Source organism: Capra hircus, chromosome 1, assembly GCF_001704415.2.
Source record: "Capra hircus breed San Clemente chromosome 1, ASM170441v1, whole genome shotgun sequence".
Lineage (NCBI taxonomy): Eukaryota > Metazoa > Chordata > Mammalia > Artiodactyla > Bovidae > Capra > Capra hircus.
This window is the reverse complement of record NC_030808.1, coordinates 81,073,339-81,361,696: the sequence shown is the minus strand read 5'-3', so window position 1 is coordinate 81,361,696 and position 288,358 is coordinate 81,073,339. Positions and strand designations below refer to the sequence as shown.

Below are 288,358 nucleotides of genomic sequence, written 5' to 3'. Positions count from 1 at the left end.
AAAGTGAAGTCGCTCAGTCATGTCTGACTCTTCGCGACCCCGTGGACTGTAGCCTGCCAGGCTCCACTGTCAATGGGATTTTCCAGGCAAGAATACTGGAGTGGGTTGCCATTTCCTTCTCCAGGGAATCTTCTCTACCCGGGGATCGAACCCGGGTCTTCTGCACTGCAGGCATGCTCTTCACCATCTGAGCCACCAGGAAAGCCCAAACTAAAGAAGGTCCTACCAAGATTTGAACTCAGATCACTGGATTCAAAGTCCAGAGTGCTAAACATAACACACTTAATAATAGTTGGTTAAATCAACGGACCAGGCCTAGGGAGGAAACGACTGGTTGTTTGGTTTGGAACATGCTGATTTTGAGAAGTCAAAGGAATATAGGAGGAGGGAAACTGAATGAATAATGACACTGAGCCTGGGCCGGGGATGTGCACAGCAGAGAAGAGGAAGAAAAGCTCCTGTTCTCAAGGGCTTCACTTTGCCTTTGGTTGGGGGAGAGTATGGAGAGTTACAGAGCATGATATTGCTACAGAGGAAATGATGTGGCCAAGCTTCCAGAAAAGCAAGTATCATCATCCCTTTTATGGATGATGGCTGAGCAGGTATTCAGATGGAGTCACTTTAAGGGCTGATGAGGTCCAGAGCTGTGAGTGTCGAGCAGGACTGCATCTCAAACATCGGTCCCTTCCAAGCCCATGCTCCTCGCTCCGCCTGGCACTGGCACCACCTCTCAACGCACAGGTGAAAATCCAGAACTTGGGCTAAACATTCATACGTTCTGTCTAGAGGAGACAGTTGAAACGGGACAGGGGGAGGTCTCTTAGGGAGACCATAAGAGGGAAAGTAATAGCAGCTGACCCCACAGGAAACCTTTTACACACATGAATGTATTTATCATATCATGAGGCAGGGGCTCTTTAAAGCCCCCGCTTTAAAGTCCAGAGAAGGGAAACTTAGGTGAAGAGAATTCAGTAGTCGGAGGTCACATCCCAGCAGACAGTGGAGCCTACCCGCTTACCCTATACTGCCTTTTGCAGAAAAGACTGAGATCAGAAGCCTGCTAAGGAAATAGTAGAAGCGGTGAAAGAGAACAAGATAGCTCATTCAGGGATGTTAGAAGAGAGAGAGGGTGGTGGGTAAGGGTGTACTAAGGGCCCCAGAAAGACTGTTAGAAAGGAACCAGTGCTGTGTCAGAGTCCGTGGAAAAACCCAGCAGGGAGACCTGAAGGACTGTGGGACTCAGCCACCACCAGGTGGAAAGGGACTTTTGACAGCTCATTTGGAAGACACAAACCTAATTTCCTATAGGCTCACTGCCCAAGCCCCTGCTTGCTGCCCCTGACCTATCCCCCTTGCCTCCTTTCCTGATTTCTCCTGCTCAACCCGTCTGCTTTGGGGAAGAAACCCTGGACTGTGCTCCCCACTACCAGCCCACCTCCAAAATGATCATGGTCTCCCTTCTGGCCCCCAGCCCAGCACCTGCAGAGCCAGCTGCAGCCTGCACAGCCTCCACTGAGGCCACTCACTTACAGCACATGCCAGGCAGCCTGTAAAGCACAGCAGCAACCCGCCACCAGGGACACATGTTGGACTGGGTAGCAGGTCAGGGTAATGGTTCAGAAGTGGGAAGGAAGAAAAGCCAAGAGGCTCCAGTGAGAATGAATTAGCCCGTCACTCCCTGTGGCTCTTTGTCTTAGAGCTCACCCTCCTCTTCTGGCTTAGCTCTGATCAGACCACATAGCTTTGCATCCCCATACCTGCTCCAACCACCACCAACAAGAACAGGATGGACACCTGCCTCAAGAGGAAGACCCAAGGGCCAAGTCCTCTCCCTGGACTTTGGAATTGGACCACCTAGTGAGTGGTCTCAATGATCCCAAGGACCCCAGTGACCCACAGCTGCCCTGTGGAGTGGGTGGAGCTGATGCAGAGAGACCCACGGCAGAGCACAGGGTTAATAAAGTCCCATGGACTCTTGTTGCTGAAGGCTCCAGGGTGGCCACCATCCCTGCTCTTCCAGATGTCTGATGGTTCAGCTCTCTCTTGGGTCCACACGTCCTCTCTCTAATAAAATCCAAGCTAATATGAGTGGATTTCTGCTGCTGGCATCCCAGGTCAGGAATGAGAACACAGGATAGGGGTCTGAGGGCGGGAGGTTTTGGAAATAAGTATGTTGATGTCTAAACCAGAATGGAGGTGGCTCCCTCAAGTCCCTGAGGATAAATCCACTCCATTCTGCTCAACAGACATCGGTGGGCACCTGCTTTGTGCCTGGCATTGTGGTAGGTGCCAGGGCAGCAAAGACAATAAGCAGCAACTGCTCCTGTGGTGCTCACAGCCTTGGAAGAGATGCCAACATGGAAATCATTACAATATGGCTGAATACCAGCTGCGCCAGTAGCACATACAATGCTGGTGGCAGACTGGGTGGTAGAAGAGAGCCGTGGAAGAGCGAGCCTGGCCCAGAGTCACCCAGAAATGCCTGAGGATCCTGGAGGGCTTTAGCTGAGGTGCAGAAACAGGGGGGTGGGCAAGGGCAAAATCTCCTTGGCTTCAGGATAGGTGAGCTTGCTGCAGGATGGTATCAGGACCACCTGAAAGTTGTGATGAGGAGTGAAAACAAGAGCCAAGCTCTCTCTCCCAGGAAGCCTGCGAAGTGGGCAGTGGACCCACAGCAACAAAAGAGATAAGAGTAAGAAAGGTGCCCGGGAGAGAGGTCCAAGGCAGGGAAGGGTGGGCGCCCCCAGGGAGACGGGCTGTAGCTGGGAGTGGAGGGCCAGTCCTTCCTCACAACCGAGCATGACTCCACAGGGCTTATGAGATAATGGACAGTGTTCATTTAGTATTTCCTGAGGGCAGACTGCATTGTAGACATCACACTAGGCACACGGCCTGTGCCTGGCAGATCAGTTTAATGGAGAAGACAAACATTAATCAAATAATCATACACACACATGTTTTAAAAAAAAAAAAAAAACAACATTAAAATGGCTATGGAAGGAGAGGTCCAGCAGGCTCTATGGAAAAATGAGGGCCGGGGACACTCCCCTGAGGAAATGACCATCCAGTGAAGGTCAGAACGCTAGGTGGGAGGAGATACAAGTGAACAGAAGAGGGAACAGCGTAGGCTACAGTTTAACTGCATCTTTGGCTGGGGATTCAGACAAATACACTGACAAAGAGAAGGAAGAGAGGCGAGGATAACTGGAGACACAGTCAAAAGTTCCAGGGGCTTGGGAAGAAAGATTCTGAGAGTGGTCACACCTGTCACTGCCTTCATTTCACCTGATCACTATCATGTGAAACTCACTGAAATCCACCTCCACTCCAGGGACCAAGCTTCTTTCATGTATTTATTTGCTCATGCATCCTCCCACTCCACAGTGAGGTGGGTACCATGCTAGGAGATGCCAGGAGAAGAAACTCAAAGAAACCCACTGGCCTGAGGAGCTTATAAATCGATGGAAATGCTGTTCCTGGCATTTTTCTGCTGTTGTTTTGATCCCCTGCTTACCAAGGAAGGCAAAGAGGACAAAAAAGTAACTATGCTAATCAGAATACAGGACCAGTTAAACTCTAAAAAGAAATCAGAACCTATGAGCATCCAGATCTCTAAGTCCACCTCTGCTGGAAACATGGGACGAAGGAAGGCTGATAAAATGTCCAGGTGGGCAGGAGCATCGCTGAGCCTTCCTCCTTCCAGAGTTCAGACATTCGCTGCAAGCATCCCACACTTCAGTGGAACAGACTCTGGAGTTGCTGTGTATGTATAAATAAAGATAAGACGTGCCACACAGAATATTTACAGAGTTCCGTCATTTATGAAACAGACATTCCATTTAAGACTGTTTTCACAGAAAGCAGTAGAAGAGCAGTCACTTCGATGGGGAGGAGGCTAGTGGGCCTGTGACTTTCAGGAACCTTCCAGCAGTGCCCACAGCTTGGGGAGGGGTGCTGTCCACCCTTTGGCTCTGTCTCCATCCTGGGCATCTGCTCAAGGATCACCCTCTCGCGGTTCTGACCCCTCTGACCTTGGCCCTTGGGGGACCTCTTGACTTGGCTGTTGTCATTCCAGATTCATATATCATGCCTCTTCCTAGAGAAACCTGAGAATTTCTCAGACTGGAAGCTTCAGATGCTCCAAGAGCAAATAAGTTAGTGCTTTGAATTCACATGTTAACAAACAGGTTATTTAGCATCACTCCAAAACAGTAACACAAATTACCTCTAACAGGTGGGACAATGGATGGATGATTGTTGTTCAGTGGCTAAGTCGTGTCCAACTCTTTTGAGAACCCATGGACTGTAGCCTGCCAGGCTCCTCTGTCCATGGGATTTCCCGGGCAAGAATACTGGAGTGAGTTGCCATTTCCTTCTCCAGAGGATCTTCTTGACCCAAGGACCGAACCCACGTCTCCTGCATTGGCAAGCAGATTCTTTTTTTTTACCGCTGAGCCACCAGGGAAGCCCTGGGACTATGGATAGCATATTTTCATTTTGCATTTGTGCATTTCTAAATTTCCTTTAATAATTACAGATTACATTGGTAAAAAAGAAAAACAAAACATTTATTAAGTATTGCTTAAAATGAGGGTTCATGTAAAGTGATGCTTCTTCACCTTAAGTGAAAAACAAGCTCCACTTCCTCTCTCCTGCCTCCTGCCCTATCCCTTGTCCCTTTGAGCAGGGCTTCCCCTCTGTTTCATCTGCTCTTCTTCCCTCATCCACTTACTGTCTAGTCCAAGCAGCTGCCCTCTTGGTCTGTCCCTACCTCTTCCTGCACTAACCCATTTTAAACAAGGCAGAAACCCAGGGGTATGGTTTTCTGCCTTCCTAAAGCAAATAGCCTAAGAGAGAAGCTGGTGTTGATAAGGAGCAGCTCTCTTGTTGCACATTAGATAACCCGTATCAAAATAAATAAAAGCATATTCACATGTATCAAGCCACTCACAGAAGTGGCACCCAGGGGATTTCAAAGAATCTTTCACAGTCTTGCCTCTCAAGCCTACACGAGAGCCCTGTGAGGTAGGTCTGTTTCCATTCCCTTCTTCGTGCAGAGCCTGGAAGGATCTGGCATGGGGAACATGGAGTCAAGTCCAAAGTGAGGCCTCCAGCCAGTCCTTCCCTTAAGATGCTTGGATGGCCACTGTGATGGGCAGAACTTTCCGAGTGACAAGAAGCAGAATCGACAGGTCGGAACAAAGGAGGCCCCAGGACACAGCCTAACACGGTGCTGAGCTGTCGGGAACCTAGCTATTTCTGATTTGCCCTACTTAGAGACTCCCTTCCCAAGACTGTTTCATAATCCAAGGTTGTTTGATATTTTGCAGTGTGACATCCATAGGACATTACTGTAAAAGAAAAAAAAACAACCCTGGTTATTCCATACTTTTTGTGCCTTGAGGAAAAGATGAAGTGAAGCTTTAAAAAGCCTGTAGTTGTAGCATTCTTGATGTTACTGGTACTCAGGTGTCCTGACAACAATTACATCTGCAGCTTTGGGCAAAGAATTGGTTGGAAGACTGTTTCAACATTTTCCATCAGTACAAGATCATACCGACACAACTGGGGCCTATAAAAACAAAATGAAATATCCCTGTCAATGCAATGATAAAAATACCCTATTCTAGCAGAACAAATCACACAATCTCTCTCAGATATAAAATTACTTAGCAATTATTTTTAATGTTCTAGGAATATGCTCGCAGTAAATAAGCAAAGTCATAGCAACAACAGTAAGTAAACTGACACAACTTTGTAAAGCAACTATATGTCAATAAAAACTAATTAAAAATAAATCATGGGGTTAAATTTTATTTACCACATAATTTCAACTAGATTTTAAAAAATAGAAGATTTTAAAAATTAAGCAAAAAAAAGCAAAAATAAAAATTAAGCAAAAATTTTAACAGTGGTTGCCTCTGAATAATGACATTATCTATGATATTCTTCTTAACACTTTTTGTACTTTTCAGATTTATAAAATGAATATGTATTCCTTTGATAACCAGGAAAGAAGTATTAAAAGGTCCCAGTTTGGGGTTCCCTGGTGGTCCAGTGGTTAAGAATCGACCTGCCAATGCAGGGGACACAGGTTCAATGGCTGGTCCAGGAAGATCGCACATGCTGTGTGAGCAATTAAGCCCATGGGCCTAGAGCCCATACTCCACAACAAAAGAAGCCACCGCAATGAGAAGCCTAAGCATCACAACTGGAGAAAGCCCCTGTGCAGCAATGAAGACCCAGCAATGCCAAAAATACATAAATAAAAATCTTTTTTTAAAAAAAGTTCCAGTTTTAAGATATAATGACTATCTTTGGGGAGTAGGAGAGGGTGGAACTTGTATTATTAAATGTTTTAAAGTATCCTAAACATTCAGGAAAAAGGAATTTATAAATGTAAAGCAACAACTGCTCACATCATTTTCTGTCTCTTCGTCCACAGTTTGACTGCAAGGACTGTAAGTGTGGCATTACTCACAAAACATACGTACCATCACAGCTTTGTTCTTTCTCCCCCTTTGTGTTTGCCTCTCTGTACACACAAATACGCACTGTTTATTTTTTCTGAACCAACTGAGAATGGGTTGCTTACCCCTTTAACACTTTGGCATGTTTTTCCTAAGAACAAAGACCTCCTCAGTGCAGTTATCAAATTTAATGTTGATATCTACTTCTATCCTGTATCAATGTAATAAAATATTTCAAATTTTCTGTACCCTTTTAAATGCTGGGCTGTGTTTTATCAGTTTGCCAAATTATATGAGGGTTTCATTTCTACAACAGAGTATCAGCTTGCAAAAAACATGGGTGGAGTGCTAGGGAAGAATTGTTTAAACATGTAACAACATTATTTCTTTGGATTATTGGCCCATTTATCTTTAAGTGCATACCAGTAAATTTTTCTTGGATTACTGGGCAACTTTTCTTTTAAAATTTATTTTCAGTTTATTTTTATTTATTTGGCTGCTCTGGGTCTTCATTGAAGCATGTGGCCCCATGTAGGGCCAGGGATCAAACCTGGCCCCCTCAAATCCCCATTGTAAGAGTGGACCTCAGCCGTGGACCACTAGGGAAGTCCCTAGGAAATTTATTTAATCAAATCTAGTTTTGGAAAACCCCTCACTTCTTTCATTGTGATTACTGAAATCCTATTGAAACATCAGACCAAGCAGGTTGGACAGGAGTCAATAACATCTTTAGGAAACAAGAGCTAGTCAGACCCTGCCTCAGCTTACCTCTCTGGATGGCCAAGTGACCTTAACTTCATTCGGAGAATCCTGAGCTTGTACCTCGGGCCGATTACAGATCCTGTAGAGAACACCAAGGAAATGGCTTCCACTTTATCCAGATCTTGACTGAATCTTGCAAGCAGGCTCACTTGGTGGTATTTCTGAAATGTTGCAGGTTCACTGGAAGGAAGAAAGAATATATTTTGAAGTGAATCTAAATTACCAATGAAAGAAAACCATTTGAGGCCTACAGATCACTCATTAGCAGGTAGCCATTTGACCCCATACCTGCACTAGGTGACTTTCATGAGCAAACTCCACTGGATTCCAAAGGATCAGCATAAGTGAAGCTGCTGACCCCACGACTGATGAAATCCTGTGACACTGGAAAGGTGTGTGCTGCCTACCTGCTATAGGTCAGACAGCCTCCTTAACTCTTGACACATATCTCCAGTCCCCTGAAAAATTCTGTAAGGTATTACTGTCTTTATTTTACAGACAAGGAAACAGATACTTGCAGAGCTTAAGCTCTCCCAGGTCACAAGGCTTATCTATAGCAGTGTAGGAAGAAAAACTAGGTTCTGGCTGAGTTCAAAATTGTGGTTTCTCCATTAAACTGCATTATTAGATGCATAGGTATATTTTTTAGCCAAACTAGATACTAATTTAGAAATTGTGCTTAAGCATATATTTGTTCAGTTCTACCTCTCAAGGGAAACCTCAAATTAAAATAGCTACACCACAGGTTCCAATAATTTTTTCTAAGTGTATGGAGATGTTTCCTACCACTGGAATCCCAAATTGAGCCTAAGGTGTACCCAATGGAGTTTTAGCTGGATACTGTCCCTCTGGGGAGCTGGAGAGTGGGCTATGGAGAAATGATTGCTCCAGAAATGAATCCTTAGCTTGGAGATGGAGATGGGGGTGAGGAGGTGCTTGTTGCCCCAGCCTCACTGTCAGTCTTGTGGAAAGCAGAAATGCTACACATACAGCTAATCTAAAAGGTTGCCCAGATTTTGGTTTCTAAATGCCATCTCCACAAAAAAGGAACTAGGGCTCCCTGGAGAAATAGTTGATTTCAGGGCTAGGGCAGGGAAAGCATAAAGTGATCCTAGAATGATATGTATGCCCGAAAAGTAAGAAATACTCAAAGAATGATAGAGATGTTCAAAAGAATATGGAATCACTTCAAACCCATTAGGATGGCTACTGTAGGAAAAAAAAAATTAAGTGTTGATGGAAGTATGGAAAAATTGGAACAACTGTATGTATTGGTGGGAATGTAAAACAGTACAGCCACTATGACAAACAGTATGAAGGCTCCTCAAAAAATTTAAGGTAGAACTACCACATGATCCAACAATTCTACTTCTAGGTGTGTACTGAAAAGACTTGAAAGCAAGGTCTCAAACAGTCATTTGCACACCCATGTTCATAGCAGCATTATTATAATAGGTAAAAGGTGAAAGCAACTCAAATGTCCATCAATGGATGAACAGATTTTTAAAATGTGATTTGTACATACAATGGAATATTATTCAGTTTTAGAAAGAAAAGAAATCGTCTCACATGCTATCACATGAATGCGCCTTGAGGACATTATGCTAAATGAAATAAATCAGTCACACATAAAAAAATACTGTTGAGTCCACTTAGATGATGTATCTAAAGTAGTCAAAGTCATAGAAACAGAAAGTAGAATGGTGGTTGCCAGAGAATAGAGGAAGGGATAAATAGATGTTATTTAATGGGTATAGAGTTTCAGTTTTGCTCCTACTGCTGTTTAGTCACTAAGTCATATCCGATTCTTTGGGACCCCATGGACTGTAACCCACTAGGCTCCTCTGTCCATGGGATTCTCCAGGCAAGAATATTGGAGTGAGTTGTCATTTCTTTCTCCAGGGGGTCTTCCTGACCCAGGGATCAAATCCTCATCTCCTTTCTTTACCACTGAGCCACCTGGAAAGCCCCAACTGAGGATAAGTCTCCACTAATAAAATAAAAATCCAGGAATCCATATTGATATAAACCAAGAAATGAATAAATAAGTGAGAAGAGAATGCCTTTCCCAAATGTTGAATTAGAAAAATCACCGTATGTCAGCCATCAGAGTAATAATTCAACCACGGAACAGTAAAACTAGTGGGTAAAAGTCTGAGGAGTAATGGACAATTTACATAGCCTCAAAGTACCCAGCCACAAAATACAGTGGAGAAACTTGGCAGAAATCACCTTAATCAATTGATCCACATTAATGAAACAAACCAAAATTGTGAGCCTCCTAACAGAATACACTGAGACAGACATCACCTTTGTGGTGTCCTTGCCAAAGATGCATGCCCTGAATCTAATCATGAGGAAACATCAAGGAAACTCAAACTGAAGATATGCTAAAAATAATCGACCTGTAATCCTCAAAAGTGTCAAGGGCAAAAGAGTTGAGGAAAAGCAGAAGAACTGTTCCAAGGTGAAGACTAAAGAAACAGGACTACCAAATGCAGCCAGGGATCCTGAACTGAATCCCTTTGCTACAAAGGATGTTTATTAGGACAATTAGTAAAACTAGAATGGGGTCTCAGGATCAGTTCAGTCACTCAGTTGTGTCTGACTCGGCGACCCCATGGACTACAGCATGCCAAGCCTCCCTGTCCATCACCAACTCCTGGAATTTACTCAAACTCATGTCCATTGAGTTGGTGATGTCGTCCAACCATCTCATTCTCTGTCGTCCCCTTCTCCTCCCACCTCAATCTTTCCCATAATCAGGGTCTTTTCAAATAAGTCAGCTCTTCGCATCAGGTGGCCAAAGTGTTGGAGTTTCAGCTTCAACATCAGTCCTTCCAATGAACACGCAGGACTGATTTCCTTTAGGATGGACTGGTTGGATCTCCTTGAAATCCAAGGAACTCTCAAGATTCTACTCCAACACCACAGTTCAAAAGCATCAATTCTTTAACACTCAGCTTCCTTTATAGTCCAACTATCACATCCATACATGACCACTGGAAAACCCATATTCATGTCCTTACAGGGCAGTAGGACATGAAACAAAGTCTATGGGCCCCTCAAGGTCAGGAGTTGAATAGGAGACGTCTGGGGGGGAAGAGTGAACTAAACATGAATTTGAAATAAACAACCTTCTACCGCCTCAGGGGACAGAAAATTCCCCGCCTCAAATCTTGACACTGTGTGAAGCTAAGATGCAGATTGCCCTTCACGTGGGTCAACAGTTTCACTTCGAACTACTTGTGGTCCGAGAAACCTCAGGTTTAAAAAGTAAAGCCGTCCCAGATTGATGCTATCTCCAGGAACTACACTGACGCAAACACAAATCCCTTCTATAGAAATCTACTTCTACTCAGATCCTCAAAGAATTCCCGCACATAGTAAAATAATTACAATAATGATACAGGCATTTGAGAGGGAGCGGGGAAAGCCACGGGTTTCGGGCTTTATGACCGCTAGCTGCAGGCGGGAAGATGCGCGGGTGCCCTAGGTACTGGCGGCGGGGTGGCACAGATGCCTGATCCACGTGGCATCTGTGCAGCAGCTGCAGGCAAGAGACTCCTCCGCCTGGTCTGGGTGCGAGTGAGGAGGCCCCGTGGGAGGAGGCCGGTAGAAGTGGAGTGAATGTGGGGGGTTGGGACCACGGAAGCGATCTTCCCAGGGGAACCGCGTGCACTGGGCAAAACCGGGGCACCCCTTGCTCTGCAGACAGGAGGCAGGCAGCCCACCTGCCCATCCCCTCTGCACCAGACCCTGATGGATCCATAATGCTAACTGAGAAAAGAAACAAGAAAAAAATACAAAGCATCAGAATGTTAAAGATTTCTCAGAATTGTCAGAGCATACAAATATGTGCTTACATGAAGAAAACGTGATGCAAGAAATACAGCACCCAAGCAACCCGGTAAGGAAGCACTTGCCGGTGACTGTCAGGCTCAGTCAAGGGTCTCACTGTGGAATTTCAAACTGCCAAGGGATGTGGGAAAACATTTAGGCACAGACTCCCAAAATAATGTCCCATAAAAGGAAAGAGAGCCAAAGGAAGTCCACTCCTGTTCTAGGGAAGCGGGCAAAGTGGCCAGAGCAGCCTGACTTCCCATAATGTCCTCAAGAAGAGCCAGAATATGACCCTCATGCTTCAGCTAAAGAGTATTTTGCTGTTTCAAACTGAAAATTGTCTTGAGGAGGAAAAGTCTGTTTTCCAGCGCTTTAGGGAACACCATGCATTGAAGACTTCTGTTCACCTGTCTGAATAACAACCAAGAAAAGCTGCAGAAGCAAAATCTCTTAAGGAAGGAATTTTAAAGAGACATGACAGAACTTCCCTTGTGGTCGAGTGGCTAAGATTCTGCACTCCTAATGCAGGGAACCAGGGTTTGATTTCTGGTCAGGGAACTAGATTCCATGTGCCGCAACTGAGAGTTCGAATGCCACAACAAAAGATCCTGCATGCCACAATGAAAGTCCCACCATGCCACAGCTAAGATTGGGAGTGGCCACATAAATAAATATTTTTTAAAAATTCCAAAGGGATCAAAGACCTAAATGTGAGACATAAAACTATAAAAGTCTTGTACCCAGAATATATACAGAACCTTTGCAACTCAAAGATAAACAGCTCATTAGCCTAGTTTAAAATGGGTAAGGCACACACAAATTTGCACCCAGATATCTTGAACAGCTTTATCCAAAACTATCAAGACGGGGACTTTCCTGGAGGAAATAACCTGCCAAGGTGGAATTCCCTGGGTTCTAGTGGTTGGGACTGTGTGCGCTTTCATTGCTGAGGGCGCAGTTTCAATCCCCGGCTAGGGAGCTGAGATCCTGCAAACCTCTCAGTGCGGCCCAAAATTTTTTCTAATTAATTAAATTTTAGAAAGCTGCCAAGATGTCTTTTGTAGGTGAATGGGTAAATAAAATGTGATAAACCAACTTGTCATTGGTGCTGTTGTTTAGTTGCTAAGTCATGTACAACACTTTGCCATCCATGGACTGTACCCTGCCAGGCTCCTCTGGCCATGGGATTTCCCAGGAAAGAATACTGGAGTGGGTTGCTATTCCCTTCTCTAGGGGATTCTTTGTGACCCAGGGACAGAAACCAAATCTCCTGCATTGCAGGCAAATTCTCTACCACTGAGCCACCAGGGAAGCTCATGATACATCAGACGATAGGAAAGGAAATGAAGGTAAAAGAAAAATGAGCTGTCAAGTAATTAAAAAAAAAAAAAAAAGGAGGAACTCTAAATGCTTATTACTAAGTGAAAGAAGCTAATCTGAAAAGGTTACCTACTGTATGATTCTAATTATTTGACATTCTGGAAAATGCAAAACTATGGAAACAGTAAAAAAAAAAAAAAAAAAATTCAGTGGTTCCCAGTGGTTGGGGAAAGGAGGGATGAATAGGCAGAGCACACATTTTTAGGCAGTGAAGCTATTCTGTGATCCTACAATGACAGACATATGTCATCGTACATTTGACAAAACTCATAGCATGTACAACACCAAAGAGGAACCCTAATGTAAACTATGGACTTTGGGTAAGAATAACGTATCAGTGGAGATTCTTCAGTTGTAACAAATGTACCATGCTGGTGTCAGACTTTGGTTCTGAGGGAGGCTATCCCCTATGAGGGGGCAAAAAGAATATGGGAAATCACTGTATTTTCTGCTCAGTTTTGCTGTGTACTTAAAAATTGCTCTAAAAAATAAAGTCTATTTAAAAGGAAAATGGGCTTCTATGGTGGCTCAGACAGTAAAGAATCTGCCCGCAATGCAGGAGACCCAGGTTTGGTCCCTGGATTGGGAAGATCCCCCGGAGAAGGGAATGGATACCCACTCCAGGATTCTTTTTTTAAAAAATTTATTTATTTTTTAATTGAAGGATAATTGCTTTACAGAATTTTGTTGTTTTCTGTCAAACCTCAACCTGAATCAGCCATCAGTTCAGTTCAGTTCAGTCGCTCAGTCGTGTCCAACTCTTTGCAACCCCATGAATCACAGCACGCCAGGCCTCCCTGTCCATCACCAACTCCCGGAGTTCACTCAGACTCACATCCATCGAGTCAGTAATACCATCCAGCCATCTCATCCTCTGTCGTCCCCTTCTCCTCCTGCCCCCAATCCCTCCCAGCATCAGAGTCTTTTCCAATGAGTCAACTCTTCGCATGAGGTGGCCAAAGCACTGGAGTTTCAGCTTTAGCATCATTCCTTCCAAAGGTATACATATATTCCCTCCCTTTTCAACCTCCCTCCCATCTTCCTCCCCATCCCACCCCTCCAGGTTGATACAGAGCCCCTGTTTGAGTTTCCTGAGCCATACAGCAAATTCCCGTTAGCTATCTATTTTACATATGGTAATGTAAGTTTCCATGTTACTCTTTCCATACATCTCACCCCTCTCCTCCCCTCTTCCCATGTCCATAAGTGTATTCTCTATGTCTGTTTCTCCATTGCTGCCCTATAAATAAATTCTTCAGTACAACTTTTCTAGTTTCCGCATATATGCGTTAGAATAGGATATTTATCTTTCTCTTTCTGACGTACTTCACTCTGTATAATAGGCTCTAGGTTCATCCTCATTAGAACTGACTCAAATCCATTCCTTTTTATGATTGCCCACTCCAGTATTCTTGCAAGCAGAATTCTAAGGACAGAGGAGCCTGGAGGGCTATAGTCCATGGGGCTGCAAAGAGTCAGACACAACTGACTAACAAAAGGAAAAATGGGTAAAGAATATGAACAGACATTTCTCCAAAAAGCTATACAAATGGCCCACAAGCACATGAAAGATACTAAACATTATTAATCATTAGGAAATTGCAAATCAAAACCACAACGTGATATCATGCAATGCCCATGAGAATAGCTGTAACAAAAGACAGACATGGATGAATGGATAAACGAAATGTGACATATGCTGCTGCTGCTGCTAAGTCGCGTCAGTCGTGTCCGACTCTGTGCGACCCCATAGACAGCAGCCCACCAGGCTCCTCCGTCCCTGGGATTTTCCAGGCAAGAATATTGGAGTGGGCTGCCATTTCCTGCTCCAACGCATGAAACTGTAAAGTCAAAGTGAAGTCGCTCAGTCGTGTTCGACTCTTTGCGACCCCATGAACTGCAGCCTACCAGGCCCCTCGGTCCATGGGATTTTCCAGGCAAGAGTACTGGAGTGGGTTGCCATGTCCTTCTCCAAATGTGATGTATATATACAATGAAATATTGACAGTGAAAGTGAAAGTCCCTCAGTCGTGTCTGACTCTTTGTGATCCCATGGACTACACAGTCCATGGAATTCTCCAGGCCAGAATACTGGAGTGGGTGGTCTTTCCCTCCTAGAGGAGACCTTCCCAACCCAGGAATCGAACTGAGGTCTCCTGCACTGCAGGCGGATTCTTTACCAGTTGAGCCACAAGGGAAGCCCAAGAATACTGGACTGGATAGCCTATCTCTTCTCCAGTGGATCTTCCTGACCCAGGAATCGAACCGGGGTCTCCTGCACTGCAGGCAGATTCTTTACCAACTGAGCTATCAGGGAAGCCTAATGGAATATTATTCATTCTTAAAAAGAAAGGAAATTCTGGTCACAAGCTGTAACATGGACAAAACTTGAGGACACAATGCTAGGTGAAAAAAGCCAATCACAAAAGTACAAATATTGTATGATTCAATTCATATGATGTCTCTGTGCTGCGTGCTAAGTTGCTTCAGTCATGTCTGACTCTTGGTGACCCCATAGACTGTAGCCCACCAGGCTCCTCTGTGCATGGGATTCTTCAGGCAAGAACACTGGAGTGGGTTGCCATGCCCTTGTCCAGGGAATCTTCCTGATGCAGGGATCAAACCTGCATATCCTGCACTGGCAGGTGGATTCTTTACCACTGAGCCACCAGGAATCCCATAATGTATCTAAAGCAATCAAATTCATAAAAATAGTACAATGGTGATTGTACTGGAAATGTAAATTTTTATTTAATGGATCTATAGTTTCAGTTTTTCAAGGTGAAAGTTCTGCAGATCTGTTTCACAACAATGTGAACACGCTTAATAAGGAACCGTACACTTAAACATGATTAAGATGGTAAATTTTATGGGTTTCTTAATTATAATTTAAAAGAAAAGTCTTAAAAGACTGACGATAAGAATCTTGGCAAGGATGTGGAGGAAATGGAACTCTCATATATTGCTGGAGGGAGCATAACATGGTGCATCCTTTTTTGAAAACAGTTTGGTAGAAATTCCTCGAAAAGTTAAACACAAAGTTCTGTATGAACAAGAGAGTCCACACCTAGGTATATACCCAAGAAAATTGAAAACCTATGTCCACACAAAAACCTGTACATACATGTTCATAGCAGCATTACTGATAACAGCCCAAAGCAGAAGGAACCCAAATATCCATCAAATGGTGAATGGGTAAATAAAATGTGGTATGAGTGAGCAGACTGTGCAATGGAAACTTGCTGAGCCAGAGGTCAGTGGATCAAAATAAAATATGGAATATCCATAAAACAGAATATTATTCAGGCATAAAAAGGAGTGAAGTACTGATGAACGCCATAACATAGATGAATCTTAAAAATATCACGTAAAGCAAAACAAAAACCACATATTGTATGATTCCATTTATATGACATGCCTAGAATAGAAAAATCTATAAAAACACAGAGCAGATGAGTGGTTGACAGGAGCTGGCCAGGAGGAAGGAATGGGGAATTACTACTGACAAGTATGGGCTTTCTTTTTGAGATGACGAAAATGCTCTGAAATTAGATGGTATTGATGGTTTCATGTTTTGTAAATATACTAAAACCCCCTGAATTACAAACTTTTAAAAGGTGAATTTTTTGGTATGCGAATTATATCTGAATTTTTTAAGGTTAAAAAATAAGAAATACATTTGAATCATGTGTAGAGGGAGAATCAACATGCAAGTAATATCCTTGAATGTGACTTCATATGTGCCCACTGTCTGGTAAGACTGAATAAACTCAAGCTCTGTGTGTGTGTGTGTGTGTGTGTGTCTGCGTGTGTGTGTGTCTGTGTGTGTGTGTGTCTGTGTGTCTGTGTGTCTGTGTTAGTCGCTCAGTCATGTCTGACTGTTTGCGATCCCATGGACTGGAGGCCACTAGGCTCCTCTGTCCATGGAACTGTCCAGGCAAGAATACTGAAGTGGGTTTGCCATGCTCTTCTCCAGGTTATCTCCCCAACCCAAGGACTGAACCCAGGTCTCCTGCATTGCAGGCAGATTCTTTACCATTTGAGCTACCCAGAAAGCCCCCAAAACTCAAGGTACATACCCTAATATTATTTTCCTTTTCTTAAATTGTAAAGATACTGAATACTAAAATGTTAAAGTTTACCTGGCAAAAGAAAGAAAAGTAGCCATAATCTTACCACAAAATAGAACAATTATTTTCTTTTTTCCCATATATTTGATCGGTGGTGACTTTTTCACAAACATAACTAAAATAGAAATGACTGAACATGACTTTAAAAAGATACTAAGTTCTCTATCTTAATCAAGAAACAAGCCTTCATAAAAGAGAGAAAGGAGCCTCCAAATTCAGGAATTCCTACTTAGGAGAAATTTACTATATAAAATTGAAATTTCCAAGACATGTAAAGCAAATATGTACCCAAGTTTTGCTCTTCGTAGAACTGCAGTCTCCCTGCTGTTTCTTAGACTCTCCAGATGAGGGCTCTGCCCCCCTTTCTCATTGTAGCCTATAAAGTACCTGAGACTGGTTTCTCCAGATGGGGCCCCTCGCAGTTCCCTCCCTGAAAATATGGACTGGGGGATCTTGATGCTGAAAAGAATGTGAAATTGGCCAAATCCCTTGCTCTCCCTGAGCCTCAGTTTCCTCATATATAAAATAGGGATGATAATACTACCTCACAGGGTTTTAGTGAGAGCTACATTAACCACTGTCTGTAATGTGCTTGGTTCAGTAAACAAAGGCTGTTATTATTATGTTCCAAGGATGCATTTGAAAAAGTCACTTACAGGGAACTCCTTGGCGGTCCAGTGGTTAGGATTCTGCACTTTCACTGCTGAGGGTTAGAATTCAATCCCTGGTTAAGAAACTAAGACCCCACAAGCCACATGGTATGACCAAAAAGAACCCCCACACCTTCCCTATTTATCTGCACAGTGAGCCAGCCTATGAGACAATCGCCAGCTTCGGATAACCTTCTACATGGTCCTCTATGAATGAGGCCAAGAGACAAGTGTCCAGAAGATAAAAGGACCCAGGAAACATCTCCTGAGTAAATGAATGAAATGAGTCTCAAATGCTTTTCCTTAAATTAAAAGGTTTGGGGATTTCCCCCCTTTTTTCTTGATTATAGAAGTAATAGAAGAAAAAATTATTAGCCCTTTTAAAACTATATATATACAACGGCACAGAAAACTGAAAAGGAAAGAGAAACTTTAGAAAGGACTCATATCCCTTCCACCCAAGGGGCAATCTAACTTATTTTGACTTGCCTCTTTTTCATTATTTTGACATTGTTGTGCTAGTTGTATACTGTATATGATTTTATAAAATATAACTTTATCTTTTCCACTTAGTGCATTATAAGCATTTCTTTTAATGTTTTATAAATAACAATACTTGAATAATGTTTTATTATATGGGAATATTTAACAATTTCCCCATCATTGGACTTTTAGGATTTTTCCAATTTTCTATTGCAAAATACATTTTCTCAGTGTCAGAGACATACATATATATGTTTGTGTATATATGTATATTATGAGCTCAGAAAAGAATAGAAATGTATGTGTGTGAGTGGGTACCTTTGGGCATGGGATGGTTGGGATGTCACATATTTCCTTACTGCTTTAAATCATTTACAGTGAGCAGGGGTGACTTTTGTAATTAAATGTTTAAGCAAACCTAGAGACTGTCATCCCACTCCAGTACTCTTGCCTGGAAAATCCCATGGACGGAGGAGCCTGGTAGGCTGCAGTCCATGGGATCGCTAAGAGTCGGACACAACTGAGCGACTTCACTTTGACTTTTCACTTTCATGCATTGGAGAAGGAAACGGCAACCCACTCCAGTATTCTTGCCTGGAGAATCCCAGGGATGGGGGAGCCTGCTGGGCTGCCGTCTATGGGGTCACACAGAGTCGGACATGACTGAAGTGACTTAGCAGCAGCAGCAGTAGCAGCAGAGACTGTCATACTGAGTAGAGTAAGTCAGACAGAGAAAGAGAAATCTGGTATGATAAAAAAGAAATGATACAAATGAACTTATTTACAAAACAGATTCACAGACTTAGAGAACAAACTGATGGTCACCAGCAGAGAGGAATGAGAGGAAGGGACAGTAAGGGAGTTTGGGATTGACATGTACACACTGCTATATTTAAAATGGATAACCAGGAATTCCCTGGTGGTACAGTGGATAAGAATCCACCTGCCGTTCATTGCAGCACTGTTTATAATAGCCAGGACATGGAAACAACCTAGATGTCCATCAGCAGATGAATGGATAGGAAAGCTGTGGTACATATACACAATGGAGTATTACTCAGCCATTAAAAAGAATTCATTTGAATCAGTTCTAATGAGGTGGATGAAACTGGAGCCAATTATACAGAGTGAAGTAAGGCAGAAAGAAAAACACCAATACAGTATACTAACACATATATATGGAATTTAGAAAGATGGCAATGACGACCCTGTATGCAAGACAGGAAAAAAGACACAGCTGTGTATAACGGACTTTTGGACTCAGAGGGAGAGGGAGAGGGTGGGATGATTTGGGAGAATGGCATTCTAACATGTATACTATCATGTAAGAATTGAATTGCCAGTCTATGTCTGACGCAGGATACAGCATGCTTGGGGCTGGTGCATGGGGATGACCCAGAGAGATGTTATGGGGAGGGAGGTGGGAGGGGGGTTCATGTTTGGGAACACATGTAAGAATTAAAGATTTTAAAATTAAAAAAATAAAAAAATAAAAAATAAATAAAAAATAAAAATAAAAATCTAAAGTAAAAAAAAAAAAGAATCCACCTGCCAATGCAAGGGACATGAGTTCGATCCCTGGTCAGGGATAATTTCACATGGTGTGGGGCAACTAAGCTCTAAGCCAACATGCCTAGCACCTGTGCTCCACAACAAGAGAAGCCACTGCAATGAGAAGCTTGCACACCGCAGCTAGAGAGTAGCTCCCACTCACCTGCGCATAGCAATGAAGACCCAGCACAGACAATAAATAAATAAAGTTATTTAGAAAATAAAAGGGATAACCAATAAGGACCTACTGTATAGCACAGAGAACTCTGCTCAGTATTATTTAACAAACTAAATGGGGAAAGAATTTGGAGGGGGGAAAAAAGGGAAGGAAGGAGGAAAGGAGGGAAGGGAGGGAGAAAGAAGCGGGGAAGGAAAGTAGAAGGAAAGAAAATTTCTGCACCAGTTCCATTTATCAAGAGTCTGAAAGATCAAGAGCCACAAACAACATATTCCCTTTATATCTTTCACAGGACAAAGCCAGGTACAGTTCTATGATTAAAAAGTTGATATATTTGGAATTTAACTTCTCTGAACAAAAAAGAAAGTAGCAAGTTGCAAATAATCCTAGCCCAACTTACTGATTGATTTTGGATTCTGTCGTGTTTCCAGCTTTGTCTTTCAATTTGATTGTAATGGATCCTCTTCTTACATTCTTATTCCAGGTTATAATATCCACAGAGTAATGATATACTTCAAAACAGGGAGAAAGCACGGTATGAGAGAAATAATCCCAAATGCTTTCCTAAACGTTCAGTTCCTAAAAACCTGACCTACCTAATAACTAGGTCTCTTTTTCCCTTCCTCTCTAGTTTTTCTGCAAAGATTCGGGCAGAATTTTCCAATATTTCTCTCTATTCTCTTTGGTAAAGATGGCCTGAGGGATGGCAGAACTCAATGGTATCCAGATGCCATGTTCAGGCACCACTCTTGGATCAGTGTTCCCACGTTATTGACTGAAGTCTCATGGCCTACTGCCAAGTATGATTGATTCACCACTATTCCTGCCCGCTTTAGAATAAACTAAACAGGGGGCCATGTGGAGACCCTCACCAGCTGACGAGGCCTTCCTCAGTCTGGGCCATGTCCGCTAGCCTGCCCAGCCTCCCTCGCCTCTGCCCAGTCTCCCTCGCCTCTGCCCAGTCATGCCATAATGCCACCTGCACCGCCATACTCTCCCCCGTGTCTGGGCTTTGTCCCCTTTGCCAATTCATCCTTCAGGTTTCGACTTAATGCACTTCCTCCAGGAGACCTTCACTGACGCTCAGACTAAGTCAGGTCTCTCTCAGAGTTCTTATCATGCTCTGGTATTCTCCCCTCATTAGTCAGCACACTTAACTGTATTTACAAAATACAAGAAAAATGATAATCAAAAAAGTGGTAAATGAATGTGTATATGCATGCAAATATTGCCTGTGTGATGTCTTATGGGGTTAAAAAAAAAAAAGCTAAAATATATTAATGCTACAACAATAACTGGGAAGGGATGATGATCCCTTTGTAATCCCAGCAGAAATACCTATTGATACCCATTGCTTGCTTGCTTGCTAACTCTCTTCAGTCATGTTCGACTCTGTGTGACCCCATGGACTGTAGCCTGACAGCTGTCCATGGGATTCTCCAGGCAAGAATACTGGAGTGGGTTGCCATTTCTGTCTCCAACTGATACCCATTAATTCCTACTGAATGAATGAGGGCACATAAAATGTCCAGAGAACTTTTCTTCCTACCTACTCTTTGCTCCCCAAGGTCGATAATGATCTGGAAAGACAGGGATCCCACCATGATAGTCAAATTTACTATCTCTGGGTCAGACTTGCAGAGAAGGGCGAAGAGGCTCAGGGAGATGACAGTCCTACAAAGGCATAACGTCAGCCATGGAATTGCTGTTTCACGCCTGTTATTACTCAGGAGCTTGTCCCATTTGGATCAGGCAGATGCCAAACCCTGAGCTGCTACACATGCTCCAAAAGAGGAGGGAAACCTGGTGACGTGCAACCTCCTTTATAAGGGAGACTCCCAAGGAAAGTGAAAAGGGAGAGAAGATTGTAAAACGTACCTCTACCCAGGGAAATTCCTACTTGCTTCCTAGGGCATCTAATCAATGGCTGGCCTATTTAGCTTCCATCTTGAATACCCAACCTCTCAGTGTCTTTAGAAAGTCACTGCGGCTACTTTGGAGCTGGAATTGGCCTATAGATATGGCTGACAGCCAACTTTTCCTAGTCATAACCTCATGTCTCAAGCAAATTTTCTGGAAGATCTTAGTAATTAGAATGGCCGTCCAGTGGCGCTAACAACTATGACTTGTTGAGATTTTAATTCTTATAACCCAGAAGGTAGGCATGATTGTCCCCATTTTACCAAGCAGAACTTTGAGACTCAGAAAGGTTAAATGTCTTGGTCACACAGCTGTAGTGTGGTAGAGTCAAGATTCAACCTAGGTCCTTCCAGCTCCAAAGTTCATGCTTCACCACAGCCTTCATGTGCCAAGAAGTAACCAGGAAGCTGAGACTCAGACATTCCAAAAATAAGAGTCAGGCAATAGCAAACAAGCACATTCACCACTCACTGCAGAAGGGTTTCTCCTCAGCTGTGTCAAAGAATGCTTTAACCATAGGAGGGTCCCCCTCCCTTAAATAGTCTTTCCAGTTATCAGCATAATAGCCTATAAAACAAGCCAGAAGAGTGTAATGTCAACATGTGATCTATGAACATAAAAGCAGCTGGGGAGACTGAACAGCAGGTTTGACTGCCACCACCACCGCAGAGACAATCGCCCTCATACCCACCCCCGCAGTGAGGACCTGCAGGGCCACCAGGGCATGCCCCTCCCCAGCAGCCCCCTTACTTTTTTCACAACCCTAGCCTTCAGAGCTGGGGCTTGCAAAAGGACCCTCCAGTGACTTTTCCCCTCTTTCTACTGACATTACATCACCCAGCCCTGGTTCTCAGTAGCAGGGATGTGGGGAGTGACACACACTGAAAACTAAAAATGTGCCGTGCTTAGTCTCTCAGGCATGTCCCACTCTTTGTGACCCCATGGACTGTGGTCCACCAGGCTCCTCTCTCCATGGAATTCTCCAGGCAAGAATACTGGAGTGGGTTGCTGTGCCCTTCTCCAGGGGATCTTCCCAACCCAGGGATCGAGCCCAGGTCTCCCACTTTGCAGGCAGATTCTTTTTTTTTTTTTTTGCAGGCAGATTCTTTACCGACTGAGCCTCCAGGGAAGTCCTAGGCTAAAAACAGCACTGATATTTTTCAGTAATACCTTCATTTTCTAGATTATTTAAAACAGATTCAGATTTATACCTAGAGCAGCATCACTTTTGCAAAACAATGTGCTTTCTTGAAGAACTATAATTGGGCCCCTAAACTGCACAGAACTTGGAATGGCCATGTAACTATGTCCAGAGGCAAGAGAACGTCCTTCTTTGTGATTGTGCCAGCAGGAATGAAGCTAAGGGCTGGCACTAGGACCTCTCTCTCTCCCCTTTTCCCACTGCTTAGGGAGTGGCCTCCGCATTCTGGGACCCAGGAATCAGTATTTTTTAAAAGCTCCATATTCAAATATACAGTCAAGGTTGAGAACCCCCTGTCTATAGCCTCCCCTGATGTTAACTTGAGTTTTTCCTTTGGGAACAATTAGAAAATTGTCATGACCATTTAGTTGTGAAGTCATCACCACCTGGAATATTTCCACTAACTCTTTGCAAATATCCAAATAGCCTCCATGGTTATTACTCCAGCTCACCCTCTGTTTGTGTACATGCAGAGAACACTGGAGTGTGATGTGGTAGCATTAACAGATATGACTTATTATCTGTAAGACCCTCCTGTAACAGAGAGGTTGTATGCCTGGAGAAGGGTGTTCTTAACCCCATAGGAGTAAACTGCGTAAGGTGAAAATCTTGTGAAATCTCCTTCTTCTTGCTAGAATAAAGCATCCAGGGAGGTGGCACACCCTTCTGGATGAAATCCTATATAGATTGCTTTTTCTAACATTCTTTAGTATCAGGAGACTCCAGAGTACTTCACAGAACTATTGGCTAGAAAAAGCTAAGGAAACTAAGACACAGATATACAGGCCCATCTTTAGATGGAACACAGGATATTCAGGCCCGTTTTTAGGTGGTTAAAATGGTGCTAAGATTCTACCAGAAATTAGCTCTTTGTTAATCAGAGGGGGAAACTGCTGGCTAGACTTACCCAGAATGGGACAGGGCTCCGTCTGTGATATGCCACAGTTGACACACTTGCCGTTCCTATAATCCCGATAGGAGTCACAGGGATACGCGGTGATGGCGCAGTTCTCTCTCAAGGAAGAAAGGTACAGGTACACGGACCTCTGGTGATCACACTTAAAATACTGCATTCCTTGATTGTATAAGGAATAATCAAAGAATAGTTGTAGCATTTAGTAGTAAATAGTGCATCGCATATTGTTTTTTGTTCTTTGTAAAATTTACTTGGCTGCACCAAGTCTTAGCTGTGGCACATGGGATCTTTAGTTGGAGCATGTGGGATCCAGCTCCCCAACCAGGGATTGAATCCCAGCCCCCAGCATTGAGAGTGAAGAGTCCCAGACACTGGACCACGAGGGAAGTCCCTCGCATATTGTTCATCCACATAATTAATTATGTCTCTTACACACCAGGCACTGTGCTAATAGCTCCAGTGTACTTGATCCCATTTAATCCTTACAAAACCCAATAGATCGGGATTTATGCTGACAAACAGTAAGTGACAAGAGAGGCATGATTATCCTCGTTTTACCTGGCAGGACACTGAGACTCAGAGATGTTCAAGGATTTGACTTTGTCCTTACTTTGTCACTGAAATGTCAGAATAGTCAGAGATCCCTTGGAGGTTTTTAGCAGAAAGAAGCACATTTAAACCAGTAAAGATACCAGAGAAAGAAGGCATTGGAGAGCAACTGGTAGAGAAAGACCCCAAGGAGGGCAAAGAGAGGAGGTAGCTGTGAAAAAGCATGGAGGGTGCTTTCCCCCAGGGTTGGATGGAGAAACGGATGTAAAGACCAACTTTGTGATCTAAGGTTGCTGCTGCTACTGCTGCTAAGTCGCTTCAGTCATGTACAACTCTGTGCGACCCCATGGCCGGCAGCCTACCAGGTTCCCCCATCCCTGGGATTCTCCAGGCAAGAACACTGGAGTGGGTTGCCATTTCCTTCTACAATGCAGGAAAGTGAAAAGTCAAAGTGAAGTCGCTCAGTTGTGTCCGACTCTTAGCGACCCCATGGACTGCAGCCTACCAGGCTCCTCCATCCATGGGATTCTCCAGGCAAGAGTACTGGAGTGGGGTGCCATCGCCTCAGGATAGGTAAAAAGGCTCCTTCAGGTGGGACCTTGATCAAGGTACAAAAGTCAAACCTAGCTCAGCTCTGAGAGGTGAGGGTTTATAGCGTGGGAGGTATTTGGAATAGAAGCACACGGAGTGGTCCTAAGGGAGTCAGCAGGAGATAAGCACAAGGCTTTTCTGGCATTTCTGAGGGTCTTGAGGGCCGTGGAGAAGTGAGCAAGTTTGCCTGGGCCTTGTACTCGATCATCAAGAATCCATGACTTCTCCAGAATGTGCCCAAGCAAAGATGGGGGCTCACATGGCAGAGACCTAAGGGCCTGGGGGCACATAGGGAGCTCATGAGAGCAGATAAGTGGCAGGGGCTCCAGTTCTGCTACAGAGGTGAAAGGTGAAGTGAGAGGAGCTGCACCATAGGATGTGGCACTGAAAGCCATAAACGGGCAAGAAGAGGTGACAGACAAATGCAGGTTAATTCTTGGTGGGTGCCATGTGGTGCGATGGTGAGAGGAGGGTGATGAAGCACAGAAGAGTTGGAGCTGATGAAGGACTAGAGTACAGAGAGGTTTGTCAGAAGGTCGATAGGTCAGATGGTGAAGTCATGTAGAAATGGGAACTGGGTCCCAAAGGTGAGTACTCAGATAAGAATTTTTAAATAACAGACAGTGAACCACATCAACGGATGAGTTGTAATTATGAGCCAGTAGTTGAAGAGGCACTGGGCGCTGGAGTCAGATCAATGTTTCTTCTTCCTCCAGAGTCCATGTATATCCATAGAAGGAATTAGTGAAGTACAAAAAGAAATCAACTGGGCAAAAGAGAGAAGCATGCAGCCAAGCTGGCTGGAGTAAAATTTGACAAATCAACATTTAATTGAAAAAAAAAATTTAATTATTGTTCCTGGAACCTCCACTTGCAGAAACAATGAAGTTAATAACACCATGGAGGATGTCCTTTAGAAGCAAAGCACATTATCTTTGGCTGTTCATGGATGTTGTTACACTACAGCACACAGGACAGGATTTGAACACACACCATTGATGGAACAATTGAACACACACTATTTATAGTACAATATGGTTGCCCTACTTATGCCATTTCATCTGGATCATTTTCAAATGCCACATCATTTTCCTGGGACCATATACAGCTATTATTTTTGTACCAAAATCATTTTTTTTTCTAGAATTATTTCCGTGATTGATTAGTTATATCTAACAATTGTGCAATACAGATTCAGAGCACTTAGGGTTTTTTAAAAATTCTGTCCCCTCATCATGCTTTAATATTGTCTTCTAACTACCTATTTTGTGAGTTTTTTCTCATTGTAAAACTAATACATGCTCATTCAGAAAATATAACATAACAGGAAATTATGACCTAAAAATCACCTAGAAATCCAATATCTAGAAATCACCACTAATAATTATTTGGAGCATTTAATGTTTGGTCTCTTTTTTTCTGTACTTACACATGTCCAAATATACACTTAAAAAACAAACTAAGATTATGCTGTTTAATTTTGTCTCTTTTTCACTTTGTAAATATTTCATATTGGGAATATTTTTAATAAACTAACAACATGTTTTTTAAGAATTATATCCCTTTGCTTAGGGTGTGCCATGCTAATTAATAATTTTCCTATGTTGGAGATTTAGATTATTTCTAAAAACTATTATAAATAATCCTATGTTGAACATCTTTGCACTCTGATTTTTTACTGCATTTTCCATTATTCCTCTAGGAGAGACTGTCAGAAATGGACTGTCTAAGTCAAAGACGTACCTTTTGAAGAGAGAGAAATAATTCATAATAGTTTTTAATCATATGGTTATGCTTTTTTAAAGTAGCATATTTAAGTAGTAATGTTTTATTTAAAATTTATAGTTGGACCACCTCTATCATCTCAGAAAATTTGTTTTCAATTAATAACAACTCCACAGGCCTTCCTTGGTGGTCCAGTGGTTGAGAATCCACCTTGCAATCCAAGGGACACGGGTCCAGTTCCTGGTCCAGGAAGATGCCACATGCAACGGAACAACTAAGCCTTGCTCCACAACTACTGAGCCTGAGCTCTAGAGCCCATGAGCCACAGCTACTGAACCTGCTCACTGCAGCTACTGAAGCCCGAGGACTCTGCAGCAAGAGAAGCCACTGCAATGAGAAGTCCCACGCACTGCAACTAGAGAAAGCCTGAGTGCAGCAGTGCAGACCTACCACAGCCAAAAAATAAATAAATAAATCTTGAAAAAAAAAAAAAAATTCACATTGGGATTTCCCCGGTGGTCTGTCCAGTATTTAAGAATCCACCTTGCAATGCAGGGGATGAGGGTTCAATCCCTGGTGGGGAAACTAATATTCCCACATGCCATGGGGTAACTGGGTCTGTGTGCTACAACTACTGAGCCTGCATGCTCCAGAAGTGGAGTGCCTCAGTAAACAGCCGAGCTTCACAGCAAGAAGAGAAAGTCCAAGTGCCACAAAGAAAGATCCCACATGAAGCAAGGAAGATCCAAAACTAAGACCTGAAGCAGCCAAATAAATAAATAAATAAATATTTTTTTAAAAAAACCCACATAGAATGATAATCAGATTTTTAAAATACACCCTTTAAAAACCACTGTTTTGCACAATATAAAGACCTGTACTTACCTCCAAATATTGTTTTGGGGCAACCAGGTTGATCCAATCCTCCATTTGGGTAGAAGTCTATGTTTCCTAATGGTTCCTTGTAGCCCAGTGCTAAAAGAGAATATACTATGTTTTCAAATTACTTTGAACTCTTCCCATCTCACAGCTCATTTGCCTATAACAGGATATAGGCAGGGATTGTCTTCTTCTTGTCATTGCTGCTATTGTTGTCATTATACCTATTTAAATATTTTGTCCAAAGTTAGCCAGATAGTTAACCCACTCCAGGAGTCTTGCCTGAAGAACCCCATGGACAGAGGAGCCTGGCAGGCTACAGTCCACGGGATCACAAAGAGTCAGACACAACTGAGCGACTAAGCACAGCACAGCAACCAGATAGCTAGAAAGCAGAGATTTCCAAGTAAGAGACTAGGAAGCTGGTAATAGAATTTATGTCAGATATTTCTGAAAATGAGAGTTTTGGCCCTCATTCACTGCATCACTGATAAAATGAAAAGTTTCATGTTTATATTTGGCTGGAACACTCTTGTTGCTGGGTGCTTCCTGAGCCTCTAATTGCATTTGTGTAAGTGTTTAATGAATAAGAAACAGGAAACCTTCACTTAGTAGGAGAAATTGGGGCATCTGGGAGGGTTAAAAGGTTGGAAACTCTTCTAGAAAATGGAGACCTAGAAAATCATAGATAGATTTAATAATTGCTTATTCTGTTTAACCTTGTAACTCCAAAGTAATAAAAAATATCCTTGATTAAAAGATTATATATATATGTATGTGTATATATATGTATACACACATATATAGTGTATCATTGCAATAATAATCATGCATGCTCAGTCATGTCTAACTCTTTGCAACCCTGTGGGCTAGAGCCCGCCAGGCTCCTCTGTCCATGGGATTCTCCAGGCAAGAATACTGGAGGGGGTTGCCATGCCCTCCTCCAGGAGACTTTCCCAACCCAGGGATCCAACCCTCATCTCTTACGTCTCTTTACCACTAGCGCCACCTGGGAAGCCCACTATTACGTATTGAGACGCTACATGTGTCTGTGGGTGTGATACTAGGGGTTTTATACAGTTTTCTTCTAATATTCTCAATGTCTGAAGGGTAACCATTGGTAAGTTCAGATGAAGTAAGTTACAGATGAAACTTCTGGGGCTCAGAGACTTATGGAACAAACATGACATCACCAGAAAGAATAAAACCTGGGGTTTGAGTCCACCTCTGCCTGACTGCAAAACTTATACTTTTTTCCTTATTTACTTTCTTACCAAGAACAAAAAATAAATTACTCTGTGCCCTCCAGAATTGAAATGGCATTGAGGTACTGCATCCAAATTGCATAACACTTCACACACTACATAGTCAAACAAGCTATTTCACAGAGACATTTACTCTAAGGCACACAATACCACCCCAGAGTGTCCATGATAGCCAGTCAAGGGTTTTTCAGGAGGTTGTATCACAAAGGGGATGTACTACTGAGTGACCCCTCTGTCATCCTGTCCCCTCTGCCCTACCTAAGTGCCTACTCCAGCTCTCCTCCCAGACATCTGGACATAAAGACCCATCTTGAACATCAGCCCAACCGCCACGTTATGTATCCAGTATTGAAAATGAAATCAACACCATGAAGATCTACAGAGAGGTGGAGAGGTATAGGCAGTTCAGAAATGCTCTGTGTGGGGACTTCTCTGGTGGTTCAGTGGCTAAGAATGCACCCCCAGTGCAGGGGGCCCAGGTTCCTTCTTTGGTCAGAGAACTAGATCCCACATGCCACAACCAAGACCCGGAGCAGCCAAATATATATATACACATACATACACACACACACACATATATATATATATATATATATTTTTTTTTAGGAAATGTTTTGTGTGGAAACACACAATGCTTAACTTAATCTTTCAACTTAAGGAAATAATGAGAAAGAACAAACAAAACCACTGAAAATCATGCATCCAAACTGAGCTGCACTTATGGAAACATTTGTCCATGGTGTGCAAACCAGCCTGTCCTTAATGGGTAAAGATGATCACTTTACAAGTAAGAGATGATGAGAAGGGCACCCCCACTCCAGGAGGTCCCAGATGCCTGCATAAAACCACTTCCCTTCATCTTCCTGTGGATTTGGAAGCCTGCCCTGTAGGTAGAGAAGGAATCTGGAGGAACCTGATCCACCTCTGCATGAGCATCCCCACAGGGAGAGACTCTTTGGGAGTTTGGGGGGTGGGGATGGTCACTGACCCACAAGGACAGGAATGTTACCGTCTGTGTCCGAATGGATGACGTCAACGAATTGTGCGTCTCTGGGATCTAATCTGTCCTCTGGAGGTTTCCCATTGTATAAAGGGCCTGCAGGGTCCAGACCTGCAAAGAAAACAGAGTTGGCATGGCAGCCCCACGCCATGAGTCACCTGCAGCAGCAGGCTTTTGATCCCTCCCTAGGAGGATGGTTCACAGGCTGCAGGGCACCCTCGGTGGTCAGGCACTCACATTCCCATCCTTTCCACAGCCCCATGGCCTTTTCCCACAGTGGAGGTGGTTACCCTCGCAGCACCCCCTTGAGAATGCAGCCAGACTCCCTCCGGAGGTGTACCTTTTTCTTTTTGCCGCACCACATGGCCTGTGGAATATTAGTTCCCCAACCAGGAATTAAACCCAAATCCTTGGCAGTGAGAGCTTGGAGTCTTAACCATTGGCCTGCCGAGGAATACCCTGGAGGTGTACCTGTGTGGGCCCCTACAGTAGGGAGTGCCCAGACAAATGGGGACCAGTGACGGGGATAAACTGGTTCCTCAGGAAAAAAAGCATCCAAGGGCGCATATAAAAAGTAAACACAGTACTTATGTTTATCCCATTTTAAATAACCTAGAACTTTGCTTCTCTTCCTTGTTATTAAAAAAACTCCTTTATTGTTTCCATTTTTATTCACATTTACCAGCTTACATCAGAAGCCTAGGAGGGAGGCAAGGCAGCTATTGTCATTCCTATTTTACATGTGAATGAACTGAGGTTCAAGTGTCTTAACAGGAGCCACAGTCTCACAATGCAACCAGCTCTATCTGCTGAGCTTTTTATTTCCTTTAATTGGGTTTGGCAAACTGAGTGGGAAAGTGTGAGACTCACTGGTCAGGCCAGGCATTAGACCAGGTATGGAGGAGGGAAATAAAGTTATGTGTGTCAGTTCCTGCACAATTAACCCACCCCATAAAGGCCTGAACTGATTTCTTGCTCTTGGAAAATGTCAGTGGGATGTTCCTCACCATCATTATGAAACAGCTGCCAAAACCAGAGAACAGCTCCTATGATGATGTAACCACACACTAAAAACACCAGAAGATCCCAAGTTCAGTTCAGTCACTCAGTCGTGTCCGACTCTTTGCGACCCCATGAACCACAGCACACCAGGGCTCCCTGTCCATCACCAACTCCCGGAGTCCACCCAAACCCATGTCCATTGTGTCGGTGATGCCATCCAACCATCTCATTCTCTGTCATCCCCTTCTCCTCCTGCCCCAAATCTTTCCCAGCATCAGGGTCTTTTCCAATGAGTCAGCTCTCTGCATCAGGTGGCCAAAGTATTGGAGCTTCAGCTTCAACATCAGTCCTTCCAATGAACACCCAGGATTGATCTCCTTTAGAATGGACTGGTTGGATCTCCTTGCAGTCCAAGGGACTCTCAAGAGTCTTCTCTAACACCACAGTTCAAAAGCATCAATTCTTCTGCACTCAGCATTCTTTGTAGTCCAACTCTCACATCCATACATGACTACTGGAAAAACCATAGCCTTGACTAGACAGAACTTCGTTAGCAAAGTAATGTCCTGCTTTTTAATATGCTGTCTAGGTTGGTCATAACTTTCCTTTCAAGGAGTAAGCGTCTTTTAATTTCATGGCTGCAGTCACCATCTGCAGTGATTTTGGAGCCCAGAAAAATAAAGTCAGCCACTGTTTCCACTGTTTCCCCATCTATTTCCCATGAAGTGATGGGACCAGATGCCATGATCTTCGTTTTCTGAATGATGAGCTTTAAGCCAACTTTTTCGCTCTCCTCTTTCACTTTCATCAAGAGGCTCTTTAGTTCTTCTTCACTTTCTGCCATAAAGGTGGTGTCATCTGCATATCTGAGGTTATTGATATTTCTCCCAGCAATCTTGATTCCAGCTTGTGCTTCCTCCAGCCCAGCGTTCCTCATGATGTACTCTGCATAAAAGTTAAGTAAGCAGGGTAACAATATACTGCCTTGATGTACTCCTTTTCCTATTTGGAACCAGTCTGTTGTTCCATGTCCAGTTCTAACTGTTGCTTCCTGACCTGCATACAGATTTCTCAAGAGACAGGTCAGGTGGTCTGGTATTCCCATCTCTTTCAGAATTTTCCACAGTTTATTGTGATCCACACAGTCAAAGGCTTTGGCATAGTCAATCAAGCAGAAATAGATGTTTTTCTGGAACTCTCTTGCTTTTTTGATGATCCAGCGGATGTTGGCAATTTGATCTCTGGTTCTTCTGCCTTTTCTAAAACCAGTCTGAACATCTGGGAGTTCACAATTCACATATTGCTGAAGCCTGGCTTGGAGAATTTTGAGCATTACTTTACTAGCATGGGAGATGACTTCAATTGCGTAGTAGTTTGAGCCTTCTTTGGCATTGCCTTTCTTTACGATTGGAATGAAAAATGAACTTTTCCAGTTCTGTGGCCACTGCTGAGATTTCCAAATTTGCTGGCATATTGAGTGCAGTACTTTCACAGCATCATCTTTCAGGATTTGAAACAGCTCCACTGGAATTCCATCACCTCCACTAGCTTTGTTCGTAGTGATGCTTCCTAAGGCCCACCTGACTTCACATTCCAGGATGTCCGGCTCTAGGTGAGTGTGAGTGATCACACCATCATGATTATCTGGGTCATGAAGATCTTTTTTGTACAGTTCTTCTATGTATTCTTGCTACCTCTTCTTAATATCTTCTGCTTCTGTTAGGTCCAGACCATTTCTGTCCTTTATCAAGCCCATCTTTGTACGAAATGTTCCCTTGGTATCTCTAATTTTCTTGAAGACATCTCTAGTCTTTCCCATTCTGTTGTTTTCCTCTATTTCTTCTCACTGATCGCTGAGGAAGGCTTTCTTATCTCTCCTTGCTATTCTTTGGAACTCTGCATTCAAATGAGTATATCTTTCCTTTTCTCCTTTGCTTTTTGCTTCTCTTCTTTTCACAGCTATTTGTAAGGCCTCCTCAGACAGCCATTTTCCTGTTTTGTATTTCTTTTTCTTGGGGATGGTCTTGCTCCCTGTCTCCTGTACAGTGTCACGAACCTCCGTCCGTAGTTCATCAGGCACTCTGTCTATCAGATCTAGTCCCTTAAATCTATTTCTCACTTCCACTGTATGGTCATAAGGGATTTGATTTAGGTCATACCTGAATGGTCTAGTGGTTTTCCCTGCTTTCTTCAATTTAAGTCTGAATTTGGCAATAAGGAGTTCATGATCTGAGCCACAGTCCACTCCTGGTCTTGTTTTTGTTGACTGTATAGAGGTTCTGCATCTTTGGCTGCAAAGAATATAATCAGTCTAATTTCAGTGTTGACCATCTGGTGATGTCCATGTGTTGAGTCTTCTCCTGTGTTGTTGGAAGAGGGTGTTTGCTATGACCAGTGCATTCTCTTGGTAGAACTCTGTTAGCCTTTGCCCTGCTTCATTCTGTACTCCAAGGTCAAATTTGCCTATTATTCCAGGTGTTTCTGAACTTCCTACTTTCGCATTCCAGTCCCCTATAAGGCCCTACTAACAAGAAACTTAACCTGGAATGGAAAAGGTTTCAAGGGATGTCCCCAAGTTTTTATCTATGAAGGTCATTTTAAATGACATCTCCTATCACCAGTGCTATAAAACTCAAGAGAGAGCATCCTTGCCTTAGCAGTCCTGGTTCTAGCCCCAGTTTCTCCATTTCTCCTCAGCTAACACCCTAGATTCCTTGAGGTATGTCATTATCTGCCTCCTTTTCTTATCTCCCTTCTTTCTCTCCCCCAATTTTTCTTCCTCTTCTGTCTGCTCCGAACTGAAACTGATGTGGGAGGGGGTGGGTCAATAACCAGGTACCCAAGTCCATAGGATATCAGCACAGCATTTTATGGCGAGTATAGAAAAAAAGAGAGCAACCCAGGCAGTCAGGCAAGAAAAGGGAAATTTATTAGAGGAAAAAGAGAGGGTGACTGGCTCTTAAGGAGGACCAGCGTCCTCCCTTTCTTACAGAGTCCTTCTTACACCCCACCAGTGAAAAATTCTGAGGGGATGGTCACATAGCTGGAGGTCTGGAATCTGAGAAGATTCCACAGCTTGGAGAAGATAGGTGCCAGTGAGATAACAGGATGCCATTTGGGCAGTTTGGTCAGTCTCGAGGATCACTGTGATTTATTCTTTGTTTGCTTGGTCCACATAACGAGCCATCTTATCAGTGAGACCCCATGTGGACCCTATCAAGCATGAGAAACTCAGAACCTCAGAAACACCTTGCTGGGGAAGCCTCCCCCTCCTCACGTAAAACAGCAGCACTTACTATCTGAGAAAATGAACAGTAAGAGCCTCAGTTTATAGCAGCCTCCAGATCCATGGCTGAAAGACTGGCTTACCACATAAAGTCCAAACCAGGGCAATTTCAAAAGTAATAAAGCTGCTATTAATAATTATGCCAGGACTGAAGACACAAATGAGGACTGTCACAGCAAACACATGCTCTCCTTAGAGAAAAGTCATAGCAAATGATCAGCTTACACTGTCAGCCAGAAATCACACTATCCTTAAAAAGCTGCATATTTTGTGTGAGCAGAGATCACTGGAGTCGGATAGAGGTGACATGAGCCCCAAACCTAGTATTAACCGGCTGTGTGATTTTAGGCAGGTTACTTCCCTTCTCTGAACCTCAGTTTCCTTATCTGCAAAACAGAGGTAGAATTAATTGCTACTTCAGAAGGCTTACCAAGGCATTCCTAGATCTGAATCCAGAATACTGAAATTATCATAGAACAGAAACAAAACCAACAAAATGGAGCGCTTTCTTGCTGCTCTGTGATCGCCGGCAAAGTGCCTAACTAGTGATCACTGGCTTTGATTACAAAATTAACCAGTTTGAGAATCTGATGAAAGCCCTGGACCTCGGACCTCTTCCCAGGACAAACGTCCAATGTTTTACAGGTGGCTTTAGGGGCCTCCTTTACTCCCATCCCAAAGGTCACCATGAACTAACTCTCCAAGGCAGTGCTATCTAGTAGAAATATAATGTGAGCCACATATATAGTTTAAAATTTTCTAGCAGCCACTTTTAAAAGCTGAAAAACAAAGAAAACTGATTTTAATAATGCATTTTATTTAACCCAGTTTATTTAACCCAATATAGCAGTAAAATTTCATTTCAACATGTAATGAATATAAAAAATCCAAATTTTAAAATGTATTTAAGGTATTTTTTAATATATATTTTTCATAAATTTCGAATTTCATGAAACTTTAATATATTTTTATCACTTTTTTCATATTTTAATATATTCTAATATGTCTTTCATTTTTAATAAGACATTTCATATATTTTAATATATTTTTCAAAATATTTTAATGTATTTTTCTTCAAAATCCAGTGTGCGCTTTGTACTTATAGCACATTTCAGTTTGTGTTAGCTTCATTTCAGGTACTCGATGGTACATGCAGCTTATGGCTATTATATTGGACAACATAGATCTGTGGTCATTTTTTAATGTGTGGCATTCAGACCCATCTGAATCTTCTGGTGAAAAGCATAGACTCCTGGGACTTCCTGGTGGTCCAGTGGCCAAGACTTCACACTCCCAGTGTAGGGGGCCCTGGTTCTATACTTGGTCAGGGAACTAGATCCCACATGCCGCAACAAAGACCCAGTGCAGCCAAATAAATACATTAATTATTTTAAAAAAAGATAAGAAAGCTAGGCTTAAGTTACTTTTTAAAAGATAAATAAAAGTACAGACTTTTGGGTCCCAAGACCAGAGATCCTGATTCAGCATATCGGCACTGTATCCAACACTCCAAGGTGATTTTTATAAGAATCAAACTTAATGTATTATCAAGTGATGTAGGTATTTGAAATGTTTTTAAATCTATTCATCTTCATTTTAAGAAATTAATGAAAAGTAATACCAGGAGATGTGCCTGGAGAGGAAAAGGAGAAGCAAGAACAGAAGACAAAAGGGGAAAGGAAAGAGATGAAGCAGACATTCTGGCCTAGATAGTTAGCAAGCAGAACCGCTCAGTTCTTAGGAGCTAGGAGTGAATTATGTCTTTCCCGCCCCACAATCCAGTGATCCCACTCAAGAAGGGCAGTCGGAGGTGAGTGGGGAAGGGAAACGCTTTACCCCTGAGACAAGCACTTGGGAACAGGTGAATTTGATGTTGGAGCTCAGTGAGGATGAGGAACTGGGAGAACATGGGGCAGTCAGCTGCTGCTAAGTCACTTCAGTCGTGTCCGACTCTGTGCAACCCCATAGACGGCAGCCCACTAGGCTCCCCAGTCCCTGGGATCCTCCAGGCAAGAATACTGGAGTGGGTTGCCATTTCCTTCTCCAATGCATGAAAGTGAAAATGAAAGTGAAGTCGTTCACTCGTGTCTGACTCTTAGAGACCCCATGGACTGCAGCCTACCAGGCTCCTCTGTCCATGGGATTTTCTAGGCAAGAGTACTGGAGTGGGGTGCCATTGCCTTCTCCGGGGCAGTCAGAGGAGACGGAAAGTTGAGCTGCAGACTGCGGGCTGAGTCCAGGTCACAAAGCAGGGCCACGTGGACCCAGGAAGGGAGGCTGGCTGGGGAAATCTCCATGGTCAGAGGCCAGATTACATTGTATTCCTGTCCAAAGTAGTTGTGGGAACAGGCTTGCTGGGTGGCTGAGGAGCAAAATTAACGGGTAGGTAGAATAAGACAATGATGGGCTAGAGCCCCCAGCACTAGCACTGAACAGCCCATTTAGCTTACCTCTTCCCAAACTTTGTGGTCAGTGACATCAGGTCAGTAGCTTAAAATCAGCCACAGTGGGAGTATTTACATCATGGAATCAGTAAATGCTATAAATTTATTTGTGTGTGTGTGTGTTTGTGTGGAGAGCTGATCAGCTTCTAAACACACCACTGGGAAAAGTCCCAGCTCCCAGAGGAGAAGCTCCCAACAGATAAAGAAAACAAGCAAATTTGAGCTATTTGTCCTTTGTACCCAAAAGGGAAAATGAATTTTTAAAAAGTAAACACGTGTTGCTTTCTAAAACATTATAGTAATAATTTTAAAAATTGAGTCCCTGATGGTCCAGTGACTAAGATTCCGCGCTTCCAATGCAGGGATCCCAGGTTCCATTCCACATTGCCACAGCTAAGAGCTTGCATGTCGCAGCTAAAGATCCTGAATGCTGCAACAAAGATCCTAGATTCCCTGTGCCCCAACTAAGACCCAGCACAGCCAAATGAATAAATACTTTTTTTAAAACTGAAAAAACATTTTGCTTCCCTAGGAAAGCAGGTGAATAAGATGAGAGCAACCTTGGCATTTGGGGTGAAAGTAAGAAAAAGAAATAGCCCAGGAAAAAATATGACCTCAAGTACCAGGGTTAGAAGACACCCAGCTAATGTGGAGTGTATGTGTATATATGAGAAAGAGAAACAGAAGGGGCGGGGGTGTGGGGCCAGAAGACTAGCCCAGGGCCACGTGTCAGGTTAAGTACCACATTCAGTCCTGTGGCTCTAAAGGGTTACCTCTCAATTGTAGCTGGTTTGAATCATTTACCTCTTCCTGCCCTCCTTCCATTCACTTCTGCCTTCCAGATTGCCTAGATTGGAAATGGCTATCTCAGGGTAAGGATCAGTTCTGGAAAAGATATGGATGGCCGGAAGCCTTGCCTCTCTGAAAGAGAAAGCCTCCCTCAGCCCTTCATCTGTCACCGTGGAAAGTTACTGAGCACTAGGCAAATGAACCCAGCAAGGGGATCTTTTTTTGAAGTTTCACCTGCTGTGTTTCTGAGGGTTTTTATTCAGTCTTGGTCTGAAAGCTGATAGTTACAGAGTTAGCTCCAGACAACATAATTCCCATCTCATTTCCTACCCTAAGGCTCCAGCTTTATTTTGGGGGGCTCCAAAATCACTGCAGATGGTGATTGCAGCCATGAAATTAAAAGACGCTTGCTCCTTGGAAGAAATGTTATGACCAATCTAGGCAGCATATTAAAAAGCAGAGACATTACTTTTCCAACAAAGGTCCGTCTAGTCAAGGCTATGGTTTTTCCAGTGGTTATGTGTGGATGTGAGAGTTGGACTGTGAAGAAAGCTGAGCGCTGAAGAATTGATGCTTTTGAACTGCGGTGTTGGAGAAGACTCTTGAGAGTCCCTTGGACTGCAAGGAGATCCAACCAGTCCATTCTGAAGGAGATCAGCGCTGGGTTTTCTTTGGAAGGACTGATGCTAAAGCTGAAACTCCAGTACTTTGGCCACTTCATGTGAAGAGTTGACTCATTGGAAAAGACTCTGATGCTGGGAGGGATTGGGGGCAGGAGGAGAAGGAGATGACTGAGGATGAGATGGCTGGATGGCATCACGGACTCGATGGACGTGAGTCTGAGTGAACTCCGGGAGTTGGTGATGGACAGGGAGGTCTGGCGTGCTGCGATTCATGGGGTTGCAAAGAGCCAGACACGACTGAGCGACTGAACTGAACTGAACTGAACTGAAGGCTCCAGCTATGCCTGGGACTATATTAGATATGTAGTTCAAACAATCTTGGATTAAATGAAAGGAAGGCCATCTGCTTGGGGCAAAATCCCCATCATGGGACATAGCTGTTTCTGTAGCCATAGAGAAATAATGTCACTACCAAACTTTTCTATAGCATACACAATTTATAAAGTGTTTGCACATATTTTATTAAATAATAAATTTAATACTGCTGAAGTCAGTTACTACTATGGTCTTCCCTTTGCACAAGAGGACATTTGCTCAGAGCGGTTAAGTAATTAGAAGAGCTGATTTGGAACCCAAGGATTTGGATTGCATGTATCATGCTCCCCCAGGAAACACAGTCCATAGGCTGGTTATCCTGAGCCCATTCACAGGAAGACTTACCTGTAATTCTTACCTGTAATTCTCCCCAGCTGGCCATCGTACATCTTTCCAACAAACCCAGCTATGTGGGCTCCTAGACTTACTCCAATCACGTAAATGTCATCCAGAGAAGCTCCTTCTGCCTGGAATTTCAAGAGGTCCATTGTTAAAAATTGTGAGGGACCAAGGAGTTGACAATACCTGGAGAAATTTCCTAATGGTTGACTTTGGAGAAACATTTCTAAGCACTTTATGTCCATCATCTTATTAAAATGTCACAACACCCCCATAAACTAGATGTTATTCTTTTGATTATACAGATGAGGAAACTAACTGACTGGGCTGAAGTCATCTTCCCAAGGTCAGACAGCTGCTGGGAGGGAGCAGGGCAGAATTCAAACTGGTCTGTCCAAATACAAACCTGTGCCTTAATTTTTATGCCATGGTGTTTCCATTCGTGCTTCTTCTAGGAACCAAGCTGAGACATCTTAAAGCCTTCCCCACTGAGAAGAAGGGCAACCAAATATTTCAATGAACTCCTTTATCTTCATGCTGGCTTGGTTAATGAATTACTATGGAGAAGGAAGGAAGGAAAGAAAGGGGCAGGGCATACTCCATAGTCCTGGGATAGCTGGTCATGAGTCATTTTATTATTCCCTTTCCCAAGGGCTGTGGCTTAGCTGAGGAGCTCATGTAAAATTTATGTCACCCCTGGCCACAGTGGCCACCAGGTGTGGCTCTCTGAAATAGTCCCGATGTCAAATCACTTTTTATCAGATTGGCTATATCAGTTTTGGTTTGGGATAATCTGATCTCTAAACTTTTGGCGTGTCTAAGAAAAGGAAGAGCTATGGAAGTTGAGGAAACTCTGAACACTGAAGCCAGGAAACCTCTCCTACCCATTAGGTAACTTTATATGAGTTAGAAAGAGACGTCCCTTCCCCAGGACACCTTGCTGTCATTCACTAGAAAATTATTATGATAGATATATAAATCTACAGTGTCTACAGAGACAATGGTGGTCTGCAGATGGATTCCCTCTGCAGTGCACAACCTACACAACCATACCTATGGGCCTTCCCTTCAGCCCTTCCCTTCACCCTCCTGGGGGCTTATTCAAATAACATTTGCTAAACACTGCAAAAATAGTCCTCCTGATCACTGTAGATATCTCTTGGCTTTAAATATCCAGATAATGAGCCAATTTCAATTTGGCTCTGAAACATCTAAGAGAATTCCTCCTTACCAACATTAGGTCGATAAATTCCTTCAAGACTGTTGCCACTTTTCTGGTCTTACTAGAAGCATGGTTGTACATTACAGTTGTAGCTCCTCGATTCCAATCAACAATAACCACATTCATGTCTTCTACAGAGAGCAAACCCTCTACTAAGTCCTCTATCCATACTGGAGGAGAGCCGGTCGGCCTGAATCCATGGACCACAAAGGTGGTTTTCTTAGTCACGTTCAAGTTCCCCAAAACTGTGGAGTTGATGGCTTGTGCGCAGGTTGGGTTTCTCCTTGTGTAGAGCATCAGCTTCACATTTAGTCCCGTTCCAACCACTGCACTGTGAAAACTCAGTTTGGTGAATGAAGGACATGTTTCATCTGTGTCTGAAAATAAAAATTAGATGGTATCATGACAGTTCTTTCCTTAGACAGACATCAAACAAGAGTTCTGTCCTACACTCACTGGAGTTCTTTCCATGTGTCTTACAGTACCTAGCAAGAGGCTGGATCTAGTTGAATAAAGTTTAAACATCATATATGATTTAGAGTTCATAAGTAGTGTCTTCTTTTTCAAAAAAAAAAATCATTTTTTGAAATCCTACCCTCTTTTAAGGTATAACCGAAAAGTTACCTTAGTGAAGCCTTCTCCAACTCTCCCAGCCTTAATTACTGTCTGTCCTTCAACCTAGAACTCCCCAGCTCCTCTCTGTGCCACAATGACAGCACAATGAAGACATTTTCAGGGATGTACTATGGATATTTCTTTATATGGATGTCTGTCCTATAAGACCACAGTCTCCTTGAAATGGTGGCTTATGATTAATCTCATATATCCATCACAGTGCCCAGCACATAGTAGACGACTTGGTAACTGAATCTGCGGGGTCCAAGCATCTTTCCTTGTCCGCAGCTCCCAACTGCAACGGTGGTGGAGAACATGGTGTGTCTGGCTCTACACCTTTCAAACGCATCTGAAACTCTTAATCATGGTGGCCTTTCTCAGGCCTTTCCTTCTTTGCTCAAGCATCATCTTTAAGCATTCACCCTGCTGACTGGACTTGAAGAACGGCCTTAAAAGAAAGCCTGGGGATGTAAAGAGGACAGCTTAAGATGAGCTTAGAGAGCTTCCTTGGTGGCCACATGGTAAAGAGTCTGCCTGCCAACGCAGGAGACACGGGTTTGCTGCCTGGTCCGGGAAGATCCCACATGCAGCTAAGCCTGGGCATCACAACTATTGAGCCCATGCTCTAGAGCCTGAAACCACTGAAACCCATGCACCCTAGAACCTGTGCCTCACAACGCAGGAGCCACTGACATGAGAAGCCCAAGCATTGCAACTACAGAGTAGGCCCCTCTCACAGCAACTAAAGAAAAGCCCGTACAACAGTGAAGACCCAGCACAGCCATAAAGAAATAAATCAATAATTAAAAAAAGAAGAGCTAGAGCATCTCATTATGGCAGAAATTGAGATAATGTTTAAAAACACCTGTGTCCTCATCCAGGGACACAGGAACCAACTTGAAGGGGCTTCCACTGACCAGATCTGGGATAATTTGAGGGCAACATAATTAAGGATGATAATGAGTGATAGGCCGCTTGCATGCCACCCATGTACCCAGCACGGCCACACACACAAATTAAGCAGGCTTTGAAATCTCTTACCCTAGAAAAGACATGGTTAAAAAATGAGCCCCAGGGACTTCCCTGGTGGTGAAGTGGATAAGAATCCACCTGGACACAGGTTTGATCCCTGGTCCGGGAAGATTTCACATGCCGTGGACCGACCACTGAGCCCATGCTCCTAGAGACTGCGCTCTGCAACGAGAAGCCCTCACAGTGAGACGCCTGTGCACCCCAAAAAGAGTAATGCCCACCTGCAGCAACTAAGGAAAGCTCTGCAAAGCCACAAAGACCTAGGGAGACATAAATGAATAAATGAATAATTTAAAAAAATTGAGCCCCCAAATCACACATTCCTTCTTGCACTTTATACCAGCTAGTAGATTGTGCAGTGAGGCCTGCTCGCAATGTAAATACTATCTTTTTCTTTTTTTTCTCAGCTTTCTTGAGACATAACTGATAAATAACATTGAGTAAGTTTAAGGTGTATGACATCACTTTATATTCTATATAGTAAGAAATGATTACCACAATAAGGTTAGTTAACACACTCATCACCTCACCTAGTTACCATGTGTATGTGTGAGAAGAGAACATTTAAAATCAACTCTCAATAAATTTCAAATATACAGTACAGTATTTTTAACTACCATGCTGTATATTATACACCCAGGACTTATTCATCTATGTAAACATTTTCTCCATAGGTTGGCCCCTTTCATTTTTCCCTTCCTGTAGATTGCTTGTTCCAGGAGAACCTGAACTGAAACTTCTCTGGTGCTTGTAGAGCAAGCCCAACAGTAAATAATTGACTGTCCAGTTAATCATTTTATTGAAAAGGAAGAGTGGCGAAGTAGGGCTGAGCCTGTGGGACTTAGCCATCAGTAAAACTGGGTTTTGTTCCTGGTTGTGTGACTGACTCACCAGGTGGCCTTGGGAAGTTTTGTTCTCTTTCGCTCTCTACCTACCTGTCCAAGAGAGTTATGTGGTGGATATTAATTATGAATGAGGTCATATTGGGGAAGATAGAGTGCCCTTTCCAAAGAAGGAGATTGCTTAATTACTGTTTGTTCATTTTGAGCCAAATGAGCAACACTAGGCCAATGTGTCATAAAACCACGTATATGAGTACTTGGAAGGCTCAGAGATGCGTCCTGAAGTTTGGGGCCAGAGCTGTTTTTCAGCAGCAACTGCCAACTTTAATGTCTACAGGATGGGTGATCTTTTTGGCCTGCTGAGTCCTTTCTAGAAGCCCTTAAAGTTGACAGTTACTGAAAGGCAAGAAGGGCAGAACACATAAATATTTATTTTTCACTTGATAGAACCGCTGTGACTTCAAGTTATGTTTATAATGGCATTGCGCTCTGGAAAAGGCCATTGCTTTTGCTATGTGGATTTTGCCTGTCGCTCTTTTGTTTTTTTTTCCATTGTATTTTCTTTCTCATGCTGGGAGTTTATAGCCCGCTTTAATTTTTCTGGCAAGAAAAATTTGATCTCCATAACTTTATATGAAATCCTTTTGTGTCTATTTTACGGGATGTCAGTGTGTAGATTGTAGGTCAGTGGGCTACACGCAGAAGTGCTCCAGACATAGGTATATTTATTCAGATTTAATTATGCTCCACTGTGAACCCCTGGCAAGGAGTTTGGGGCATCTGGAAACTGTATTTCGGAATGTTGTGGAGCATATTTTTAAATTCTGCCATGCATCTGGCTGCTGACCTTTGTCAGAACAGTTGTCTTTCCTTATTATGCTCCAGTCCTTGCTTGAGTGACTCGAGACAGTGTCTAATGACTTTCTGATATGAATGATGAGGGCATTAGCATACTCAGTACTTCTCTCTGATCCAGTGTCTACCTCCTGATTTTTATTAGTTATAAAATTACTTTTAGCTCTTCTGTTGATTACTTTTTCAGTTTAAAAATAAATATTTAAGCCTCTATGTACTGGTATATGACTCAGAGAGAGTTTCTGATCTATTCAGTGTTATCTATTCTAGCTCCTCCTAATCTACCAAGAAAGATGAGAAAGCTACTGCTCACGTATTGCCTCCTGTATTGTATATCCTCCTTAACCCTTTTTTAAGAACACAAACACAAATGCACTTGCACAAACATACACTGGGTTCCCTCTGTCAAAATACAGTCAGTCCTCTTTATTCATGAATTTCATATTTGTGAGTTCACCTACTCAAAATTTATTTGTAATCCCCCCAATCAAACATTTCTCACCCCTGCTCTGCATCTCAGTAGTTTGGGTATGCCTCATCCAGGGGATGCCCACTCCACTCTCTAGGAAGGAGGGCCCCCTCTTTCCCTTTCCCTTCCATGGTTTCTCTTCTCTATCCTCCTCCCTGGTGACAGGTAGACCCTGCCACTTGGGGAAAGATCAGCAGGGGACCTCTGTTTTGCATTAGAAGCAGAAAACGATTTGGCTTCCACTTTTTCGAAATCCAGCTATGTCAAAAATAAAGCTGACACTTTAAGCCATGGGTCAGTTTTTCAGCTGGTTAACACCCAGAGGAAAGAGGAGTGTGATTGCTACCCACACCTCAGCAGCAGACTGGAAGCCCTTGAGAGCAGAAATTTTATATTTAATAAATAAAAAATTATATAATATTTAATGCATATAAAATAAGAATGCAGAATATTTGCAAGTGATAAAGCACAGTAGTAAACACTCTACCTAAAAACCTAAAATAAAACCCAAATGTATTTGTAACCCCTGAAATCAATACTTGAGGGGCTTTTACAATCATGCACAGACCCGTGCCGAGTGGCAAAAAAAAAAAATCTGAGTTGCTCCAAGCGACACTCTCAGCAGTGGTCAAACACACCAACGCTCTGCCTTCTTGTTTCAGCTCTTGCAACAAATGTCCTTTTCCTGGCCTCTTACTGCCACATTTTTTGCTTCTTGTGCCTTTTCTTTGTGATTTCTCTGTTTAAAATCCCCCAAACATAGTCCTCAACTGCTGGCTGGAGTTTCTAAACTCATAAAGGCTGTGATGTTACCTTACAGAGAAAATGTGTTACATAAGCTTTGTTCAGCTATGAGTCATAGTGCTGGCCATGAGTTCAATGCTAGCAAATCAATGATATATATTAAATATGGTGTCTTTAAACAGAAACACATATAAAATCAGATTATGTATTGATTGATCAGTCAACACAAATGCTGTAACCAGAGGCTCCTCAGAACCTAACCCTTTATTTCCCCTCCAAGCAATGGTCCAGTAACTGCTACTTCAGTGTCCGAGTGCCTTTACAGAACAGGAACTGCCATGAATAACGAAGATGAAGTTTATATAAAATTTATCTTCTAGAACTGTATTTCCCTGGTTATGTAGTTTTAGTTCTAGAAAATACAAGATCATTGCTCACAGTGAGTCCTTTGCCTGGCCTTCTCCATTCGCTCCTGAATGACTCACTGTTGCTTTCAAGACAGGCTCCTGGATGGCCCTTCACCCAACCCCAGCCATGCCCAAGGCTCAAGAAACTTGCATGGGGGACAGAACCAGCCTTAGGAATGAGGGACTGCCCTTGATCTAACCCTCACAGGCTCTGGGGCTGGTAGAAGCTTGATTTTTTCAATAGGACAGTTTTATCCTGTTTCTTTTGTTTGATTGTTCCAAGACATTGCTGGATGCAGTTTGATTAGTTACAGCTAAAGTTGACTCTTTTTTTTTTTTTTTAAGTTGGAAGACTGTGGGGTGGCTAGTGGATAACATATTCACTATATTATTCTCATCGGTAAGTGAATTCCTTGGCCTAAATGATGCTCTGACTTTATATGCTTTCCCCAGGATTTATAGATATTCTACTTTCTTCTTGTGTTGAATTCTACTCTATTTTCCCCCTTAAATATTACTTGTTTTTTCATACCACAAAGCTGAAAGATTTTTTCCTTTTCTGAAATAACTTCCCCCACTAGCACAGAAGTTCCAAGATAACTAATCTATTTGTCCATTTATCCAGTCTTATGTTCCCAGTGCCAAGAACAGGGCCTGCTTCAACTATTTCCTGGATAAATGGATATCAATCTGTTAACACATTAGTCAGCCATTCAGAATGATTCATATAAATACTATATAGTGTATGACAATGTTTATAAAGAAGCATGAAATGCATTGTGACTGAAATTATTAGAAATATATCTGCAGGAGACACAGCCTGGAAAATCATATGCAAACAATAGGTCGTGCACTCCACCGCAAAGTTCTTTTTTTTTTTTTCACCACAAAGATCTTTGTTTAAAATTACTTTAAGTTATTAAGCCTTTTCCTCTCAGAATTAACACCACTTTTAAAACGATATATTACATTTATCTTATTTTGGACTATGTTACAAATTAGTTTAAGCTTCTCTAGGGCAGGCACTGTGTTGTTTTTAGTCTAGTAGTGTGTACCCAGCACCAAGCTCAAGAACTTGTCTTGTTGTTGGGCCTGAAATTCTCAGGCAATTTGGAGAGCATGTAAGGAGTAGATATATGCGAATAGCAAACTTGTTACATTGCTTCATATAGTTCTTTACATTTTACTTTGGGCTTCCCTGGTGGCTCAGACTGTAAAGAATCTGCCTGTAATATGAGAGACCTGGGTTTGATCCCTGGGCTAGGAAGATCTCCTGGAGAAGGGAAGGGCTACTCACTACAACTGAGCAACTCTCTCTCTCTCTCATATACACACACACACACACACACACACACACACACACACACACACTCATGCCTTCAGAAAGCAAACCTCATTATTATTATTGTTTTGTTACAAGTCAAGTTTGCTCAGAGGTAGTATTAACAGCTCAGCAGAACATGTTAAACTGGTTTCTAAAGCTTAACCTCTTCTATTAGAGTTTACTTGAAAGGGGAGAAACTTTGCCTTTACTCTTCAGACTACTTTGAAATTCAATCCCTTTGAAATGGCATTTCCTGTTGACAGTTGGAAAATTACAGTTGGATGGGTGATGTCTCCCATCCAGCGATGAATTCAGACCCTTGTGTAGGGCAGGCCTGATGATCATTTACTGCCTTCCTTCTGTTAAATTAAAAGGAACATATTCAAACAGGATATCAGGAAAAGCTAGCTATAACATGTTTAGAGATAAATTATATGTGCCTGAGAGACTTTATTATAATCTAATACATGACTGCCTATGGGCCAAATCCAGCCATGACCATTAGCATATTGTCTTCAGTTGTTTTTTTGGTATAAGGCAAAATTGAGTGGTTTAACAGTGACCACCGTCCCACAGAGCTGAAAATATTTACTATCTGGCTCTTTACAGAAGTTTGCCAGCTTTGGTCGAATATCTCAACCAAATTTTCCAGGCAAGAGTACTGGAGTGGTTGCCATTTCCTGCTACAGGGGATCTTCTTGACCCAGGAGTCAGACCCGTGCCTTTGGCCTCACCTGCACTGGCCGGCAGGTTCTTGGCTACTGCACCACCTGGGAAGCCCTTCCCAGCTCTGGCCTAATGCCTCACACAAAAACACAACACAGTTTTGGAAAGAGCCTGGGTTTTGGAGACAGATCTACGTTTGAAGTTCAACGCCATTGCCTACGAGTTATGTGATTTCTCTTAATTAATTACCTAACCTCGCCAGGCCTCAGTTTTGCATGCGTAAAATGATCGAAATAATGCCAATCTGTCAGGCAGTGCTTTGCAGAGTCATAGTGAGCCCAAGGCAAAAGAAAAAAACACACCACGTAAATGTATGCATTTACATGTGCGTGCTAAGTTACTTTTGCTAAGTTACTTCACTCCTGTCTGACTCTTTGCGACCCTACGGACTGTAGCCCACCAGGCTCCTCTGTCCATGGGGATTCTCCAGGCAAGAATACTAGAGTGGGTAGCCAAGCTCTTCTCCAGGGGATCTTCCCAACCCACGGATCCAACCTGCATCTCTTATGTCTTCTGCATTGGCAGGCGGATTGTTTACCACTAGCACACCTGGGAAACCCATACATATTTATATACGTATACACTCATTTATCAAAATAGCCTCCCATGTTTTGAACCAAGTGAAAAATAGCCCTTCATTATTTAATCTGTTCATACACTGTGGTCACCTCATAATATAAACCACCTAGCAAGGAAGTAAGTTGTCGTGGACCCAGAAATGCAAGACAATTAGAAATGATTTTTTCTGTTGTACAATAACACCAACAAGTAAAATGATCAGTAATATATCTTAGTAAAATGTTTGACATTCTATTCATCATAGATTTGTGTTGATTTTGATCTTTTAAAAATATTGCATTAAAAAAATTGCATTAAAATATCATCTATGCATAATATACATTATTAATGATGTGCATATTATCATTTGCATTAAATATTAAATGACAGTAAAATATTTAGATATTAAAGTATCCCTTGTGTTGCATTAAAATATTACAAAAATAGACTATTTTATTGCATTAAAAAGTCATAAGTTGACTTATCTTGATTACTATTTTGGTGTCCCTTCCAAATGTTGCACTTGGTGAGTGCCTTACTTGCCACACTCTAATCCCAGCCTGGCTGTCAGGTCTGATGTGAGAATGAGAGAAAATGCCTGTGAAGTATCTAAAGTGTTACATGATACATTGTAGACGCCAAAAAACTAGCAACTATTTTATTTATTTTTCTGTTTATTTATTTGTCTGTGTCAGGTCTTAGTTGCAGCATGTGGGATCTAGTTCCCTGACCAGGGATTGAACCCGGGCCGCCTACATTAGGAGTGCGGAGTCTTAATCATTGGATCACCAGATGTTATTGCTGTTCTCCAGCCACTAAATCTTGTCCGACTCTTCACAACCCCATGAACAGCAGCATGCCTGGCTTCTCTGCCCATCACTATCTCCCTGAGTTTTAACATATCTCAAATTTATGTCCTTTGAGTCAGTGATGCCATCCAACCATCTCATCCTCTGTTGCCCACTTCTCCCCTTGCCCTCAGTTTTCCCCAGCATCAAGGTCTTTTCCAAGGAGTCAGCCCTTTGCCTCAGGTGGCCAGAGTATTGGAGCTTCAGCATCAGTCCTGCCAATGAATATTCAGGGTTGATCTCCTTTAACATTGACTGGTTTGATCTCCTTGCTGTCCAAGGGACTGTCAAAAGTCTTCTCCAGCACCACAGTTTGAAAGTGTCAGTTCTTCTGCACTCAGCCTTCTTTATGGTCCAACTCTTACATCCATACATGACTACAGAAAAAACCATAGCATAGACTATACAGACCTTTGTCAGCAAAGTGATGGCTCTGCTTTTTAAAACACTGTCTAGATTTGACATAGCTGTTCTTCCAAGGAGCAAGTGTCTTTCAACTTCATGGCTGCAATCATCATCTGCATTGATTTTGGAACCCTAGAAAATGAAATCTGACACTGTTTCCACATTTTCCGCATCTATTTGCTATGAAATGATAGGACTGGATGACATGATCTTAGTTGTTTGAATGTTGTGTTTTAAGCCAGCTTTTTCCACTCTCCTCTTTAATCTTCATCAAGAGGCTCTTTAGTTCCTCTTCACTTTCTGCCACTTTTGACCACAAGGGAAGTCCCCCAAACTAGTAATTGTTAATGATATTGATAAATTGGGTTAGTAGTGTTGATCTCATAGGATTATGAAGACTAAATAAATAAATCACTTAGTATGAAATTTGACATAAAACAAGTGCTAAATAAATTCCTTCCTTCCATCATTTTAGTTTCCTTAATTCAACCAAGGACTTGGAAAAGGGAAGCTTTATTAGCCAGTATACAAATGAGGTTCTTCTCCCTGACAAGGTAAAACAAATAATCTATTTGGATCATCAATTTGCTCATATTAAAATAAAGTTGGTCCCTTATTCATAGCCATTTAGCCCACTCTAGCATTCCTTTAGGAAACGAAATTCTAAGATCTTCAAACTAGCTGATTTGAAAGGACAAGAGGTCCTTTGAAAGGACAAGAGGTATCTACCTAAGAAAACAAATTCTCCAGGACTTTCTTACTAACCAAAGACAACCCTGATTTAAAAAAATTAATATATCAAGAAATTTACATTTCTTTTAATTAAAATATCTGAAAACAGGGACTTCCCTGATGGTCCAGTGGTTAAGAATCCACCTTGCAATGAAGGGGCAGTTGCAAGGAATTACGATCCCATATGCCTCAGAGCAGCTAAGCCCATGAGCCTCAACTACTAAGCCAGAGTGCCACAGCTAGACAGCCTGTGTGCTGCAACTGCCACCTGATCCGACACAGCCAGAAAAATAAACTAAGAAACATATTTTTTTTAAAGACCTGAAAATAACCATACTTTCAGTTCAGTTCAGTTCAGTCGCTCAGTCATGTCCGACTCTTTGCGACCCCATGAATCGCAGCACGCCAGGCCTCCCTCTCCATCACCAACTATACTTTACTCTTGTAATTAGAATGTTAATCAGATAGGTGTTTTTTCACCTTTATATCAAGCAGGTTTTTTTGGCTAATAAATACCTTTTAGGTAACAAACATGGTTCCACATGCTACAATAAGGATGAATCTTGAAAATACTATAACATGTGAAAGATGTCAGTCACAAAAGGCCACATATTATATGATTCTATTCATATGAAATGTCCAAAATAGGGAAATCTATACAGACAGAAAGTAGATTAGTGGTTGCTTAGGGCTTGGGGATGGGAGGAGATGGCGAGATGGGGTACAGTAAAAGGTATTCAGTTCCCTTTTGAGGTCATGAAAGAGCTCTAAAATTGACTGGTGACAGTGGCAAATATCTGTGAATCTATTAGAAAACACTTTAAATGGGTGGATTGTATGGTATGTGAATAATATCTTAATAAAACTGATTTTTTTTTAAATTGCTCCTGTAATTTCACACTTTCATGGAAAGAATTTTTAAAAAGGGTGGGGCTTCCCCGGTGGCTCAGTGGTGAAGAATCCGTCTGCCAATGCAGGAGACACAGTTTCAATCCTGGTCCGGGAAGATCCTACATACCTCGGAACAATGAAGCCTGTGCACCACAACTCCTAGCCTGTGCTCTAGAGCCTGGGAACTGCAACTGCTGAAGCCCATGCTTCCTGGAGCCTCGAGCTCCACAAGGGAAGTTACTGCAATGAGAAGTTCACATGCTGCAGAGAGCAGCCTCCGCTTGCTGCAACTAGAGGAAAAGAAACCCGAGCAGCAACGAAGACCCAGTACATCCAGAAATAAATAGATAAAATTATTTTTTTTAAGTGAAAAAAAGATAAAAAGTCTTTTGGAGGTGACTGGGCAGAAGTTTCACTTTTCGGTCACAATCAAATCAGGCTCCTAATTTTCCAGTTTGCTTTCTTTCACCTTGGAAACTGAGGTTGACAGACCTCCATTTTCTACCACTGCAAGCTAAATAAAGCCCTGGCTAGCTGTTTCTGTGCAAAATAAATTACTCTTATTCTCAGCCTTAGGGACTAAATATAACTATCATTTTGTTTTACCACAGAAAGTTGAGTTAGTTACACAAAATGTCCTCTTGGTTGGAAAGACATCTCTTGTTTTTATCCACCAGCTACATTTCCTTAGGCTACAACCAAAAAAACGGGGAGAAATCTATTTCCCTAGGTTGGCTTATTTCGAGTGAGTCTCAGTTGGATAGAAAAGTGTGATTCCCTCAGACTGATCACTGACAACCTTGCTTCCTTTCTGATATAAACTTCCAAGGGATCCTTTGGCTCTGTATTCGCAAGATACACTGCCTTGATGCTAAATGCCCATGCTATCCTGGGGTCATGCTCAGTTCTGGCTTTTGGCTTCTACTTGCCTTTAGAAGAACCAATTTCAGCTCCTACGTGTCTGATTGGGGAAAACTCCTACAGAAAGAGGAAACTCTTCATTCACATCCAAAGAGGTGTCTGTGAAGGGAGACGATGGAACTGTAGGCGGAAATACCCCACCGATAAAGCAACTGTGAGTGGGGCAAGAGGACAGAAGGCTCTGAGGTTCGATGAGAGTCAATGAACAAAGACAGGTTCCTATTAAACTTCTCCATATGGTCGAGTCAGCTTATCAAAAGTCAAAGTGTCAATTTCTCTCAGACGCATGACTGGTGAAGTTCAGTTCACCAACCTCCAAACCCCCATGACGGCAGTAAAATTCTACCTAATTTCACCCTGATGCACCATATTGAGTCAGGAAGTAAAACAGGGAGGGTCTGACTTACACTTCTTTCCTGTCAAGTTTTAGGTTCCAAGGCATGCTCCAGCTCTCATTTCGCCTACCTCTAAACATGACGCAAATGTGTATGAATAACTTCTTTAGAACAGAGGTCCGCAGACAGATATATTGACTCTATGCTGCCTAAAAATACTGAGATTCAGATGTAGATGAAGGAATACACTGTTGAATATTTAGCCTTCTGGTCAGTGGATGCCAAGTCAGTGTCCAGGACACACAGCCCACCATATGTTGACTGATGGAGCCAGGAGCTTTCCAGAAACCCACACTTGAGCACACTCTTAAGCTTGCTTAAAAACATTGTTCTGCAGGAACTTCCAAAAGTCTCAGAAATAAACATCTCTTTAGTCCAGAAATTTTGACTTGGAGAAATTAGAAAATGAGTTGGACTCCTACTTTGAAGAGAGAAGTGGAAGGGGAAGGTGACATGTTCCTACAATGAAATTCTACTAATTTTTCTTTTTAATCTGAAAAGTAACTCAGTTTACATTTTTTATGCAGAGAACACCACCAAATTTGGCATTAAAAATCCATCCTGAGCCAGACTGAGATGGGTTCACAGTTAGCCAGGGCCAAAATTGATGGAATATCTTTGTTTCTCTTTTATACTGGCAGAGACAGGCAAGAAAAAAATGGGCTGAATGCCTTCTTCATTGGAAGGATGTCTCTGCTTTTAATGACCAGCTTGAATTTCTTTAGGATATAACCCAGAAAACAAATGAGATGCCAAATTTCCTTACTCTTATCTCTTAATCATGTGCAAAAAATATGCACCTTCATGTTCCACCTCTTAGTCACCTTTGTTTCTCCTGGAGACAGGTGAGTCACACAGTGGCGTGCATGCACACACACACACACACACACACACGGAGTTATAAATCATTCTGAAGGGAGTTTCCAATATTTGAGGAGATAATTCTTTCTCTAATTTGGCACAAAGGTATTCTCTAGGAAAATATCTACCTAGTTTTGCACAAGTTGTTATAGGTCAAAATTTTGATAGCAGGGTAACTTTAAAAATTACTTATGAACACAACATTGTACATCAACTATAGTCCAGGATAAAAATTTTTTAAAAAATTATAACATTTATCAGCCTCTCTTCCTTGAACCACCTGCAAGCCAAAAAGCGTTGTGAATTTGTTTAATATGCAGATTCCAGGACCTCACCCCAGACCCCGCTGAGTCTGGATCTCTGGAGATAGTCTGCATTTTCAACAAATTCTGCAAATGATTCTGGTAGAGTGTGCCAGCCATTGCTTCATACTCTGGTAAGAGTACGGCCAAAATTCCCATCATGATTTCATGAAGGTTAGAGCAACAAAATAAAAATCTCTGAAAGTAAAAGACCTGTATTCTTGGGATTTCAGAATCACATCTTAATCACTTGTTCATTTTTGGACTGCAAGCCAAGGAAGGGGAAAAACAATAAGTAACTGTATCTGTGATTGATAATTTCTGCTTATTATTTAATATCCTCCCCCATGAAAGTTCTCAGATCACGGTTTTGCAAATACTAAGAAGACTGGATTTAGCTTACAGCAATAATTAAGTATTTTCCTTCTAGCTATGGAAGTTTATCATGATGTATCTTGATCTGCTTGGGTTCCATTAGTTAGCAGTGGGTCTTGTGGAATGACTTAAAGCAAGACTTTACTGATGAGATAATGTTAAGGAAAACCTTTCCGCTTGGCTTTAGTGGTAAAGAACTAGTAAGAGACATGGATTCGGACCCTAGGTTGGTAAAATCCTCTGGAGGAGGGCATGACAACCCACTCCAGTACTCTTGCCTGGAGAATCACATGGACGGAGGAGCCTGGCAGGCTGCAGTCCATAGGGTTGCACAGAGGCAGGCATGACTGAAGCCACTTAGCACGCAGAAAGGCAGGTCAATGGTTACCGGATGGGGGAGGGATACATTGGGAATTTGAGGTAAACTGACATGCAGAGACCTTCTGTACAGCACAGGGAACTATGCTCACTATCTTATAATAACTTATCTTACTCATGCTCAGTCGCTTAGTCCTGCTCGATTTTTTGCAAACCCCTCCAGGCTCCTCTGTCCATGGAATCTTCCAGGCAAGAAGACTGGAGTGGGTAGCCGTTTCCTCCTCCAGGGGATCTTCCCAACCCAGGGACTGAACCCGCGTCTCCTGCGTCTCTTGCACTGTAAATCAACTAGACTTGGTCTTAAAAATTAAAAAAGATATTTTAAAAGAGGCAGGTCACAAAAAATTAAGTTCCAACTTTGTAACTGAAATATATAATGGGAGACTTGAAGAAAGTACCCACAAAATGCCATCAGGTTCTTGTATTAAGGTTAGTTCCCACGCCCCTTTAGCTATCTCTAAATCTATTTTACTTAAAAAAAATTGTGATAATAAACACAAACTTTAAAATGGTGACCTCTCAATTTAAAATATTATCAATGTTTTATTTTTTTTTGTAAATGTATTTGTTTATTTTAATTTATTTAAAATTTAATTAATAGATTTTAATTTATTTTAATGTCTCTTCACAATAATTTAATTCATTTATTTTAATTGGAGGCTAATTACTTAACAATATTGTAGTGATTTTTGCCATACATTGACATGAACCAGCTACTAGCGTACATGTGTCTCCTATCTTGAACCCCACCTCCCCCCTCCCTCTCCCAATATTATCAATATTTTAATTTTAACTTACTATTAAATCAACTTCAAAAGCACAAATTTAAAAAAAAGCACAAATTAAGAAAAATTTATTATAAGCCTGAAATACAAATAATTTTTCCATTTCCCATTGAAACTATTTACAGGCATACATACATGATTTTGGCATGATTTTACAACTAAGTTGTAATCTTAGTTTACCTACAAATTTGAGTTCTGCTTTTTTGACTTCTTTTATAATATGACATGTTATATTATAAACATGGTTGCACGTTTCTGCATAGCCTCAGAATTATTTTGAAGGTTACATATTTTAAAAAATTGTTACATTGTACTTTATCCATTCCTGCATGTAGAAACATTTCTGTTGTATCTAGTTTAGAGATTACAGATGACATAGAATCATCTTTGTATAAAAGATTCTTTTTGTTTCTTTTATAAGATATTTCTTTAGAACAAATTCTCAGCAATGGTTTTACTAGTTCAAAGGACATGAACATTTTTATGGGTCCTAATGTATAGCATACTTCCCTTCAGAAAAATTATACCAATCTTCATTACTTAAACTATGTGAAAAAGTACTGGATTCTAAAAACCTGAGAAGTGCTGAGCTTTTTATTTAATTTTTTTCATTTAATTTTTGTTACTTTGTTGCAAACATTACTGTGTTAATTTTTATTTATTCATTATGATTAATAATTTTGTATATATGTATGCCTGTAAGTACAATAATTTTAAGTTATCAATATACCAGACACCATTCTGAGAGGTTTTACACATATAAAATCATGGGGGTTTTTTTAATGAAAATAATTTAAATGAACATTTGATGCATGAAAGCTATAAAAACCTACACTGTCTGTAATGGATATTAAAGTAAAAATTTTAAATCCCCAGGAAATAAATGATCTTAATTCATAGTAGAAAAGCACAGAAAAATTAACTATGAAAGAAAGCAACACTACTCTAGATTTTTCAGCATATTTCGTTTTTGTACATCAGAACAGGCTAATTGAAAGGAATAATGGTTTCTTTTACTACTGAGGAAAAAGAAAGTCTTTTCAGAAATAGAAAAAAGGTACTCTATATCTTCTTTCCTGAAAAAAAAATAACTGTATGACACTTGGAAAGTCTAGTGAAGAAACTAGGACGATAAAATGACAGTAAGAGTAAATTTTTAAAAAACAATTAAGAAAACTATTCAATAAATGACTTACCTGATCTCACTAAGCACATCAAACTGAGGAGGAAGTATAATCTCAGCATGTGGAAAGTGGAGCCCATGTGTGTCACATTCACAAGAAGGATTTTCTTCCCAGAGTCTTAGTCTCTACACTCAGAGCTTAGATAACTAACCCCAACGACGTGCGGTGACAACAGGAAGTTCCCCAGGGACTGCAGGCGGGTCCCAACCCTTTCAGGATATGTGACTCCTCCTCCTTTCAATAAAAGGTCAGGTGTATTTCTCCTTGCACAATTTTATGCAGATCTAGATATTATAATACGTATTTGCAGAATGACGAGTTCAAAATAGTTTCATTCCTTGTGGGCGGTTTATTAGTCGTTTGGCTTGGTGTGTTGAAATCAGGCGTGATCTGAGATATTTTTCCCTTTTGTTTTTGTGAATGAAAGAAATCTGGTCCTCTGTTGGCCTGTGTATACCAAATTACCTTTTATGTTTATTTTCACACTCATTTCTCAGAGGACAGTCTTTAGATTTTATTGTTGTTGTTGATTAGTCTCCAAGTTGTGCCCAACTCTTTGGGGACCCCATTCAGATTAAAAGAAACCTTGGTAGGAGCCAAGGTTTATAAATGTTTCTATATATCTTAATTTTAATTTTTTTGCCATTCAGAGTTCCTATCTCCCTCTTAGTTCTTTCTCCTCCTTCTTGTCCCTCTCCTCCTCCTCTCCTCCCCTCTTCCTTTCCCCCTTCCCCATTCTCTCCCCTCTTTTCTGTTCTTCTCCTCTTCCTTTCTCTTCTTCTTCAAGAAAAAAAAAGATGAAAAAGCTTTAAATAGAGAACTAGGCCAGAATCCATGCACCTCAAAATAGGGAGTAACTAAGTTTGTGCTCCAAGAGCTTGCAACACTTTCTCTGGCTTGTGATGGTGGTCCGAAGAGCTGAAAACTAGATGAACAAGTGCAGAAACTACTTAAGAATACATTTACATCCAAAGCATAGGCAAAATCCACTAGTCATTTAACACTGTTTATGAAGTGACAGCATCGCTCATGTAAGTGTATCAGTTCTCTATGTCTGCACCGCATTCCTTGCAGGAAGTAAATTCTAGCAATGCTCTCCAAGGAATCAGTACATCAGGATCACTAGGGATTGTGTGTCACAGGTTTTTCTGCGTCGCATCTCAGACCTAATGAATGTCAAGACTCCCTACCAGTGGTTTACTGATCTGGGTTCAAGTCCCATGTCTTCTATTCACTAGTTGACTGGCCTTAACCAAAGCATTTAAGTTCTCTAACTCTTCATTTTCTCAACTGTAGAATGAAGATGATAAAACTGCACATCTCACCAGGTTGTTTTATGGATTAAATGAGATAGTGTAAATAAAATTCTCAACACCATGGCTCCTACCAAGGTAAGTGCACTCACCACTTGGTAACTGTTGTTATTACTTACCCTCTGCACCTTTCCCTCCCCTCAAAAGTTGAGCTGCACAGTGCTGAGAAGGACCATGTGGAGAAGCTCTGTGGGAGTGCAGGAATGAAGACATTTTAGCGGTGATGTTTCAGGTGAATAATTTTAGCCATCACTTAAGTCTGCTTTTGTCTTCTGCTTGAAGATATAAACTAAAAATCATAAATAGGAAAACCAAATAAGTGGTGCTAATTTTTTGTTGTTGTTGCTTTCCATTTGCAATCAGCTTTACTAACCTGAAAATAACTGCTTTCCAGAACAAATGGGGCATTGTTTCACATTCTGTTAGGAATGTTTTATGGAATGCATTGCCCCTGTTGGCACGGTGTACTTGCCTGATAAATATTTGTTGAATTCCTTTCAGTTTTGGTATCATGCCAAGTGATTATCTAGTCGGAGCCAATGTACATTTTCCTGGAAACTAGCCAATTATAGGAATAAGAAGGTTGTCTCTTGGGAGGCCTCTTTGTGTTCCTATTAATGATTTTCCTGCTAGGGGCACAGAAGGTCCCTCACTTCCTAGCTGTGTGCTCCTACTTCCAGCATTCAAAATAGCACAAGAATCAATGGGAGAACACATCCCCTTTTGTAGGGGTTAGTGAGAAACATCAAATACAAGCCAAAAAAAAAAAAAAAAACAAAGAAAACATTTCCAAAGGATGTGGAGAGGAGTGAGGAAAGGCAGAACAGAGAATATCTTTAAGAGGTGGATTACTTCCTTCTCTTGATTGTGGTAGTGATTATAGGAATCTACACTTGTGATAAGATTGCTTAGAATCATTCGGCCCCCAACACATCCACATGCACAATGAATGCATATAAAAATGGTAAACTCTGGGACTTCCCTGGTGGCCTAGTGGTTAGGGCTCTGGTCTTCCACTGCTGGGAGCAAGCGTTGGATTCCTGGTCAGGAAACTAAGATCTCACATGCTGTATTGTGCAGCCAAAAAAAAAAAAAAAAAATCTAAGTGAGGTCTATGTACTCTACCAAAAACAAATTTCTGGTTTTGATGACATGATATGTAAGATGCTATGACTGTGGGGAACTGGATAAGTATACAAGGGACATCCCTGTACTATTTTGGAGCTTCTTATGAACAGATAATTATTTCCAAATGAAAGGGTTTTAAAAATTCCAAATGATCTGCCAACTCCTAACCATTTGAATGATACTATTTAGTTTAAGATATTCTAAGGAAAACCATTGCTTCATTTCTCATCAGCTACTCATCATAAAAATGAATAATGGTCAATTTTCTCAATACTATGAAGCTGATTAATGACAACTCAAGAACATCAGAATTTTCCTTATTTCCAGTTTAGTATTATGTGTACTGGCTTTTTTTTTTAATCTAGAAATCTACTCTGTTACAGAGAGCAGAGTAGAAAGAGGCAAGCAAGCTTCTGGACAGGAAAAACAGGTATGGAAATGTAATGGGACTGAAGGGAGGTGGTTTTACGACTCTCATTGGCTTCAGCATTCAGAAAGTTGACCTATGTCCCCTCCCGCCCTGGTCTAGGGCTCCAAGTTGGTATATGACTCACTGTAATGCCCTTTTGTCTTTTCCTCTGCATCGGTGGCCTGGCAATCTCTCATTTCAGGTACAGGTTTGGCAAGATATATCTATTTCTTTGATTCATATTCTTTTTATAAGGGCTTCCCCAATAGCTAAGTTGGTAAAGAATCTGCCTACAATTCAGGAGATCCCGGTTCGATTCCTGGGTCGGGAAGATCCCCTGGAGAAGTGATAGGCTACCTACTCCAGTGTTCTGGCCTGAAGAATTTCATGCACTGTATAGCCCATGGGGTCACAAAGAGTCAGACCCGACTGAGCAACTTTCACTTCCACTTTCATTCTATAAGGAGATCATGGTGCAGGCACCCGTGTGTGCTGGGGTTGCTTCAGTTCTGTCCAACTCTTTTGACTCTACAGTAGTCCCATGGACTGTAGCCCACCAGGCTCCTCTGTCCTTGGGATTTTCCACACAAGAATATGGGAGTAGGTTGCCGTGCCCCGCTCCAGGGGATCTTCCTGACTCAGGGATCAAATCCGTGTCTCTTGCATTTCCCGCTTTGGCAGGTAGATTCTTTTCTGCTGTGCCACCTGGGAAGCCTCAGAGATCACGGTAACTTTCTCCAAATGCCTGTATTTTTTCATTTCTTCATTCCTTCATTTGTTGTACATTTCTGGAACTTCCATTAAAAAGATAATAATAATATTACAAAGGGACTTCTCTGGTGGTCCAGTGGTTAAGACTCCCCCTGCCATGCAGGGAACACGGGGTCAATCCCTGGCCTGGAAAGATTTCACAAGCAACTAAGGGCGACTAAGCCCCAGGGTCTCAACTACTGAGTCCATGCTGTAGAGCCCCTGTGAAGCGACAAGAGAAACTATCGCAACGAGAAGCATGAACACCACTAGAGACTAGCCCCTGCACAGCCACGGAGACCCGGCACAACCCAAAATACATAAATTTTGAAAAATAATAATCAGGGGAAAATAGGAGATGGCTCCTTCCCTCAAGGAGACACATTACTACCGCTGCCGCTGCTACTACTAAGCCTCTCACAGGAAGTGTCCTCTGAGCTGAATTTCAAAGACTAGGTAGTAGTTCACAGGTGAAGAAGGAGGAGGCAAGGCATTCCAGGCCGAGGGAATAAACTTGGAGGCATAAAGAAGTGTGGATTGAATGTTTGGAGTGTATAAAATAACAATAAAGTAATTTGGAGATAGGAAATGATGAGGGAATTTGAAGACGGGTTGTGAAGAACTTTATATCATGCTTAGGATATTGGAATTTTGTCTTCAAAACAGTGGAAACCTAGATATTTTTTTCTTGTTCAACCATTTATATGTTAATATGTTACTATTATATATAATAATGTTACAGGCAAAAACCAACTCTGACTCCGTGTTGGAACTGTTTCTTCGACTTGCTTTTGTTGAGTTTGTTATTGGGGTTTTTAAAATAATTTATTTATTTATTTATTTTAATTGGAGGCTAATTACTTTATATTGTAGTGGTTTTTGCCTTACATTGACATGAATCAGCCATGGTGTACTTTTGTTCCCCATCCTGAGTGATTTTGTTATTATAATTATACGTGACGGTCTGCCTTAGAGAACCCTGCCCCTCTACTGGACTGTTAAAGTGCCTTTGTTTAGAACCTTGTCCAACTGTAGATGGCAGGAAGGAAGAAATTAATATACCCTCTGACATAGGCTTAGGGCTTCCCTTATGGCTCAGATGCTAAAATATCTGCCTGCAATGCAGGAGACCTGGGTTCCATTCCTGGGTCAAGAAGATGCCCTGGAGGAGGGTACAGCGGTATAGCAATCCACTCTAGTATTTTTGCCAGGAGAATTCTATGGACAGAGAAGGCTACTGTCCGTGGGATTGCAAACAGTCAGATACGACTGACAGCGTTTTTACTGTTTCCTCACCTCCCCACATCTTGGATCTATAAAAGAACCTTTAATCTAGACCCTGACAAGATGGTTATTTTGAGATATTAGCCTGCCATTTTCTTGCTCAGCAAGCTTTCCCAAGTAAAGTCGTATTCCTTGCCTCAACATCTCATCTCTGGGATTTATTGGCCTACCATGCAGGAAGAAGAGCTGGCTTGGACTCGGTAACAATAATGCAAATATAATAAATAATATTTTGTATGATCATATATAATAATGTGATAAAGTATATAAATATTTAATAATATATTTGTGTAACATGATTATATGAATTTTTTTGGTAGTTTGTTACAAAACAAGAAGGAAAATATCTACATACTACTTTTCTGGCCTAAGAAGTGTTTTTCATGGAATTGAGCTCTTAGCTTTAGAAATCATGACTCCCTTGAAAACAACGTGTCGAACAAAAGCAATGCAAGCTCAGCTCAGTCATTTCAGTAACTGCTTGTTTTTGGAATGCTGCTCAGAACATTTCAAGGAGAGATTGCTCTAGCAAGACCTGTATGCACAATGGCAAGACATAGGCAAAATGTTTCTTACTTAGTAAAGTTCATGAAAAAAAATTTCTTTTTCAGAGGAATGTTCAGTATTTCAAGTCCATTGGTACCATGTTTTATAGATTTAGTTGGATCTTAAACCGGTTTTATTTTCTTTATTTAAAAATTAAAAAAAAAATTATTTGGCTGTGTTGAGTTGGTTGCAGCACAGGTGATCTTTGTTGTGTCATACAGGATCTCCTGCTGAGGAGGTGCAGGGACTTTCCAGTTGTTACGCTCAGGCTTGGTTGCTACACAGCATGTAGCATCTTAGTCTCCCGACCAGGGATTGAACCTGTGTCCCCAGCATTGCTTCCCTGGTCGCTTAGATGGTGAAGAAATCTGTCTGCAGTGCAGGAGACCTGGGTTCAATCCCTGGGTCAGGAAGATCCCTGGAGGAGGAAATGGCAACCCACTCCAGTATTCTTGCCTGGAGAATTCCATGGACAGAAGAGCCTGGCAGGCTTTCATGGGGTGTTGCAAAGAGTTGGACATGACTGAGCAACTATCACTTTCTCCCCTGCATTGCAAGGTGGATTCTTAACCACTGGACCACTAGGGAAGTCCCAAACCGTTCTTTTAAAATACTGTTATTAGACTCAGGTTTCGTTTTTATTTCTTTTTAATTAAAGGATAATTGCTTTACAATATTGTGTTGGCTTCTGCCATACATCATGTTTTTATTTTTATTCAGCTGACTTCCCAAGCATTGCTCTTGAGAATCCTGCACCTTCATTAGACAATTATTCCCTGGAGTATGCACATAAAGTTGTCTGTGCAAGAAACATCTCAATGGAAAAGTTCACCCCTGGAATTTGGAAGATCTATCCTTGTGACCTTTGACTTGGGTCACCATTTGGAACCATCGTGAACACTTTGAGGGGCTCACACTGTCTAAATTGGGAGGGTATTTCTTGCCAGGTTTTCCTCTCATCTGTCTGCACCTCAGTTTCAGCTGCTTTCAGAAATACTTGTCTCTCTTTTTGATATTCTCCCTAGGGCCATCCAAAGTAAATTTTAGGGTTAGGGTTGCCACATATTTCAAGTCAGGCTTACTCCAGACAAACCTCCTAAATTTGGTGAAAATCAACTCAACATAGTTGCTCAGTAACAGAAAACTAGAAACATGAGTTATAAATTTATTTTCATTAATACATAAGAACAACAATAATATAAATTTACCTTCCTTAACAACTGGTAACAGAAGAAGAACAACAAAAAGACAAAAAGACAACAAAGAGACAATAAGAGGGGCAGGGGAGAAGGGGAGGCAGCTATGGCAATGGTGTGAGAAATGCTCAGGCCCTGAAGGACAGTGATTTTGATGGGTTTGTGCTCTTGTAACAGAGTGAGATGAGCACAGCCCTTAGCAGGCAGCCATTGCTGGCCTCATTACTTTGCACCGTATTACTAGGCAACAAGTCTTGCTCAGCGCCACAGTGGGCCCTGTATAAGCAACCATCTGTCAGTGAGTGACCATTAGTTGTCCTGCTCAGCTATTGGTCAGTGCTGCAGTGGGCCCTGTCAACAAGTAACTGTCAATGAGGGACCACTAGGGAAGTGATTCAGCCAAGGGTCAGTGGTGCAGTGGCCATCAGGTGGAGAGTGAGGTAAGAGGCAGATTCAGGCCTTATCCTGGAGGCCCTGCAGCTCACGCAGTCTTGGGCCAGCGGAAGAACTGGAGGGCCCAGGGAACGGACTGGGGACTGCATCCTGCAGGCCTCCAGGGCTCTCACTAAGGCCCTCCTCTAGCCTTGGCCTACTCCTTGAGGAGTGGTGAACCTCTCCCCCATCTCTGTCTCTGTGGCTAGTAGCAATGGCCGACTGCCTGAGCTGCAGTCTGTGAGAGCTGGTCTCTCCCATTTGGGTGGCCAGGGGAGGCTGAGGGACAGTTGGGCTGGATGCCTGGCTCCCTCAGGGACAACAGCTGGGCAGGGTGTGGGAACCTTCCCCTGAAGGAGCTGCCTCCTCTTAACCAGGACTGGGACCTTGGAGGGGGAAGGTTGGGCCTTGGACCTTTGCCCTTTCTTTTCAGGACAGAATAACAGGCAGAGATTTGAGGAACATCGTTACCTGACCACGACCCAACCTCAAGAGCAAAGGATCTGACACCAAGAAGGTTGCAACAACTAACCACACACCTCTTAGCTTCTGCTTTTAAAGGGGCTTGCTGAAAGCTTTCAGTAACTTTCAGATGGGACGGCATGAGCCTCCTATCTCCTGTATGGACCTGTAATAAACCTTTCTCTGTCCAAAACACTAATGTTTTAGTATTGATTGGGCTCACTGTGCATCGGGCACATGGACTTGTGATTTCGTAACATTCCCAAATTGGTCTTATAGACCTCAACTTGCTCTCTGGCCCAGCCAAAGTCCCTTGCCTTAGTGGGGAGGGTTCTTTTTCTATTTGGATTTGCATGACTAATAACAACACCGATGCTGAGATTGAAGCAGCACATGCTTTAATCAATGGCCAGAGAATGAGAAACAGGAACTTGGCTTGAGTCTCAGCTTCTCAATCTACCTGAGATACCATATATATAGGAGGGTTGAGGTCAAAGGAGGGGACTGAGTAAAGAGGAGGAGGAGGATTTGGCTGGTGGTCCTGTGGTTAAGACTCCCCCCTTACACTGCATTGGGTATGAGTTGTTGGGATATAAGGTCCTATAAGCATGGCCAAAAAAAAAAAAAAAAGAGGGAGGAATATTTACGACGTATCTAAGAACTGCTTGGGAAGACAGCAGTCTTTTTATAACACTGGATTTCAGCCCTTCAGTGGGCTTGCTTGGCTGTTGCCAAGCAACTGCCAACTGTCGGATGTGTTATCACGCAAATATATTACCATGAACATAATAAGGAGGGTCTACTAGAGGCTTTCTACCATCTTGGACCTAGTTGGTTCTAACAGATTTTGGTGGGCTCTTGTTTTTCTTTTCTGGTGGCTTCCTGTAAGATAACACTTCCCTGCAGCTTAGTTCTCTCAATGAAGGGGGAGGATTATAGCTGAAGGCTAACAGCCCTGGTAACATTTGGAGAGGGGAAGGGGCAGATGTGTAGGAAATATAGGGTGCAGAACTGGCAACTTAAATGACTTATTAGTTATTAGCAAGAAAAAAAAGAGGGAAGAGATTATTAATAGTAAGCACTTAGCTATGCTGGGCATTGAAGTAGCCTCTTTATAGACATAAACACATTTAATGCGCCCACAGATCTCTTACTGAAAGCGTGGCCTCTCTGTACACTGATGCTGAATCAAATCTTGGAAGACAGTTTGGGGTGAAGTAGAAAGTTATAGTTGCTCAGTTGTGTCTGAATCTTTGCAACCCCATGAACTGTAGTAGGTCACTCTTCTGTCCATGGAATCCTCCAGGCAAGAATCCTGGAGTGGGCTGCCATTTCCTCCTCCAGGGATCTTCCTGATTCAGGGATCGAACCTGGGTCTCCTGCACTGCAGGCAGATTCTTTACCATCTGAGCCACCAGAAAAGCCCGAGAAGAAAAGGATAGCTTTATTACTTTGCAGGCAAAGGGAGATAACCCAGGTTTTTGACTCGAAAAACTACGTTTCAACCCCAGAGAACTTGAGACTTTTTATAACAGTGGGTCAAAGGTGGGGTCTCGAGACTTCCCTGGTGTTCCAGTGGTTAAGAATCTGCCTGGCAATGCAGGAGACATGGGTTCAATCCCTGATTGGGGAACTAAGATCCCACATGCCTCGAAGCAATTAAGCCTGCTCACTCTGGAGCTCACCTGCCACAACTAGAGATCCCACAAGACAATGACACATGATGTCAAGATCCTGCATGCTGCAACTAAGACCTAATACAGCCAAATAAATATTAACCCCCCTCTGCACCCCTTCCCCCACCCCCCACCCCCACCCCCGTCTCTGACAAGATTATAGGCTTCGCTGGTGGCTCAGCAGCAAAGAATCCGCCTATAGTGCAGGAGATACAGGAGATGAGGGTTTGATCCCTGGATCTGAAAGATCCCCTGAAGAGGGATATGGCTACCCACTCCAGTATTCTTGCCTGGGAAATCCTATTGACAGAGGAGACTGGCAGGCTATAGTTCTTGGGGCATGATTTTGAGACTAAACCACCTACCAAGATTAGGGCGTGAACAGGGCTCCGAATGCCCTTAATCTCAGGTGGTTGGTTTCCTAATCGTGAAGATCTTCTCTAGTCCCTTTAGTCTTGCCTCAGGTGATTTCTTGGCTGCCCCTCCCTTGATTAGCAACTGCTCTAATCTGCCCTTTGGAACTCAGGGAAGGTCATAATGGCTGGAGTCTGCCTACAAGAAATGAGAGACAGAAAGGCCTCCATCCCTGGGAGATCCACAGAGCCCTACTTGGTTTCAGATCTGAGAGACAGATACTCTATTTCACAGTTGGGGAAGTAGGCGTAGGTAGGGCCTGGTGCTATTTCCCTACATGAGGGAGGCTGAGCCATTTGCAGTTAATGTGAGCAAATTTTGTGATAAAATATAGGACACAAAAGCTATACTTGCTTTCAGCATAATAAGACCAAAGTTATTAGATGAATTGAATAAGATCAAAGTCACATTGGGCTTCCCAGGTGACACAGGGGTAAAGAATCCACCTGCCAATGCAGGAGACACAAGAGATGCAGGTTCTGTCCCTGGGTTGGGAAGACCCTCTGGAGAAGGAAATGGCAACCCACTCCAGTATTCTTGCCTGGGAAATCCTATTGACAGAGGAACCTGGCAGGCTACAGTCCATGGAGTTGCAAAGAGTTGGACATGATAGAGCGACTAAGCACACGTGCAAAGTCACAGTACCAGAAGGGCCCGTTTTCCTTGAGTACCAGGGGAGTCAGTCTGCAGAAGGAAATTAATTTTCAGGGTAGTGAATTATGGTAGACATTAGGCACATCAGGCCCAAACCAACAATACCTCATCTTTGGGCTCCTATCCATGTCCACTACATGGCCCAGACCTCTGTTCCGACAGGGATCAGCAGAAACAAAGTTGAGAGAAAATCTTAACACTCCGAGAAGGCTGGCAAAGGGAAAAATTTGCAAGCCTAAAGAATGGATTAGAGGGCTGGGTCTTCATTGTTCCGGGAGGGGAAGGGAGGTAGGGTTTGAGGAAGACGGGGGAGGGGCCATGGAAAGACCTGAAGGAGAGATCTTCACTCGAGGAAGGGGTCTTTTTAGAAAACTAGGGTAACCAGTTAGGAAACCTTACGAAACCTTAAGCAATGTGGTTGAGTTCCTCTGATGGTCCACGGGTGCACATTATGCAAACCAAGGACAGAAATGTCAGTGTCTTCGTTACTGCATGTGATTTGGGGCTTCTCCTCTGGGCCGCCGGTGAAGAGTTCCTGGGTCTGGAAATGGCTGCGGCAGTGGTGGACTTGGGGTTAAGGATAACCCCCTTCCTTGGTCAGTGGATGGGCAGTGGTCCAGACCTCTACTGTAGACAACAGGACATCGAAGGCACCAACCAGCCGACAAGACCCAGGCGGAAGCGACTGTAAGGCTCAGTCCCTTTTCTCCATTTCCAAGAGTGGCTAGAGAAGTAGGAGGACGCAAGGGGCTGTAGGTGTGGGGAAGGGCTGGCAGAGTTACTATTTGCTGATGAGGTCCTGAGATTCTGACTAAAGTTTGTAATTTCACAGCCTTCCCACTGTTTCTGGCTGGTGACTGCTATTTCAGAACTGGGTTTGGAGGGTGCAGGGAAAGAGGCAGGAAAAGAAAAAAAAAATTGTGTTGTGGTGTTGTACTACACTGTTCTGAGACTTGATGCCAATGTTTCTCTAATCTTGGTGGCCAGAACCTGGGAGAGGCTGCTATTCGAAAGCGGCTTGCAATTTTCTGACTTGTGTTTTAATGGAGACCGCTCTTTTGTGTCGGAGAATTCCTTCCCTGTACTTGAGGGGTCTTTTTGGTTTGGCAATAGTAAAGACCAACTTCTTTAGTGGAATGTACAGTTGGGACACAGCTGAACTACCCTGCAGAATAATGCTGATGGTAATCTCCTTTTGAGTTAGCTTGAGAGTCCCCCCTGAAATGAGTTGGGGTAACGGTAGAAGGGCAATTATCTTCTTTTGGTGACATGTAGAAATTGCTGAGAAGAGTGAAGAGATGAAATTTTGGGAGACAGTAGGCTTTAGATGCTGTACTTTTTTTTTTTTTTTTACTGCACCGTGGGGCATGCAGGATCTTAGTTCCCTGACTAGGTATGAAATCTGTGCCCCCCTGCACTGGAAGCAGAGTCTTAATCTCTGGATGGTGAAGTCCCTAGATGCTGTACCTTGTAATAGCCATTTCTAAATCTTTTCAGCTTTGCAATTCTCCTTTTATTCCCACATTATCTGTAACAGCCGGGTGTTAGCTATATTTTAGGGCATTGAAGGAGAAGCCCATGTTCACACTTAGAATTTGCTTCTAGCCTCTAGAAACTGCCTCCATCTCCCCAGACCAGTGTGGAGGTAGCCATTGGAGGGTAGCTGGTGGTTCTGGGACTCTAGGGGGTGGCTTGCAGAGGAATCCAGGAACAGTGTTTATTGAGGAAAGGATGAAGCTGTACTGAGGAGTGCCTGTGTTGAAGTTCAAGCAAGTCTGAGGTATGACCTTAATTGAGGATCAGATTAAGGATCAGGTGCATACAGAGAGGATTTTTGTAGGACATAAGAACTTTTGAGGATTCTCAGGAGTGTTGGGGGAGGGGACTGGATTTGGGACTGGATTTTCCATTAAAAAGGATGGGTCATTTTCTGTTGTAGATAATTAACCAGAACTAGGACCTCTAAAAAAGAGAGGGAGAGTAATTAGCACTTCCTGCCAGCTCTAGGCAGAGAAGGCAATGGCACCCCACTCCAGTCCTCTTGCCTGGCAAATCCCATGGACAGAGGAGCCTGGTAGGCTGCAGTCCATGGGGTCGCTAGGAGTTGGACACGACTGAAGCGACTTAGCAGCAGCAGTCAGCTCTAGGGAGACTAGTAGGCCGCAGGTAACTTTTCATCCTTAAGTTTCTGTGAAGCCTTCCTTGAGTTCTGTCCTTCATTTCCCTAGCCAACTGTTTTCCTTTCTCTGGTTCCTACTGCACTTTGTACCCACCTTTATCACAGCAGCCAATTATCTTTTTAAAAATTAATTGAAGTGTAGTTTACTTACACCCAATTATCTTGTATTGTAATTTGTAATCATATCTCTCCCAGTAGACCTCAAGGGCGAGGGACTGGCGCTGGTACACAGATCGCGGTTCAAATTCCAGCTATACCACTAGCTACCTCTTTGACTTTAGGTAATTACTTAATCGCTGTATGCCTCGATTTCCTTATTAAAAATAGGCACAAAAAGTAAAAAATAGAAATGGGCACAAGGCTCCGAATCGCCTGCGGTTGCTGGGAGAAATGAAGGTGACTGCGTGTAAAATACCAGGCATCAAGTATGTGCAAAACAAAGGGCGCCTAGTAGGGTAAATTAGAAAAGGAAAGGCTACCCACTCCAGTATTCTGGCCTAGAGAATTCCGTGGACTATATAGTTCATGGGGTCACAAAGAGTCGGACGACTGAACGACTTTCACTTTCAGTAGGGTAAACATTTGTTAATTAACGTGCACTCAAACATTTCCTGATAAACCACCGGGGTTTCAGGCCTGGAAGCGCTCCCTCTCAGTTGGAGAGCCCTCACGTGCGGCCTGTGGGCCTTGTCCTGCGGGCAGCCTCAGGACTGGCTCTGCAGAAGAGAAAACCCCGCCCACAGCCCTTATGATCTCGTGAGCGATTGGGCCAGGACTAGGCTTTCAGGTTGCTAGGCTAGGGAGGTGGAGATCTAGATTGCGCCTGCGCAGACTGAGCGCTAAAATGCTTTCCGGTCGGGCGGGAGGAGGTGACGTCAGAAGCGGGGGCCCGCGGGGGCCGCCTGTAGCCCTGGGGACGTTGTATCTATGGGCCCTAGGATCGCGTCACAAGTCGGCGACTGAGCTTTGGCGGCGGTGGCCGAGGCAGCGACGGCGGCAGCGGCGGCGACAGCTCTGGGGTTTGCGTCTCGGGGTGTGTCGGCCGCCGCTGCTGCTTGGGCCTGGTATGTACAAATGGCTGATTAGGATACTCGGCACCATTTTCCGTTTCTGTGACCGGCCGGTGCCCTCTGCCAGGGCCCTCCTGAAGAGGCGGCGCTCGAACAGGTGAGAGAAGGGGCCGAGCCACGGCCTGGCTCTCCCCCTCCCCCACCCCGGGTTCGGCTGGCGTAGCGGTGATCCATCCAGGCAGGCCCCGCTCGTCAGAAACAGGTAGCTGGGCGGAGGCGTTAGAGGTGCGGGTCGCGGGTGTCCCGGTGACGTAGTCGCTCCTCGGCGCTGTGCAGATGCGACTCCTGATGATGGAAGGGGCTAGTGGTCGGTGATGGTGAATATCTTTCTTGTTAGAGTCCAAGCTGGTTTCTATCAACAAATGGAGTTTTTATCATATTTTGCTGCTCTTAGGTTGAAAACTAAAAATTGAAGGAATGCTGTGTTTGTGTGGCTCATTGTTTACAAAACACACTCCCAAGTGTCATTTGTGCGCAATAAGTGCAGTTAAGGGAAGTGAACTTAATAGTTTGCGCAAAGCCGTTTTGACTACACTTACTGTTCTCTTAGCACCAAGACGCAGTAGCTGTCTTGTTTGGAAGGCAGCTGTCAAACTTTGCCTTTGAGTGTGTGTGTGTGTTTTGCTGGGGAGGGAGGAAGAGTGATCCTGTGCTTTAGCATTAGGGTATGAGAAAAAGATAGGTACTTCATTTCTTCAAAAAGATCACTAATCTATACTCTAAAATTAAGTTAAAATTTGGGGGAAACTAAAAGTTGTTCTTAGCATTGGCTTGTTGGTTTGTCCAGTTTTGTAGTGTCTACCATCTACTTTAAGAATTAATCTAGAGAATAAAATACCATACCAATTCTATACATAATCCCCTGAACTTTTAATGATCAAATGTTAATTTTTGTTTATTAAGCCTCAAGATCGTCGGAGGGTGGTTTCTTGGAGCTTGAGAGAACAAGGTGATTATTTACTATGTGAGTCTAAGAATGCAGGTCATTGATGAATTAGTTGTGGGCTAAAAATTCCATCATGTGTTCCAGAGAGGGCAAGGTTTCAACGTATTCTTTCTACCTTTCTGTAGGGTTGATACAAGGATCATTTGAGAACAAGTTGTAAAGTGTTTAAAATGATGCTTAGGGTATGTAAGGATAGTGTTTATGTATTTTGTCCCAAGGGCCTTGTGCAGAGGCTGATCTGGATAGGCACTTGCTACTTACTTGTTGAATAGAGAAATGTTAATTTCCTCTCCCCTGTCCTTTATTATTTTTACTATGAACCTCTACTGGTCAGGAAAACAGTGACTTGTATATCAAAATCCTGTTCTTTACCACACATCCTTAATCTAAAATAACTTTTAAATGTAAACCATTTTTAAGTCCATCGTTAGAAAGATGATTATACCATGAACTTTTAACTTTCTTAAAGCATAGGCCCAAAAATTTTCCTGAATTTCCAAATTCTTTGTTGTCACTAGTTATATAGTTTCCATGATAAAAATGTAGTTAAATATAACACCTTTTTCTGGCTGAGAACTATCTTTTAAGTCATCTTGTCATCTTGTGTTTCCTACCTCTATGTGAAGTAGAAAGTGACTTTCTTTTGTGGGGAGTGTCATCTTTCAAAAGGAAATTATTCTTAAATCATTTCTGTACAGAAATAACATAGTCCTAAGCTTTCACCTATATTCCTTTATTAGGTAAGTGATTTCTGGTCGGTTTCATGTTTGTATTTTAGGCAGACTACAGGTTATTATATAATAGAGAGTTTTGGATCTCTCTCATGTAGTTGAACCATAGTGTTACATCTGCAAATGCTAGAGGCCTACTCTATTGTAAACATCAGTTGAACCTCATGACAAAGTGAATGGAAGATGGTGTATTGTATGAATAGTAAGCTTACTTATAGAAATGGATATGTGTGGATATGAATATATACATATATATCTCTCTTTTCTCTTTTTCAGCACTCTGTTTTCTGCAGTGGACACTGATGAAATACCAGCCAAAAGACCAAGATTAGGTATTAAATATTAACTTTAAAAGTTTTTTAAGTAAGAAAAATATATGTGTGGACAAATTCAAAAGGTAAAAAGTACATGCAGTGAAACGCAAGTCTCTTTCCTCTCCCTCTTCTACTCAGTTATCCTCTCTAGAGGTAACCAGCATTACCAGAGACTTAAGGATCTTTCCAGATAAATAAGTCTGTGTGTTGAAAGTGCACTTCAAAATTCCTAATCTTTCTGTAAAGTAAAGGTGCTCAGATAGCTGAGTGAATCAATCTAAGCTGCTGCCTCAAATTGTTTTCTTCTCTATGTCTGAAGGACTAGACATCGTTTGGTAAATGATGTAGATTAGAGGGAAAAGGCACAGGGGACTACTATAGTAATATTTTCCTCTTTCTCAAAAATGCATGTTAATTGAATCTACCTCCAGATGAGGTAAAGAGTGGCCCTGTCTGTGTTAAATATTTCATTTAAATCCAATGAGTGCTTATTGAGCCTGTCTTACTGTTAAGCAATGTGTTGGGTTCCACAGGAAATACAAAAATGAGTATGACAGGGTCTCTATTTTATGTACCTTAAAATTATAGGAGGTGTCTGATAATATAGTGGGGGGTTTTAAGACAAGTATTATAAATAATACTAATGTCCATGAGGGTATGATAAATTATACAAGAAAGGTAGCAACAAAATACTGTCCAATTTTCTTCTGGTTAAGAGTCTCAATAAATATTTGATGAAGGAGCTAATATGTGAGATGAGTCTTGAAGGAAAGATGGGATATCAACAGAGAACAATAGGAAGGAAAAGCATTCTAGGCAGAGGGAACAGTATGGGAAAGTTGTGCAATTCAGGAAATAGCAAATAAAACTTAGGGAAAAAGTTGACAAAAGAGAGAGTTTAAAATACAGAGGGACTTTGACAGTTAGGAATTTATACTGAATTCATTAGGACAGTATTCCCAAAACAGGATAGCTGATAATTCACAAAATGATTTTAGGAGATCCAACGTTCATAGCATTAAGTAACATCTGAATTATGTTATAAACTATTCATATTAATAAAAATATTGCATCTTTTTCAGTTATTTTAATTTCTGATTATTTTAAGCAGAAAGCATGTTAATTTAACGCTACCATGTATTTAAAATTTGGGTAATACATGTTGCTTGCGTGCCAAGTTGCTTCAGTCATATCTGACTCTTTTTTTTGACCCTATGGACTGTAGCCCACCAGGCTCTTCTGTCCAAGGGATTTTCCAGGCAAGAATACTGGAGTGGGTTGCCAAGACTTCCTCTAGGGGATCTTCCCCTCAGGGGTCTCCTGCATTGGCAGGCGAGTTCTTTACCACTAGCCACCTAATTGTCCCTTTTTTAACAAGCCTATCTAGAACTTAATATTGTTTTGTTTTTATTTCCTCGTAAGGCAAGTGAGGTTTCTTTACATTAATGGTAGCAATATAAAGTAACATTTTATAAATACATTTGTTTAGCCAAAAAAAAAAAAAAGTCAATTTTATTTGTTTAGCCAAAAAAAAAGTCAATTTTATAGAAAAATGTAAATAACTGTATATGGTTAAAGATTTGATAGTGATACTAGAGAAGGTTCCTGCAATAATTTTGGCAGTTATCGATCTGGACTTCTAAGTTAAAGTTCCCTCCTTCCTTGATTTCCACAAAATATAAAGATTTCTGACTAGAAACTGCAGAAGGAAACTTCCCAAGGGGGAAGCAGTGGGTAACAGACAGTACTTACTGGCAGAGCTTGTAAAGGTCTCTAGCAGTCCTGGCCACTCTCTGCATTGATGGCTGGACTTCCCTGGTGGCTCAGATGGTAAAGTGTCTGTCTACAATGCAAGAGACCCGGGTTCGATCCTTGGGTCAGGAAGATCTCCTGGAGAAGGAAATGGCAATCCATTCCAGTACTATTGCCTGGAAAATCCCATGGACAGAGAAGCCTGGTAGGCTACAGTCCATGGGGTCACAAAGAGTTGGACACGACTGAGCGACTTCACTCACTCACTCAAGCACCTCAGGTGGGGCTATGCAACTGAGGAACTGAACTCAATTTAATTGAATTTAAACTTAGGTAGCCACTTGTGGATACTGGCTCCTATATCAGACAGTATGAATCTATTGGTTGCTTTGGAGAGAAGAAAAGGAAGGATGAAAATAAGGAGGAGCTTAGAATTGCAGACTCAGGATCTTACAGATGAAAGGGATTTGAAGAGGTCTATGTAGTGTAGTCTCAGCAAAATAAAATGGTCTCATCTTCATTTTACAGATGAAGTGGACCTTCTAACCTTCCTCTCTTTTTTTAATATATGAAATCTTTTGACATAATTTTGGAGTACATTCAGATTTTGACAAAATTTGTAGGAAATACAACAGTACATTTTGTGCCCACTGTTTATGTTAAGAGTACTTCCTGCCTTCTGAGGTCTAGGTGGCAGTCTGGATGATAAGTACCAATTCCTGAAGTCCTTTTTCTCCCACTTACAGCTCAGGAGAATGTGTAATCCCTCAACATTATTAGAGGGTTAACCTGAAATTCTTTCCTATTCCTAAAATGAGAAACAAGACATTTGCAAATTTTGGTACTTCTAACTATTCTGTAGTGACAAATTACTTAAAATTGGATTCTGCTTTACTATTTAGCACACCTTTCCTGTTGTTTAAATTATTCACTTATTTTTCTGGAAAATATTTTATATCTTGTATGTTCTGGAGTGCTTGATGCTTAAAAGCCACCGTTTCACTTTCAGGCTGTTTTCCTGTGAAGCAGAATGTGGTTCTAAAGCACTCAAGCTAGTGCTTTAGAATACCATTAATTAGGAAATAGAAAAGGAATTGTAGAAAACAAATCAGCAGTGTAGGAAGTGAGAAAGGGACAGTGAGCTAAAAAGAGGAAGTTGGGAAAGCATTTGAAATCTGCCCCCTCCACCCTTGTTTATTTACTTAGTTTGTAATCTTTATTTTTGGTGACAAGGAGGGATGAGTCTGAGATCTTTCAACGCATCTTCTCTAGTATAGGCTAGCCTTGTTTCCATCATGGATGTCTAGGAACCACATCCTGAGTGTAGCCAAGATAGAATAGGCACTAGGTAAGTTGTTAATTTCCATCCTGAGTGTAGCCAAGATAGAATAGGCACTAGGTAAGTTGTTGTTTAGGTCCGCTATATTGGTACTTGCCTGAAAAGTAAGGACAAATCAGTGAGTTAATGGTAATGCTTCCTATAGAATTCTGCTATAGCTAGTAGCTATATGCTCCACCTTGTCTAACTTATGCCCTTATCTCTCTAGGAAAGATTTGTTTTACAGTATATATTCTAGGGAACTCATTCCTTGAAAGTTGTCATTTATGGCCTTTATTGTGTGTGTGAATTGGTATGTAATTTGCTAGGTAATGATTTCATGCTTTTGTAGCCTCCCAGATACTTTACTAAAAAGCTACAAAATCACAATGCTGGAATTACAGATATTCAGATATGAGAAAGATTATTTTTACAGGTGCTTTTTTCTCTCAGTGGTTGAAGACAGGACTGCTGATACAAATTGAGAGAGGCCTTTTTTAAGATACAATTTTTCTTTTGCTTGAAGCTTAATTACTCTATATTTACATGTATATGTAATCTATATTATGCTTTCTAGATTGCTTTATTCATCAAGTGAAAACCAGTCTGTACAATGCTGCCAGCTTGTTTGGATTTCCATTCCAGCTGACCACAAAACCCATGGTAACTTCTGCTTGTAATGGAACACGGAATGTGGTCCCTTCAGGAGAGGTCAGTGAGGATAAGGTTTCATTGGAGCTACTTGTCTTTGTACTTAATCATTAAAGTTAAATTTTAGAAATATTCTCTTTTTAGGAATTAATGTGTAGAATGACTTCTTTCTGAAATGTTCCCATGTCTTAATTAGCCTTGATATAGAAATGAAATAATTAAAGGTTAAGAGATTATAGATCTAAAAAATATTTATAAAGAGCCTAATTACTAATAGAGTTGACCCCTGAAGAATGTATGGGTTATGGGCCCCACCTCTCCACATAGTCAAAAATTCAGTAGTTGGCCTTCCAGATTCATGGTTCTGCCGTATCTAAAGTCTTGCATCCATGGATTCCCGACCAGTAATCATGTAATGCTGTAGTATTTACTATTGAAAAAATCCGCATTTAATTGTATCCATGCAGTTCAGACTCTGTTGACCAAGGGTCAACTCTACATCTGCTTTTTCATTTAAGTATGTGAAGAATCTTCAATTGTTACCTTTTATGTCATTTTGTGAGTCTTCACAAATTAAACTTTTGGTCTAATTGATGAAATTTCTTCTGTGAGGTAACTAAATCATTACCAATAGAGTGATTTTTTTTTTTTCATATTAAAACTTATTTAAATTCTAAGAGTTATTACAGAGGTGATTCTTTTTGATTTCAAGGTGTTTTCAAACTCTTCATCTTCTGAACTGACCGGTTCTGGATCCTGGAGCAACATGCTAAAACTGGGTGAGGTGGTCAAAAATATTTCTGTTTGCCCTACCTCCTTCCACTTCTTTTCTCTGAGCTTTGGGTATATGAAAGGAAAACACTGATTTGGCTTTGGATGAGAGCATAGACATAGTCTCTGCTGCTGCTGCTAAGTCGAGTCAGTCGTGTCCAACTCTGCGCGACCCCATAGACAAAAGCCCACCAGGCTCCTCTGTCCCTGGGATTCTCCAGGCAAGAACACTGGAGTGGGTTGCCATTTCCTTCTCCAATGCATGAAAGTGAAAAGTGAAAGTGAAGTCACTCAGTTGTGTCAGACTTTTAGCGACCCCATGGACTGTAGCCTACGAGACTCCTCTGTCCATGGGATTTTCCAGGCAAGAGTACTGGAGTGGGGTGCCATTGTCCCTACATATTCTAAAAAGCCAATAGCTTTCCTTTAGTATTGTCTTTGAATTTACTCTTATGATTCCTATTTGCTTTATCAGTGTCTTTAATGTGACTTAGATCAGGGCTTATTCATTAAAAAGAAAGAAAAAAAAAACAATGTTACCTGAGCGCTTACTTTATGTTAGGCACTCTGCTAAATTATCAGGAATAACAAAATAATAAAACCTTTAGTAACAAAATAACAATAGTAAAACTTTAATAGCAAAGTAACAAAACAAATAATAATAAAATAGCAAAATAATAAAACCCTGCCTTTGAGGGACATCATCTGATTGGGGAGTAACCTAAGGTTCCCAGTTCTCATAGTTTTGTGGATTAGGAATCTCCGTATCACCCTGAGACCCCAAAACTGAATTGTATTTATTTTATATATGATATAAAATGCTCTGACAGGAAAAAATAGGAAGAAGACAAGAGTCCTGAAGATAACTGTGATCTGTGCTGCACAGATAGGCTTGTACAGTTTGAGAGAAAGAGGGAAGAAGCTTTTAGAGAAATTGTGCATTCAGAAAATGGACATATGGAGGAGATGCCAGATTTACCTTGTGTCTGAAGTACTAGCACTATGTTTCCCTGGGTATGCAGAGCCTGTTGAGAGAAGCACAGGTATTCCTAGAGCAGATTTCTTTGGTAAAGAAATCCATAGTCTCTAATCTGAAACGCTTGGAGATGTTTTGGGGAATTCCAAATTTTTTCTTTGTTTATTTAATATTTAAAGAATCCCAACAACTCCGCCTGCAATGCAGGATATCTCGGTTGGAACCCTGGGTTGGGAAGATTCCCTGGAGGAGGGCATGGCAACCCACTCCAATGTTCTTGCCTAGAGAGTCCCCATGGACAGAGGAGCCCTGTGGGCTACGGTCCATGGGGTCACAAAGAGACATGACTGAGCCACTGAGCGCACACCCAAAACCCCACAGGATTGAACACCGATTCAAGTCAGGCTTTACAAACAAAGGAATGCAGGCCAGTTTAAGTTTTGCTGCTACTGACTTAAGTTCAGCTTTAATCTCTTTGCACTCCAAGGCCCTGTAGTAGCTCCAGCAGAAAATGTGGCTGAAGTATAGTGACCATCGCACAGGTATTGGAAACTTCTGGTAAATGTAGTAACATAGCAGATTTTCATTTTAAAATACTTCTGTTTTCTTGAGAAGAAGAAACAATTTAAAAAATTTACTCAATTTGACTAGATTACGAAGAGTTTATAATCATTGAATTCCTCATGCCTCTTGTTAGCCCCAGCAAGCAAAACTAGTAAAGCTTTCCTGTGAATTATTACTGCTTACCTGAGAGCAAAGACAGATTAAACGCTATTGCTTTTCCTTTAACTTTTACAAAATTTGTGCTAGATAATAACAGAATTTGAAAAAAATAAAATGTATAGTTGTACTGTATAGACTGCTCATGGATTTTCTTTTCTAATGCATACTGTTCACAGGTTTCTTTGTGTTTTTCTTTTACAATTACAAATGGTTTTTAAAAATAGGTAATAAATCTCCTAATGGAATAAGTGACTATCCAAAGATCAGAGTGACAGTAACTCGAGATCAGCCACGCAGAGTCCTGCCTTCCTTTGGGTAAGTGTTAATTCTGCCCTTCTGTAAATGGAAACTTGGTAATTTTGAAGTGCTCATTCTTGCTGGGCATTTTCGCTTTTATTCTATTCTTTCGCTTTATTCTTAGTAAATAAGTACTTTGTGGTTAGTAACTTGCCAAATAATCATATAGCTGATAAGAGACTTGTACTCAGGTACAGGTTACTTTTTCTACTGGATCATATGCCTATATAATTTTGAAAAACTTTTTTTAAAAATTATTTTAATTTTTATTTGTGGGCATGCTGTGCAGCTTGTGGGACCTTAGTTCCCCAACCAGGGATCAAACCCAGGCCCTCAGACAGTGAAAACATGGCATCTTAATCACTGGACTGTCAGGGAATTCCCTTGAAAACCTTTTAAAGAATTGTCACTCATAAACTTTTTTGAAGAATAATAAGCATACAGAACAGTGCAGAAATCATGTATGCAATGAACTATTATTATGTTATTAGTAATTTTCTTCTCCTTTTTATATTCTCACTTTTTAGAATTTCTGTTGCTTGGATATTGGACCTCATGGATTGATATAATTTTTCTATATATTCTCTTTTGTTGTTATCCTTGCCCTTAAAAAAATCTTTTATTAAAAAAAATATACATATGGTATATACATACACATATATGCATATATATATTTTTGGCTTCATAGTTTTTAATTTGTAAGCATCCTCCCCCTCTGTACTCCCCATGACTTTTTTTTCTCCAAGCATTGAGTTCTTATTACAAAGATGCAGTAACTTTTATCCTTTTAAGCTGTTAATTATTTTAAAATTACTTCTCCTTGTTTTTCCTGCTTCCTTTGAATTCCTCCTCCCACTTTGGTTTATTTTGGTCTTGCCTTTCTTATACCTTTCAAATACCTGATAATGCCTGGCTATCTACTCATGTTTGAAAATGAGACACTAGCTTTAAAACAGTAAGGCTCCCTGGACTTGGATAAATGGCTGATTATAGGGTTAGGAGACTTCCCTGGTGGCTCAGATGGTAAAACATCTGCCTGCAATGCGGAAGACCCAGGTTCGATCCCCGGGTTGGTTAGGAGAGAGAGTAAAAAATGATCATGGAACATCTTGTGCTAGCAATTAAAGGATGCTTCAAAATTTAGGGACAGTTAAGCATCAAATTTTATTCATTTCATCTTTATTTGACAGGAATATAGATGTGTTAATAAATAAATACATAATGTGAGAGGAAAAGACCTTTAAGTTGGATGCCAACTAATAATGATAGAAGGAATGATGGAATTAGAAAATCACCGTCTTGTAACTGTCACAGTAATAACTGATTTATACAGGGATCATCAGTTGAGCTGGAAGTAGTAAGTAAAAGTTTGATGGAGAAACCTGCCTGACACCACAACCAGAAGAACAAAGTTTAAATCACCTACTGTGGGCAGACTGCTGTCTTGGCCTCCAGATACATTGCACTGAGCCAGACATCATCACCTACTGTAGTATTCCTGCAAAGATCAACGATCTGAATGTAATTACAAGAAAACTGGTTAAGCTGAAATTAAAGTTAATTCTACAAAACAGCAGGCCTATACTCCTCATTTTGCTCTTCATTCGTACTCTTCCTCTTTAACCTGTGATTATTTAGAAGTTTAAAAGTTTAATTATTTAGAATATTATTTAGAATTGTTTAATTTCCACATGTTTGGGCCTTTCCCAATATTTTTCTTTTATTGATTTCTAGTATAACTTCATATGGTCAGAGAATATACTTAGTATGATGTCAGTTCTCTTAAATGTTTTAACATTTGGGACTTCTCTGGCAGTCCTGTGATTAAAACTGTGCTTCCACTGCACGCGGCATGAGTTCCATCCCTGGTTGGGAAACTAAGATCCTGCATGCTGTACAGTGCAGCCAAAATATGAAAAATAAAAATAAAAATCTGTTAACATTTGTTTATATACTAGAGTATGTTAGTTTGGGTGTTATTCAGTGTGCATTGAGAAGAATGTGTATTGTGGAGTGTATTGTGTTGGTGGAGTGTTCTATAAATATCAGTTACTTTGCTGATAATGTTTATAGGTCTTATTGATTTTCGGTCTACTTAATTGATGATTGATGAATATAGTGTTGATGTTTTGTGCTGTAATTGTGGACTTGATTATTTCTCCTATCCAGTTATGTTAGTTTTAGCTTCATGTATTCTGAAACTCTGTAGGTGAATAGATTTGACCTAGACCCACCAGTTGTTGCCATTCTGCCAGTTGGGTTTATCATTCTGTGTTATATGTACAGAATATTTTTTTCCTGATTCATTTGAGAGTACATCTTAGACTCATACCCCTTTAATCATAAGTACTTGACTGTTTATTTCTAAGAATGAGGACATTGACTTATATAATCCTAGATTACCAAAGTCAGAAAATTTAACATTGATGTAATACTATTATATAATCTTATTTAAATTTCTCTATTATAGAGATTTTTTTTCTGGCCCACAATTCAGGGCAGGATCATGTATTATATTTAATTTTCGTGTCTCTTTGATCTCCTTTAATATAGAACAACGCCTCAGCCTCTCTTTGTAATAGCATGAATATTTTTAAAGAGTACAAAGCATTGCTTATATAGAATCTCTCTTAATCTTGTTTGACATTTTCTCATGATTTGTTTAAGATCATGCAAATTTTTTTTGGTAAAGATACTGCCTACGTGATATAGTGTCCTTTCTTTTTCTTTGGTCCTGCCATCAAGCATGTGGGATCTTAGTTCCCCAACCAGGGATCAAGCCTATGCCTCTTGCAGTGGGACCTCGGTGTCTTAACCATTGGACTGCCAAGGAGGTCCCTGTTATGTCCTTTGTTAAATACCTTATCAGGAGTGGTATGATGTCAGTTTGTTCCATTATTGGTAATGTCAGGAGAGGCAAGGTCTGTCAACCAGCAACAGTGACTGGGTGGGGGTTCCGTAGCTTCTGATTCTTTAGCATTTATTAATTTATTGTTCATTAGTTTGCTATTCAGCAGATGCTGATGAGAGTGCCTTTTGACTTATCTCATGTACCGGGATACAGTGGTGAAAGGATGAAATCTCTGTCTTCATGGAGTTTAAAGTTTAGTGTGGGTTGCAGACATTAAACAATCACAAGTGAAAGTGAAGTTGCTCAGTCGTGTCCGACTCTTTGCGACCCGTGGACTCTAGCCCACCAACCTCCTCCGTCCATGGCATTCTCCAGACAAGAATACTGGAATGGGTTGCCATTTCCTTCTCCAGGGGACCTTCCCAACCCAGGGATCGAACCCAGGTCTCCCGCATTGCAGGCAGGCGCTTTAACCTCTGAGCCACACCAGTACTTAATTGCAGTAATGCCAAATGACTAAAGGAAAAGTGCAGTACCAGAGGAGGGTATGTAGTGAAATATCGAGCTGAAGCCAGGTTTGGAGTTGGAAAACTGGGCATGAGGAAGAAGGCAAAGGCTTTCATGTGGCAGCCCTGGTGGCTCATTTTAATTTTAGTAGACATTTACATTTAATAGACATTCCATCACAGAATTCTGTGGTGCCCTCTGCTCCAGAGATCTGATTTTTGTGAACCGTAGTTGTCAGGAGCAAGCTTAACCTGAGACAGCTTAATCACAGGATGGCCTGGAGCTTAAACGCACGCCAGCAATTTAAGCAGTTTGGGAGTAACTGTTTTTTTTCTTTCCTTATTTTTCTCAGTTTTACTTTGAGCTCAGAAGGCTATACTAGAAGACCAGGTGGCCGTCGCCACAACAAAGGCAATCCAGAGAGTTCTTTAATGTGGAAGCCTCAGGAGCAGGTTGTAACAGAGATGATTTCAGAAGAGGGTGGCAAGGGTCTGAGGCGTCCTCATTGTACTGTGGAGGAGGTAAGCCCTTTTAGCGTGATCTCTTTAAAGTAATTTTAGGAATTGGGGGTCGGTGGCAATAAATAATATATATTCTGTGGTACAAAATTCAAAAGATATAAGGATCCATTCAAAAGGATGTACAGGGACTGTAAATTTCCCACTCTCCCTCCTGTATCTGGCTCCTGTTTGATACTTCTATGTATCTTTCTAGAGATATTCTATACATATTGTAATTTAATCAATTTTCAGGTAAAAGAAAGGAAAAGTAATCATGTTAGGAAAAGATATGATTATAGATTTCTTTGTTTTTAGATGCCTGAATTATTCTAACTTGTTTCTTTCATAAGCTGTAATAACTGTGATTAAGTAAGGAATGTAAATGGTGTACATGTCTGTTTCTTCCTTGGGTTTTCAGGGCACTTAGTGTGATGTGTTCATCAGCAATCTTCCTTTCCTTCTTGAAGTCTTCACTTACTTTGGGAGAGTTTAGAACTATTCCTGTCTCTGGTATTTCCCCTAGACCATCACCTGTTGTAATTTGCTAAACGGTTTTTTCAACCACTTAGCTTAGTTCATCAAAGAAATACTTATTTGGGTCCCAGCAATTCGAAATTGAATAAAATATGGTCCTTGTTCTCTAGGAGCTTATACGTTAAATGTTGTAGTCAGAAAAAATGTAGGCAGTGAAAGCAATGGACTGAGGTATTAAAGTGCTTTAATATCTCCTAGATGAGAATTCAGGGACTGAGAAGATATGGGGATATACAGGCTGTATTCTAGAAATATTGTGAGGTAATTTATCAAGGACTTCTTTATTGGTTAAGTGTGATATAAGTTTAGATGGAAGAACCTGAGTCCCAGATTTCGATCTTGGATAAGTTTGTGCCAAGATACCCTAGGTGTTTAGGGGGAGATGATGACTTCAGCTCTGGAGGTTAAAGCGCTTGTGGAACATGCAAGCAGACATACCCCTTAGGCCCCTACATATGTGTGATTGGAGTTTTGAGAAGAAGACTGGGCTAGGGACACATGTATGAATCTTCTGCATATTGGTGTTGGATAAATCAAGGGAGTTGAAGAGATTACTCAGCATGTAGTGTGAGAAGAGAAAATCTGCAGAATCTGCAGAACCTTTAACTTAACAGTTAAAGGCAGGAAGAAGAAATCTTCACTGGAGACTGAAAAGATAGTCTTTAAGAGATCAGGAGAATTTATTGTCCAGGAAGGCAAGGTGAGGGTAGCAAGGTGAGAAGCTGGAGAGGTCAAGTGACAGAAGGGCTGAAAGAGTGTCTATTAGATCTGGCCATAGAGGGTCATTGGTGTCTTTGGTAAGACCAGTTCCATTTTGGAAGTTGAATGTTCTGAATATGCAAGTGGATTATTTGTGTTGAGCTTTTTTTTATGGTTAATCCAGTCCCACTATCAAAAACTCATATGCTATCAGGGTCCAGCAGATAATAGAAATGAGTGAAATGGGCTGAATAGCTCACCAACAGTTCTTGTTTGTTAATACAGTGTTTCAAAAGGGGCCAGATTTGGGGGGGATTTCTCTTTTCAAGTTATAAAATTGGTAAGTAAAATTAAAGGAGTTAAAAGAGCACTGAGATAAAAAAAAAAAGAATGTGCTGGTGAATGAAACATTCATGAGCTGTATTTGACCTCTTAGTCTTTGTTTATGATTTAATTATAGGTTTGATGTGCTAGTAGTTATCTAAATGCTTTCTGTCACTTAGGGTGTTCAAAAAGAAGAAAGAGAGAAATACCAGAGGTTATTGGAGCGACTTAAAGAAGGTGGTCATGGAAACTCTGTTTCTCCTATAACTTCAACTCATCAAAGGTAAAGATGTGCTAACAAGACAGCTTTTTTTCTTATTTTTGGAGAGGGGATTGTTGGGAAGGGCTTGTTGAAAAAAGAGATTACTACTGAGAGCAGGAGCCCTATAATTTGAACATTGTATCTAGTGATAGATTATATAGAACAGTGGTTTTACAAAATATAATTTTCTGTTTGCTTTAGAGTCCTTTGTTCAAGTGAACTGTTACATGAAACTCTGATATAGAAAAGTGAAATCATATGTTGAAGTTGGATTCCCAGGGAGCAGAGCGTTTTTTCAGCCTCCCTAACACACACATTTCTCACAATCTCTGTCTTCCTTTCTCCTCCTCTTCTCCCCTGCTTTTTCCTCCCTTACCTCCCCTTATTCCTCCTGCCACTGCCTCCAAAGACACATTGTCCCTAAGGCGTCTTAGTGGATGGATCTTAGCACAGTTGGAAAGTCTCCACTCTGCAGATAAGACTAAAGTCACCCCATGTCATAAGAAATGTTCCTTGTAAGACTGCATGTTACTTAAATGTGCTGAGTCCACCAAATAGTTGAGAATGGTAGAGGAATTGACGTCTGGCCTTTTATTTCTCTGTAAAAAGGGGACAAAGATTATGTGAGCTCAGGATTGAGGTCTGCTTGATAATTCTAGTAAGTGGTGTGAAAATACACAGAGGGGGATCCCAGAGATTATGTAACAATAAGTGGAAAAAGTCACAAGACTGTCTAGCTTGTTGATTGCAGAAATAACAAGGGATTATTTGGAAATTTTAACTTTGGTTGTGAACTTAAAAATGCTCAATTTAGTCAGTCAGAATGTTCGTGTTTTTTTCCATTTTGACTAGCCGCTGTTGGAAGCAGCAGTATGAACTATTGGTTTTGTCATTTGGCTTTTAATGTGTTGTTTTGGGATGCACTTCAGTATATCATTTAAAATCTTTCATTTTTTAACTTGGGTATTATCATTCTGAGATTTTTCAGTCAAGGTGGCTTTGGGCATTGAAAACATCCAGTTTTATGGTAGAGAAACTGGAGGTTAGGTATCTTGGCTGGAATATTAGAATCAGGATCAGACTCCTTTTATCCTGGTCTCAGATGATACTATATTGTGATCTCTCTCTTGTGAGTTGACCTTTCAGGGTGATCAGTAACTCTTGTCTGGAGAAGTTTGCCAGGTAGAGACAGTGAATACTTATAGTAGATTTTCCTTTTATATCTGATCTTCACTTTTTGTGTTTCTAAGTTCTCAAAGAAGTCAGATGGACACATTAAAGACCAAAGGCTGGGGGGAAGAGCAAAGTCATGGAGTCAGAACAACTCAGTTTGTTCCAAAGCAATGTGAGTTCCCAGATTTAGCCCTATCTTAATACCCTTAATATGTTGAACTTAGTTCAAAAGCATATAAAATTGAAAAATGGCATACTAGTGAAAGATGGTGTACCAAATTTTAAAACATTGTTAGACCCCAGGCTGTTGACTTACCCAGTACTAGTAATTTAGTAAGAAAGCTACTTCAAGTTAAAGCTGATCTATAAAATAACCTCTTGATTATTCTTCCTAGCTCCTGTATTGTAGCATATATTTTGTGAGCCTAAAATTAGTTTTGTTGTATTCCTATATTAATATCCTTGTTTTTTTCCACTTGCTAGTCACTAAATAACACTAAGTGATAGCTTACTAAATAAGCAGATGTTAGACAGTTTACACTAAAGACTATATGTAAAGGAGAAAGAGATTATGCAACATTTTTTAGCAACTTAATTTGTATAAACACTAATGTTTTTGGAATCCATTTTAGCATTTCAATGTAAATGAGTATCTTCATACTTTGGGGACTGTAAGGTGAAATGCTAGCTATATGATTAACGAAGGAAACACTTTTTTTTTTTTTTTTTTTTTTACCATTCTCACAGATAGAGTTGTTGAAACAAGGGGACCTCTGTGTTCAGTGAGAAGTGAAAAGAGGTACACTGTTCGGTTTATTCTAACTTCTCTTTTGACATATTTTCTTTCTTTCTTTTTTTGGCCGCACTGCACGGCTTGTGGGATCTTACTTCCCCACCCAGGTATTGAACCCGTGACCCCTTCAGTGGAAGCGTGGAGTCTTAACCACTGGACTGCAAGGAAAGTCCCTGACATTATTTTCTTACTTTATAAACTGTATTTAAGAGTAACCACATCTGTGAAACTGTGAACTCTCCTCAGCTCTGGCAGTCAGTCAGCATATGTGGGTATATAAGTAGCTCTTGTGTAAGATGCCCACTCTAGCTTGGGACGGTGCCCTTCTCTCCTAGACATTAGGGGTTGGGAGGCATCAGTGAGTGCTGCTGAGATAAGACTGTGAGTGTGGTGGATAGTTCTAGTGATTAGCATCTCAAGTATATGAACAGTGAAGGCAGTTCTATGTGCCTTAGGATTTTAGATGCTGGTCCATTTATAGCAGAGTGTGGTAAACTGTGGCCCATGGACCAAATCTGGTCTACCTGTTTGTAAGTACATTTTTATTGGACACAGTCATGCTCATTCATTTACATGCTGCTTAGGGCTGATTGAAAACAAAGTTGAGATGATATGACAGAAACCATAAGACCTGCAAAGCCTAAGATATTTATGAGCTGATCCTTTTTGGAAAAATTTTGCTAACTTTTGGTTTTGAAGACTATATAAACTCATGGCAATATTTGTTACTAATTATTAAATCTTATTTCTAAAACTAGTTTAACATGTACCAGATTAAAATCATCCAGTCTGTAATTTCTCAGTTTTTTTCCTTAGGTGTTCAAAGGGGAAAATTTCTGATACAGAAAAGACAGTTGGAATCAGACTAGAAAATGAATGTGTAAGTAGAAACCTTAGTTAAATTTTATGCCTTTGCTTCTTTCATGTGACTTACATTAAAATTTTGGTGCCCATGAAAAATAAGAAAGATAATATTTGTTACTTTAATTTCTAATTCCATTATTTTTCTTGAAAAAGCAACAAGCATTGAAGATACACACCTTTGGCTTTCTTCTAAGTTGCCAGATTTTTATCTCTGCAGTAGCCACCTTTGTGAGAGAGACCAACTTGGCTCCATCTTAGCCCTTATCTGTGTTGCCTGGCTTCTTTCAGAGATTCTTTTTTACATCTTTGTGCTGTGTGCATTAAGTTGCTTCAGTCATGTCCCCACCTCTTTGCGACCCCATGGACTGTAGCCCTCCAGGCTCCTCTGTTCATGGGATTCTCCAGGCAGGAATACTGGAGTGGGTTGTCATGCCCTCCTCCAGGGGATCTTCTGGACTCAGGGATTGAATCTGCGTCTCTTATGTCTCCTGCATGGCAGGCGAGTTCTTTATCACTAACGCCACCTGGGAGGGAAGCCCATACATCTTTAGGAAAATATTTGTTCAGGACTTTTCCGATTCAAGATTTCATATTTACTTGAAACTATTACAAATCTTCTTAAAATGTTGAGTTTTAAGGCAGCTTTTTCACTCTGCTCTTTCACCTTCATCAAGAGGCTCTTTAGTTCCTCCTCACTTTCTGCCATAAGGGTGGTGTCACCTGCATAACTGAGGTTATTGATATTTCTCCCTGTAAAAACTTGATTCCAGCTTCTGCTTCATCGAGCCCAGCATTTCATATGTTGTACTCTGCGTATAAGTTAAATAAGCAGGGTGACAATATACAGCCTTAACGTATTCCTTTCCCAATTTTGAACCAGTCCACTGTTTTTATACTAAGAACAAGTTTACCTGTAAAAATAGCAGTGTTTTATTTTTATTTTCGTTTTGGGTTTTTTTTAATATACAATTTTTATTATTTTTAGCTATGCTATGTCTTCGTTGCTGTGTGTTGGCTTTCTCTAGATGCAGTGAGCGGGGCCTACTCTAGTTCTGGTGCTCTGGTGTGCAGGCTTCTTATTGTGGTGGCTTCTCTTGTTGCAGAGCAAGGCTCTAGGGTGCTTAGGCTTCAGTAGTTGTGGCCCATAGGCTCTGGAGCATGGGCTCAGTAGTTGTGGCACAGGGGCTTAGCTGCCCTGAGGTATGTGGGATCTTCCTGAACCAGAATTCGAACCCATGTCCCACGCATTGGCAGATGGATTCTTAAAACCACTGGATCACCACGGAAGTCCACCCGTGGTTTATTTTGAGTGATAGGATTAAGGGTCATATATTTTGCTTTTTTAAAGTTTTTCAATATATCTTTTGACTATATTATTTTTAATTGAGATAAGAGAAGTGAAAATAATTTTTTGCTGCTGCTGCGGCTAAGTCGCTTCAGTTGTATCTGACTCTGTGCGACCCCATAGACAGCAGCCCAGCAGGCTCCTCCGTCCCTGGGATTCTTCATGCAAGAACACTGGAGTGGGTTGCCATTTCCTTCTCCAATGCATGAAAGTGAAAAGTGAAAGTGAAGTTGCTCAGTTGTGTCCCACTCTTTGCGACCCCATGGACTGCAGCCTACCAGGCTCCTCCATCCACGGGATTCTCCAGGCAAGAGTACTGGAGTGGGTGGCCGTTGCCTTCTCCAGATTTTCTTGCTACCTCCTGGGAAAATGATGAATGTTCTGATTCATGATTTATAATTCAGGTGTCTTGTTGTGAACCTTAGGTCTTGAAGTTTTCATTCCCTCTTGTTAGGGACAGGCAGATAACGCTTTTTGTACTTTACTCATTTGGGGATTTACTAATTCTCTTTTCTTTCAAAATAATGGTGCTGTTTTATATTTCATGTGTTATGTATGTGTATATGTACAAGTATCAAACATGTCAATAGAATATGGGAATTTTTTTAACCAGAGGAGGGGATTTCAGCTGGAACCCGACCTGTCTGAAGAAGTGTCAGCCCGACTCCGCCTGGGCAGTGGAAGCAATGGCTTACTCAGGAGGAAAATGTCAATACTTGAGACAAAAGAAAAAAATTGCTCAAACAAAGAAAGGGATAAAAGGACAGATGATCTTCTTGAACTTACAGAGGTATTGTTTCTTGTGTTAATCAAATAAGAGGCATGTTTTTAAGTAACCTTAGTTATTCAAGGCTTGAGTGCATGTTTTGTTTTGAGGAGTTGCTCCAGGCTAGGGAATGTATGTGTGAAGGAAATCAGGCCCAAGGGCAGGTCAGTTCCTTGCTACACTGATCATTAGTGATCTGTACAAGTGGCCTAAGGGGTTAGATTAATTTCAGCAAATGTCAGTGGACAGAATTTTCACACATCTTGGAATATACTGGATTCTTTGTAGATTCTTTTTCTAAGCTTAAAGTATTTTGAGTTATGTAGTATGAGTTTGACACTACAAAGAGATTTGTTGCAGTTTTTTTGTTTTTGTCTTTTTAATGTTTTATTTTATTTACTTATTTTTGGCCATGCTGCACAGCCTATGGGATACCAGTTCCCCAACCAGGGTTGGAACTGAGACTCTGGTAGTGAAAGTGCTGGACTGCCAGGGAACTCCCCTTCATTGCAATGTTTGTTCAGTGATTATGGTTCTCTAAAATGCCCCTTTCATTGATCATTGTACAGCAAATAAGTAGAAGCTTATAGAAAACAAGGAAATGAAGGTTAACTTAAAAATTCTCATTTTAAAAGTGAGCCCACAGTTTGACTCCTCCATTGTTGTCTTAGCCGATGTCCTATTCGGTGATTATCTGTTGAGCACTTATTATGTATTGGGCATGCAGGTGGAGAGAAAGATCCATAAAGTTGCAAAATTGTGTATAGTGGTAGAGGAAGCAGAAGTGAAAATATTCGGATGAAAGTTTCTAGTTGGTTTGTAGATTCAGGCTTATAGCATAAATTTATGTTTATCTGTGTAATTCTTTAGAAAAATGATGCCATCTATTTAATAAGGACTCAGTTGCTAGACTGCTGCCTAGTTTTCTAGTTTCTGCTTATTCTCTTCACATCAGAAATGGATAGAATGATCTCTTTGATGCCCTAATTTTATTAACTTTGATTTTTTAAAATCAAGGTTCAGGAGACAGTTAAGGAAAGTATGAAAATGCTTTTATAGTGTTGTGAAACGAGAAGAAAGTTCAGGAGTTAGACACTTCTGGGTTCAAATCTTGGCTCTGTTTTTTAATCATCATATGACTCTGCATGTAACCAAAATTCTCTGAGGTTTACCTCTTCTATAAAATGGTGACAGTACTTTCCCCACAGATAGGGATTAACGAAGCACTTCAAGCATCTGGTACATGTTTGGCTCATAGTGCTCAATAAATGGTAGTAGGATAATTGAGACTATACTTCAAACACTTTTACCCAATAACTTTTTCTAGCAGCTAATAATTGGGCTGGCATTTCTTATAACTGTTAGTAAGACTGCTTTGTGGTCCTGAATTAAAATCTTTTTGTCTTTTAATTTAGTAGGTCTTTGATAGTTTTTCTTAAGGGTCAAGTATTACAGGGATGAAAAGCTTTTTTCAATCTCAGACTTTCAGTATCTGATAATGGTTCTTTATTAAAGTAACAACCTCTGGACTTTATAATTCAGGACATGGAAAAGGAGATCAGTAATGCTCTAGGCCATGGCCCACAGGATGAGATCCTAAGTAGTGCTTTCAAATTACGAATCACTCGAGGAGACATCCAGACCTTGAGGAACTATCACTGGCTCAATGATGAAGTAAGTTGTCTTTTTTTTTTTTTTTAACCCCTTGGACTACCATTATGGTTAACTCTTTTCTACCTGTAACGTCGTGGTTTCTACACAGGAGGGATTGCTAAGGCAGCTTTAGTTTACCTAAAACAAAAACATCTTAAACCTTGAAAAGATAGTTAATTCTGATTGTTTGCTGCCTTTAATTAGCGATGTTTCCCTCTTCTGCCTCTGCTTTGTTTCATCTACATCTTCACCTATTAGTGACATTTTTATGAACCCTGGGTGCAACTGATAAATGGAATGAAGCAGACAAGTGATCATTTATTTTAGATGAATTCTTACAGGAGCCATTTTATTTTTTTCAATAATAAATATTTTGATCACTCTATATGCACTATGTATTTATTTCATTTGAGTGATAAGTATAAACATTTGCCTAATGGCCTTGTATCCTTACGTCTTTGGCTAAAGCTTAGTTCTTGCCAGTTTTCTGGTTGATCCTTTACCCAGCCAGCATGCAGCCCCCTGCATTTTTTCCCTTTGCCTTCCTTCCCTCTTGTCATGACTCATGGCATATAAACACATTCTTATAAAATTAGAACATTTCTGTTTCATATTACAAATGCAATATGTTTATTATAAAAATTTAGAAAATATAGGAAAAGTGAAGGAACAATATTATCATTCAAACGTGGCACAGCTCTCTTGTAATAATCTATAATGGAAAAGAATCTGAAAAAGAATATATGTATGTAGAACAGAATCACTTTGCTGTACATCTGAAACATTGTAAATCAACTATATTTCAATTAACATGATTAAAATTACATATTTCTTTGAAAACAAAAAAATGGCACAACTCAAAAGCAAACAAAATAACTATTGTTTTGGTGTATTTCCTTCCAGTGAGTTTTTAAAAATTGAGGTATAATTTATGTAAAATTCACTTTCAGTTAATATTTCCACGTTTTATGTGTGGTGTAGTTACATACACCTTTTAGTCGTTGCAGAATTTCTCCTTGAGTTCTTTCTCATGGCTCTCTTATTCATATGCCTCAGAAGTACAGTCTCATTCCTTCTTAATCCCTCCCATTTTGCACTGATCATTTTTTACTTTCCATCTTCTGTCGTAGATAACTCTTTTATCTTCTGTCCCTTCCCTTAGTTTCTTATTTCTAATTCATCCTACTCAAGTAGAAATTGAGTTTTGATAATATACTTGCCATATTCCAATGTTTACTCTCTTGGTGTTACAGGTCATTAATTTTTACATGAATCTCCTGGTGGAAAGAAATAAAAGGCAAGGGTATCCAGCACTTTATGCATTCAGTACTTTCTTCTATCCGAAATTAAAGTCTGGGGGTTACCAAGCAGTGAAAAGATGGACCAAAGGGGTCAGTCTCTTTGAACAGGAACTTATTCTGGTGCCTATTCATCGGAAGGTACATTGGAGCCTGGTGGTAAGTTGAGAGGCTTAACTGTTGGAGTTTGGATAATGACTGTTTTATTAAAAGCAGGAATACCTCAGTAATATTCCAGGCTTGGTTACAGGCCACCACTGTAAAGCAAATATCTCAGTAAAGTGAGTCACATCAATTTCTTGGTTTCCCAGTGCTTATAAAAGTTATGTTTACACTGTAGTCTGTTAAGTCTGCAGTAGGATCATATCTAAAAACCAATGCATATACCTAATTAAAAAATACTTTATCAATAAATACTTTTTGTGCTAACCATCACCTGAGCCTTCAGTGAGCTGTAATCTTTTCACAATAGTAGCATCTAAGACCACTGTTCACAGATCACTGTAACAAGTATAGTAATGATGAAAAGTTTGAAATGTTATGAAGAATTACCAAGATATGACACAGAGATGTGAAGTGAGCAAATAGACACTTCCTGTTAACACTTCAGTGTTAGAAAAATGACACTGATAGACTCGCTCAATGCAGGGTTGCCACCAACCTTCAATTTGTGAGAACTACCTTATCTGTCAAAGACATAAAATGAAGTGTGCCTGTAATGAAGATGACCCTTTTCTGTCCACTGAGAGTCCAGTAGTGTATGTTAAAGGCATGCTCTGCAGAGTTGCATCGTAGTTCTTTAATTGAACAGTTTTGAAAGCTATAAGAGTCTGTGTAGTGGAGGAGCTTTCAGTTTTAGTAGAAAAGAGTTTTAGTACACATGGGTTATTTTATTACTTTCGTTTAGAAGATGATAGATAACAGGTTTATTGTACAAGTACAAAGAAAAAGGCAAAACCCCACCCCCAAAACCCCCAGAATGCAGCTCATCACTCTGAGAGGACTACTAATGTTTTGAGGAATAAGTTTCTAGGCCTTTCTGTAGGAATAGGAAAATATAATTTTATACGCCTGGAGCTCATGTCATCTGTGATGTTTTGTGAAAAATTGTCTTAGAAATCCACTCATGTTGGTACATATATTGATGTTTAAAAGATGCTTTTCTTTTTAGAAATAAAATTCTCCTTCTTATGGTTGTTTCTGGATGTTGCGTTTTTTCCATTATAGGCTATAGACCTAAGAAAAAGGTGTCTTAAATATCTGGATTCTATGGGACAAAAAGGCCACAGGATCTGTGAGATTCTCCTGTAAGTAAAGGCTAAAAGCTTCACTGTTGCCTCAGTATGCCCTTCATTATGTGGTCTGTCTTCTGTTTAATCCTTGGAAGCTCTGGTGTACTGTAGTCCAATGTGTAGTGAGAGCTGTCTTCTCCATTGTTCAGGACTTGACTTGCATCTGTCTTTTTGTCTAAAAATAACCCCCAAATCAGATCTTTACTGAGAAATATTATATAATTGCATCCTTGAAAACAAATTTGTCATATGTAAAATATATCCTGTTAGAATCCTGTGATTTGAATTAGATTTCTCTGGGGTTCATACACTATTCTGAATGTTGTAAAGAGCCATCAGCTGGGGAGAATTAGTTCTGTCAATTTCTTAAGCCCACTCAATTCATTTCCCTGTGCTTTCCATGATAGTTGGGTTCATCTCTTAGAATCTGGAGGTAATTTTTAAGTTAAACATATGGTTTGTAGACAGCTATTTCAATAATAATTGCTAGAAACCTGCCTTTAAAGCATAGCCACCTATTAGCTGTGAATAAGATAAGAATAAGATAAGAATTTCACAGGGAGGAGGCAAAGCAGTGAAATGAGTCTATTTTGAACCCCTTATGGTCACTGGAAGCAAATGCAGGTTCCAGGTTTTAATTTTAATAAGGATACTTTAGTAAGGAACTTGTTAAATGAATGATACGAAGAAAAGTTGTTAACGGTAATCAGTTCTTTGTTATATTATTTAGTATAAAGATCCTTGTTATATGGGTGTTGAATAAAATACCCATAAGAATAAAAAATGTAGGGAAGTTTTAAAAAATTTTAAAAATCATAAGATACACCAAATTGTCTATAAAGCAGTTATCTCCTAGTCTTTTCTGCTTAAGATGTATATAAAATGTGTATACATACATACATATGCACATACATGTACACATTTATTCACATACTTAAAAAATGTTTTCATTAGATTCATACAGCAAAATTTTATATGTTGCTTAGAACAGGATACAAAAAAGACCTTACTTTTATAACATTCATACTTTTGTTCCCCCTCTGTCTTTTTTGTAATATGTAAAGAGTTCAGCTGCTTTGGGCATCTGAGGCGCCCTCCCTTTCCTGATGCCTTTAGTCCAGCTTTTCTATTTTTTTCATGAACACCTCCCCACTCCAATTTTTTTTTTTAAATTTTCCCATGACAAGAGAAAATAATGAATAGACTTTTTTGGTTTTTGGGTTAAGCTTTAGATTGCTACCTTCTCAGAACCAGTTTTCACCTCTTTGGGAGTGATATTGCTGCTCCCATGTAGAGCATACGCCCTATTAGCACTTATATCTTACATGCAGGTTAGCGTGAGAACAGAGATGCCTAGGTTAAATTTGATACCCTTTGGCCATTTGGATAAAATTAAATTGCTCTCAGTACTTAAGTGTATAATCACCTAGGAATGAGGAAATTCTCTTACATAACCACATGCTATTATCACACTTCAGAAAATTGACAATCACTAATGTGTAATATTAGTGACTGGAAAAGGTCAGTTTTCATTCCAATCCCAAAGAAAGGCAATGCCAAAGAATGCTCAAACTAGTGCACAATTGCACTCATCTCACAGGCTAGTAAAGTAATGCTCAAAATTCTCCAAGCCAGGCTTCAACAATATGTGAACCGTGAACTCCCTGATGTTCAAGCTGGTTTTAGAAAAGGCAGAGGAACCAGAGATCAAATTGCCAACATCTGCTGAATCATCGAAAAAGCAAGAGAGTTCCAGAAAAACATCTATTTCTGCTTTATTGACTATGCCAAAGCCTTTGACTGTGTGGATCACAATAAACTGTGGAAAATTCTGAGAGAGATGGGAATATCAGACCACCTGACTTGCCTCTTGAGAAATCTGTATGCAGGTCAAGAAGCAACAGTTAGAACTGGACATGGAACAACAGACTGGTTCCAAATAGGAAAAGGAGTGCATCAAGGCTCTATATTGTCACCCTGCTTATTTAACTTACATGCAGAGTACATCATGAGGAACGCTGGGCTGGAGGAAGCACAAGCTGGAATCAAGATTGCCGGGAGAAATATCAATAACCTCAGATATGGAGATGACACCACCCTTATGGCAGAAAGTGAAGAGGAGCTAAAAAGCCTCTTGATGAAGGTAAAAGAGGAGAGTGAAAAAGTTGGCTTAAAGCTCATCATTCAGAAAACGAAGATCATGGCATCCGGTCCCATCACTTCATGGGAAATAGGTGGGGAAACAGTGTCAGACTTTATTTTTTGGGCTCCAAAATCACTGCAGATGGTGACTGCAGCCGTGAAATTAAAAGATGCTTACTCCTTGGAAGAAAAGTTATGACTAACCTAGATAGTATATTCAAAAGCAGAGACATTAGTTTGCCAACTAAGGTCTGTCTAGTCAAGGCTATGGTTTTTCCTGTGGTCATGTATGGATGTGAGAGTTGGACTGTGAAGAAAGCTGAGCGCTGAAGAATTGATGCTTTTGAACTGTGATGTTGGAGAAGACTCTTGAGAGTCCCTTGGACTGCAAGGAGATCCAACCAGTCCATTCTGAAGGAGATCAGCCCTGGGATTTCCTTGGAAGGAATGATGCTAAAGCTGAAACTCCAGTACTTTGGCCACCTCATGCGATGAGTTGACTCATTGGAAAAGACTCTGATGCTGGGAGGGATTGGGGGCAGGAGGAGAAGGGGACGACAGAGGATAAGATGGCTGGATGGCATCATGGACTCGATGGACGTGAGTCTGAGTGAACTCCAGGAGTTGGTGATGGACAGGGAGGCCTAGCGTGCTGCAATTCATGGGGTCGCAAAGAGTCGGACACGACTGAGCGACTGAACTGAACTGAACTGAACTGAACTGAATGTGTAATATGAACTTTCCAGGTGGGCGCAGTGGTAGAGAAGCTGCCTGCCAGTGCAAGAGATGCAGAACATGTGGATTTGATTCCTGGGTTGGGAAGATCCCCTGGAGAAGGAAATTGGCAACCCACTCCAGTATCCTTGCCTGGAAAAATCCCATGGACAGGGATTTTCCTTGTCCATGGGGCCACAGAGAGTTGGGCATGACTGAGTACACGTGCACATACACGATGTGTAATAATGAGTCATGTTCTGATACCATCAGATATCTTACAGCTCTGTTCCCCTAATCCAGGAAGTCAGTCAGGGTTCATGCACGTACTTAATGTCTCTTTAGTCTCTTTTAGTTTAGACTAGCCTGCCTTTTTTTGTTTCCCATGGCAGTGCCTTTTTTTTTTCTTTTAAAGCCTCCAGGCTAGTTCTCTTGTTTTAATGTATCTATTATTAGTGAGTAAAAGTAAGTTATAAATGAAGTACTTTTTTCTTTCATTAGAATAAAATGTGTGCTTTAAAATGGAGTGGAGGAGCGAACTAGAAGACAAACAGCAAATCATTAATAAAAAATATTTCCAGAGTGGTTATTATGAGGTCTTTTACATTTTACATACTATGTTTTAACTTTTAAAATATAACCTTGTATAATTTTTATAATCGGAAACAAAGTAAAACGTAAAAAGCCAAAACGAATCGTATTTTAAAAATCTAACAGGTGGATTTGAGAATGGCACTCTGTTAAATATCACGGTGTCTTTGTAATTAGAATATTAAGTGTCCACAGGGATTGATCAATATATGTCTTTGCTGTTTTTTCAGTCAGTATTTACAGGATGAAAGTAAGACCAAAAGAAATATTGACCTGAATCTTTTAGAGTGGACCCACTACAGCATGAAGCCACAGGTGAGTGATGATCTTTGTATTTCAAATACTTTGTTGCATTTCTTGTCAGTAACATATTATTTTGACTTGGCTTTCTTCCTCCCCTTATTCATCCTTACGGATTCATTCTCCTGAGGTGTATGTCCTAAGAATGATCTACTTCTAAATCTTTAGAAATTCACTTAACCAAGATGTTTGCTTTTAAGCCTTGATCTTGTTTTTTAATTATAAATGTTAAATATCTGTTAGGGTGACTCAAAAATTGAAGAAGATAAAAACATTCAAGTCAGATACTTTTCTTGGTTGGCATTAATGGGATCTTCAAGTTCCTGTTCAAAACTTATCTGAGAAATTTGTATATTTATATCTTAAGGGTTCCATGCTGTGAGTCCTCAACAATCAGGCATGCTATTTGTGAATGTGCATTGAATCTTGTCAGATTTGAATTTCATTCCAGGTGTAAAACTGCATACATCGTTCAGTCCTAATGGCTCCTTTTTAAAGTAAGCTACGTGAGTTCAATTTTAGCCCTAATCTATGTGTAATGGCTCAGTTCTCTTTATCCAAAAGCAGTTTCATTTCTAAGTTGAATAATTAGAAGAGTAAGTACTGAAATCTCTTGAGGAGAGCACAGAAAAGACTTTGTTAGGAAGAATAATTGTGTTCTGGAATGGAAAATGTCATAAGACAAATTCTCTGTAGTGGAATCTGTAGTTCTCTGCATTCTGTGAGAGATGCTGGGCTCAGGAGAAAAGTTTGAGGTACCTACTATGTGTTTGCATTTTCAGCCTTTTCCTTTTTACAATAATAATTTGTATTTCTTTAAATCCAAATTGAGTTGTCATTTTTCCAGCAGTGAAATTAGACTCACTTATACTCTTATTCTCCTTATGCTTATACTCTTGTGCTCCTTATAACTGACAAAATATGTAAGGGGCTGGGCAGCATTAGGGCAACATGAATTTGGAAATGTGTGAGTTTGCTTCACCTGGCTTGGAATCTAGCACCTTTGGTTTATTATGCCCTTAAGTTGTGCTTGCAAGCTGTAAGCTCTTTTGTTTTTTCAGTACATAACTGTGCTCTTAAGACAAGATTTCCTGACTGGTTAAAGCCTTTCAAGAGGCTTTTTCTTCTCCTGTTTGCAGCTATCGGGGTCCAAAGCAGTTCAGTTTAGTTTGGTCACTCAGTCATGTCCGACTCTTCGCAACCCCATGGACTGCAGCACGCCAGGCCTCCCTGTCCATCACCAACTCACAGAGTTTAGTCAAGCTCATTTCCATTGAGTCGGTAATGCCATCCAACCATCTCATCCTCTGTCGTCCCCTTCTCCTACCTTCAATCTTTCCCAGCATCAGGGTCTTTTCCAGTGAGTCAGCTCTTCGCATCAGGTGGCCAAAGTATTGGAGTTTCAGCTTCAACATCAGTCCTTCCAGTGAATATTCAGGACTCATTTCCTTTAGAATTGAATGGTTTGATTTCCTTGCAGTCCAAGGGACTCTCAAAAGTCTTCTCCAACACCACAGTTCCAAAGAATCAATTCTTTGGCGCTCACCTTTCTTTATAGTCCAACTCTCACATCCAAACATGACTACTGGAAAAACCATAGCCTTAAGTAGACAGACCTTTGTTGACAAAGTAATGTCTCTGCTCTTTAATATGCTGTCTAGGTTGGTTATAACTTTCCGTCCAAGGAGTAAGCGTCTTTTAATTTCATGGCTGCAGTCACCATCTGCAGTAATTTTGGAGCCCAAAAAATAAAGTCTGCCACTCTTTACACTGTTTCCCCAACTATTTGCCATGAAGTGATTGGACCGGATTCCATGATCTTAGTTTTCTGAATGTTGAGCTTTAAGCCAACTTTTTCACTCTCCTCTTTCACTTTCATCAACAGGCTTTTTAGTTCCTCTTCACTTTTCTTCCATAAGGGTGGTGTCATCTGCATATCTGCGGTTATTGAGATTTCTCCTGGCAGTCTTGATTCCAGCTTGTGCTTCCTCCAGCCTAGCATTTCTCGTGATGTACTCTGAATTTAAGTTAAGTAAGCACGGTGATGATATACAACCTTGATGTACTCCTTTTACTATTTGGAACCAGTCTGTTGTTCCATGTCCAGTTCTAACTGTTGCTTCCTGACTTGCATACAGGTTTCTCGAGAGGCAGGTCATGTGGTCTGGTATTCTGGTATCTCTTTCAGAATTTTCCACAGTTTATTGTGATCTACACAGTCAACGGCTTTGGCATAGTCAGTAAAGCAGAAATAGATGTTTTTCTGGAAATTTCTTGCTTTTTTGATGATCCAGTGGATGTTGTTGGCAATTTATCTCTGGTTCCTCTGTCTTTTCTAAATCCAGCTTGAACATCTAGAAGTTCATGGTTCACGTACTGTTGCAGCCTGTGTTGGAGAATTTTGAGCATTACTGTACTAGCGTGTGAGATGAGTGCAGTTGTGTGGTAGTTTGAGCATTCTTTGGCATTGCCTTTCTTACAGATTGGAATGAAAACTACCTTTTCCAGTCCTGTGGTCACTGCTGAGTTTTCCAAATTTGCTGGCATATTGAGTGCAGTACTTTCACAACCATCATCTTTTAGGGTTTGAAATAACCCAACTGGAATTCCATTACCTCCACTAGCTTTGTTTGTCGTAATGCTTCCTAAGGCCCACTTGTCTTCACATTCTAGGATGTCTGGCTCTAAGTGAGTGATCACACCATTGTGATTATTTGGGTCGTTAAGATCCTTTTTTGTATAGTTCTTCTTTGTATTCCTGCCATCTCTTAATATCTTCTGCTTCTGTTAGGTCCATACCATTTCGTCCTTTATTGAGCCCATCTTTGCATGACATGTTCCCTTGGTATCTCTAACTTTCTTGAAGAGATCTCTAGTCTTTCTGATTCTATTGTTTTTCTCTATTTCTTTCTTTCTTTTTTTTTTTTTTCTACTTTACAATATTGTATTGGTCCTCTATTTGTTTGCACTGGTCACTGAGGAAGGCTTTCTTATCTCTCCCTGCTATTCTTTGGAACTCTGCATTCAAATGGGTATATTTTTCCTTTTCTCCTTTGCTTTTTGCTTCACAGCTATTTGTAAGACCTCCTCAGACAGCCATTTTGCTGTTTTGCATTTCTTTTCCATGGGGATGGTCTTGCTTCTTGTCTCCTGTACAATGTCACGAACCTCCATCCATAGTTCTTCAAGCACTCTATCAGATCTAGTCTCTGAAATCTGTGTCTCACTTCCACTGTATAAATGTTAGGGATTTGACTTAGGTCATACCTGAATGGTCTAGTGGTTTTCCCTGCTTTCTTCAATTTAAGTCTGAATTTGGCAATAAGGAGTTCATGATCTGAGCCACAGTCAGCTCCCAGTCTTGTTTTTGCTGACTATATAGAGCTTCTCCATCTTTGGATGCAAAGAATATAATCAGTCTGATTTCGGTGTTGACCATCTGGTGATGTCCATGTATAGAGTCTTCTTTTGTGTTGTTGGAAGAGGGTGTTTGCTTTGACCAGTGTGTTCTCTTGGCAAAACTCTGTTAGCCTTTGCCCTGCTTCATTCCGTATCCCAAGGCCAAATTTGCCTGTTACTCCAGGTGTTTCTTGACTTCTACTTTTGCGTTCCAATCCCCTAAAATAAAAAGGACATCTTTTTTGGATGTTAGTTCTAGAAGGTCTTGTAGGTCTTCATAGAACCATTCAACTTCAGCTTCTTCAGCATTACTGGTTGGGGCATAGACTTGGATTACTGTGATATTGAATGGTTTGCCTTGGAAACGAACAGAGATCATTCTGTCGTTTTTGAGATTGCATCCAAGTACTGCGTTTCAGACTCTTCCGTTGACTATGATGGCTACTCCATTTCTTCTAAGGGATTCTTGCCCACAGTAGTAGATATAATGGTCATCTGAGTTAAATTCACCCATTCCAGTCCATTTTAGTTTGCTGATTCCTAAAATGTTGATGTTCCCTCTTGCCATCTCCTGTTTGATCACTTCCAATTTGCCTTGATTTACGGACCTAACATTCCAGGTTCCTATGCAGTGTTGCTCTTTACAGCATCGGACCTTACTTCCATCACCAGTCACATCCACAACTGGGTGTTGTTTTTTCTTTGACTCTGTCTCTTCATTCTTTCTGGAGTTGTTTCTTCACTGATCTCCAGTAGCATATTGGGCACCTACCGGCCTGGGGAGTTCCTCTTTCAGTGTCCTGCCTTTCTGCCTTTTCATACTGTTCATGGGGTTCTCAAGGCAGGAATACTGAAGTGGTTTGCCATTCCCTTCTCCAATGGACCACATTTTGTCAGAAGTCTCCATCATGACCCCTCCGTCTTGGGTGGCCCCACATAGCATGGCTCATAGTTTCAGTGAGTTGGACAAGGCTGTGGTCCATGTGATCAGATTGGTTAGCTTTCTGTGACTGTGGTTTTCAGTCTGTCTGTAAACATTCTCCCTCTTAGGGAGAAGGATAAGAGGCTTATGGAAGCTTCCTGATGGGATAGACTGACTGACTAGTAGTCTTAGTTTTCTGGCTAGGAAAGAGAAGTCAAACTCTGCAGTGCTGAAATAGGTTAGTTGTATTGTAAGCATATTTCTAATTGAGCCACTGTTAGCTCTTTTCAATATTTATAAATTCCCCTGAAACAGTTCTGACTAGAATTCCTATTCTTGGTAATAAACCTTCTTTCACTTTGGTTTATATGAGAGGTGAGAGATGGAATTCTCACTTTGCTTTTCTCTTTCCTTCTAAAAAACATTTTCTGTGTTGGTCACATACACCATATCATGGGTTGAGTTTTTATACCACATAAAGACTGATTGTGTTTGTGTGTGTGTCTGTGTGTTTGTATAATACCAGATTGAACATTTACCTTTATAATATTGTTTATCCACAGTAATGTTTTGGAAAAGTTAAAAAGGAGTTTGTATTTGATGAAATTTCACCCCTTCCTCTCTTCTTTTTTTGTAATTTTAGGAGATTCCTCAACAGTTGAATGGGAGTGATTGTGGAATGTTTACTTGTAAATATGCAGATTATATCTCCAGGGATAAACCTATCACATTTACTCAGGTAAGTGAAGACCCCTCCTTATCCATTTACTTGTTTCTAAAGGGCTTCCCTGGTGGCTCAGAGGTTAAAGTGTCTGCCTGGAATGTTGGAGACCTGGGTTCGATCCCTGGCTTGGGAAGATCCCCTGGAGAAGGAAATGACAACCCACTCCAGTACTCTTGCCTGGAGAATCCCATGGAGGGAGGAGCCTGGTCGGCTTCAGTCCATGGGGTCACAAAGAGTGGGACACGACTGAGCGACTTCACTTTCAAACAAGGTAAACTCAGAGCATGTTTGTTACCTGTGCTTAGTGAAAGTGAAAGTGAAGTCGCTCAGTCTCCAACTCTTTGCGACCCCGTGGACTGAAGCCTACCAGGCTCCTCCCTCCATGGGATTCTCCAGCCACGAGTACTGGAGTGGGTTGCCATTTCCTTCTCCAGGATCTTCCTGACCCAGGGATCGAACCCAGGTCTCCCGCATTCCAGGCAGACGCTTTAACCTCTGAGCATTAAACTCTTAATCATGGTAGCTGTGCTACTATTCTTGCTGTAAACCTTGGCCATAGTCCTGCCCTTGCTAACATCAGGTTTGTCGCTGTATATGCTCTCTTTTATCCTAGTCGTTGGTGACCAGTGGAACAATTTTCATATCTCTGAACTCCAGTGTTGATGGTTCTTGAGTATTACTGATACTTTTACCCAAAGGAGGCATGTTAGAATATTTAATAGCATGGAGAAATCAGGCCTCATGAGAACTTAAGCTGTAGGTTTAAGACAGAGCTATGAATGCTTCTTTCCCTTCTATTCTGATAATTTTTGGTTCTCCATAGCTCTGCATTTGAGTGGAAATTCAAGTATGTTGGGAACTGTTGAGAATTTATGTTAATAATAGTGGATTCTCAGTCTTTTTCCAACAAAGGACAACCTCCTTTAAAAACTAGTTTGCTTTAACAGACCTCACATTTTGATAGCTACCACATTGTACATATTGAATAATAGGACTAATATTAATCCCATTCCAGTTTTTTGAACAGAATGCACTAAGGATCCCATGCTGAATTGATACAGTTGGTTAACTTCAGCAGTTTTATTAAGAATAAATGTGCAATGTTTTTACTACATGTTTTGAGCTATGAAAATAATTTACAAATCCATGTGTTAAAGACTTTTTAGGCCTCTCCACACTATTTTATAGGAAAATGGTATATCCAGATAATTATAATGAAACACCAGGAGTACCTCAAGGGTATAGACTTCTGATTTCATCAGAAGAGTCATAGGTGATTTTGGATTTGTCTTGCTTGTTTTTGCTTTGAAAGTTGGCCCATGTGATGATTATCAGTTAAAGCAGAATGTTAAGCCAAAGATTTCATTTTTTGATGTGTCTAAAGAGATCTTCCAACCCAGTGATTGAACCCGGGTCTCCTGCATTGTAGGTAGACACTTTACCATCTGAGCTACCAGGAAGTCCTCTAAGTAAAAGGAGTTATTTATTATTTGACTTGAGATTTGAAGGCGAGAAGTTGCTATTTGAAACAGAATTTGCAATGGAAAACACTTGGTATAGCAGAAACTTATAGGCTTGTTTTTTCTGTATTTAAGTAGAGTTCATGTTTTTCTCATAAGAAAGCAAAAAGCGTCCATTTTAGAATGGTTTGAAAATACAGATAAGTAAAAAAGTTACTTTTTGTGCTACCACTTGGCTGTTTCCCTTTTTGGTACATGTTTTTGTTATGAAGCTGTTATTGGACGCTTATATAATTCTGCATCCTGCTTTGATTTTCCTTAACATGTAAAAATGCTTATGATGCATACAGTAGTACATATTATAAACCTTCTTTTTTTATGGCTCTATAAATCTGTACCAAGGGGTAGCACAGTCAAGGCTTACATAAAGAACACAGTCACCCTACTTTATTTACATCCTACACCTAATGGTTGTTGAGGCCCTGGCACTTTCACATGTGATGGATATGTTGCTTGTGGATTGTCTGCAGCACCAGATGCCTCTGTTCCGGAAGAAGATGGTGTGGGAAATCCTTCATCAGCAGTTGCTGTGAGAATGCCCCGCCCCGTCTCTCCAGCTGCTGGTGGTTCTTTCATGGATGGACGTTTCCATATACCTCATGCATTGTGGGTTAAGAAGTCCCTGCATCACCTCTGTTCTCTCACAGGTACTGAGCTGTCAGAAGTGCATGAAGGCCTCTCTCTGCACCCTGGTCCTGACTTGGTGTGCAGCGGGCTGCTTGCAACCCTGTTTATAAGGCTGTGCCTGCTCAGAGCCCTGGACTATCAACCCACACAAGAACATATGCTAATTAATACTTTTTTTTAAAGATTTTTTTTTTCTCTATGAACGTGGGAAGTGCAGATTTTATTTTATGATTTGTTTTTTCTTTGTGTTTGTTCACGTGTATTCATTCACTCACTCATTTGCAAACATGATGGGCAGTGGCTGTTTCCTGCTGCTCTTTTAAAGTTAACTCTAAATTACTTGTTTGAACTATTTATTTCTGAAAGCAGTGTTGATCAAGCTGCTGTTCCCTGCTAAAGATCCTGAGGGAAGTCAGTGGGGGGAAGAAGGAAGAGTTAATTAACCTCCACAGCTAGAGCAGTAACTGCCGACTTGAAGCAGGAGGTCGTCTTTCTTTTGAGGCTTGACAGTGCCAGGAGAGGCACCGTGGTGTAGGGCTCTGGTTGCCTTTCAGAGGAAGTCCACACTACAGCATTGGCATGGTGTCGTGGAAAAGTGGGACTATGGCCCAGGAACTCGGGCCAGCTAAGTGTCTGCAGAAGAGTGTTGGAGTCATCCTAAAGAGACTTCCCTTTCTGGAAATGAGGTGACTTGGCTACTCTTGAAACTGGATTTGAAGTCATTGTAAACCCTAAATCTTCATTTTGATCCTAAATCTTCGTTTTGATCCCAAATCTGGTTGTGTATTAACCTCAGATATGTAAGGGCTGGCCTGAGCTGTTGATTTCAAAGGATACTATTCAATTTAAAGCTGTTTTTTCTCAATGTTTTTTTTTCTTTATATGAAGTCAAAATTAAGTTTTATACTCATTAGCATTTACATCTCCCCATTCCACCCCTACTGAAATCTGTGCAAGAAAATTTAGTACTTGGTTCTGAGGTTGCCAGTTCTACAGTAATCTATTTTGCATATGAAAGTTTGTATTTAACTGTTTTGTTCATTAAAAACCTTACAGTGGTTATGCATATTTAATTTCAGGAAATTTAGAGTTGGTCAGAACATATTTTGCAAAATCTAGTGCCTAGTGTTGCTTTTTTGATGTAATAAAAGGTTGTCTGGCAGAACCTGAAAAGTATACGCTGAAATGATTTCTAACCCTTCCCCTACTTCCCACACTTGACCTAGTTCACAAAAGGAAGAGGTCAGACCGGAAAAATTGGGTGCCAGTTGTTGCAGAGGCATACTTTTGTAGGTCGTTTTCCCTGAGATGTGTAAAAGTCTTGGTATAGGATGTGGGGCCGGTGGTACAGATTGAAACTGCTGTGCCTACCTGGTGGTCAAACTAGAGGACGTGTGCTTAGGGGATGATGAAAGAGGGAGCCAGTTGGGCTGTCTCTCTCAAGCTGTGGCTGTTCAGAGAACCCTTCTTGCAGCCTCCATTCCTTTCCTGAGGCTGCTGGAACTGTGTCAGTGAGAATTGGGATCAGGCAGCTAGCACAGCCAAAAAAGGCCAGAGAGGTACTGGGTGAGCAATACGCTGAACACTTGGTTCCCACTTGACACTAGTAGGTTTCACCTGGAAATTTAGAGCCTTGGTTAAGGTTTGCTCCATGTGGGGTAAATCCTGTTAGGAATGGCACCGCAAATGAGTGATGCTGGGGGCTAATGTATTTGTATTACAAGTATTTGGAGTGGCTTCTTAGAGCAACATTCACTGATATTTCCATTAATGTGATTCTTCAGGATAGCTCTTAATCTCCTAGGACATAAATTGATGAGAACAGAGTCAAGTTGAAGAATGCCATTCTACTTAACCCTGAGTTTCTGAATTTAATAGGAGATACCACAAGCCATGCTCCTCTAGACACTGACATTTCTCTCAGTATGGAAACTTGTAGGTAATAGAATTCTCTTCTTTTCTTTTTTGGCTACACCATGCAGCATGTGGTACCTTACTTAGTTCCCCAACCATGGATCAAATCTGTATCCCCTGCGTTGGAAGTGTGGAGTTTTAACTATTGGACTCCAGGGAAGTCCTGGGAATAATATCTAAACAGTTTGAGGAAAGCAGCCAGCTAATTATCAGTACCACATTATTAGCATTAAAGTCAGTGAGGGGGTGTGTGTGTGTGTGTGTGTGTGTGTGTGTGTGTGTGTGTGTGTGTGTTTATTCTAGCATGCCATGTGGCTTGCAGGGTCTTAGTTTCCCATCAGTACCACATTATTAGCATTAAAGTCAGTGAGGGGGGGTGTGTGTGTGTGTGTGTGTGTGTGTGTGTGTGTGTGTGTGTGTGTTTATTTATTTATTTATTCCAGCAGCTTGGGCGTCTGAAAGAAAGGTGAAGTGAAACATTGTTTTTGTTTTGGCATGCCATGTGGCTTGCAGGGTCTTAGTTTCCCACCCAGGGGTTGAATCCGTGCCCCTTGCAGTGGAAGCATGGAGTTGCAATCACTGGATCACCAGGGGAATTCCCACCATTGTTCTTTTTTTAGTAGGCAGTCTCTCCTAAAGAGTAATAAACAGGGGAAAAAAACAACCACTGGTGAACAAATGTCTTTCTTTGACCTTTGAGCTAGAAGGAGAGTGGGGACATGTGGAAGATGTTTGGAAAGCCCTATATTGTACCTCAATTACCTGAGGATATTAGAGCTTCTCACCTTTCTGTCCTCAGATCCTCAGCACAAGTGGGGAAAGCCATGTTGAATGGTGGATGTTTGCCTGCACTGTGAGGAGTTATTTAGTGCTCAGACCAAGGTGTGGGTGCAGGGAGAATGTATCCTTGGAGTTACATTGAACCTCAGATACAAATAAATACGATGGAGAAATTTAGGTTTATAATAACCTTAGTACTATAGTTAAGCTACTGTTTAAACTGGCTTTTGTGAACTAGTTGGGAACTTAATCTCTTTAGGATAGTTTCTTTAAGAAAAGCTCTAGGTACCCAATATTCAAACAGATTTTTGGTACTTGTTTGTAAGTTGGGGATCTATGTGGCTGTATTGCTTTGATTTTTAAAAAATTTACCTAATATATACAAGAAGGGTTTGGGTGTTTGAAATACGTGCTGACTTCATCTGTTTACCAATAAGTTAATCTCTTTAATTCAGTGGGTTTCAAAATATTTTGATTGCAACCCATAGCAATAAATGTATTTTATATTGTGACCAGTACACACATGCATATATTTTATGTGATTATATATGGACACAAAAGCTTTATAAAAAATATTATCTTTACCACATGATAGTTTTCTTTCTATTACTAATTTGTTAATGTATTTTTGCTGCACTGGGTCGCTGTAGCTGTGCACAGGCCTTTCTCTAGTTGCAGCGAGCGGGGCTACCCTCTAGCTGTGGTGCATGGGCTTCTCGTTGTGGTGCCTTCTGCTGTGGAGCACAGGCTCTAAGGCATGTGGGCTTCAGCAGTTGTCATGGGGGCTCAACAGTTCGGACCCATGGGCTTGGGTGCCCTAAGGCATGAGGGATCTTCCTGGACCAGGGGTCCAACCCATGTCCCCTACATTAGCAGTCAGATTCTTGACCAGTAGACAACCAGGGAAGTCCCTGATAGTTTTCTTTAAAAAATTAAAAAAAAATTTTTTTTTAATGTGGGTTTTACCTATCACATTGATTTCTCAACCCACTAATGAATAGAAATCCAGTTTGAAAAACACTGCTCTAAAATGAACTGACAGCAAGATGCAAATTATATTTAAAACTGTAAAGCTTGAGACCACAAAAATTACAAAAAATATGGGGTGGTTTTGAGATGAATCCATCTAAATCTAGGGAAACAGGCTAATTTTCAGACCCTCAATGGAAATATGTGGTGTAAGCAATCCTTGTTCTTCCAAGTTTTTACACTGGAATTCATAAAATACTTTTCAGTAGACGTCCTATTGAGTCTATGTAGGTTGTTAAACAAAGGTTCTATGGCTCAGTGGATGAGTGTACCATATCTTTTTCTCCTGGGGATGCATAGCAAATGTAACAAATTAAGATCTTAACCTAGTGTGTCTGAAAACTTGGACATTGACCCTTCTCTGTGTGACACTCATGGAAGTGTTTCATGGAATACAGTTTGGCAACTGCCAGAGAAGCAACGTAGAGTTCTTGGAATCACATGCTTCAGATGTACATCCAGTACCCCGTCTCCCCATTGCACCCCCCACCCCCCTGCCCCTACCAAGCACACAGGTTTGTGTGTGCTTCCTTAAGGGCATGTGGTGATCATAGTCTGTGGTACCACTTACAGTTTCATCTGTCATAGGTGTTCATAGTAGAAAAATAAGCTACTGATAAAACTCACCACCCAGAGTGACGAACTCTTAACATTCTGGTGTATATCCTGAATTTTGGTATATACTCCTTCATGTTTGTATGAATAAATGTGTGTGTTGAACACGCTTGTGCAAGTAGATTTTTTTTTGTTGTTATTAACAAATACGGAATCATACTATATATGTGGCTCTATAACCCCCTTTCCATAGTCGCTGTGTAATGTTCTAGGAAATGGTTATAATCTATTTAATTGGTATTGTTAGACATACCATCTTCCAGTGTTTTGATTATTCTCTTATGAGAAATTCTTTGAATTCTAAATTAAAATTGCATATTTTTTTAAAAAATCAGAGATAAAAATTACCCATTGGTATTTTGACTTTTCTTCTGGCATAGGCTGATAACTTGTATCTGCATTGATTTTAATTTTATAATATTTTTTATGTGTAGGTCTGGATAAGTTCATTCTGAGGGATTTCATGTCTCATTTTAGTGGACAATTTTATCTTTTTGCAACTGCTTTAAAAAAAAATTTATTATGAAAATTTTAAGACACAATCATCACCACCTTTCAGCAGTTAATAAAATGTGTGGCTAATCTTGATTTACTTTTTTTTTCTATGGAAGGGGGAGGGTCTTTAAAGCAAACATGTCTTTCTACCAAAATACTGATATCTCCCTAACATATAATAACTAAAAAAAAAACTTTTGTAATTTTCACACTTAACAAAATTAGTAAGAATTTGCTAATAGCATTAATAGTGCATATTCAAGTTTCCCTGATGATTAAAACTGTTTCATTATATTCTTCTAATCAGGACATATAGTTGGCTGAATGTGACTCCCACAAAACATTTGTCCACATCCTTATCCTGGGAACCTGTGAATATTACCTTCTGTAGCAAAAGATGTGATGAAAGATCTTGAGAAAAAGAATTTATCCTGGATTGTCTGAATAGACCCTAAGTGCAATCACTTGCCTTATAAGAAAGAAGTAGGCAGTTTTGAGATGAATAAGGGAGGCATTGTAATGGGCCTTGGCGGTGTTCATTTTTATACCCATTTTTAGGTGTAAACAAAATCTAGAAAAAGATACCCAAGAGTTAATGGTTGGCTGGACAGGCTGTGTTGCTTTCTAATTTATAAACTTGTGTTTGAGGTTTTTTTTTTTTTTAAAGAAGAAACAGTGACGCTACAGAACAGAGACTGTAGTGATGCTCCTGCAAGCCTAGGAAGTCTGGAGCCACCAGAGCTGGAAGAGCCTTCCGAGGGAACCTGGCCCTGATGACACCTTCACTTCAGACTTCTGGCTCCAAAACTGAGAGAAGCAATTTCTGCTGTTTAATCATCCGTCAAATCTTTGGTAGTTAGAGCAGTCTCAGAACACTAATATGGGATCCAGTAAAAAGTACACATTGCCGCTGGTTATTCTCTCTCTTGAGTCTTTTTCATTCAGTAGTAATCCCTTTTTTTGTCCTATTAGTTATTAGAGAAACTGAGTGTTTCTGTGGAAAATTCCACTTCTAGATTTGGCTTTTAGCTCCTTGGTGGTGTTTAACGGTTTCCTCTGTCTCCTGTATTTCATATAAACTGATAGGCTTGATCTAGAGGCTTGATCAGCTTCAGGTTGAATTTATTAGGCAAGGGTCCTTCATTATTTGTCTTACTGTACTGCCTCACATGCATCACTGTATTGTGTCACATGCATCCACTTACTGGTGCTCTAATTCAGGCTATAAGAGTTCCTATTCATCTTTCTCCTCTTGGTCTTAATTTTTTTTTTAACATAATTGATGCTCTTTTATTAAGAGGTACAAAATGGTGATTTTCTAATTCTGTCATCCCTCCATGTTAATTACTTTGAATTCTTGTATAAAGTAAAATCTAATCAGCTAATTTGGTTACCCTGAAATGTACTTCATCTAGGAAAAACATGATTTTAAAACATTTCTTTATTAATATAAAATATTAGCTATATTCCCTGTGCTATACAATGTATCTATTCATTAGGTTGTTTTTTTTTTTTAAGGTTTTTTGTTGTTGTTGATGGTTTCCTTTGCTGTTTTTAATGTTTTAAGTTTAGTTAGGTCCTATGTTTATTTTTGCTTTTGTTTCCTTTGCTTTAGGAGGCAGATCCAAAATACCATTGGCTCTGTTTTATGTCCAAGAGTGTTCTGCCTATATTTTCTTTTAGGAGTTTATGGTTTCTAGTTTTACATGTAGGGCTTGAGTTAATTTTGAATTTATTGTTATATATCATTTGAGAAAATGTTCTGATTTCATGCTTTTATATACAACTGTCCAGTTTTCTCAGCACCACTTATTGAAGAGATCGTCTTTTCTCCATTGTGTATTCTTGCTTCCTTTGTTGTAGATTAACTAACTATAGGTGTGTAGATTTATTTCTGGGCTCTTTTCGTTCCACTGATCTATGTGTCTGTTGTACCAATACCATTCCCTGGTAGCTCAGATGGTAAAGAATCTGCCTGCAGTGCAAGAGACCTGGGTTCGATTCCTGGGTTGGGAAGATCCTCTAGAGAAGGGAATGGCAACCCACTCCAGTATTCTTGCCTGGAAAATCCCATGGACAGAGGAGCCTGGCAGGCTATAATCCATGAGGTCACAAAGAGTCGGACATGACTGAGTGACCAACAACTTGATCACTGTAGCTTTGTGTATAGTCTGAAGTCAAGGCGCAGGATACCTCTGACTCTGTTTTTCCTTTTCAAGATTCATAGGGATTGCACCAAATCTATAGACTGTCTTGGATACTATGGTCATTTTGACAATACAGTAAGTCCACTGCACACGAACCTTCAAATGCGAACTTTCAGGTTGTGAGCATGGGTTCTTGGCCATCAGGCGTGAGTGAGATTGCAGCTTGCCCTCCATCTTCTATTGCTGACAGTCCTTCAGCTCTACTGTCTGCCGCCGCCTCCCTCCCCTCCAGTCTTGACTGTTTACTCAGTGCCAGCTCCTGTGTGCCAGCTGTTGTACTGCACTACTGTACTTTTCAGGGTACTGTACTGTCAGATTTAAAATGTTTAGTTTTGTATTTTTATGTACATTTTGTTTAAAACTTCTGACGTTTTTGGAGGGAATGGGGCTGGACTGCACAGCCTGTTGGATCTTAGTTCCCTGACCAGGGATTGAACCCAAGCCCCAGCAGTGATGTTGTCAATTCCCCAAAACATCTAACTTCTCCCTTTGTTCATCCATTCTTCTGCGTTCTTTGATCATCTTTGGTAGGGCCATGTCACATGGCTGGCTACAGAACGCCGAGGAGCCCTGGGCTAGTGGGGGCTCTTGGGCAGAGCCAGGTTTAGCAGGGGTGGTTGCAGAGTCAGTGTTCCTAAATCTTGTGTTGGCTGGCTGGTGGGTGGGGTCAGTCCCTTGGCTTGCTTTGGGTTCTGGGGTGTCTCAGGGCTAGTGCCGACCCACTGGGGTGCAGGGTTGGATCCTAGAGTAGCTGGCTGAGTAGTCCGTGGTGTCTCAGAGGTGGTGGCCTTCTGATGGAAAGGGCCAGTGCTTGGGTCTCCTGGGCCTGTGCTCCCTGCTGGTGTGTTGTCTTGTTCCTGACAAGGCAGGTTGGGGGCCCTGTGGTTCTGTTCCTGCCGTCCACCCACTGGTGGAGGGGTCAGGATCCCAGAGATACGGTGCTGGTGCCCACCCACCAGGGCATGAAACTGGACCCTGGAGTTAGTGTTGGCCCATTGGTGGGCAGAGCTGGGTCCCACGTCTCTGCCTGCAGGGTCTTGAGTCTCGTACCTGTGTACTGGGTGTCCGGGGCCAGGTCCTGGGTCCTCTGGTGGACAGGGCTGTGTCCAGGGGCAACTGTGGGCTTAGGGGGTCTTAAGGCAGCCTGGTTGCCCATGGGTGGGGCTGTGTCACTTGACCTGAAGTGTCCCAGTACTTGTGTCTACAGACTGGTGGGCGGGGGTGGGGTTGGCTCCCGAGGCTGAGAAGCTAGAATGAGGATTCCAAAATGGCACTTGCCAGCACCAGTGAGTGATCCCATGGTAGAAGGCGCACTCAAAGATGGCTGCCGCTAGTGTCTGTCCCCAGGGTGAGCTGCAGTTGCTCCCGGCCTCTCCAGGAGACTCCAGGTTCAGCAGACGGGTGTGACCCAGGCTCCTTTTTAGATTACTGCTTCTGCCCTGGGTCTTGGAGTGTGTGATTTTGTGTGTGCCCTTCAAGAGTGTAGAGCTCCCCAAAGTAAGCCCCACTAACCTTCAGTACCAGACATGCTGGGGGCTCATCTTCTCAGTGTACCCCTGTGTTGTTGAGCTTGATGTGGGGCTCAGACCCCTTGCTCCTTGGGGAGAACCTCTGCAATTGTAATTAACCTCCCATTTGTGCATCACCCGCCCAGGGGTATGGGTCTTGACTATATTGCAGCTCTGCTCCTCCTAGCTGTCTCTTTGTGGTTCCTTCCTTGTATCCTTAGTTGTAAATCTTTTCTGCTAGACTTCTGGTTTTTGTCATTCATAATTGCTCTGTAAATTGTAATTTTGCAGTGCCCATGAGAGGAGGTGAGCCGTCTTCCTGCTCTTCCTTGGCCAAGCCCTATGATGTTTTGATTCATTTTATTCTTTTTGACGTTCAAATTACCCCATTTTAAGTTCCAGTGTCCCTTTGACAGAACCCCACAAGTCTGATTTTGAACACTTCCTGCTTAATTGGTATGATAAAGGGCCATCTTACACATTTCCTGTCCTAGACCTGGAGCTGGCCATTTGGTAAAGGGTTTATTTTAGTGAGAAATTTTATTAATGCTAATTATCATTGGATTATTGGTCTTTCTAGGCCTTTACAACAGATTAGGGAATACTTGTTTTCACTGATTTTAAGTTCATATTAAGATTTTAAGGTTTTTTATTTTACACTGTAACATTAAAAGTTTTGTTAACAACATCAACATAATTATTCATTTTACCCTGTGAAATACAATAATTCAAAACATTAATACCAGCATAACAAATAACAAGGCCACTAAATACAATTTGTTTCCTTTGTAATTCTTTTTAAACAATATTCTACTAGAGAATCACAGTGAAAATCACTCTAATTTTGAAGATCACTTGATGGAGTTTTTTCCTGAGTGATTATGCCATCAAGTTGATACGTAGTTGGATTTATTTGCTTTTGCTGTTTATGGATTTGGTTCTTGCTTATGTTTTTATATTATGTAAGACGTAAACATTAGTCCAAGAGCAAAAGTGTGGAATAAAGAACGTTCACAGTTTTGCCTTTCTCTTCCCCTATATAGATAATTTTATTTTAGCTTCTGTCCCCTTTTAGGGGGAAAAATACATACAGACACACACACACACATATATATATTTCTTTTTTAACACTAAAAATAGCATATTAAAACTACTTAGTCTTCTTGATTTTTTTTTTAATTTATTCTTGATGTCACTCCTCATTCTGCTCCTTTCACAGCTTCATAGTAATCCATCGTTTCAGGGTGCTGTGGTTCGTTACCGGTCCCCTTACGATGGATGCTGAGGCTCTGAGTCTCTTTCTGCACCACATGTGCCTGTTCACATCACTTTCTGTTTCTGCTAACACATCAGCTTTGGGATAGGTTCCTAGAAGTGGGACTGCTGGGACAGATATCTAGCATATGTGATTTACCAAATTCTCCTTCCCAGGAGTAGCATCATTTTATATCACGCAAAGCCTAAAATATTTACTTTATTTAGAGAAAAGGGCTGTCAACCCCTGCCTTACAGCATCGCACTCCTTACCGTCCAGCCACTATCTGGAGAGCATGGAAAGGGCAATGGGCTGGGCCCAGGAGTGGCAGAGGCCACTTCAGCTCCCATTCCTTTGGCCAGAACTCTGCCTCACGTTCATACCGCTTGGGTAAAGCAGCATGCAGTCCGGGTGGGGCCTCAGTAAAGGAGACCGGGTTTCTGCTTGCTGCCAGCACAGTGCTACTGTTGGCAACTTTTGCTCTATTCATGACCCTTTCACTCTCCCTTCCCCACCCCCCTCCGCCCCCAAGCACAGGGTCCTCATATACATTTTACACATTTTTGGTCTTTGTTAACAAAATATATATTTTGGAACTTTATTATGACTATTTTGCTTCCTCTCCAAGGATAATTTTTGGTATTTAAATTCAGTTTTAAATGGAGTTATAACTCAGCTCTAAATTTATATTTACAACAACTTAAATATTTAATTGGTTTCATTGCTCACACCTAGTTTAAACATGAGTTTTATTTGGCTTCATTTTTAGTTAGAAATGTTTTCATTTACTTATTTACAAGAGAAATGCAGAATACTCTTATCTGAATCCTTGCATATAGGAATTCTTCTGAAGTTTTCACACATGGAGAACTTGACTGGGTATAAAAATTCTTGAGTCATGGCCCTTTTTCTCCTCAAAACTTGCTTTCTGGCTCTTAGTAGTGGAACAGAGATTTATGAAACTAGCTTTATTTCTGTTTGTTGTTTTGCAAGTAACTTTTAGGGAGGGAAGGGGGTCTATCCAAAAGATACGCCAAGTCTATCTAGATCTTTAGTTTTTGCATGGTTGTATTAAGAGGTTTGTTGCTATAACAAAGGCCATATTAAGAGTGGCTTAAGAAAAATCAGATTTTCTGTCTCACGCAGCAGCATAAACTTAAGCAGCCTAGCATGCTGTGGCAGTGGCATGATTACGGGAACTTTGCTTGGCACTTGGCTTTTGGGTCTTGAGATGCTGCCCCAGCTCCAGTGTGGCTCTCGCCTCCACATCTGCGTCCATCCAGTGGGAAGGGGAAGTGGTGGTGTGCCCTGGAGATGGCAAACATGCGTTTTCCTGTCGTTTTAAAAAGTGATTCTAACTAGACCATGCCGTGCATTGAAGTTTTCCCATTCTAATTCTGTAAAGCTTGTAATTATTGTTGACTTCCCTTGCTTTTTGGTGTTTAGCTGTTTTTGTTGTGAGTCTGTTTTATTCTTTCTTGATGTTTAATGAGAAATAGAGGCCATTTTTGACTTGGAAGTCTATTCTTATACATCAGTTAGAATCAGAGACTTTGTTGTGTTCAAACTTTTATTTTAGATGAGACAAACCTCCAAGAGGCTATGAGGTATAGTTATTTAGCTAGTATACTGGGCAAGCAGGGAGCAAATATCTGGGCTTGGGCTCTCTTTTTCTCCTGATGAGAACGTGAGACCTGTAAAGATCCAGTACAAGGTAAGGGGCACCCATTTCTGCCTTCAGCCTGCCCCACAGCAGAGCCGAGCTGCACCCTAGTAAGCTTTCTTCACAGCCTCTTGCTGTTTGCTGAGCAAGGCCTACCATGCTGATCAGCAGTTGCTGTGGCTTTTGAGGGCGTAGGATGCAGGAGCTGGGGGCTGTATTCCTGCACATGATTTTTCAGAGCTGAGAGAAAGCAAGTTGACTGAAGGAACTGAGAGAAGGGAGGGCAAGGCAGCTGTCTCCAGGCATTAGGGGGTTGTCCTAAGCAATGTGGAGCAGGTTCGGCGCGTGATGGTTGTAGGGTGAGGTTTCCCACCAGGAGAAGACAGATCTATGAGGCCAGGCTGTGTGGCGACGTAACTGTCTGCCTTAGAAGTCGTGGTTCCCCTCGCTGGTGGGTGACTGGGCACTGGGAAGAGTTTAAAGGACACCACTCCTTATTAGGAAGGTGGATCAAATTACCCCAATAGTCCTTTCCCAGTACTGCTCTGCTGTGAATGCAGAGCTGAGAATAGGTTTTGCCAGGTTCAGTGAGGGTGACTGGAAGTAGTTTATGGCTGTTGGAGGGTCAGGGACATTCAGGAGTCACAGAAGTCAGGTAATCTTTCATATTGGAAATGGCTGAGATTATAGATAAACTGGGATAGGGATCAGATTGAGTTTGGTTTTACAGAGTTTGCCCTGATCATCACAAGTTATTGGAGGCAAATGGGGATATTCCTCACTGTTTATTTTCAGCCACATCACAGAGAGAAGATTAGATCATAAAATGGGAGCAAACCAAGGACCTGGATCCCTGTTTTACAAGAGAATACAGAAGGATCAAGGTCAAGTTAGAGTATTGTTTTGTTCCATGAGGTTTCAACCCTTGCCAGCCACATCAGTCAGAACAAGAGCTAAGAGCACTTGTTGCTTCTAGAAAGACAGTGACTTTATGTGGCTGATGTGAACTAGAATAGAAAATTAACTCACATATGGTAAGTCTCAAGTTTTTAATTCACCAACACTTTTAAGGGGAATGTAGAGAGAAAACAAAAGGCAGCAACTGACAGTAAACGTCAGGGGGTTCACTAGCAGTGTTGTTAAATATTAGCAGGTCAAAGAAATCTCCATTAGGCTTTAAGACAGTGAAAGATTTCAATGCATGTACAGTTCAGGTTCTGGGTTTCTCGCATCATCCATCACATGAATGTCCCACCCCAGGGTGCATGCGTAAGACTATGCCAGATGCTTTCCATACTCCTTAAGTCTTTATCCTGTCTCAGTCTACTCAGTCACCGAGTCATTTACATCCTAGTTGATGCCAGGTTATCCATTTTCCCCGGCTTCCCTTAGAAGTCCAGTGTTCCCACCCTTGCTTCCTGTCCTGTCAAGATGCCTCTGTCTAGGGCTTATCATTTCCTTGGTTGAAACCTCTCTAAACATCTAACTATTCTACTGATCCTTTTTCTTATGTTCTTAAGCTCTCCCTCTGTGCTGGAGTCCTCTTCTAATTTGCAAACAGCCTCTTCCATCCTTCCTTTCCATGGCTCCGTGTTGGAGGAAGTGAGATTCTCCAGAGAGAACAGGCAGGAGAGAAACTGAGCAGGATGGAAGGGATGTTCAGGCCTACACACCCCATCTCCTGAAATCCGTAACACAGGGCTTCTGTGGAGGGGTGGGGTGAAGCAAGTACCTTGTCCTTTCCGTTGCCAGGCATGTTGTCCCTCTTCCTTTCCCTCACACAAAAATAAGCTCTTTCCCTGGCCAGACCTACAAGTTTAAGATAGGGGTTGGCCTTACAGTTACTACACAGTCAGTATCCAGCCCTCTAGTCCTGTGGGTCTCAAACTTCAGCGCACATTGGAGTCACCCAGAGAGCTCCCTCAAACACCCACTGTCCACCCTCAGAATTTCCGAGTCAAGGTGGACCCCAAGAGTCTGCCATTTCCAAGTTCCCAGGCGATCCTGCTGCTGCCGGCCTGAGGAGCACAGTCTGAACACCACTGACCTAGTGTGGCTGCTCCGAGACGGGCCTGGAGAAGCCAGCCTCCTCAGCGCAGTTTCCCAGGCCTGACGGCACGTGCCGCCCGTTCCCCCCCAGTCCCCTCAGGCAGGGCCCAGCTGATGCCTAGGGTGGGCGACACTTAGTAAAATAAGAGACCGAGACACCAGGCTCTGGTTAGCTGGATATATTTCTTTTTTTGTTTGTTTTTGTTTTTGTCACAGAACACTGTTTGCAGTAGAGGAAACTGGCATTGCAGTCTGGTGGTAAAATGGCTTGTTCACATAAACCAGTACATGTTCATCCTTTAGCGCAAAAAGCCCTAATGGCGCGTACCCTATTGAAATTCAGGACATCTCCAATATTTTCTCTCTCTGTTTTTCTTTGTCATCTTTTTTTTTAATAAACATTTTCAAGGTTTGTCCAAAAGAAGGCCATATAGGTTCTTGGCTAGCGGAAGACAATTCAGAACAGTTGTTGCACACTTGGACTGTCACCTTCTCCAGGCTGGCAGTTGATATTTTTTTTTCCAACTCATTTTTATTAAAAAAATAAAAAAATGCTCCAACTATCAGTTTTACAAAATCTCTAAGGGAAACACAAGAGCAAGGTGCTGAGGTAAAAAACACCTGAGGTAGCTTTTTTTGTGTGTTTTTCTCGTTAAAAAAATCTGTAAATTTAACGCCCTGGGCCAACGACCTCGTGTAAATTGCTATTTTCCTCCATATTTTTTTAAAAAGAAAGAAATCATTTCGCTGAATATTGATGGCTTATACACCAAAATGTAAAAAAGACAAAATACATTCTTTCTTTGTGGAATTTTTCTTTTGTTTGTTTGGTTTGATGGGTTCCTGTTTTCCTCTTCCAAAATGCTAGGACAAGTACCATTGACTCTTGTTCTTTTGAGTAACCAAGTGTAAGTTGAGGCTGGTTTGTGTGTTTCGCTTTTGTTCCTTTTGTGTGATGTGATACTCAGAGCACTGCTTTGCCTGGGGGGTGCGTAGATATGGGAATTGAGACAGAGGGATGAGGGAATTAAAAAGAATGGGGATGGAGAAGACAGGGAGGAAGAGGGGATGGGGGAGAGATAAACAGAGAGAGACAGAATTATATAGCAGTATGCAAAAACCAGTTTAAAACCTGTGAAGCAAAGAGAAATGGGTGTGAGAGTTAGGGATGAAGAGAGACAGAGTTTCCTCTTCAGAGAGACGGTATCCCTTCTGTTGACATACACAGGTGATCCAGAACTGCTGTGAGTGTCCTTTCGATGAGATTTCCCTCCAGGTGAATTTTGTGTGGGTGGCCTTGAAGTTCCTTACTAAACCATTAGACCTCCCAAAGGATGACTTTATTCTTTAAAGTCTAGAAAAGCCTGCTTTCTCTTGAAAAAGAAAAAAGAATTAATAATTGATTAAAAAAAATTGGAGTTAGTTGAGTTATTTGATATATTATTTCTAAAATATATTAACGCTGCAGGCACCCTGTGTAACCCACAGGCCACATATCTTAACATCTTTCCCTTCTAATATGTACATACATGTACAGAGACAATTTTCCACAAAAAGAAAAGGGTGTGAATTTTGCTTTGATTTGAACGCGTTCACCTATGTTAGTTCAACTAAAAGGGATAGCGTGGTGGGAGTTGAGAGATCCGAGTGGATGGTGAAGTGGATGGCTGGGAAGCCTGCAGAGGCCCCGGGGGGAGGCGGGAGGCTGGGCCTCGACACAGCTGCCCTCCCGCCTCCCTTCCTGCCCCCCCGGATCCTCAGGGCCTCTGCAGAGCCCCTGGCGCCTCCGCAGACTTCTCATTCCTCAGGATGGTCTTTGGTTTGCTCCCGATCTGGCTGGCTGTGTTTGGTCTCATTCTGTCAGGTGTTGGAAGGGCTACATTCATCCGTTGTTTGCTGGTGCCTGTGGGAGCCTCACTTGCTGCGCTGTGAGGCGACTCCCTGAGGATATTTCTGCTCCTGCTGCTTCACCTGCTGTACAATTTCCCTGATCTTGCGCTGTGCAGTCTGCAGCAAGGGAGAGGAGGGGGATGGGGGGAAGAAAGGAACCCAGTTCTGAGGACAGGCAGAGGGGAGTTGGGGAGTAGGCTTGGGACTTGGGGGGAAGAGGTGATAACCTCAGAGAAGTGTCATCTGGACTCAATTGCAGTAAAGTGGCAGAGTTCCCCACCCCCACCCCAAGGCTGCTAGGTGGAAGGTAAGAAAGTGGGATCCCAGGAACCACAACCAGGGCATCAGTGACTCAGGACCCTGCAGAGGTCAGACAGCATCGTCTCTCCCAGCTACACTCACTCCAGTGTCCAATGCTGCCCCCTACCCCCCTGCCTTCCTAGAGTGTGGTGTATAGCGGGGATATGACAGTCAATGGCATGGGGAGGAAGGGAGAAACTGGCCCAGACACTAACTCCACCTTGAACAGGTGGAGAAAACACATGAACCCACACCTGCCCCCTCACCCACCCTGGTGCTCCTTTTGCAGGGAGAGCCCTGCCATTGAGACCTGTGCCCAGGGCTGGGAGGGGAGAGCCACAGGGGTGGCGTAGCTGGGCTCTGACTGTAGGAGTCTCAGGGTGCCTGTGGGTCATGGGGCTGCAGCAGCATCACAGGGCCTGGCAAAGCATGGCATTGGGAACGTGTGCTAACACCCAGACACACCTGCCGTGTCAGTGGAGACCACCTGTGCTCCTTCAGGATGGGGACTGGACTGCTTTATCCCACCCCTACCCCATCCATAACAACGCATTAGAAAGAACCAGGTTCCATGATGCTGAGGGGCTGGCCCTTCTGCCTGGACGAGTAGCAGCTGTGTGGAGCTCTGAGTCCTAATGAGGGGTGTCGTGCAGCAGAGGAGAGGAAAGAGAAACACGGGTCTCCTGGGATGCGCGTTTAACCTGTAATAGTGTCATTGTGGCACCCAGGCTGGTCCTCAGGGTCCAAGGGTGACCCTTCCTGGTAAGTGACTCCCAGCAGGGTAAGGCTGTGACTGAAGCCTGGTCAGGAGGATGAGGGAATGCAAGAGCTCGCAGTCCAGCATTTGAGAGGCTGAACTGTACTCGCTTGATTCCAAAGCTCTACACCCTTCCTCAGCCTCCTCTAGCAGAGCCAGGAGAGCAGCAGAAAGCTGAGGAATGGTCGCGCCTGCCCTGTCCCATCTGTGCATGGGGGTCAGGGCATGGGTGTGCGCAGGGCTTGGGGCCACCCGACAGGTCACCAAGAGCTTAGAGACTTGACAAGAGATTAGCAGGAGAGACTGGACGCTCACAGCACAGGTACCTGACTGGCAAAGAAATGCCCGATAATTCTGACAATCACTTCCTCATTTTCATCCGGTGTTTGGTCACGAGGCACGATGACTTCTGCACTGGTTAAGTTCTGCAGTTCATTCACCTATGGAGGAAGAAACCAGAAAACGTGTGACTCGCTTCATTGCAATATCTCCAAGGCATGTCCGAGGAGCTGGGTGGAACTCTGCTCCCTATTCTTTCCCGCTGCTGTGTGTGTGGGTTTACAGGGGCAGGAGGTGGCTCCCTGTCTTCACTTCCCAGCATGTAGCCTAGATGCAGCGTGTCTGGACTCAGGACCCTGGTTTTTCGGGGTCTGGCTCAGCACTGAATCTGAGGCCCTCCGCTCCAGATGACGTGGATTCCATTTTTGTGCTAGGAGAGTCAGGGGTGGGGGTCTGAGAGAAGTCAGGCCAGAGCACACTCACGGTTTTGCCGCCCTTGCCGATCACACGGCCGGCTGTAGAGGAGGGCACTCGGATGTGGGCTTCCAGCTTCACCTCCTCTTTGGGGTTAAAGAAGTTTTCTTCTTTCAGTTTCCCAAAGATCCGCCCCTGGGCCTGAGAGAGCAAGACATGTCAACCTGCTTTAGCTGCACTGCTGTGGGAACTGGTGAGTCCAAGGCATGGCACAACCCTGGCCCCATGCTCACCAGGGCCCGCTCAGCTGGCTCAGACCCGGTGGGCACACGCCTTCCACACCCAACAAGTGACATGCATAGACACTGCTGTGTCTTCGGGTTTGCACACGATCGCACAGGGAGCTTTCTGTGTGTAGGGACAGGGTGGAACTACCTGTAGTCTTTGTATCCTGAGCACCTATAAATATTTGCTTGAATGAATTTGTTCAGGGAATTCTTAACTTCCTCCCACCCACAGTATGTTCATAAGTCTGTTATTAAAGGATAGAGGCAAGGGTGGTGGTGACAGGATTTGCTTTTTGATACCTAACTCTAGAGGTAGTGTAGCCAACAGCTTATTGTTCTTTTTAAAATTTGAGTATTTATTTATTTAATGGCTGCACTGCTCGGCATAAGAGATTTTAATTTCCTGACCAGGGGTCAAACCTGTGCCCATTGCAGTGGAAACAGAGTCTTAACCATTGGACTGCCAGGGAAACCCCTAAAAGGATTAAAAAAAAACCAAACTGAGATATAACTTACATAATCTAAAACTCTGCACTTTCAAGTGTACACTCCAGTAGTTTTTAGGACATTCATTACGTTGTGCAGCCACCACCACTATTCAGAACGTTTCTATCCCATTCCCCCAGATAAAACCCGTACCTATTGGCAGACAGTCCCAGCTCCCCCTCTCTAGTCCCTGGCAACCATTAGGCTAGTCTGTACAGATTTGCCTTTTCTGATGTTTCACATAAATGGAATATACCATGTGTGGCCTGCTGTGTCTTCCTTCTCTCACTGGGTAGAATGTTTTCTGGGCTCACTTATGATGTAGTGTGCATCAGAATTCCACTCTTTTCATGGCTGACTGATATCCTATTATGTCGTTATACCACATTTTGTTTATCCATCATGAGTTGAAGGATTACTGTCCTTGAACATTTATACATGTGTTAATTTTTTTCTCAGACACATTTTAAGTATTTTTACTACAAATTATATTTTTATAAATATGTTTCTTTTAGGAAACTCAATTTATAATTTTTCTAGGGGTGAAAAGGTAAAAACAGAATACTGCAGGAGAAGGGAGACAGCTGGCAGAATAGTAACAGAAGGACTTGAGCTCACCTCCTCTCACGAAAACACCAAAATCACAACCAACTGCTGAACAACCATCAACAAAAAGACTGGAACCTTTCCAAAAAGATAATCTGCATCCGAAAACAAAGAAGCCACAACCAGATGGCAGGAAGGGTGCTGTCACAATACAATCAAATCCCATACCCACCAGGCCACCCACAAACTGGAAACTAATTATACTGCAGAGGTTCTCCCAGAGGAGTGAGAGTTCTGAGCCCCATGCCAGGCTCCCCAGATGGGCGTCTGGCATCCCGAGGAGGCGTCTCTAGAGCATTTGGCTTTGAAGGGCCAGAGGCACTTGAGTACAAGAGCTCCATAGGACTGAGGGAAGCAGGGACTCCACTCTCGGAGGGTACACACAAGGGTTCATGTGCCCTGGGACCCAAGGCAAAGCAGTGACTCCATAGGAGCCCGAGTTAGACCTACCTGTAGGTTTTGGAGTCTCCTGGAGAGGCGGGGATTGGCTGTGGCCCACTGTGGGGCAAGGACACGGGTAGCGGAGGCCCCAGGGAATATTCCTCAACGTGAGCTCTCCTGGAGGTCACCATCTGGTACTGAGACCTGGCCCCAACCCAACAGCCTGCAAGCTCCAGTGCTTCAGGCCAACCAACAGGCTGGGAACACAGCCCCAGCAATCAACCGACACACACAATGCCTAAAGCTGTCCTGAGTCCACAGGCACCTCAAGACATGCCCTTTGACATGGCCGTGCTGCACAAGAGGGACAAGAGCCAGCCCCATCTACCAGCCGGCAGGCACCAGTCGCTACCACCAGGAAGCCTGTACAAACCCCTGAACCAACCTCACCCACCAGGAGGCAGACATGAGAAGCAAGAAGAACTACAATCCAGCAGCCTACAGAAGGGAGATCACAAACACAAACTGAGACAGCAGAGAAGTATGTTCCAGACGAAGTAACAAGATAAAACCCCAGAACAACTAAATGAAATCAAGACAGGCAGTCTACCTGAAGGTAGAGAAGACTCTACACGTGGACATCACCAGATGGTCAATAGCGAAATCAGATTGATTGTATTCTTTGTAGCCAAAGATGGAGAAACTGTATACAGTCAGCAAAAACAAACTGACTGTGGCTCAGATCCTGAACTTCTTATTGCCAAATTCAGACTTAAATTGAAGAAAGTAGCGAAAACCACCAGACCATTAAGGTATGACCTAAATCAGATCCCTTGTGACTATACAGTGGAAGTGAGAAATAGATTCAAGGGATTAGATCTGATAGACAGAGTGCCTGATGAACTATGGACGGAGGTTCGTAACATTGTACAGGAGGCAGGGATCAAGACCATCCCCAAGAAAAAGAAGTGCAAAAAGGCAAAATGGTTGTTTAAGGAGGACTTACAAATAGCTGTGAAAAGAAGAGAACTGAAAGGCAAAGGAGAAAAGGAAAGATACACCCATCTGAATGCAGAGTTCCAAAGAACAGCAAGGAGAGATAAGAAAGCCTTCCTCAGTGATCAATGCAAAGAAACAGAGGAAAACAATAGAATGGGAAAGACTAGAGATCTCTTCAAGAAAATTAGAGATACCAAGGGAACAGTTCATGCAAAGATGGGCACAATAAAGGACAGAAATGGTATGGACCTAACAGAAGCAGAAGATATTAAGAAGAGGTGGCAGGAATACACAGAAGAACTGTACAAAAAAGTTCTTCACGACCCAGATAATCATGATGGTGTGATCACTCATCTAGAGCCAGACATCCTGGAATGTGAAGTCAAGTGGGCCTTAGAAAGCATCACTACGAACAAAGCTAGTGGAGGTGATGGAATTCCAGTGGAGCTATTTCAAACCCTAAAAGATGATGCTGTGAAAGTGCTGCACTCAATATGCCAGCAAATTTGGAAAATTCAACAGTGGCTACAGGACTGGAAAAGGTCAGTTTTCATTCCAATCCCTAAGAAAGGCGATGCCAAGAATGCTCAAACTACGGCACAATTGCACTCATCTCACATCCTAGTAAAGTAATGCTCAAAATTCTCTAAGCCAGGCTTCAACAGTATGTGAACTTCCAGATGTTCAAGCTGGACTTAGAAAAGGCAGAGGAACCAGAGATCAAATTGTCAACATCCGTTGGATCATTAAAAAACCAAGAGTTCCAGAAAAACATCTACTTCTGCTTTATTGACTATGCCAAAGCCTTTGACTGTGTGGATCACAACAAACTGTGGAAAATTCTGAAAGAGATGGGAATACCAGACCACTTGACCTGCCTCCTGAGAAATCTGTATGCAGGTCAGGAAGCAATAGTTAGAACTAGACATGGAACAACAGACTGGTTCCAAATCAGGAAAGGAGTATGTCAAGGCTGTATATTGTCACCCTGCTTATTTACCTTATATATATGCAGAGTACATCATGAGAAATACTGGGCTGGATGAAGCACAAGCTGGAATCAAAATTGCCAGGAGAAATATCAGTAACCTCAGATATGCAGATGACACCACCCTTATGGCAGAAAGTGAAGAAGAACTAAAGAGCCTCTTGATGAAAGTGAAAGAGGAGAGTGAAAAAGCTGGCTTAAAATTCAACATTTAGAAAACTAAGATCATGGCATCCAGTCCCATTACTTCATGGCAAACAGACGGGGAAACAATGGAAACAGTGGCAGACTTTATTTCCATGAAATTAAAAGACCCTTTCTCCTTAGAAGAAAAGTTATGACCAACCTAGATAGCATATTAAAAAGCAGAGACATTACTTTGCCAACAAAGGTCCATCTAGTCAAAGCTTTGGTTTTTCCAGTAGTCATTTATGGATGTGAGAGTTGGACCATAAAGAAAGCTCAGCGCCAAAGAATTGATGCTTTTGAACTGTGGTGTTGGAGAAGACTCTTGAGAGTCCCTTGGACTGTAAGGAGATCCAACCAGTCCATCCTAAAGGAAATTAGTCCTGAATATTCACTGGAAGGACTGATGCTGAAGAATGAATAAGTGAGTTGGGAGACTGGTGAAAATCACACTGTGGAACAGAATAAAGAATGAAGAGAAATGAGCACTGCTAAGAGACCTGTGAGGCAACGTTAAGTGTGCCAGCATTCACTCCATAAGGGTTCTCGAAGAAGATGACAGAGAGAAATGGCCTGAGAAAATAAAGTGATGAAAGGGAAAAACCTACAACAAAGGATAGCCAACAAGGCTCTCATTCAGAATCAATGAATAAGTCAAAAGCTTTACAGATAAGCAAAAGCTAAGAGAATTCACTACTTTATAACAAATGCTAAAGGAACTTCTCTAGGTGGAAGAGCTCACAACTAGAAACAAGAAAATTATAAAATTATGAATGGGCAAGTTCACCAGTAAAGACAAACATACAGTAAAGGTGGGAAATCATTCATAACCAAATAGGATGTCAAAAGCAGTAATCATGAGGAGAGTACAAATGCAGGATATTGGAAAGGCATTTGAAATTAGATCAGCAACTTTATTAAACAATGCTGAATATATAAAGACGGCTATGCCAAAACCTCCTGGTAACTGCAAACCAAAACATCTATAATAGACAAAAAAGAAAAAGCAGTCCAAACGCAACATGAAAGACAGTCATCACTTGTGAGTGAACAAAAGAGGAAGGGAAGAAAAAAGACTGACAGCAACAAACCCGAAGCAATTAACAAAATGGCAATAAGAACATACATATGGATAATTACCTTAAATGTAAAAGGATTAAATGCTCCAAACAAAAGTGATACACATACACACACACACAGTGGGATGTTACTCAGCTCATTTAAAAAAGAATAAATACCATGGGCAGTAACATGGATGGACCTAGAGATTATCATAGTAAGTGAAGTAAAGCAGAGACAAATATATGATATCACTTACATGTGGAATCTAAAAAAGTGATACAAGTAAACTTATTTACCAAACAAAGAAACAGGCTCACAGACGAAAAACAAACGTGGTTACCAAGGGGGCAATTAGGGGTGGGGAGATAAATTAGGAGTTTGGGATTATCATATGTCAACAAAGACCTACTGTATAGCACAAGGAACTCTACTCAACATTATGTAATAACCTACATGGGAAAACCACCTGAAAAAGAATGGATATAAATGTGTATAACTAAGCACCTGAAACCAACACAACACTGGGAAAGCTGTACTCCAGTATAAAATGGAGGAATGCACCCTCCAGACACTTCCAGCAAACTGTGTGCTTCCCCTCACACCCTGTGTTAATGCTCCATCTTCAAAACCACGGCCAAGGGATCAGAGATGTGCTCGCGGGGGTGCCATCTGAACTGGGCACTGACAGTCCACTTTTCACAGGAGAGAAGGGGAGGAGGGCTCCAGGTTAGGGCACAGCCTGGAGGTGGGGAAGATAGGGTGGGTCGGAGACTATTGCAGGAAGGGAAATGGAGATAGGATGGAGCCTCCGAAGAAGAGCCTGAAGCTGCCCCTGGGGCAGCTGCACTTGCTAAAGGTCCTCAGCGCCCCCAACAGGCAGCCCTGCGCTCAGGACTGAGGGGGTTCTTGGCACTGACCTTGAACTGAGCTTCAGGTGGGCCGGTGATGATGACCATCCTTTCACTGACGTCTGGGCCTTCTGCTGGGGCGATCTGCAGTTCACAAAGCAAGAGGGAAATGCTGCTGCTTGGTGCTGTTCCCTGAGCCCCTTCTCCTCATGTAGGTGGGCGGCACCCCTACCAGCAAGAGATTACGGGGCTCGTGCCTTTGCATCCAGGACTCTGACCCTGCTGCTTCCACCCTGGGTCTCAGGAGAAATGACAGTAGTGCCCAGTATCAAATTCAGGTGGGAAGCAGGTTCCTAGTTACTGCCTGTCCCTGCCCCTGCCCCCAACACCAGCAGTGACCAACCTCTTCACCAAGGAGCCCTCTAGCCCACCCAGGGCCCAGAGGTGAGGAAGGGCTGGTCAACAGAGGAGTTCAGTCGGAGCCAGTCTGCAGGAAAGGGCATCTTGGTTCTGTCTTGGCTGCCGGTGATAACTGCAGGCGTGACTAGACTGAGGTGGCGCCTGAGCAAGCATGAGGACGCCCTGGTTCCAGGGTGCTCTGCACACATCCCCTCTCCCCACAGGTGGAACATGGTTGAACCTGGCAAGCTGGAGCTAGCTCTCAGTCTCAATCTGACATTAACACAACTCAAGGTGGACCAAATATACATTTTTTTGTTATAACCTCTTTATATATTCCCCACTCGAGCAAAATTAAAGTTACTTTTATTTATTTAGGTCATACTGCACAGCTTTCAGATCTCAGTTCCCCATCAGGGATTGAATACATGTCCCTTGCAGTAGAAGCTTAGGATCCTAACCACTGGACCACCAGGGAACTCCTGTAAAGTTACTTTAAACTGAGTTAAAAGTACACTGGGCGTTTAGGGATGAGCCAATTTAGTACACAAATGCACCTCATGAGGTCGTATGCACCGTCCAGAGACACCATCCCCAAGACTGACCTGAACTGTTCAGCATGCGTGACACACCACTAACGGGCGGTGTCTGAAGCCACTGTGTCTGAGCCTCAGGCTCCCCTCAAAAGACTTCTGCCTCCACAGTGTTTAATTTACTTTTCTCTCAGTGCACGTCCTAAGCCAGGCTGCATCTGCAGGCCTCAGGGTCCTGTGTCACTTTTCCAGCTTTGCTGTGAAGACAGAGCCAAAGGGAGCCCCTTCTCCGAGGCCTCAAGGAGGATCCGGCCCTGACTACTTAGTGGTATGAGGATGAACGTAAGACATGTCACCGATCACTGAGCTTCTTGGAGGATCTTCCCTCTGCTGCGGGCAGACTGCCTGCCAGCCTCCAACCTCAGGGCTGTAGCCTCAGCTAAAATACACAGATGTGTCCAGGGGACTGAGACCCTCCAGCAGGCTGCAACAGAGATCACTGGTGAGAGGGCAGTCCAGTGGTTAAGATTTCACCTTCCAATGCAGGGGTGCAGGTTCGACCCCTGGTCAGGGAGCTGATCCCACATGCCTTGTGGGCAAAAGACCAAAACATAAAGCAGAAGCAATATTGTAACACATTCAATAAAGGCTTTAAAAATGGTCCACATCAAAAAAAAAGAAAAAAATCTTAAAAACAAAAAAAGATCACTGGCAGGAACCCCTGTCTCTACTCCTAGATCCATAGGCGGCATTCAGTCCGCTCCTTGTGTGCCAGGGTAAATGAGAGTGAGAGAGCATGGGCACAGTGGCTCCCAGCCCTTATCCACCCAAACTGAGAAAGGCTAATTCCCGGGTCATGTTGACCCAATCAGTTCTCACAGCCGCCTTGCTCCAGTTCTGAAAGAAAGTCATCTGTCCCCTACCTGGCATTCCCAGCCCAGTCTGGCACTCTGAGAGCCACACGTGTGCGGCTGCACTTCTGGAATGGCACTCTGCAGGCAAACACCCTGAGAGGACCTGCGATGAGGAACCCATTCTATGACTGAAGCAGACGGGACACAGAAAGATGGGGTGACCACCAAGATCACGGGTGAGCAGGGCTGGAGTGGGGCCTGGGAATTGTGTGTGACATTCTTAAACCTGCCATCCAGAGGCTCTGCAGGCTAAGCAGGTGATGAGGTCTCAGCTCTCGCCTGTGACGGAAGCATCTCTTTCGTGTACCACACGGTCCCAACTCAGCCCACCACCTGCCAGCACTGTGCTCCCACGTTAGCGTAAAGCTTGCCCCTGCCCCGGTGGCATCAGTGTGCCTCTAGGCGTGGCCCCTGAAGACAGCAGGGCAGGATGGGGGTGGTTCTCCAGAGCAGGTGAGATCATCACCTTTAGAGACATGCTGTCAGAGACCCGTCAAGATAAAGAGAACTAGCAAAAACCAGATCAGTTTTAAGAAGTAGGAAATCTCTCTCCCAAATGCTTGGCTTCCCTGGTTTCCTCTCTCTCCTGCTGCTCTAGAGAGCCAGAGCCCATTCTGTTCCTGGCCCAGCCCTGTGGTCTTTGTCTAGCACAGAAGTCACACTACCACTCAATGCTGCTGGGATACCGAGCGACTATGGGGAGGCTCAGGGGAAGCCCAAGAGGTCGATCCTTCTCTGCTTTCCTGGAGGCTTGCTGGAATGACCGGTTGAGCATTCAGAGTGCTATAGTGAGCAGGCACTGGACCAGAGACGGGAGAGCCTCGTCCAGTCTCGGCTCTCATATGCTTTAGCTTTATGGCCGCCGACACGTCAATGCAACACTGGGCCCTGGTTCCTTAGGGGCAAGGGCAAGTGGAGAGTCACTGCTGCAGTCAGCCCCGGGGGTGCCCCATAGCCTACAAGCCAGCAGGGCTGCTATCTAAGCCTTGCTGTGGCCCGCTCCCTCTTTCCAACTCACTTTTCTCAGTGGAAATAGGATTTAATGAGACAGCTCTTCAAGTCCCTTCTAGTTGAAACTGTTTCTGTCTCTTGCACTGCATCTCAGACCACAGGACCCGACACCTCGGTATGCAGCCAGCCCAGTGGCTGTCCACACCCTACCTGTCTCACACGGAGGGTGGGCCCAGCACAGCCTGTGGTACCTGGGCCGGGGTCTCACCTGCAACAAGCCTGCTGGGTGCAAAGGCTCTAGCTGCTCCGCCACTGGTCAGCCCCCACCCTCGGGCTCTCCTCCAGTCTGTGCACTTCGTGGGTGAGACCAGCAGGGCCGAGAGGGAAAGTGCTTTACCTACGTAACATCCTGTCACGGTCTCACTGAGGCCTTGTTCTGTGCCACTCACTCAGTGTTTTTTTTTTCCTCCAGCACACTTGCTGTGGGAGAAATTCCAGCTCTTCTTGGGGAGAAAGTGTAAGCATTCTTTCTCTCCAAGTCATGAGACTTCTTGTTCGGAATTCCGGGTTGTCCCATGGCAGCGAATTATTTTACGTAACAACGGAAACTCTGTTTCCGCAAGTGTTTCATGAGGCTTGGGACGTGCTCAGCATTCTGCCCGTGAGTCAGCGCTGATAGCCGGGCTTGGACCAGGACCAGGACCAGGGCCGAATAATCCTCCCCTTTCAGTTTCTCTGACGACTCTTCCCGTTATGCTCTGGGAGGCAGGATGTGGGTATGGAACTGCAGCGACCTCGGAGCTCGGGCGCTGTGTGAATCAAGGGGCCTTCCTCCCTGACCCCTCTGCTCAGTGTCCAGGCTGCATCTCAGGCTTTGTCACCAGCTTTTGTCTATGGTTTCATCACTGCTTTTCAAAGAGCTTTTCATTCAAACTGTTTTGTTTCAAAGTTCAGGGGTTTCTGAAGTGGAGACTAACTAAGGCATCAAAGCACTGACAACTGCTGAGTATAAATTATCATTTCCCTCAGGCCCACAGTCCCTTCACTTAGGAGAATCCTCTGTTTTATCCTGAGGAGAGGAGGACAATGGTAGCCCAAGGAAGACTAGGTTGGCTTATGTGTTCCTAGTATTTTTTTTCCTAATTCATTTGTTAGTTGAACAAAAAAAGGAGTGAGCGAGGAAGACACGAGTACATATGGAAACAGTGCTGCAGACAGGTTTTCCAGGTCCTCCAGGATTCTGCGGATGGTGTAAGAGTTCCCCAGGATGGACAGAAGGAATAAGGGGCGTGGGCTAGTTGGGGGGGTGGAAGATGGTGGGACACAGATGGCTGTCAAGAGCAGCTTTACCTTAATGGAGGCCCCGGCGAATCTGGCCAGCTGTTTAATGTGCGCCCCTTTCTTCCCGATGATGGCCCCCACGGCCTGGGTGGGGATGAAGAGATTGACGATCTCCTGCTCTGGATACTGGAAGGACAAGACAAGACAGACGCCATCATTCCCCTGCCTCCCCAGGCGCTCCCCATTACAGACCAGTGGCCGGGAGCGACATGGACTCTCTGTCGCCTGGGGCACTGCAGGTGGGAAGCTGGAGGGATGAACCTGAACGGTGGCTGTACTATTAATAACTACCCTACAGCCAGAGTGCAAATTTCTGTTGAGCAGCTCCGAATTCACTGGTCTCAGCAAGCTGTCTGTTCACAGGCTTTCTGTGAAGTTCAAACGTGAGTATCCCTTCTGGGTCTTCCTCCAAGGAATCAAGAGCTCGTAAGCATACCGTGCTGAGGCACTTTGTTGGTGGGAATGCAGAGCTGCCTTCCCCATCCTTGGCAGGAGCGGATGTTGCAGGGGCAATGGTTCATAATGAGACTGATTAAACCTGCTGACTGAGCCACACAGGGACAGCCTAGAGAGACATGGGCAAGGGCGTTGGGGGCCCTTGCAGTCCTTGTCCATAGAAGCCTGTGGGAATGACACAGCCCACCTGCTAGACTTTGTTAAAGAACTTTGGAGACTGTTCTTTGGCCCAGCATCACCTCCTTAGACTGCTGATCACCTCCCCACACCAGCTTCCAGCCACCTGTGGGGTCTGTGAGAGCAAGCGGAATGCTGACGGGGCTTCCTCCTGCGCGCTCGAGTGCCGGGTCGTCTCCTGTGCTGGCGCTCTGTGATTTCGCTCCCAGGGCAGCCTGGAGCCACAGGGCACAGCATGCGGACCCTGAGCACGCCCTGGCCAGTCTGCCGAGGACTGCGTGGCACTGGCTACAGGAGGGACGAGTGGCAGATGGAAGTAAACCGTGGGCACTTACAGAGTGATGGTGCGGGAACGGGCCAAACTGGTGAGGGGGGCACAGGCTGGAGAAATATCCGGAGTGGGTCTGCAGCAGGAGAGAAACAGTCAGTCAGTGGGGCCCACGAGGCCGCTCACCAAACTCAGGGAGGCAGGGCACCCACACGCAACCCTGGCTCCCAGCACATCACTGCGCAGCCCTGAAGGCACATCCCTCTGCAGCTCAGATCTCTGCTTCTTTCCCTGGCGGAGCCAAGCTCTGGGCTTCCCAGGAACCCACCAGGGTAGGGAGCCTGCACTCACACTTTCCAACCTAACCTCAGGCAGAGAGGGAGGGCCAGTGGCTTCTCTTTTCTGAGGAATTATGAACCGTGGATTAAAGGACTAGAAGGTGCCAGGACAAGTCCAAGAGTTAGTCCAAACAAGCAAAGGTGTTCCTGGGGAAGTCAGATCACTGAGCTCCCAGAGAATCTCAGAAGGAATGGAGTGATGGAGAATAGAGGAGTTAAAAAGAAACTGACACAGGAGAGAAAATGAATGAATATATATATACACACATTGGGGGAGGGGAAGCAGGGAACAGGGAGGCAGATGTGGTAGAAAAACACAGAGCTGTTAGGAAAACAGGATTCATTTGAAAAGTAGCTGCTTTTTATTCAAGGCCTGTGTCCCAGGCATTGTGGTAGATGCTTTATTCATAAACTCTCTCAATCCTCATAATAGTCCTGTGAGACAGGAACGCATCTGCTTTTATATATTTTATGGGTAGAACGTTAAGCAGAGTCAGCAGTCTAGTTCACTGTGCTTTACACATAAGGCCAAGTATAATAAATGCTGACCTGCCTGTTACAGGAAGGGAGGTGGGCAGCTCTGGGACCAATCCCCGAGGGCCCATCTGTCTGGCAGTTGTCAGACACGATGAGGCTTGGAGTTAGTGGACCTAACTTCCATTTGAGGATCCTTGAACAGATCTCCTGGTGTTCTCTGTCCCCTGAATATCCAACTGGCTTCTCTGTTACAGAGCACAACATTGCCTTAGGAATCAAAATGTAGCTATTCCTCTTTTTGAGTTTGGGCAGTGGACTTCTGACCTCAGGGGAAAAAGAGATGTGAACATGGTGGGGAGCTTCCCCCAAGGGTGCTTGGGGTGTCCATAGCACCTGCAGGAGACAGAAGCTCTGCCAAAGGAAGGGAGTTCAGTTCAGTCGCTCAGTCGTGTCCGACTCGTTGTGACCCCATGGACTGCAGTACGCCAGACCTCCCTGTCCATCACCAACTCCCAGAGTTCACTCAAACTCATGTCCATTGTGTTGGTGAGCCATCCAACCATCTCATCCTCTGTCGTCCCCTTCTCCTCCTGCCTTCAATCTTTCCCAGCATCAAGGTCTCTTCCAATGAGTCAGCTCTTTGCATCAGGTGGCCAAAGTATTGGAGTTTCAGCTTCAACATCAGTCCTTCCAATGAATATTTAGGACTGATTTCCTTTAGGATGCACTGGTTTGATCTCCTTGCAGTCCAAGGGACTCTCAAGAGTCTTCTCCAACACCACAGTTCAACAGCATCATTCTTCAGGACTCAGCTTTCTTCACAGTCCAACTCTCACATCCATACATGACTACTGGAAAAACCATAGCTTTGGCTAGTTGCCCTTTGTTGGCAACCACGCTGTGAAGCCAACCTCTACTTTTGTAACGCGGAAAGAGGCTGCAGTGACACCTCATGGCCACAAGAGGGGGCTATGAGATCAGTGTTCTCCTGGCAAACTCCACTTTTGAAAGGAAGCTTGAGTGAAGATGTTTGGCTTACTTACTTGGTCCTGCCTCTTTCTTGAAGAACACCAACTCGACTCTGCTCAGCGCAGGTCTCAGTTCTGGGCCATGGAGGGTTGGGAGAGAATTCCAGCAGCTTTTCTGCCCAGACAAATCCTTGGGGAAAGGATGTGTCTGCCCTCCTCTTACCTGGAAAGTTTTTCCTTCAGCCCTCAGCAGAAATAATTATTTTGAATTATGATTTGAGCCCAAAAGAGACAAACCACAAGGGTAGCTCCGTTTTGGGTTTAAATACTCCCAAGACAAATATGGTATCAAATTTAGATCTACCACTTGCGTTGGGGAGGGAATGAACTGTAAAATGCTAAAAAGAACTGATTCCTCAGTCCTCTTTTTGTTCATGAGTTACAGCTGGAAAACCACTGTGGAGAAAGAAACCTGAACACAGCAATCAGGAGCTTGTTTCTAGCTGAGGCTCTGTCATTAGCTTTTGTGTCTGTAGGATGGTTTTTGGAGTCAGAAGCCCCAGAAGACTTGAGTCTGAATCACTAGCTGTATACAACTGGGGATAATTTACTCAGCTTTTCTGAACCTCATCCACAAATGGATTTAAAAAGTATCTACAGCTTATAATACTATTGTGGGAGTTCATTCAACTGTTTATTAATTCATGCATAAGATATTTGAGCAAAAGCACTGTTCTAGGTGCTGGGGACACAGATACTAAGAAAAGGGTCACTGCCACCATGGAACTTAGGTTCTACTGGGGAGGCAGACAGTATATGAAAGAAAAGAACAGGAGGACACGTGGAGGGGTAGCTGCTGAGATAAGTAGTGGGCTGGTGATTTCACCGGGAGGGTCTGGGAAGACTCTGGGAGGAGGTAACTTACGAGTGGGGGCCCACAGAGGATGTGGAGCCCCATATAAGGTGCCGGCTGAGAAACACTCTCAACAGAGTTCTCACAGAGCCAGGACAGGAGAGGCCAGCATGGCAAAAATAACTGAGGCAGAATGAGACACACAGAGAGGCAGGCAGTGCCAGGTCACGCAGAGGTGGGCCTCGGTTTGCACTTGGGTTTGACCCTATGTACAACGGATGCCCCTGAAGTATACCACGTGGCACTCGATGAGGTCACCGGCATGGAGACTCCATCACTGGGCACCGTATGGCCTTCACTATTGGTAAATGAGCACTCATTTATCACACTTCCCATTCCCTCTACCCCCACGCTTACAGGGGAGGCCACAAGCTCAAATGGAAGAGGTGCTTAGGCTTAATGATCAAAAAGTAACCTGTTGAATAAATGTTCTCTTTAATGGGAAAGCAGGGTGTAGCCATTTGACAAGCTGGGGCCCCAGAGTGGGACAGGTGGTATGGAACCCTAACTCTAAAATGGCAGTTGAGCTTACTGTCTCAGTTTGAAGGTCCTCAGCTATTTCATTGGAGAAGGCAATGGCAACCTACTCCAGTACTCTTGCCTAGAAAATCCCATGGACGGAGGAGCCTGGTAGGCTGCAGTCCATGGGGTCGCTAAGAGTCAGACATGACTGAGCAGCTTCACTTTCACTTTTCACTTTCATTCATTGGAGAAGCAAATGGCAACCCACTCCAGTGTTCTTGCCTGGAGAATCCCAGGGACGGGGGAGCCTGGTGTGCTGCCATCTATGGGGTTGCACAGAGTGGGACACGACTGAAGTGAGTTAGCAGCAGCAGCAGCAGCAGCTGTATCATGAGGGAGAAGCTACTTTACATTTGATGTTTCAAAAGAATTACAATTTCAGATATGGTGGGGAAAGAGATCATGCTGAAGGTGGTCCTAAAAGATGTGACCCCCAAAAAGAGAGGCCACAAGGGTGGGGGCGTCACTGTTATCCACTGGTTCATTTCAGATTCTTGGCTTGAGGGAAATTAGTGTCATCTTCTATGTCATCTTCTACACTTGACCATGCTGGGGTAGTAGGGGGGTAGATATCAAACTCTGGCCACCTGATGCGAAGATGTGACTCACTGGGAAAGAAAAGACCTTGATGCTGGGAAAGACTGAAGACAAAAGGAGGAGGTGGCAGAGGATGAGATGGTTGGATGGCATCACTGACTCAATGGACATGAGTTTGAGCAAATTCCGAGAGAGAGTGAAAGACAGGGAAGCTTGGAGTGCTGCAGTTCATGGGGTCGCAAAGAGTTGGACATGACTTAGTGACTGACCAACAACAAAAATATATCAAACATACTCATGAACATTTAGAATGGAGTTAAAGCTGGGCCTGCTTTTCCTAGAAGAACGACAGGGTCCTCAGTGCCAAGCTGCTGGGTATGACTATCTGATGCATCGTTAGGTGACATTCTGAATCATAAAGAAATCATGGAGCAGTAAGAGAGAGGGGTGGGAAGGGTCGTAAAGAGGCAAGGGTCAGGCATACAAAATATTTTCAGATATACAAACAGCTTTAGTGTGATGACAGAGTGCTGTTACAAAGATGGCGGGTGCTCCTCCCTGGAACCAGGGACATGGACGTGGGGCAAGGGAATGGACTTGGGCAGAGGGGTCAGAGTCATGGGTAGAGCTGTTCAGGGTTCAGAAGGCACACACGCTACCCCGGCTTGTCCAGTGCCTCCTTCCAGCCCCTGCCTCCCAGCCCTGTGTGCTCTCAGAGGACCACCTCAGGAGCTGATGGGGACCAGAGGTTGGTAAGCTAGAAAGAAGTGGAGCCAGGATTGGAGCACAGATCCTCTGTCTGACTCTGTGTCTCTAGATCTTAACCCAATGCTGCCCTCACATGGAACATTCCAAACTCACTGGTTTATAGGTGGAACCCACAGTGTATGTTATGATAAGGCTGCCCATATTAGAACCTTCTGCTGAGTTTAAGTACATGAATGAACAATTAAAACTCACTGGACATATACAGAGAATCAGCAGCATGGAAGAGGGAAGCAAAGCTAAGCAAGGCAAGCACATGACCTTGGTAAATTAATTCAGCAAAGAGGGAGAACTTTTTTAAAAAGTCTGCTTTGATATCTCAGTGAGATTCAAGAGGGCAGTGCTTTAATATGTGAGTACGACTGCTATGAGGAAAGCCAATCAGAGAACTAGATCATCACTCTTAGAAATTAAAAACTAGCAGAGTAAAAACTCAATAGGATCCATGTAAATAGAAGCATGGACACTCCTGAAAAGGCAGTGCACAAGAAGGTTAACTCACCCAAAACAAAAGGAGGGACTCAGAAAGACATGACAAGTAGAGGGAAAAGATTACTCTCTCTCCAGAAAGTGTAAACTCCAGAAGCAAAAAACAGGGAAGAAAAGCATACTAAAATTAATTACAGACCCAGGTTTCCTGAACCAGTGAAAAACCCGAACAGTCAGACTGAAGGGCTGACTCACATTTCTGATTTCCCAGGGTAGAGGTGAAATGCTAGAAAAAGCAAAAAACTTACAGGCAAATGAAAAAAAAAAGTTTCTTACTGGTAGCAACTTATCTGAAAAGCAAAATGCTACAAGTATTTAAGAGTTCTAAAGGAACTATGACCCTAGAATCTCTAACCATCCAGTTGAACCTTCATTCATGTGTGAAGGGCAAAAAAAGGCATTTTCAGATAAACAAAGGCTTAGAAATTATACTATTTATGTGCTATTCCTGAAAAAAAGTTATTTAAGGAAGTACTCCAGAAAAAGAAACAAAAACAAATAACTCAAGAAATGAGAAGATATGGAACACAAGAAACCATTTGCAGTGAGCAGAGACCAGTAAAATTTAGCTAATTCTAAATAACTCTGAATTATGAGATTGTGTACTGACTAAGAAAGAAAATTTAATAATTTGGACCAAAGTTCCAGATTATTTCTAGAGTAATATAATTATAAAAATACATTAAACAAATATCTGTTAGAAATAAAGAATTTTAAAAAGTCATAATCATAGTGGGAACAGTAAACTGCCCTCAAAATGTAATGTCATAGAGATAAAAAATAATTATATAGAGGCTACACGTCATCAATTAAAAGCTTGATTTTACAGCCATCAACACAACTTTTAGTCCATTAGAGAAGGTGTATCTATCCAAGATTCCTGGTTTCCAAAATCTGATCAGGCATGAGCAAGACCACAAAAACCAGAACTGTTTCAATAACATTCTTTGAGAGGAAAGTACAGGAAACTATTGTAAGATAACAAAAAGGGAACCCTTAACTACTAAACAATTAAAAGAAAACTCCCTAATAAATTTGATTAAGGAAAGAGAAAACACAGTATGTGATGTTAGGAATGAAGAGATATTCACAAGTTTGAAGCTTTAAAAGGCAATAGATTGCTTTGTACAACTTTGTGTCACTAAGTATGAAAAGAGAGATGAATACTTTTACAGGAGAATATAAATCAACAAAACCAAGTCAGAAACATATAAGAAACTGAAAAGATTATAAATGATCTTTCTCCAAACAAAAGTGCCTAGCCCAGAAGTTTTATGGATGGACTGCATTAAATCTTCAAGGGACAGAAAATTCCTACATATTCTCAATTTTCCCAAGTATAGTATAAGTTGACTATCCTTTCAATTCACTCTTTTGAGGAAAAAAAAATAACCCTGGTGTTGACACTGTCAAAGATAGTATAAAACCGCAGTAACTGCGGTGTAGACAAAACGAGGAACAGAATAGAGCCCAGGAATGAGACTCAGTGGGAATCTGGCATACAACAAAGCTGACATTTCAAACTGAGTGATGCACTGGAAAAAAAATAACACTGGATCCCTAGCTCAATGTACAAGTTAAGATAAACTGCCTATGAATTATAAGCAACAATCCCCCTAAATTAACAACTAAAAGTGACGTAAGAAAACCTGGAAGGATAACTCTTAGATAGCAGGCAGCTTTTTCTTAGCATAACATCAAAGGCTAGAAGTCCATAAAGGAAAACAACACTGATCTAACTATCTTAATTCTTAAAATTTCTGCATTAATTCTGTTGAAGGAAAACGTGAAAATTAAAAAGAAAAATGCATTCCCTTTTGATGTAATAGCTGCAGTCTTAGAATTTACTTCTAGATCTGCTCACACTCTTATGTTTAAGGACATTCATTCTGACACTATTGGTAGTAGAGAAAGCCTAGAGAAAACCCAAATATCAAAAAACAGCATGCTCAGTAGAAAAACTACAGTAATTTCATACAATGGAATTAAAAAGCCATTAAAGAGAATTAACTCTAGATATGGAAAGACGCTCATAATAAGTGAGAAATAAAGCAACAGTAATTCACTGTATGTGGCATGATTCCATTTGTTTTTGAATAAAATGATTACATATATGCTCATAAGACATTTTAAAACATAATACTACTATACTTATGGGGAGTGGCAGTTGGGTAAAATTTGGGTAAGAGAAGGAAGGCTAAAGGGAAACATTTACTATTAACTTCATATAGTAGTTCACTTGTTCAAAAAAACCTATTTTAAATTACTATGGCACAAGACACCACAAATAGAGCAAAAAGAAATGACAAGCTAGTGGAAGATATTTACAACATGACAAATGGTTAAAAGCCTTAATATGTAATTAGCTGTTACAAATCATTAGGAAAAACATGGGGGGAAATGACAATAGCAACTAAGATTTATATAGCAATTACTGTGTACGGAGTTTTACTTATATAATTACCCTGACAACAATTGCATGAAACAGAAAGACCATGCAAAGAGGCTAAGTCTCTTGCCCAAGTTTGTTAAAAATAACAAGTGGTATAGTGCAGAGATTCAAACACAGGTTGTTTGACTTCAGATTCTATACTGCCTCTCCACAGATTGATAGGCAAGGGATACAAAAGGACAATTAATTAGCGAGGGAGAAAAATGTCCAATAAGCCCCAAAGTGCTTATTACGAGTAAAAGATACTCATAATAGTATCTTTTAAAGGATCAGATTGCAGGGCTTCCTTGGTGGCTCAGTGGTAAAGAATCTGCCTCCCAAAGCAGGAGACACAGGTGAGATCCCTGATCCAGAAGATCCCACATGTCGTTGAGCTACTAGGCCCACGCGCCACAACGATTGAGCCTGAGCTCTGGAGCCGGGAAGCTGCACCTCCTGAGCCCACGTGCTCCAAGTACAGGAGCCCGTGTGCCCCCGAGACTGCTCTGTAACAAAAGAAGCCTCCACAATGAGAAGCCACACAGCACAGCCAAAAATAAACAAATAAAAAAATCATTGTTAGAAAGTACCAGATTGCAAGGGATAATTACACTGGTAGTGAGAGTACAGAAGGAAAAGAAAGCCTCTGTGTCACATATCAGATAAGAAGGAACAGTAGTATATTGTTTATGTATCAAAATTTATATGCTAATAAATAGAAAAAGATCAACATTTATATTTTTATATACTTATACATTCTTTGGCTCAGCAATTCTATTTCTAGGAGTTTATTCTGAGAAAATAACTGGATAAAAGAATCATGATATATATACAAGAATTTCTATTGTAGAGTGAAAATTTAGAATATATATCATCTATATACTTAATATATATGTATATATACATTGTATATACACCCACACACAAATAAATAGAAACACTAGCTATTTCGAGATTAAGAAAAAACTTGCTCTTGTACCATTTGCTTCTTAAATACTATGCATGTATTACTTTTATAACCAGAAAATGATAAAAATGGTAATTTTCATATATACATGCATACATCAAAAGCTTCCAGCATTGGTACCCCAATTCATGCATGTGTGAGCCACCTATAAACAGGTGCACAGATCTCCTGACCTTCGGATGTTGACAGCAAAAGCACTAGAGGTCTGTGATGTATAAAAGCAACCAAGAAATACCCTAATTCCTTGAAATTTGAATGTCTAAGTGACAGGAAAGCAGTAATATTTTATAAATATTTGAAGGATCTCCACCACTCCACCCTCCCCTGTCCTTCTCAGGAGGCCTGGGTCCACCTGGGAAGCCCTCAAGCCTCCAATTCAGGGTCTAGACCCTGCAGCGGGGGGTAGCGATGCCCACCTCTATGCCCTCCCTGTCTGCTCTAGCTGTCAGAGAGAGAGAGGCCTGCAGGAGCTGTACTGCTACAAAGTTGGGGCAACTGTGTGCTTCAGATTAGAAGCTAATCTTGATCTAAGGGTTCAAGATCAGAACTACAGGGCTTTTAACTTGAAAGTATTTTATTTAAAATCTGTTTTATAGAGAACAGAAACTATTTTCGTAAAAATCATTATTCTACACAGTAAAAAAAATCTCAGATGTAAAGGAAGCTTTCCAACTGGCAAAACCTATTTTCAAGTTTAGAAAATATTCTGCTATCATATGAAAAGTTCTCTTCTTGTTTTTCAGTTCAAGGATCTCTGAATTTTTCTGTACAGAGCCAAATAAATATTTTAGGCTTTGCATATCTCAGGGTCTCTACTGCATCTACTCAACTCTGCCATCACAGCAGAAAAGCAGACAGACAATGCGTTTAATAAACATGCATAGTTGTATATATACACAAAAATAAGTGGTGGGCTGGATCTGGCCTCAGACTGTCATTTGCTGAGTTCTCTTTTCGATGATCAATTTTAGAAGAATTTTCTACTGTATTACATCTTTTTTTCTCCCACCATTTATGTTACTTAGGTTGACAGAGTAGCGTGACTTTCAAAGTTATCACTGGTGGAGCAGTACCTATCATCTTTCTTTCAAGAAATGCCACGTGTCTAAGGCCAGTTCACTGTCCTGGGCTCAGTCATTCTCACATCTCAGCAAAGATGGGGACACACACTTCTCAAAGCTATTCTCCCCCCTTAGAGTACCTATATGACTGTGACAGCTGCCAATTCCCTCCTGCCATATTCCCAGCTCCCTCTAAAGCTAAGACAGACAGACAGACACACACACACAGCTCAATACTGGGCGCTATCCTTTACGGGAAAATGTATATAATTCTAAAGAAATGGTATGGAGAGATTTAAAAATGACTTAGAAAAGCTGTATATAAACACGGTGACAGAACGTGTATGTTCTTATGACTGAAGATGTGGGTGCCAGTTCATTTCCCTATTTTGTTGGCAAAACAGCACACTCAGTTCACCCTGTCTCTACAGCTAACCCAAAGAGTTACTCAGAATTCTGACACTGGGAAGCCTACGATACCAGAGACTACCTCTTGAAAGAAAGAGGTGGTTAAGCTAATGTTCTCCAACCTGATTCTTGCCATTTAAACAGTATGAACATTGGGAGAAAATTAGTCTTCTTAAAAAATAAGTAGTATGTGTGGAGAATTAGGAATGAATTAAAAAAAAAAAAAAAGCTGTCAAGTATCCTGAGCCCTAATTTGGTAACATGTTGATCTAGAATGATGCTTGTAGATGGGGACAAGTAGAAAACACATAACATTCACATTTCTTCTTCCGCTATTAATTATGATTCAAACAATAAATACTTACTGAGAATCTACTAAATGCCAGGCATTGTGCTAAGTGTCTAGGAATAAACACTGTGTGTGCTATTTTCTTTTAAAAAACTATTAATAAAATATAATGCACTTGAATTGTAGACCCAGGTTAGAATTTTATAAATGAGTCATCTAGGTACGAAAAATATATTTAATTAGTAAGTTAACAACACTCATGAAGGCTCTTATTTGCGCTAACAAATCCTTTTTTACATTGAACAGGCTTCTAGCTAATGAATTTGCTAGCAGTCTCGTTCTTTCCCAGATATGATATATACTATGTTTAAGAGCACATATTTAAAGGATGGTTTTAATCTGTCCATTAGGAAGAAGTCCTAAGAACTGTTGAATTCAGCCCTTATGAGCACGGCCTCCAAATGAAAGCTTTGGCTCTGATTCAACACAGCAGAGAAATGCCGCTGCCTAGAGGAGGATGAGCGAACCCCTGAAAGCTGAGCTACTTACAGCGAAAGGGTGGTAGGGGGGAGCGGGGGGAGCTCCTCGGGGCCCTGCTGGTGGAGGCAGCACGGAAAGTCCTGTTGAAAAGATGCCAAGTGCGCTCAGGTTCAACCCCGGGATCAGATTGGCTTGTTGCTGGGAATAAAAATGGAGAAAAAGTTGAGGGGAGGAGACCAGAGGGGCCCAGCTTGCCTGGGTCAACCTCCATCTCTTGTCTGGATGGCATCAGCGTCTCCCACTCAGCTCACCCAGGCCCCGGGGACCTCTTCCTCACCCTGCTGCCGGGGCGGGCTCTCCAAGCTCAACCGGATGGTGGCACTCCCTTCAAAGCTTCTCTGCTGCTTCGAGTGTCTACACGTCTTAAGCCAGCATTGAGGCTCTTTCTGGGGACCCAGGCCACCTTGCCAGCCTCTCCTGCCAACCTTCACTCCCACCCTGCCCAGTCCTGCTCCTCTCTCCCCTCTGGATTCCCCACACAAATTGTCTGCTCTGCAAGAACTGTTGCTTGTCTCTGTCCTCGCCTGGCTACATCCTACTCATCATGCAGGTTTCACCTGAGCTTAGGTGTCCGCTCCTCAAGGAACCTTCTTTCATCCCAAAGGCCTCAGCTCAGGTGCCCTTTCTGTGCTCTCCTAACACACTCATGTTCCCCTAAAACAGCAGGCATCACATAGTATTTGAATGGCCTGTGTAGTTGCCTCTCCGCCTTTCAGACAACAATTTCCTCATGGACAGAAACTGTCTTGTTTAGTGCTGTGAGCTCAGTGCCTGGTACATAGTAAGTACTCAATAAATATTTGCTGAATGAATATGATTAAAACATGTTGGCTGAATAGTTCTTCCTAACTTTATCCAGGGAAAAATCAGACCCCTCATTAAGATACCACACGTGTAAAATCTTAGCCATGTTTGGAATGGTCCACAATTTTGGCTTGTTTACCATTCAGCTGCCAGTTTCGTGATCATCTTGCTTGCTTATTTCACATTTAAACATGGGGATGCTCACACAAGCTGCCCTTCAGAGGCAGAGGGATAATGTATCTCCCACCCTGTTCTGTAACCAACCTGTCCTACCACTGCCTCCCTGACCACCGAGCAAATCTCTAACGTTTTCTCTTTGCTCATCTGTGGCTCTAGGGTCACCCAGTAACTTGCCTTCTTTTCGAGCGTCTGGAACGGGAGAGTTAGGATCTTAGCCTTTATCCCATTCATGTGTGAGATCTAGTGATTTTGTCATTCACCTATCAATGCATGACTTCAGCACAGACATGAATGAACCTAAGTGAGGCACATGCTCAGGGGAAGATGTCTGGAACACCCAGAGCGTTTGCAGCATTTCCGGGTGTTCACAGAAAGAGCTAATCGTAAGATATCAAGATCCCCAAAGAAGAAAACGAGATCAGTGGATGATACTTTGACAGACAAATACACACAAATGGGGGGAGGGAAGGTCACACTGCAGTCGTCTCCTCACCACGCTCACCGTGTCCCGCAATTATCATGTGGGCCGCTAAGGTGGGACTTGGGGTGAGGCGGGAAGGTAGTACTGACCTGAGGAAGGAGGTCCTATGGCAAGTGCTGCAGTGAGGGAGCTGGGGCTGCGTTTCAACCACCTAGTCCTTTCTCAACATTTAGTCCTCTGTGAAATGTTACAGTCTGGGATTTTCTTCCAAGTCATCCATTGGGAGTAGGGACGTGGATGAACGTTCAAATGGAGCAAAACAGGCCATGAATGGAAAACTGCTGAAGCCAGATTATGGGCATATGAGAGCTTATCATAGTATCCTTTCCTGTTTCGTATATGCTAAAAAGATCATTATCATAAAAAAATGAAAAAATTTACTCCTCTGAGCTGAGTTTGTGCTTTTGACTAAAAGGACAAATATTTTTAAGATTTCTGAATGAATTTCAGGATGGTGTCTCCCCATTATAAAGTTGAAACCAGGTAGTAATAACAGGAAGGACAAACCCAAATCAGTCTGCTAGAATTATTAGAGTCGAGGTGGATAACAACATTTATTGGACAATCTGAAAGGACAGATCAGTGAGAGATGAAAATCTGAAGGTTTTTTTTCAAATTTCTAAGTGGGGGTGGGAAAATCTCACTTTTCTAACATAACAGCTGTCGTGATTTTTATATGCAGCCTTCTAGTCATTTTGACTCATTATTTTATATACTTAAAACTCTAGGTATATATACTTTTATATTAGTATATTTTTTTAATTAACAATGTCATAAGCAATTTCTGATTTAAAAATCTTCCAAGCTGTGATTTTAATGGCTTTACACGATCTTGTCGAGTGTACTTAGCATGTTTTACTAGTTTGCCTCCTGATTATTCCAATACCCTTGCCCCCAAGAAGAAAGGCGTAACTCTGTACTCCTAAAGTGCTTCTTCACCTTCCGAATGACAATTATTCTTAGAGAGGCGTGGGTCCTGCCTGACAACACACGTGAAAACCAGTGGAGAAGAAAGCAGTCAGCACTTACATTAACAGCCAGCATATCATTCTCAAAGGCCTCACGCAGCTTCTTCATAATCTCTATTTCGGCACTGGCACAGGCCTCAACTGTGCCCTTCACAGTGATGGTTCTTTCAGGGTTGTATATGCTCAAATCCTGCAAGCTGGCCACCAGGAAAAAGAGAAAAATTTCCTTTTTTCAAAAGGAAAAATAAAATCCCAGAAGGGTCACACTCAAGTCTTGGTGGAAGAGGCAGGGATGGATACCCTCACCTCACACTGTGGCACAGAACATCTGCCATCTTATCTCAAATCTTTGCAGTGACTTAGATGTTATCAGTAGAGAACGTCTGACTGGGAACTACTTATGCATTTGTTTTGACAGTGCTGAAGATAGTTATATGATTATCTTATGATTACATTCCCATTATAAGGAAAGCAGATGAATGAGCTGGACATATCAAAATGCTCACATTCTCCATTACTGGGCACAGTTAATTGGAACAAGTGGCTTACGATGAGATTGTTATCTTGGTCCCTGTCTCATGTTCAATTTTCTTCAAATTTCTGCCTTCTTTTCCAATCAGTCTTCCAACCAAGCCATTGTGGGCCAAGATCTTCAGAGGAATCTCTTCAGCTCTAAAAGAGACAAGCAACAATTTGACATTTAAGTTGAACACAATGGTTGACTTAAGAGCTATTGTTGTTGTTTAGTAGCTAAGTCATGACTAACTCTTTTGCAACCCCATAGACTATAGCCTGCAAGGTTTCTCTGTCCATGGGGTTAAGAGCTATCACCCCCCTTATTTCTTATAAAAAGAAGCTGTTTCTGTTCAGCTACCAAGTGGCCATGGGCTTTAGGAGAAGCTGGGTTTCTCACTAACTCTAGCGCATGAATTCTGATTAACACAAGCCAAATCATGCTAATTTTACTCCCTTGTTGTGACTGGTTGGGAATAGGTCCATGAGAGAGACTGGCCAATGAGGTATCAGAAGAGGTCTGTAGGGTGGCTTTAGGAAGGTTTTCCTTGCTCTTAAAAAAAGCACAAGGGGTAATGACATCAGTCAGACGGTAGACTAGGAACTACAGGTCCTCCTATTCCTACAGAGACACCAAGTTGACAACAAAAGATAGGCTAAACTCTCTGAGAACTCTAGAGATCAGGGGAGAAACTATACCACCCAGGCTTTTGTAAAACCGAAAAGGGATTCCAGGAAAAGGAGTAAGTAGTTTTGTGGCATTTGGTATGCCTTTCGTGCTCCTTCCCCTACACAACATAGCAAAGGGAAACTGGGAGGAGATCCTCCACACCAAGGCCCCTCCCCTGGGACAGAAACAAAGGACTGGAAAATGAGTCCAACATTCTGGCTTGCCTGGGGGCTGCCTGCGAGATAGGTTTCTGTCTCTCCTAACTTAGGGAGCTGCCAGCTGCTGAAAACAGAGGTGTATAGTGTGTTAGAGCTGCAGTTCCACAGTCAGAAGCCAGGAGGAGAAAGAAATCAGAAATGGTTTGAGAGGTCCTAAAACCTCCAGCCAGGCTGATTAGTGAAGGTCTTCCCCTGAACAAAGCCAGTATGCAAAGATTCTGAGAGGTGATTGCTTTTTCTGATGCCCAAATTCCAGCAAAAAAAATTATAAGCCATAGAAAGAAATAGAAACATGGTCTAATCAAAGGATCAAAATAAAGTAGGGTCAGAAACTGACCCTAAAGAAATGCAGATCTATGAGCTACTTGACAGACTTTAAAATAACGATCACAGAGATGCTCAATGACCTAAATGAGAATACAAACAACTAAATGAAATCAGGAAGGTGATGCATGAACAAAGTGAGAATATCAACAAAGAAAAAAAGAAACTATGCAAAAACAACCTAACAGAAATAATAGAGTTGAAAATGTAACTGAGATATTAAAGGGATTCAAAAAGCAGATATGATCAGGCAGAAGACAGATTCAGAAAACTTGAATATCAGTCATGTGAAATCATCAAGTGAAGAGAGAAAAAAGAATTAAAAAAAAGTAGAGACAGTATAATGGGCTATGGAACACTATCAAATCGAACAAGAAATGTGTCATTGGAGTCACAGAAGGATAGAGAGAGAGACAAGGGAGAGACCAGGAAATAGGCAGAAAACTTTCCAAATCTGAGGAAAGAAATGGACATACAGATTTAAGAAACTCCAAGAACATCCACCTGGGATAAACCAACAGACAATCACACTGAGACATATTATAACCTAGGTGTCTAAACTCAAAGAGAAAATCTTGAAAGCAGCATGAGAAAAGTGATTAGTAACATACAAGAAAGTTTCCATAAGATTACAGTTGGATTTCTAAGCAGAAATCTGCAAGACAGAAGGGAATAGGATGACATACTCAAAGCACAGAAAGAAAAAACTATCAACCAAGAATACTGTATCTAGCAAAACTGTCTTTGAAAATGATAGGAAAATTAAGACTTTTCCAGATAAACAAAAGTCAAAGGAGTTCATTACTCCTAGACCAGTTCTACCAGAAATGCTTAAGGAGTCTTTTAAGTTGAAATGAAAAGATGGTTCAACATACAAAAATTAATATAATATATTAACAGAATGAAAGACAAAACCCACATGATCACCTCAATTGATAAAAGAAAAGGCATATCAGATACACTGAAGAAAGTAAAACAGAAAGAAAAGTCATGGGCCTTTGAGGCTATGATTCAGCTGACCCTGCGGTCATTCTCACATAGTAAGGACTTCTACTTAAGCCATTCGTTATGTTTTCTGTTACTTGAGACCAAAAGCATCTAACAGATGCACTACAACAGCCTCAAAACAAAGGGATGCTTGAAGACGCTCCATTAGAATGTGACTTACAGAGGGCAGGATTTTTCGTCAGCTTTGTTCACTGGACACAGAACAGTGCTTGGCACATAGTATGTACTCAATAAATATTTGGTAAATGAATGGCTAAGTGGTAAAGAATCTGGCCGCAATGCAGGAGACATGGGTTTAATCTCTGGGTCAGGAAGATCCTCTGGAGGAGGAAATGGCAACCTACTCCAGTATCCCTGCTGGAAAAATCCCATGAACAGAGAGGAGGCTGGCAGGCTATAGTCCATGGGGTTGCAAAGAGTCAGACAAGACCAAACATGCACATAAATGAATAAAAGGAAAGTTTAGGATCCCTCTTCTCCTCCATTCTCCACCTCCTACTCATCTTCCTCAGGGATCAGCTGAAATGTCACTTACACAGGAAAGCTTTCTCTGAAATCCCTAACTCTCTTTCTGTCTCTCTAAAGCCTTGATTAGGGCCTCCAGTTACCTGCAGTTGTTTTCCACAGTAGCACTTATCATAGCTGTGATTAATTACTTACTGGTGTAATTGTTTGTTTAGCAGATGTCTCACACTGAATTAAAAAAAAAAAAAAGGAACTGGATCTTGTTCAGAGTTGTAGCTTCAGCCCCTACCACAGGGGCTATGGTGCCTCATTAAAAAAAAAATGCAGATTTCAAAGATATTCAAACTCTATCTTGGCTCTATGTAAATACTTTAAAAATCCAATTTATTTAGCAGTCTTTTTGATTCTTTAAAATATTGCAAGATGATGACACCTAATTTAAAGGGCCAAGGAGGGGAACATTTATAAAGTTCTCAATAATTTGGATGAGAGAGGGGCTTCTTTAAATTAAGTCACAGCATTTGGGGGATTCCAAAAGTCCCAAATAGTAAGTAATTCATACGTAAAATGTTAGAGTTCCTCATGAAGCCTAAGAATTTGCAATGTTTTTCTTTTAAGAACTACTCTCATCTCCTTGGTTTTAGAACACTATTATTTGACAGTTTGAATATAGTTTTATATTTAATTCATCCCTCACTGCTTCTTTATAAAACTGCCACAATCCATGCCTATAAGTGGATTTTGCCAGACTTACATAGAGCCTTTTTATTATATTATCTATTCTATTACCATTAATTTGTTTATAACACAAATTAATAAATTTGTATTACTAAATTATACAAGTTACTATGAACTGTATTTGTCATTCAAATTGGTACAACAGGAATCCTAAGCAATATTTTGTGAAAGAAATGGACAAAGGAGATACAAGAAAAAAGAATAAAATAGCCACTCAGAGACCAGTTTCTACTATTTAAGGAAACATAATCCAAGCTTAAGAGTCCAAGGGGCTTAGGAGCAAAACCCTTTTGATGGTTTTGGTGCAAATGTAGTTTTTGAATCTGCCCCGTCCAATATGATGGCCACTAGCCGTACATGTGACTACTTAAATCTGAACGGATCAAGTTAAAATATTCAGTACCTCCACTGCACTTGTCACATTTCAAGCACTCAACAGCAACATTTGGCTAGTGGTTATTATAGTGAACAGTGCAAATATAGAACATTTCCATTAGCATACGCATTGGACAACACGGTTATGTTCCCATCAATAATTACTGCCAGTGAGTGACGGAAGCATTAGGATCACCAAGAGAAACGTGCAAGTAGAGAAACAGCCACATTGTAAACATAAAAGATCTATTTCCCATTGTAGTCTCTATGGAACGAATACCTGAGAATTAATCCTTCCCCTGCTCCCTTTAACTGAGAAATAGATTTACAGCTCTTTGAAAACTTTCCTGGGTTAAATGAATGAGAACCTAATCTTCTTTTCTGTTGAGCAGTCTGGGCACTGCATGCAAACTTACAGTTTGGTCTCATCAGCCTCTTTCTGCATGATTTCAAGAATCATGCGGCATGCTTCAGAGGTTCCCTCTGGGGTGGCATGGATGGTGACGGGCTTCTCTGCAGCCCCAGAGTTCTCCTTCCTATGGATGTCTACCCTGCAGGAAAAGAATCAGGAGCCATAGCACAGCGTCATCTGGCACTGGACCCTAGTCCAAGAAAGTGTTGCACTGGCCAATGTACAGCAAGGACACAGACAGACAATAAGTGTCATTAGCACATTTGCAACCAATGCCATTCTCCAAGAAGGCAGCAAGCAGTGCAGAAGGTCTTGGGCCAAACCTGAATTCTTTGCAGCTCCACTTAGAAAGGAATATTTCTTACAGGAGTGCTTCTGGACAAAGGCACCAAGCCAATGTGGTAATGAAGCCAGTTTGGTAAATGAACTATTTTGTGTAGTCTTTCAAATGATCTTAAAAGTGAGCAGGATAATACTGCACATTGGCACAGTGCCAGTCTCTGAACTGATTGCAGCTTTTAAAAGCCATATGTTAATCCAACTCTAAACACCAAATTCAAGCAAGCTTTATATATCTGAGTGTGGATAGAAAACAGAGGCATGCCCTTTCTCTGCCTAAGTTTTTGGTTTCTTTGCCACTGGCAGCCTGCCTTCTTCCAGACTCTTAAAACTAATGGCTCCAAAGCTTGATGACTTTATCAGACTTCTTTGGGTAGTTGTGGCTCTACTTGTTTTTGTTAACTTTCAAAATCACATAATTAATTGTATCCTTTTTTACTTTGGTTGTTGGAAGCCCAAATCCAAGTTTGGGGCCTATTTCTAAAAAAGTAGGCACACACTTTTGAGAATTAACTTCACTTCTATTTAAACTCGCTACATTTATAAAGCCACCTCAAACTGGAACAAAAAGACATACAAATAAAAATCACTTTCTCAGAGAAGTAGACTTACAAGGATAAAAAGGGACTGATTTTAAAACAAAAGAAACATCACATAGTACTTCCTCTGACTACTATCTTATCACTTCACGCCTATGATTATAAACCCTGGGATTCATGTAATTGTCCACTTTTTGGAAATAACTCAGATACTTTGAAGAAAACAGCTTTTTCTCTTTCAGGTTATAAAAGCCTCAATGACCTGAGTAAAATGCATTAGGAATATAAAAAACTAATACTTGTAATTTGGTGCTTTATCATTTAAGTGCTTTCACAATAATTATTTCATTCAATCTGTCTGACTGTCCTAATTCTCACACTACTCCTAGATTATAGAAGAAGCTGTTGATGCTCAGAAAGCTTAAAATTTTTTCTAAGCTTATATAGCTATTAAGTGGGGAAAATTTGAACAAGGGTCTTTGTTTTCAAGTCCTGTGCTTTGTTCATTTTATCATGCTGCAGTCTTTGGAACATAAAAAAATCAACAACCTCACAAGTTACTTTATCCACTACAACTCTTACTACCGAGTCAGTCTCCTTAAGCAGACAGAAGACTAAACATAAGGCTAATAATGTACTTTATTTCTTGCTCAATGTAGCAGTGACTCACCCGTTGCCTTTATGAAGCTGTTTGTGAGACTCCCTAGGTGGTCTCAAAGAATGACTATCACCCTGGGCTCTGACTCAGGAGAGGAGGCGAGAGCTAAGGTAAGTGGGTTCTAGGATCCCATAAAGTTCAGCCCCATACCTCTGTTGTTTTAAAAATATGTAGATGTATTCACAGGCATCAGAGAGCTTAGGAGAACAATTCGTGACTGTGAGGTCATTAGTACCTTTTTTTATGAATTATTAGTGTTTCAGGTATGACCTTTAGGACATTGGCACGAAAGCTCATGAAGGTCCCTGGGTTCTGTGTTAGTCTGTTAGTAGTTCTGTTTAAAGAAGCCACTGTCCCATCCAGCACAGCCCCCCACTGCCGATGCAAGCAATAGCAACCTGGGAATGGCCGGGACCCACCAGCACTCAGGGGACCCCTCAGAACGAAGCAAAGGAAGCCCCGGAGGCACGTACCGGGACTGGGTCTGCTTAGTGATGTTCTTTATGGTCAAGCCCTCCTTTCCGATGATGGCACCAACAAACTGGGTGGGGACCAGGATCCGCAGCGGGAAATCAATCTGTCTGGCCTGAGAAGAGCCCCCAGGGGCATGGCCTTGCTCCCGGGAAGAGTGGTCCCCACGCTGGGCTCGCTGAGGGGGCGAAGGGGAGCTCACCTCTTCATCCGGGATGTAGGAAATCTTGAAGGAGTAGTTCTCAAACTGATGCCCGCTTAGCTTCTCGATGGCTCTGAAATGCGGCAGGGGAAGTGGGCTTCGTTAGAGACCCACAATGCCAGGGTCAGTGGACCAGTTCATTCACTCTCCTTTGCTAACTGCCTACGAGTGCGCCGTCCTCAGCACTGAGGACGCAGCCATGAGCAAAACACACGCCACCTCTGCTCTTTCACAGAGGGTGGTTAACAAGAAATCACCAAGTTTAGGTCTGGTCTGATATATAATTTGTTGTCCTGCTTTCTTTTTTAACCACTTAAGGCTGTATCAAAAACTGTAAACAGACTCAAAAATCTCAACTGTAATATAGTTATTACTGAAAAGCCAGCAGTAGATAAGCACAAATGAGAAAAACATCCTAGTCCATCCTATGTCTTTCTTAAATATATTATTATTTATACAAATGGATTAATACCAAACATACTACTTTATAACCTTTAAAAATAGTTAATACTCTAGTTTTCTAAGTGACTAAATATCCTGAAATTTAATTTTTACTGGTTAACATTCTATTGACTTGCCATCATTTCTGCAACATATTCTCTACTGTTGTATATATATATACACACACTCCTAATCTTTTACGATTGCAATAGTGTTGTTATGGGTATCTCTGCAATTACAACTTTACACACAGGACAAATTCCTAACGGAATTTCCCAATGGAGAGCAGGCAGAATTCTAACATCTTAAGTATTGCCCTGGGTCCTTCTGGAAAGGTTTCAACATTTACTATCCCATAGCAGTTCAGAGAGCATTTGTTTCCTTGACACCTCAGAAATACAACTTATTTTAAAAGATTTATCAATTTGATAAATTGTATCTTAAAAACGATACATGAAGTGGAGCAATTTTTTCCACATGTTTTTGGCAGTATCTGAAAAAAATTAACCCTATTCTATAAGGTTAATATTTAGGGTTTGCAAGTTTTTAAATATTTATTTATTTGACTGCATCAGGTGCTGGCTGAGGCATGCAGGATCTTCAGTCTTTAGTTGCTGTATGTGAACTCTTAGTTGTGGCGTGCAAACCCTCAGTTGTGACATGTGGGATCTAGTTCCCTGAGCAGGGACAGAACCTGGGCCCCCTGTATTAGGAGTGCAGCGTCCTAGCCACTGGGCCACCAGAGAGTCCATAGGGTTTGCAAGTTTATTACAAAGCAGCACTTTGTGAATTCAATAAAAGCAGCAAAGTAATATCATGTACAAAAGTCCTATCTAAGTAGCAGCTAGACAAAAACTGTAAAGGTGAGCTGTTAGTAAACGTGTCCTGCTTATATCCATGTGCAAAAGTCAATAGCAGGGCTTCCCTGGTGGCTCAGAGGTAAAGAATCTGCCTGCCAATGCAGGAGGCATGGGTTTGAGCCCTGATTGGGGAAGATCCACACGCTGCAGAGCAACTAAGCCCATGCATCACAACTACTGAACCTGTGATTTAGAGCCTGGGAGCCGCGACTACTGAGGCTTGAGTGCCCTCGAATCTGTGCTCTGCAACAAAAGCAGCCACCGCCAAAAGCAGCTGGCACACCACAACTATAGAGCAGCCCCCACTTGTCACAACTAGAGAAAAAAGACTGTGCAGCAAAGAAGACCCAGCACAGCCAAAGGAACATACAAAATTAATTTTAAAAATGTTTAAAAAGCTAACAGCAAATGACTGGTGCCTTTTTCAATGCAAAATTAACATTTTGAAAACTAGTGGTATGAGAACGGGTTAAATATGCATTCATGGATGTGGAAACCTTGGGAAAAAACACTAATTCTGGGATGTATAACCAATATGAATATTATGCCACCTCCATAAAGCATGACCACGTGTGACCATAATTCTAGTTATGAGGACCTGACAGGCACTTCATGGGCCTTCTACAAAAAGGAACTTGTTTTTGTTGTTGTTTTTAAAATATTCAATCCCATATGTGTTAACAGCCAAGCTCACAATTAACCATCACTGAAGCAATGTAGCCATGAGTGGGGTCGGGACATGAATGTGAACAGGAAGAAGAGCCCGAGCCAGGTCTTCTTTGATGAACCACTCCAAGATGACAATGCTCCCTTGGGCTGATGCCACAGAGGTGAACCCCCCCTTCTAATATTCATAGAGAGAAAAGGAAGTTTCAGCATTCACCCAATGAGTGTGGACAGAAACAGGCTTGGGCTTTTTCCTCATGGTGCATGGAGAAAGCTCCAGGTCAAAGTGGCTTCCAGTTGTCAAAGCAGACTCTAGGGGACACAACGTCAGAGACGTGGTATACTCTACTCCTGACTGTTTCAAGATACAGCTCCCACCTTGGTTTTGATGCCAAGGCTCAACATTTTTCAAGACAAAAATCTCTGTATAGTCAACAAACAGATACCCTGGTATAAATTCCCTGGGGCACTATGGATGTGTCAAAGATCTGTACTCCCTGCTGGCTCAGATGGTAAAGAATCCACCTGCAATGTGAGAGACCTGGGTTCAGTCCCTGGGTTGGGAAGATCCCCTGGAGAAGGGAATGGCAATCCACTCTAGTATCCTTGCCTGGAGAATCCCACGGACAGAGGAGCCTGGCGGGCTACAGTCCATGGGGTCACACGGAGTTGGACATGGCTCAGCAACTGCACCACTACTACTGATGCGTCAAAGATCTGCATCTTTTCAGAAAAGGTTTATAAACACAGGATTCAGTGGAATCCAATGACAAGCTTCCCTGGCATTCCCCAGCCCAGATTTAAAGGGAAATAAGCTAAATCCACTTACGTTTTAGCTTCTTCTCTTGTTGCATATGTGACGTTGACAACGGCAGTTTCTGTGTCTGTGTTGACTAGGAAAGAAGCAAAAACTACATTGTCACAGAAAAAAAAAAAAAGGTGTAGCCCTCCGGCTCAATGTAAATAGAGAAAAATGCACAAAAATCTCATTGTTCAAACTCTTAAGAGTTATTTGAATTCTATGTTTATTCATGTGCACTCATAGTAATTTACAATCAATTGAATATACACATTTGTAATCAACTGTATATGTAACTTAAAGCTGTATTTTCTACTTATTTTCAACACTTCTGCATGTGTATATGTTTATGCAGTTTCTTTGGATTTTTCATTTTTAATGTCTACATAAAATTGCAGCAAGCAAATGGGCCATGATTTTTGCCTAACCATTCCTTAATTGTTGACAAATGGTTGTTCTCAGTATTTCCTCTCTGAAGACTGTTGGTAAAAATCACCACTGTTGCAAATACCACTTGATTTGTGTTCTTCTGAATTACTTATTTTTAGTGTCATTTAGAAGAAAAATAATTGGGTAAAAAGAACATAATGCTTTTTAATGATTATTTTCAAATTACTCTCCAAGAAGTTTGTATTAATTTACTGTACCACTATCAGTTTTATCTGCTATAATTTTTAAATAATTGGGTATATATATAAAATAATAAGAAAGTATTTTAATTTTAATTGTTCGTTCATGGACAAGGTTGAACTATTACAATATTTGTTCCACTCTGACTGAATTTGACTGTGTGAGTTAAATCTAGTAACCATGTACAATGAATCAAGAAAAGTGGCAATTCCAACCCACTTGGCTAAAGAGGAGGACATATAAACTCTAAGAGTGGCTAACAAGGTATCACTCTTGTGAGTTGGTTTATCTTGATTAATAATTGATACAGCTTCTTCCAAAGTCAGGTGTTAAAAATGAATTCAAAAGACAGGACAAAACTTTCTCCATCCAAGTCAGTAAACTTAGACCAAAAGTATATTGGTTTCCCCAAAATCAACCGACATGACTAATTCAAAATCTTCTCCATTAAAACATTTAAGCTATTAGGAGACTTGGAATTAACAGCATTAAGCAGAGCATAATTCAAGAAAACCACACTAGACCTGCTTTTCAAAGTAATAATAAAACCCTCTAGTGCAAAGGATTCTTAATTTTGAACCCATGTTAGAGCTTCAGGAATCCTATACTCACCCTCCCCACTTCCCTGCAAATATTCAAATCTGTGGGGATGTGGATTTTTCTGTCTTATAATTTCCATGTGATTTCCAAAAAGGTTAACGGTTACTGTTATCCAATAACTTCAAAGCAGCTGCAGTGCTTATGGGGAGGGGTGCATACTTCTCAGGAAGGAACTGCCATTGAGACGTATGGGTCACCAACACTGAAACCAGTCCTGGCCTCGGCCTCGGAGTGTTTGTGTTGCTTTCTAGCACAGAGGTCCTCACAGGACTGCACCTCTCAGCACAAAATAGGCCATGTGCACCCACAACCACCCTCTCTTGGTGTTGACACCCTGAATGCTACTAGGTCTCAGAGTTACACTTTGGAGTGCAACAGATGAGGCTGCAGACCCAAAAAGGACAAAGGGGCTGGGTTTGAACCTCCTGAATATAGCTACCCACTAAAAGTCTCAGATTCGTTCTTATTTATATTCTTTGTTCTTCAAAGACATCTGTCTTCAGGAAATCAGACCTGTGATTCTAGGAGGAACTGAACTCCATTCAAATACTTTATTTCATTGGACATGAAAGCTCTATAAAGATTCTTAAAATTCTCCTGCAGAATGCTTTCCTGCTGAATCAGGAATTACCTATGAAACAGAACAAAACAACAGCCCAACACTTCTACCCTACAGTCATGAGGCAGCTAGGGTGCTCTCGAGGGCACAGGTGCTCCTGGAGCTGTGGACTGCCCCAGGGGCCGGGAGTATTTCTGCCTTGCATGGCACTGTCCTGAGTTTATAACATGGTCTTAGCTAGTAACTTGTACAGGTTCATGTCTGGAAGGTCATCTTGCCTACAACATCCAATTCTTACTAGAATGTCTTCCATTTGAGGGAAATAACAAGAACTGAGAACACAGAATCCTTATAAATCATGTCTTCTTTCCGGCTCTTTCCCTTTACCTTGGTGGGCCTATCTCCTAACTTGGGGATGGGCAGTCAGAAGCATGAAACTGAATAATAATATTTTTAATACTCATGGAGTATAGAGCATCTGAATAATTACTGCTTTAAAAACTATTATATTAACTATACTAGCAGACAGACTGCATATGAGAAAATGCATTTTCTGTGATTTTTTTCCTAAGTGAATATTAACAGTTATGTATACTTCACTGTCTGTAAAGGTAAAGGTTTTAGAAGGTAAAAATAAAGTGCAAGGAAAAAGAATATACATTTTCTGGAGATTTACAACACTGTTCCCAAGACAGAGGCTCTCAAATGAATACACACAAAAATCCCTTGAAAGTGACTGTTTAAAACACAGTTTCACGACTTCTTCCCCCAGAGAGTCTTACTTTGTCAATCTGTCTATGGTGAGCCCCAGGAAACTGCATTTTCCCCAACTGCTCCAGGTGATAATGGTGTAGGAGTCCTACACCTTGAAAAACAGCCCAAGACATCAGGGGTATGTTGTTCTTAATCAGGAAGAAGGAAGTTGTCATAGTATAAATACAGTTCCTTCCAAATGAATTAAGCTTCCCCCATCCTGACAGCAATTTGTCCAGTGCTTGAGTACATTACAGAGTATAAGAAATAGAGTATGAAAACCATTCTTTGAATAAATAGATATGGACAGACAGATACAGACATTTCTTACATACATGCAGATATACAAACATACACTCTAGGAAGCTTGCTTCAGTGGAATTGAAACTTATTTGTCCTTGGATTTGACCCAACCTAAAAAAGTTACCAGGCAATATTCCTCTCAAAATTCAACAGGCTAATTTCAGCACTTATTACCTTGCTCCACGTTCTCCACTGTCCCACACTGAGCCAAAAGTCCATCCAACACCTGAAAAAGAAGCTTCACTGTCAGAATTTCAGGTCTTCATAAAAACAGCTAGAAATGAATGGATATACAGGGCTTTCATTTGCTTATTGGCTCCCGAGTAGTCTCTTCACTGGGGAAACACAGCAGTTTTCTTAGTAATTGTTAACAATCACGTTCATGATGGTTGGAGCCCATTTGCTTTCGAAATGAGAAGCAGACTAATGTACAAAAAGCACTTCTCCTTTCTGAAAGATTTGACCATTCTTCCATCAGATTTCCTTTAGGGATCTCCTTATTTTATGAAGCAATGAGATATATACATGCTCAAAATTTTCCACAATAAAAAGTGTTTTTTTTTCCCCTTAAAGTAACAAAAATGTTAGCCAAAACATTCTATTTCCTAAGTCTATTTTGATTCCGTTTGAGTTGGGGAACATGGGGCAGTGTGCCTTTAAATGAGGCAATAAGGCTACTCCTCATATTCTATCTTATTTCAAGGTAACAATCTTGTAAGAAATTTTACAACTCTGAAAATATGTCTTAACTGTTATTCACAACAATCAATTCAAAATAAACAAAACACTTGCCCAAACTAACAAAGAACCTTCTATTCTTATTGATTTTCCATTTATTTCCTCCCAAATCATAATTTAGAAAGGTTAAAATCTTTTCTAAAATCACGGGATAAAAATCACAAGCAAGGCATTTATTTTGTTTAGTTTGTCTGTTGGTGCTGGGTTCCCTAGAAGACAGAACATAAGGGATCAAAGTGTATATCCAGCACAACAAAAGGGACGACTCTGACCCCAAACTCAGGGCAGATCATTCCCGTTAGGGTGCTGAAGACCTCTAACTCCTAAACGTGAAAGGGAACTATAGCAAAGGGACAAAAGGCCCCGTTACTCCATTAGCAAATGAAGACAGAGAGCAGGAAGATAATAAATACAGAAATTCATTGGCCTACCTCCCACTGCAGGTGAGGAGGGATGTTTCGAATCTGAATTTTCCTGCTCCTGTAGAAAATAAAAGCACAGACACAACAAACAGGCTTAATACCACACTTTCGCGTATTAACCAAGGCCTCAGCAAGGGGTTCTGATCGTGAATCAAGAACATCTTGCTTTAAGCTAATCATCAATCCTGCCCATCTGTTAGTATTTGCTTTATGTATTTAGGTGATCCTATATTGGGAGCATGTATGTTAGTAAATATGATATCCTCTTCTTGTTTTAATCCCTTTGTCATTACATAATGTTCTACTGTATAGCATAGGGAATCACACCTGACGTTTTGTAATAAGCTACAATGGAATATAATCTAAAAAAAAAAAAAAAACAGAAAAAAACTGAATCACTATGCTGTATACCTGAAACTAATGTAATATTGTAAATCATTAAAAATTAAAAAACAAAAGAGCATCTTGTTTAAAAGTTTTCAATTACTTTGAAGAAAAAAATTAAGAACAAACCTAAGAAGTCTGAACAAGCTAAAGAAACAGTTTAGATGCAAATCTACCATTTCAATTTCCTACAAAAATTAGTTAGAATTTAAATTGCCATATATGTTATAATTATAGATTATTCCCTTTCTCCTCAAAATACATGGTCCTGCAACTGACCCTCCCCTAAAAGGTACCTATGAGAAGTAAAATCACATATACAGTGGGTTTAAACAAGATCTTTGCTAACACCTTAGAATTTCCTTTTAAAAAATTATTTTTTATTTCTAAGTAGGTCATACAGTCCTAATTCAAAAATTAGGACACTTTAAAGAGGCATTCCATGAACAGTCTTACTCATTGCTTGTGTAACCTTCAGTCTCCTTATGCAAATACTAGTAAATCCAAATATACATTCTTGTTTTCTCCTTTTCTTAGAGAAATATTTGCATATTCTACACACTCACTGCATCTTGTTTTTTTTCACCTAACAGTAATATCTTTCTATTGATACATTGGCAGAGAGAGAGCATCCTCATTCTATTTTACACATGTTGGATGCCCCAAAGTGCACTTGTGTGTGTGACAAGTTGCTTTAGTCATGTCTGACTTTTTGCAACCCTATGGACTGTAGCCTGCCAGGCTCCTCTGTCCATGGGATTCTCCAGGCAAGAATAGTGGAGTGGGTTGCCATGCCCTCCTCCAAGGGGTCTTTCCAACCCAGGGATCAAACCCTCGTCCCTTATGTCTCCTGTATTGGCAGGTGGGTTCTTTACCACTAGCACCGCCTAGCCCAACCCTACTGTTGGATATTTGGACCTTCTGCCTTTTTTTTTTAGGCCTTGATGCATGTGGGATCTTAGTTCCCTGACTAGAGATTGAACCCACACCCCCTGCATTGGAAGCATTGGACCACCAGGGAAATCCTTCTCCTGCCTTTTCCAAGACATGTTACTGGTCTGATAACTCTGATTTAGATCATTTCTTGTTTTTACCTAAGCTTTTAAATTAGATAGAAAAAAGAACAGAAACAAGAAGATAAGAATTTTTCTATCTTTGAATTACATCCTAGATCTTGGAAGGAAAACACAAATCACATTTCAATGTTGGCGAGGTCATGTCACTGGAAGGATTTGGCACTGAGATCCCATAAAAATCCCCTTCGGGGGTTGCAAGAGTGGAGATGCGGCAGCCCAAGTGTGCCCCGTTACTTTTCCTCTCCTTTGTGTCAGAGGTACCAAACAATCGCTCTATGCAGTCACAAATTTCTACACCGCTTTAATCTGGGCCACAGCCACAGAAAGCAATGTTACAATTCACGCAGAGAGAAAAAGGAGAGAGACAGAGAAGTGCATAGGCAGAGGAAATAAGAAACAAACAATAAAAGATCTGAGGGGCTCCTGTTTTCCCAGATTGTTTTTATTAAATTAAGGGAAGGCCATCCCTCTCTTCCAGACCCCATATCCTAATTCCATCTTATTTAAAAAAAAAAAAAAAGAATGCATTCATGTTTTACCACAGCTGCTTAAATGACTATACTATATAAGCCACTCTGTAGAATCTCTATAATCTTGTGTCAGGATAGAAAGGAGAAAAAAGAATCAAGAATTAATTTCTACTTCTGTGCTATGTAGGCTCATTTCTGACACTGCCTTTGGCAAGAGTTTATAATAAAATTGCTGACACCATCCCATACAGTGGCTCCATGGAATGCTCCACAAAGGATGTCACAAGCCTAACTATTTATAGAAAAGGCAGCATAATTTGCAGGAAAAATTGAGTATTTCTAAGAAAAATACTTTCGTTATCTCCAAGTATAAATAAACACTGACTCCAACTGCTAACCAAGAATTCAAGAGAAATCCTATTGGAAGAAACTTGTGCACAGACACAAAGATTTGAATAAAGACAGATACTAATGCTTTGTTCTGACAAAGAATGAAAATCATCTGAATATCCACCATCAGGGAGATGAATAAGTAAACCGTAGTATAGCTATAATATGGAACATCACACAGCTGTCCAAAAGAATGAAGTAGACATATGTCCGTGGTCATAGGACACTCATCTTAAAATATTGTAAGATGAGAGCTAGTTACAGATTAGGCTGATCCTATTTTACAAGAGTGGAAAACAAAACTACATGTCACTAAATGTGTGTGTACGTAAAGAAAAAGGTAGCTACAAACATTTAGTTGGCAAAATGAGACATGTACTTTTTATTTTAGTTCTGGTTTGTTTGCTTTTTGTAAAAATGAGAATACATTCATGTCTTATTTGGTTTAAAAAATTAACAATTAAAACTCCTACTAAAGCTGCTTTCATGAATTGACAAGATTCATTTTTTTAAAGTATCCTGGAACCTGATCAAATAAAGAAAACCCAAACACCTTACTTTCTACATGACTACCTTAGGCATCCTTCTTGGAATCTTATTTAACAGAGGATTAATTTATCTGGCAAACTCCTTTGTTCACAGTGTATAAATAATCAAATTCCACCCAGTCCAGATGATCCCAAATCCTAACTGAATGGGTCTAAAATAATGACACTTCATAATATGTCGTGTCAGGATTGCACATCAGGCAATCAGCTGAGTAACTGGAATGTTCATTAAGCAGGGTTCTGGGAGAAAGCATCTCTAAAAAGTTAGTGCATCTCATCTCTAACCTTAGACCAGGATGGAAAGAAAAAGAACTGAGAATTGAAAAGGGGAAATGGAGCTCACTGCAGTAGAACCCTGCTCACCTGGAGCTCAGTCAGGTCACCTGGAAAAACACCCTGAGAGACTTGTTTTTCCGGATCAGGAGTGACCAGGATCTCTGGGATCCGCTAACTCCCATGGCATCATCTAGACACTGTGTCATTTCGTCAGGGTACCCAGAATGCCCGACTCCTTTTCCCTTGGGAGGGATTTCTGTATGCCCTTCAAAACCCAGCTCACATCTGCAGATAATTCCAGGGCATCTCCAGAAAAGAGTGGTTTCCATGCAGTTCCCTCTATGCTCTAATTACTTATCTGCTGGCACTGTCCCCTCTCGGGATTGGAAATTTCCTCAAGGACAGGCTTCTTGTTTACTGGTGTCCTGTCCAGCCAGGGGCCAAGCACACAGCAGAGGAGGAGAACATGGAGCTCTGGGGGCGTAAAAGCACTGCTGTTGCTGGCTGTAGTCTACTTATGATGCTGTGGGCCTTCTGGTCCCACAGGTTCTTTCCTTCATCGTCAGGGAGTAAAGAGGAGAGGGAAAGACTTCTTTCCCCTCTTTTCTTTAGAGAAGAAACCCAGCATTTGGCTCGACCTTGAACAACATATGTGGATCTTTCTCCCTTGAAATCCATAAAAATGTGCCCTGCTCGCAAACAAGCCAAATTTATACAATAACTTAGGAAAGTGATTGGTTTTAAGAACAAAGTTTATTAATTCCTTTTTTAAAAAAAGGAATAATATCATAGTTCCATTATATTATAAATCAAGCTTCTCTACTGCTAAGTCACTTCAGTCGTGTCTGACTCTGTGCGACCCCATAGACAGCAGCCCACCAGGCTCCCCCGTCCCTGGGATTCTCCAGGCAAGAACACTGGAGTGGGTTGCTGTTTCCTTCTCCAATGCATGAAAGTGAAAAGTGAAAGTGAAGTCACTCAGTCGTGTCCAACCCTCAGCGACCCCATGGCCTGCAGTCTTCCAGACTCCTCCATCCATAGGATTTTCCAAGGCAAGAGTATTGGCGTGGGGTGCCATTGCCTTCTCCGAAGCTTCTCTATATATACATAATTGACATATCTTCTCATCCTTGCCACCCCCCAGAACAATTACAGCCAGCTACTAGCTGGCCTGCTGGCCATCTCACATTTCTCTCCTCTCCCATCCACCCCACACTTGGCCACTTGTTTCAGTGACTTTCCGAAACACAAACAGGACTGGTTGCTTCTGTCTTCTTTGAATGACTTTCACCATGTCCAAATTCCCACTCATGACCCTGTTCCTGCCCCGTCCTCCATCTTCTTATCTTTAAATTCTCTTGCCCCAGGAAATGCTCTAACTTTGGGCTCTTACCCTTCCACCCAAAATAATTTGTCACACCTGTAGTTTATATGTGTGCCAGGTCTGAGTCTTCAACACGCCCAGTCTTCCTTAAAAACAAGAGTAAACAAAGGCGGTAAGGAACATGAGTTTGATTTTTTAAAAATTTTAACTGAAAGCAGAATAAGACCTGCAGTTAAGCCATTAATACAGACAAACAGCTCTTTCCCCAAGGCTTTAGGATTCAGGAACTCAGAATTTCCCACTTTTACATTCAAGGATGTCAGGTGTGTTACGTGCTTCTATATCTTCTTCTCTACTCAGGCAAGAAGCTCAGCCTCTACAACATCCAGGAAAAGAATAATATAGCCCTACAACTCTCCTGTTTGGCTGGGGAACTGTCCACTTTGATGGATTCTGTATTCTAGGTGATTGGTGACAACAGTATACAAAAGTAGACAATCAAAGCTTAACTAAACAAAGAAACTCAAATGCAGCTCTTCTAAGGCTCCTCAACATATAAGTGAAGCCGGATACTTTTTATGAATATGTTATTATCTTTGTGCTGTAGATGCCTAGAGGAAATAGAAAGCTTTGAGTGAATTTCAGATAAAACTAGATGTCCATTATTACAAATTTCAAGGACTTGTCAGGAATTATTTTGTATGGTAGAATCTATTGCTTAAAATAGCTGGGCAATCAGCTGGAGAAGTAAAATCATATTTAATTCTCAAGGCATCTCTGTGATTTTCAAGAACCACTCCACACGTGTGTGTGTGTGTGTGTGTGTGTGTGTGTCGCCTGCTTGCACCTGAAGTGGATAATGCTGTAGTTTTTAGGCACTTGGTCAATTAACCGTAAGTCTGATCAACCACACTGGGAACTCTAGGCCATGCCTTAACCATGCAGGGAGGCCACAGTAGAGAAGATAGTTAACACATATTGTGGAAACTCAGCTCATAGGATCTCAGATTCCATTTGAAAATTAGGTGAGCTAAGGATCAGAAGATCTTGGGAAAACTGTAGGCAAGAGAAGCAACAGAAGAAGCAAAAAGGATCCTATAAGAGTGCTTACGGGATTCAACAACAGATACTACCCAAAGAGGTCCCATCTGTTTCCCAGCAATTTGGAACTCCATCAGATGACACATGGTCCTCATCTTGGAAGGAAACCAAAGCACCATGGAATGTGCATTATCTAGAGGCAGGTGTGCTAACCGACCCCAAGGACAGTGGCGGGGCCAAGACTGAAACCACCAGCGCTCTTGGCCACGCCTCCTTTTCCAGTGCTGGGGTCGGATTCCTCTGCATCCCTTGCCCTCATTAGTGTCTGAGGCACTTTATCTCCCTCCCATTCCTCATTAGTTCTGAAAGTTCTCCTTAAAACCTCTGGACATTCTGTACAAGGGACATCCTGTGCTAACTTGAACTAGGACCTAGGCTAGGAATGAATCAGGGAAGCAAATGAATCACCGGTGATAGCCATGTCCAATCTCCTACACAGCACTCAGCTGTCTTTTAAAGTAACCCCCACCCCAAACACACACACACACACACACAGGGCACAGGGCATGATTTTTAAAAGTCAATAAAACTGCTAAAGTCACTTTGTTACTAAATTATTAAGAATAATTGGGTCTGCCTCTATGTAATCCTAAACATAAGTTATTAGAAAACCAAAGGCTTTCAAAACAAAAACTGTTAAAAAGTGAAAAAAGCTTTGGGTTTTTTTTTTTAATGGAGAAGAAAACATGTGATCAGAGTAAAGTCCCTGTGAATATTAGCAGTATTATGGCCAAATCATAAAAGGATTAAGTCAGGTATTATTGTGGTGCTCTGTTGCACAGGGTTTTGAGCCAGAAGAACTGCAGTTACAAACCAGTAAATTCCCTTGGTCTATAAACTTATGTCCGCAAAACCATAAACCCCCAAGTGGCCCGAATACACTCATGCTTCATGAGAATTCACAGAAAGGACCTCTTGAAAGTCTACTACTTGAACGGCACAGAAAAGAAATCAGGGACTATGATTAGCAATAGTTTGAGACCTTGTAACTTATTCATTTACCTCTCAAAGAGGCCTTGACTTTTCAAGAGTTGCCAACACAATTCTAGACTTCCCCACTGAGAAAAACATCAAGGATTATTCATTGTTCTTGAAAGAGGTAGAAGGAGAAAAGAGAAGAGTCAGTGTAATAATTAGATGATGACATGTTGGTGAGAAGATGGGTCAGGCTGCTACTCCTGGGCAAGGAGTGAAGGAGTCCCCCTAGTGGGTCAGGTACAACCAGTACTATTTGCATTAAATGACCACTTGAGTTTCACCGCAACTGCAGGGTTCTACAAACCTTTCAGGAAGACCAAAGTCATCTGTTAAAAGGAATCAGTATGCTTGACTGTAGATTGAAACCACCATATACTGTTCTAGTGAAGGAGATAATCACATTCCTCAGAGGCTCACTATTTTAGTTCTTTAAAAAGGAAGTCAGTATCTAAAAATCTCTTTTTTGATTCATATTCAGTTTTTGTAAAGGGGGCTTCTCTTACTCAAGTAATGGTAAATAGAAATATCTGAACAGAAGGAAGACCAAAAATCTTAATACTTATTCAGGGAAAATACTTATTTTTCTTTATCAAAGACATCTTCAGTAAATTAAAGCAAAAGCAAACAAACAAAAACCGTAAACCAAAAAAACTTGACATAGAAAAACTGTGACCAGTTTTATCAAAGTTAGTGTATAGTTCCCTACAGATAATACCACCTTTCCCACCTACCAAACCACCTCGTTAACTCATTTTGTGACAATACAGAGAAACAAATACAATTTTAGCTCTAGCTTTACCAGAATTTCTCCATGGGCTTCAGGGAACACTTGTCCATTCTCCAAATTATATTATTTGATGAGTTTATTAATGTTACAGAGATACACCCAACATGTTCATCACAGTGTTTTTAGCAGAAGTTTTCCCCCAAACCACCACTACTTATGCTGTGTGTGTGTGTGTGTGCGCGCGCGCACGTGAGTGTGCTCAGTCGATTCAGTTGTGTCCCCATGGATCATGGTCCACCAGGCTCCTCTGTCCATGGAATTTTCCCAGCATGAATACTGGAGTGGGTTGCCATGCCCTCCTCCAGGGGATCTTCCTGACCCAGGGATGAAACCCAGGTCTCCTGTGCCTCCTGCATTGCAGGCAGATTCTTTACTGCTTGAGCCATGGGTGCTGAGCATCCCATTCAAGCCTCACCACTTCCCCTGTGAAGTACAGATGGATATCCTCATTTTCAGATAAGTAAACTGAGCAAGAGAGTTCCAGACAAACATCTATTTCTGCTTTATTGACTATGCCAAAGCCTTTGACTGTGTGGATCACAATAAACTGTGGAAGGTTCTGAAAGAGATGGGAATACCAGACCACCTGACCTGCCTCTTGAGAAATCTGTATGCAGGTCAGGAAGCAACAGTTAGAACTGGACCTGGAACAACAGACTGGTTCCAAATAGGAAAAGGAGTACGTCAAGGCTGTATAGTGCCACCCTGCTTATTTAACTTCTATGCAGAGTACATCATGAGAAACGCTAAACTGGAAGAAACACAAGCTGGAATCAAGATTGCCAGGAGAAATATCAATAACCTCAGAACTGCAGATGACACCACCCTTATAGCAGAAAGTGAAGAGGAACTAAAAAGCCTCTTGATGAAGTGAAAGAGGAGAGCAAAAAAGTTGGCTTAAAGCTCAACATTCAGAAAACGAAGACCATGGCATCCGGTCCCATCACTTCATGGCAAATAGATGGGGAAACAGTAGAAACAGTGTCAGACTTTATTTTCTGGGGCTCCAAAATCACTGCAGATGGTGACTGCAGCCATGAAATTAAAAGACGCTTACTCCTTGGAAGAAAAGTTATGACCAATCTAGATAGTATATTCAAAAGCAGAGACATTACTTTGCCAACTAAGTTCTGTCTAGTCAAGGCTATGGTTTTTCCTGTGGTCATGTATGGATGTGAGAGTTGGACTGTGAAGAAGGCTGAGTGCTGAAGAATTGATGCTTTTGAACTGTGGTGTTGGAGAAGACTCTTGAGAGTCCCTTGGACTGCAAGGAGATCCAACCAGTCCATTCTGAAGGAGATCAGCCCTGGGATTTCTTTGGAAGGAATGATTCTAAAGCTGAAGCTCCAGTACTTTGGCCACCTAATGTGAAGAGTTGACTCATTGGAAAAGACTCTGATGCTGGGAGGGACTGCGGGCAGGAGAAGGGGACGACAGAGGATGAGATGGCTGGATGGCATCACGGACTTGATGGACGTGAGTCTGAGTGAACTCCGGGAGATGGTGATGGACAGGGAGGCCTGGCATGCTGCAATTCGTGGGGTCGCAAAGAGTCGGACATGACTGAGCGACTGAACTGAACTGAACTGAAACTGAGGTACTGAGGAATCCCTTGCCCAGTCTCACAGCTGGGGAGCAATATTTTTGACTTTGGTCTATAAGTTTAAATCTTTGCTCTTAAAATGTCACTCTGGAATTGTTAAACCACCAATAACAAAACTTACATTTCATGTATATATTTCAGTTCAACAAATCTTGGACAAGATGTGCCAACTCAAGCAAATCCTAGGAAAATGAGTCTTAGGAATAGATTTCCAGGTTCTCCCTCTCATTGTCCACCTCAAACTTCACTATAGTGGCTCATTCTTTGCTTCTTGAGCCTGGATGGCTGTAGTCTATGGGGTCCCAAAGAGTAGGACACGACTTAGCAACTGACTAAGCAGCAGCGACTTCACTTTCACACACTGGAGAAGGAAATGGCAACCCACTCCAGTGTTCTTGCAGGAAGAATCCCAGGGATGGTGGAGCCTGGTGGGCTGCCATCTGTGGGGTCGCACAGAGTTGGACACGACTGAAGCGACTTAGCAGCAGCAAACAGCAGCAGCAGCTTTGCTTCTCAGAAGAATTTGCTGAATATAAATGCCCCCTAGAGAGGGCACTAAAAGTATTAACTACTGACTCCTTCACAGGATGAGCTGACCCCTGGTTGAAAGCTCTCCTGGCCCAGGACTGGGAGCTGTGCATGCCTACAAGCCTAGTAGGCCTTTGTTCATTATCACTGGCCCCAGTCAGTGCTGTGCCGAACCTCACAGGGCAAGTTAAGAGTTTGAGAGCCCTCTCTGAAATATGGATTGCTGAATGGAATCTCAGAAGTAAAGGACATTCTTCACATGTGACCACGTATAAACATGAATCTGGATTCAGGAGGATGAGATCTTGAGGGGTAAGACTGAGTCTCTGTGAGTGAAAGATCTCAAAGCCAGCTTACAGCTTTTCATGCAAGAAGTGAAAGAACTGTGCTGTGATAAATATTCCAGTTAACAAAACCAAGCTGTGTTTCTAATGAAGTGATTAGTTACCCTTATAAGGCCCTCAATTCATTATCTGTAATTAACAATAACCTGGGTAAAACCAAATATTTACACATAGTATTTTGAGCCCAGATTATATATATATATACACACCTGATGCAACACAAATTACAACCTGCATATATAAATGTTATCCTGTCTGGTGCAGGGTAAATACAAAACCATCGTTATAAAGGCAAAGGGAGCCACATGCCTCATCACCAACACCTGTGCCATCCTTTCAGCATCTCTTCAATTCACTGTCAATTGATTTCCTGAGTTCTCCAAACAGCACTCAAATCTGTCCTCTTCCTTCCTTTACCTGCATCTTTTTTCCTGTGTCCATTTCCTGGAACAGGGCAGGTACTCAGCATCAGTGAATTCACCAGGAGCATGTGTTCTGACAGCTGGCTTCTTTTTCCTGGCCCTCTCCACCCCATAGTCTGTGTTCCAACTAGAAGAAGAACATGTGATTCATGGAGACACTGACTGGTCTTCAACCAAGTCAATTTCTCTCACTCTAGTCTATGCTTATCAGCTCAAGGCAATAGGCTGTTGACTGGAAAACACCGGGGAAGGTAGTTCCCGGCACAGTGGCCACTGCAAACCCTTCCTGTGACTGGACTCATCACAGGAGTGACTCATATGGAGGTGGTGTCTCTTCCCTGAAGACAAGTACAATGGCGTGCCTTGACACACTGATGAGACAGTTTCACAATAAAAAAAAAACTCAAGCCAGAAGCTGTGAGTCCTCAATGCCTGGGAATGAGTGATAAACCAACAGTCATTTTACTTCTAAAAAGAAGGAACTACTCACAGCAGATATAAAGGCTTTGATCTTATTCATTATGGTCAGGATGACTAAGAAAAATTCAGTGAATCTCTAATATAGCTCTAAATCCCAAGTAAGCAGAGAAAAGGGGGGAAGGATCCTCCCTTGTGAAGGAGCTTCTCCACACAGTGTACATCAATAGCATTCACCATCTCACACAAAAGGAACATGTCACCCATGCTGAAGATTAGGTACCATGAGCAATCCAAAGCACCATACCCACATGTTCTGACTGGAAGTTAAATACTGGACATTTTATCTGACTTGGGGGAATAGGATGATTTCTAAGCTTAAATCAAAAACTGTTCCCTATTCATTTAACAGATGTTCACTAAGCATCTATTACTATAGCCAAGCACTTGTTTTAGGTTCTGGGGTACAGTGGTGAAAAAACCAAAAATGCCCTTATTCTGCTTACATTCTAGGGAGTAAACAAAGACAGCACTGACCTACCTTAGAACTCTCTAATTTCAATAAAACATGCAGTTTACCATGTCTAATTGGTCCCTTGATCCATTCCTGCCTTTTCCTCACCATATTCTTGGGTTTTAGCTAGACATGAACCCAATGTCCGTTAACGCCTGTTTCTGCACAGTATCCTTATACAGTAGTTGCGGCTAGTAAAGAGCATCACACGAGTCCCCGTTTCTAAGCACCGTGGGGAAGTTGAAGCTGAGGCAGGAGCTTCTGTGCAGAACGGCAGTGGGACACCTGCACGGGTGTCTTTCCTTCCCGGCCAGCACGGCCCCTTAGTACCTAACCCCCTGAGATTTCTTCTCCTCAAAGGGGAGCTCCGGAGAAAGTAAGAAGATCAGAGGGAAAGCTCTGTCTCAAAACTGGGAGAGGAGTCAGAAAAAACTTCTCACACAACAAAAAAATAAAATCAGTTCATAGCATACAAAGAATAACAAATCTGTGAAGGTCTTCAATATCTCATAAAGTGCTGATATAAAAAGGAAAATCATTAGATCTTAGAGCTAGTATTACATGATTTAATACAGTGAAACTTTTTAAAAACTTTAACAGCCAACTTTCTTTTTGTTTTTAGGCAGTGCCAAGCAGCTTATGGAATCTTAGCTCCTAGATCAGGGACTGAACCTGGGCCCTCAGCAGTGAAAGCACAGGGTCCTAATTACTGGACTGCAAGAGAATTCTCCTTTTAAAATTCATTTTTATTTTATTGTCAAATAGCCAACTTTAAAAACCGATGAATGAACTGGGGAAAGATGGCATATAAATTACTCTTATTTTTTAAAGGATTCATTATCTTAATGAGGATTCACCTTAAGATCTCTTTACATCAATTCTGAAATAAGACAAACTAGTAGGGAGATAACTGCAAAATATACAAATTTATAACCAGTTTTGAAAGACCAGACTTTTGCCTAGAGAAAATTTTCCAGTGTTGCTGACAGAAATGCAAGATTCCTTAGCTGAATCCTTCCCAAATTATGCACACCCTATCCCTGCCCCCTGCCGATCCACAGCTCTGATGGGTGACAAGGATACAGCAAGTCACTCGGGAAATCTGAGGAATGAATGAATGTGCACAACAGCGCTAACGTCTCTGGCACTTAAGCAGAGAGTTCTTCCCAGCCGCTGATTCACATTCTCTTCTGAGTTCCCTGTCTCACTAAGATAGTAAACAGAGCATCTGTCTCACTTGGTTCCGGACTTTTCATCACTTCCTCAAACCAGCATCATTAGCGGGTGGGTCCCAGCAGGACTCATCCATGGGAAACTGCCTATAGGAGTCAACACCTGACGTGAATAAAGTGAACACCCTACCTGGCTCTGCAGGGGACCATGGGAGGGCCTGCTCCCACAGCTTCATTTCCTCTCCTCTCTCTTCTCCCTTCCCTGGAAGCAGTGCACCGTTGCCCCCTACGTCGACCCTGTTGCTTTCTTTGCTGGGACCGGTCTTCCACAGCGTGAGTGAGGAGGGGAGAGAGTTCAGCCCGTGCCCTCCCTCTGACTGTTCACGGAGTCCCAGCCTCCTGAGCACTGTGATCAGCTCCTGCCCTCTCCTCCCCTCTGTCCCTCACGTATCCCAGGGAATTATGAGAAAGTGCTCCATAGACTGTACTGCACCCTACACACAGGCATCAGGCTGACGTTGACAGAAGCACAGCACCCTCATTTGATGTGCCCAGGACAGTGCCTGGTTCTCCTGAGAAATGCGAGTGGCTCTGACCTCACCTGATGAGTCACAACCAGGTAACCAATCAGAAGGCGTCCACAGAGCCAGCACTGCACTAGAACTCCTGAAGTGATGTCACCTGTGGATTCAGGCTCAAAAGGTCCCACTTCAGGAAAACTTTGGCAGCTAAGACGCACAACTGGCAAACCGATGGATTATTCTTCTCCATTTAAGAGCACCTTGTTTATTGTGCTGAAGTACAAGTACTTGTGTTCCTCGGTGGGAAATACAAAGTTTGTAATAGTTAAGCACAGATACTGGTGGAAATGCAAACACTTTTATTTACTAATGTCCATGAGGTCTTGATTTCTTTCTTTCTTTTTGGCTGTGCCATACAGCATGTGGGATCTTAGTTCCCCAACCAGGGATCAAACTGGCACCCTCTACATCCCCGCGTGGGAAGCTCAGAGTCTTAACCACTGGACCACCAGGGACGTCCCCATGAGGCCTTGATTTCTTAGAGGAGGACAATGATTAAAGAAGAAATATAAATTTAAATATATTCCCTGGGTTGTTTAACCTAATAATTGCCCCCAGCTCTAATAAAATATTTCATTGTTCCCAAAGACCACCATTATTTTGACACCGCCAGCAGCAGATGGAGATGTGCTCAGATGGCAGCCGAAGACGACAGCGTGAATCCTGGCTCTGCCTTGGCAAGCTAACGGACAGACACTGGGCCGGTCACTGAACCTCTCTGCTTATTGCCTCAGACAGGAGGCAGCGGGGACAAGACTATAGGTAGACAAGCTTCTTTTCAAACCCAAGATTCACTTCATTTTGGCAGCAAAACAAAACTATCACAAAGAGAAGGGAATGAGCAGAAAGAAGAGGCGTCTCCTTAGGCTACACACAGAGACTGAATTCTAAAAAAATCATCCCAATAAATTTTGCATTTTGTTTGCGTCACAATTTTTAACAACCCAAGAGATAACTTAGCTGACTGAGTCTCCACCGTATTTTACAAACAGAATGGCTTACAATCCAGAAAAGTGGGTCTGTGACTCTACTGTATCACAAGACACCCCTACAACCCACGATTCATTCCATTTCTTCCCTTTTCTACCTTGTTGTAGGGAGCCTTATGTTTATATTTTCCCTAGTACCAGGATTACTCTTGTATAATCTCTGGTGTCTGGATTTTGAAGGTACAGTGTTATTTCCTGAAATTTACTATGAAGGTATAGTGTTATTCCTAAAATTTACTATGAATTTGCCAGTATCTGTTGGATCACAGAAAAAGCAAGAGAGTTCCAGAAAAACATCTACTTTTGCTTTATTGACTACACCAAAGTCTTTGACTGTGTGGATCACAACAAACTGGAAAATTCTTAAAAGAGATGGTAATACCAGACCCCCTTACCTGCCTCCTGAGAAATCTGTATGCAGGTCAAGAAGCAACAGTCAGAACCGGACATGGAACAACAGACTGGTTCAGTACATCAAGGCTGTATATTGTTACCCTGCTTATTTAACTTACATGCAGAGTTCAGTTCAGTCGCTCAGTCGTGTCCGACTCTGCAACCCCATGAATTACAGCACGCCAGGCCTCCCTGTCCATCACCAACTACTGGAGTTCACTCAGACTCACGTCCATCGAGTCAGTGACGCCATCCAGCCATCTCATCCTCTGTCATCCCCTTCTCCTCCTGCCCCCAATCCCTCAGAGTACATCATGTGAAATGCCAGGCTGGATGAAGCACAAGCTGGAAACAAGATTGCCAGGAGAAATATCAATAACCTCAGATATGCAGATGACACCACCCTTATGGCAGAAAGCGAAGAGGAACTGAAGTGCCTCTTGATGAAAGTGAAAGAGGAGAGTGAAAAGCTGGCTCAACATTCAGAAAACTAAGATCATGGTATCTGGTCCCATCACTTCATGGCAAGTAGATGGGGAAACAATGGAAACAGTGACAGACTTTATTTTCTTGGGCTCCAAAATCACTGCAGATGGTGACTGCAGCCATGAAGTTAAAAGATGCTTGCTCTTTGGAAGAAAAGCTCTGACCAACCTAGATAGCATATTAAGAAGCAGACACATTACTTTTCCGACAAAGGTCCATCTAGTCAAAGCTATGTTTTTTCCAGTAGTCACATATGGATGTGACAGTTGGGTCATAAAGAAAGCTGAGTGCTGAAGAATTGATGTTTTTGAATTGTGGTCTTGGAGAAGACTTTTGAGAGTCCCTTGGACTGCAAGGAGACCAAACCATTCAATTCTAAAGGAAATCAGTCCTGAATATTCATTGGAAGGACTGATGCTGAAGCTCCAATACTCTGGCCACCTGATGTGAAGAACTGACTCCTTGGAAAAGACCCTGATGCTGGGAGGGACTGGGAGCAGGAGAAGAGGATGACAGGGGATGAGATGGTTGGATGGCATCACCGACTCGATGGACATGAGTTTGAGCAAACTCCAGGAGTTGGTGATGGACAGGGAGGCCTGGTGTGCTGCAGTCTATGGGATCACAAAGAGTTGGACACTACTGAGTGACTGAACTGACTGATTATGAATGGAGTGTGAAAGTGTTAGTTGCTCAGTCGTGTCTGACTCTTTGTGACCCAAGAAATGTAGCCCCCGGTCTCCTCTGTACATGGGATTCTCCAGGCAAGAATACTGGGTTGCTATTTCCTTCTCCAGGGGATTTTTGTGACCCAGGGATTGAACCCAGGTGTCCTGCATTGCAGATGATTCTTTCTTCACCATCTGAGCTACCAGGAAATGAATGGACTGTAGGGCACAGCTAAGCAGAAGCTTGTCCATTTCCTATAGATGTATATAGGTCTGTGGCAGGGACTGTGAATGAGGAGACTATAATCGCCTCCAAGGAATTCCACTGATGTTATAAGCCACCAGATCAAAGTTCATGTTTCTACTACACAGAAACAGAGCTCTGGATCATAACGCAGATTCTGGTTAATTAGTATCATACTGATATTCTTTTATTCGTTATCACAGCTTTGATCTAGACAGGTCTGAAAGCCTATATTCATATTTTTACAGTAACACACTTTAGCAGCAGGTGAGAGAGAATTAAGACAAGGTACATGTGTTGGAAAAGCAGCAGTGTTAGCTTGATTTAAAGAAAATACCACTAGATAATTGTCCAAGGCTCTTTCCAACTCCAATGGTCTAGGCAACAAGTGAGTGAGACTTCAAAGGCAAGGGGGACAGGTTGGGGTGATCTACGGGGAGACGTCAGGATGAAAAGTGTTTACATTACATGAAGCTTTTCCTGGTGAGTTTTATATAGTGATTCTGTAGATCTCAGCAAATCTGGACACATATCTATCACTCAACTAGCTGAAAACAAACTACGTTTTTAGACATAAGTATGACATAGTTTAAAAGGTACCAAAGCAGAAAAAACATAGTAGAAAAATTTATCCTTCAGTCTTCTAGTTCTGATACAGTTTAAAAAAATCACTCCATAGTATTCTATACAAAAGCATATATGTATACAGCAGAACCTTGAACACTGTGGAGTTAAGGGCACTTATCCACATCACCCCATCCACTCTTAACGCAGCTGAAAATCTGCCTATAACTTTTGATTCCCACCAAACTTAACTTCTATAGCCTACTGCTGACCAGAAGCCTTACCAATAACATAAACACGTATTTTGTATATGTATTTTATGCATTCATGACATACCTTTTTCTTGAACTTTTTTTTAATTTCTAGGATATACAGTTCATCTGTGAGGTTTTTTTTTTTTTCAAATTGTCCCAAATCTCCTAAAATTTTTCCAATATACTTATTGAAAAAAATCCACACAGAAGTGAACCCATGCAGTTCACATCTGTGTTGTTCAAGGGTCAACTGTGTATTTTTTTTTTTACCCTGAAACAAATTAGTGCTCTGAATATGTTTTTCACTTGGAGATTGTGTCATATCCATATTTGGAACTGTTCTTTTTGATAGCTGTGTAACACTGAACTTTAAGACTATATCATAATTTATTCAACTGGTCTCCTATTGATGGACACACAATGTTTCTAACCTTTTGCTCTTTCCAAAAAACCAAATATACTGTAGAGAATAATCTATCTAATTTTACACAGGTGTGATGTTATCTTGGACGATAAGCTCCTAAAAGTGGAGGGCTGTTCATTTGTAATGTCTACATACAAATGCAACGTTTCTTCACACACGAACATACAGCTATCTCATTTTTTATTTCTGCCCTTTCACAGGTGAAAAATACTATCTTTTTCTGCATTTTAATTATGAATGAAGTTGATTGTTGGAAACTCCACAGAATTCATCCCTGCTCTTCACTGGTATTCTGACAGGGGACTCCTGATTTGATTAAATTCATTAACTTCATTTATTCAACAGACCCTCACTGAGCATTTACTATGTTGGACACCAGAAAGACAGGTGAAAGGCCTGTTCTCCACGATGAGGAACTCACCGTCTGCGGGCAGATAGCCAGTATGCCCTGCACACTGTGCTGCTAAGAGACATGCCTGCGCCTCGTTGGAGGTGCTGAGTGGCTGGACAGACAGGAGGAGAACCGGGCAGGGCCCCATGGAAGGTGCTGCCTCCGCTGCATCCTGAGCAGTTAAGAGGCAGGACAGCAAAGGGGAGGGAGAGCATGCAGAGGGCTCTGGAGGGCCTTTCAAATCAAGGGAATGAGGGGCACAAGGGCAGGGCGACAAGGACACCTGGTTAGAGAGGAGCAGAGAATGCTTCCAGGAACCATGAAGGGGATAAACCTTTTGCCAAGACCCAGAAGCTGGAAGATAATGTAAACACAGCCATCAGCATTAACTTTCTTTTCAGAAGCTATTTTCTTCTTAACTGACTCCCTTCCTTGGAGAAGACAGCCCTGTGGCCCTAAGAATTTGGGTGCAAGTATGAGTCCATCCTTTCCTCCAGCTGTGTGCAGCCCGCCACCAGGGCCGCCTACTAATAACTCCTCACTTCCCTTTGACATGGGCCGGCCAGATACACTTAACCAACAAATTAAGTGCCTCCAGCTGAAAATAAAAGCATCTTGCCAACTACCATGATAATATTCTTCTGCTTCCAGCAGGTATTTACCATACCTCTTGAGAGTGTAACAAACAGATCTATTAAATATATTAGGAATGTTTTAGGTTAGTTAGTGGAAGGTGTGATTAAATACCACAATTGATTTTTTAAATGAACACATTAGAGGTTCTATTTTTTAAATTCATATGAATAATGTCTCCATCACAGACTATTCGAATGATTTCTCTGCCCAACATTTTTTTACTTCTTTTATTAATATTTTCTACAACATCTATCCAATAAACATTGACAACTGATTTGCCTTGGTCTGTAGTGCAATCTTACAAATATGCTACGTTGAGTAAGACTCTTCCTCTTTTTCTTCCGTATCCTCTTCTTATATTTAACAGAAAACAAAACTCAGAGGCCTCTCCTCTGCCTCTTCTAATAGCAAAGAGCACCGCTCTCTGGGGAGTAGGCTGCCTTAGTTTGAATGCTAGGCCTGCTGGGTTGGCCACCATATACCCGTCACCAACCCATCCTTATAAGGGGCTTACCTCCCACTTCTTTTTGAGGGTGGTGGTAGAGAGGAACAGTGCAGCGGGAACATCACCCTCGGCTGCTCAAGCTCCCTGGTCTGGTTAAGGAGAGGGTATTTACTCAGGGTCATGGTGGCGCACGAGGAAGCCAATCCCATCTGTGTTGGCTGATCATCAGAATGGGGACAGAGGGATATTCTTCATTTCTGAGTCATGTCTGGTCAACATTAGGTGCTAGGCTCAAACTCCCACCTTAACTGAGGGGCAGGGCCCAAGCGGGAGAGGTTAGTGCCCCTGTGGCCCCCGGGCTACTGTCTTCTTCACTGCATTTATCACAACCCGCTCTTCACATCTCTGCTGCCAGTAAGACTCTGCCTCACCGCTATGCTGTGTTCCTCCCACCATCCAGTACTTTTCTCATCAAGGGATGATTATACACAGGTGAACAGACAGCAGGCACGGTTGCCCTTTAAGCCCGCGTATTCAGGCCTCTCATTTCAACTCACCATGGGCAGGTCATGTCATCTGAATGCATAAGGGCTGCTCCATCTCTGACCAGGATTCCTGCGCCCCTCTGATGGCTGTCCCTTGTGGCTCAGCTGGTAAAGAATCTGCCTGTAGAGCAGGACACCTGGGTTCGATCCCTGGGTTGGGAAGATCTCCTGGAGAAGGGAAAGGCTACCCACTCCAGCATTCTGGCCTGGAGAATTCCCTGGACTGTACAGTCCATGGGGTCACAAAGAGTCGGACATGCCTGAGTGACTTTCACTTTTGATGGCCATGGGGCTCTCAGAGGGAGCTCATTCCTGGGAGCTTGAGACCCAGTCTATTGGGTGCTTGAGACCCAGTCATGGGCAGAAAGTTACACTAGGCATCAGCACTGCTGGGTGTGGGGCCACCACCCAGATACGTGACTGTGGCAAGTTATGTCATTTCTCTGGAGCCTGATGGCCTCTTTCTACAGTCCTCCTCAGTGTTGAGAGTTCTCCAGACCTGCTTGCTCTTTTCCCTCAAGGACAGCAGAGATGCCTCTTATTCTCATAGAAAAGTGTACAAGAACTAAGTTGTCTAAGGAAAAAAAAAAAAAACCTGTTGGAAGAATTTCTGTGTTGCGAGTAGTTTACTGTGAGAAAAGGACTCAGAAAAGTCTTAGAAATCTTCACTCAGTGACAGAGATAGATAGACTTTAATCTGTGAGCCAAGAAAAATGGTTTGTAAAGGCTAGAAGAAAAGAACCCCATGGCTAAGAACTTGTAAAAACATCTACAACAAACAAGAGTTCTAAGGGAAAGACTATGAATCAGCAGGATCACAGGAGGTGGAGAGGGAGCTGAAATGGCAGAGAGCTAACCAGCTAAAGGGCAAACGGTGCAGAATGCCACTGCAGGAGGTGGCACAGGAATCCTGGCGGCACCTGGAGTCAGCAGAGGACAAGCAGACACATCTTCATCGCCGGCCTGGCCGATGGGGACAGCCTCACCTACTACGCTGGTATTTTCTGGATGGGAAGCAGATGCTAATGAGATTCCTTAGATTATAAAGCCAAAAACTCCACTCTTGGGAGAGAGAGGAGAGAAGGAAATGAAACTGATCAGGAATGACATTTTCCACATTTTCTATTCCCTTCACAGACAGGTTTGCAAAAGCTGGAAATGCAAAAGGGGGATGTAGACAGGAGCCCACCACCACGGTCTCTGTCCCCTAGAGAAAGTGAAAGTGTTAGTTGCTCAGATCTTGTCTCACTCTTTGTGACCCCAGACTACAGCCCACCAGACTCCTCTGTCTATGGGATTCTCCAGGCAAGAATACTGGAGTGGGTGGCCATTTCCTCCTCCAGGGAATCTTTCCAACCCAGGGATAGAACCCAGGTCTCCCACATTGCAGGCAGATTCTTCACCATCTGAGACACCAGGGGAGCCCCAAAGTGAGTAAGGCAGGTCAATAAAACCCACCACCCAACATACTGCCAATGACAAAACTAGTGCAAACTTTACCGTCACAAAGCATTTTACACACGTCATCTCATTTAATTCTGACGCTGATCAGTGAGCCAGAAGAGAACTTAAGCAACTTGCCTGAGGTCACTCAGCTGTGATGCAATAGGACCCATTACAGAAATTTCACTGGTACTTTAGTAAGAACTGTAAGAGAGATTCTGAATTTACAGGGGTCCTAAGGACAATAGTGCCCATTCCAGGGACAGGTCCGATGTTAGGTGCTTTACCAGTATCACTCCAGCACCTAAAACAGCCCCACACTGGTGCCCAGCCAGGCCCAGAAAGGCAATACGTGACTCCTACTTGCTCTATGAATGAAGCTGGGATTTCTACTTTGCAGTTGGGGAATCTAAGGTGAAGTCAGGAATATGAACACAGGTCTGTCTGATGCCCAAGTGATTAGTCCTTTCATCTTGGCAGTTTTTAGGTGGCATATGAGACAGAGAGTTCCATGACTGCAGGAGGTGAACAAATACAGCAATTAAAAGCAATGCATCACATTGCATTTATTTTCTAAATTTCTTTTTTTTTAATTTCTTTTTATATCAAGGAAAAACTCTCAGTCTGAGGCTGGAAGTTTTTAATGCCTCTCCAATACTAATTCTCCTGCTTCTTAAAAAAACATGTGTTAGGCTCTGAACCTTTCAACAAGCCAACAGTAGCTAGAATTTAAAAACACCACATTGTTTTTAGTATACTGCAATTTTGTGTTTTTGTTTTTTGACCATTCTGTGTAGCATGTGGGATCTTCAAACCCATGCTCCCTGCACTGGGAGCATGGAGTCTTAACCACGGGACCACTGAGGAAGTCCTGTCAGTATATTTCATTTTTACGGTTACCTTCCATTTACTGCAAATGGTACTGTTTTTTCAATTATATAAATAATACAAAGTTTAAGAGTAAATACAAAGTTTACTCTTAAACTTTGTTGTTGCTGTTGTTGCAGTCACTCAGCCATGCCCCACGCTTTCCGATGTCATGGACTGTGGCCCTCCAGGCTTCTCTGTCCAGTGGACTTCCCAGGCAAGAATACTGGAGTGGGTTGCCATTTCCTTCTCCAGGGGATCTTTCTAACCCAGGAATTGAACCTGCATCTGCATTGGCAGGCAGATTCTTTACAACTGAGTTACCTGGGAAACCCAAAGTAAACTTTTAGGTTACGTTTTTTTCTAAGGGAGACTACTTTAAAAGATAATATTAAGTAGTTAACAGTGCAGAGGGTAGAGACAGCGGCAGTACACAAATGGCTGAGACTCAGGAAATGCTCTGTGTTATACCGGCCCTCTGAACACAAGTGCTTACACCCCATTTTGAATCAGCGCTCCTTTGTGGGTAAAGTAAACGTGACAAGAATGTTCTCTGGAGCCCTTAACTCAGGCTTCAGGACTCCCGGCTGCGCATGTCCCAGACATGATCTCCCACATGAGCTACACTAGTGAGTATCACATATTCAGGCTGGCAGACAGTTTTATGAACAGGTGTCAAGAATGGGTGTTAACAAGCAGGTGTTTGAGTAGGGCAGGGGTGAGCAAATATGCCTGGTGGGCTACATCCAGCCCAAAGCTTATTTTTGTTAAGTAAAGTTTTATTGAGACTCCAGTTTGGTTATATACTGTCTACGGCCACTTTTCCACTAGAATGGCAGAGTTGGGAAGTTGTGACAGAGACCACACAGACCACAACACTTAATATATTTACTATCCTGACCTTTACCCACCCCCTGCAAAAAAGGCTGCCCACTGGACTACAAGTGCCAGGGTAACACCAGAGATAATGGTCTTGCATCTTTTGAAGTCAAGAACCACCCTTATGGGGAGCTATTCTGGGTCTCCCAGTCCTTTGAAACTTATTGGCCTTTGAAGCTTAAGGGAGCCATGTTCTTGGAAAACCAGGGTGTCCAGTCATGCCTTGCAGGTGGTATCGATGTGGACCATGATAGGATTATGATGCTCAGATGAGCTTGGGTGGGGAGAGGAAATAACAGACTGTGTTTGGTTAAGGGAAAAACAGGGCATATCTCCTGGTGGAGGACTGATGAATACTAAGTTGGAACAACTGCAGAGGTCTTATTTTTTAATATGGCAAGGAGTTTGTGCTAACAGAGTAGGCTATGAGAGATAACTGCAGGCATTTGAGCAGGGCAGTCATTCGTAATTCCACTTATTCACGAGGCAGAGATAGTGAGGTTTGACAAAGCTCTACAAAACTATGAGACACTACCTATCTTTGACTAACAATAGCGTAAGAGACAAATAGATGGGTTTTACTAGAATAAAGTATTTTAAAAGTGGCTGTCGCTAGTGGTCTAAGAATTCGCTGCAGCTACAGGCTCAACACCTGTGTCAGCTCTTCTTCCACGTGCTTCACCTCAACTGCACAGACATTTCTACAGGTTAAGCAGAAAGAAGGCAGTCATGATCTTGAAGTGACCAAGAGTGCTAACTTGGTGAAGGATGAGTATAAAGAAACGAGTTAAATTCTGTTTCTTTTACTTTTGCTGTGTTAAGTTTTAGTTGTGGCACACAGACTCCAGAGTGTGCATGCTCAGTAACTGTGGCGAGTGGGTTTAGCTGGCCCACGGCATGCGGGATCTTAGTTTTCTGACCAGGGACTGAACCTGAGTCCCCTGCACTGGAAGGCAGATTCTTAACCACTGGACCACCAGGGAAGTCCCAGAAGTGAGCTCTGATAGAGACCAGTCCAAATGAGAGGAGTAAGCTGTGCTGGGTCCCAGGGCCACTGATACATACGTAAAGGCTGTGGTGCAGGTTGGGGGCGATGTATAGTTTTTGTTAATTTCCATAGTGAATCAATAAATACCCTCACCATAGCTAATTTAAATCTACTAAGGGATGTCACCAAACAAAAGCTGCCAAGAGATGCACACAGTTGGTCCTCCAGCAAACCACTGGGAGCCAAGCATGTTGCTCCAAGCAGCTCTGACCTGGACGATGCAGGAGGTACTGAAAGGTCACTCTGATGTCCCGCTGCGGCAGCCACTCCTCCCATCCAGTTACCAAGGGGCTGAGACCTTACAACTGACATTCTCAAAAGGTTCTGGAAGAACCTCAGTTTCAGATTTCAGAACAACTTCATTCTGCAGATAAGAAAACTGAGGCTCAGAGCTTTAGAACTGCTCACCTGGGGCTACATGGAAGGGCTGGGGTTGTGCTTTGTACGACCAAAAACAATTTTTGAAACCAAACAGGGTGTAACTGTAGTGTGAAGAGGTAGTCCACAAACGGTCAAGCCACATCAAAGTGCAGCTGATACAGGGCTGGTAAATTACTCCGAGGATAGTCTGGGCAAAGAGAGAAGAAAGGTCACCAGGAAAGCACTGAAGATGGGGGTGGTGGTGGTGTGTGTGTGTGTGGTGTGTGGTGTGTGTGTGTGGGTGTGGGTGTGTGTGTGTACACGACCATGCCCATGCGCACATGTGAATCAGTAGATATCACAAAGCACTACTGATTGTCATCTCCTGTGTACTGTCAACAGAACAAGATGCCCCAGGCATCTTGTGAAATAACAAAAAATCACTGTGTGAATTTTAGCCAGTTAATGTCACATATAAGAGGAAAATTCATATGCTTTTCTCCTTTCAAGTAAGTTTTCCTCTCCTTGTTTATTTATATTTCTTGGCCACAGCATGCAGCCTGTGGAGCCTTAGTTCCCCGACCAAGGATTGAACCCATGCCCTTGGCAGTGAAAGCCTACCACTGGACCACCAGGGAACTCCCCTGAATTTTACTTTTGGGATTAAACCCTTTAATTTTGCTACATGCTCACCCTAGCAAACTTTATTGGCAATCAACTCCTTCTCTAAAAACTAGTTTCCTTCAAACTAATAAAATGCTGCTGATCAACTGAAACCTCAAGCAAGTCTCTTGTGCACCTGTCTTCCTCCTTTCTGCCCCCCACCGCCTCACTTTCATCTGAAAAGACATGAACACCCACCAAGCAAGTTCCCTCTGACATCAGGACCAACAGACCCAGGGGGAAGTTCGCCCGTGTTAGCTTTTCCCTGACTGCTCCTGCTTACGAAGAATGCTCCTTTGGCAAGTCAGGGCAGCCTTGTGGTCTGTCTGTGAGGCGCTTTTCTTCTGGGTGGCAGATACTGTCTTCTATTCACCAACCGTTTGCTCTGCCTCCTTGGCGGCCTCTGGAAACTTCCAGGTGGCAGTATTTCAATCCCATTTTGTTGGGGGTGAAACTGAGGCACAAGAAGACACTGTCAGGACATACTACAGGAGCACAATGCCAGATGAAAGCTTCGTGGGTTATTTTTAAAAACGAAAGCGACTGCAACAAGAATGGAATCACACCTTTCAGACAGCACTGCCTTTCGTCACCACTTTCTTCACACCTCCTTCACCAGCCAACTGCGACGTGAACCTCTGCTGAGGGGCAACACTGGCAAATTCAAGCTTTCAGTGTTGTCATTCTGTGCTTTCTGGAGGAGGAGAGTGAGCTCGGAAATAGGTGATAGAGTGGGAGAGTGGAGCCAGGGGAGTAAAGTGAGAGGCTTGTATGATCCGGGCTGAGAAACTTAAACTAAGAAGAATCAGCCTGGTGGAAGCTGCACGGAGACTCCAGAAATGACCCTCAGCTGTGCTCATAGCTCACTGCAAGACCACAGGAGTGACCTCGGGTCTAGCAGGTAGAAAACTCAGACTGTATAATTATATAAATATACACACAGATACATAGACACATATACACATGTTTACATACATATACATAAAAATATATATACATTATTATATTTAATTATGTAATTATAACTGAGGTACAAGAACCTACTATGTTAGGATATTTTCAAGATCAGACCTCATTATATGGGGAAACTGTTAGCCATAAAAATTGTTTCATCTTGCCCCCAAAGGGATATGGCACTCTGTCTTTCTTTTGCTAATTAAGAGTTGAAATTTGCTGAAATGTTTCTTGTTGGCTAAATTGGAGAGAAGGCAATAAAATCCAGTGGAGACTTTGAGAATTAGGATCCACTGAGGTTTATGTGGGAAGGAGAAAGGCTTTGTGGACTGTGGCCATGTTTACGACTCCATCAAATCTAGTCAGCCACAGCCTACCACCAGGGCATAGTCAAAATTGTGCAAATAACCAAATTTCCATCCCATATGATAACGTTGGGTCATATTTTCAATAGACAGAATTCACCACTTAGCTCCATGGCAGTCTATATTCCAAAGCTTATCAGTGAAAATTATCTTCACATGGTATTAGTACTGGGCAGGTCCTTAAGGAAACCCCTTCATCTCAACTAGAGGCCATTGCATTCCAGAGAAGTGATTTGTCCAACATTTTCTGGATGAGAAGCCACATCTTCTGAGTCTCAAGATCCCTGAGTCTTCTTCCCACCCTCATGTCTCTGTTGGCAGCAGCCAACCCAGTCAATGCATTAACAGACATAAAAAGCACTGCTGTTCCAGGCAGCACGCCAGCCTCCTGAGGAGGATCTGAGGGTCTTTGATATGCCCAACTCTTAACACGCACCAAGGGCTCCCAGATGAATGATGCACAGTTTCTTCCCGGCTGGAGCTCCCGGACTTGCAAGGGTAACATGGAACTAAACAGCAGACAAATAGAGAGTGGGACAAAAACCATTCCAGAAGAATGTACGAGAAACTGTGGGAGCTCAGAGGAGGGGCCAAAACCTGCCTTGAGGATGGTGGGTAGGAACCTGAGCTGAAAAGGTTGAGAAGAGAGTCAGCACCATAGGTAGAGAAGGGGAACAAATGACATCCATCCTGCAGAGAACACTGCATGAGTGAGGGTGGGAGGCAGCCCAGATAAGCAGGTTCAGGCCAGACAACCCCAGGGAAGCCAGAGGAGCCAAATCCAGAAAGAAGCCAAACTACGCAAAGACAAACATCTGTGACTGTAAGCAAGGCTGCAGTGAGTATCAGGTCCAAGCAGACCTGTGCTGGAGCTGAGGAATCCTGAGTGGGTGCTGGAACCAGATAGGAACCAACAGATAAGAAGAGAATGGAAGATGAAGAGGGCCTCCCCAGGAGCCCAGCCCAAGCCTGCAGAGGTAGACACAGAGTCATGAGATCACCCCCTTGGCTTGTCCTGTCCACTGGGGCCACGTGAGATCTGAGCACCAACCTGGCTGGAGTCACTGGCTGATGAGAGTCTGGCTTCCTTGAGTTGTGAGCCCTCCAGGACGGAACTGGACAAGTGGGGAGGTCAGAGTCTAAACTGAATCTCATTCCTGGCAAGGTTTCTTAATTCGTATCCTCTTTTCCCTCTCTCCCTCCATCTGGGCACCCTGACAGAAGTGGAGATAGGACAGCTTGGAGGTTAAGACTGGCAATGCAGGTTCTGCATTCAAACCCCACCTGGCTATTAACTGGCTGACCCTTGACAAAGCTGCGTTAAGCTTCTTGATTCAGTTCCGTCATCTACACTCATAATTGTTAGATTAGAGGAGAACACATAGGAAGTCGTTTGACACCTAGGAAGCGTCCTGTAAATGGCAGGTGCTCTCATATTTAAAAGGCAAGTGGGCTACTATAAATAAAACAGGTGTGACAAGCAACAAGGATTTATAGTATAGTACAGGGAATTATATTCAATACCCTATAATAACCCATAACAGAATATAATCTGAAAAATAACTGAATCACTTTGGTGTACACCTGAAACACAGTACTGTACATGGACTATACTTCAATTTAAAACAACCAGGTAAGCTGGGCCATATTTTAAAGGAATTCCCATATCAGGCTAGACTTTGTGATAGATTCTATTTTTCAAAGATGACAGCAACAAAAACACTCACATGCTTTTCTTATGATGTGATTCCCTCCTCCCACAAGATACGGGCTTCTACGCTCCTGTCCCATGAATCCAGACAGGCTCATGGCCACAATGAAAGGGACAGTGTATGGCTTCTGAAGCTGGATCACACTCTGCCTCTCTTAGGAATGCATGCTCTTGGAACCCAGCCACCATACAGTAAGGACGCACAAGCAACCACATGGACAGACCACTATTCCAGCTGAGGTCCCAGCTGACAGCAGCATCAAATCACTGAAGATGTGACCAAGTAAGCCCTCAGACATCAAGTCACTCCAGCCTTTGAATCTTCCCAGCAGAGGCCCCAGACATCACACAGCAAAGACAAAGCCAACTCATTGAGCCCTTTCCAAATTTCTGACCCACAGAATCTACAAACCTAAAACAACGGTGGTTGTTTTATGCCACTTAGTCTACACAGCAACAGATAATCACAATGATTGTTTTAAGGCAACAGGCGGCCATGGAAAATTTATGAGTGACGAAAAGGCAAGACAAAGGTTTCCAGAAAATTAACCTGACTGTAGTGAGTTGAGATTGGTGGCAGGGAGCCCTAGTAGGAAACCAATGATACAATATAGCAGGGTTTGAGGGCTTCCCTTAGAGAAGAGCCCAGTGGGTTAACCACTAAGCCATCACCCCTGGTGGCTCAGCGGTACAGAATCCGCCTGCAGTGCAGTAGATGTGGGTTCAATCCCTGAGTCGGGAGAAGGAAATGGCAACCCACTCTAGTATTTTTGCCTGGGACATCCCATGGGCAAGGTGCCTGGTGGGCTATAGTCCATGGGGTTGCAAAAAAGAAGAACACGACTTAGTGACTAAACAACATGATGCAAACCTGAATATTGGGGGGGGGGTGGTTTATAGGAAACAGATTAAATGTGAGGGTTCAAGGGAAGAGACTCCAAGGTTTGAACTAATGGTGGAACCTCTAACAGAATTAGGCTAATCCAGAAGGGGACTAACTTTTTTCCTGGTGGGCAATAGGGAAAGAGGTTGAGAAAATAAATTATATTTAAAATATACCGAATCTGCATGATGTTAGGATAATCCAAGAGGAAGTACCAAGCATGAAGTTAGAAATTTAGGGCTAGAAGCTGAACACTAGCTTTGGTGGAAACCTTGAAGAGGGACTGGTCTTATCCTTAGCCTGTGTTTAGAGGAGTGAGAGACGAGTGGGATCAGGTTTGGTTAGTCACAGAGGCAGGATCCTGGAGGTAGAACATCACAACCACACAGTGGAAAGGTGTGATGACTGTTGATGCCAGAGGCAGAGAGGGAGTCAATGGGACAAAAGAGTGAGGAAAAAAGCGGGAACCGAAAAGGAAATGAGGAAGGGACCCAGAGTCAGGGGAGAGCATCTCTGCTCCAGCCAGAAGTGGAATCAGGCACACACAGTGAAGACCGAAACGACACATGCTTGCTCAGCGCATCAGAGAGACAATCTCCTGTGAGTCTGCAGGGAAATGGATGGGGACTGCCAAAATGGGATGGGGAGGTGCAAAGAGGGTATAAAGTGGGTCCTGGAGCACCTCCACAACCTCACAAAGATGAAGCAGAGATTAGATTACCGTAACATGTTTTGAGTTCCCTGGCATCGCACATCTGACACCTGTCTTTCAGCCTTTCAGAGGGAACTGTTCTCAGCATTTGTTGAACTCCACAACATTCCTGCAAGGCAGATATTATCACTGGGTGAGGAAACAAAGGCCACACAGCAAGTCAAAAGCGGAGGCAAGATGAGAGCAGGACCTGCCTTCCGTGTGGGGAAGGCCAGTTGGCTGGCTTCCTTTTGTGTCAGTAATAGGTTCTTTGATCTGTAACAGGGAAGACGCTTGTTTCTGGGGAGGTTGTAAAAATAGATTCATTAACAACCATAAGGTACTCTGAAACTCACAGAGGGGGATATGGGGGGGAAAAAGTGCAGCCACCCAGATTCTAGAAACAATACAAGAAACTCCAGGGGCAATGGGGATTCTAAGAGCTTTGAGGGAGATCTGGGCACTGAGGAAGTCAGTGTGGCAGTAACCAGGAGGGAACGGCTGCACGGGGAGGAACCTTGGAGCGGTGGCCTGCTTCAGTTGCTCCCCACACATCTTTCTTCTGCCTTTTCACTTCGGGCAGACATAGCATGAGAGTGACTGGACTGGACTGACACTCTTGGCCTCAAAGACAGAGTAGCTGGGAGACTCCCAGGCTGAGCTGTTGAACAAACGGGCAGGGTTTCCCAGGTGTCTCCGTGGTCAAGAATCTGCCTGCCCATGCAGGAGATGCAAGTTCAATCCCTGGGCTGGGAAGATCTCCTGGAGAAGGAAATGACTACCCACTCCAGTATCCCTGCCTGGGAAATCCTATGGACAGAGGAGGCTGGTGGGCTACAGTCCATGAGGTCACAAAAGAGCTGGACACAACTTAGCAACTCAACAACAACAACAACAACAAAAACATGGGGCAGAAGGGTTCTCGATCAGAGCACCCCAGGGGTCCATAGAAGCAGCAAAGAGGAGGGGTTACGGTTTTGTGAATTGTTACTTGAAATCTCTGGAGAAGCAGCAGCATCACAGCTCTTCCAGTACCACATCTAACTTTTCCTAAAAACTTGAGTTTCCTAATAAGAGTAAAAACGCAATGACGACATGGTTTGACTAGTAGTTAAGTCCTTACTGTAAATGAACAGTGACGGAGTTTAAGATAACTGAAGGGGAAGGTAAGAGATATTTACTGAGTGCCTACCATCAGCTATCTCACTTAATATTCACACCTCACAAGAGGTACCAGCAGCCCCATTTTACAGAGACGAAACAGAGGCTGAGAACGGTTCAATCCTTTGCCCAAGGCCATAGTGCACGTCCATGAGAGAGCCGGCATTTGAGCCCTGATGCCTCACTGCAGAGCTCATGGTCTCCCCCGTGCACGGCTCTGTCTACCTCCCAACAGTTACAAGTTCACCATTAGTCAGGTCTGAACTGAGATTTACTGTACTGCCCAGAGATGGCTGCACCTCAGAACAGGAGAATGTGGCGGGGCGGGGGGGGTGGGGGTGGGGCGGCCCTTACATAATGTGTGCCTGGACTAAGCTTGTGATTCACAAAGGCAAGAAGAGACCAGGACCGATGCCAGGGTATGAGACTTGGTGTCATTCCTTCCTGGCCCAAAGAACCCTCACTCAGAACCCTCTGCCTATGCTCTACCTTCCCTCCAGCTGTCTCAAGGACCCCTCGCTGCTCCTGGACCTCCCCCACTGTCACTCCACCCAGCACCAACTATCCTTCTCCGCCCTTTCAGAGTTTTGACTAGTTGGCAAAGGAAGCCAATCTCTGCAAAGTTGTTGGTTAACACATTACCCCTCCTAGCATGCAGGTTTTCACTCAGATAATATGTACTTTACCACCATAAGGCTATAAAGGAGGAATTGTAATGGTGGCCATCTCAGGCATCCTGGAAGACTGACAAAGGAGACAATTTCTGCACAAACCTTGCCTCTATTTCCCCAGATAATCAACCTATTAACTAACTAGGTATTACATTTTACCAACACCCACCAACAGGTTAACTATTAGGCAGGTTACCCAATCTAATCAGGCTGGTACTATTATTACACCCATTTTACAGGGACCAAACAGTCACAGGCTCAGCATCCTCCCAAAGTCACACAGCTGAACAGCCACAGAAGCAGGACTCAAAGGCAGGCCATCGAGACCCTGTGCCATGGTCTTCACCACTAACTCATACAGTTCTCAAAGTGTGATTTGCAAAGACTCTTTCAGGGGCTCCACAAGGCTAAAACTCTTCCTAACAATACCAAGATGCCATTTGCCTTTTCGTTGTGTTAATATTTGCACAGATGGTGCAAAAGCAATTGTGGGTAAAGCTGAACCTTTAACACAAATCAAGGCAGTGGCACCAAACTGTACTAATAATCATTGTATTTTCACTGTTAGGTACAGTTATTTATATTAACATATGATTACTTTATTACTGCTATTTTAAAGGGAACTAATAAATACATTCAAACTTTCTTAAGTTTTAACTTCAGATATGGGAAATGTCAAAAGTTCTTCAGCATCCTTAATAATTAAAAAAAATTTTTTAAATTGGAGGATAATTGCTTTACAATGTTGTGTTGGTTTCTACCATACATCAAAATGAATCAGCCATAGGCATACATACGTTTCTTCCCTCTTGAACCTTCCTCCAACCCATCCCAGCCGCCTTTCTCCTGTCCTGGCAAACTCCTACTCTCCTTGAAGGAGTCACATTGCAGCCGGTACTCACCTCTGCTGTACTTACCTCTGCTGTCCGCCTCCAAAGTGGGTTGTCACAGAGCACCAGGTTGAGCTCCCTGTGTTACACAGCAGCTTCTCATCAGCTTCCTCTTTTATATATGGTATATATACCAGTGTGACTCTCTCAATTCGTCCCCCCTTTCCTGCCCCCGCTGCATCCGTATCTGTTCTCTACACTGGCGTCTCTATGACTGCCCTGCACATAGCTTCACCAGTACCATTTTTCTAGACTCCATATATATGTGTTAATACACGATATTTGTTTCTCTCTTCCTGACTTACTTCACTCTGGGTAACAGGCTCTAGGCTCATCCACCCTCAGCAGAACTGAGAGTCCTCAATAATCTGTAAGAGCACAAAGGGACCCAGAGACCAAACGTTTGAAAAATCACTGTTGTACAGCATGAGATCCAGCAGCAAAGAAGTCAAAAGAAGAGACCGTGCAGCAGCATCTCTCTGCAGGTGAAAGGGCCCCAGAGCTGCCATCATGAATGTCATGGGCTTTTCAGCGAGTAAGTTTCAAGGATCCAATTTCTCATTAGGCTTTATGACTTAATAAGCATTAAAGATCGCTCTCAATTCCTTGCAGTTCCCAGAGTATACTTGTTGCCTCTCCTGTCATGGGAAATTCCTACTCTCCTTGAAGGAGTCATATTGCAGTAGGTACTCACCTCTGCTCTCTGCCTCCAAGCACCCTCTCTATACCCTCTTCTAAGCACTAGGCTCATGGTTCAGATGTTTGCTTATGTGGCTCTCTGAGGCCTTGAAAGCTAAACTTTTGACTTAATTCCAGCACTCTACTCAGTACATGGCACACGGAGTGAAACTTAAAAAAAGATCTGTTCAGTGAATGAAACCAATGAACTCCCCACCATGCACCAAGCAATCTTCCAAACACAACCTGACTTTCTCAGGGGAAGGCAGCTGCTGGCCAGCCAAGAGGAATAATGCAGGTTTTCTGAGTGATTCTCAGTATGTTAGTCAACTGACACTCTGACTCAATATTAAGTCCCCTGTTAGTTACGTCGCTGTAAATTGTACAACTGAGACGAAATCCAAGGAACGCCCCCCCTGCATCCTGCCCACACTGAAGGGCCCTTTCTCTGCAGACTCTGGCCTCCCTTTGTGATACCAGTGACACAGCTCTCTAAAACTGACAAAATGCTTTTAATCTGCCAGGTTTGAAGAAGCAATGTTTAGTAAAATGAAGAACATATAAAGCCAATTAGAAAATCATCACTGTAGCCTGAACTGCTACATGATCAGAGAGTTCATAACTCAATTAGAGAAAAATATTTTCCCCCCAAATTTTAATATAAGCAATGTGTGGGAATAAAGGAAGTTGAGTCAGACAATCCCCTGTGAGAATTACACACAATACAATGTGTATACGTTATGGAAAATGTCCGCACAGCTCAGGATGTTGCAGCCTCTCTCTGGAATGCAGCTACTGTCCTGTTAACCCCCCTCGCCACCTCCTCAACGCCCAGAGTTCTCTTATCCTGTTGTTCATCCTGCCTCTTCTCTCTCTTTTGCTCTCCCGAGTTCAGCTGCTTCCTCACTCTACTTACCTAGGAACTGAGGCTAAGACACAGCTCACAGACCCAAGACACGTCACAGCCTTCACAGGCTCTGCCGAATTTGGTGACCTCCTTACTTCATTATTCCTACAGTGCCAGAATCCTGGACATCACCTATTCTCATCCCCTTATTTTACATAAGGGGAAACTGAGAAGAACAATGTTAAAGGACTGACATGCCATACTTCCTCAATTTATGTATATATGTTTCAGGAAAACTGATGCCAAGGAAAAGGGGAGTGCCCAAGGGAGAAGGAGGAAAGGGACTGAGGCATGGTTAAGACTGTCAGCATCCATTCAACACTATTTATGGAGCATTTACTCTCTGTTGGGTGCCAGAGGCTCTGTGTCAGCACAGGCAACAGAGAAAGCCCTAACTGTGTATTAAAAATTTAACAGATGTTAAATCAGACTCCTCCGTCCACGGGATTTCCCAGGCAAGACTACTGGAGTAGGGTGCCATTGCCTTCTCCAAATCAGAGGGGAAAAAAGTAAACACAAATAGCACAAAGGAAAACAAAATAAATACAGTAACCCAGGAAAATAGAAAACCTAGGAAGGCTCTCCATGGATGGAATAGGAAAGAAAAGGAGGAAAGCATAATACATATATTCAGATTGGAGAAAAAAATTCTATCATCTTTCAATGCAAAGACAATTGAATAAAAGACTAAGCAATTCATTCACATTGCAATTTTTTTTTTCTGATCCATCTAATGCATTTATTTCTCAGTACAAATTTTTTTTTTATTTTTTTATTTTTTTTTAATTTATTTTTTTTTATTTTTTTTAATTAATTTATTTTTTTTTTAAATTTTAAAATCTTAAATTCTTACATGCGTTCCCAAACATGAACCCCCCTCCCACCTCCCTCCCCACAACATCTCTCTGGGTCATCCCCATGCACCTGCCCCAAGCAAGCTGCACCCTACGTCAGACATGGACTGGCGATTCAATTCTTACATGACAGTATACATGTTAGAATTCCCATTCTCCCAAATCGTCCCACCCTCTCCCTCTCACATTGCAATTTAAGGATTTCCTGAGAAAGATTACATGCATTCACTACTGAGAAAGAATTTCTGGTGACAATTTTAAAAATCCCAAGATAATAAAATACAAGTACTTTTCATAAAACTCCCTTAACCCCCTCACTTCACCACAAGAGGGTGCACGATTCCTTATTAATACAGTAACGAAGGGAAACCCTCAAGTTCCTCCACAGAGCTGCCCACCTCTGCTTGGGGACCTCTCTTCCCTTCCCCTGAGCCTCAGGAGTAAAGAATATCTGTATGGACTTGCGTAGGTTAAACCCCTTTCGCCCACATCATCTCATGTAATTCTAACACCATCTCTATCTGGGTGGGCAAAGCGAAAAGTACCAACCCCACTTTAAAGTCACTTTTAAGTCACTTAGAGGCAAAGTGACTTGGCCAAGGGCAGAGTAATAATAATCTCAGAGCCCAAACTCAAATTAATGTCCCCTGATTCCCAAATCCTATATACATGCCCCTTATTTCCCTATAAGAGCAAAATCAAAATCCACGCCTCAATCATTTCATGTCTCTATCAACCCATTCTACTTTTTCTGAGCAAAGAATTATACACTAGGCAGATCAGGAAGTCTTGCTCACCTTTGCAGTCTTAAAGCTCTTTTTTTTAAAGTGTATGTTAACACCTGGCAATTACTTTTATGGGTTTCCAATGAGGTGAGAAGTGCGCTGACACTTGTCTACAGTATTCCAGGCAGCATTAACACAGACCAGAATAATTTTAAGTGTTGGTTACAACAGGAAAATTAACTATAATCTCAAATGTCTTTGGCCAGATATTAAGAGATTCAGACTAAATAATTCCAAAATGCGCTCTCTCATAAGAAACACTATATAGTGAAGGATTTGGGCTTGGCAGCCAGACTGAGTTCAAGTCCAAGTCCTGCCACTTACTCTGTGACCTTGGCCAAGTACTCCAATCCGATGTGTGTCAGTCTCCTCTCCATTCTGCAGGGAGCAGCACCCACGTTACAGTTTAATAGTGAAGGTGCAGCCACCACAAGGAATAGCACCCAACATGGTAAACTATAAAAGGCAGTCCTTGTTTCAAAAGGACAGATAAAATGATTAATTACAGTAATTATGAAAAGAAAACATTAATTTTATGTGCTTTGTCACAGAACTATGTTTTATGATAATATGTATATTCAAAATTGCATGTAAATCATAAATATGTATAATATATATTTTAGAAAATTTATGAATTTTTCCCTAACTAAAAAATTTGACAGTTTGAATCTACTTTTTTGACTTAGTATGAATAGAATGCTATTTCTAATTTATAAAATAGATATGCAACAAGCAACAAAGGTTTATTGTATAATATACTGTATAGTCAATATCTTGTAATAAATAACTGGAAAAGGAAAATAATTTCAAAAATAATATATGTGTATATATATATATATAACTGAATCACTTTGCTGTGCACCTTAAACATCTTAAGTCAACTATAGTTCAATTAAAAATGTACATTAGGAAAAAAATGCAAATCTCTTAATAATCTATATGCACAGCGAATTATACCTTGAAGAATTCAGAGCATAAACATAAGTTATTAAAGAGTATACAGCTTCCTACCTCTGCTTTTATGACACTGTGTATCATACCTGTGGTTAATTCAATGCCAAGTCTTTGGTCGAGAAAGAAAAGATAAACTACAGAGTTCCTTTGGGAGGAGAGGAAGATCACACAGCAGAGGCAGAGGAAACCTGAAGACTCAGGCTGCAGTCACACCTCTGCCACGGAGCAGCATCCTCCTAATTCTACACCCACAGCTCCTAAATATCTCAAAACACCCACCCTTTTCTCTTCATTCCTATTACTAAAAACAATAACTCACCTCTTATCATCATGAGCTCCTAACTGAACATGGGAGGGAGTCTCAAGAAGTTAGTTAAATAAGTGAATGAATGGGGCTGGGAAAAGTGACACTAAAGGAAAAGACTGCAAAAGAGGAGAGAGGGGGAACTAGTTCACAGACTGCATACCTCCACTTTGTTTTTTATTTACTTTTAAAGTTTTTATTGAATTTGTTACAATATTGCTTCTGTTTTATGTTTTGGATTTTTTTTTTTTTGCCTTAAGGCATGTGGGATCTTAGCTCCCCAGCCAGGGATTGAACTCATCCCCCCTGAACTGGAATCTTAACCACTGGACCACCAAGGAAGTCCCCAAAGCTCCACTTTGTTAATGCAAGTCTCAGCTCAGCTGACATGGTAAGATGCTGGCTACTCTCAGGATTTCTTGATGGTAATGTTACAGGACCCTCAGGGACCCCAGATCACCTTTTCCATTCCTGTTCAGTTTGCCAGATAAAATTCAGCAGAACATTAAGGCTGGTGGCTCCTCAGTTCAGTTCAGTCGCTCAGTTGGGTCCAAATCTTTGCAACCCCATGAACTGCAGCACGCCAGGCCTCCCTGTCCATCACCAACTCCCGGAGTTCACTCAGACTCACGTCCATCGAGTCCGTGATGCCATCCAGCCATCTTATCCTCGGTTGTCCCCTTCTCCTCCTGCCCCCAATCCCTCCCAGCATAAGAGTCTTTTCCAATGAGTCAACTCTTCGCATGAGGTAGTCAAAATATTGGAGTTTCAGCTTCAACATCAGTCCTTCCAATGAACACCCAGGACTGATCTCCTTTAGGATGGACTGGTTGGATCTCCTTGCAGTCCAAGGGACTCTCAAGAGTCTTCTCCAACACCACAGTTCAAAAGCATCAATTCTTCGGCGCTCAGCTTTCTTCACAGTCCAACTCTCACATCCATACATGACCAGAGGAAAAACCATAGCCTTGACTAGATGGACCTTTGTTGGCAAAGTAACGTCTCTGCTTTTGAATATGCTATCTAGGTGGCTCCTACACCTGGCTAAAGTCACTCTGGCCCCTCTAGGCCTAAGGCGGCACTGGGCCTAGCCTCGGTAGAGGTCATGTGGGCTTGCAGGTAGGGTGGCTCCTTTCAAGGGCCCCACATACCTCTGATCCACTTCCATTCCAAACATCACCCTCCTTCTTTAGGCTCTACCTATAAATTCCTGTTTAGTTTGGATACCTCTCTTGCCTGACACCTGTGGGCAGAGATAATTCCATGGCTCAGTTCAGTTGCTTACTCAGTTGTGTCCGAATCTTTGCAACCCCATGGACTGCAAAATATCAGCCTTCCCTGTCCATCACCAACTCCTAGAGGTTGCTCAAACTCATGTCCATTGAGTTGGTGATGCCATCCAACCATGTCATCCTCCGTAGTCCCCTTCTCCTCCTGCCTTCACTCTTTCCCAGCATCAGGGTCTTTTCCAGGGAGTCAGTTCTTTGCATCAGGTGGCCAAAGCATTGGAGCTTCAGCTTCAGTATCAGTCCTTCCAATGAATATACAGGATTGATTGCCTTTTGGATGGACTGGTTTGATCTCCTTGCAGTCCAAGGGACTCTGAAGAGTCTTCTCCAACACCACAGTTCAAAAGCATTAATTCTTTGGTGCTCAGCTTTCTTTATGGTCCAACTCTCACATCCATACATGACTATTAGAAAAACCATAGCCTTGACTAGACGGATCTTTGTCGGCAAAGTAATGTCTCTGCTTTTTAATATTCTGTCTATGTTGGTCATAGCTTTTCTTCCGAGGAGCAAGCGTCTCGTAATTTCATGGCTGCAGTCACCATCTGCAGTGATTCTGGAGCCCAAAAAAATAAAGTCTGTCACTGTTTCCATTGTTTCTCCATCTATTTGCCAAGAATTAATGGGGACAGATGCCATGATCTTAGTTTTTTGAATGCTGAGTTTTAAGCCAGCTTTTTCACTACCGTAACACCAATTCCATGGCTACATCCCAATGAAAGGTGACTATCTTTTATGCTTTGACCTGGGATTCTATTTGATGCCCCATGGGCTCCTGCACCCTTGTGGGGGACACGACTTCATACACACACACACAACACATGCAGGATCATTCTCCATCTGTGTAATGGCAATGTCTTACTGCATTTGCAGACAAAGGACTGCCCTACCTCCTAGGCTCCCTCAAGAATGTTCCTGCTTGCTTACTCAACAAGGCTATTAATTTTATAGTAGAGAGGCACCTCTGTCTATCTTGCTCACAACCTGCAGGGGGCACCATGGAGGGAGGAATCAGTCACCTGACAGCAGAGTTAATCAGCTGAACTCTGGGTTTTAATTTAGGCTGCAGGCACAGTCTCTACAGGGTTGGACTGCATGATGTTGGGGATGTGCCTGAGTTTGGCTTCTACAAGACTGTAACAAGACTCTTTCTTTTGACCCCGATATGCAAAACTGCGCAATCAGAACTGGGTAACAAATCCATGCTAGGAAGGGCCATGATCTCAGCCATCAAAATTAGAACTGGAAAAGCCCTTTCTAAATGTAGGCAGGATAGCTCAGTCATAAATGCCTCCTATACAAGGGCTTTAGATACTTCTCTTGGATTCAAATTTACAAGCTCACAAGTCTTTCCATGAAAACAGCATTTTGTGATGTTTAGCATTAATTTTTATTTCTTTTTATATACTGCTTTGATTGGTTCTAAATACATTTTCTCTTTCCATGATGTTTACATCCTTCACATTCTTAGAGACTGTTATCATATCCCCTTTAATCATCCTCTGGCCAAGCTATACATATTTAGCTCCTTTCATCTCTCCCATGTCCTTCTTTCCAACAGTGTTGGCTCCTCTTTAAATTCCTTCTAATCTGTCAACATCTTTCTGGAACTGATGCACACTCTCCCTTAATAAACATTCTAGGTACTTCTGGTTTCCTAAGAGTTCTCCAAAAGCTCCTACGACATACAGAATATTGGAGCAGAAGTAAGTAGTGGTAGCACTAATCCTGGTTCCCCTCCAATCTTCAGTAGTCCTTTCAATAAAATAAATGAGAGTAAGACCTCTTCTGGTTTGATCAAAAGAACTCAAAATATAAAATCACTTTGCAGATTTTAAATTACTGTGCATGAAGAATATGTGCATGTATTATTTGCATAATTTAAAAAGCACAAAGAAAAATAAATAGGCTTGGAGACAAGGGTGTCAAATAAATCTGGTGGTATCAGGGTAAGGCTACATTATTCAATGTATTTGGTGCTTTTTGTTTCAATGTAAAAAATTCATTTATTCACTAAAGTATTTACTGAACATCCACTATATGCAAGACAACAGCCTGCATGATTTGGGAGAAAATAAAATGAGGATTTTAAGAAATTATCATTATTATCCCAAGTTCTTAGGAACTCAGTTCTTGGTTTGGATCACATAAAATCTGAAAGTGGTTGCTGCTGTATCTTTTTTTTTTTTTGAAAACATAATTGACATATAACCTCTGTAACTTTAATTACACTTAATGTTACAATGTTGGGGTGATTTCTTCATTATTTCTTTAGAATACATTATAAGGAACAGAATTATTAGGTCTAAGTGTGTGCCCATATTTAAGCCTCAAATTTCCAAATGGTGTGCCAGAAACAGTGTGCCAATTATACTCTCATCAGCAACGTATGAGTGTCTCTTACCACACCATTGCCAACACTGGGTGTTACCTTTTTTGCCCAATCTAATGGGCTGCTTTTACAAATTCGAAACAAAAACATAAGAAAATCTACACTGCATTTCTGCCAAAACAAAATATCTCTACTTGGCATATATTCTGGTGTTGCCTTATAGTACTTAAGGGTTCAGTAGAATCTTTGAGTGCTTATTACTTTCCAGGCAATATTGGGGGTTAGACAAAGGTAAAACAGACCTGGATCCTGCCCTCAGAGGTCTCATCGTCCAGTGAAAAAGATGAACACCAACAATTACAGACACTGTGAGAGGCGTGGCTTTCTTGCCAAGTATGGGTAAAGTACAAAGGCAACCCAGAAGCAGCAGAGAAGAGTCAGGGAGATGTCAAAAGAAGTGGTGATGTCTCAGTTGGGGTTTTGAAGGATGAGGAGGTCTGGACCACAGAAGGAAAAACAAAGGACAGTAATTCACACAGAGGAGTCTACTGTTGGCCTTTGCACCCATTATGATCTCCCAGAAAATGTTTTATTATATAAAGGTTTACCAATTCAGATTTAAGACTCATGGGTAGTCTTTTTTTCCATCTATGTCATCTGTAGCTATATTTTTGTCCATGGAAAAAGCAATCAGCAATCTTCCTGCTACTTCGTCTAACAACAGAGGGTTTAAGATTACCATATTTCCTTCACAGATGACTTTATTTTATTAAAAATGGGTAGAAAACCATTTTGCTGAATACAAACTTTAAAAATTAGACTGTTTGATTTGGGAGAATGGCATTGAAACATGTATACTATCATGTAAGAATCAACTCGCCAGTCTATGTCCGATGCAGGATACAGCATGCTTGGGGCTAGTGCACGGTGATGACCCAGAGAGATGTTATGGGGAGGGAGGTGGGAGGGGGGATCATGTTTGGGAACGCATGTACACCCGTGGTGCATGCATGTCAATGTATGGCAAAACCAATACAGTATTGTAAAGTAAAATAAAGCAAAAATTAAAATTAAAAAAAAAATTAGACTGTTAACTATAAGACATTAATGAAAGAAATTGAAGAAGACACAAATAAATGGAAAGATATTCCACGCTCACGGACTGAAAGACTTAGTATCGTTAAAATGTCCGTACTACCTGAAGCAATATACAGATTCAATGCAATTTAAATCAAAATTCCAGTGGCACTGCATTGCAACTAAAGATTCCACATGCTGAAATGAAGATCAAAGATCCCACATGCTGCAGTTAAGACCCAGTGCAGCCAAATAAGCAGAAACATTTTTTAAAATTCCAATGGCACTTTTCACAGAAATAGAACAAACAACCCTGAAATTCATATGGAGTCACAAAAGAACCTGAATAGTCAAAGTAATCTTTTTTTAAAATTTCATAAATATAAGAAAACTTATTCTGAATAACCATTTTATACAGTAATTACTGAAGAAATCTTAAAGAAGAACAAAGCTGGAGGCATCACATTCCTGATTTCAAATTATATTACAAAGCCAGAGAAATCAAAACAGTACAGTATTGGCATAAAAACAGGCATACACCAGTGGAACAGAATAGAGAGCCTAGAAATAAGTCTACACAGGTATGGTCAATTACTTTACAACAAAGAAGCCAAGAATATATAATAGGGAACAAATAGTCTCTGCAAGTCCCTTCAATAAATCAAGTTGGGGAAACTGGATGATCAAATACAGAATGAAACAACCATATCTTATACCACACACAAAAATTAACTCAAAATAGACGAAAGACTTGAACGTAAAACCTGAAACCATAAAACTCCTAGAAGAAAACATGGGCAGTATGCTCTTTGACATTGGTCCTGTTGATAACTTTAGATCTCACACCCAAATAAAAAATAAACAAGCGGGACTACATCAAACTAAAGAGCTTCTGCACAGAAAATGAATCCATCAACATAATGAAAAGGCAACCAAATGAATGGGAGAAAATATCTGCAAATTGTACATGTGAAGAGGGATTAATCTACAAAATATATAAAGAACTCATACAACTAAGTAACAAAAAATCCAAACAATTCTATTAAAAAATGGGACAGAAGATCTGAACATTTTTCCAAAAATATACAGATCATCAACAGGTACACAAAAAGAACATCTTTTCTGTTAATGATGTTAATGATAAATCCAACATCTATCATTATAGAAATCCAGATCAAAACCATAATGAGATATCACCTCTTACTTGTCTGAATGTCTATTATCTAAAGACAAGAAGCAAATGCTGGAAAAAGGAACCCTCAAGCCCTGTTGGTTGGAATGTAAACTGGTGCAACCACTATGGAAGATGTGAAGTATATATGATCTAGTAATTTCATTTCTGTGTGTTTGCCTAAACAAAATAAAAACATTAATTTGAAAAGTCATCTGTATCCCTATATTCACCCCATGTTCATATCTTGACTACGTACGATAGTCAAGATACAGAAACAACCTAGGTGTTTACGAACAGATGCACAGATCAAGACAATATGGTATAAACACACACACACACACACACACACAATGGAGTATTACTCAGCCATAGAAAAGAAAGAAACCTTCCCATTTGCAATAATATGGATGGAACTTGAGGGCATCACGCTAAGTAAACTTAGTCAGACAAAGACAAACACCATATGATTTCATTTATATGTGGCATTTAAAAAAACAAAACAGAAAACCAAGATCGTAGATATAAGGAACAGACTGGTGGTTACCGACGCGGGGAGGTGAGCAGAACGGGTGAAAGGGATCAAAAGCTATGAATTTCCATACATAAAATAAGTAAGTCATGGGGATGTAATGTATATAGCATGGCGACCACAATCCATAATGTTGTATTACATATTTGAAATTTTCCAAGAAAGTAAATCTTAAAAGTTTTCATCACAAGATTTTAAAAAATGTTGTAATTACATATGGTGCTGGACATTAACTAGACTTGTGGTGATCATTTCACAGTACACTACTACCGCAGATGGTGACTGCAGCCATGAAATTAAAAGACGCTTACTCCTTGGAAGGAAAGTTATGGCCAACCTAGACAGCATATTCAAAAGCAGAGACATTACTTTGTCAACAAAGGTCCGTCTAGTCAAGGCTATGATTTTTCCAGTGGTCATGTATGGATGTGAGAGTTAGACTATAAAGAAAGCTGAGCACTGAAGAATTGATGCTTTTGAACTGTGGTGTTGGAGAAGACTCTTCAGAGTCCCTTGGACTGCAAGGCGATCCAACCAGTCCATCCTAAAGGAGGTCAGTGCTGGGTGTTCACTGGAAGGACTGATGTTGAAGCTGAAACTCCGATACTTTGGCCACCTGATGCAAAGGGCTGACTGATTTGAAAAGACCCTGATGCTGGGAAAGACTGAGGGCAGGAGGAGGAGGGGACGACAGAGGATGAGATGGTTGGATGGGATCACCGACTCAATGGACATGGGTTTGGGTGAACTCCGAGAGTTGGTGATGGACAGGAAGGCCTTGTGTGCTGCAGTTCACGGGGTTGCACAGTCAGACACGACTGAGCGACTGAACCGAACCCCTACATACGAACCTTCAAGTTGTGAACTTTCAAAGAGGCAAACGTGCTTCTGCACGTCCAATCACATGAGGCATGAGTGAAACCGCAGCTTGCTCTCCATTCACTATCGCTGATGACCCCTCAGCTCTACCATCTCCCACCTCCTCTCTCTCCTCCAGTCTCTCTCCTCCTCCTTGCCTGTTCACTTGATGCCAGTCCCTGTATGTCAGCTCTTGTACTGTACTACTGTACTTTTCAAGGTACTGTAAGATTAAAAATGTTTTATTCTTTGTGTCTGCTTTCTATTTGTGTGAAAAGTATCTTATGAACCTATGACGATACAGTACTATATAGCCAATTGTGTTAGCTGAGTACCTAGGTTAACTCTGTTGGACTTAGGAACAAATTGGACTGACGAACACACTCTCAGAATGGAACTCATTAGTATGTAGGGGACTTACTGTATGTATAAATATCAAATCATCATTGTACAAATATCATTGTGTACTTGAAATTAATATAATGCTATGTCAGTTATACCACAATTTAAAATTAAATGTAAGATTTAAGAGGATCTTTAATCCTTCGCTGCTGTTGTTCAGTCACTGAGCTGTATCCAACTCTCCACCTCATGGACTATGGCATGCCAGGGTCCTCTGTCCTCCACTAACTCCCAGAGTTTGCTCAGATTCATGTCCATTGAGTCAGTGACCCTATCTAATCATCATATCCTCTGTCACCCCCTTCTGCTCTCAATCTTTCCCAGCATTAGGGTCTTTTCCAATGAGTCAGCTCTTTGCATCAGGTGGCCAAAGTATTGGAGCTTCATCTTCAGCAGCAGCCCTTTCAATGAATATTCATGGTAGATTTCCTTTAGGCTTGACTGATTTGATCTTTTTGCAGTCCAAGGGACTCTCAAGAATCTTCTCCAGTACCACATTTCAAAAGCATCAGTTCTTCAGCCCTTGGATCAATTCTCACATCCATACATGACTACTGGAAAAACCATAGCTTTGACTATACAGACCTTTGTCTGCAAAGTGATGTCTCTGCTTTTTAATACACTGTTTAGGTTTGTCATAGCTTTCTTTTCAAGGAGCAAGCGTCTTTAATTTCACGGCTGCAGTCACCACAGTGATTTTGGAGCCCAGGAAAATAAAATCTGTCACCACTTCCACTTTTTCTCTTTATATTTGCCATGAAATGATGGGATTGAATGCCATGATCTTAATTTTTTAATGTTGGGCTTCAAACCAGCTTTTTCACTCTTCTCTTTCACCCTCATCAAGAGGCTCTTTAATTTCTCTTCACTTTCTGCCATTAGAATGGTGTCATCTGCATATCTAAAGTTGTTGCTATTTCTCCCAGCAATCCTGATTCTAGCTTGTGATGCATCTAGCCTGGCATTTTGCATGATGTACTCTGCATGTGAGTTAAATAAGCAGGGTGACAATATACAGCCTTGTTGTACTCCTTCCTAATTTGAAACCAGTCTGCTGTTCCATGTCTATTTCTAACTGTTGCTTCTTGATCCTCATACAAGTTTCTCTTTAATCCTTAAAGGTCCTTAAATAGTTTATCAAGTAAGGTGGGAAGGTATACAAATGAGATAAATAACTTTCTTTTCTATTCCCACAAAAGCAAATCAACTGGATCTACACAAAATCCAGCTTAAAAACAGTGTAAGGATTTATTAATGGCATCAAATCATTTTCAAATAATTAAAAAAACACATAAAGCTGTCATTTAATGTGCTTTCACATGTCATTAATGGCAGATATACTCATGTCTGGGATTTAACGGTTCTGAAAAACATACTTATGTGGAATATGGATTTCAGCAGTGCACTTTAAAGTGGGGGCAGGGGAAATTGAAACTGTACTATTTAAAAGCCTCTGCTGCTGCTGCTAAGTCGCTTCAGTCATGTCCAACTCTGTGCAACCCCATAGACGGCAGCCCACCAGGCTCCCCCATCCATGGGATTCTCCAGGCAAGAACACTGGAGTGGGTTGCCATTTCCTTCTCCAAAGCCTCTAAGTTATACCAAAATTTTCAAAGCCCAAAACATATCTCCAGGTCACTAATCATCTGTTGTTTAAATTACAGAGCAGGGAAGCACATACAAAGGGGACCCTAGTCCCTTATAACTTACAGAAAATGCCTTACAAATTACTTCATGATTATTTTCTTTTACGTTCAAGCCTTTCAAATTGTGCTTATGGCTCCAATATCTTCCTAAAAGGTTTTATTATCAAAGACAAACAGATCTTTCCCTGAATCTAAACGACAGCCTGGCTTTCTCCACCGCCTGCTGGAATGCACCTGAGCTTGGCTTAATCTCTGATGCCGCGCCCGCGATGGACACAGATTCTCCAGCCAGGGAGCTGTAGGGGAAGGCTCCGACCCGAAACCAGGTAAGCAACCACGTGGAGCTTCAGTTTCTGCCCAGCCCCACACTGTAGCCCAAATCCCAGCTGAGGTGCCAGGCCATCTGCCACTGAGCCCAGGACTCACAGGTCAAACCTATATTCAGACAGGGAAAATGACCAGTTGTCCGATCTTTATTAAAATTAGATACCACCAAATTTGTGTTTGGCTTTTCTCTACCTTTTTCTCCCTCCAGTTGTAGGAATCAAATGGGATAGTCACACACAAATAACCACATATGCCTGCACTATTTCTACTGACTTAAAAAATAGACCTCTTGGGTTTTTTTTTGTAAATTTAGAAGGATAAAAGTCACATTAGGTAACAAAAATATGTACCTATTAATAAGTTCACAGTTTAATCAACAAGCACCTACTATATGCTGATCTAAGACTACAGAAATGAATGACACATAGCTACTGTTTCAAAACATAGTCCAGTATAGACTAGCACCATTTTCTTCTTTGCATATAATTTCTATCTGTTCGGTTTCCAATAGAACTAGACTAGGCTATTTATTCGGAGAAGGCAATGGCACCCCACTCCAGCACTCTTGCCTGGAAAATCCCATGGACGGAGGAGCCTGGTAGGCTGCAGTCCATGGGGTCGCTAAGAGTCAGACATGACTGAGCGACTTCACTTTCACTTTTCACGTTCATGCATTGGAGAAGGAAATGGCAACCACTCCAGTGTTCTTGCCTGGAGAATCCCAGGGACGGGGGAGCCTCATGGGCTGCCGTCTATGGGGTCGCACAGAGTCAGACACGACTGAAGCGACTTAGCAGCAGCAGCAGCAGACTATTTATTAATCTGATAATTTATTTCCTATCAGTTATTCATCTTTTAATTACAAGCATAGTCATTTGAAGTCTTTTTTTTTTTTTAGTTACATACTAATAAGCATAATAGGTTAAAATTGAATACCTGGTCTGTGTCAAACATCAAACTAAACCATTTCCTGTATATTATTAAGAACAATTCTTTGAGCTAGCTGATTTTAGCATCGTCTCTTCACAGGGGACGAGAGTAAGCTCAGAGCTTTAGGTGACCCCCCACCCCAGTCCTACTAAGAGGCAGCGTGTGTTAGTCACTCAATCGTGTCCGACTCTGCGACCCCATGGCCTAAAGCTCACCAGGCTCCTCCTCCCCTCCAGGGGCTCTTCCTGATCAGGGATGGAACCCGCATCTTTTATGTCTCCTGCACTGACAGGCGGGTTCTTTACCACTAGCGCCACCTGGGAAGGTCAGTAAGAGGCAGAGCAGATATAAACTCAGGTCTGCCTCACCAGAGCTCAGGCTCTTAAGTGGCAGATTTTGTGGTCTCCACTTACTATCTGTCAAGATAAGTTACAAATACATCTTGTATTTGTATTCAATAAAAATATTCAAAAATATTGGATATTTTGATTATTTTCTGAGGAAATGTTCTATCAAAGGCAAAAGGGCAAAATACTCCAATTGCCTCTTGGAGATAAGTTCAGAAAACTGTTGGTTTGCAAACATCTTACCAGCCCACTGAGTTTATAAACCTAACAGTAACATATGCCAACAGAAATACAATTGTGAATGTACTAATTATTAATTTTATTTATTAAACTTAAATCACAAAATCCTGGACTTATTTTTTTGAACTGAAGTATATAATTGATTTACAGTGTTGAGGCAATCTCTGCTGTACAGCAAAGTGACTCAGTTCCAAGATCCTGGACTCAAAGACTCAACTTCAATTCTTTCCTATTCAGGCTCCATGGGCTAATATGTCTGATAAACCCATAATGAAAGGATGAACTGGTATCAATAGCGAGCGGCACTTTACACCATGAATAACTGCTATTCGCTTGAGCTAGAATTCACCCTGGACAGAATCCTGGGCCCATGAAACTGCAGATAAGGAGGACTCATAACCTAGAATAGAAAGCTATGGGAGGATTTTCAAGAACCCAATCATTAGGATTACAAAGATAACAATCATTAGGTCTGGCTTTATGGGATGCTACCTACACAGTCACACAGGTCCTACGCTCAGAAGCGCCCCCCCCCAATACTTCATTTAATGCTCTCCTGTTACCATGCAGAAATTCTTAACATCTTGTCTTCGAATCTGCGTTTTGTAAGTAAAGTCAATGAACAATGGAGCACGTGTGAGCAGAAGGGATACATGTAATGTGTGTGTTGCCACTCCTTGTGCCCCTCTTTACACTGACCATTTGTGATGCCCTTCAAGCAGAGAATTCGTGGGCCCACCACATGTGGGAGTTAGGCAAGACTCAGCAAGTACAAGGCAAGCACACGATGTCTACAACTGAGTAGTAGATGTGAAGCTTCAAGAAGCCACATTTTCCATTGCAACCAGAACTCGCTTGGAACACAGAAAGAAGGCAATGGCATTTTAAGAAACACAAATGACCAGTGGATCCTACGGTATTATTTTCTTATGCAAATCAAGCACTTACACTGAAAGTATGCGTCTGATGTAAAAAGAAAAGATAGGGCAATCCATAGTCCCTTTTCTATTAATCCTACTATCAGTTAGCCAAAGGAAGAGTACTGGTAGAATGCAAAATAAACACAGCTGCAGCTGCATTAGTTTGGTGCAGCACTTCCACTGTTCTAGTGAGAACAGCGTATGAGCTACAAAATACAAATTGTGCAATTCTGGTGATTTCACATATGAGTTGAATGCTCTTAAATTTGCATTCTAAACCTGCATTGCATGATATCAGAGTGAACAGTAAAATTCATAATAATTATGAAAATCTTTAATTTTCCTTTACTTAGAATGACATTAAGAGGCAAATAAAATATACCATGACAAGCCAAGATAGAGAACATGGAAGAAAGGATAAAGCTTTATATTTTTGTACTTTTAACAACACTTTTTTCCTGTTTTTTTTTTTTTTTAAATCAGGAGATCCTATACTTTCATTCTGCACTTGGCTCTACAAATTATATAGCAGCCGTGACAACAGTTAACAGGTAGAAGGATTAAATTATGATTAATTCATTGCCTGCTTCCAACTGAACTTCAAGAGGTGAAAGACTAGATAATTCAATAATAAAGCTAAAAAAAAAAATAGAGTAAGTATTACTGCCTGGAATTTTGAGTTTGGTGAAATCAACTCATCAACACATACACACAACCTCCTTTCACCATATGCAGCAACCCAGAGTATTCAGCCTGGAACGGAGGAAAGAGGTTTTTACATTAAGTCACCAGTACTTCTCCCAGTGCCCAAGACGGTGCCTCGGGGCATTCTGGCAAGGGAAAAGCATGTAGACAGGACAAGCAGTATAGATGACACATTTTCAGTGCAAATCTCTGTATGACACAAGCAGCCTCAGACCTCAGCAATGACTTACTGCTCATGTGCACCTGTCATACTTGGCACCTCAGAGGAGAGAGAGAACCCCTTATGCTCGATGGATGTTTTAAGATTTTAAGTGCACAAGCACTTTCATACATAGTCTTATTTTATTCTTATCATAGCCATGTGAAGAACTCAGGAAAAGTAGATTTTTAATAACATTTTTATTGTCAGTGTTTCAATGACAAAATTAATGTTGCTTTTAATGTTCCTGACCTGGGTACCAATGACATGGGTATATTCACTTTAGACTCATTCTTTAAACTTATTTTTTGTGTTTTATGTACTTTTGGGTATGATAAGAGTCTTCAACAACAACTGAAAGGTAATAAATATTCAGTGTAGGAAATTAGAAAAGAAGGCTAAAAATCTCCCACAATCCCATCAAAGGAAACTATTAACAATTTGATGTTTTCCTTTGTTTTTATAAAATTGAAATCCTGTTTTTCCCTGATGTCTCTTGTTCAATATACCGTATCTTCACACAGCATTAATGATTCCACATAGTATTTCTTAGCAAAGATAAACCCTATATATTTAACCAATTTTCTACTTGGATTTTCAGGTTGTATCTAACATTTCCAGAATTACTGGAGGGCACTCATCTCTCTCTCAGGGAAAAGGAACAGCTTGTGGAGACTGACAACCTTACCGCCGCTGTGTGCAAGGGCAGGAGGAGCTCACCAGGTCAGAGTCTTGCTCCTCTCCACAAGCTGCTATGCACATCCTCTGATCAGGGGGTTTAGCTTGACAAACCAAAGCGGGTAACAGTGAAAGGCAATCAGTTTGACCCTTTCCCATGAACTCTCTTCCACTAAAATGGGGCTCAGTCCACCAAGCTGAGGGTTAAGATCATGAGGGGTGCATTTCTGTGGTGTCTGGTCTGAGATGAAGGGCCCCATCACCGTCCCTCTGAGGTGTACTGCTCAGGTCCAAACAGTTCCTTGGGAGGCCAGGCAGGGAGAATAAACTTTTCAAAGGTACAAGGTTGCAGGGTTCGAGGTTAGTAGGGAGGTTCTATAAATATTTACTGAACAAAACTCTGCCTGTTAACTGGTGACACAGAGCAAGGTGTGGTTTTCCTTCCCACCCCCGGAGGCGGCTGGGAAAGCTGGTCTGACAAACCAGTGGGAAGCACTGCCTGGCCACGATGGAACCAAGAGACACAAGAATGCTGAATATGACTCAGGAAATGAAGTGAGCCCAACCATCTTCTGCCTGCCTTCTCCTCTGAGCCCCCACAACTCCCACTCCTAGTCACTGAAGCCGGAAACCATAGAGGAGAAGACACTCATAAACAAAACACTGGCCACAAAAATGAGAGCCTGGAGGAGCTGACCAAACAAATAGCTCTGGTTGCAGTACACAGTTTAGCTGTTTCCCAACAGGTTGAAATATCACTGGCACCATTTAATACTGCAAATGCCACTGGGTGGCAATAAAAATCATGAGCTGTGGGAGGCTGCACATAGAAAAAAAGTTTTAGCCTACCTCCGGTTTGGTGGGTGGTCTGAAAGTTTTCTTTTTGGCAAAGCCATGTCCATTCCTTTAGAATCCTAGCTAGCTGAAGCAGCCAAGAACTGAGGTTTAGGAAGATGACCTTCCTTCAGGTAGAACCACAACTAGATTGTCTAGACCTAAGACAATCTTTCTATCACCTAGGGATTCCTGAGACAGTGATTCCAGAATCTACTCAAAAACACAAAGCTGTTTAGCTACAGTTTACTAGGAAATCCACCTATCACCCCCAGTCAATTCTAATCTACTCCTTGATTCTAAAAGAAAATTAGCCCTTTTTTCACATAACATAAAATGTAGTCTATGTGGCACAATAAATTTTGCTTAGGGACATCCTGAGGCAGTGAGGGCCTTCAAAAGGATAGGAAGCTATCTTCCTGATCTGTTGAAGCCAATGTGCACACATTACTCACAGCAACTGTGGACATACAACATGCTGGCTCCAGATATCAGTGAACTCAAAGTAAGTGCTCCCAGTGGCAGAGCAGTGCTCTGCTGTGGGGCTGCTTCTCACATGAGCAACTCCACATCCCCCAGCATCAGCAGAGAGTGATCAGAGTAGTGATGACTCTTATTGTCCTGAACTTCTGGGAAGTTCAGCTAGAGTGTAATTCAGAAGGATTAGCCTTTTTAGCACTGAAACCCAAGGTCAAACTGAATGTCTCTCTCTTCTGGACCAAAAACAGAGCCAGCTCTCACAAACATGGGTACGAGGCATGATTTGATTTATAAGCTTTGTGGGCCTCTATACAGGCTTCCCGGGTGGCTCAGTGGTAAAGAATTCACCTGCCAATGCAGGAGATGCAGGAGACATGGATTCAGTCCCTGGGTCAGGAAGATCCCCTGGAGCAGGAAATGGCCACTACTCCAGTATTCTTGCCTGGGAAATCCCACGGACAGAGACTGGTGGGCTGCAGTCCATGGGACTGCAGAGAGTCAGACATGACTGAGCACGCGTGCATGCACACGTGGCGTCTATGAGGAAGACTGTATACGGCACTGGAGCAGAAGTGGGATACAGCCAGCAAAAAGCATGCAGCATGTCATGCAAGTGGGACTTCCCTGGTGGTCCAGTGGCTAAGGTTCTGTGCTGCCAAAGCAGGGGGCCTAGGTTCGATCCCTGCTCAGGGAACTAGATCCCACAAGCCCCAGCTAAGATCCTGAATGTCACAACTAAAGATCTCGAATGTTGCAGTTAAAGACCCAGGGCAGCCAAATAAATATACAAATATTTTTTAAAACATTCTGCAAGCAAGACACCTATTTGTTGCTAACTCTTCTTTAGATTTTCACTTAAATGATAGATTCTCAAACTAGGGACTCCTGTAGAAATTATCTGAAATATTTTGAGAGAAGAGAAAATACTCTGATGTTTGGCAGCAGGGCCAGAAAAAGAATCTCTTTGATGCTTTAAGTTGAAAAGTTAGGTCCATAAAGATCTAGGTATCCAAATGTGGTCAGGCTAAATTTGAGTGTGGGCTGTTTCTCATTCCTGGCCTGCCTTCTTTTGGACATGTGATTGGGCAAACAGCAAAATCAAAAATAAACAAAAGCAAAAAACAGGTAAAACACAGAAATAAGTCAGAGACCTAGAAAACTCCAACATTAATAATTTCCAAATCACTAGGAGTTAGGGATAATTATCCAGCTATGTATCAATGGGATCACTATGTTTTAACATTCTATGATTCTCATGCTTCCAAAAATTATCTGCTTACTTGTAGCTTCTAAATTACTATTTATAAATAGGTACCCTTTTTCTGCTTTGAAGAAATTTAAAGATGCTAACATTTATGTTTTGGTACAGTCATCATCTTAAGAGATCTTTGGTATTTACAGCCTAGGTGCTCTGTTCTTTCAAACTGAAAAAAAATCTATGGCCAACTTTAGTTTAACAGGTTGGGAGTATTCCAAATGTAATCATGAAAGTTTCCTTCTTGTCACTGTCTCAGGGAGTCCTACTCAGCCTGCTCTCAGCAGCAGCAAAAAAGGCAGAGGAAGGAACAATGGGCTGGCATAATGGAGACGCTGTTAAATGCATGATGTCCTGCCTGCCTGTCTCAGGGTGTCTGTAAACTACAACTGTTGTGCTTTAACACAAGAGGCAGCAACTGGCAAATAGAAAAATACACCACAAAGCCTGCTGCTCTTACTATTATGGGCAAACAGCAACCTTGTCAAGGATCAGTTTTCTACCCCGCTCCCCTCAATAATAGGTTATATAGAAGCTCTCTTCCAAGTTATAGAATTTATTTCTAAAAATTCCCAACCAGAAAATTCTAGATGGGCAGTAGGAACTGGAAAGGCATAATATGTAACAATCATGAGAGGCAGAACTCCCCAGCTCTTGATTTAGGGCATACGACTGTCACCCCACCCCAACGTCCACACACAGCTTGCCCTGTGACAACCCTGTTCCAAAAGTGCTGCCGTCTCCATACACTTCAAAATTCAGCCCCATGGGTCCCCCTGTCCCCTAAGTTCTTGACACACAGAATTCCAATGTCATTGATAACCTTGGAAATTCAAACACTTATCTCTCTTCACCATGAAAATTATTTTAAAATATGTATAGTAATTCAAGTACTTCTCCCTTTTCCTGCCTGACTATACTGAGAAAGGTATTTAACCTAAACACATACATACCAAAGCTGTGTTGTAAAGGCTAATTACCTATTAGTTTATTTATTAGACTCTTGGCATTAAAAATAAATGTTCAGTTCAGTTCAGTTTAGTCACTCAGTTGTGTCCGAATCTTTGGAGTGGAAAAAAAAAAAAAAGAAATTGGGGTCAATACGTGAAGACTCAACCCAGAGAAATAAAGACATATTCTCAATTACTGATTAGATACTAATGATAATGATGCATGCTGTAGTCCATACTTCAAATAAGCAATTATTATTGATGTAAGAAGTGTAAACAGTTAATGAATGGGCTAATTACTTTTCTGATTGGAGACTGGCCTCTGTTTCTCACACAGACTCTCTGACAATCTATCTAAAATCTCTATGGGTAACTCCTGGGCCACTTCCTCCCAGGCATATTGAAAATCTCTGAAAATTAGTTAAAACTCCCTCTGGGTAACTCTGAGAAAAGGCTTCAAGATGTTTTACTAACCAGTGTGAAAAAAAAAAAAAACAATTTACAATTGGGCTTGGAATTAGGCAGGATATGATCTCTCATTGAAAGGCAAAGGCACTACAACAATTAGCAAAGTTGCAGCGTGTTAGAAAGGTCCCTGACATCAAGCCAAGAGCATGAATTAGCTTGGCTCGGAGAGAAGAGAGCCTGTTCCTGAGATAAATCGGCAAGCACGCATCTTTAACAAAAATTCAAAGGACACCAAAACCACAATGGCATCCTGGCTTTTATCCCTCTTGCTGATTTAATAGGTGACTATAAACTCTTCAAAAGAGGGGACTACATCTTAGCTCTGTTCCTGCGTCAGAATCCCCAGGAGAACTTGTTAACACGGGACCCACTTACAGAGTTTCTGAAGCAATAGATCTGAGGTGGGCCTAAGAATCTGTAGTTCCAACAAAGTTCCTAGTTGACAGTAAGGGGGCTACACTTTGAGAAGCATGTCCTGGCTTCTGTATTACATGGGTTAGAAAAAGGAGAGAGGATGTTTACCATTCTGTGGAGAACATCCCCTTAACAGCACTGGAGGGCTGCACTGTGAAAGGGTCCTTCAGGAAATGCCACATAGGCCCACACTTTGCCTTTTATATTGGGAATGTATTACCTGTTGGTCTTTAGTCTATGTATTATAAGCCTCTCTTTACTTAGAGACCTTCCAAAGCAAAGGAGAGCAACTCCCACAGCCTAGGAACCATATCACCTGGGATGACATGCAGCCTATCCCCTGACTAAGAGGCACCTGGGTTCAAAACCTGGCTCTTTCACTTACTACAGTGTGAGCCCTTGATCAAGGTAATTAAATCTTTGAGCCACTGCCACCTTATCTATAAAATGGAAATCAAAACAACAATACCTACAACTCAGAGCAAAGCTGGAAGATTGTGATGAAATAATACAGTAAAAAAAGATCTTCACGACCCAGATAACCACGATGGTGTGATCACTTACTTAGAGCCAGACATCCTTCAATGTGAAGTCAAGTGGGCCTTAGGAAGCTAGTGGAGGTGACGGAATTCCAGTTGAGCTATTTCAAATCCTGAAAGATGATGCTGTGAAAGTGCTGCACTCAATATGCCAGCACATTTGGAAAACTCAGCAGTGGCCACAGGACTGGAAAAGGTCAGTTTTCATTCCAATCCCAAAGAAAGGCAATGCCAAAGAATGCTCCAACTACCGCACAATTGCACTCATCTCACCTGGAGAATCCCAGGGATGGGGGAGCCTCATGGGCTGCCATCTATGGGGTCGCACAGAGTCGGACACGACTGAAGCGACTTAGCAGCAGCAGCAGCACATGACGTAAAGTGATGCTCAGAATTCTCCAAGCCAGGCTTCAGCAACATGTGAACCGTGAACTCCCTGATGTTCAGGCTAGTTTTAGAAAAGGCAGAGGACCCAGAGATCAAACTGCCAACATCCGCTGGGTCATCGAAAAAGCAAGAGAGTTCTAGAAAAACATCTATTTCTGTTTTATTGACTATGCCAAAGCCTCTGACTATGTGGATCACAATAAACTGTGGAAAATTCTTAGAGATGAGAATACCAGACCACCTGACCTGCCCCTTGAGAAATCTGTATGCAGGTCAGGAAGCAACAGTTAGAACTGGATGTGCAACAACAGCCTGGTTCCAAATAGGAACGTACTTGTAACGTACTCCTGTACGTCAAGGCTGTATATTGTCACCCTACTTATTTAACTTATATGCAGAGTACATCATGAGAAACGCTAGGCTGGAGGAAGCACAAGCTGGAATCAAGATTGCTGGGAGAAATATCAATAACCTCAGATATGCAGATACCCTTATGGCAGAAAGTGAAGAAGAACTAAAGAGCCTCTTGATGAAAGTGAAAGAGGAGAGTGAAAAAGTTGGCTTAAAGCTCAACATTCAGAAAACTAAGATCATGGCATCTGGTCCCATCACTTCATGGCAAATGGATGGGGAAACAGTGGCTGACTTTATTTTTTGGGGCTCCAAAATCACTGTGGATGGTGATTGCAGCCATGAAATTAAAAGACGCTTACTCCTTGGAAGGAAAGTTATGACCAACCTAGACAGCATATTAAAAAGCAGAGACATCACTTTGCCAACAAAGGTCCATCTAGTCAAAGCTATGGTTTTTCCAGTGGTCATGTATGGATGTGAGAGTTGGACTATAAAGAAAGCTGAGCACAGATTTGATGCTTTTGAACTGTAGTGTTGGAGAAGACTCTTGAGAGTCCCTTGGACTGCAAAGAGATCCAACCAGTCCATCCTAAAGGAGGTCAGTCCTGGGTGTTCACTGGAAGGACTGATGTTGAAGCTGAAACTCCAATACTTTGGCCACCTGGTGCAAAGAGCTGACTCATCGGAAAAGACCCTGATGTTGGGAAAAATTGAGGGCAGGAGGAGAAGGGGACAACAGAGGATGAGATGGCTGGATGGCATCACCGACTCAATGGACATGGATTTGGGTGGACTCCGGGAGTTGGTGATGGACAGGGAGGCCTGGCGTGCTGCAGTTCATGGGGTCACAAAGAGTCAGACATGACTGAGAGAGTGAACTGAACTGAACTAAAGCTCTTAGACAAAAGACTAAGGCAGAGAAAACTCAGTGTCAGTGCTATCACGCCTAGTTTTACTGAGGATGTCTAGAGTTCTCTACCCAGATCACTGTAACCCAGGAATTGTTCTTCTACTGACAACTGCCACCTACCCAGACCTTTCAACATGATGCCAAGACAGGAGAGAGATCTTTTTCCCGAGAAAACATCACGCACAGTCCTTTTGGGTCCCTTGGTCCTCCTGCCAAACTTGTATCTTTGCTCCAAACCAGACCCTCCGTAAATGCCAGTGTAAGAAGTCTATCTGGAGCACTTTTACCTGAAGTCCGCTAGGTGCCCTAAATGAATTCACTGCTCTTCAAAAACCAGGCTTTCTGAATAAAAGAAAGGTGTGGGCCATCATTAGCCAATCAAAGATAAATCACCAGAGCATCTGAACACATGCACTTCCTTTAAAAATTATGGAATTCAGTGCACAATCTCTTTTAAAATTTTTGTTTCATTTTTCAAACATTTTTACTATAAAAGCAATAAAAATAAAAAAGAAATTGGAAAATTAAGACTAGTGATTTTATCACAAGATAACCATAACTGATGCATGTTACTACAGTTATGTATTTATGAAAATAGGATCATACTGTTTGTTATTGTTATGTGATCTTTCTCACTATATTGTATGTTTTTAAATTATATGATTTTCATTTTTTATTGAAGTATAGTTGATTTACAATGTTGTGTTAGTTTATGATGCACAGCAATGTGATTCAGCTACATATATATTTTTCCTCTCTCAGATTATATTCCATTATAGGTCATTACCAGATACTGAGTATAGCTCCCTGTGCTACACATTAGTACCATGATGCTTTTCTATTTTATAGATATGAGTTTGTATCTGTTAATTCCAAACTCCTAAGGTATCCTTCTCCCCCATTCTCTCCCCTTTGGTAATCTTAAATTCGCTTTCTAAGTCTGTGAGTTTGTTTGTTTTGTACAAGATGTTTTAAAATATTTTTCTATAACATTAGTTCTAACGGCTGCAAAGGGTGTCATGACGTGGTTCGGCAATAACTTACTTAACCTCTTGGCGTCTTTTCTCCCACAAAGGCCTTGTCTGTGCTGAGGGCCCAGCAGGGGGAATGTACATACTCACTGCCCCCCATCACTGGGCCTTGAACTGAACTGCTGGACTCATAAAGCTAAAGGAATCCTGCAAATGGACTTAATCAAAGAAAACCATTTAAATTAAAAATACTTCTATTAGTTTTCTACACATTCTAATACGGGAGAGCCGGTAGCCCACAAATTCCTTCCCTTTTTATACTCCAGTGTAGCTCATTTTCCCCCATTTTTGTTTTAATGAGAAATTTTGTCAATGAAATTAAATCAGAATATACTTTATATATATTCCCCAGGGTCTGAGCAGTTAGACTTTTTTTTTTTTAAATTAAAAAGAGGGGAAATCAAGACATGTAAACTATTTACTATGCTTCAATCCTGTATTCACTAGAGGGAGAATGCAGGGGGCCAAGACTGGTGGGGCAGATAAATTTAAGTCTTACACTGTACATTCTAACTAATTAATGCTGCTAAAGAATCAAAGATTCTGATTCTTTGATTCAGGGAAGTCCAACTCTTGCTGTTTACACTGTGCCTCTCAAAGGGTTCCATAAAACTGATGACTGTGAGTGTAGGGCTCACGTAGCAGTCACCTCAGGAAACCCCTATAGCCGTGGTCTCCACGATGTCACTCCCGAGGACTGCCAAGTACCTGCAGAAGTGAACTCTGTGCCCCCTGCCCCCAGCCCTCCAAGTCTGTGCCTCTTGCTTCTTATTTCTCACTGATTCCTTCAAAGAATATGTCTTCCTTCCCATTTGGAAAGGACCAACATTACCAGGAAAGATAGAGAGACGATTACACACATATATATTATCTAGAAAGATCAACTCAACTCAAATATCCCTTATAAAAGTTAATTATTTCTCACTTCCCATAGTAAGTCATGCCTGGGAGCACCTGAGGGTCTATCATGGTGTCACATGCAGATGAGGCAACTGCCCCATGAGAAGAGAGAGCAGGGTGCGGCCGTTCCATCCCACTGCTAAGCAGACATTTCCTCCTGATGCACCAGTGCCTCACCAGCATCTCCTCACACCCACCTCCCTCCTCTGACTTCCGTATCACATCTAATAAACCAAAGCGGCCCTTCTCCCAAGATCCCCAGTTCAGGATCACTGGGCCACCTTTGAGGACTCCTCTTCCTTATCTTCACATCCAGACACTAACTCTGTTTCTTCCCACAATGTCTTCCATCTGCCTCGTTCCTTCAGCTTCCTCAGCCAAGACCCTAGTTCAGGATTTATTATTCACACACCTAAACAAATCCGCCTCTTAACTGGACTCCTCACCCATCACTCCACCCCATACTTGTTTTGATCAACCCTCTCTGCCAATCAGACACTCAGGGAGTTACAGAATAGAATTTAAACCTCTTTGTCCAACACTCAGGATACTCTGATTCCAGCCATATCTCTGGCCTAGCAAAATTGGTCTATTCTATTCCAGGGACACATTTATATATGCACTCTTTTATTTCCAAACTATACTTGACATCTTTTTCCTGCATTTGGAATGTCCTTCCCACTTTTCCACTCTTCTTTTCCTTAAATTTTACTCATATTTGAGTGTCCAGCTTAAATTTAACTTCTTCTAAGAAGCTATCAAAACATCAAAAGCTATTAATCTCTCTCCTCTGCATTTTCATTCATTCAAAAAACATTTATTAAGTTCTAACAGCATGGCAGGCACTAAGCTAGTTATTGAGTATAAGGAGATGAACAATAAAAACCTGTACACAGAAATGGTTCTTATTTTTATATTTCTCTCCCTCCATGAGTCATATCTGCCCCAATTAGACGTAAACCTTTGAGAGGCTGTATCTCACGTGTCTTTTTTACTCCTTTAACACTCCTGTCATAGTGTCAGGCATGTCACCAAATGCTCAGTAAATCTTTGCTGATTGATTTTTGACTAGTACTTATAGATGCAATCTACCTACACACACATCCCTTGACCTGCCTGTGACAGCAGTCATTTATACCTCCAAGCTAAAAGGGTCATATCTGGAGAAGCTAATCTTTGTTAACACTATGCTCCAAAACCAACAGGGCTAAATGGTCACTTGACCAAAAACAGTAATTTTCCTTCCCACAGAGAATGCAAGCAGTTTGCCTTAGGCATTGAGTGCACTTTGTAAAACCCTGATGCAACAGCAAAAGGCACCCTTTTGAATGGGACAGGAGACGGTACAGGTGGTCTCTGCCTTTGCGTGTCTAGGCAACAGAACATAGGTTTGGTCAAAGATTCTCATTCACAGATGCCTTTGATAGTCCTGACAGACTCATAACCATTTCATCTCATATAAATTTAGGAGATATGCAAAAGATCTGTCAAGCATCCAAAATATGCATCAATTCAGCCAATATTTACCAAACACTAAGAAGAGGCAACACACTTTACAGGGAAAAGCATGGGGTTTGGAATTAAGAAAACCTGGTTTTGATTCCTAGATTTACCACTAACTAGTTGTGTAGAAAAACAACTGACCTTGCTCAGCTTCAGTCTCCATCTCTGTAAAACAAGGTTAAGGTCACCTACCTCACAGGGTTGCTATGAGGATAAAATGAGATAATGCATGCTAAGTACTTGGCACCAATAGGTTCACAGGTAGAAAGTTGTTGGTATGGTCAAAGGAGAAAAATAGAGCAATGGTGGCATTTAAAGCACTGGGCTTCGTGCTTAATTTGCACAGGTGTATATTCAACAAGACAAGCTCAAAGACAACCTGACTTGGTGACATAAATAAGATAAATACAAATAAATATATCTTATACCTTGGGACTACGGGTCTGTCTTTAAAGTCTTTTCTTTAAAAAAAAAATTTTTTTTTTTTTACTTTTCATTTATTTTTGGCTGTGCTGGGCCTTCATTGCTGTGCAGGCTTTTCTCTAGTAGCAGCAACTGGGGGCTATTCTATAGCTGTGGTATGCAAACTGCTCAGTACAGTAGCTTCTCTTGCCATAGAGCTTGGGCTCTAGAGAGTGCAGGCTTCAGGAGCTGCAGCATGTGGGCTCAGTAGCTATGGTTCCTGGGCTCTAGAGCACAGGCTCAATAGTCTTGGCGCACGGGCTCAGCTGCTCCACAGCATGTGGGATCTTCCTGGACCAGGGATCGAACCCATGTCTCCTGCACTGGCCGGCAGAATCTTCACCACTGAGCCATCAGGGAAGCCCCGTCCTTAATGTCTCAAGTAATGTTCAATTTAGGTGTTTCATGGGTATCAAAAGCAACATCATGCCAAAGTACTTAATGAAGCGAAACACTCTCCAACTACTATCATGGCAAAATCACTTAGTGCTTTCAATTCAAACTGTTTTGGGGGATGTAAGTCAGTCGTGGAACACTCGTGTGTGTGCTCATTCAGTCATTTCTGACTCTTTGTGATCCCTTAAACTGTGGCCAGCCAGGCTCCTCTGTCCATGGAATTTTCCCAGCAAGAATACCAGAGTGGGTTGCCCATTTCCTCCTCCAGGGGAATCTTCCTGACCCAAGGATCAAACCCACATCTCTTGCGTCTCCTGCACTGGCCGGCAGATTCTTTACCACTGCGCCACCTGGGAAGCCAGGTAGAGGATTTGACTGCACTTTCAAGTTCTTTCACCTACTTTCCCTTGGGCTAAATGGCTTGTACACTCCTAGAAAGTCACGTTGGGTCCAAAAACCAAAGTTGGCTCTTTAGGGAAGATAACACTAGGGATCCAAAACTAGTCTAAGAACTCAACTTCAGGGCTGCTGCTGCTAAGTCACTTCAGTCGTGTCCGACTCTGTGAAACCCCATAGACGGCAGCCCACCAGGCTCCCCCGTCCCTGAGATTCTCCAGGCAAGAACGTGAGTTGCCGTTTCCTTCTTCAATGCATGAAAGTGAAAAGTGAAATTCAAGTCACTCAGTCGTGTCCGACTCTTTGTGACCCCATGGACTGCAGCCCACCAGGCTCCTCTGTCAATGGGATTTTCCAGGCAAGAGTACTGGAGTGGGGTGCCACTGCCTTCTCCTCAACTTCAGGGCAGGCTCCCGCAAAGAGGACACACCTACCTACCATACAGTAGCCGCACAAATGTGTGCTGAACATAAGAATGAGTTTCAGTTACAGTGAACCTGTACCTCCGTGTAATGTAACACCTGAGATACCAATGCAGTAATGTTTCTACAAAAAGAATTCCAATTTTGAGAATCAGAGAAGGAAATACAAATGCCCAGTTTCCATCTCCCCCAAGAATAGAATACTTGGGGAAAAAAAGTACTGAAAGAGAAGCTGGTGTTCATTCACAAACATGTGCCACTGTTAATGTGACCCCCCTTTACACACCCCTTTTTCAGTCTCAGAGATGAGTTTGTACATGGTTTCATCTGTGGGTTTCCAGTTCATACAGGAAGTCAAGGATAAATGTTATTTTTTAGCATCTTGCTAAAAAACTTAGCTCTCCACCTAAGAAGATATTACATCAAGTACTTTTGCACTCAAATCCCAAATTAGAAGACAAAGAAATCTGAAAGGAGAAACTACCCTTTAGAGAAAAGGAATAAAGTTCTCCTCCGCCTTTCTGAAGAGTGGCAGCTATTCCTTCCACCACTCCACATCGCAGTATCTGAGAAGCACAGGGAAGGCTGAAAAAGCTGTGGATGACCTTACTAGAATTTCATGCTTACTTATACGTGTGACTTCAAGCCAGTGCCCAAGCTTCCAATCTCTCAGAAGTCACCCATAAATCAGCAAATGAGACAAGTGCTGCAAATAGCATAATTTCTCATGAGCAAGAATTGTGGCTACGTTGCTAGGTTGGTTTTTTTTTTTCGTAGTTAACAGAGAATGGTAAAACTGTTTCAAATTTCATATGAGAAAATCTGAAATTTACACAAGAGTAAAGAGATAGTATAATGCATCCAGCTTTAACAGTTATCAATATATAGCCACTCTTGTTTTAACTACAGCCTATCCAATGGATTTTTAAGCCAGAATTCATAGCATTTTTTAGAAGTACTTCAGTATGTATCTCTAAAAGATAGACTTTAAAAAATCACTACTATGTCATTATCATACATAATTCCTTTACAGCATCAAATATGTTCAAATATACTCCAATTATCCCATAATCTCATTATCTTTTTTACAGTTGATCAAAAACTGAATGTTCACAATGGGAAGAAAGTTAGAGATTGCACTGACCAATTCTACCCAACATGATCCCACTCCCCACCCACCCTTAAAGCAGTATCTCAGCTGTGACACTGCCCTGGAGAAGAAATGTGTGCATTTTGCAGAAGACATGAATCTTAAACTCATGAGCTGATTTTTTTTCCCCCAGCATGTTATTCTACCATCTTTTATCACTTCAATTTTAAAAATTCAGAAGAATAGCTTTGTTGAGATATAATTCACATACCACAAAATTTACCCATTTGAAGTGTACAGTTCAATGGTTTTGAATATATTCACAGGGTTACACAAGTATTACCACTATCTTTAGAACATTTCCACTACTCTAAAAAGAAACCCCACACCGTTTAGTGGTCATTTGCCATCTCCCCTTCCCCAGTCCCTGGAAACCACCAGTCTGCTTTCTGTTTCTGTGGATTCTGCCTTTTCTGCACATCTTTACTCTATACTATGCTGTTTTAAAATTGCTTGGGGGTCTGCCTGCCCCTCTACCAAGGCAAGAACTGTTCTGGAAGGTACCTGGGGTACCTGATACTCATGGAAACAAGATTCCTTAGCTGGGGGCTCTCCCTTTTCCCGTAATTTGGGATCTGAGGATCAGCTGTTTCTTTTCATTTTAAGTGTCAGAAAGCCCAGAGGTGAATTTGTTGCCCAGCTTTTAAAACATGCAGCATATAATCATAAACATTTCTCTGAACAATCTTTCCCTCCAACCTGAATTTTCCTTTTGTTTTGTTCATATATTTTTGCTTATATTTCAAGAATTTTTGTACTTTATCTCAAATACACCTTTGAAACAAGGAAAGATTTAAATGCATTACATTTCTTTTCAGATATTCTGATAATATTCTATCATATCTTAAAAGTCTAGGAAAATCTCTCCCATTTGGCTATGATTATTTTCTTTTGATGACGGATGCTTCGGCTGGCGTATTCCAAAAATACTGTCCTAGGACTCCTAATAAAGGAGAAAAAAGGCAGAAAAGGTGACGTGAGTGAGGAAAGTTTAATCCTGTACATACAAAAAGAGGTGTAGGGTGTGGGGGCAGTTCTATAAAGAAAAAGTTGGTGATTAAATGGTTTAGAGAACTAAACGTAACAGTTTAGTGGTCGGGGAAACAGAAAGAAAAAAAGAGACATGGCAGGTATCACCCTCTCCTGGGATTACAGCATTTACTGAGAAGAAGGGGTGTGTCTCTGTACTTAAGAGACCAAGAACCGAAGCTTTACCGCTAGACGTATGATGCACTCATCCCAATTTCAAGTGCTGGATATTCAGCACATTTTGCTCAGTGATACCGATTGTTTTGCTCTTGCCAAAAGAAAAATATTCCGGACCAAGTTAACATTAAAATCCAGGCTTTCTGGGACTTGCCTGGTGGTCCAGTGGTTAAGAATCAGCCTTGCAATGCTGGGGAAGTGGGTTCGATTCCAGGTCTAGGAGCTTGGATCCCACATGCGGTGAAGCAACTAAGCCTGAGTGTTTGCAATGAAGATCCCATGTGCTGCAACTAAGACCCAGACAAGAAATACTAATAAAAAAAGAAAATTCAGGTTTTCCCAAGGAAAAGTTGCCTGGAAGTATCTCTCAGGCAAAAGACATTAATCCTTCCCTTCATGGAGTTCAACAAAATCCTTTCTGCACCCAGGAATGCAATGATTAATCAACTAATTTCGACCCCAGTTTTGTTTATATGTTCCAACCATAAACATTAATTGAAATATTTCCACTGCAGCAGTATCATGCTGGTTTAAACACTGCTGCATAACAAAATGCAAGCATGTTTCAGAACATGAAAGGACAACCTGGCAAAGCAACGCTGCCTGTATTAAATCCCAGGGGACACACAATGGAAAATGTGTTATTCTAGGCTGCACAGCTACTTGACAGCTAGAGCAAGGGACTAGGACTTCCTTTTCCATGTGAGAAACTACAATAGATATTCCACCTCACTTTGCAGCTTTAGAACAGTTTGCATGAAGACAAATTTGCTTGTTGGTGTCTCTCTGCTGTGTGGGAATGTAGGTTTAACATGTGAAACAGAGACATGCATGTGAAAAATACCACGTCTAAGAGTTACACATGTTTTTCATAGTATTTAAATAGGGGTCAAGTCCTTTGAAGAAGCTTTGCTATAATAACGGAGGTGAGCATGATAACACATCTAACATGGGCTGTATTCTATTTCAGTTACTGCTCTAGGGGAAAGCAGCCTTTACGTGGGGAAAAAAATGACTGGGCAATTTGAGATGTACAAAGGCTATTTTTAAAATAAAAGCTAGCAGGTAAAGTTTATCCAAATGTTTTAAAGTACGTATAGCACAGACTGGTCTGCACTGGTTCTTCTCATCAGCAGAACTCTCCCATCTTTAATGATGACAACCTCCTGGTTTCTTCAACAATGTTATAGCAAGAAATGTATAATTTCTACCGAAAGGCTAAGAAAATTTCTTAGCCTAGATTGTGGATTCTCAATCCTAGATGCACATTAGAATCACCTAGACGGCATTTTCAAACAGCTAACCTACCCACCCCCACCACCCAAATTATATTTTTTCTCTTTCTTATTTTTTAAATTTTGAAAGCATAACACATTTATGGGAGACTAAAAAAATACAGAACAAAGTTACATACAGCTATACTATATATTACAATTATTTTTTAAATAGCTAAATTAAGATTTTTAGTTGGAGTTTCAATGTCAAACTCTCAAAAATAGAATGAATATACAGAAAAATAGAAGGATATAATAGACCTGAGACACACCATGAACCAATTCAACATAATTTTATACAATTTTCACACAACAGTAGGATACAAATTCTATTCAATTTCCTAGAGTCTATAAACTAGAAGACACTAGAACATAAACAGGGACAGAAAGCAAGGTGCAAAAATGTCATGATCTAAAGGTACTGAAATCACACAGAATCTAGTGTCACTGCAGAATTCTGTTAGAAATCAGTATCAAAAGATATTTGAAAATAACCCACATATTCTCAAGTGCAATTTGACATTTACCAATAGAGATCTTTGACTAAGCCACTGAAAGCCTCAATAAAGTTAGAAGACTGAAAAAACACAGAGGTGACTGCAGAGAAGAAAACATTTAAATGAGAAACTAATACCAAAGATACTTAAACCCCACGTACTTGGAAATTAAATGCCCACCTTTAAATGATGGGTGTACCTAGGAAGCCATAAGAAGGAAAATTAGGAAATATTTGTAGCAGAATAAAAATGAAAAGAGAGTTCACCTGAATTTGTTGCATGCAGCTGAAGCTTCTCAGTGCAATTAAATACAATATGGAACCCAGATTCTAATTTAAATGGTTCGGGATTGAGCCCAGGCATTCGTATTTTTTAAAAGTTCCCCAGTGATTCCAAAGTGAGCCAGCGTTGAAAGTCAATGGTCTACAGAGATGCTTCAAATAAGCATTTGCTTCCTTCAAGGGTGAATTTTCTCCATGCAATATACCTAAAAGGTTTTACTTCAGTAGGACCCTAGTCATTTCATCATTCTAGATATACCTTCAATATTAGGGCTTTTGCATTTTTCCTGCAACCTAGTTATTTATGGGTGTATGTGGTTATGTTATTACGTTATCATATTTGTTACTATGTTACATGCTTAAGCTCCATGGTTGTATTTATCTCCCTCATTTATTAGGTGATATTAGACAGCTTGAGTCACTGTGCTCAAAGCCTGTGGAAGCTGCAAAGATAAAAAGTCACTCTTGTAGCTATACCTGCAGTCAAGGAACTTAAAACCCAGAATGGAGATAAGACAGGTGTGAGTAACAATATGAGTTAGAATATAAAATCTATAACAGACATCCAAGATGTGCTAGACTATGCTTGCTCAACTGCAGAACTCAAAAATATTTCTGAAAGATGTATATAAACATGATAACTGAAGTCATCTCTAGGAAGTGACAATAAGGCTTTTGTTGTTTGTGGTTTTCTGTTTTTCCAAGACTTTTACAAGATCACTTGATGAAAAATACAATCCATAGGGTCCGAAAGAGACACGACTGAGCATGCATGCACGCACAGACACTCTCTAAAGGTGAAATCAGTTTGAAGAATGGAAAATCCATAGGTAGAAAGGGGCATAAGAAAGACAAAGCGCCAGATGCATTTGGTAACATTAGTGGCTCTGCTATAACGTGGAGTGTAGGGCAGAAAGAAGAGGAGGTAAGATGGGAGAGATTGGAGTAACATCACAAAAGCCTTGAATGTCAGGGTGAGGGAATTTATTAGCAACTGGGAGCCATGGAAGGTTTTTAAATGGTACTTTTTATCATTATAAAAACAACATTTTCTTAAAAAAAAAAAACAGTATTATACCTTTTTTCTCTTTTTAAATTATTTAATTGAAAGATAATTGTTTTACAGAATTTTGTTGTTTTCTGTCAAACCTCAACATGAATCAGCCATAGGTATACATATATGCCTGCCCTTTTGAATCACCCTCCCATTTCCCTCCCCATCCCACTTCTCTAGGTTGATACAGAACCCCTGTTGGAGTTTCCTGAGTCATACAGCAAATTCCCATTGGCTCTCTATTTTACATATGATAATGTAAGTTTCCATGTTACTCAAACTCATCACTGACAGATGAATGGATAAAGAAGTTGTGGTAAATATACTCAATGGGATATTCAGTTCAGTTACTCAGTCGTGTCCGACTCTTTGCAACCCTATGAATCACAGCATGCCAGGCCTCCCTGTCCATCACAAACTCCCAGAGTTCACTCAAACTCATGTCCATCGAGTTGGTGGTGCCATATTACTCAGCCATAAAAAGGAACACATTTGAGTCAGTTCTAATGAGGTGGATGAACCTAGAGCCTATTATACAGGGTGAAGTAAGTCAGAAAGATAAATATCATATTCTAATGCATATATATGGAATCTAGAAAAACGGTACTGAAGAATTTATTTTCAGGGCAGCAATGGAGAAACGGACATAGGGAACAGACTTATGGACATGGGGAGAGGGGAGGAGAGGGTGAGATGTATGGAAACAGTATTATACCTTTATTGTAAAAATGACTGGCTAAGACCCCCAAAGTAAATAAAAATCACCAGGAAGCAGCTCATCACCAGGAGAAAACCACTGTTAATATTTTGGAACACTTCCTTTCAACCTCTTCACTATGTATATAGCTTTGGAATATTTGTGAGCAGGAATGTGACATCAGCAGGGCTGTGCTTTAGGGAGGCTGGGTTACCAGGTAGCTTACATACCAAGTGCACTTTCTGGGAATGCAAGTGACCAGCTGAGGCTTCCAAGCACACATTCTCTGTTTTCCCTTGCTTATATTTCCGTACCCACACAAGTCAGAAGAGAGTCTGGCTATTTAGGGCAGACCCACAAACACGTCCTGTAGAGCGGCTTCCCGAGAGGGAAGCCCAGGGTGAAAACCTAGGGGTGAGCACCTATAACAGCATTCAGCAAAGACCTCAACGGGGATGGAGAGAATGTTCTTCAAAGTATCCTCAGGTTTCCAGGAAAGGAGGTCTTTATCACAGGAAGAACGAAGAGAACTTTCCTAGAGACCATCCTCACCATGCACGCTACCCAGTAGGGAAATGCCTAAAAATAGGTGATTACCGCATCTAGTGTGTGATAATCATATTACGATAAAACAGCTCATGGTGTGACAGCTACTGCCTATTAGTCAGAATTCATGTCGACTCTGAGATCACAGCTTCCAGAAGAAGCTGACCTATGTCAAAACTCACTGACAGGCGTAACTGGCCAAGCCAGTTCTCACAGCTCTCAGCCTTGCCCCCTCCTCAGAGACAACAGGGCTCTGTGCAGCAGCAGAGGCCAAAAACGGGAAGGAAATTTGCATGCCACTTCTACCCCTCTGAGGTGCTATTATTTTGCTTCCAAAAAGGCCGTGTCCAATGTTTTATTCCTCCCCCTTCTTCCCTTCGCTAATTTTAACTCAATTGCAAATTAATATTTTTCAAGCGATAACTTACTAAATTCCCAGGCCCTCCCACCCCTGTTTACGACTGAGGGATGAACGTAAGCACAAAACATCTTGTGATGGCCTCAAAATAGAAGGCAGGTTTAAAGTTTTATTTTTCTGTCCCAAAGCTGCCAAAGCTCTGGGTGTTTTAACTTCTGCTCCACACCACTGTTTTCTCCCTCTCTCCCACCCAGCTATATTTAGTAAAGCCCAAATAAAAGGGATACAGGCAAAGCAAAATTAAATATAGTTTCTTTGAATCAGTAAACCCCACAGTTAGTCTATATGGCCACAGCTAAGAAAGCAAGGCTCATATCAACACACGCATACTCATGATGTGCACCGTCCCTTCAAAGGTGACCACAGTCTCACCCGTTTCACCAAGTGGCAGGTGCACCCAGGAAGGTAAACACACCTCCCTGCCTTGATCTCCAACAGCTCCCTTCCCTTCCTCCCTGCCATCTCCCTACCCCCACCTTCAGGGCCACCCCCATCAACATATCTGCACCACCCTCTACTTTCTTCTGCCCACACCTAGAAGGAAAGGAGAAAAATCGAGAAGGGTACATTTAAATGAATGAAAGCCCAGAGAAGTACTTGGGGGACCAAGAACTTCTAAACGAAGCTGGCTCAGACACCCACTGCTGTAACTGTTGTAACACTGTGCATTTTTACCTCATTTGATTTACTTAAAAACCATCTCAGGTTTTTGTTGATTTAAGGAAATTCTACGGGACTTGTGAACAAGGGCAACATTCTGTTTCCCAATACAAAAAACGAGCCTATAACAACAGTAAGATTTGGGGAGGTAACTTCCCATCCACAAAGAAGCAAACATAAAAATCTAAATATACAATATTTCACAGAAGGGAAGAGGATGGGTTTGAGGAGCACGGTCTGTGGAATGGAAGGGTAATAGCACCAAATGCAACTTTCGCTTTTTCCATACAAGTACCTAACTGCCCTCTGCCTTTCCCCAAACCAAAGGCACAGGACAAGAGAGAAGTGCAGAGATTCTAAAAAACACCTAATGGCTGACTAGCAAATTCACCTTCACAATGTTCTCACTTTCCAAGTCCAATCTGAAAAGCAATAAAGATAGTACACTATCTAGACAATATCATCAAAGAAAGTCTGTATTTATTTGCTACTATATTAAGGGGAAAAACCCCACAACCGTACATTTTAAAATATTTTAAGGGACTTCCCTGGCGGTCAGTGGTTCAGACCCTGTGCTCATCACTGCAGGGGGCATGGGTTTGTTCCCTGTTCAGGGAATGAATATCTTGCATGCCACACGGTGGCAAAATACATATATTGGTTGTTCAGTTGCTGAGTTGTGTCTGACTCCTTGTGACCGCATGAACTGCAGCATGCCAGACTTCCCTGTCCTTCACTATCTCCTGGAGTTTGCTCAAGTTTGTTGTCCATTGAGTCGGTGATACCATTCAACCATCTCATCCTCTGTCACCCTCTTCTCCTCCAGTCCTCAATCTTTTCCAGGGTCAGAGTCCTTTCCAGGAAGTCAGTTCTTCACATCAGGTGGCCAAAAGCATTGGAGCTTCAGCTTCAGTCCTTCCAGTGAATATGCAGGGTTGATTTCCTTTAGGACTGACTGGTTTGATCTCCTTGTTGTCATACTGTTGCTAAGTTATGTCTGACTCTTTGTGACCCCATGGACTGCAGCACACCAGGCTCCTATGTTCTCTGCTATCTCCTGGAGTTTGCTCAAATTCATGTCCATTGAGTAGTGATGCTATCTCATCATCTCCCACCCTCTGTCACCCTCTTCTCCTACTGCCTTCAATCTTTCCCAGCATCAGGGTCCTTCCAATAAGTTGGCACTTCCCATCATGTGGCCAGAGTATACGAGCTTCAGCTTCATATTATTCTTAAAATATGTATTTATATTTTAAGTATAAAATCATAGAACAAGAGTTAGCAAATTATGGCCCATAGGCCAAATTCAGCCTGCTATCTGTTTTTATACAGCCTGTAAGCTAAGAATGTTTTTCATTTTTTAAATGGTTGAAAAAAATCAAAAGAGTATCATTCTATGACATGTGAAAATTATATGAAATTCAAATTTCAGTCCACAAATAATGTTTTACTGCAACGCAGCCACATTCATTCACTTACATATGGCCTGTGGCTACTTTTGCCGAGTTAGACAGGTATGAGACTATATGGCCTATAAGCCAAAAACATTTACTACCTTTGTTGTTGTTCAGTTGCTAAGTCACATCTGACTTTGCAACCCCATGGACTGCAGCAGGCCAGCCTTCCCTGTCCTTCACTATCTCCCAGAGTTTGCTCAAACTTATGTTCATTGAGTCAGTGATGCCATATAACCATCTCATCCTCTGTCGACCCCTTCTCCTGCCCTCAGTCTTTTCCAGCATCAGGGTCTTTTCCAATGAGTCAAGTCTTTTACTATCTTGCCCTTTCTATAAAAATTTTGCCAGCCACTGGTCTAAAGATATATCTGGGGTGTGAAAATACCTTTCACTTATTTCATAGTTGATAGTTTTTCCAGGTACATTCACACTCATTACTTTTATCCTTACTCCAAGCCTTTGAGTTGAATAAGCAGGAATTACTATCTCCTCTCTAAAGATGAGAACACACAAGTTTGAATTTACCCAAGGTCATATTGCTGGTAAGTGGCTAGGCCAGAGCTAGACTCCAATTTTCTGACCCTCGTCCAGAGGTGTTCACATTACACAACTCTGTCCTCTTGGATGTCTGCCAACCGTGGCTAACCAAACTCTTTTAAAACATTCTCTCCATATTTGAGAGTTCACCATAGTGTAAAATCCTTCCTTCCTAAAATAGGATCCCAAACACTACACTTCTTAGCACCACTTCCTGCTAGGGTAGAGACATATGAGCGTGGACTCAGCGGTTTCCCGTCTTGGCGGAGGCAGCTCTGGAGGAAGGATAGCGATGGTGGCAGCAGATCCTGTGGCAGACCAATTCAGTGGGATTCCCGGAAGCTCAACCTGGAGTGTGTTTCTTCATCTTGCCCAACAATTCCATGTTCTACTTACATACCTCAGTACATTCTTTTATGCCTAATCAAGCTCCTACAGTTTCTAATTGCCAGAACTAAGATCATGAGCCAATACAATTTAAAAGAAATCTTTATAATACTATTGGTGATGTTGTTCAGTTGCTAAGTCATGTCCAACTCTTTTGTGACCCTATGGACTGTAGCCTACTAGGCTCTTCTGTCCATGGGATTCTCCAGGCAAGAATCCCGGAGTAAGCTGCCATTTCTTTCTACAGGGGATCTTCCCAACCCAGGGATTGAACCCATGTCTCCTGCATTGGCAGGTAGATTCTTCAATGCTGAGCCACCGGGGAAGCACTTATAATACTACAGCGAGTCCTAAAAACTTCTGGGACAACGTCCATCTTCACCAACTTTCAAAATACAGTCTTATTTCTATACTATTACCAAATGTAACTCTTAAAAGCGGGTTCTGTGGTGGTCTTCTCCGGTGATCCAGTGGTTAAGAATTCACCTCGCGATGCAGAGAATGTGGGTTTGATTCCTGGTCAGCGATCTAAGACCCCACATGCCGTGGAGAAAGCACTGAGCCCACACACCCTGGGGCCTGTGTGCCACAACTAGAGAATTCATGCACTGCAGTGAAGATCCCGCACACCACAACCACGACCCGACACGGCCAAATAAATAAAAAAAGGGTTCTTCAGTTAAATAAATAAAATCGGAAAATACCAATTAACACAGATTTCTTTTTCTAATTTTTATTATTAAAAAAATTTTTTACACACTTTTTATTCCTATGTGTACATGCTCAGTCGCTAAGTCATGTCCAGTTCTTTGTGACCCCATGGGCTGTAGCCTGCCAGACTCTGTCTGTGGGATTTCCCAGGCAAAAAATACTGAAGTGGGTTGCCATTTCCTTCTCCATAAACTGATTTATTGCAGGACTTCTCAGAGCCTTGATATACATGTACATTTCACAAATCTCCAAGAAAGAGACAAGTATACAACATTTGAAAAATTTATTGGACCACTGAACTATTTTAAAATATAATACCTCACCTGGATAGTAATACATTTTGGGAAATACTAGTCAATTGTTAGCCTCTACCTAGAAAAAAAATTATAGTTCTAAAATATAAAAAATAAGCCCTCTGAAATGAGAAATCCAGCTCCAAATGGTGTTAAGAGTAAAAAAAATACTTTCATACACTGCTGGGGGCTGGTATGTATTAGCATAACATTTTTAGAGAGCAATTTTATAATAACTAGCAACAGTCCCAATATTTATACTTTCAACTCAGTCATTTCACTTCTATAACTTATCCTAAAAAAATAACCTGAAAGGCGGACAAATCTCAGGTCCTCAGTTCTTATGTATGCCTCTGATACTTTATGAAAAAGAAAAACATGCTCTGATTTGAAAAAACACAAAAGAGGGCTGCTTCATTTTTCTATTCAGGTGATAGAAAAAAGGATTTCCTCCTTATAATTGAGGGAAGAGACAAAAGTGCTTTTATATTCTTAGTTGCATTATGACACTATATAAACATTTATTTAGCCTCTACCTTCTGCAGAAAAAGGAAGAAGTTGAAAGTTTAAAACTTTCCCAAGAATATCTCTATTGTTAATATAAAACATCCAAACCAGATGGATACACAGCATCGCCATAAATGGGGCAGGAAGAAGAAACCTGGGTGACATAGACATGTCACCCATAGTTAAGATATGCTAAGATGCTGAGCTAACCTTAAGGTTGATGACAAACCACAAATCTTTGGGACAGATGTTTTTACTCTAGGATTCAGGTTAACTTGGTAAAGATCAAGAAAATGACAATGTTAAATATTTGTTTGTTATGTTAATCTAAATACTCTTTCAAAGATTAATGTTATTTAATGGGCTTTCCAGGTGGCTCAGGGGTTAAGAATCCACCTGTCAAGCAGGAGACTCGGGTTCGATCCCTGGGTTGGGAAGAATCCCCTGGAAGGAAATGGCAACTCGCTCCAGTATTCTTGCCTGGAAAATTCCATGGACAGAGGAGCCTGGAGGGCTGCAATCCACGGGGTCTCAGAGTTAGTCACAACTTCCCAACTAAATAACAACGTTATTTAATTCATTTATTAATTATATTTTGTATTATTGTTTATATTAACATATAAATATATTACTACCAATTTTATTATTTTTTTAATATTTATTTGGCTGCATGAGGGATCTCCATTGTGTGATGTGGAATCTTGCATTCCAAAGCATGGATGCAAAGCTATGGCACAAGCTCGGGAGCTGTGGCACGTGGGCTCCCTGGTTGCAGCAAGCAGGCTGCTGTGTGTGGGCTTAACTGCTCCATGGCATGTGGTATCTTAGTTTCCAAACCAGGGATCGAACCAATGTCTCCTGCATTGCAAGGTGGATTCTTAACCACTGGACCACCAGGGAAGTACCAGAACTAGAAATTTTAAGTGGAGGATTAAAAAACCTCAAATTCAGCAATTTGCAGGTTCAGATCATGTGACTAAGGCAGCAATGCCCCCTAGTGGTGGAGCACCACACTTTCACTTTGAGGCTTTTGACAGATGAATAAGCATCTTTAAAAGGTCAAATCCACAAAAATAAAGGCGTGAGGACCCAGCAAACATTTCTAAGAACTGGTAACTCCTAATTGGTGAATGCCATGACCAAACAAGGGTATATTCAGTTTTAAAGCCATTCCTTGACTTGCTCTAAAGTCCATTTTACAGATAGAGAAACCATGGCCTCGAAAGATTAGGAGTGACTGTTCCAATCACAAAACCACACGAACCAAGATCGCTACGTACGTCTCTGCCATGCTTACTGCCTATTAGGCAAAACCCACAAAGTAAGGATGAATGAACTAGCTTTTCTTGTTTTATCTTTAACAAAATGTCAGTAGCAGCTGCTACATTTTTCTTTCCAAATTCAGCCCCTGTGAGCCTACACAAACTGCCTAAGGTCCAGGTATCCCCAGAAGGAAAGTTGTCCCCTTTCTCCATGTCCTTCAGTAAGTTCAAAAGGGAGACTGTCTCCTGCTTAGGCTCAGATGCCACGGGAATCTGTGTCTCACAAGAGGGGAGGCAGTGGTATATAATCGCTATCAGAAAAGGAAGCCTGTATCTTCATTCTGCAGGAATACAACCATAGGTTAGAAGTCAGGACTGGTCAAGGAGGGCCACCCAACCCCAGGAACATATCTGGTAATTTATGGGAAACTCTCTAGTTCTCTCAGGGAAAGTGGGATGTGGTAAGAGAGGCAAAACCAGGGAACAGAGACCATCATGATGGCCTGTGAAGCAGTAGTGGTCTGTATGTGCAGAGTACTTAATATGTTCCGAAGTATTTTCACAAGTATCTCATTTGTTCCTTTAGTTATGACCCTGTAGAGAAAGTCCCATTTATTCAAAGGCTACAGATTAAGAAGAGATGACTCTGAGAAGCTGAGTGGCTTGTTTGTATAACCTGGCAAGTTAGCAAACTCAAGACTCACCCTGAGGTCTACTGCTTCCCACAGCACCGGTCACATCCAAGTGAAGGTGGCTTAATTAGCAATGAATATAAATTATGAGAGGAGGGGAGCTCCAACAGGCAGTCACAGAGCAGGAAAAAGACACTGGTGACACATGATATTGTGGAAAGGTTTTCAAAGTCCAAGTAATAGTCACAGAAATTAAAAAGCAAGGAAGCCAGAGACCATTTGGAATAGGGAAAAACAAACCTCTGTAAGTTGAAAAGAGACTAAGGTAACCACTATATTACAATTAAAATACATTCCTTATACTCTCTGTAATAAGCAGAAAAATGAGAAATCCATTTTTAGAAAGACTGCTATCCGAAACTGCTAAAACATTTCCTTAAGGAGGCAAACTTTCCCCTTTCCAAAAACCTTCTGGATGACCAAGGTTCGGGCTAAAATCTTCTCAATAATCTCAACCAATGGGTTAATCTCTTTCTGTTCTTCCTGAGCTCCCATTTTTCCTTCCATTTACTTACGTTTGAAGTAGTCTTGTATTTGGAGTTTTTAAGATGGCATATTTCAAATCTTATGAGCTAATTTGCATGGCAAACCCCACTCTTCACAATGAAAGAAAACAATGGAACTGAAAAGTAGCCTATAATAGATACATAATAGCCTATGGTAGTTTCTGAGACACTCGGCAGCTCACACTGCACCCCACACCTTCAGGAACCGCTTCTTCATCTCAGGGGTGGGCTCTTGGAGGCCAACCTTATATCCTGGAACCCTGTTTCTGTGACCATACCCAACTGATTAGGAGGAGACCTCTGTCCCAAACAGCCAATCAGAAATATCTCCAGAACAATTCCTTTTGCTTAGGCTAGCCTGATTCTGTTCCTATGACTTGGAACCAAATGGTTCTAAATTACACATTTCGTGGATTTACTTTCTGCTTCCTCATGTTGAACTGTTTGCTCAGTGTCTAAAATAATGCTTGCTGTGCTGTACTTAGTCGCTCACTCTTTGCAACCCCATGGACCTTAGCCCATACTAAATACTCAAAAAGTTTGCAAAGCAATGTCTATTGTGAAACCTTCTTGGTTTTTCCCATTCTAAGTTTTATTCAGTGTACACTCTATTTGCTTAAGGGAAGTCTCAGTCCTGCCGAGTCCGGTCTTTACATTTACGCACAGTATCTGAAAGATTTTCGATTTCATCCTTTCCCAAGTATCTATTTTCCCTGCTTCTGTTGCTGAGTCTCATCTTCCCTTTGTACATCATCACTTTACTACTATCTCTGTTGTATAGAGTGTACTGTGTTACTATCATCATAACAGGATAATCTCTTCATTTCTCTTTCTTCCCTTCTCTTTTATCCTTCCAAATGTCTGCTCTCAATAATGTCACTGCCCAGGCCGACTATTAATGAATGGGCAGAAGATCTTGTTCCTGCTTCACTAGCTCCAGGATTTAAATGATGTCAGCAAGGGAATAAAGAGGTGCTCCGGGAAGCCTGATGACTCCGTTATGGACCAACTACCTTCCCAAGAGCAGTAAAGCATGTGAGTGCTACCCAGGAGGCCAAGCAATGTCATACACCTCCAAATCCCTTTAGAGAAATTAAAAGGCAAAGATCAGAGACGCATGCAAACTGCAAAAAGACAGCTGACCAAATCTTTACGCATCCTAGATACCGCTTCAGCTCCTGTAACTGAGCCATTTAACCGCTCTGCGTGGAGATCAGTAAAAAACCATTGGTCCTACATCTCCATATTGTTAAGGGAGAACAATCACTACTATAACACCTAGATTATAGAGGTGGAGTTTCTGGTTAAGATACAATGATCTATTCGACTTTTAAGTGACTTAAAAATGCTAATACCAATTATTCCTAAATAAAATCCAAGTCCAAATCACATATTTAAATGGAAACATGATTTTTAAAAAAAGATAATTTTTTTGAAGTAGAACATTTTCCCAAATATATGGCACTACGATTCAGTGTTTATGTCTAAAACTACTTAGTTTTTTTTTTAAAGAATAAAACAAAATAGACTTTAAATAAATTTAAATTCCCAACATAAAAACTAAGTCTGGGAAGCCAAGGAGAAGCTTATTTATAAGGTGGAAAGAACTACCATCACAAGTAGATCAATGAGCACCTGGCCTTGTCTCTATGGCTTCTTACAATTCCTTTTATCACCTCTTCTTTTCATGCCAACTTCTCTTTCTTGGTTTAATTTCTCAGTGTAATTCCTTAGGCTTAAATACTTAAACTTTTTTTTTTGTATTGTGGAACTGTTAGCTTAATCTTACTCTCCTGCAGTCTGAATAGCATTTCTAAAAAGTGCTCCACAAGTCCTCATGTCACAGTTTTAACGTGTTGAGCACACTCAGGTAGGTGATCTAACAAAGGCAAATGCTTTTAGGCTCTCATTCACCAGCTCGGAATTCTCACTCTGGTCCTCCCTTCCAGGAGTCCTGACTCTGCTGATTAAGGGGAGAAACAAATCTCTCTGGATGGGCTGGGGTGAGAGCTGCCTGCCACACTCTACCTCTCCTTAATACAGTGCTAAACAGTTTCCTGGAGGAGCTCCAGAATGTGTGTTTTCTAAAAGAGTAAAGAACTGTAGCAGCATCTTTATTCCAGTTCTCATAGCTGGAAGAGTGTGGAGGGTTCAGAGCAGAAGGGAGGGAGCCTGTGATACAGAGCTTACACGATACCACTGACATTCACCAGGTTTCAAATGTCCTCTTGTTTTCCTCCACCTCTGCAAAATCACAGACTAAGACAGTAAAAGTGACTTCAAGAAATAACTCCTGGGCAAAGCTCTGCCTTCCCACAGATAAACAAGTAAGTCTCACAGACAGTGTTATGTGATGATGAAGAGAGAGTCTGGGTTTAAAGCTTGGCTTCACCACTTACCGGGAAACTCTAGAAGTTACTTAAGCTCTGTGCCTCAGTTTCTTCATTTGTAAAACAAGGATAATGACAGAACTGACTGTACAGGATTATGCAGATGTTTCATGAGATAAAACACATAAAGCATCGAGAACAGTCCCTGGCACGTAAAAGCTCACGTAAACGATGGCAGTAATAGCTGTTGACGTGATCACTATCACTACTGTTGTTTTCTAAAAGAATTCCAAGAATTGCAATGCCTTCATTCAGCAAACATTTTAATGAGAACCTACCATGTGTGCCACGTATATGGTGCTCAGTACTGGAGAATGAGACTCGAAAGGTGCCGATCCACATCTTCAAACAGCATTCAATCAAACGTGACAATATATTACAAAGTGGTTATGACAGATAGCAGTACAGGATCTTAAGAAAAAAGAAGCCTGGAGAGGTTTGAGAAAGGCAGGAGGAACCAAACCTGAAGAGGCAGACTGGAGGGCACCAAATGAATTGGAGAGGGAAGATCATTCTGGGTGATGGCAAAACACAGGACTATTAAGCTTAGTAAAGGCAAGTGTATGAAAGGTAACCTGAACCTTAGCCTGAAGATAAATGTGGATCCTTGACTTTAGGACAAAGGATCGGCTGGAATGGGATGAATAAGTGGGCAAGGAGACTGAGTGGCAATTACTCCAAAAATAAAAGCCCTTAAGTGGGCAAGGATATATTTAAAAAAACTCAAAGTATCTTACAGAAAGGATGGAGCAGAGAGAGTAAACTCCCCAAACATTTAGCAGTTAAAACGGCTGATCTTACTGATTAGATGTGGAGGATTCGAGAGTGGGAAGAGTTAAAGATCAACCAGCACAAAATTACTGATTGGGGTATTGGGGGAATGGTGGTGCAACCGGAATCCAGGCAGAGAGGGTTTTGGGGAGATTATGCCGAGCTTAATCTCAGCAAAAGACTGAAGGCAGAGGAGAAGGGGGTGACAGAGGCTGACTGGTTGGAAGGCATTACCGATTCAATGGACATGAACTTGGGCAAACTCTGGGAGATGGTGAGGGACAAGGAAGCCTGGCATGCTACAGTCCACGGGGATGCAGAGTCAGACAAGACTTGATGACGGAACAACAGCAATGCCAAGCTTGTTTTTGAAGATGCTGAGTTGAGGTACTCGTGGGACACTCAAGTGGTGCCATGTGGTATGAGGGAAGTCAGAAACACAGTGCCCATCTGTGGAACCGGGTAAGGGTGGAGATAGAGATGAGCCACTACTGCTCAGGGTGCAGCCAAAGCCACAGAGAAAGGGAGAGGGGTGGAGGTGGCCAAGATGGATGGGTCAGGAAGATGAGAGGACAGAGAAAGAAAGAGCAGAAACAGACTCAAAAGCTGCAATCCAGACCTTCAAACAGCATCCAATCAAATGTGATGATGTATCACCAACATTTTCTCAGAACCGCTGCACTATTTTCATCCTCATCAATCTTGTCAATAACAACTTTTTCAAACATTCCAGTCTTCTTTATTTACATACCATCTGTTTCACAAATATTTGAGGCAACTTAAGGTAAAGACATACAATAAAATAGCGAAATAAAAATGAAACAAATCAAAGCAAGGAAATACGGTATTAGATTCGAAGATTCTACAGAGGCAGGTTGGGGGAGAAAATGGAAAAGGAATACAATTATGCAAGCCAATGGTGACTACAGAGTTGTTACAGTAAAGGGGAAAGGTTGGCTCTGAGCTTTCTAGTGGCCAAAGTAAGAAAAGAAATAGTTACTTTCGTAAGAAGAAACTATACCCTTCCTCAAGAATACCTGATTTGCCCGACTGCCCAGTTAAAAGGAAAATGGCTCCTACTCCACCAAGTTGTTCCAACATGCAAACACTCGTCCACATAGTTAGATTCTCATTATCAGGGTGGAAAGATACTGGGTTGTCCAAAAAGTTCATCTGGGTTTTTCCATATTAGTGGAAATCATATTTCCATTAATATAAATCAAATTTCCATAAGACTTAATATCTTATGGAAAAACCTAAATGAACCCTTTTTCCAACCCAATAGAAAGGGGACTGGACTAGAAATCAGGATACCCAGTTATTTATAATACTAGTTATTCTGTTAATCGCCAATCCAAGGCAGATCATTTAAATTCTCTGTGCCTCTTTTCTCAGCTATAAAGCAGGTGCTTTCACTGAGCTAGGGTCAACCAACATTACAGCTTTTGTGTTATCATTCTCCAAGCCAGCATATCTCGACAGACATCACTAATTGATCACAGCACTTTTTCCTCCTGAAGCCTCAACAGACCTCAAAAATCCTGCTCAACAGTGTTCCAAGTACCCACCAATGAATCAACATGGGCATTCTGACCCAAGAGCTGCTCTGAAGTGCCTCCAGTGCCATTATGCCATCAGACACACTACCATGTAATAAGCACGATCTCTATCATATTTCGCGGCATCCTCTCTGAATGGGAAAGGCTAAGGGCGGGGGTTGACTGCAGCTGCTAAGGTAGGCAGATATGGAACAAAACTCTTTTTGGAGCTATTTTTAAACTTCTAAAAATACTCTGATATATTAAAATTAAAACTCACACAAGTCAAAATACACCACTGATTAAAATAAAATACTTCCAAATGATTCACCAAAGGAAATCTAGGAAAGGTGTAACAGCATGTACTAAAATGAAAATGTTTAGAAGCAGCTCAAATTTCAAAGAATCTTTATTTTGTTCTCTTTCAGAATTTGTATAATGGGCATTTCTGCAAAATGCTCTACAGAAAAGGAGAGCAAATAGTACAATAAATCTGGGTGCAGCACCACTCCGTTTCTACAACCATCAACATTTTGCCATAGGATTTAACTTTAAAAGTCAAGCCTTGGGTTTCCCTGGTGGCTCAGTGGTAAAGAATCCACCCGCCAATGCAGGAGACAGTTTCAATCCCTGATCCAGGAAAATGCCACAGGCCATGGAGCAACTAAGCCCGTGCACCACAACTACAGAGCCCACGTGCCCAAACTACAGAAGCAGGTGTGCCCTAGAGACTATGCTGCACAAGAGAAGCCACCACAACGGAAAGCCCACACACTGCAGTGAAGAGGAGCCCCTGCTGCTGCAACTAGAAAGAAGCCTGCGCCACAATGAAGACCCAGCATGGCCAAAAATACATAAATAAGTTTTAAGTCAAGCCTTCTGGGACTACAATTCACATTCTGATGGCAAAAGACTGCTTCCTCCAGAAATATACCCAGGTATATGCATTCTGAACACACACATTCATTACAAACAGCAGCTTTCAGACAATATGGGGAAACATACTAGAGTGATATCTGTCCTCTGATTCCTGCTACTCAGAGTGTGGTCCCTGATCAGCAACATCAATATCATCTGAGAGTTAGTTAGAAATGCAGAACCTCAGACCACATTTCAAATTTACTGAGTCATAGTTTGCATTTTAATAAAACCCCCAGGTAATCTGTACAATATGGCTTAAGAAGCACTGGTCTACTCTAGACCACCATAACTGTCCTCTGCAAAGCTTTTCTTAATTAAGTGACTTCAGAGGAGCTGGGCAAGAAACCAAACCATGAAAAATAGTGTCCATTTCACTTGGGAGGGCAATTTGCCATTAACTACTCAAATTTAAAGGTATAGCCTATCCTAAAGGAGATCAGTCCTGGGTGTTCATTGGAAGGACTGAGCTGAAGCTGAAACTCCAATACTTTGGCCACCTCATGAGAAGAGTTGACTCATTGGAAAAGACCCTGATGCTGGGAGGGATTGGGGGCAGGAGGAGAAGGGGACAACCGAGGATGAGATGGCTGGATGGCATCACCGACTCGATGGACATGAGTTTGAGTGAACTCCGGGAGTTGGTGATGGACAGGGAGGCCTGGCGTGCTGCGATTCATGGGGTCGCAAACAGTCGGACACGACTGAGCAGCTGAACTGAACTGAATTTATAACCTAGTAATTCCAATTCTCAATGCCTTTACTAGAGAACAGTCACCCATATGGTTAATTCTATCACAGCATTTTGAGGGGATTGAAAACAACCTAACTGCCCACTAGGTGAATGGTCAAACAAATCAGTACAGAACAGTCAGCAGAGGTTCAAGTGAATGAACCAGACCACAAAAAATTCTCCTAGTCATGTTGAGTGAAAAAAGTAAATTGCAGAATATACCACTTAGCATAACAACATTTGTTTAAAACAACAGAAAAACAAATGTTTCATTATGTGTTTTCTCTGGATACATATATGCATACGTAAAGGAAGAGAAAAAATCTGGAATGACAGATATCAAAAGGAAACAGAGGTACATCTGCAAAGAGATGAAGAGAAGTGGGATGAGGGGCCGAAAGCTAAAGGAGGATTGTAATATTTTATGTATTTTCTTAAACAGAATGCATTCGTGTAACTATCTACTTGTGGGACAAATATTTTATAAGTGGCTATGTGATTTCTTATACCAAATGAGTTTATGTAGAGAAAATGCGGTCACATAGGGTATAGAAAGATCGATAGAAAGTATAAAGACATCTGACAAACTGCAGGTTTTTAGAAATGAGTTTTGTTTGCATGGGCCATTTTCTCTGTTTTCTACAATACATGCATACAGCTGGTATTGAGCTTAGTTTGCACTATTCAAAAATGTCTTCAAAAGTGGTATGTTCATTTTTCTCTGTATTTTTGTATTTCCTTCCTTTGTCTATGATCTATTTGAGAAAAAGTTATATATGTGATTCTTTCTATGGATGCATATTCCAGGTTCCTGGTTCAACAGACAATGATGCACACCAGCTAAATGAATAACTCACAAGCCTATGAATAACAGCAGGTTTAAAAAAATCCTAAGAAGTAGGCAAAGCACATATTGTCCTGAACTTATAGCTCAAGAAACAGGCTCAGAAAGGTTGGGTGATGTGCCCAAGGACCCTCTAACTAGTAGGAGGCAAAGCTGAGCCTTGGCTCCCACTTGGTGATTCCAAGTCCTCTGTCCTTTCAGCTGTACCATATCTGTCATGTCACCGTCCTTAAATATGACACTTAGGTACACTTCTAGGAAGTTTTTTAGATAACTTCATATTGAAAATTCTCCTGAGAAATATTAGAATTCAATATGTACACTTTGGGGATCTCATATCTGATTATTTGAGTTTCTTTTCTAATATCTTGCCTTGACAAGCCCAAGGAGATAAGATTGAAAAATGTACTACCATACTATTCCCATCATGAAGTAGAAAAAGGATGAATTCTAACTACTCTGAGTTTAAAAACACATCTGTTCTAATTTATAAGGGGAAAAAATAGTATTAAAGTAGACAGATACTATACACCCACCATCTTTAAAGATTATCATAGTCCATGAGGAAAATCCTAAAGAGAGTGTAAACAGTGTTACAGAGTAGAAAGGAAAGGGGAAATGCAGTTCTCTATCCTTAACAACGTGAAAGTCGCTCAGTCGTGTCCAACTCTTTGTGACCCCATGGACTATACTATACAGTCTATGGAATTCTCCATGGAGTGGGTAGCCTTTCCCTTTTCCAGGAAATCTTCCCAACCCAGGGATTGAACCCAGGTCTCCCGCATTGCAGGCTGATTCTTTACCAGCTGAGCCACCAGGGAAACCCAAGAATACTGGAGTGGGTAGCCTATCCCTTCTCCAGGGTATCTTCCTGACCCAGGAATCGAACTGGGGTCTCCTGCAATTCTTTACCAACTGAGCTATTAGGGAAACCCCTCCTTAATAAAGGAAAGTGACCAAATACCTGAAAGCTTTTCATGGGAAATAGTTGCAATCTGACTAATTGGCTTTGTGAAGTTAAATTTTTTTTTTTTAAGTGTAAAGTTAACAAGGTTAAAAGCTCATACTGGACTTTAGATAACAAGATAATACAACTGACTTCTTGATCCTCTTAAGCACTGTGGCTAGAGAGGAGCTACTCTGGACACACATGCATGCCTCTATTTATAGCAGCGAGCATGAAGTCTGATGGGAAAAGCTCCTAAACCATTTAAAAATCAAACTATTTTAAGTATCTCACAACTTTCTAAGAATTTATTTTTGTTTGTCTTAATATTGTTCCCAAAAGTTGGATCATAAATTGTATGTGTGCGCTTCTGCACGCATGTGTATGTTGACTTTTGAGAAATGTGCAAAATGAGGTTAGTGGGTTTGAAGCATTAAAGGGTCTACGGAAAGGCTCTAACCAGAGCTCCGTTTGTGGGATAAGGTCCTGGGGGCTCATGGTATGACTAAGAAATGAATTCACTGCCTAAAAAGTACTTTTTAAAAAAAACACAGAATCAGGCAGAATTTAAATATTCTTAAAAAACATGAATCAAGTACAGCTCATTTCAAATATTAGGCATATTTCCCATAACCATTTAAAACATATACATACTGACTCTGGGAACTTGCTAAATTTAAACCCTGACTCAGTAGAGAAAGACAAGTCCTTCTTTTTTCTTTTGCGGAGGGAAGAATGGGAGATTGCCCCAGTAGAGAGGACTTTTAAAAACACCCTCTATGTGCCAAGAACTTCACATGCCAGGAACTTTTTAATTACGTAGAGAATTACTAGCCCTACCCACTTTCTTTTGAACACGTAAAAACCAGTTGAAGACATTTAAGACCTGCTTGGGATCACAACTAATTTCCCACATTGGTCTGTTTGACTATCCCTTCTTTCTATCACACTGACACTCCACTAGGCCAGTGGCACCACTTGTTTGCACTGGACAGCCCTAAAAGGGGTTTTACTGACCATCTCGTCTCTGCTTGGAATTAATCTTTTGATCATGTCTTTCTCTAATGTGCATGTTTTTAAAGGTCACACTCATTTATACAGAAAGTTATATTACCACCCACTAATTTTGAAAAAGAACCCTTGAAAAGGGCTTTCCACCCCACCATGGCACTTACAAGGTGGTCATCAAAAAATGGTTATTCCTAGTAATTTTATTCCATCACTGGGAGCTCAGAATGTAAATTAATGGGCACAGCTACACTGGTCTTGTCTGAAAATAGCTACATGACTAACTGTGTCCACACAGTGACTACAGTAAGTTAAAATACAAGACTCATGGGTTGCAGAAACTCTGTAGAGGGAGCCTTCATAAAGGTTGACCAGGACCCCAGGCTGAGGGCTGGGAGGTAGAGGTCACTGGCTTTCTAGTTCGGTCACCAATAGCACCTATCTGAGATTTCTACCACCAATCTTATTGTGATTATTGTTTTAAATTCTATCTTAAGGAACACATATGAAGAAGTTATGCAGTAGGAATTAACCACCTGTCAGCTGTGGGCCTTGTGTTATCAACTGGCAGGCTTGACTCAATTAGTAATTGTAATTAATTATACAACTTTTAGTTCACATTTAATTCCACTAAAATGCATGGTGAAACTAAGCCATTTATGAAGGTTTATGCATAAAAGGACAATGATCAGGTTAAAGGTTATCATACATTTGATTCAGATTTGAGATACACAAGACACTTATAATAAACTAAGAGTGGACCTTCTTGCTCCATGAACAGCAATAAAAATTAAGTGTGCCCTTCACATATATAGGTTCAGAACATTTGGATTCTTACTGAAAACAGACTGATGCCTTTGCTCTGGGAAGGCCATGAAAGGCCTAATTCCACCCCAGCCTCAGCAGGAAGAATGTGATGGTTTTTTCCAGGACTACAGGGAGCCCTGTGGAGGTGAAGGGCTTACAGTGGTGGGAAGCCTCAGGGCCGCTGAGATTGCCACCGTCAGCAAGTGGAGTTCTCATCCTTGAGGGCAGGACAGAAGGTTCTCAGAGAGCCCAAGCTAGCCATTGATTACAAACTCAGGGACATGAACCAGGGCTGTCACTTTGTCACTATAACCACAGGCCACTGCCTCTGCACCTGGTTCTTGGTTTACATCACTTTATGCGGAAATATCTCAATTTTCAAGATCTGATTGGCCAAAGTGGCTAACACCTGTCTGTGCAACAGCTCTCCATCTATGATATAAGTCATCCCAGCAAATCAGAGTAGTGGGCTCAGGGTACAGGATGAATGTAGTTCATTCTTGTGGAATGTCAATTCCATGTAAAGTTTTAAAACACTTTTGATATGTTTATACTAAAGCAAACTCATATATAGTGGGGTCACATCACCAGAAACAGAAATGTTTAAAAAAAAAATACAAGAAGGGACAAGTTTTGTGCTCACAGAGATGACTTTGGTGGCTACCACCCCATTACCCTGGGGAATGTTGGCAGAGACAACCAACACTGTTGAGGAACACTGGCCGGCTGGATCTCTACACTGCTTCTTCAGGGTCTAGGCTGGAATGGAAGCTCCCTCTCCCCAGACACTTTCCGCTGCCAGCCCAGCAGAAGGCATGAATCCTTGGCACTGCCTCTTTCATTATCCTCCACCACACTATGCTCTAAGTCAACCACAGGGCTGGGCATGACTACATCAGTACTGGCTAGGTTGTGAAGACTGTCCAGGACACCGAATGCTGTATAAACAGCCTCTTGTTATCGATCATCATCAAACCTTGCAACGGCGGTAGAAAAACAAAGTGGTACTGGGGATCAAGGTGGGACATGGGGAACTGTATCTACAGGAATGAGTGTGTGAGTGAGAACAGCTGGGATGAGGAAAACTAACAGAAAAAACTAACAGAAAAAAAATGAGGCATGTGCAGAAATAGCAGTGGTACAGCCAGCACCAGAAACACAGTCACTAACCACCCCATCACATGCTAGGCACTGGAGACACAGGATACAAAAGTCGCAGCCCTTGCCTGTGAGGTAAAATCAGGATGACTTAAGTCTGAATTTCAGTGGCTGTTGTCAAAATCTGTATATTATAAATCCAACTTTATTTTTCAGGTAATATAATGATGTATCTGTGCTTTCTTTCCAATTTAGAGCTGGCTTAATGGTAAGGAGCCCATCCCCATGGAGATGGGGATTAGAGGTCTTTACACTGCAACACCTACATTCATTTTATTGTGTCAATAACAAACATTAAGAAAAAATAAGAATTTTAGTCTAATATGCAAGAAGCATCTGTCTGCTATGAGAGATTAATCATTTGACAAACTTCTTAAAGGTTAAAAAGAGTTTTCTTTTTGATTTCCAGTGCTGTAGGGTTTGCTGTGAATGCAACTTCTGGACCGAATGGGTCACTGAACTGGATCAGAAGTTTCATTCATTCAACTATGCTGTAACAAGTTTAATGGATTGAAGAAAATGTTCTAGATCCTCGGCTAAACGCTAGAATACTCAGAGGCTAGTAAGCCATATGTCCCGTCTTCCAGAATTTAGTCTCAGGCAGTGCTTCACAAACCTTTTTCCATTACAGTTCCTTTAATGAGCCTAACTGTGTTGACATTTGTTCTCGCTGCTCCTCCCTGCCTCCCTGCCCCCAAGAAATGTTAATGTTAGAGATACACTATACATCTGTTTATATACTGTGGTTCTTTGAAAAGCTGCAAAATATGCAGTATCTAAGATTTCTCACCCTCCAAAGACCAATATCACCCCAATTAGGAGCAACATAGCCCGATTCAGAATTCCTGATCTAGAGTAGATGTTTATATACCCCCCATAAGATATGTGAAAGGGTATGTACATACACACACACATATTAAAATGAAACTATTGAAGGACTCCATGATTTTAAAAAAAGGATATGGGATCTAAAACAGAGGTCAAAAAACTTGTTCTATTAGGACCAGATTGTAAATATGTATTTTAGTTTTGGGGGGCTAAATACTGTCTTTGTGGCATATTCTTCTTCATTTTGTTTTTGTTTGATTTGATTTTATAACCCTTTAGAAATATAAAAACCTTCCTTAATTCAAGGACCCTACCAAAACAGGCTACTGGCCAAATCTGGCCTGTGGGCTAGAGTTGCTGACTCCTGATGTACAGGGATAACAGCTAACATTTTTTGAGATCCTACCATTTATTAAAAAGTAACTGTTTGTAGTATGGTGGCTGCCAGGAGCTAGAAGGAGAGGGAACTGGGGAGTTATTGTTAATGGGTATAGAGTTTCAGTTTTGCAAGATGAAAAGAGTTCTGGAGATGGATGGTGATCATTGGTTGCACAATACTATGGATGTATTTAATACCACTGAATTGTACACTTAAAAATGGTTAAGACAATAAATTTTACATTGTGTTTATTTTACCACAATAAAAAAAACGGTAATTTTTTTTCTTAAAAAGTTTAACTTTCATGTAATACTCACCCTAAAACCATATGAAGTAGATATCTTCATTTTATAGCTAACAAATATGAGGCTAAAAGAGCTCTGACAAGTTGCCCAAGTTACAAAGCTGGCAACTGGAGCGCTGAGGTTTGAATCCTTGCCTGTCAGTTTAAAAGACTGAGCTCTTAGTCATTCTCACCATCAAGTACTCCTTTTATTTATTTTCTCCAACAGATGCCATATTTCAAAAGGTTTTATCTGCTAAACAAACACCATTTACTAATACTTTTTGTTTCTTAAACAGTTCTCCTAAAATACATATCTGACAATCAGCGCTTTAGACCCATTCACTAATCAGCCCATTCTTAAAAGCTCTGAAGTGATATGATTTTATCCAAAACTTAAAGAAATTTGTTGCTCTAGTTAGCCTGCCTAGATTTTCCCTTAAATTATAAGTATAAAGTTCATGAGGGGATTTTCCTCCTCTCTCTGCTTCACGCCACCATCCTCAGTTCCTGAGACTGGGCGCAATACCTACAAATTCAAAGAAATGCTCACACTTCCTTACGTCTGGGTCCTTTGCATTTAGGAGACCTCACGATGTACATGAAACAACAGAAGGCAGATGGAATCGAGAATCCCTTTCAGTGCTCACGTTTTATGATTCCATGCCTCAATATACATATATTGTCGGTATTCATTTAGTCAGTCAACCATAATTCTTGAGAACACACTATAGCACACAGCGCTAATCTGTGAAAACGCAGAATAAAATGGAAGAGAAACTTAAAGTTCATTTGGGTATAAAGTCTAGAACTGGACAAAAACAACAGAAGAAAGACTTTAGAAGATTTTCAATGAATTATGGAAAGAATTTTCCCAGTTGTTGAAACTGAGTCCCACACGAACTGGAAAAGCAAAACACTGCTATGGCTGCCTGTCTGTAACAATTCTCTCACGCCGGTGTCTGCGCGACCTCCCTGGGCAAGGGACACAAGCCTACCCTGTCTGTCCTCTTGGCTGGCTGAGCTATCCCGGACACATAATCTACGTCAGGACAATCAGAAATCTTCCCTGGGGGAAAGGGATTCTGTTTCTTCCCAATCCTAGGCTGTAAAGACATCTATAGACTGGCCTTGACCAGGGTGCCTCCTTCCATGCAGAGGAAGCCCGTCTGCAGTAAGAAAAAGATGAAGCCGACATTAAAGACAGGGACAAAAGGTGGAGAGAAACCATGCAGGAGCCAGATACTCAGCTGTGTTCAAGTCCCTGGTTCTCCGGGTCCTTAAAACCCACTTTATCCAGCTCATCCTGCACTGTGGTTAAGCAGGCAAAACACTTCTCTTCGTCTAGCTTAAGCAAGTTTCTGTTACCTGCAACCAGGAATCTTAACGCACAGGCTGAGGAGGCTGCCTGACCTGGAAGGACCAAGTGCGTCATCCCAGAGAAAGTAGGCTAAAGGTAACCAGCTCCTTGGCCACCCTGAGCTGTTCGTCATCCTTCCTCCACCTGGAGTTTTCAGCTGAGAAACTAGGTTAAACCTCTTTGCTTACCAGGTGTGCACAAATCTCTTAAACAGGCAGATCTGACATAATGTACTGTAAGTATTTTTGTTTTTAGACAGAAATGAGTAACCCAAAAATCCTCAAACAGAATTATTTTTATCTTGAAAGCCCCTTTACATTTTATAGAGCATCCAGAAACAAGTGTGAAAAAAGGCTTCAGGCTATACATAATAAAGAGCTTTCAGGGAACTGTTAAGAACATAATCCCTCCAAATAGCTCATGTAAATTATATAATCTGTGGAAAGAAATCTTGCACCACAAAGAGAATGACAAGAAAAGTTTCATTTTCTTCCAACCCAGCCACCAGCCCAATCATCCTTTATTTTGCTGATTTTATAGTATAATCATTTTCCATAACTTTCCTTCTCACAACTTTTTGTCCCCATGTGAAACTAGATGAAATTACTCACCAGTAAATACTCTCAATTTTACCTAAGATTGGGGAGCTATGAATAAAAACAATATGCAACTAAATTAATCACCAGGCACAAGGAAAAGCGATCTGTCACGCTAACAGAAAACTGAGAAATAATTTATTAGTAGAATATTCGGAAAAGGTTTTTTTTAGTATCTCAGATTACTACTTTAAGAGTTTAATAGAAGGTAACTAAGAATCACTCTCTAATCAAAGACTATGTAAAAGCAAACTGCCCACATCATGCTTTTCACTAGTTTAAGAACAATTCTGAATAACTGTAAAAACTGACTTTTTCATCACTGATATTCAGTGTAAGAAAAGAGATTTTGCCACCAGAAACATACACTATTCCAAAGTCAGTCTACGTATTGCTAGAATAGCAGCAGTTTAGGAAAACAGTCCCATTAGACCTAGTGAAGTGGCCTTCTGACAATGGTCAGATGATAAACTCTAAGCCAATGGTCAGATTATAAGCCGTGAAACTGCAGTGGTCCACTGCTCTGGTAGCACCTGGCACATAGCAGGCGGTCAACACATGTTTAGTGAATAAGTAAATAAAGGGATCAGTAAGTAAATTCAGTGCTAATAAAGAGCTCAATAAAAGAAAGTTGTTAAGCAACTGACAAAGATGAAAACAGAATGTAAAAGTTTCTCTCCTAAATTCAACCTAATTCATCAAGTACTGAGTGGCAGGTCCTCTGTGCCAGGCACTGGACTAGTAACTGCTGACACACAGATAGAGAACTGAGCCAATGCATGTCAGAGTGAGCTGACATCACAGAAAGGCCCAGCTTTCACAGGACCTATCAGCTTACGAGGAGGTTCACCTTTAGTGACACTGTCAAGGTGGGAAGAAGGGAGAAAATACCATGAGAAACTGACATGATCTTTAAATAAACGTAAGTATCCTAACTAGCCATTACAATGTAAGCCCTAAAAGCATACAGTATCACACAACCTTTTCCCATAACATCATTTCTATAGAATGATACATTCCAACAGGGATACTATAGTTCCAGGAACAAGTTCCACCTTCCTAATTCTTCTCCTTTCCTCCCACTAGAGCTTTGCTCAGGCAGAGGTGCAGGGAAAGAGAAGGAATAAAGGGCAGCTTTAACAATGAGTTTTTCTAAAAGGGGAAAATGAAAGAAGGAAAGATGGGGGAGGTGGTAATATTCCTATATATGTATAAATAATATTGCTCATCTGTGTGTCTAAAGATGGGAGTGGCTACAGCTTTAATTCTGAATCTCACTATACCCAGGCGAACTTTTTCACACTGAATTCCACCTACTAAATTTATTACTATTATTACCATCTGTGTGAATGAATGATCACATGGACAAAATCACTCATAAATTATTACAAATCCTGTTAAAAAGCAGATTATCACTTTATTGGTTTCAGTTCACCTCAGTCGCCCAGTCGTGTCCGACTCTTTGTGACCCCATGAATCACAGCACGCCAGGCCTCCCTGTCCATCACCAACTCCAGGAGTTCACTCAGACTCACGTCCATCGAGTCCGTGATGCCATTTAGCCATCTCATCCTCTGTCGTCCCCTTCTCCTCCTGCCCCCAATCCCTCCCAGCATCAGGGTCTTTTCCAATGAGTCAACTCTTCGCATGAGGTGGCCAAAGTACTGGAGTTTCAGCATCAGTATCAGTCCTTCCAATGAACACCTAGGGCTGATCTCCTTTAGAATGGACTGGTTGGATCTCCTTGCAGTCCAAGGGACTCTCAAGAGTCTTCTCCAACACCACAGTTCAAAAGCATCAATTCTTCGGCACTCAGCTTTCTTCACAGTCCAACTCTCACATCCATACATGACCACAGGAAAAACCATAGCCTTGACTAGACGGACCTTTGTTGGCAAAGTAATGTCTCTGCTTTTGAATATGCTATCTAGGTTGATCATAACTTTCCTTCCAAGGAGTAAGCATCTTTTAATTTCATGGCTGCAGTCACCATCTGCAGTGATTTTGGAGCCCCCCAAAATAAAATCTGACACTGTTTCCACTGTTTCCCCATCCATTTCCCATGAAGTGATGGGACCAGATGCCATGATCTTCATTTTCTGAATGTTGAGCTTTAAGCCAACTTTTTCACTCTCCTCTTTCATTTCCATCAAGAGGCTTTTCAGTTTCTCTTCACTTTCTGCCATAAGGGTGGTGTCATCTGCATATCTGAGGTTATTGATATTTCTCCCGGCAATCTTGATTCCAGCTTGTGCTTCTTCCAGCCCAGTGTTTCTCATGATGTACTCTGCATAGAAGTTAAACAAGCAGGGTGACAATATACAGCCTTGACATACTCCTTTTCCTATTTGGAACCATGTCCAGTTCTAACTGTTGCTTCCTGACCTGCATACAGATTTCTCAAGAGGCAGGTAAGGAAGGTGGTCTGGTATTCCCATCTCTTTCAGAATTTTCCAGTTTACTGTGATCCACACAGTCAAAGGCTTTGGCATAGTCAATAAAGCAGAAATAGATGTTTTTCTGGAACTCTCTTCCTCTGCCTTTTCTAAAACCAGCTTGAACATCTGGAAGTTCATGGTTCATGTACTGTTGAAGCCTGGCTTTTTTTGAGCATTACTTTACTAGCAGGTGAGATGAGTGCAATTGTGTGGTAGTTTGAGCATTCTTTGGCATTGCCTTTCTTTGGGATTGGAATGAAAACTGACTTTTTCCAGTCCTGTGGCCACTGCTGAGTCTTCCAAATTTGCTGGCATATTGAGTGCAGCACTTTCACAGCATCATCTTTTAGGGTTTGAAATAGCTCAACTGGAATTCCATCACCTCCACTAGCTTTGATGCTTCCTAAGGCCCACGTGACTTCACACTCCAGGATGTCTGGCTCTAGGTGAGTGAGCACACGATCAAGGTTATCTGGGTTGTGAAGATCTTTTTTGTACAGTTCTTCTGTGTCTGGTTTTCTGCCACCTTTTCTTAATATCTTCTGCTTCTGTGAGGTCCATACCATTTCTGTCCTTTATTGTTCCCATCTTTGCATGAAATGTTCCCTTGGTATCTCTAATTTCCCAATAGAACTATTAGGTTGGTGCAAAAGTAATTGCAGTTTCACATTGTTGATCTTTGCCACCTGATATTGGAATACAACAGTCCATGGGGTTGCAGAGAGTAAGACACAACTGAGTGACTAACACTTTCCCTTTTTCACTGGAATACATTCTTAAATAAACGTGGTTATGTTATACATCATTTTAATGTGCATTTCTCACTTTATGCTTTTTTGCTGACTTATTACTTGCTGTTTATATTTACTTTAGACTATAGAAATTATTCCCCCCCCAAAAAAAAGAAAACAGTGACAGACTTTATTTTCTTGGGCTCCAAAATCACTGTGAATGGTGACTGTAGCCATGAAATTAAAAGACACTTGTTCCTGGGAAGAAAAGCTACCACAAACCTAGACAGTGTATTAAAAAACAGAGACATCACTTTGCTGACAAAGGTCCGTCTAGTCAAAACTATGGTTTTTCCAGCAGTCATGTATGGATGTGAGAGTTGGACCATAAAGAAGGCTGAGCACTGAGGAACTGATGCTTTCAAAGATGGAGAAGACTCCTGAGAGTCCCTTCGATAGCAAGGAGATCAAACCAGTCATTCCTAAAGGAAATTAACCCTGAATATTCATTGGAAGTACTGATGCTGAAGCTGAAGCTCCAATACTTTTGGCTACTTGATGCAAAGAGCCAACTCACTGGAAAAGACCCTGACACTGGGAAAAATTGAGGGCAGGAGGAGAAGGGGTCAACAGAGGATCAGACAGTTGGATGGCATATCTAGTTGGACTGACTCAATGGACATGAGTTTGAGCAAACTAGGAGATAGTGAAGGACAGGGAAGCCTGGCGTGCTGCAGTCCACGGGGTCATAAAGAGTCAGACACGACTTAGCAACTGAACAGTAACAACAAAGAAATGATGCTAGACAAAAAGCAAATTCGAGTGATATTCTTATTCGAGTTCAAAATGAGTCATAAAGCAGAGGTGACACCTCGCAACATCAACAATGCATTTGGCCCAGGAATTGCTAATGAATGTACAGTGCATTAGTGGTTCAGGAAGTTTTGCAAAGGAGACGAGAGCCTTGAAGATAAGGAGCATCAGTCAGTTCAGTCACTCAGTTGTGTCTGACTCTTTGCAACCCCATGGACTGCAGTACACCAGGCTTCCCTGTCCATCACCAACTCCCGGAGCTTGCTCAAACTCATGTCCATCGAGTCAGTGATGCCATCTCATCCTCTGTCGTCCCCTTCTCCTCCTGCCTTCAATCCTTCCCAGCATCAGGGTCTTTTCCAAATGAGTCAGTTCTTCACATCAAGTAGCCAAAGCATTGGAGCTTCAGCATAGTAGCTGACTACTGGATGTTGACAAAGACCAACTGAGAGCAATTATCAAAGCTGATCCTCTTTCAACTATACAAGAAGCTGCTGAAGAACTTAACATTGACCATTCTAGCATCATTCAGCATTTGAGGAAAATTGGAAAGGTGAAAAGGCTCGATAAGTAAATGCCTCATAAGCTTACCTCTAATCAAAAAAAAAAAAAATTGTTTTGAAGTGTCTTCTCTTATTCTACGTAACAACAATGAACCATTTCTCAATTGGATTGTGACATGTGACAAAAAGTGCGTTTTATACAACTGGTGATGGCCAGCCCAGTGGTTAGACCTAGAAGAAGCGCCAAAGCGCTTCCTAAAGGCAAATGTGCATCCAAAAAAGGGCATGGTCACCGTTTGGTGGTCTGCTGCCTGTCTGGTCCACTACATCTTTCTCAATCTGGCGAAATCATCGCATCTGAGAAGTACACTCAGCAAATAAAGGAGATGCACTGAAACCTGCAGTGCCTGAAGCTGGTACTGGTCGACAAAAAGGGCCTACCTCTTCTCCACAGCAACACCCAATCACACAGCACACAACCAATGCTTCGAAAGCTCAACCAATTGAGCTATGACGTTTTGCCTCATCTGCCATACTCAACCTGACCTCTCACCAACCAACTATCACTTCTTTAAGCATCTTGACAACTTTTTGCAGAGAAAACAGCAAACAACTCCTTCCACAACCAGCAGGAGGCAGAAAATGCTTTCCAAGAGTTCACTGAATCCTGAAGAAGAGATTTTTATGCTACGGGAATAAATAAACATTTCTTGTTGGAAAAAAAGTGTTGCTTGCAATGGTTCCTATTTGTCTTAAAAAGATGTGTTTTGAGTCTCGTTATATGATTTAAAATTCACGATCTGAAACCACAATTACTTTTGTATCGACCCAACAGTAGTATTAGACTCTTGTGATAGTTCCTGAACCACCTAAGACCGTCTTACAACCAGCCTATCGCTCTTCCTCCTCTATCCCAGCTAGAATGCTCTGCTGTTCTAACACATAAAGCCACTGAGGAATTGTTCTACCCTTTGTAATGGTTGTCACAAACATGGCTCAATCATCACAAAACTGTTCAGATCTCAGCTTTACAGAGAGGAAAATTACAAACAGCGCCAGCGAGTGGTTCTACTACTGCCTTCTTGAGTTGGAGATAATCTTTCAGTCTAAGTTACTGAATAGCACAGTTATATGCCCTCCTGTATTAAGAAGTATGGTACAGCAGAAAGTCTATAGGCTTTACAGTCAGATCTAAGTTTAGATCTAAGGTTTCTTGCTGGTGGCCTTGGGGGAGAGTGACAATCTCCCTGAAGCCCAGTCTCCTCTTCTGAGGAATAAAGTTGCCATCACTTGCTCCACCACACTGTGGAAAGATGAACATTAATTCACATAAGCAAGTAGCCCAGTCCATCACCTCTATTTTTCATGCCAGGCTATCTACACCTCCACTCACTCAACACATCCATGAGCTGCGCACACACGGCATTCAGACAGTGTTAAAGGTAAGTTTCAGTCCATCATTTAGTCTGCGTGTGCTTAATAAAAGCAAAGCTCCAGTCTATGCAAAACCTAAGAGGGAAGATTAACTTGGTACCAAACTATATACTCCAAAGCCAAAAAGAAACAACTCAGCCTCTGACCAATACCATTCTACCTTGTGTCTACAAATCTGACTGCTCTAAGTGCCTCATGTAAGTGGAATCACACAGCATTTGTCCTTTTGTGACTGGCTTATTTCAGTCACATAATGTCTTTAAAGCTCATCCATGTTGTAGCATGTTTCAGAATTTCCTTCTTTTTTAAGGCTAAATAATATTCCACTGTGTGGATATACCACATTTTGTTTACCCAGTCATACGTCAATGGACACTCAAGTAGGAGAGAACCTTTTCCACAGATTACTGAAAATAAAGACAGATTGGAAGGAATGGCCCCCATCTTGAAGGCAGTCGTGAAGAAATTGACTTCTGATGCCACAAGTGCTTAGTCAAAGCAAGTACAGGACCCCAAGATATAGCTCTGGAATCTGACAGTCTGTAGAGTTCTGGTCCTGATTATAGAACACTGAGGCAAAATGGACCGATTAAAATGTTTACTGTATTTGCAAACATGCCTAAGACAAGGGTTGGCCAGAACGAGCTCTGGAGAACTGGTCTGCCCTCATACTACAGGTGTACCAGGCTCCTTATCTTCATAGGCAATTGTTCCTAAACAAGCATTTCTTTGCTAAGGACCTGAGCACTCACAGAATTCCAGAGCAGGCAAGAAGGCTGGAGATGGACCAGCCTACAGCCTCACTTTACTAATGAGAAAACTAATGGCTAGATGAGAAGGTCACAGAGCTGAGTAACAACAGACAGAGAACTAGACAGAACCCAGTTCAGTGTTCCTCCCACCAGACTCATCTCATTCAGGTATCAGTGAACAGCCAGAGTTCCCTTCCTATCAATGTCTGCTTGTTTTTAAAGCTTTTCAAAGGCTTGACTTTGTTTAGAAGTCACCTCCTTTTTTTTTTCCCAGCCCATTTTTATTGTGATAAAATACCCATAACATAAAACTTACCATTTTAACCATTTTTAAATGATACAATTCAGCAATATTACAACTGTAATACAATCACATTGCTGTGTACCCACCATCATCACCATCCATCTCCAGAACTTCCCATTTTCCCAAACTGAAACTCTATATCCATTAAACAGTAATTCCTCAGCCTATGGAAATACCATTCTATTTTCTGTCTCTATGAATCTGACTACTCTAGGTGCCTCACATAAGTGGAATCATACAGTATTTGTCCTTCGGGGTTGGCTTCCTTCACTCAGTATATCTTCATTCATTCATGTTGTAGCGTATGTCAGGACTTCTTTCCTTTTTAAGGCTGAATAATATTCCATTATATAGCAATACATTGTACATACAGATGCACATTTTATCTTTTCATCTGTCAATGGAGACCTGAGTGGCTTCCAGCTCTTGACATTTGTGAATATTGAATGCTGTTATGAGCATGAGTATAAATCTCTGTTCAAATTCCTGATTTCACTTATTTGGAGCATATACCCAGTAGTGAAATGCCAGATCATACGGCACATCGGTGCTATTTTGAAATGTGGTCTCTCTCAAAGGAGACCAAATAGAGACTAAATCATCTTGGTTGGTGAATTTCTTTAAGAAAATGAAAAATTATTGAATATTTTGTTCCTGAACTTAGCTTTACTTAAAAAAAAAATTTATGAGAAAACTTTTGGAGATTATGTGAGCTAGAGGAAAAAGCACAGCAATGATAGTGAGGTGAATGTCCAATGTAACATTTTAGACCTTTCTGAGCATGAATTTCCACAAAGGAAAGAGTGGTCTAGATAATCCCCAAGGCCTATGGATTCTGCGATGAATCCATGGAAAAACTTACTTAGAGGATTACCATATTTCTTAATCATTTTTAAGTTTTCCTTCAGTTTGCTTTGAATTCCTAAGTGTATTAGAGCTTAAAGAACTGTTTCGAGTTCAGAACTTAGTGTATTCTTGAGATAAGAGTTTCAAGGGCAGTGAGTAAAACAATTCAGAGCTACAAAAAAAAAAAAAGGAGAGATTTAATTTAATAGGCAATAATTTTCTCTAGTAGTACATTTATTTGATAATAGCCTTAGAATTTCTAGAGTACAGTAGGTGTATAACGTGCGTCAGTGTGACTTAATTTGAGTCACTGTGAACCTGCAGTTATTTTATAGTAGTTGATATAAAACTATCAACGCATACCAAGTTCAGTATCAATAGGGCACACCTGCCAAGAAATGTCTGCTACAATAGTTTGGTCAAAACAACAGTTCAGTTACTGAGCAACCTACCATTACCAAGATATCCCTAATTCACAATGCATTAAATGTATTCTGAGTCAAAATGTAGACGCGGCTGCAGGTAGGACACCAACAACATGCTTCAAATCCCATCCATTCTTGGTTCTTGCCTAATGACCCAGACTGCAAACTTCTTTCCCTGGGAAAGACTTGCAGAGTGGGAAATGTATTCCGCCACCGCTTTCCCCAGACTCCCAGAACGATCTGCTTGAGCATTCACCATGAAGCAGGCTTTCTATCCAGTGGCAAGAAGGCAAGATGCAGATAGGATTCCTCATGGCTGTTTCATCAATGTTTCAACTACTTAAAATAACTTTCATGGAAAGCTTACTGGGTACAATTACTATATTAACCTATTCAATCCTTCCAATACTGTGAGTTAGGTGTGTTCATGTCACAATGCAGGAAAAGGAGATGGCAGCTCAGCCAAGTACCCTGTTGAGAGCCACAGGGGCAATAAGGAGCCAGCCAGGTTGGACTGGGACTTCTGGCACCAAGTTCAGTACTATTTTCCACCAAACGTCTGCCCAGACTCTCACAAACCTGTGCCAACCGGCCAACCCAAAGAGAACATCTGAAGTGCCTCTCTTAAAAAGCAGGCCCTAATGACTGAACAATGAATTTGCAGCTTTTTGGTCAAATGTGGAGTGTACTGATCACATCACTTACTCTCTTCCCCACACTTCTGCTAACAGCAGAACTGTGAGGGAACTGAGGTCAAGAGGAGAAGTCCTGAATCAGTCCTTTCATGAAAAATTGCTTTTTGGGGATAGAAACATTCAGGTTCTCACTACCTGCAGCAGCAGCAGCACACACTGCTGACTCCAGGGAAGGCTACTGGAGGAAAAGGCATCCATTCAAGACTTCCTGGGACATCTTTAGACGCAAGTTATCCAAATCTTTCCTCCCTAAATTCTAAATGCACACACAAACAGTGTTCATATTTACTACATAATAGTCAGGAAAATGTAAGTCTTACAATCCTATGCATTTTTCTGTAGCACCAAGATCCCAGGGGTGATACTAGGTTGTGTACTGATGCTGATTTTATTGGACTTGGAGCATAATTTTATTATTTTAAATGACCATAGAGGCTTATAATTATTGTATTGTTGATTTTATGACACATTATTGGTCCCATCTATGATTTATTTATGCCAGGGCTTTAATCAGGAAGTTAACACCCAAATATGACATTGTTCCTGTGGGAAAACACCACTGGCTTTAAAACAACTGCTTGAATGAGGGAGTTTTTACTAATGCCATGCCATGAAAAGTGGGGACTACTTGCTCAATAAAACCCTGAGAAAGCAAAATATAACTAAGTTTTTCTTTATCCAACTTTTAGAAGAAAGAAGCATTACTTTGGATTTATGTTTTAAGCAAGCTGCAGAGGCTAATATGGGCTTCCCAGGAGGCACAGTGGTGAAGAATCAGCCTGCCAATGCAGGAGATGCAAGAGACACGGGTTCAATCCCTGGGTCGGGAAGATCCCCTGGAGAAGGAAATGGTAATCCACCCAGTATTCTTGCCTGGAAAATCCCATGGACAGAGAAGCCTGGCAGGCTACCATCCCTGAGGTCACAAAGAGTTGGACACAACTGAGCATGCACATTCTCAGAGGCTAATAAGGAGTAAATTCCAAATTTCTGCTCTATGCCCTGCACCAGTAGTTCTCACCTCTGGCTACACATCAGTATCACATGGGAGCACTTAAAAAAAAATTATGCTAGTGCCCACAATAGACCAACTGAATCAAAATTTCTGGAGGTGGGCTAAGGTACTATATTGTTAATATAGAGTGTCCAGAGTTCAGAACAGCTACCCTATATACCAGTGGCTCTCAAACTTGAAAGGCATCACAATCACCTAACAGCCTTATTAAATCACAGGTTGTTGGGCTCCACCTGGGAACTTCTGATTCCGCAGGTCTGGAGTAGGATGGAAACTGTGCATTTCTAACAAGTCCAAGGGCTGTACTGAGAATCACTACCCTATACTTTCTCCAGTTGAACAATATGAACAGTTATTCTAAATTAATTTTATTATAAAGATAGAAAATTTTAGAAAGATTTTCAACAGTACAAGCCAAAGAAAATGATTTTCTGTTTAACCACTAAATAAAACAGGTAACAGATAATCAGAATTCACTGTCACCTGAGAATTTCAGTTACTGAAGTTAAACCAGGATAAAATCAGACCCAGTTCCATTCAACCATGTGTAAGCACCTTCCATGTGGTGACTGGGTAACACACCATGAGTAAGTAAATCATTCCTTCCTAGAGCAGTGAACAGACTATCAAACAGGACTGCTGTGCACAAAGCTATACACTCACACACTAACAGCTGAAGTGATAGTGAGACGGATCGTTTCACAATGGCTGGGGGGAGCTATAGCCAGAAGGGGGCCTTTTAAAAAGCTTATCTTCAAGGGGATCACCCACCTGCCAGTTTTCCACTGCCCATAACACATTTTACACGACTGGGGCACTGAACTCCCTGCCCTAAAAGAGAGAATTTGGACTTTGTCCCCAGGCATTACAGGAGTGATTAGGAACTAAAGGCTAATTTTACTTTCAAGCTAAAGGCAGGTTCTGTGGTTTATCTACCTTTGTACATTTTAACAATTATCCTAGCATCACATACATAGGTGTTACTGAATACCTGAGAGTAAGTGACTTAAAAAATGTAATCTGGAAAGCAAACCTAAAGATCCCCAGGGGTGCATAAAGGTAGAGAGGGGAGGAGGTTCAGACCACCAGTCTCTAATTAGCATCCTCATTCCAGGCTTAACACATCACAGGCATTTAAAAAGTCTTAACCAAAAATACTGTATTATGTTAATGTATCAACATACATTAAGCTAGCATTAGAATGGTTCGTTTCTATAGATTTGGAAAGAATAAGAGGAGAAGACTTCTCAGAGTATAACTCACTAATGAAGGGACTGAGGGCTGGCTTCTTTTGTACCCCACGCTCTATGTGCTGCATACTGACTAAAATACATAGCTTTTTAAGTTCAAGTGAAGCTCTTCCGAGATGAAAAAATTTGTTGAATTCCTAGTGAGACTCAAAAACATTTTTTAAATTAGCCAGACATTGTTTGATGATCAGCAGTTGATTCAGCTGAGGTAACTGAGAGCTGAAAGGCAGTCAATTTCAAAACCCATACTCAATCTCACCAACTAGACACAGAATCTAACCTATATACCCACCAACCAGACAAGCACTATCAATGAAGTTTAAGTCTCTAAAGACCCCTGACAGAGAAAATCTCCAGAAACAGAAGCTTCTCTCAAGATAAAAACACTTTTTTGTTGTTGTTGTAAGAAGAACTGAAATAAGTGAAATTAAATGCTGAAAGTAACAACAAACCTAGATGCAGTATTAAAAAGCAGTCACATTAGTTTGCCTACAAAGGTCCATATAGTCAAAGCTATGGTTCTTCCAGCAGTCATATACAGATATGAGAGCTGGACAATAAAAAAGGCTGAGTGCTGAAGAACTGATGTCTTTGAACTCTGATGCTGGAGAAAACTCTTGAGAGTTCCTTGGACAGCAAGGAGATCAAACCAGTCATTCCAAAAGGAAATCAACCCTGAATATTCACTGGGAAGGACTGAGGCTGAAGCTGAAGCTCCGATAATTTGGCCACTTGATATGAAGAGGCGACTCACTGGAAAAAGACTGACGCTGGGAAAGACTAAAAGCAGGAGGAGTAGGGGAAGACAGAGGATGAGATGGTTGGATGGCATCACCAATTCAATGGACATGAGTTTGAGCAAACTCCAGGAGATGGTGAAGGACAGGAAGCCTGGCATGCTGCAGTCCATGGGGTGACAGAGAGTCAGACACAACTGACTGACTAAACAACAATATGTTGAAAGTACCCTTTGGAATGCCAATGTAGTAGGGGTTAGCAGACCCAGGCTGTCTATCTCCCACTAGAACACAGCTCCCATGGCATCACCACTAACAGCTGAATATTGCAGGCTATCACTCTATTTCAGACAAATGGAGCTTGATAGCCTCAACCTTAGAACTCTTCCACAATACCTTAAAAAAAAAAACAAAACTAAATGTATTTACATTTTACCTTTAAAGGGCAGTTCAGAATCAAATGGCAAATGATCAAATGTAAAATAGCCCCCAGTTAAGTACCACTGGTTATTGAATTCTTGTTGGAGAATATTTCCCAAATGAAAAAAATCCAAAAAGAGGTACTTCCTTCAATTTTTCTAATACTGGATTGCTATGATTCAAACTGAATGCTTTCTTTTGAATGGATAGATTTTCAGCTACTTTCTATTATGTGAAAGTTATGAAGGCATCATCCTAAATTCTTCCAGAATAGGGCAGTACCCACATATTAACTATCTGCATCCCAAGGGCATTGAAAACCTAAAAAAAAAAAAAGATTTCAGCTCATTGAATAGTGAAATATTATTACTGCTCATCAAATAGTGAAATATCATTACTTCTAATTGTAATAGGACAGAAATAGAATTTATCTTTTCTTTAAAAAATAATAAAAGACTAAAAAAAACTAAAAAAGGAGTGCTTACTTAACAAAAGAATCAATGTAAAAAAAAAACAGAATCAATGTAAACAAAATCGTAACAGGTAAATTTAAACTATTCAAGAGAATAAGCTGTTTAAACACATTTTTGAAAGTATTTATATACAACTTATATCATGAATATAATTTTCCCTATTCAATAAGAAGGTCTAGTAGGATTGCTCTTCAGCAACATTTTGTTAATTTACTCAGGTCACAATTCTTAATTGAAAGTAATATAATTTTTTAAAATCTGCCTATTCTGACATTGTATGAATTTCATTCATCTTTCCTTTACCTGAATGAGTCTGAATTTATGGGGCCTCAATACATTTAATTCTAACCATAACCTCAGGTCAAGAATTGAACAGCATCAACCATAATCAGAACAACTGATACTGCTGATGTTTTCAGAAAGGGGGATCTGATGTGTTTAGTTATGGAAAATGCCCAACCACATTCATGCTACAATGCATGGCTCCGTGGCTCCAGGCTGTAAGATACATCCATGAATGTCTAAGGTCAAATGCCAACTGTACTGGTCCATAAGCATTTCTGAAAATCTAGGAAACGTGTATGTTTCCACCCTCAAAAGCCTCTCCATGCACCCAGGTCCACTCAGAGGAGTGGGGTCCTAACTGAACTCTGGACAGCTCCTGTGGTGAGATGTTCTGTAAGCAGCGACCCCTGTGTATCTCTGTGAAATGGCATCACCAAACAGGACCATCTTTCCCAAATGCTGCTCTTCTTGACTTGAAAAACAAATCAACCAGAAGGCAAATTAAGAAGGAAAAGCCAAGATTATCTGAGACCTGAGTGAGTCACCTGAGGGGGAAGGGGTTCAGCCTGCTGGATGGCTTCTGCTCCCTGTCCCCCAGGATGGGATTATAATAAGTCACTGAGGAAGAATGAGGAAAAAATACATTTCTTTGGGTACATATCCACAGAAGTCAAAATACTAAGAAAATCAACAATAATAAGAAAGAGTGTAGATTTACATGTCATAGTTGCTCCTCTGAGCTCACAGAATTCATGTTCATGCTCACCTTTAACCTTCTAACACTTGAAAATGATAAAAATCTGAAATAAATCTTAAACTTGGTTTCTCCACTGAGGATAGTTGGGGTGTTCTCTCTTGGCTCTTTAAAGAAAAAAAAAAATTTAACACTAAAATCATGTGACTATTTTTTAGAAAAAAAAAGTATCAAGATTTTTAACTATGAAGAGGAAAACAATTCAGAGCATAAAAAAGGGAGCAAAGTAGGCAAAGGATAATAATAAATTTTGATGGAGTAGTATATATACCCTGTGTAGAAAATTTTGTATTATATTTACCACTAGCGGTTCTTTAAAACAACATAGAAAGCACCTATTTTTCCTAAAGAGCAGATATTCCCAAAGGACTGTGATATTCCATAAGCCTCAGTTTGTCCACGTTCATAAGGAAGCAACCAACATAACTTTTCTTTTTTATTCCAAATTAATTCTATCAAGTTTTGAATGTTTTGAGATTTGGCATTGTTAAATATGATTTTTTGTTTTTTCAAAAACAGAATTAAAAATTTGTATTCCCATATTGTTGATTTACAATATTGAGTTGGTATCAGGTAAACAGCAAAGTGATTCAGCTGTATATATATATTTTTTCTGATTATTTTCCATTATAGGTTACTGAATATTTTCCTCTTTTAAATACAATAAATCCTCAAAATAAATTTTCACTTCACATTAACTATCATGTTATCAAGACCTTTAAGAGAAAAGACTGAATGTTTTATGGGAAGTATATGCAAGTAAAGTAAGTATACGGAAGTAAAGTAAGCACTGAGATTCAATAAAAATTTAAAGACATGACTATTCAAATTTCTTCAAGAAATAAATGTATAACAAAGGCAGGTACCAAAGATCAGAGGGCCTGCTGTTTTGCATTTTTAGTGGGGAAGAGAACTAGCTTGTCTGGTATCAAAGTGACCACTGCATTTTGCCTGAGAAAGATTTTCTCAGATTTGGTATAGTAAATAGCATATTTCTTAGAAAACCAACGATTTTAAAGAAGGGTAAATATATTTTCCTCTTGTAGACCATGGCTAACCACAGCATGGCACAATTTTGGAGAAATAAGACCTCACCCAGTTACAAAAATAGCAAAAAGGATTCTTGCTTCTGGCAGAAAAGTGACATCTTTATTGATACTATAAGAGGAGTGTTTTAAACTTCTCAATTTGGCTTTTTTTTTTTAATCAACTCTTTTAGATTAAACTGAAAGGGAAATTAAATTGTGTTTTATAAAATGTAAGTAACTGAAATCATTCTCCAGGAGAAAGAACAGAAAGATCCACAAAACAAAAAGAAAAGGAAACAACTCAAGTTAAATACTGAATAAGTGACCCTGCCTTAAGTACTCTGAACAATCTGGGCCTCAGTTTTCTAATCTAAGAAATTAATATAGTAGTATCTGCCTTTCTCATCCTACAAGGTGTTGTGAAAATTAAATAAGGAGTATAAAAGACATCAATAAACTGTAACTGTTATTACTGCTGTTTTATAAGGAATTCTAGTTTTACTCCAAAAGGAGTTAATCATAAATATTAATACAAGGGGATTATTCTTTTCAGTATAAGTGCCAAAGCAACCAAGTCTCTCTTTGACTTGCTGACTTTTCCTGATTGACTTAATTCAACCCTAAATGATTCCTGATGATCTCTAATTCTTGGTATTCACCTTTTGAGTAATCCCTTCCCTTTGAGTGTGGACAGAACTACAGTCTTGTATCTAACAAACAAATAAGGCAGAAGTGACAACGTGCAATGCAGTGACTAGGCCATAAAAGGCTGTGTGGTGTCACTCTTTCTCGGATTACTCACTCAGGGAAGCCTGCTGTCGTGCTGTGCACAGACCCACGGAGAAGCCCATGTTGTGGAGAACAGAGCCCTCCAGCCCACAGGCAGAAAGACACTGAGGCCTGCCAACAGCCCCAGGAGTGAGCCTCGCAGCAGATCTTCCAGGCCAGCTGAGTCTTCGGATAACTACAGACCCGGGTGGCAACTTGACTGCTACTCCATGAGAGACGCTGAGCTAGAACAACCCAGCTAAAATGCTGCATGTTTCTGACCCTCAGAAAACAAATGAGATGATAAACATTGGTTGTTTCAAATTGCTAAATTTGGGGGTCATTTGTATGTAGCAACAGGTTACTAATACAGAGCATTTGACAGCATCTTGCTTTGCAATTAACATTTAAGATCAGTCACTACCTTGGCTATGGATTATCTTAACCATTGGTAAATCCTGTCATTTTTGTACTTGTCAGTTTATTCCACAATAACTTTCGAGGCTGACAGCTTAAACTGGTATTTGATTTACTACATAAAAAAACACACCTTAAGTTTGATTCTTGTATCTACTTATTATCTTGCAATAGAAGGACAACTGCTTCTGTTTTTATCAAATAGGTTTTTCTGTGAGTCTCAGCAGATTTTTAATACAATTTGGGTTATACAGAGAAATATCTACAGGGAAAATTGTATTTTCATGTAATCATACTGAATTTAAGGTTAACCTATTTTTTTTAAACTGAAATGCAAAACTTATTCTAGTTCCACCAAATTTAAGCCTTTGCTTTCCAATATTCATTCTGTATCTTTGTGCAACTGCTCTTTTACAGCTCAACTCAGTTTAAAAAGATTTCATACCTAAAATACCCATGAAGGTTTCATTCTAATTAAGCCAAAGAGTAAGTCAAAAGTTTGAAAATCCCACTCACAAAAAAGCAAAATCTCTGAACTACTATTTTCCCCACCCTGTTTGAAAATAAAGAAGGGGGAAAAAGGAGGGGGAAAAAAAGTAATTATTAATGATCTTATTATGACTAATTTTAATTAATTCATTCAAAAATAATTAATGAGCAGCTGTTTCCAATATTCAAGGCATTCAAGATGCAACAGTGGAAATAAAAAAATAAGACCAGACCTCATGGTACTTCAAATTTTTAAAATTCAAAAGACCAGCCCCCAAAATATACTTAGCTATTTTTTGGAAACCGATGACTGTTTAGATCCATCACAAACAAGGAGAGTCACTTAAAACCCTGAATTCCCAGATTCTGTATGGGTTACACAGATGACTTGCTAACTTTGTTTTGGAGTGAGGCATTTATTTCCAGTACAAATTTAAGGTGAATAAATGGAGAGATGCAATATTTGTAATTTTTTTCTGTGTCAGGCATGTTAATACACTGCTATATAAACTACATAGTAACATTAATTATTTAGTATTAGAATCCCATTTGACAACTGAAATTTAGGCTCTAAGATAAGATACTAGTAAGCAACATGGTTGGGGTCTAAATTCAGTCGATTTTGATTCCAAAGTCCATGTTCCACCCACCCCTTGATGAGCTGCGTTTTAAGCTCCAATAAATCCTAAGATCAAGAGCGTCTACAAAATTGCCTATAAAGGAAAAAAAATCTATTGAAACTATACTTTACCTCTAATAATTACTTCTAACTTAAATTTCAGTCTTGCATCAAGTAGCTGCTTTCAGAGTATCTCCACTTGCATATCTCATATGACATCAAACTCAATACATCCAAAACTTGATTTCCCTCTTAAAAGCTATTCTCCCCTCAAGATTCTTTTTACCACGGCATCACTTTTTCTATCACCTCACAATTCAATCAACTGACCTGTTACCAAGCTGTCCACTCCACTATGAGATGCACATGCTCAGTAGCTTCAGTCGTGCCCCACTCTATGTGACCCTGTGGACCGCAGCCAGCCAGGCTCTTCTGTCCATGGGATTCTCCAGGCAACAATACTGCAGTGGGTTGCCATGCCCTTCTCCAGGGGATCTTCCTGACCCAGGGATTGAACCGGCATCTCTTACGTCTGCTTGCACTGGTGGACAGGTTCTTTACCACTAGCGCCACTTGGAAGCCCTCGCTCCATTATGCCTGACCATAAATGACTTGCTTAAAATGTTCTCCAAAACAAGTGCTTTACCTAACTTGGTGATCACTAAAGAGCTATTTCATTATGCACGTAAATTACAGAATAAAAAGATATATTTGAAAAATGCTAATTCCAATTGTCAGAGTAGTTTTTGTTTTTCATTTTTTTTAAAAGGTCCCTTAGGCAATTGGCAGTTTTCATTTAGTCTGGCCTTAATGAGTATTTACCATACCTTGGGCCCAGAAACAGAATCCATACGGCCTTCAATTTCCCCAACTTAAATACCAGAAAGTGCAAGAGTCACCAAAACATTTCTCAAACATATTTAAAAACAAATTTTTTTCACCACCAAATTTTCCTACCAAGTACACTCTGTTTTTAAAACTACATGTCTTATATCAGATGTTGGCTTATAAGCAGAACTCAAGTTCTTATTTTTAAAAAAGTTTGCTGGACATACAAGAACCGTATTTTCTTAGGAAATGGTTTAAACCATTATCCATAGTTTGCCTAGTGTTTAATTGGAGAAGAATTCTGACTGATGTGAAAACATGTTCCTCCAATTACATGAGAAAATAGAGGTTTATTTTTTTTCTAATGAATATGTACTCCGAAATACTATACAAACTTATGAGTGTCATATATTCAGCATATGGACATTCTGTATTTACCAAATGATTTTAGATGGCTAAATATAACAGAAACAAAATAAGATCACTACATAAACACTATAGGGTACTCCATACAATGGAGAAAATATTTATTCCAGAAAAATAAACTAAGGATGGTTGCTCTGAGACCTAATTTTAGTTTTGAGCTTTCAAACAGCTATCATCATTAGATAAGAGACATACAAGTTTATCCAGTTTATCAAGAGAAGTACTTTTCCCTCTCACTCACAGAGAACCTTAAGGGTAAGAGATACTAAACATAATGAAGTGTCCTCAACAATACTTTTGCAGAAGATGCAGATTTTCATGTGGCAGAAACTGCAAACTGGCAACCCACGAGCCAGATTAACCTGCTCTCTTCTCTGACTCTCACAGTGTCTCCACATTTTTTTCAATGGTTGAAAGTTTTAAATATTTAAAATAAGAACTCTGACTTTTGACTGTAGCTGACTAAAGCTATGCCTCCTATACCCCATTAGGCCTCTTATACTCCACAGAACCCCTCCATGCCACCACTTATGTCATTTACAGATATCTGAATGTGGACCCTCACAAATACAGTCTTAGAACAGTCTTACTATAAAACTTGAGTGCATAATACGGAATCATCAGTCTCTGAAGACCAGTCTATAGGAAGCCAGAGTGATAAAGCACAGGGGCATGGAGAAGAGCTCAGAGGGTGGTGTCCAGTCCTTCCTTCAAGACTGTGAGTACTGGGCCCAAGGGTCTTTGGCCACAGGTTAAGAAATCACTGAAATATATATATATATTTTTTAAGTAATACCTTGTATCTGAACAAGAATCCTACAGCTGGACTGACACTGAAGTGTGTGTGTGTGTTAGAATATAATGGCTCATGGCCCTTCTGATTTGCTGGGCATCCATTCTGAAAAGTGAAAGTGTTATTCTCTCAGTCCCGTCTGACTCTTACTACTCTATGGATTGTAGCCCACCGGGCTCCTCTGTCCACAGACTTCTTCAGGCAAGAATACGGGAGTGGGTAGCCAATTCCTTCCCTGGGGGATCTCCCCAACTCAGGGATCAAATCCGGGTCTCCCGCATTGTAGGTAGATTCTTTATTGTCTGAGCCACCAGGGAAGTCCAATTCTAATCAGGTGAAAGTATTCTGATGACCACCTCTGCGTTCATGGAACCCAAACATATAACAGATAGAAGTAGAGCTGCTCTGCTTGAAAAAGGGATAGAAAGGCCATCCTGTTTGGACCTCCCAAAGTAGAAGCTTGTTCTTGATGAATGAGTGGGTCCCATGTCACCAGACGCTTCACTCTTCAAAAGTCATTTGACACTAATGACTCTGCCAAGAGCTAGAGTACAACCATTGCCCAAGGAGCTCCCTGCAAAGTTCCTGAAGGGCAAACAATCTGTGCTGTTGATTGTAGAAAAATCCATAGATTTAGTAGTCTGGCATGCAGTTGGCAAAGCAAACATTTGTTACCAAAGCGAAAGTGACAGGAGATGGAAGGCCATGCCACAGGATTCAGAAGTAACGGAGGCAGAGTCCAAACTTCCTCAGGAGAGAGCTTTGCATCTGCTAGACCACCTGATCCAGGAATGAATGGACTCAAGGCCCAGAATTACACACTATAGGGCAGATATTTCTGCAGCAAACCCCTCTTCTAAGCCAAATTTCAGACCAAACTCGAATATGTAAAACAGCAATGAATGCAGCTGTCTCCTGACTGAAAGGTGGGTAAGAAGCCAGAATCCCCCAGGTACATATGTCTACCCCCTCTTCCCATAAATTTGGCATCTCCTCAGAATCCTAAGGTTCTGTGGAACATACAGTTAAAAGCACTACTGTGGGGAATAGAATTTGTGGCTTGGGCCTGGGAATTTTTAAGGCAGGTATTAACACCTTTGGGCTTCCCTGATGGCTTCAGTGGTAAAGAAACTGCCTGCCAATACAGGAGATGTGGGTTTGAGCCCTGGGCCGGGAAGATTCCCCCTGGAGGAAGAAATGGCAACCCACACCAGTATTCTTACCTGAAAAAAATCCCATGGACAGAGGAGCCTGGCAGGCTACACAGTCCACAGGGTGGCAAAGAGTGGGACGCAACGGAGCACACATGCACACATTAACACCTTGACCGTGATTATAATAAGTGAACCAAAGCCACAAATCACTTTCAGTATCAAGATGACTGTTTGAAATCACTATTGAAACAGATACATACAGCAAATCATTAACACAAAAATCAATGAACCAAAGAGATAATTCTTCCCTGGCAAACCTCTTAAGATGTATAAAGAATTACATAAGAACCAGCCACCTGCGCTCAGTCCTTTATAACTCTTAACAGAATCCCTTTTTAACTCATCTACTTCATACACCTAAATCCCAGTCTTCTTTTCAAATAATGGAGCCACCAGCACCTTTGTCATTTCAAATCTTTTGTGAAGAAAAAAAAAAAATCTAAATTTAAAAAAATAAATTAAGCAACCAAAAAAAAAGGAGAATATTAACCAATAGCAGTTTGTTCTTTATTCCTTAAAAAGGAGATTAAATCCTACGTTACGAAAAAAAATCTGAATTTAAAATCTAGTTTCTAAAGATCCTTGATTTTCATCATCTTTAGCAGTGACACAATTCAGGGAGTTTTAAAGCAGTTAGTTTATAAATTCAGTGTCCACGATTTGAAGACATCACTATCAGTTTGAAGAGAAAAGGAAAAAGAGTGCAAAGACCATTTATGGTCTTTATGGTTATTTATGCATCCATATATTTTTTTCTTTCTGTTCTTCAGTGGTTGTTTTTGTTAATCTTTTTCTTTACAAAGAATAAATACAAATACACTTGGGGGAGGGGGAAGTAGCCTAAACTTTCAGCACTGAGAAATCCCTTTCCAAGTTTTCAACCCCTCACAAAAGCCTACAAGGACTGACCCCCACGACCACTGAGACCCTGGAAGAGCTGGTCTGTGGCACACTCCCAGGAAGCATAAGCCACAGAGCCCATACATTCCAGCATTTTGAGCAAGCACGCACACGCCTCCCCACTTCCAGTGAGGGGCACCAGGCTGGAGGCGGGCCACACACCAGGCACCTTTCAGCCCTGGCCCAGCCATCCCCAAGGGCTCGGCCATCCCCAAGGAAATGTAAAAGGGAAGGAGAATTTGAGAGAGGGAGGAAGTGGCCAGTACAGGGCCTCAAAGAAAGACATGTAAAACCTTTTGTGGGGCAGACCAAACACATGCTCTTAGAGGTTTTAAAACGTCAAAGATCAACTTGTGTGAAACTCAGCCCTGCTACCACCCAGTGGAATCACTTAGCGTCCTACCCACCATCAGTACTAGTCTTTGCCACGTGCTCTGAAATTCCAGAAAGAGTGTACAAGCTGCACGACAAAGTCCTGTCATCTATGTTTCCATGGCTGCCTGTATACTTTCTCCCTTCCTTCTCTCTCCCCTTTCCTCATCCCACTTTCCCTCCTTCCTTTCCCTCTTTCCTTCTTCCATCCCTCTCTTCTTTCTCTCTTAATAACTGAAGAAGTTAAACTCTATGTTTTTTTCACTGGTAAACTGTTTCATCATCTACCTCCAACTCTCATATAAAGATGCACAAACACTTACTCTAAAACCTTATCCACACAATGATGAGACAAAACATCTATTTTTCAAATATTCATTGTTAAAATCACAAACATCAGGAGGGACTAATGTAAACAGTTTCCACATTAACAAAAACGATAAAGCCTATCCTCACATGAACTTTTTTGAAATATCCTCTATTTCATGAGTTGGTTTAAGGTTAAACCGTCCATGGAACCACCCCTCAGTGAAATATATTTTGCTTTATTTTCTAAGAGAAAGCACAAAAGTGAAGATATAAACATGGTATTGAAAATTTTTCTGATAATACTCGATTGATAAAAGCCATTATTTTTTCACCTCGTAATAAATTTTTTTCATAAAATTACATTCTTATCAAAAAAGCACCACCTGTATATCTAGAAAGCAGAATTCTTGTGTATCTCATTGCATTGGTAGTATAATTGTATCTAAAGTCCTATATACTTAAAAGTCACAAATGCATAATATATTTAAATCGTGTATCAAAAAGAACATACAACTCTTTCTACTCCCTGTGCTTCCACTGACTTTTTCATTGTCAAAAAGGTTTAAAATTTTTCCATGTTAGTAAGATGAAAACTTTATAGCAGACAATCTGCAATACTGTATTTCCTTCTCCAAATCATAGATACTTTAAAAATATACAGATAAAAAATGAAAGCAGGCCACACTTTATGTAACACTCTAGGTCCTACACTGAAGAGTCTGAGTGTTTTTTTTCAGGATTTAAAAAAGGTATCTGAGTCAAAGGATATAAATACAGACCCTCTTTCCCCCTCCTCCCCACTGCACACACAGTATGCTTTTTACACTTAACTTTCAGCCACAATGATTTAAAAAAAATGTTTTTATCTTTATGTAATGACTAATGCCTCTACTATAGGACTACCTCAGGAAAGTTTCTTCAAATTATGACCTAATACTTTTAGTTGCTTTTCAGTTACATTAAATTAAAACTATACTAAAGATAAGTCCTTTATCTTCCTCAGCATATCTGTTGTATACATGTAAATTCTGTCTCTAATTCTGATTTAGGAAATACATACAAAGTTACTCTATAACCTATACACACATGACAACTTCCTACTTTATTGCTAGGCTATTGTTACTGTATACAAATTAGATAAAGGTGAGCAAGGGAAAGACAGCCACTGCTTCTTTGAAGCAGGTTTGGGTGGGTAGAAAGAGGAGTTGCTGGGGAGTTAAAGTTTTACAGCCCTATCTGTAAAAGGTATGAAAATCAGACCTCTCTTCGCTGTATACAGTAAGATACGAAGAAGGCCTAGTCCAATGCCTAGCGCACCAACTACTCAGTATTAGTTACCTTCTTCCTTTTCCCCATCTTCTGAGTCAGGACTCCACATAACATGCAACACCCCACTCTGGACTCTACTAAGTTAAAGAAATGAAAAGCCTGAGGAGTTGGAAATCATCTTCCTTCATTTACTTTTTTCTTGGTAATTCCTTCTTCCCTCCACCACCACCACAAATACGATAGTGCACAAAAGTTAAAGGCAGCAAGAGGATAAACGCAGGTAAAGGTTACTGCTAAGGGGAAATGAACTGTTCTTCATATGTTAGTTATTTAGTATGTTTTTGAGTGATATATCATTAATGAGGAACTCAGGGACTTTACAGATGCTATTCTATTAACATTCATTTCACCCCCACAGGAAAGGCCAAAGGCCACAGTCTGTACAGAAAGAAAAGCAGAGAGAGACACCAAATATCAGGAAAGACTTGGCAGCTACCAGGAAAACACTTCAACCAAAAGCAGTCCTGCCCTCTAGCAATGGGTTGGCTGAAACCTGGGAAGAACCCACCCAAGTGATTCCTTGAGCCTGACTCTCCTTTACCATGTGGCACAGAGTCTTGACCAGACTGTATGGCTCAGCTGCTGAAATCTCTTTCTCAGCAATGTCCTGTTTCATAACACAAGGAATGCAACCACTGAAAAAAGCAATGTAACAGCAACACCAAAATTCAACCTGCTTGGTTAGGCATATCCCACTTCTGTCTACGGGCAAGCATGGTGATGCTGCTAATAATGTTAAAATGACTTCTGTTTCTAATTTTTCCTACAAACTGTAACAAAGTACAGATCATTTTGGATTGAAAGAATAAGATCATCGCAAAGGGTGATTCACAAACAAAATCTATATTTATATCTTTCCTTCACTCTTGAATGGCAACCTCTGAACGGATCAATAATAACACTTTCAGACAAATTTTAATTAAACAAAGTGAATGGAGATGAAGCACACTGGACTGAGAATCAGAAGTTCTAACCCTAGCTTTACTATTTAATAGCCATGTGACTTTAGGCAAATTATTAAATTTCTCTGTGACTGTTTTCTGATCTAAAAAATGGAATAATATTAACTGCTCTTCTTCAGATAATTATTCTTTAGAATAAATGAAATAATGTTTTGAAGAGCCTGGGATATTGTCAGTATTAAATGAATGGAAGATACAGGCACATAAATAAACATCTATCTAGTATTATTTACATGTCCATACATGGAATCATAAAATTACCTTTCTGATCACATTTAAAACAAAAATTAAAGTCTAAGCATTCCCCCCTAAGGCAAATCCTCACATGCTGGTACATATTAATTATATAATAAGAAAAACCAAAAATATTCACATTGCAATGGTCCCAACAGATTTCCCTGGTCATTAGGTATAACATTTTCTTATAACATAGATAGATAAAAGAAAGTCTAAAACATGCATCAGAACTCTGAATTTTCATTTACTGGACTTAGTGAAATACCTAGTTTATAAAATATTCCTGATAATAAGCAGAATGGGAAAATTCTAACCAGATCTTCACATTTTAAGAAATAAAGCACAGAATAAACAACCAAGAAATCCAAGAATAAACAAATAAAATGTATCTCCAAAATGTAAGCTTATTATTTAGTGAGAACCAGAGACTTGGAGAAGAAGCGTATCTATTAAATAGTAGTTATCACTTTGGACTTGACCGCCTGCTATTAATGCAAAAGTACCCATTTTCTCTGGATTATTCAACACCTCAACATGCCATCAAATGGTAAACCAAATTAAGGAGACAGTAATTACATTCTCCCTTCTCTTTGGAAGCCAAAGTAACAAAATCTGAATTTTCCTTTAAGAGAAAATAATTTTTCTTCACTATTTTATGGAAATACCAGACTAAAGTACATTATCAAAACAGGAAAAGAAAAACCTTAAAAATAATGCTCTGAGCACTCTGCAATTTTGCTGCCCAAAATAGAACCCATACAGTCTATGCCACCAAATGAAAATTACAAGTTTGTAAGCATGAAGTCAAATTATAAAGTAAAAGGTCTTTAAAAATATTTTAATAATGATAAATGAAATACTGTTATATTTACTGGTAGGTGTTTGCTCTTTATTTGCTATTATGTTTTCTTCAATGACAGTGTTTTGAATGACTTTCCAAACTAATTTGAGCTTGAATTTGAGTGTAAAAAGGACAAACCTTGAATAATAAATTATTTGGACATGTTTTGTTAAACAGAACTGTCCCATTCTTCAAATTAAGAAGCTAATCATAACTTTTAGAAAATTATGCTTCTGACTAAAATTTTTAGAAAATTAGTTTAAAAACTGGCTTAGCCAACCCCAACCCTCTCTTCTCCAATACCAAACAACACTGAAGACATTTTGGTGATATTTAAATTGAATTTTTAAAAACATAATTTTGAAATCTACAATTCAACTTTTTAAAAGCCTCCAAAGAAACCAGTTCAATACCATGCTTCTTCTAATGAAACTGATTCTCTCAGAGTACTTTTGTTACACAAAAAAATACATTGCCTTCCACAGTATAGAATTTCTAAATGAAAATACATATTCAAATCTTAAATTTTCTACAGAAAATCAAAGCCTACACAGAATCACTTGCTAACTCTCTTACTGAGATGGGACGTCTGAGCAAAAGTGAAGGGGAGAATATTTTGCAGCATGCTCACTGAAGAAGCCACTACAGGTGACTGTGCCCTGGCTTCCACAAGGTTAACCCCCTGCAAGAGTTATGGATCATGCAAGCACACAGCACTGCACTTGACTACATTTACCACAAGGTTCAAACACCTAAGCATTTTCCTGTGCCTTGTCAGGAATGAAGAGCAGAACATTTGTTGCTCAATTAAAGATTTCTTCTTCTTCCCTCTTGATACCATCTCTGTCTGAAACTACTGTCTCCCATAAAACACACACACACACCCATGTGCACACACCCCACTGAATCACAGAGATGATACACTTAAACTCAAAAAATGTCCTGTGACAATGCTGATCAGTTGCTCATCTACTTTTGAGGATTTCACTAGCAGACTTGGAAGAGTGATTCAGCAATAGACAGCAAATATGTAGAAAGTTTAAAGTATCAAATATGTATAAATAGTTCTTATAGAAATCTGATTTTCATAGCTTTATTAACTTTTAATAAATGTGCTCAAATTACCATCCTGTATATACATTTCAATGTAATTTACATTCACCCATTAAAAATTGGAACAACCGCACAAAATAAAAACACTTACTCAAAATAATAGTGAAATGTTGATTTTGATATCTATTGGTTCTAAATCTTCAGTGTCCTTTAAAATTTTTCTTTCTAAAGAAAATATATTGCACCTTAGATCATTACATATAAAAGGTGTTACACAAATATTAATCTTCTCTCATCTTCTCTATGTAAATGATAATCTCAGGTTAACATAACAAGAAAACAAAATTCTGAGACCATCCCTTACCAGTCTCTTATATCCAGTCATAAGTACAAAGAAACACTATTATTTAAGAAAACACAATTTGGCAAATGTATTACATATCACAAAATCGTCTTTTAGAACTAATGTTTATGTCTTTAGCTATTTAGCACTTTTATAAATCACTACAATATAATTTAAAATTGATATAAATTTGGCAAATTGGAAAATCAAGCAGTATATAAATCTGTTTTGATTTGTAGATTTCAATGGTTTTTAATATTTAACAAAATAATGTAAAAATATTAAATGACCAGTCTTTTAAAAACACAAACTAGAATTTTAAACTTGAATTATCAAGTAATTTTTTCTTTATTGCTTCTATTTTAATTTCAATACTTATCTCGCAAAGGTCACAGAAATGCATAATTTTATATGGCATGACCTAGAACTGTATGAAAAAATTACTAGCCTTTTTTTAAAATGAGAAGCTAAATGTGGAACTCAAAACCAAATCACAAGTAACCTTTGCGTCTTATATGTATATATAAAATATATATTTTTTATATACATTACACACATGCAATCTATACAATTAAATCCAGGCATTAACTTCTAATTCAACAAATTTTTGAAATGAAATAGGGTAACATGTGATTTTAACCTAATGAAGTCTTTTCTGTTGCTACAAATTAAAAATTGATCCATCAAAAGCCTTTGTTGCAGGGAGGGCTTGAGGTTGGGTGGTTGGTTTTTTTTTCTTTTTGGTATTTAATTCAACTAAACACAATGTAGTACATACAAGCAAAATACAATTGAGATACTGTTTTCTTTAACATTCCTATAGGAGACCAAATTCATTTGCATTGGAGAGAACACAATTACTGATTTTTAACTCATGAAAGACAAATTCATAGCTTTTTCCTACACTACCTCATAGTATTCTCACCATCTCAGTGAAAGCATGTCTAGCACCACTTAGTTACTTCCTAGAAGTGGGCAGAAATTGCATTTTTAAAAGTTTTGTTTCTCACAGAATCATTCAACTTTAGTTACAAAGCACATTCAGGTTAGCATAAGTCTTAGCTCAAAACAATTTATGTAATATGTGTGTGTGTTTGCGTGCATGTGTGTAGATACAAACAGCATATAAATTTTTTTAAACTAAACTCTCATCAACATCAAAAATGAAATTTCTATCAAGGAAATTTCCACAACATTTAAAACCCTTTGCAGTTTTTTTCTTCTTTAAGAAATCTTTGATTCCTATATACTACCAAGAAATATGAACAGACAAAAAAGAATCGAAGATTTTTATTCAACAGAGCCCGAAGCCAACTCAGAAAGTTAAGAAAAATAGATGGTTTGTACATGGTTTACTTTACAGTAATTTACATTTAATAAGAATGAAGCACATGTGGCAAAAGAAAAGAGTTTTCTACTTCTGAGTGACCCTGAGAAAATAATAGTATCTAGTCTGTCCACAATAACAGCTCATATAAAATGATGCTAGAATGATATTTAACAAAAGATCCAACTGGTAAGCAAATGGCATGCCAATATTTTCATAACTTAAGATAAAAAACATCCCCTCCCAAGTATCATTAGCTTTAAAAAACTCTATCTGGAATGTAGATATTAAAAGTGATTCTTGAGAACAGAAAGAAATCAGAACAATATAAAGAAAAGGAGCACTCAATTGCAGAATGGTTCTTTAACTAAGCAAGCAATGAGGATGAACTGTTTTCTTCACATTTTCACTTCTACCAACACAAAAACCACATATAGAACTGACTTGACGCCGACAAATGTACTTTTAACTTGTTAATTTTCATGGAAGTGCAACAAAAGAACACCAAAATAGTCACCATATAACATAAAAGCTTTGGTTTCAAATGTCACAGTACCCTGTTTTTGAGAGTCCCCACCGAGGTGGAGCCCTGTACATGAGCACACACAGCTGCCTCCTCCCAGGAGTCTGAGCTCAGTACACAATACCAGTCATTAGTTATCTCTCCTTTAGCCTGCAGTACCAGTAACTAATTTCTGCATTTTAAACTAATAAAGGAAAGGAAAAAAAGATTCGAGCCATCCAATCAGAAATGAAGCAACCCTCTACAGCAGCAGCTTATGCATACATTTGGTATGTCAGACATCTTCAGTGTAGTGAATCACACACAGCGCATTTTAATCTACCTCCTAGGTATTTCATATCACCCACAGTGTTCAAAGAAATCATGTCCCAATAGAGCTGTAAAAGTCCTAGATTGCTCTTTAATTAATACTAAAAATTTGGGACAAGCTTTTAATTCTAAACTCTTATATAAACACAACAAAATCATTTAAATGACCCTCCAGCTAACAGCAAATAACCTCTGCGTTTTGAAAGAAAAAAGTTAAAAAGTAGTATACTTGTGACAAGTTTCAAGAGATGTTAATAACTTTAGATAAACTAGTATTTCACTTACATTGCCACATTAAATAATGTTCTTTGCAACATGAAATGAGACACCAACTAACCAAAGTTAAAATTCTACTGATTTTTCACTAACTATAACTCCAAAAGAGAACTCAAAACTATACAGTCAATAGAATTAGATATTTACAGAAATACAACCCATCAAATATTTTGGGTGGTTCTTTTAAACCTTGTTCAATATATTCATCCAATATTCAAATGTTATGAGTAATTCTAACTTACAATAAATAGTTAACGTATCAGAAAGCTTGAAGTTAGATTTATCAAGCCAAAAAAAAATTTTTTTAAGTATACAAATTTAAAATTCTTAATTGAAAAACCTATCAGTTGCGCATTACATCTCTTCCTAGCGAGAAGTAGCTTAATGTTACACATGAAACTGCAAATCATAACTTTTGTGTCTTTTTTTAAAGGTATTAAGTAGTTTTCTGATATGCCACTGGAATCATTGGTAAACAAAAGATATTTTGTTGCCTAGTTAAAACATACCTGGAAATTTGCACACATTTTTAGAAACCCCTCAACAAAACATCTATGTGTTTAAAAATTAGGATAGTTTGTTTTAAAATCTATTCAATTCTGGCAAAAATCAAGTAAATGGTTACACTGTTGAGAATTACAAATTGTAAAGGTGGTAAGTCACAGACTTCACTTAGAGTCTCCAATTCAGCTACTTAATGACTAATGGTGAAGAAATGTATGTGAATGGGATATAAACTAAGTTACGACACATAGGAGAAAAAAATTCTAGAATGAGTAATAAAGGGCCCAAATTTAAAGTCCACAATAAACTTTAAACAAAGATGTTCTCCCTCAATCTCTCCTCATAGACATTCTCATGTAAGCAAACCACTGTGGAGAAAAACAACCTCCACAAAACTTCTTACTTCTTCATTAACAACAGTGCACTTAAATATAATTATAAATTTCACAGTTGTATTTGTTTAGCCTCAAATGTATCTTAAAAGCAACAACAACAACAAAACGCTCAGAAGCAATATCCAGTAGTCTCAGTGACTTAAAAAGTCTGTCTTTTAACCGCCATCCAATCCAAACAACCTTCTTGTTTAAAGCGCTATGTAAAATATCGACCTTTAACTGAATTATTTTATTATTCAACATTTAAGCTATCTAAAAAAGAAAACTAATCGCGAAGTTTAGTTAAGCAATTTAGCTGACACAGTAAATATTTACTCTTAACATCTCACAGGAAGTCTTGACAAGCATTTGCTGCCATTGTGCTGGGGGTTAGGGTGGGAGTGGGGGGGGGGGAGGCAAGTTTTCATAAACAACTTAAATGGTCCCAGCAAATTTAACACAGCTAGTGTTCGTCACCCCCACCCCCAATAGGCACCAGATATTTTCCAAGTACAGTAAACACCTTATATAATGAAAGTAAAAAATGTAACTTTCTAAACTATTTTATCTCCACTGACAAAACAAACAAAAGCCTCTTAAAAACTATACAAGCACATTAAAAAAAAAAACTGAATGTATTTTTATTTATATGTGAGACCAATCACAAAAAAACTAAGCAAAATATATTTACCTGAGCTTTTTGGAGACTGAGTAATCAACTTCCATGATTTTCCCATGCAATTCCACTTTACCTTTAAAACAGAAATTAAAGCACTCAGAACCTTGCTGTGATCAAATCGGCGGGGGTCTAGGAGGGGCACGCACAGAACTCCATGCTCCGGTTCCGCCTTCGGGCGCCCTCCAGGGGTCTCCTACCCGGCTCGAACTGGGCAAACTTGCTTCCCAGTGGGAAAAAAAGGTGGGCGCCGCGTTTCGCCTCCTTCCTCAGGGACGAGGTGGGAAGGGTGCGAGCCCGGATCCCGACCCCAGGTAGAGCTGTGGGTGGCATTACCGGAAAAACAAATTTAATAAAGAGCGGCGCCAATTTGAAAGGATGAGCTCATTTGAAACTCAAGCTGCAGGGCTGGCGCGGCCCCGCTCCTCTCCGGGCCCCTACCTCTCCATTCCGCTAACCCGGGCCCCAAAGGCCCCGCTGCGCTCCCCTCCCTGCCCTCTTCTCCCGGTGGCCTGGGAGAGATGCGCCGAAGCCCCCCGGGGTCCGCTTCGGCGAGAGTCGGGTCCCCGCCGGCTTCTGATCACCTTGGCCTCGCCGCCGCCCCGCCCCCACCCCGCGCGCCGATGGGGAAGGGGCCGCGGCAGCGGGCAGAGGCTCGGGGGGCGCAGGCTCGTGGCCTGGGGGCGAGCGCGGCTCCGAGCGGTGCGTGTGCGAGAGGAGAGTTGGTGAGTGCGCGCGCGCGCGAGTGTGTGTGTGTGTGTCGCTCTCCGTCTCCCGTCTGGGCTCCAGCGCTCTCGCGGGCCCCCCGGTCGCCTCTTTCTCGGTCCTCAGCCCGGGCCCCCACCGAGTTGAGACAGGGCACCTCGTAAAAAGGTGCTTCTGGCCGAGCGGGAGGCGGGGGGACAGGCGGCGGAAAGCCCCTAGCCCCGAGTTCTTCTCAATAAAATCGGACAAAAAATTCAGAGAAAAATAGGAGCGCTTGAGACGAGCGAGAAGGGAGTGAGGTTCGGGAGAGGACCGAGAGAGATGTGCCGTCGTGCAAGGGCTGGGGTCGGGGGACTCCCCGAAATCTCGAAGGGGATCGTCAGGGTGGCGCCGAGGGGGTGCCGAAAGTGGGGGGCCGCGGGGCGACCTGGGGCGGGGGGCTTGAAAGGAGAGTGCGGCTCAGGGGACGCCAGAGGGCGAGAAGTCCTGGGCACGAGGCACGGGAAGGGGTAAGGTCCGGTCAAGGGAGGAGATGGAGGGGTTTCTTTTTGGGGGGGGTCCCTGACAAAGGGGGTGACGGGAAGGTCAGGGAAGAAGGGGAGACGGGGGGGCTCTCTAAAGATGGGGGTGGGGGAACTCTGGAGAGCAGCTCGGGGAGCCGGGAAACTGGGGGTCCCCGGGAGAGCCAGCGAGCCTCGGGAACCCTCGAGGCGGCACGGGGGTCGCCGCAGGGCTGCGGCTGGGAGGGCAAGGGGTGAGTGCGGAGCTGGGGGGGGGGAGGGGAGCGGGCCGTCCCAGGAGCGGGCCGGCGGTGAGAGTTGAAGGTCTGGTGCGTGGAAGTGAACGTGAACGCCGGAGCCCCCGCCGGGCGCCGCCCGCAGGGCTCGGCCTCCCTCCGGGCGCCGTCCCGGCCTGAGCAGGGCGAGGCGGGGGGAGGGGGACAGCGCCGACTGCTCACCCGAAAGGGTCTCGATGGCGCGGATGGCCCAGTTCTGGTCGGGGTAGTCCACGAAGGCGTAGCCGGACTTGAGCAGGACCTGTCCCGCCAGGGGCAGCTTCCTGTCCCCGAAGAGCTGCCGGAGGTCGTCGGCGGTGACGGCGGGGCTCAGGTTCCCGATGTAAAGCTTGTTCATCATACGTCTCTTCCCCGAGAGCCCGCGGCTCCCCCGGCCCGGTACCCGGCGCTCCTCGCCTCCTCCGCTGCCCTCGTCTCCCCTGCTCCTCCTCCGCCCCCCCTCCCCGCCCTCCGCCCGCCCGCCACCCACCCCCACCCTCAGCCTGGCTCCCCCCACCGCGGCCGGCCGGGCCCGCCCGGGGGCAGAGGCGGAGGCGGGGACTCTGTGCGGCTGCCTCCTCGGGGCAGAGTCCCGGGCCGGGCGGCGGCGCGCGGACAAAGCGCTCTCTCTGCCTCCCTCTCTCTCCCTCTCTCTCCCTCTCAAGGCGGTGGCGGGAGGAGGAGCAGCGGCGGGCGGCGGCAGCGCACCCCGCGTGTGTCTGTGTGAGAGTTTGTACGGGCGTGTGCGCAGCCTAGAGTGAGCGAGCGAGCGAGCGCCCCCTCCCCGCCCCGCGCCGCTGCGCCCCTCGCCTCGCGCCCCCCGCGCTCCGAGCGCTGCGCGCTGGCTACCCCGGCTTCTGCCCCGCGCCGGGCAGGCGGAAGCGGGTTGCGGCCCGGGGCCGGGGCTCCCGGACGCCAGAACCCCGGGGCGGGTGCGGCGCGGAGGCCGGGCGAGCGGCGGGGCGGGGAAGGCGCGCCGCGGGCGCGGGTGGGAGTGCGCGATGGGGAGCGGCTGGAGCCGCAAGGCGTGGGAGGGCGAGGGGCTGCGGGAGAGAGTGGAAGGGGGTGTGCGCAAGGTGGACCGGATGTGAGGGCGCGGCTGCCGGGCCGGCGGGAAGGTGTGTCTCGGAGGTGAGAAGCGAGGGCAGGCTGGGAGACCACAACTTTCGCGGCGAGTTGGCCGAGTCCGGTTCCCCGCGCGTTCTCCGGCAGAGCGCTCGCTCGGAGACCCGCTCCCCGCCCGGCTCTCCCGGGCGACCGGGCGGCGCGTGTGGTCGAGGGGAGCGCGGACGGGAGTCTGGACGCTTGGGGGCCCGGGACTGGCCGGGCCCATACGAACCTTGCACCCCGGGAAGTTGCTCCAGCCCCGGGCCTCAGTTTCCCAGACGGCGAGGGGAGAAGGCAGGCCAAAGCGGAGCCACGTCCCCTCCGCCCGCACCCGGTGCGCCCGGAACCCCGCGGCCGGCGGCAGCCTGACGTTGGCAGCTGCTCTCTATTCTGGGAAGTGCCTAGGGCTTCCCGAGCGGCCGCTGCGAAGCCAGGTGGCGGGTGGGGAGGGGGCAGGGGCTGCAGCCGGGAGGACCGACGCTCGCTGCCATGCTTCGAGGCCGGGTTCAGCCCCCCTCAACTCCCGCTGGGATGGTGGGAGGCGAGGGTGACTGGAAGCGGAGGCACTCAGGCGGTGGAGGAGTTCCCCAAGCTTTGGGAAGGGCCGGGAAAGAGGTCCTTCCAAGCGGAGGAAACAACGTGACCGACGGAAGAGGCTGGGTTGGGATGAGAGCAGCCCGAGTCGAGGGGCTACGGAAGGAGCCAGACAGACTAGAGACCGTTTGGTCGTTCCGGGGCCCGCCTGGAAGTCTGATGGTTAGAACCTGGTCCCAGCCAGGAAATGAAATTCTACAGAAAAGAAAAAAAAAATTGGCAGGATTCAGAGGCGAAGGGGCGAATAGACGATTCCAAGATCGGCATTACTGGGGGCCTTGGGAGAGGTGATGGTTTGACCAAAGAAATGTGCATTTTTAAAAATTTATGTTGAGAACGTTAAGGGTTTCCTGATGGAGAAACCACAAATGTAGGGATAGTCTCCTGGCTGGGTCGTGAAGTACTCTTTCTCAAGATCTCTTGTTGACCAAGTGGATGGGGAGGCAGTACGGCTTCTTAAACAAAACAAAACCAAAAAAACACGTTCCCTGGCCCCTTCCTTTGAAGACTGACTGTGAGCCTGAATTCTATTTTCCTTAAGTAATCCCAGGTGATTGTTGTCTGGGAAACACCGCCGGTGAAGGCCTTTTTGGATTAGGATGCAGACCTCAGCTGTGTGACCTCTATGTAAGTGTTCCAGCAAGTCAGCCTAGATTTCTTCAACCATGAAGAGAGGATACAGGGACCAACTCTTGGCTGTTGTGAAGGCTACACAAAGGATAACTGAATAGTGTGAGGACACAGTGGACACACACTTAATGCTTGTTTCTTTTCTTTCCCCTGGAACTCCCAAGCTTTAAAATACTTCCTTGTGGGGAAACATCTCTTTAAATAGTTGTCTAGAGTAAAAAAGGTAGTCTTTCTCACCTAGGTATCTGCAGTTATTTGAATTCTGGCTTTGGTCTCAAATATTTATATATTTCCTCTTTCTAGAAAAGGAACTGGATTTTACGGCTCCTGGAGTTAGGAATGGACTTTGCTATTGTTTCTCAAACTAATAGATAAGTTAGGTATGGATGCTTCCCTACTAAAATGTAGTGGAGAATCACAAATGAAAACTCCTGTGTGTGTAGAAATCTCAGCAGACTAGAAATTAATGATCATCTGATTATTTACACAAATATCCCTAATTGGTATCATCACCTTCATGCTATTTGCTTTATTTTACTTCCAGTATTTCAAAACTGCCCTTTCTAAAAGAGAAACAAGAGTGGCAGGGATAATTGGTCTCTTAAAGGTTAGTAAAACTTCTGTTGTATAATATTTTCAGACATTGTGAATTCCTTGGACCTACTGCAAACCTGCAAACAATGTAGCATGGATTCTATAGTGGGTAGCAAGTATCTAAAGATTCTTCTGCATTTTGTTATTATCCGTAAGTGCTCTCAGGTGATTCTTGTCTAGGACCCACTGGCAGGTAGAAGGAGTTTTCCTATTAGGATTAGGACCTCTCAGCTGCATGTCCTGTAGTGTTCCAGCATCTCTGAGCCTAAGTTTCATTATCCACAAAGACAGGATAAAGCAACCAACTCTTGGCTGTTGTGAAGGCTACACAAAGGATAATAGCAAGTATCTATAGAGGTGGCTTCTGATGAACTTTTTTACCCAGTTTCATGAGATCACTTTCATTTTTTTTTTTTTCTGAAAAATAACTGGTCTTTGCTATAATTTGTGTGTTCTGTCCTGCTGGTGATTTGTAGACATGGTGCTAGAGAAGAGCTTGAATGTTAAGTGTGGTGGGGGATGTGTTGCCACCACACCTCTGATTTGTAGCACCTGCAGTTCGTTATCCTACAACGTAGAGTTGCTTTTTCATATGATGGAGAAGGGAACAGCCTCTGAATGCAAAACGGAAATCCAAAAGTCATTGCGAACAAAATTCGTTTTCTACCTGTTTTCTCCGAGTTCCCGTAGCTCCTCCCTTCCCAGAGAGATGAACTGGAGACTGATCCGGGCTGAATTTAAGCTTAATAAGCAAAGATTTTATGAATGTTTCACTGAGGTCAGAAGTTTGGAGAAATTCTTATATTAGGCATATTACTTCTAAGAGCATGTATTGAACTTTTCCTCAAGAATTTCAAAACAGTAACAGATCCCCGTGGTTTTCCAGTAGTTCTTTTGGGCAGGATGGTGGTCAGGTGGTTGGGACAAGATTTCTTAATGTCACTTTGCAGGCAGGAAAACTGAGGCCTACAAAAATAGACTTTTTATTCATCGTCATACTGAGAGCTTGAAACATGATTAGCAAACACATATTAGCCTAACAAAGAGCTCATGAAGTATTAAGGTTTCGTCTGGACTTTCATGACAAATATTTTGTTCATGGATAGAGCATCTTCTTATAGCATCACTGTGATGGTCTTGACCTTTGAAGTCTTTAAAAAAAAAAGCCACAGTGGAAATGTGTTTGTTCAACTAATGTTGGAGATGACTACGGCCAATGGTTCTAGGTAATCCAAGGATTTGGAAGAGAAAAGGAGCCTCTTGGCTGGAAGGCTGGTGGATTGCTGGAGGAAATTCAGTGTTTGATAATACAGTTTTGGTGGGGTCAGCACCTGCCTGCTTGTTGGGAATGGTTTGGTGATGGGGAAACATTGTTTAGATACTTCCTGCTGAGTTGGCAGAAGAGAAATTGTTTGACCTTAGTTGAGTTAATCCACCTCTCTGAACTTCAAATTCCTCATTTGTAAAATAGCCCAGCCTACTTTTTCACCATAAACTCTAGCTCCCCTGTCCTTTTCATAGTTTCCAAATCCTGGGCCATTTCAAAGCTCTGCTCCTTTGTGCATACTGCTCCCTTTCTCTGGACTGTGTTTCTTCCCTTGATTTTCTCCTCTGCCTTGACCCCAGGATACACATAACACTGCCTTTATACAGATAAAAAAGTCTAGCGGTGATACCCCTGAGGTGTACATTTTAAACAGGTGGATTTTATGGTTCATGAATTACATATCAACTGTAAAAAATTGTATGAGAAAAAAAGTCTTTATGAGATCTTAGTTTTTCATCCTATCACTGGGATCAAACCTGGCACATAATAGGAACCTAAAAGGTAATATTTGTTGCATAAACAGTTATCTGAGATTTGCTGTAAGGATTAAGTAAAAATGCATTAACCTATCTTGCACAGCACTTGACATATAGCAGGGAGAAATGTTCACTTTCACCTCTTATTGAATTCATTCATTTATTCATGGCATTACACAGTCTTAGGCACTAAGAATCCAGAAATGGATAAATATCCTGCTCAAGGAGTTTATCATCATGGAAGAAGCAGATGTATAAACAGATTACAGTCTGGCATTAGAGATGCCCTAAAAGGCTGTGAGCATAGAGGAGAGACCATCTCATTCAGCCTAAGGTCAGAGAGGGAATCACCATGGAAGAATGGAAGTTGGAAGTGTATTTTGAAGGATAAGTAGGGATTTTCGAGGAATGGGAGAGGAATTGTGTTCTATATAGAAGGAATAACATATGCAAGGCACAGAGACAAAAAAGCATCTGCTCCACACCTAAAATCAAATACTGATTTAAAGAAGTTTGAGAAAAGAACAGAGAAAATAATGCCAGAAAAACAACAGAAATTAGAAACTTCCGGAATTAACTACATGGAACTCCAGATTGAAGGGGTTTACTGAAGTCCCAGCACAAAAGATCCAGAACAAAATCACGCTGTAAAACTTAGGACCCACTCAAATTATGAAAGCATCTGTGAGTAAAGAGGTCACATAAAAAGGATTTGGAAAGAGAATGGAAATGTATTTCTAAAACAAAGGACTCTAGGAGGCAGTAGAGCAATGCCTTCAAAACCTAACTGAAATGATTTCCAGTCTAGAATTCTAAACCTAGTTAGACCATCAGTTGAAAAGACATGCAAAGATTCAGACATGCCTCCATTTGAGGGGAAGCTACTGGAGGTTAAGTGCCAGCAACACCATGAAAGAGGAAGACATGGGGTTTGGGAAATAAGGAATCCAACCCAAGAGACTGAATAGAAAATCCAGAATGCCAGCAATGCTGCAATCAGAGAGCAATCAACATAGGCTGGAGCAAGGAAACTGGTGGATTGGAAAGTGAGGACTTCAAGGAACAAAGAATGGAACTCATGTATGAAAGAAAGTGTGTTAGTAACTCTTTTGTGACCCATGGACTGTAGCCTCTGTCCATGAAATTCTCTGGGCAAGAATACTAGAGTGGGTTGCCATTTCCATCTCCAGTGAGTACATAGTAATAATTTCTGATAGAATGGCAGGCACATTGGAGTATTTGGAAAAAATCACGGGTATATGGAAAACTAGGTAAATGGAAAAACAAGGAAATCATTAACTCTAGGAAAACACATGGTCATACTAGAAAGGATCAGTGGTCATAGGCTCAACAATGAAAATATTTGTACAGTCATAATTTAAACACACTGTATTATCCAGGCTGCAAAAGAGAACTTAAGAATCAATCAGAAAAAGACAGCCATTAAGAAAATAGGAAGGAACATGAATGAGCTAATTCAAAGAAGCAGCTCAAATGAACAGTAAGCTCAACTCATGAGTAACTGGGAGAAATTAAAACTTTTCACAAATAACAAACTGACAAAAAATGTAAAATGATGAGACAAGGTATTGGTGAAGGTTAGGAGCATCAGAAACAACCATCCACTGCTGGCAAGAGTATACATTGATACAATTACTCAGAAGAACAGTTTGTCAATATCTAGTAAAACTGAAGATATAGGCCCTTAGCACTCCCTGGCAACCATTCTTCTAGATGGCTTTCTCTTATATCATCTCTCTTCACACTTCAGTGCTCTTCATCTGCTGTAGATCTCAGCAGGTAACCTTGCTTTTTACTTCACTGAGAAAATAGAAGCAATCAGAAGAGCACTTCAACAAATCCCCAGTATGTCTGTCTACATACCTGCACCCATGCCCATAGATTCTGCCTTCTCTCCTGTTACCATGGATGACTGCACAAAGAGGGAAAGACTGATGACTTCCAAGAAAATGAACAAATGTGCATGTCCTTTGACCAAGCAATTTCTCCTCTGAAGAACCATGTGCCAACAAGGAAATATACAAGGTTTGTTGTAGCACTGGGATAGTGAAAACTCAAATGTCCGGCAGAAGGAAATGTATTTTTTTAACAAACGTGTGTATAGGGACTTCCCTGGTGGTCCAGTGGCTAAGACTCTTGGCTCCCAATGCAGGGGGCCCAGGTTCAATCCCTGGTCAGGGAACTAGATCCCGCATGCTACAACAAAGATCGTACGTGAGGCAATGAAGACCTCCAGTGCCACAACTGAGACATAGTGCAGCCAAATAAATTTTTATATTAAAAAAACGTGTGTATAGTCATAAATCAAGCCAAAGGGTATGCATGTGATTTGTTTCCCCTGGAATCACTGGTTTTCCCCTCTATCCTGGATGAAATACATGAAACAGGCTACCTATATCAGTTAAAACCCACTCCAGTCTTCTTGCATGGAGAAAGGAGCCTGGCAGGCTACAGTCCATGGGATTACAAAGAGTTGGACCCGACTGAGTGACTAGCATACACACACCTCAGTTAAAAACCAAAACATATCATGCTGAATGAAACGTTTTTGCAGAAGGAAGTATTTATGATAACATTTCTAAAGTTTGAAAATGTGATAAACCAATTCATAGCTGATATGGATATATTTGTATAGTATAAATGTATAAAGTATGCATGAGAATGACAAAGTTTAAATATGATGTAATGATTATCTTTGGGGAAGCTCCAAACTTGGAATAATAATCACTTCTTGGAGGATAGAAAGGGGACTAGGAGATGGAGGGGCACACGTGGAATTTTCATTATAACTGGTTTTTGTTTTTTAAAGCTGGGTGTTAGGTAAATGGATGTTTATCATTTTTTGCCTCTTCAGTAACAAAATTTTTGTTACTCTATCTGGCCTAGAATGATTCTCAAACCAAATTAAGCATGATAATCATCAGAAGAACTTTTAAAATACAGATTCCCAAGAGATACCACTCGGACTCCAAAATGAAAATTTCAAAGCTGGAATCCAGGGATCTACATTTTTTTAAAACTGAAAGTTTTTTTGGTTTATACCTACATATACTTATGTATTTGTGTACACACATATATAGATTTATATTAGGTTGGTGCAAAAGTAATCGTGGTTTTTCATTGTTGAACTTTACCATTTGATACTGGAATACATCCTTAAATAAATGTGGTTATATTATACATCATTTTGATGCACATTTCTCTCTTTGTATTTTTGCTAGTAACCTATTACTTCCTGTTTGTTTTGTATGTATTTTAGACTATAGAAATGATGTTAGAAAAAAAAGCAAATTTGAGCGATTTTTAAATTTGAGTTTAAAATGGGTCATAAAGCAGCAGAGACAACTCATAACATCAACGACACATTTGTCCCAG

General features: G+C 41.6%; 3 protein-coding genes across 8 annotated transcripts; 1 reads left to right on the top strand and 2 right to left on the bottom strand.

Moving 5' to 3' along the window:
- Positions 2,896-55,432, bottom strand: LIPH (lipase H). Its single transcript, XM_018046979.1, has 10 exons — positions 55,235-55,432; positions 39,583-39,950; positions 38,371-38,479; positions 29,503-29,604; positions 27,235-27,324; positions 23,476-23,643; positions 21,839-21,934; positions 19,848-19,959; positions 7,239-7,412; positions 2,896-5,572 (listed from the first exon to the last, which is right to left on the bottom strand). The coding sequence occupies exons 1-10, from the start codon at positions 55,299-55,301 to the stop codon at positions 5,485-5,487; spliced, it is 1,374 nt and encodes a 457-aa protein (XP_017902468.1). The 5' UTR covers positions 55,302-55,432; the 3' UTR covers positions 2,896-5,484.
- On the top strand, positions 68,496-120,878 carry SENP2 (SUMO1/sentrin/SMT3 specific peptidase 2). Of its 4 annotated transcripts, none has more exons than XR_001917954.1 (18): positions 68,526-68,832; positions 70,689-70,744; positions 74,374-74,507; positions 75,160-75,226; positions 77,142-77,232; positions 80,925-81,093; positions 82,809-82,912; positions 84,142-84,236; positions 84,965-85,022; positions 85,674-85,737; positions 87,680-87,856; positions 89,375-89,506; positions 90,739-90,942; positions 92,011-92,090; positions 95,753-95,837; positions 100,787-100,882; positions 102,858-103,034; positions 120,347-120,878. XR_001917954.1 is itself a non-coding variant. In XM_018046946.1 (17 exons), exons 1-17 carry the CDS (start codon positions 68,510-68,512, stop codon positions 102,918-102,920), a joined length of 1,992 nt encoding a protein of 663 aa, XP_017902435.1. In that variant the 5' UTR covers positions 68,496-68,509; the 3' UTR covers positions 102,921-104,187. The 4 variants fall into 4 exon arrangements, 2 of the variants coding, with proteins under 2 accessions (XP_017902435.1, XP_017902441.1); XR_001917953.1 differs by lacking the exon at positions 120,347-120,878 and adding an exon at positions 108,515-108,764; XM_018046946.1 differs by lacking the exons at positions 84,965-85,022; positions 120,347-120,878 and adding an exon at positions 84,812-84,863 and having other exon boundaries at positions 68,496-68,832; positions 102,858-104,187.
- IGF2BP2 (insulin like growth factor 2 mRNA binding protein 2) lies at positions 116,695-280,692 on the bottom strand. Of its 3 annotated transcripts, XM_018046972.1 has the most exons (17): positions 280,418-280,692; positions 278,770-278,830; positions 157,902-157,950; positions 156,907-156,958; positions 153,918-153,981; positions 151,122-151,194; positions 150,922-151,034; positions 148,917-149,051; positions 144,739-144,861; positions 144,251-144,386; positions 141,766-141,894; positions 131,119-131,187; positions 130,160-130,276; positions 126,082-126,156; positions 120,239-120,370; positions 119,803-119,916; positions 116,695-118,536 (listed from the first exon to the last, which is right to left on the bottom strand). In XM_018046972.1, exons 1-17 carry the CDS (start codon positions 280,593-280,595, stop codon positions 118,444-118,446), a joined length of 1,713 nt encoding a protein of 570 aa, XP_017902461.1. In that variant the 5' UTR covers positions 280,596-280,692; the 3' UTR covers positions 116,695-118,443. The 3 variants fall into 3 exon arrangements, with proteins under 3 accessions (XP_017902461.1, XP_005675310.2, XP_017902464.1); XM_005675253.3 differs by having other exon boundaries at positions 150,922-151,194; XM_018046975.1 differs by lacking the exon at positions 141,766-141,894 and having other exon boundaries at positions 150,922-151,194.

Bases quoted from the DNA above. Each gene is read 5' to 3' on its own strand.
- LIPH (XM_018046979.1), bottom strand. From the start codon at position 55,301: ATGGGCTCCACTTTCCACATGCTGAGATTATACTTCCTCCTCAGTTTG. The intron at 39,951-55,234 runs GTAAGTCATTTA...TTTTATTTTCAG, and splicing joins GATGTGCTTAGTGAGATCAG to ACACAGATGAAACATGTCCT. The intron at 38,480-39,582 runs GTAAGGAGGAAT...TTGAAATTCCAG, and splicing joins AATTTATCGACCTAATGTTG to GCAGAAGGAGCTTCTCTGGA.
- SENP2 (XM_018046946.1), top strand. From the start codon at position 68,510: ATGCTTTCCGGTCGGGCGGGAGGAGGTGACGTCAGAAGCGGGGGCCCG. The intron at 84,864-85,673 runs GTACACTGTTCG...TTTTTTCCTTAG, and splicing joins TCAGTGAGAAGTGAAAAGAG to GTGTTCAAAGGGGAAAATTT. The intron at 95,838-100,786 runs GTGAGTGATGAT...TTGTAATTTTAG, and splicing joins ACTACAGCATGAAGCCACAG to GAGATTCCTCAACAGTTGAA.
- IGF2BP2 (XM_005675253.3), bottom strand. From the start codon at position 280,595: ATGATGAACAAGCTTTACATCGGGAACCTGAGCCCCGCCGTCACCGCC. The intron at 278,831-280,417 runs GTGAGCAGTCGG...TCTGTTTTAAAG, and splicing joins CGCCATCGAGACCCTTTCGG to GTAAAGTGGAATTGCATGGG. The intron at 144,387-144,738 runs GTAAGCCACTTG...CCTGGTGGCCAG, and splicing joins ACCAAGATAACAATCTCATC to CTTGCAGGATTTGAGCATAT.